This window comes from Pelobates fuscus, chromosome 6, assembly GCF_036172605.1.
Source record: "Pelobates fuscus isolate aPelFus1 chromosome 6, aPelFus1.pri, whole genome shotgun sequence".
NCBI classification, from domain to species: domain Eukaryota; kingdom Metazoa; phylum Chordata; class Amphibia; order Anura; family Pelobatidae; genus Pelobates; species Pelobates fuscus.
The window spans coordinates 186,338,838-186,627,195 of NC_086322.1; the positions used below are offsets into that span (position 1 = coordinate 186,338,838).

Sequence of the window (288,358 nt, forward strand, 5' to 3'; positions counted from 1 at the left end):
ATGTGTATTGAAGTGGTTAGAGAGTGTGTGTTTGTCAAACCCTCTTTTTATATTATACACATGTTCCCTGAGCCTAGTTTTTAATGTTCTTTTGGTTTGACCTATATACTGGAGGCCACATGGGCACTCCAACTTATATATGACTTGTTTTGTGTTGCACGTGATACAGTTCTTAATCTGGAATATTTGTTTGGTTGTTGAAGACTGAAAGGTAGTACAGTTTTTTCCTATTGTGCTTAATTTGCATATGTGGCAACTGCCACATTTATAGTATCCCTTTTGGCCATTTAAAAAATGGTGGGGTCTAGATGGTTTATTGTAACTGTGAACCAATCTATTACGTAACGTGGGAGCCCCCCTAAAAATGACTCTAGGTTTCGCTGGTAAAAGCGTAGCCAAAGCTGCGTCTTGGCGAAGTAGGTGCCAATGTTTCTGTATGCTGTTTTTGATCTTATACGCCTGGGCACTATAATTAAAGACCAGGGGGCATAGATCTTCTTTATTCTTGTTTGACTCTGCACTTATTGGTTTCTTATGCAGGATATTTCCACGTTCTATATTTGTCACTTTTTCCAGAGCTGTATCCAGTGTTTTCTCGTCATATCTTTTTTCTATGAACTGATGTTTCACTTTTTGGAGTTGTTGGGTACATACCTCAGGGTCCGAACAATTTTTCTTGACCCTTAAAAATTGTCCAAAAGGGACACCTGAGAGCCAAGTTGGATAATGGCAACTGGACGTTAGAATGTAACTGTTGACGTCTACACTCTTGAAGAAGGTTTTCGACTTGAGGGTACTATGTTGATCCATATATAGGACCAAGTCCAGGAAATCAATGCTGCTGGAACTGTACTTATACGTAAAGGATAAGTTGTATTCGTTCCTGTTGATATATGCCAAAAACTTCAATAGTTCTGTTTCTCCCCCTCTCCAGACGAAAAAACAGTCATCAATGTACCGTCTATAGAAAACCAGGTTCGCCCCCCACTGGTGTCCTTGCCAGATAGACAAGTTTTCCCAGTGTGCCATAAAGATGTTCGCATAGCTTGGGGCGAACCTGGTCCCCATAGCGGTACCATTGATCTGCAAATAGATGTCATCACCGTGCCAAAAGAAATTGTTGTTGAGTATAAAATCAATACATTCTATCAAGAATTCTACTTGTTCAACCAACATGGTGGGGTCCTCATATAGAGTTTTTCTCACTGCTTTTAATCCCTGATCGTGTCTGATAACAGTATATAGTGACGTAACGTCGCATGTAACCATTATGTAATTCTGCTCCCATCGCAAGCTTTCAATATTTGTAAGCAGATCCCCACTATCTTTTAGATATGATTTGGCCTTTTTCACAAAAGGTTGCAATATGACATCTATATACTGGGATAGGTTACATGTTAAAGACCCTATCCCAGAAATAATAGGTCTCCCTGGGGGCTTTTCGAGGCTCTTATGGATTTTTGGTAGTTGGTAAAACACTGTTTTTTTGGGATGAACCACCATAACAAATTCCAGTTCTTTTTTATCCAATATATTCAGATAGCTACCTCTCTCCAATATACTGAACAGATGTTTTTTGGTGTCTGTTATCTATGTTTTATTCCTAGTTTTATACGGTTCACAGTGTTACATATATTTTTCTTTCACTGTTTCTTATTTTAAGACCCTCTTTATGAATAGGGGGATTATCTACTAAGCGCTGAAATTTCAAATATGCTTGAATGGTAAAATGTGTGGCGGTACTTACTTCACTCAGGGGCCAGCCCAGAAGTCCTGCTACCACACGAGCCGCGCACGGCTCAATCTTCCCTTCTGAGCGGGCCGCGTGCACGGACCGCAATGAGCAGTCACGTGGCCCGCCTGGCACTAGGAGCGCGGCTCGCATCACGAGCGCGCTCCTAAAGGGCAGTGGGACCCAAAAGTAGATTTAGGCTCCCATTGACCCACATCATTCCGACGCCCCCACACATACAAGTTTTTGGGGTGGGGGCATGACGTGGGCCAATCAAATGTTAGTTAAGGATATTTAATTAGCCCTATCCACTTCGCCCTATCGTGGTTTCTGTTTTAGTACCCTTTAGTGTTTTCTTTGATCTATTGTTTATTCTGATATTGACCTTGGCTTTGTATCTGACTCTGAATTTATCTTTTACCCTTTCCTAACTTGTTTGTTTTCCCATCTGACTGATTACCGTGTATCTGACTCTGGCTAGTTCTCTTTTTCGCTATCTCTCTGTTACCTTGAATCGTCTCGTCTCTGATTACGCTTTTTCTCTATTCTAAGGCCTGGTAATACGTTATTTCCTAGTCTTGACATGGGCGAAAGCAGCTATAGTGGGGCAGTGGTTTCAACTTTGCAATCTATAATGAATGAGGAAGCAAGGCCCATCTTCTTGTCCGCCTGCACCTCCCATGCCTCCCCTTCTGTCAGTCCCTACATTGGTTTCAAATACGATTTTGGGCTCAATTTAAGATTCTGGTGCTTGCTTACAAGTCCCTACATAATGCAGCTCCAACCTACCTATCCTCCCTAATACACAAGTATGTCCCTGTCAGGGTACCTGAAGTCTCTACCTCGGAGTAGGTTAGACTTTCTAACGGCCGTCCTCTCAGGGGGACTGATTCACCCAATCCTCACAGCTCTCATAACCGTTTACACGCCGGCCGCGATAGCCCCGCTTCCTTTCATGACGCGGCGCTCAGGAACCGACGTCATGACGGCAATCACGTCCCGACCTGTCAATCTAGTTCCGAACAACGAATCAGGGCTCGGCAGGGGCAGAGCCATCAATCAAAGAGCTAGGTATAAAATAGGGATGTGTGTAATGGTTCATTGCCCTGTCGTGGTTCTAGCTTGTCTGGTCACTCAGTGCTCTTATTACTATTGTCTCTTTGGTTCTGACTCGGCTTGTACTTTCGTTCCTGCTTATCTCTCGTGTCCTTTGACCTCGGCTCGTCTCTCGCTCACCTGTTCTCTCGTTCCCTCGACCTCGGCTTGTCTCTGACCATTCTTTGCTTTCTCCTTACGTTAGTCCGGCCATTCTAAGGTCCGGTATACGTACCTAGCTCCTGTTTGTATTCTGCGTGTTGTATCGCTGTCCCGATCCTGACATTACGACAGGGCCATGGATCCTGCAGGTACAAACGCTCAGATTGGTTCTCCTGACTCGAGATTTGAAGCCATGGACCATAGAATGGACCAGATGGCTCTGGCGCTGCAAGCATTACTATCCCATCCTAGTAATCAATCAGAGGAGATGCGTACACCACCCATCTCTCTTGTTAATACAGGCCTAGAGGTAGCCACAGTGGGAGCCTCTCCCATGTTACTTCCCCTTTACGCTATGGCGGTTCTCCGGATACCTTTCGAGGTTTCCTAAACCAGATAGGGATTCATTTTGAATTACAACCCCACGCCTACCCTACAGACAGGGCGAAGGTTGGATTCATAATCTCGTTACTCATTGACAAAGCTCTTAGATGGGCTAACCCTCTGTGGGAAAATGATAATCCAGTAGTCTATAATTATAATGCATTTGTCACTACTTTTAGGAGGACTTTTGACCCTCCAGGAAGAAAGGCCAGTGCAGCTAGACTACTATTATGTCTTAGACAGCATAGCCTAACCCTTGTGGATTATGCGTTAGAGTTCAGATCCTTGGCGGCAGAGGTCAAGTGGAATGAACAAGCCTATATGGATGTATTTCTGAACGGATTATCAGATGAGATCTTAGACGAGGTTGCCACAAGAGATCTTCCCGAAAATTTGGAAGAATTAATTTCATTTATTTCTCGAATAGATGAACGCATGAGACAGAGGCAGAACACTCGAGATAGAACTCCTAGACCTTCTTTAAGACTAGCTCTCCCAGAACCTATGCAAATAGGTAACACTCGTCTCTCAGAAAGTGAAAGACAATACAGGAGAAGGGAAGGTCTGTGTATGTATTGTGGAGTAAGAGGTCACCTACGCCTAAATTGCCCTAACCGTCCGGGAAACGCTCGCACCTAAGTTTCTCAAGAGGACAGGCCTTGGGTGTTTCTATTTTGTCCTCTACATATGATTACAAGGATCATAGGCTTCTGTTACCTGTTTCTTTAACTTGGGAAAAGGGAGTACTTAATGCTATGGCATTAATAGATTCCGGAGCAGCTGAAAGCTTTATTGACCAAGCCTTTGTCACGAACCACTCTATCCCATCTCAGCTAAGGGATACACCCTTGGCCGTTGAGGCCATAGATGGTAGACCATTATCAGACCCTGTTATTTCTCGTGAGACTATACCAGTTAAGTTAACCATTGGTATTTTACACGAGGAGGGTATATCTCTCATGCTTATCTCATCTCCTTCAGTTCCAATAGTCTTGGGGTACCCCTGGCTTAAGAAGCATAACCCTATTATTGATTGGGAACAAGGTGATAGTCTCCTGGGGTCAGGGTTGCCAGAAAGGTTGTTTACAGAAAATCTCACCTGTTTGCGTAGTTGACACACCAAGTAACTCTAACCAGCCCACAGATTTACGGATACCATCTCAGTACCTGGATTTAAAGGCAGTCTTTGATAAAAAGAGGACTGATACTTTACCCCCACACAGGTCCTTTGACTGTAAGATTAGACTCCTGCCTGGTACTATGCCTCCGAGGGGTACTGTATATCCTCTATCCACTAAGGAGAACTCAGTCTTAGAGGAATACATACGGGAGAACCTAGACAAGGGATTTATTAGGAGATCCTCTTCTTCAGCCGGGGCCGGTTTCTTTTTTGTAGATAAGAAAGACGGCACTCTACGGCCTTGCATTGATTATTGGGGCTTGAATAAGATAACGATCAGAAATGCTTATCCTATTCCCTTGATTACTGAGCTATTTGATCGCCTGAAAGGCTCCAAGATTTTTACCAAGTTAGATCTGAGGGGAGCTTATAACTTAGTGAGAATCCAGCAGGGTGACGAATGGAAAACGGCTTTCAATACCCGCTATGGTCACTATGAGTATACGGTAATGCCCTTCGGCCTTTGCAATGCTCCTGCTGTATTCCAGGACCTAATTAATGAGGTTCTTAGGGAATTTCAACATGAATGTGTTATAGTCTATTTGGATGATATACTAATACACTCTAGAGAGCCTGAGACTCACCACAAACAAGCCAGAAGGGTATTGCATAAGCTTCTACAACATGGTTTGTACTGCAAATTGGAGAAGTGTAGCTTTGACCAATCTCAGATAAACTTTCTTGGTTACGTTATTTCTGGAGACGGGTTTAGGATGGACCCGGTTAAACTCCAATCAATTTTGGATTGGCCATTGCCCAAGGGACTCAAGGCCATTCAGAGGTTTATCGGATTCTCCAATTATTATAGGCGCTTCATTAAGGGGTACTCTTCTATTATTGCTCCTATTACCAATATGACTAGACAGGGTGCTGATACCAAGACCTGGTCTTCTGAGGCGCTTGTTGCTTTCAGTATACTCAAGGAACAGTTTGCCTCAGCACCAATATTAGTTCATCCTGACACCTCCTTGCCTTTTTTACTCGAGGTAGACGCCTCAGAGACAGGTATAGGCGCTATCTTATCCCAAAGGCTAGGTTTGAATAAACCGCTGCACCCATGTGGTTTTTTTTCCAAGAAATTGTCTGGGCCTGAAAGCAGATATGATATTGGTGACAGGGAACTATTAGCGGTCATTATGGCTTTAACCCCTTAAGGACCAAACTTCTGGAATAAAAGGGATTCATGACATGCCACACATGTCATGTGTCCTTAAGGGGTTAAAGGAATGGAGACATTTGTTGGAAGGGACTTTACACCCGGTTACTATTTTGACGGATCACAAGAATTTGTCCTATATAGGGGAAGCCAAGCGCTTGTCCGCCAGGCAGGCTCGTTGGTCTTTGTTCCTTACTCATTTCAACTACGTGCTCACTTATAGACCTGGTTCTAAGAACTCTAAGGCTGATGCATTGTCCCGCCAACATGAACCTTCTACTATGTCTGATATGTTTTTTTCTTCTGTAGTTCCCAAGTGTAATATTGTTGCCAACACAAGCATCAAGATTCACTCCCGTTGCTTGCTGAGATCAAGAAAGTACAGCATCTGGCTCCCAGACTTGTTCCTGGGGATCAGTACTTCGTTCCTCCTGAACTCCAAATGGAACAGTTGCAGTGTTTTCATAACAGTAAATTTGCCGGACACCCTGGCATACGCAAGTCGTGTTCTCTGATTTCTAAAGATTTCTGGTGGCCTTCGTTGCGTAAGGATGTTAAGGACTTCGTCGGGGCATGTGAGGTCTGTATGAGGACTAAACAACCTCATACGCTTCCATGTGGGCTTTTGCACCCCCTAGAAATTCCCGAGAAACCATGGTCTTGTTTGGCTATGGACTTCATTGTCGATTTGCCTGTTTCTAAAAAACATACTGTTATCCTCACGGTGATTGACAGGCTTACTAAAATGGCTCATTTTGTACCCCTGCCTAAATTGCCCTCTTCTCCCGAATTGGCTGAGATTTTTGCGAGGGAGATTTTTCGTTTACATGGTATTCCTTCTGAAATTGTTTCTGATAGAGGGTCCCAATTTGTTTCCCGGTTTTGGAGGTCCTTCTGTTCTCAATTGGGCATCAAATTGAATTTTTCTTCTGCCTATCATCCCCAGTCCAACGGAGCTGCCGAACGCACCAACCAAAAGGTTGAACAATTTTTGCGTTGTTTTGTTTCTGAACACCAGGACGATTGGGTCGGTCTGATTCCTTGGGCGGAGTTTGCGCACAACAATCTCGTTTGCGATTCTACTGGTTCTAGCCCCTTCTTCATGAATTATGGCTTTCATCCTTCCGTTCTTCCGTCGGTTTCCCCTTCCCAAGGGATACCGTCGGTTGATGTTCATGTTGCCAATCTTAGGAAGTTGTGGGATCAGACTCGACGTATTCTTCTTCATAATTCCACGGTGTCCAAACGACACGCTGACAAACGCAGACGGGTGGCTCCGGTTTTTTCCCCGGGTGATAGGGTATGGCTGAGTTCCAGAAACATCCGCTTGAAGGTTCCCTCCATGAAATTTGTTCCTCGTTATATAGGTCCTTACAGGGTTCTGTCTCGTATTAACCCGGTTGCGTATCGTCTGGCTCTTCCGCCTGCCCTGCCCTGCGCATCCCGAATTCCTTTCATGTTTCCTTATTGAAACCTTTGGTTTGTAACAGATTTTCCTCCGCTGCGTCCTCCCCTCGTTCTGTCCAGGTTGAGGGTCAGGAGGAGTATGAAGTCAAGTCCATTCTCGATTCTCGGGTTTCTCGGGGGAGGGTGCAATATCTTGTTGACTGGAAAGGTTATGGTACTGAGGAAAGGTCTTGGGTGGTCTGGGAAAATGTGCATGCCCCTCGTCTCCTCAGGGCATTTCATGCTCGTTTTCCGTCTCGCCCCGGTTCCTTCCGCCCGGTGGGCGTTTCTGAGAGGGGGGGTACTGTCAGGGTACCTGAAGTCTCTACCTCGGAGGAGGTTAGACTTTCTAACGGCCGTCCTCTCAGGGGGACTGATTCACCCAATCCTCACAGCTCTCATAACCGTTTACACGCCGGCCGCGATAGCCCCGCTTCCTTTTATGACGCGGCGCTCAGGAGCCGACGTCATGACGGCAATCACGTCCCGACCTGTCAATCTAGTTCCGAACAACGAATCAGGGCTCGGCAGGGGCAGAGCCATCAATCAAAGAGCTAGGTATAAAATAGGGATGTGTGTAATGGTTCATTGCCCTGTCGTGGTTCTAGCTTGTCTGGTCACTCAGTACTCTTATTACTATTGTCTCTTTGGTTCTGACTCGGCTTGTACTTTCGTTCCTGCTTATCTCTCGTGTCCTTTGACCTCGGCTCGTCTCTCGCTCACCTCGTTCCCTCGACCTCGGCTTGTCGCTGGCCATTCTTTGCTTTCTCCTTACGTTAGTCCGGCCATTCTAAGGTCCGGTATACGTACCTAGCTCCTGTTTGTATTCTGCGTGTTGGATCCCTGTCCCGATCCTGACAGTCCCATACAAACCCCTGTGCTCTGCCGTAGAGCTACGTCTATCCTCTGTCCACACTCCTACCTCTGATGCTCGCATTTAAGACTTCTCTGGGGCTGAACCTTTTCTGTGGAACTCCCTTCCCTTATCTGTTGATCTGCCTTCCCTTCTCTGTTAGATTTTCACCCAGTGTCCATTACTTCAAAAATATTCATTGAAAATTCACTTCTTCAGGAAAGCGTATCAATTAATCTGTTAACAGCTTTTCATCCCCACATCCTGACTCCTCTCCTGCAACTGTTAGAAATAACCTACTAAGCCCTCAGTGAATCCTTTTCTAGTAACCTCATTCGTTACCCCTACTTTTATCATTTGTGTCACTATACTTCACTCCCTCTAGCATGTAAGCTCATTGAGCAGAGCCCTCAACCCCTCTGTTCCTGTGCGTCCAACTTGTCTGGTTACAATTATGTGGATTAATGGAATTTGATGGCGCTATATAAATAATAAAAAAATAGGGGTTATAGTGGGAGGATAGGGACTATTGTTGGGTGGTCAGTGGGTATAATGGATTGACAGGGACAAAAGTGGGGTGACAGTGGTAAGAGACATTGGCTGCTATGGGAGGACAGTGACTGTAGTGGCGGACGGGGGCAAGAGTGGTAGGAAAGGGACTATTGTGTGTGGATAGGGATAATTGTGGGTATAGTGGGGTGACAGGGGCTGTAGTGTGGTCACAGGAGCTGTAGTGGGAGGATATAGGCTATTGTGGGGTGGATAGTGGGTATAGTTTAGTGATAGGGGCTGTAGTGGTGGTATTCAGGCTACTGTGTGGTAGAAGCAGTAGTGGGAGTAGAATGACCCCATTATGGCCCCACCTCCCACTACATTTCCAGTAACCACACTAGAGTCCCTGCCACCTCTCTATATCCATTGTAGGGTCTGTAGTGGTGATTAGGGGCTTATTTAGCACTGTATTTAAAAACAACAATAATAATAACCGCCCACTCCAAAAAACGTAATGTTTATTCCCCTCCCTGAGGCTTATCTTGAGACTATGGATGGGGAAATCCTGATCCATGGTGGTCCGGTGGGAGATGCAGCTTCTTCTGGCTGGCGCTGGGAAATGTATCAGAACATTTCCATGGTAACCCACCGCAAAGCTCTGATGTAGTGCAGAGGAGAATAAGAGAAAGTGCACCCCTCCATTCAATGATTTCCTTTATCTCCCTGCCAGCCGTGGTCTCGGTGGTCTTGTGGCAAATCTGGCCATGATTACTTATATACATTACTTATAAGGATTACTTATATACATTGTTTGTTTTATCATTAGCTCAACAAAGTATAATTTATAAGCAAATTCTTGCCAAAATTGATTAAAAGGAATACGCCAAGCACCATAACTTGTACAGTGTGCTGCACTGATTATGGCTCCATGAGTGCCCTGATGCTGTACTACAGTAAGTAGCCAAATCATTTCCTAAAGGTAGTTAAGAATTTGACTTCTTACCTAGTGCCTTTGGGCTTCTTATCTTTTTGTTTTCCATTTACATTGGAAGAATTTTGCAATCCACAAATCCAAATGTTTATTATGTTGCAGCTAACTGCATATAATAGTGTTAAATCTTTCAACAAAAGTGATACTTAAAATGTGCGTGTAAGCGGTCTATAAATAATTTTCTTTTAATGTTACTTTTTACGGAAATGTTGATTTTCTTTTCAACAGCAGCACATTGGAAAGAAATACCAGTCTGTTTTGTTTCCAAACAATTCCAGATTCTGTCATGCTTGGGAAGGAAGTTTGTTCTTCATATCTCTTCACTTCTGCGAATACACTCACCGCAAAGTCAATGGCACGTCAAAAGATGGCAAAACTGAAATATAATAAAGCTAATTTTCTAGACAAATACTTTGTAACGATGTATTAGTTCTACACAACAATGTACCACAACTGACTATGTAACTGCACTCACATAGTTAACACTTTTTTTTTTTTTTTTTGGTGCAAAACACATCTGAAAGCTAAATGAAAAGAACTTCCTGCTAAGTACTGAAACAATACATCCCCCATGTCCTGAACTCCCAAAGGGATCGTGTGTATTTCCTCCAGTTCTTTATCAGCCCTAAAATAAGCAGACAGGGGCAGTACCAGTACACACCTTTTCCAGATGATAATTAAGTAATGGTTCTCTGGAAAAAATAAACTAATAGACAATGTAAGAGAATGTCATAGAGAATCATGAAGTCCTTAGTAGCTGTTGTCCTGTTTCTCTCTGTGTTTAGCCTGGTCTCAGGTAATTATATATATTTTCTTGCTATTAATTAAGTTATTGTTTTCCTTTTCCACATTACAAATATTTCCGCTTATTGCACTTCAGTAAAATTAGCATGGCCTGACATTAAAGATATACCACTTAAATCTGCGTAGCTCTGTGACTGTAGAACACGTTACACCAAATGTGTATTAATTTTTCGAGCATTCTAAGAATTGTTTATCTGCAAATCCTACAGAGACTCAAACTGTTATTAAGCTAGGTATGTCATTTTATGGTTTAGCTGAAATCACGGTAGCTATAATTATGTCAAAATATTTATTTTGTTGTCATTTTGCATTACTTAAATATATATACCTGGCATCTTAGATAAACGATAAATAAAAATATAAACAACATATTGAGGATTGTTCACGAACTGCGGTTTGTATATGACTGAATAGAAAGTAGCAAATTTCATCCAAAACAGCCACATTAAAATAATTCTATAACTCAGTTATTTTTTTTATGATGTGGCCTTTAATTTTTAAATCTCCGTGATTCCCAGTGTTCTGAACACCATCAGTTCATCTTTAGTATTTTCTTGAATTAATTTTTTGTGCATCAAATGGCAATATGCACTTGGAATTATTGCAGAATGTGCTGCTTAGAATAACTGTTGCATGTCTATAGTGTATGTGTAACATGGATATTTTCAGAGGCCGTAGATTCATGAAAAAGTGCAATCAATTAAAATGGTAGGTTTTTTTTTGTTTAAATCAACCTCTGGTGGATATACTAGTCTGTTTTCTGCAAGACCCACCTGTACAGATAAGGAATCATTATCGGATAGCACATGGATATTCTAAAAAAAAAAATCACTGGCAGGTATAAATAATGAGAACTGCTTTTGCACACATACAAGTGATTTCTTATATTTCTCAATTAAAAATATATAATAATATGCATACAAAACACCTGTTTTATAATTGATGGCCTACGTGAGCTCATGTAGTTTCCATGTTATATTGTAGGTCATCGTACTTGGCCAGCTGAACTTATGATGCATTGCATTAAGCTATAGTGAGGATTAAGAAAAAATAATAATGTATACGGTAACCTGGCTCATTGTAGACTCAGGGTCATAAAATGACAGGATATAATGTTTCCGACACACGTTATTTTTTAAACTATGGCTTTTGTTCTCAGAATAGTCTATTGTTAGAATAGTTTGGCTGCTGCTATAAATTCCATGGCAGCTCCAGGCACCTGACACTTCTGCTGTTGGCTGGGAGTTGTAGTTCACAATCGCCTTTACAGAAAATATCCCAAAGCTCCAGACACTCCCTTTATACTGAGAATCCTAAGGACGTTGTATGATATAGTTACAGTAAATATAGTACAAACTAGTAAGGTTACACAATGTCTGTAATTTGAAATAGAATTGTATCAGCCACTGCTAGTTAGAAAAATGTGTACTTTTGTATCAAATGGAATGCCTCTGGATCAGTCGATGAGGGATAAATTCTGCTGGGAATTTTCCTCCTTTACACAACCGAGCAGATGTTAGAACTACAACTCTTACCAACAGTTAGGAACATTGTTCCTTTATTCCCTAATTTGAAAATATGTCTCCAATGAACACCTTTCTTAAGATGCAAAAAATTATGCCAAGATTAGTTGGTGTAATCTTGTGAATATGGTTCAATTTTGTTTTAGATTTCAATGTAAGATTTATATTTGCTGTGGTGTGTTTAAATGAAGAACTAAAGATATAATGTGCTTAAGGGATTGGTGAGAGGCATAGTCATATCATCCTATTCTGTATAACAGAGGATAAGTCCCAGCAGGATTCCTCCATCATTGACTGTTTCTGAGATATTGAATTAGGTACAAAGGTACAGATTTATATTACTGCAATTTAACTCCTAACCCCTTTTCATAATATTATTGCAGCCATTAATATATTATAGCCTCCATGCAGCCGGATGCACTAGAAAGTGGGGGAGTAAAAATATTGCAAGATTTTTTTTTTTTTTTCTATTGAAGCCCTTTAATATGAATTTTACTACAATATATTGTAGCCCCTTTGTAATTAGTAAATTGGGAAATTCATTGTTTAGCAATAGGGCTGTGCATACAAATCTCTTGTTAAACCCTTTGTTAAAGAAACACTATAGTGTCATGAATACATACATGTACTCCTGACACTACAGTATATTGCTGCTATTGGCAAGTATGACCGAACGGCGCCACTGTATTTTCCCTGAAATTTTTTTATTTACTAACCTTTTGTTAACACACCATGCCAGTCTCCTCATGGCTGGCACTACTTCCATGGCTGAGATGATCAGTCTTGATGATCTCTGCCAATCCAATGCTTTCCTATGGGAAAGCATTGGGACGCGAGTGCACATGGACAGCAAAAAGCCACGTTGGCCAATCAGCATCTCCTCAAAGAGATTAATTGAATCAATGCATCTCTATGGGGAACATTCACCACCTCCATGTAGTGCATAGATACGCTGAATGTAAGTGCTGTTCATTGTGCAGCACTGGAATAGGAAGCACCTCTAGTGGTCATTAAACAGTTTACTAGGCACCAATGTAAACACTGCATTTTCCCTGAAAAGGCATAGTTTACATTGAAAAGCCTGCACAGACAGGCTATAGACAACAGAATCACTACAAACTGTAGTAATTCATTTAAACCAAGTTGTTTTTGTATTTACAAAATTATCAGGTCTTAATAAGATATATGATAGCTTTATTGTTCTTTTTTTCTGTGACAAAACACATTTTACGTTATGCACTTTTGGATTTTTTCATGTGGTGTTTTGGTTCAGATTAATTTTGTCTATGTGATCTTTTTCTGGAGAAAAAATATTTGTACAAACAAAAGTGACTTGACAATCTATGTATACATTTGCATTAATCTGATCACAGATCTAATGAAAAGGAGTAACCAATGTAGGAAAAAGGCGTAGGAGAAGTAAAATAAAATACAAATCTATATTTATATATTATATTTTTATAAATATTTTATATCCTCTAGTCATCAGTAATATTTTATTCCACCAACCATCTTTTTTTGGCGCAATGGACTCAAATCTGAATCACAAAAGAAGCAACACTTTTTCAACAATTGTCTATTTTGTTTGTTTCATGATTTGCCCATATAGCATTTTGGAGTTCAGGGACTCGCCCCAAATTTGGATGGATCACAATTAGTTTGAAACCGAATGCAGAACTCTATTATGCACAAGTCATACTTACTAAATTCTGTTCAAGACGTGTTTATTCACGAAGGACCAGATTTGGTCCAGATGGAAAAATAGCAACCATATTTGCAATTCATAAATTACTAAAGGCAAATCTGGTTGAAACGGGGTTATTATAAAATCAGTGGATTTGCACAACACCAAATTTCATGCAAGGTCACTCAAAACAAATCTAGTTGATGGTAAATTCCCAATATAAATTCACCTGTGTTTTGCAGGTGAATCTATTTAAAGATACTTTACAAGCACCATAACCACTACAGGCTGCTGTACCCTGACGCTTTCCCAATGTAAGTTGTCAAACTATTTGAGAATAAGCTAAGTCCGGCACCACTGCACTGGACTTAACTCATTAGAGGAGATAACTGGTGCCTAGCGGAATCCAGGCAAACTTGTTGCAATTGGTTTGACTACTTATATTGGGGGGCACCAGAGCACTCCTTGTGCCATAACCAATACAGAGTGCTGTAGTTGGTATGGTGCTTGTGCTGTAGTTGGTATGGTGCTTGGAGTGTTCCTTTAAATCCCAATAATTTGCCTGCTGACAGGTCTAGTGGCTAGAATATAAATAGTTAAAGTGTTAACTAATGAAGTGGCTGTCCAGGTCCCAGGAAATTGTCACAAGTGGAAGTCCGAAGACCGGGACCCCTGTATGCCTGATAATGAAGATGGGAGTCTCAACATGGAAATGGACAATTAGGTTCTGGTGCAGGGTAACCACACACCCCCTGGTGTTGAGCACCAGGGTTTGTGCAGCCACATACCAGGGCCCTGATGCAGCTACTGTGTACCCAGGTGCTAGATGATAATATGCAGACCTCCCAGGATCTGGATAGGGAGGTTCTGCAGCAGATATGTATCCAGTACTAGAAACAAGGCAAGACTAGAATAGGCAAAAAACAAGATAAGACAAGACTAGAAGAACCCAGAACCCGGAGCAGGACAGAAAGCAGAAAGCAGAACCCAGAACATGTACACAATACATGAGGGAAACATGAACAGGACATGGACAGGGCGGGATGTTTTTGCTGTTGATCCAAAAGAAGGCAAAAAACCTAGTCTGACGTGCTTCCAATTTTGCAACAAACTAGGAAAAAAAATCCTTCTTGACCCCAAAATAGCAGTCAGATATCCCATTGAATCAAGCAGCTATTACCTCACTAATTAGAAATTAAATCCCTGTATGTTATATTTCTGCAAGTATTTATCCAATTGAAGTTTAAACATGTATATGGACTCTGATAAAAACCACCTCTTCAGGCAGAAAATTCCATATCCTAATTATCTTACTGTAAAAAAAACCCTTATCTTTGCCTTAGATTAAATCTCCCTTCTGCCAGCCTAAATGCATGCCCTTGTGTCCTAAATATAGCCCTGTTTATGAATAGATTTCCAGGTAATGGTTTGTACTGTGTGATCCTTGTTTGCAGGTAGCACGGTCCTCTAGGGTAAACAACAGGCACAGTCCTTTTAATTCAACTTCATTTCAGGCACTTTATTTGCAAATCCACACAGGAGACAGCTGTAAATGAAAACATAAATATAACACAAATCCCTATAAAACAAAAACTTAGCTCGTCTGAGCACTAACTAACATTAGGTTCCCTATCTCTCGGGAGTTAAACTAGAACAAAATTATTGGTTTCACCAACCTAGTGTCTTTGTCTGCTCTCAGCACTCCAGTGCTCCAAGACAGCCTTGACTGCTTCCCTTTCTGCACTCCCAGTGCTCCAAGCCAGCCTTGACTGCTTTCCTTTTGCACTCCCAGTGCTCAGTCTCCTTGACTCTTTCACTGGAGAGAACAGCCTCTCTCCAACCTGCTTCCTGTGAGGAAGCCAGCAATCCCCCCTTTACCTGCCTGGCAGGGAGGGGTTTATTCCCACTGCAACAACTGATTAACTGCAGCTGAGCAGTGGGTTGGAGACGGTTCCAAAAAACTCTGGCCTGGACCTTATTTCTCCCAGTTGTGTATAAACTGAGGAGTGGAGCATTGGCCCACCCTTCTCTCCAAATGCTCCACCCCAGGGCCCATAACTAAACATAGCTTTGTGTTGTCTATAACACAAACTACACGTACTTCCCCTGGGGTTAAAAGGCCTCTCTGCCTTCACTTTATCACAACTGGCTGTCACGAACGCACCCTACTCCAAGAGTGTGCGTAACATAGTTGTGGTGGTGAAAGGGTTAAAGTTCACTATTTGTCTGCACTAGACGGGAAATAATGACAAAATCCCCCCTTTTAACACCACCCACACTTAAACATAATAATCTAACTATTACTATTTTAATGCTGCCACCACCAAGACAATTTATAAATGGGGTGCCTTGGTCCCCCAGGTAAATCAACAATAAAACCCACCAAATATTACTTTGTACAATATTTAAGGAATTGCAAAAATACTAACTAGTCTCTTCAGGTAACGTGATTCTCAACCAGACAAAGGCAGAACTTAATAAATGAATGTTTATTATGAGCAAAAAATAGTCACAGTGCATATAACAATATATGATAAACAAATTATTTACACCAACAATAGATAAAAACAAAAAGGATAAAATACAGAAGTCCTAATTACTCATTTAGGTTTTCAAAGTACAACTTCTGTCCAGGGGGTCTCTGGCAAGGAAAGATGGTGACTCACTTAGAATTAGATTCTGACCCCCAAGCAAGTACACTAGCACCCTTCAGGATCATTAGTGATATACCCTGTGGATTACCACGCCTCATCCAGAGGTGGAGTTAAGGTGTACTTACAGAAATAGTAAATGACCACCCCATTGTGTCCAGACCCAGATCAATCCAAATGGAAACATTTGGTTCTATCTTCTCTTATGTACCCGCCACAGAAATAATAATTGCCTCTATGAATTTGTTATTATTTTCCCATTCTATACATATGTTGCATGCCGGCCTTGCAATCCGATAGGATGGACACCACAATTCCTTCCCTTATGGTCAAGTTAGGCCACTCATGTTTGGACTTGGTTAGAAGATGGCGCTTGTCACATTCCAAATATAACAAAAATGAGGCTTTATTATTATTCTGTGGGGTAAATATGAATTTTTTTGTCCTTCCTTTGGATATGATACTGGAACAAAGCCAATGGCATTTACACATCAAAGAGATTTACTCATCACTTACAAGGTACATGCCAAATGGATGAATAGACATTCAGACTTTTTCCAAGTGTAGAACCTCACACTTTGCAGAACCTTGATTACTTCACATCCTTATAGTAAAATCCTTTTCACATTTATATGCCATTCATACTACCCCTTCTGTCATCTGACCTCTGTGGGGGTCCCAGCTTCAAAAGATGTAACCCCTTTTGACCTCAGCAATACCATCTCTGTAATTTGTGCCATTTACTACACAAATTACACTAAAGGATAATATTCCATTGTGTAATAATAAATTATGGACCCTTGCCGTGACACTTGCCCCCGAATATATTTGTATAATGTTATCATATCCCCTTTGAGGCACCGTTTTTCCAAACTAATGAGATTTACATATTTTTAACCTTTCTTCATAACTAAAATGCTCCATTCCTTTTATCAATTTTGTAGCTCGTCTCTGCACTTTTTCTAGGGCCATGATATTCTTCTTTAGAACAGGTGCACAAAATTGCACAGCATATTCAAGGTGTGGTCTTACTAGCGATTTATAAAGATGCAAAATTATATTTTCATCATGAGAATTTATGCCCTTATTTATACATGACAAAACCTTACTGGCCTTAGCAACTGCAGATTGACATTGCATATTGCTGCCTAATTTGTTGTCTATAACAATTCCCAAATCCTTCTCGTGTGTGGTTATCCCTAATTCACTACCATTTATGGTGTAAGTTGCTTGTGCATTCTTGACTCCAAAGTGCATAACTTTGCATTTCTCTACATTAAATGTCTTTGCCGTTTTAGTGCCCAGTCCCCCAATCTATCCAAATATCTCTGCAGCAAAGCAATATCCTGCTCACATTTTATTACTTTACAAAGTTTTTTGTCATCTGCAAACACTGAAACATAGCTTTCAATGCCTATTGCAAGATCATTTATAAATATGTTAAATAGAAGTGCTCCCAAAACAGAACCCTGAGGGACACCCCTTACCAAGTTTGTCCAGCCTGAAAAGTTACCATTAATGACAACTCGTTGTACTCTATCCTTAAGTCAATTGTTCTACCCAAGAACAAGAAAATTAATCTAGACCAATTTCTTTTAGTTTGAAGACTAACCTATTCTGAGGAACTGTATCAAATGCCTTGGCAAAATCCTAGTAGATCACATCCACTGCAACACCCTGATCTATACTTCTACTTACTTCTTTGTAGAATGCAATTAGGTTAGTTTGACATGACCTGTGTTTCATAAAACTATGTTGATTATTGCTAATAACAAAATTCTTCCCAATGAATTCCTGAATATTATCCCTTAATAGCCCTTCAAATATTTCCCCAGTCACAAAAGTTAAGCTCACAGGTCTATAATTTCCAGGCAAGGATTTTGAACCCTTTTTAAATATAGGAACAACATCTGCCTCCTCCAATCCTCCAGTACAATACCTGAAACAAAAGAATCTTGAAAAAATTAAATACAGAGGTTCACTTATTCCCTCACTTAGCTCCTAAAGTACCCCTGGATGAATACCGGGGGGATCTGGCCTTGAAGCTGCAGCGTTCAATTGAAGAGACTTGTTTGCAGATGGTATGGGGATCTGGGCCTTAAAGTTTCAGCGTTAAATTGAAGAGGCTTGTTTGCAGATGGTCTGGGTATCTGGGCCTTAAAGTTGCAGCGTTCAATTAAAGAGACTTGTTTGCAGATGGTATAGGGATCTGGGCCTTAAAGTTGCAGCATTTAATTGAAGAGGCATGTTTCCAGATGTTATGGGTATCTGGGCCTTAACGTTGCAGCATTCAATTGAAGAGGCTTGTTTGCAGATCGTGTGGGGATCTGCGCCTTAAAGTTGCAGCGTTCAATTGAAGAGGCTTATTTGCAGATGTTATGGGTATCTGGGCCTTAAAGTTGCAGCGTTCAATTGAAGAGGCTTGTTTACAGATGGTATGGGGATCTGGGCTTTAAAGTTGCAGCATTTAATTGAAGAGGCATGTTTCCAGATGTTATGGGTATCTGGGCCTTAACGTTGCAGCATTCAATTGAAGAGGCTTGTTTACAGATGGTATGGGGATCTGCGCCTTAAAGTTGCAGCGTTCAATTGAAGAGGCTTATTTGCAGATGTTATGGGTATCTGGGCCTTAAAGTTGCAGCGTTCAATTGAAGAGGCTTGTTTACAGATGGTATGGGGATCTGGGCCTTAAAGTTGCAGCGTTCAGGCTTGTTAGTAAGAAGGTTAGGAGAGGAGTGTGCCAGCAAGTGCTTAGGTGACAGTCTTTAGAAACCGTAGAGCTAGCGCATCATTAGACACATTTATGCCAAGCTCAGGGTACTGTGTGCACAGTATGTTCTTAGTTCATCATCCTGAATGATTGGCAGGCAGCCTGCCATCTAATGTGCCATCTAATTCTTTTTGGGGATGTTTGTCCCTTTGGGCGGTTCTGGTTATACGATTTACATCAGTGGGCCAGTGGTCAACCCTTTTACCCCGCCCACCCAAATCCTGCTTCACTGGACACTGCTGTTAGGTGGTATGGATTTACTTGAATAATGAAAGTGAGAGATTAGCATAGGGTATATGCTTTCTGACAGTTGTATCCTGTGATTTTCCCTCCAGCATCACCTCTGCCATATATATATGATGCTTGAGAGGTATAACTGTTCTGTTAATAAGATTCTGTAGTTAGCCCCATCATAATGTTCAGCACCAGGCCCGATGGGCTTTTAATCCGGCCTTGCAGGTGGGGTCTCAATAATTTGAAAGAGGGTGGATATGAAAGTTTCCCCCCTACTTGCCTATATTCCCCCTATATAATTTCCCTACTACATAGTGCCAGGGGATCCCATTTCCACCTGTCACTACTTGGCAAAAAGGCCCAGCCTCCCTCTATCCTCCAGCAGCTTTGTGAGCACAGAGCAGTTTCATCCTTAACCAAGAGTATTAAAGGAACACTATAGGGTCAGGAACACAACCATGTATTCCTGACCCTATAGTGTTTAACCCACCATTTAGTTGGCTTGCCCCCCCTTAAAAGGAATTAAAACTCACCTTATTTCCAGCACCATGCGGGTCCATTTAACTATACAGTATAGCAAAAGCTGTAGTAGAATTGCAAATCCCATGCAAATCAGCCAGTCTTGAAGTTTAAGAAGTGTTTCTAGAGAGTGCTGACCAGGCTTGGATCCCCCAAATTTACAAATGGTGTGTCAATTACCTTGTTTCGTCAGGCACCTACCGTCCTTCCAGTGTCAGCTAGTCTGATAAAGCAGAAGCTGAAGACTCTCAACAAATGAATAATTTTTATGCCTGATAAAACCAGATATCATAATGCAGAAGTATGGAATTCCCCTTTTTCAGATTAGATCAGACAGCAAGGGTTGTGGATGCATATATTGCAAATTAAATATCACGCTCACTGTAGTAGTTATGGTGCCTACAAAGTCCCTTGAATACACTGTGTTTGGAGTTAATACAATACAATCTGGGATTATTATTGTAAAATTATGTTAGATTAGGATTTTCTTATTATGTTACAGGCATCTAATAGAAGAGATGATCTTTTTAGGTGGTGTGAGATTTGTTTTAACAACTAGTTTAGATTTTTTTAAACTGGGGTTGAGATTTTCACAATCCAGTAGTGAATTTTTAGCATCTGGTTGCAGACATCAACCATTCGATTGTATACAGAAAGACTGAGGTCAGGTGTATATTCGAAGTTGCTTTGCAAAATCTGATAAATCTTTAGGACAATATGTGGATTTGCAGTCTGAATGCACTCAGCCAGATCTGGATTATTTTTTAATTACCTTAACATTGTATGAATAGTTATTAAATATAAATTCCTATATTCCATGTAGACATGCAATATTTCAGTTGTAAAAGGGTCGATGCCATTCTACACATGGGAGTTAGATAGTTTTTTTTTATTTATAAATAATTTTATACAGGTGTCATTTTTTTTTTTCCACGTGAACATTATGGTCCATTTTCTGTCCATTAGTAAGGAAAATAATAATAGACCTAGACCTGTTTTCATTTCATCCTGTAATACAAGAAAATGTGTAGGTGAATGCTAATGCAAGGGACTCAGTATAATGTTAACAGTGATATGTAATTAGCAGTTTATTTTCCCATAATTGTTAATGCAGAGTCTTATTTCCATGGCCAAAGTTAACTGGCACACATACTTACTTGTTTTGTGTTATTTGCTTGTAGCCGGAAATGAAAATAAAATCAAAGAATAAATGCACAATGGAAAATGTAGTATTTTGAAGATATTTTGTGATTAGACATCATGTTAAAACATGATTCTGATAGACCCACTTGGGTTAATGGCAGTTTGGATTCCGTCAAAGAGTTCATCAAAGCATGTGCTGTTAGGGATCCCTGAAGACTCAGTTTTAGAATTGCTCTACAACTAGAATGTCAAACATGCGGCCCACATAGAATATTTTTGCGGCCCGTCTGCCCTGGGACCGCTTTCAGCTGTGGCTGCGACCAGCAAGAGAGGACAAATATTTCCTGATTCCTGCTCTCCAGGCCACAAGAGGGCAGAGTGGCTGTGTGTCTGCTGAGCAGACCAGAGCAGCCACTCCCCCTTCCCTCCTGCTCGAAGTGCCAGAGGAGCGTCTGGCCTGCTTGTGGAGGGCTGGAGCTGGAGGACGGACAGCCAACTAATGTAGGAGAAGAGGGGCTTGGTCTAGGGGGGCGGCAGTGTATTAATTTGAGGGAGGGGACACTCTATTAATTTAAGGGTGGGAGGGCACTCTATTAATTTGAGGGAGGGAGGGGACACTCTAGTCATTTGAGGGAGGGAGTGCAGTGTATTAATTTGAGGGAGGGAGAGGGCCAGTATATTAATTTGAGGGAGGGAGGGCAATGTATTAATCTGAAGGAGGGGGCACTGTATTCATTTGAGGGTAGGAGGGGCACTGTATTAATTTGGGGGAGGGGGCACTGTATTAATTTGGGGGAATTATAGGCCTTTGTGGTTTTTTTTTGAACAGTCAAACTGTTATAATACCCCAAATGGAAGCATAGGCTAATTAAATCCGTCTCTCAAAATTCTGCTGTGAATACTGAAAAGGACAGGTCTCCTATATGGCACTGTAGCTTCACAAAATAGTGCCAAAGACATACAATGGGGGTACCGTTGTACTCAGCAGAAGTAACTGAACACATAATAAAACTTTGTACAGGAATAGCACACACCAACTTTACAAAATACACATGATAAGTTCTTTGTTATAAGTTTGTGTGCCAAACCCCCCAAAAAACTAAATTTTACTCCAATATTTAGCAGAGATTGGCGGTGAAATGGCTACGTAGAAAGTGTCAAAACAACCTTAGGTAAATAGCCTGTGGTGTCTACTTTATATAAATATATACTTTTGTGTGGCAATTTTGTTTTCTTTTATGGCTATTAAGCTTACAAGACAAACATACCAAATTCTAAATTCGCTCCACATTAAAAGTTTATTTTACTCCTTGTGCTTTGTGACCTGTAACTACCAAAAAAAACTTAAAATTCCAGACACATTATATATTCTGTAAATCAGAACAACTAATTGAATTTATTTTTTTTTTTTTTTTTTTTTTTTTGCTTAGGTTTTTCACTTTAATTTTAGAGATATATAATAAGCAGCGTGATACCTTAAGAGGCGTAATGTGAATGAACACTTTATAAATGAACACTTTATAGATTCCTGGCACATAGAATTTAAATGTCTAGTATTTCCTATTATGTTACAGAAGACATTAGGTTATCGGCTGCACTACCATTGCTCAAAATGCTTGTAACACAATGTGACTTTCCATAATTTCCACCGCTCCTCTGTAACCTATATAGTGTACCTGCCAGCACTCCATAAAATCAAAATAAAATCAAAATAATAAGGTACATTTTAAATCTTCCTGTCACAGCTCACAATACTATCGAGTAGCTAGACAGTACATCAACTAAACTTAATATGCTGAATTACGAGCACAAATAATAAATGAAGAACATTATAACATAATATGATAGTTCAACCTTAGAGTCTCTGGAGAGTTCCCCATTCTCTGTCACGCTAGATGTAAAATTAAGCAATCTAGGTGAGTAGTTCTGACATGTGCCCCGGTTCGCGTCTTCTTTGCTTGTGTCAGAGGTTGCCTGTCCTATTGGTCAGGGTTGCCCGCCTTGGGTGGCTGCGGGTTGCGGGTATGCTGTGGTCTGAGCGAGAGTCAAATGATAAATCGTAGACGTGTAAACAATAAGAATATAAACTTTTAGTGGGGAGTCACGGATGGGATCCTTGAACTTGGCAGTGTTGTATGGTTAGGCTTGGTGTCCCCGAGTCACCGTCTGGGCCTCAGGTACCCAGCGTGTTGCGGACGGCCCTCTGTGCTTTAAAGGCGGTAGGGGACGAGGTGGAGGCCCTGGAGGGCTGGAACGCTTGGACCTTGGCCATGTCCCAGGTGTGAGGGGGTTGTTGTCTCGGAGTTTGGCCGGTGCTAACCTGGTTCGTCGTTAGTCCCAGCGCGATCAGCACTGAGTCCATTTCCGCCGCCTCCGTTAGGCGGGTTGTTGCTCCCCCATGGGAGATGATCAGGCTCCTAGGGTATGCCCAGCGATACGGAATGGAGTGTTGACGGAGCTTGACTGTGAGTGGCTTTAGCCGGCTTCTCCACAGCACTGTGGGCCTGGACAGGTCTTGATAGAAGGATAGGGTAGCGTTTTCAAATGGGTGGTTTGCTTTGTTTCTCACGGCAGACATAAAGGTTAGCTGGGCTGCCCGTGTTCGGAGCTGTAGAATGACATCCCTTGGGGTGTCTGCTGGTGCTGTAGCGGCTCTCGGGATGCGGTAGGTCCCTTCTATCTCAGTTAGTTTTGTTTGCTGTGGTGAGAGCAGGGAGGCAAGCAGTCTCCCGGCGTAGTGTGTCAAGTCGCCTGGGGCTACAGTCTCCGGGATACCCCGGATTTTTACATTTCTGCTTCTGTGCTGGTCTTCTATTGCGTCCAGGCGGCTGGTGAGTTGGGACTGAGCGCGCCGCATCTCCATATTCTGGGCTTCCAGTTGTGTGCACCGGGCGGAGAGGTCTTTCGTTTCCCCCTCTGTTGTTTTAACGCGCCCCTCCACTGTTTGTATTTCTTCCCGCAGTATAGCCACATCTGCGGCAAACATTTCGCGGAGGTGGCGTAGCAAGGCTTTGATGTCCCCCTTCGTGGAGGGCAGCTCATTATCCTCGTCGGAAGACGGGAGGTGCAAGCCCCCTGAGCTTGGGAATACATCCAGTTCATCCATCGCTAGATCCTCGGAGGAGGCCGAGGCCGTGTCGCCATGTTTGTTATTAGGTGCGGCGTGGTTTGGGGCCTGTGCGGGTCGGAGGAGAAGATCCCCGATGTCTCGCGCCCCCGTCGGTCTCGGAACTCCCTGGTGCTTTGACTTCTTCCCCATCTCGCTATGACCCGTTAGGGGCTTAGGTTGGAGATTTTCGGGTGAGTAAGTTGCTGATTTCAGGCTTTTTTCTGCGGAGCTCTGCTTGCACACGTCTGCTCGTTATGGCTGCTGGCTCCGCCCCTCCTGAATTTATTTTTAATTACTTCCTTAACCTGCACTAATTGTGCACACATTATTATTGCAAAAACTGTAAAAAACACAACATTTTTCATTTTTTTTTGCATTTTTCTGTATTTCTTTATAATAAATAAGCATCTATGTATATATATGTTACATCAAATTAAAGCCCTTTCTGTCCTTTAAAAACGGTATATAATATGCGTCGGTGCAATAAATTAGTCAAATGCAAATTGCAGTTGAACGCAAACAGCAAAAAATGCAAAAAATGCCGTTGTCATTAAGTGAAAGACAAGCTTCCGAAGCTCTGTCCTTAAGGGGTTAACCCCTTCACGACGGGTGACGGACGAGGTCCGTCATCCAGGGGATACCCTTAACGACGGGTGACGGACCTCGTCCGTCACGCGGTAAAATTAACCCCAGATCGCCGCAATCGCGGCGATCGTGGGGTTAATGGTGCTCCGGTCTGCCTCTGCATTAGAGGCAGACCGGGAGCACCGGATCGGGCTGTCCCAGTACATGTGCCCGCTCTGACAGCATGTCTGAGCGGGCACATGTGCTCTGCATACTCACCTCCGCCTCCCTGCACTTCCGGGTTCAGTGTGAAGTGCAGGGAGACGGATCAGTGCTGATCCTGCCCCCTGGTGTTCAAAAAATAAAGTTTATTTAAAATCCCAACCCCCTTTACCCCCCCTTTACCATTTTAATAAAAAATTAACCCCTTCCCTGCCAATTGATCACTGACTACAGTGATCAATTGGCAGGGATTACATTTTAATATGATCTGATTTTTTTTTTAACCCCTGAGGGTTAATTCTTTTTTTTTTTTAACCCTCAGGGGTTAAATTTATTTTATTAATTAATTTCAATATTTTAAAATTATAAATTTAGCTAGCTGGGGAGGGTGGAAGTTAGTGGGGAATTGGGGGATTTAGTGTTAGGCTAACTAGGGGTTAACGTTAAAAAAAGTTTTAAAATAAGCTTTAAAAAGTTAAAAAATTAAGTTAAAAAAAAGTTTTAATAACGTTTAAGTAAAAAATTAAAAAAAAAAAACCCTTTACCCAGTCCAAATAAAAATTAACCCCTTCCCTGCCAGTCTATCACTACCTACAGTGATCAAAATACAGATCACAGTATTATACTGTGATCTAATTTTTTTTTAACCCCGGACGATTAACTTTTATTTATTTTTTAACCCTCAGGGGTTAAATTAATTTAATTAACTAATTTAAATATTGTATAATTAAATATTTTGCTAGCTGGGGTGGGTGGGAGTTATGGGAAAATGGGGAATTTACTGTTAGTGCTGCTTACTGCTAGTTAGGGGTTAACGGTAAAAGAAAAAGCTTAGAAAAATGTTAAATCTGTAAAAAAAGTTTTACGAAAGTTTAGGAAACTTTAAAAAAATGAATAAGCAAAACAAAAGTTGAAAAAATAGTTTTAAAATGTAAAAAAGTTTGAAAAAGTTAAAAAATTAATTTAATAACGCTCATTACCACTACACCTGGTACAAGCTAGCGGAAAAATGATCCCACGCTAAGGTTCAAAATATGCCTTTTGAAATACCCTGGGATGTCTTCTTTAAGAAATGGTATGGCTTTATGGGGTATTTGGATTATATAGCCTGGTAAAATACTCTAAAATGGGACATGGGCACAGCGTAAAAATTTAAAGTTTGAAAAAAAATGGAATGGCTGTGTCCCAAATGTGCCCCTCCGATGTCCACATATACCTGGCAAAGGTACATACGGGGGTATTTTTGTACTCAGCCGACATAACTGAGCAACATATAAAGTATTATAGAGTGGTGGTACACATAAGGTTTGCAAAATATACTGTGCAAACTCACTTTGTGTGTCAAAAAGGCAGAAAAAACGCTTATTACCACTACACCTGGTACAAGCTAGCGGAAAAATGATCCCACACTAAGGTTCAAAATATGCCTTTTGAAATACCCTGGGATGTCTTCTTTAAGAAATGGTATGGCTTTATGGGGTATTTGGATTATATAGCCTGGTAAAATACTCTAAAATGGGACATGGGCACAGCGTAAAAATTTAAAGTTTGAAAAAAAATGGAATGGCTGTGTCCCAAATGTGCCCCTCCGATGTCCACATATACCTGGCAAAGGTACATACGGGGGTATTTTTATACTCAGCTGACATAGCTGAGCAACATATGAAGTATTATACAGTCGTAGCACACATAAGGTTTGCAAAATATACTGTGCAAACTCACTTTGTGTGTCAAAAAGGCAGAAAAAACGCTCATTACCACTACACCTGGTACAAGCTAGCGGAAAAATTATCCCACGCTAAGGTTCAAAATATGCCTTTTGAAATACCCTGGGGTGTCTACTTTAAGAAATGGTAGGCCTTTGTGGGGTAGTTTGAATTCAAAACTTACGAAGATGCTTGGAAATTGCACATAGGCCCAGCGTCAAAATTCAAAGTTCTGTAAAAACTGATATGGCTTGGTCTCCAATATGCCACTGTAGCTTCACAAAATAGTGCCAAAGACATTCATTGGGGATGCCTTTTTACTCAGAAGACTTAGCTGAGCATAATTTGGAGGTTTTGAACTTAGTGGCACATATGAAATATACAAAATGCCCAGAAAAAATGCAATCCGTATGTCAAAAAATGCACAAAATTATTTTTTACCACATACTTTGGCATATATTGGTGAAAAAATGGGGGCATGCTAAGGCACAATATGCACCTTATGATATACCCTGGAGTGTCTACTTTTACAAATGGTAGGCCTTTGTGGTTTTTTTTTGAACATTCAAACTGTTATAATACCCCAAATGGAAGCATAGGCTCATTAAATCCGTCTCTCAAAATTCTACTGTGAATACTGAAAAAGACAGGTCTCCTGTATGGCACTGTAGCTTCACGAAATAGTGCCATAGACATACAATGGGGGTGTCCTTTTACTCAGAAGACTTAGCTGAGCATAATTTGGGGGGTTTGAACTTAGTGGCACATATGAAATATACAAAATGCCCAGCAAAAATGCAATCCGTATGTAAAAAATGCACAAAATTATTTTTTACCACATACTTTGGCATGTAATGGTAAAAAAATGGGGGCATGTTAAGGCACAATATGCACCTTATGAGATACCGTGGAGTGTCTACTTTTACAAATGGTAGGCCTTTGTGGGGGTTTTTGAACAGTCAAACTGTTATAATACCCCAAATGGAAGCATAGGCTCATTAAATCCGTCTCTCAAAATTCTACTGTGAATACTGAAAAGGACAGGTCTCCTATATGGCACTGTAGCTTCACGAAATAGTGCCAAAGACATACAATGGGGGTACCGTTGTACTCAGCAGAAGTAACTGAACACATAATAAAACTTTGTACAGGAATAGCACACACCAACTTTACAAAATACACATGAGAAGTTCTTTGTTATACGTTTGTGTGCGAAAACCCCCAAAAAACACAATTTTACTCCAATATTTAGCAGAGGTTGGCGGTAAAATGGCTACGTAGAAAGTGTCAAAACAACCTTAGGTAAATAGCCTGTGATGTCTACTTTATATAAATATATACTTTTGTGTGGCAATTTTGTTTTATTTTATGGCTATTAGGCTTACAAGACAAACATACCAAATTCTAAAATCGCTCCACATTAAAATTTTATTTTACTCCTTGTGCTTTGTGACCTGTAACTACCAAAAAAAACTTAAAATCCCAGACACATTATATATTCTGTAAATCAGAACAAATAAATGAATTTATTTTTAATTACTTTCCTTAACCTGCACTAATTATGCACACATTATGATTGCAAAAACTGTAAAAAAAAAAAAAAATATTTTTCTTTTTTTTGCATTTTTCTGTATTTTTTTATAATAAGTAAGCATTTATATATATATATATGTTATATCAAATTAAAGCCCTTTCTGTCCTTTAAAAAACAGTATATAATGTGTGTCGGTGCAATAAATGAGAGAGATGCAAATTGCAGTTGAACGCAAACAGCAAGAAAATGCAAAAATTGCCTGTGTCATTAAGCGTAAGTCAAGCTTCTGAAGCTCTGTCCTTAAGGGGTTAAGGACTGAGCCAAATGTACAGGTTGTGATCAAAACAAAATGTAAACAAAATCTGGAATTTGACTATATGTCTATTGAACCGTATTTTGACTCTTTTATATTAAATGCACCCACACTTATTATATATTTTCTTCAGGGGAAACAGCTATAAACAGAATTTAATATGAAAAAAAATATTTTAAAAATGGGAGAAAATAAGATTAATTTTTTTTCTTAGTTATACGTGACATTGTAACTGTGAATATCATAATACTGTTTGCTTTTACTCCAATAAAATACACATATTTGTATTCATCTGTGTCTCTCGTAAAACAGTACCCCTTATGTACAGGTTTTATGGTGTTTTGGGAAGATACAAGGTCAAATATAGCATATTAAATTTTTCAGTTTTTTCACATTGAAATTCGCCAGATTGGATACGTTGCCTTTGAGACCGTATGGTAGCCCAGGAATGAGAATTACCCCCATGATGGCATACCATTTCCAATAGTAGACAACCCAGGGTATTGCAAATGGGGTATGTCCAGTCTTTTTTAGTAGCCACTTGGTAACAAACACTGACGATATCATCGTTGTGATACATTTTACTGTTTTGAAACACTAATATTTGTGTTCAGCGATGTCTTCCGAGTAAAACAGTACTCCCCATGTACAGGTTTTATAGTGTCTTGGAAAGTTACAGGGCTAAATATAGTGCTTGTGAATTAAATTCTCTGCACTTTCTGCCTGGGTTGTCAGGCATGTCAATCAAATTGTATTTAAATCACATAGTAATGCTGAAAGATTACTTAAATATACACAAATAATTTTTGTATATATACATATATATGTATTTAAATTCTATGTCTATACTTATGTAATCATTAATGTAATTATACATATTTATCTATCTATATCTATATATATATATATATATATATATATATATATATATATATTTGCAATTATTTGTATTTTATATATAGATATATATAGATTGTCATTCTAAGTGTATTTTGTACATATACACTACCCACCCACATGGGGACTGTCTGACAGCTCAGACAGTCTCCCTGCTGGCAGATCCACAGCCAGCTATAGGGGACCATGTGATCGCTATTTGAAAGCGATCACATGGCCCCACGGGGGCTTGATTTGCCGTGGGAAGGCTGCCAGGGCTGTCAGGCATGCCCCTGAAGAGGATCGCTGTGGAAGTAAGTACCGCGGACCTCCTGGGGGCTTAAGCCATTACGGCGTTCTATGCCACAGCAACGGCTTTAAAGCCCATTTAAATAGGGACTGCATAGAACGCCATAACAGCATTAAGGGGTTAAAATAAATTCGCTCTTTTGTTTACTTTGAAGCCCTAGAAGCGTGAGGACATCCAGTGTCAGTTAGGCAACTTTTTTATACTGTACTTTTCTAAATAAACATACGTTTCTATGAAAATTTACATATTAGTTTATTGCGGCCCACATAAACGTAATCCTTGATTATTTGGCCCGTCTCAGCCTTTGAGTTTGACATGCTTGCTCTACAACATATCTGGATACAGTAATCACAAACCAACAATCATGCAGGTTTTTGAGAAACACTTATATTAAAAAGGATTCATCAGCATAGATGGATTTGTCAGAATCAAAAACCATCAACTGGTTCTCCTGCCAGCATAGGCTGCCAATTCTATGTGCCAAATTATGACTCTGAACACTCAAATCGTCCCAATCTAAAAACAAAATGTTATCATCAGCCAAATACCTCACAACTCTGATCAGTAAAGTTAACTTCATTTTGCATGTATTTTACATCTTGGGGTCCTTTTCATCAGCTAAAATTACTTAAAGGACAACTATAGTGCCATGAAAACAAACTCGTTTTCCTGGCAATATGTAGCCCTTAGGTCCCCCCCACCCTAATGGCCCCCTCCCTCTGGGCTGAATGGGTTAAAACCCCTTCAGCCACTTACCTTTCTCCAACGCCGGGATCCCTCGGCGCTGGTGACCTCTCCTCCTCCTGCCGATGTTAGCGCCGAATGCGCCGACATCAGCGCCGAATGCGCATGCGCGGCAAGAGCCACGCGCGCAGTCAAACCGCCCATAGGAAAGCTTTACTCAATGCTTTCCTATGGACATCAGCATCTTTTGACTATGATTTTCACAGTGAGAATCGCGGAAGCTGCCTCTAGTGTCTGTCAGTGAGACAGCCACTAGAGGCTGGATTAACCCTCAGTGTGAACATAGCAGTTTCTCTGAAACTGCTATGTTTTCAGCTGCAGGGTTAAAACTAGAGGGACCTGGCACCCAGACCACTTAATTGAGCTGAAGTGGTCTGCGTGCCTATAGTGGTCCTTTAAATGGTTGTAGTTGGCCCTGTCTGATGTTGTAATAGTAGGTATTGGAAATATACTGTTTATTAAGTTCCTATGGGAGTCAAATTTACCAATCAGTGAATGTTCATTATTGTTTGCCATTTGGGCTATAACACACATAGGGAGACTGTGTGGCTGGCTTCCCACAATGCCTAGCTTAGAGCCAAATGCTAGATGTTGTAGTAAGCTGTTTACACTGGAAACAGAGTGAATGCACATGCTTTATACCATCCATTTGTGGCAACTGTCCTGGAAGTGGAGCTAATGTTCTTCAGGTAAGTATATCATACTTTTATTTTTGCTTTCAATTGTTCCAACACCTGCCATCCTCAGTTTGATAACTTACTTGGGTCCAACAGGGTGTCCACTGCCACTTCTCCTGCTTCCAGGAGGTCCTGCAAGGAGCTTTCACTTAGAATCGCTGAAATAAGACTTGCAGTGCCAGACTGACTCATTGCCTGAAAGCATCTCCTTAGCTTCAGGATTGCCCCTTACACACCCTAGTCTAAAAATCACCTAGATAACTATAATGTTGTTTGTTTAGTCATGTGAACACATTCCTGTAAAAGGGTAATACAGGGGCAGTGCTGTTTAACAGAAATAAATTCCCCGCATCTAAAATTAAGAAATACATTTCCAAAATGTATGCATAATGCTGTGTAAACTGCATTCTTGCACCGTGGAGGGTCAGAAATAACATTGGCCTATATTCACCAGAAGAATCTGATGTGTCTGATTCCTAGTTAGTTACCAGAGAGTGCTAAACTTATACCAAGTTAGTGAATGCAACCTATAGTTGCCATTATTTTTTAATTCTGATAGGAAGTGCTCAAAAATACTGGTCAGCAGTATGTTACATTTGTATCCACGTTGTGTGAAAGTGATGACTTGCTCACATCTGCAATGCCAAAGGAACTGTCATGATTAATCAACTGGGTTCCTTTGTGATGCAAAAATTGGGAAAGTCAAAACTTAACTTGGAAAAGAAAATTCTGAACTTGCCAAAAAAGGAGACATTCTGACAAACTTTGCAAAATTCTGTAAGCATTTAGTACACTGCTCAAAAAAATAAACAGAACACAAAAATAGCACATCCTAGATCTGAATGAATTAAATATTCTACTGAAATACTTTGTGCTTTACATAGTTGAATGTGCTGACAACAAGATCACACAAAAATTAAAAAATGGAAATCAAATTTTTCAACCCATGGAGGTCTGGATTTGGAGTCACACTCAAAATTTAAAGTGGAAAAACACACTACAGGCTGATCCAACTTTGATGTAATGTCCTTAAAACAAGTAAAAATGAGGCTCAGTAGTGTGTGTGGCCTCCACGTGCCAGTATGACCTCCCTACAACACTGTGCATGCTCCTGATAAGGTGGCGGATGGTCTCCTGAGGGATCTCCTCCCAGACCTGGACTAAAGCATCTGCCAACTTCTGGACAGTGTGTGGTGCAACTTGACATTGGTGGATGGAGCGAGACATGATGTCCCAGATGTGCTCAATTGGATTCAGGTCTGGGGAACGGGTGGGCCAGTCCATAGCATCAATGCCTTCGTCTTGCAGGAACTGCTAACACACTCCAGCCACATGAGGTCTAGCATTGTCTTGCATTAGGAGGAGCACAGGGCCAATCGCACCAGCATATGGTCTCACAAGGGGTCTGAGGATCTCATCTCAGTACCTAATGGCAGTCAGGCTACCTCTGGCGAGCACATGGAGGGCTGTGCGGACCCCCCCCAAAAATGCCACCCCACACCATTACTGACCCACTGCCAAACCGTTCATGCTGGAGGATGTTTCAGGCAGCAGAACGTTCTCCACAGCATCTCCAGACTCTGTCACGTCTGTCACATGTGCTCAGTGTAAACCTGCTTTCATCTGTGAAGAGCACAGGGCGCCAGTGGCGAATTTGCCAATCTTGGTGTTCTCTGGCAAATGCCAAACGTCCTGCACGGTGTTAGGCTGTAAGCACAACCCCCACCTGTGGACATCGGGCCCTCATGGAGTCTGTTTCTGAACGTTTGAGCAGATACAAGCACATTTGTGGCATGCTAGAGGTAATTTTGCAGGGCTCTGGAAGTGCTCCTCTTGTTCCTCCTTGCACAAAGGCAGAGGTAGCGGTCCTGCTGCTGGGTTGTTGCCCTCCTACGGCCTACTCCACATCTCCTGATGTACTGGCCTGTCTCCTGGTAGCGCCTCCATGCTCTGGACACTATGCTGACAGGCACAGCAAACCTTCTTGCCACAGCTCGCATTGATGTGCCCTCCTGGATGAGCTGCACTACCTAAATCACTTGTGTGGGTTGTAGACTCTGTCTCATGCTACCACTAGAGTGAAAGCACCGCCAGCATTCAAAAGTGACCAAAACATCAGCCAGGAAGCATAGGAACTGAGAAGTGGTCTGTGGTCACCACCTGCAGAACCACTCCTTTATTGAAGGTGCCTTGCTAATTGCCTATAATTTCCACCTGTTGTCTATCCCATTTGCACAACAGCATGTGAAATTGATTCTCACTCAGTGTTGCTTCCTAAGTGGACATATTGATTTCACAGAAGTGTAATTGACTTGGAGTTACATTGTGTTGTTTAAGTGTTCCCTTTATTTTTTTGAGTGTATATGATATTCCGGGTTCTGTTAAATTGTCGGCATTGCTGAAGCATTGCAATTTGTCTTGCTCAACTTCCTGGAAAACATTGCCGTCAATACCACCTAAACAGTGCCTTTATGCACACCACGCATAAAAAATAAATATGTATGTTGGTTTCATATCGGCATCAGAGAATAGAAGTAGACTTGTTAATATGTAAACATACAAACTCATCTTTGTTGTTGTTTATTTCCTTTTTATCTCTGCATTTATAAATATATGATCTAAATGTATTGCGTATTATTTCCTATTCTCTAAAGTGTTAAGCAACATAGAAGCATCTTTACAGTCGAACCATACTGCAGGCAATTTAGACCCTTGGGTAATGGCAGTCATAGATTAAAGAGGAGAAAAAAATCTATCTATAAAGGTTTGTAGGCTGCGTTTTATTTATATAACCAGTATTTATTTATGGACCATATTCTACAGTGATATATATATATATATATATATATATATATATATATTTATTCAAAACAAAGTAAGAAAATGAACCCAGACCAATAGAGATATGGTTTAAGGCCAGGGATTAATGAAAGTATTTAGAAAATTGGGCAGAGGAGATGTGCCAAACGGTTCTTATCTGCCGTCACATTCTATGTTTCTATGTTTAAGGTTTGGGAAAACAATGGGGAAAAAGTATGATTTAGATAAAACTTATCAATAATAACTTACATTATCCAAAAACGTATATATAATGTAAAAAAGATTACTCCATACTTTTATCCCATTGTTTTCCTAGACCATTTGTTCATTGGTCTTCATTCAACTTCTTCCTTTTCAGTTTATATGTGTAGAGCTACCCCCTCACTATGGGAGACTAGTTCTGGCAACTCCTTTCCAACAGCCCACTCACCATTGTTGGGAGTGGTAGCTGTTTCCACTTCTGGTTAGTGTGTGTGTGTATATACACATCCCTAGCCCTGTTACATTTCTTCAGTAATTCATACACATGCCTCTTCTCTGTCTCTCCATTATGCTGATGACCTTTTCAAGACCTCCCATGGGCGGTTCTTTACTTTTGGAACAGCCTGCCTACCCCAATCAGACTCTCCCTAGTCTTTAATCATTTAAGAAGTCCCTCTAAACCCTTCTCTTCAGAAAAGTTGATGGCCTCACAGACTAACCTGTATTTCACAAACCTGCCTCTTGCTCTCTCTTGAAGAGAAACACTTTACTGTCATCTTCCAGTTCTGCTACTGTCCCACATTTCTTTTAGTTAAGAGGGGTAAATGGGGTTATCAGAAGGAGTAGCCAAAAAAAAAACTGCCATGACACCAAAGCTGCACAAAAATACATTTATAAGCTGATATAGCTGAGCTGTGTCAAAATGGCCCCTGGCAGAGAAAATCAGATGTATTGGAAGTCATAGAAATTTCTATTACCAATGACCTATTTACTGAACATGACAGGGTCTCTTTTGCAGGTTTAAAATGGCAAAAAATAATTCAGTAAATTAAAACAAAAACACATGTATGCAGTCTGTAAAATTTCAATATTCAGAAATGTAAACTGAAAAATTAAATTAGTATCTTGTAATAAAAAGAGAGAGAGGCGAACCAAGAGACAGTAGCACTCCTTTGTTGTGGAGGTCTCATTTTACGATCGGTGTGAAGTACAGAGCCTGTCCTGAGTTATTTTTTTTGCTATTAGATATTAGTACCATATAAGTATCATTTAGAAACTTGCGTTGGTGGTGCAGGAAAACAATGTGGTCCCAAGTCCTAAAACAAGTTGTTAAATAGCAGTTAGCAGTATAAACTAAATATGGTCTTTTTACAGCCTCGCCAAGTATAGAACAAGTTGCATTAAGATGTTACAATATTGGAAAATTTGTGAAATAGCCACTAATAGCTTGTGTTCAGAATAGTCTCTTCTCATAACATTTGACCTTTCATACATTGAACTCTTCTAAATCTGTTATCTAGTTAGAAAAAGGCAGGGTATTATTGCTTGTGGGAACATTGTGGGAGACACAGGTGTCTAAAATACCAATGTGTGTAGAAGCTTATTTCCATTGCTATGAATTAAAAATATGAAAACAATGCAGAAAAAGGAAGCTGGGACAGACAGACCTTCCACAGGTCAGAGACAAAGAACATTTTTTTCAGAGTATTTTTTAATAATGGAAAGTAGAAATGACCAAATGTTTCACCTGAAAATGTGGAATTCTATAGATATCTGCCCACTTTCAATTAACTTGTGTAAATTGATAAACTAAACATAAATAAGCACAACAATACAATGAACCTAACAACATTATTATACATATTGTGTTTTCTGACTGCTGTAGAACAAAGGAAATTCCTCATGTTCTTTGTACGTGTTGTATGCTTGACTGAGAGCAAGAACATTAACTCGCTTTTAACTGCCAAAGATTAAAAACAGACTAACAAAATATAATATGAAAGACACTGAATGAGAATGAACATAAAGCTTAGTAGCTTGCTGTAGGAATTGCTCTTTATGTTTATTGCACACTGTTTTTTATTAGTTTTTATTAGTTTGATTATTAATAAAGTCTCCAAAATATAATCCGGATGGGGAACTCTTACTCACTAATGAAACCTATTCTATATCAGTTATCTGTGGCTACTCTTTCCAGTGATATTAGTTCTATACTAACACAGGAACTGATGTATCTGCATCTCCATAATCAAGAATACTGACTCAAAGCAAAACGACACCCCTTTGTTTCATGAGAATATGATTACCTCTTCCAGGTGTGATGCTAGGTGGCAAAGAAAAAAAACAGATGCTGTGGACCAGATCTCCCATTCTCTTACAGTCATAATGCTGGCAAAGCATCAGGGTAGATGTAGTCCACAATATCTGGAATGCCGAAGGTTGCCTAACTCAGCCCTACATCATGCCTTGTGTCCACTTCTACATCCTAACGTGTTATAAATCACATTGTGATACAAAATCTTTGAATGGAATATATAAACCTATATTTATAAACTCCACACCTATTGTGTAAACCTCAAGCCATGGTATATTATGCCTGCATATACAGCAATACCCCAACACTATGCTGCTTAATTAAATTAACCAACTACAAATATGGTGACTTAATATGGCACTGTCACTAATTATGTATTTGGAGGTGTTATTTTTCGTTTAGTATTACACTCTGAGCTAACAATGAAATGGTGCCCAAATTAGACTCTGAACTTTTCAGTATCCCATTTAGGGCTCCAGCACCTGTTAGCCCTCCTTGACAAGGATCCTGCCTCCCACAGTGCTTCCCTTGCTCAATGCACAGAGGGAAAGTAGTTGCTTAGGGAGAATGCAGAGGAACAAATCAAGTGTGGATGAGCCTGGACATCAAATGTTAACTTCCACTCTGCTTCTATCTCATGGACAGCTGATGGCAGTGTGACATGTCTCCTTTTTACTACACATACTAACAAGATCAACATTTTCGAGTACCTGTAGCGTATCAGCTACATGCCATCTACTGTCTACATCTACAGGTATAAAGATGAGTTATTAGACAAATGGATCCTGAGCAGAGATTATATCAAACATCATGATTTCTAATTGGGGGGGTTGAGAATGGTGGAGATGGGAACAGACTGAAATATGATAATATAGATAAATGTACAACTTGCATATATCCCACCCATCTTTTTATTGTTTGTATCTTGCACGGAGTGAATAAAGTAGAGTGGAACACTTGTTAAATCACTTGTGCTTAAATATATGTACAATATCACACACACTCATTCATGTTACAAAGTTTTTTTTTTTTTTTTGTGTTATTTTTACCGTTGTATGCAGTTGATTACACTCATTTCTTTAAATTAAATCAATAAAGTGACTTTTATTAATCTTCTATGCATAAGTGATAAGTAAAAATAGTAGTAACTTTTTTTGAGGTCTTGCCTCCTAGTGGGGTAATTCCTCATTTGCCTTCATTTGATAAAATTTCATAAAATTACCCATGCAACCCTTTATTAATTCAGACCAACATAATTGAGCCTGAGGTTGTTTGTTAAAATGTAGATGAACAATACAACTTAGCATTTTAAAAGTACACAAAGAGGACCCAAGAAGCAGCATATTTAAAAACAGAGGAAACCAAAATGTTAACAAGTGATATGCTTTGCCACTGTAAGAACTCGGTCACTCCAATTGTAACTTAAACACTTCCTGGCACAGGATAATATTATATAAACAGAAATAGGAAATACATCATTGCAAGTGAAGTACTCCGTGGATGAAAGGAACATATATTTCCCGGTTTTTTTTTGCGTTTTTTAAAAACTGTATTGTGATACTGACATTGCTTATTTTAATATATTGTTTCTTTTCATTCAAAGGGGCCACCTTAAAGGGTCACTCCAAGCACTAGTAGCACTACTTCTGGTGCGTAGATGCTATTTTTTTTACCAGCACAATTCTGCTTGATGACAACAAAGCTGCTAATCCTTCTTATAGAAAGGAACAGCACACACGCAAAAAAAAAAATACAGTTTTACATTTAACAAGGCTATTTAGAATCACCTATCGTAGCAAAAAAAATATGGGGATTCAGTTCTTCCATATAGCCATATTGTGTTAGGCTCATCACTACTTCACAGTATCCCTATATCGGTGGGTCCTCCTCCACCAATTTTAACATCCCCCATGTCAAAATTAATAGTGATAAAGAAATGTGGGTGCTAGAAAGTCAATATATTAAGGACAGATAGAAAGAAGCACTCCTCTGGCTTGCTAAATTTATAACTGCTACACACTTAGGTGCAATCCCAATTCACCAATATAGCACAAAATGATAATCTAGTAATAAGTGGAGCAGTATTAGATAATGGTAGATAAATATATACAACCGTATTTTGTATCCTCCAATAGGTGCTGTTTGTTTAAAGTGAATTGAACATGTAAAAAGAAAATAAGAAATGCAAATAGTATAGATTGTTTTAACAGACTCTAAGAATCATACCATATACCGTGATTGCTCTTATAGTGGGTTGATCTAGAGCATGTAAAAATTATTAAAGTTCCTTATACAAGTAGTACCATTCATGAGAATTATGAGTGGGGAATAATCCTTTTTGAAGGATAAATTATATAAATTATATAAAACTTGTAATTTATTAAAAACAGACATGCATGACAGAAATAAATCAATATAAACTCTGCCTCTTACAAGAGCAGGTGGTGAGTAAACACGGCTTATACTGTTACTTACTAATCAGGCTCAATATGGGTGGGCTGCAAGCGTCTTTCAAAGCAGGGTAAAGTCCTCTGGTACTGCTGGCGGCATAGAAAATATATAGATGCACAAATTCGTGCTTGAGTGGGTTAATGCAGGACCCACTGATAATGGGGTACTGTGACGTAGTGATGGGCTTAAGACAATATGGCTAAATGGTGGAACTGAATCCCCATATTTATTTGCTAAAATAGGTAATTTTAAGTAGCCTTGTTAAATATAGAGCTGTGTTTTTGTTTGTGTGTGCTCTGTTGTTCCTTTAACTGTATTTTGAATATGTTTTGGTCTTTACGGCAGCACCACTGCTTGGATATGCATGTTCTGGGTGTGCCCCCAATTCCCATCTTTTTCTTATAGAGAAGCATCAGATTTAGTGTTTATGAGAAATATTGGCTTGGCAGAGTGCAGTGATTGGCCAGTATGAAACCTATGTCCAAACGCTTTTATGAGAATTAGACAAAAATCATTACAAATGATACTTTGCAATGGGGAGTCTAATCCAGAACTGGAATACAAGTTTATATTTATATTGTAACAACAGGAAAAAAAATACTATAGCATTAAAAGAAATATATTTATTAAGATTAGCATATTCCATTAAAATTGAGTCGTAGTGAATTGTCACACGGGCAAAAAAAAATGGTTTCAAAGTACGAAAATAATTATTTTTTTCCATATCAGGCTAGTATGTGAAGAGGGGGAATAACTTTACAAGGTCAGGAGAAGACAGGGAATAACTAGGGAGAGAGAATGGAAAAATCATAATTCTGTGTATAAGTGTTGCAGTAAGCAGAGAGAGAAATGTGCTGTATACAAAATCAGAATATTGAGAACTCAAAGGAGGACTTAATCTCCTGACATTACATCTTATGAAGGACCTCACATATTGTGTATTGACATATAGCTCAGACACAAGCTCCAGGCTCTGAAAGTGGGCACAAATACCATCTGGCTTCCATGATGTATATATACCTAAAAATGGACAACTGCTGGATCTACTACCTCCAGAGAACTAGGATTACTTGACAGCATTATACAAATAATGAATACGTTTTCTACTTTGCAGTTAAGGTCTGAGTTACGTTAGATCGATATGGTAAGTGGGTCGAAAGCCTTGGCCAATAATGTCAATAATAGTGGAATGCACATAAATAGACAATTATATGACAGTTTCATTAAATATTATTATATATTATATTTATTTATTTTTAAATCAGGTTCCTTCCTAGTTCCAAGGCAGTGATGTTACCACTGCTCTAACCAGCCGATATATATGTAACATTGGCCAGACATTCCCTCCGCACTTAAAATTGGTGTAGATGCTGCAGGATTCTATGTCAGAGTAAAATAAGCTTATAGATTGTTGTTTTGTAACTCGGAACTGGACATATCCTGGTGAGCCAGGCTGAACATTTTGGACTAGTTTTCTAATTTGCAGCTCATGTTCCAAAACTGACTTGTAGCATGAGGTGGGTTTTCTGCTGCCAGAAGCAGTATCTGGTATAGTACTTATATTTAACTTTGGACAACAGATTTCATAATTTTCTTCTTGTCTTAGTCTTGAAAAAACATATGGGATAATGACATACTCATACTGACTGTATTGCAATTCACAAAAATTCCAACCCAGTCAAAAGATATGCCGAGACAAAATTCTCTAGGTGAAAAGTTCCCATGGGAAAGTTTTAGAATGATTAACTGATATGGGAGAAAAGTTCCAGCAAGATGGAAGTTTGCAGCCTGTTTGGCTTCTGAGAACAATTTTTGTGTAATATTTTTTTTCCTTTACACCCAGTCAAAATACAAGGGACAACACAAACACCTGTGGCAGAAAAGTGTTAAACTGCATGTTCAATGGAAGTATCTTTAAATTCGACAAATATAAAAGAGATTGTATTCTTTATAATATTATAAGTATTAAAAAGTTATAAAGGAAATGATAACACTGTGTTCCTTAAACAAAAGGAAGATAATATTATTATTTAATAATCTAGTATTCCCAAGGCTTTAAACTTAGATTAAGCTTTAGCCTTCATATTTGACAATAGAACTCTTTTAGAATCCTGAAGCTAATCAATATTACATTACATCTTACAGAACAGCTCTTGTTGTCTGCTCTAGTACATCCATATTTATATTATTTTTCAATACTGCATGAGCAGTTATTAATGACATATTTTATTATTTTATATACACCATAAAGGAAATAGATTTTTTTCTAGATTTTTTAATTTTCTAAATTCTCTCTCTAGTAAAAATGTTATGCCTACATAGTTACTTTACATTTAGTTACAAAAAGGAAACATAGTAGATTAATTTCCCGTTTCCCAATTGTATTACTATTTATTTTCATCTGTATAATCTAAACGCTATATGAAAATTGTATATCAGTGGTTTAAGCAATCCCTATAAACAATAAATAAGAGGGACACTTTAAACACCAAAATAACTTTAGTTTAATTAAGTAGTTTTAGTGGATAGTTCATGCCCCTGCAGTCTCACTGTTCAATTATCTGACATTTAGAAGTAAATTCACATTTGTTTGTGTTTTTGCTGCCCTCCCTACACCTCTCCTGGCTGTGACTGACACCCAGTCTGTATGAAAAATAAATATTTAAAAAAATAATCAGATTTTACAGCACACTGTGTTTACTTTAGAATTTGTTTTAAATCTCCTGCTCTATTAATTGAACATTAATCCCACAAATTAGGCTACTGTGGTTGTAGCGGAGAGCTGCTATTATACAGGTTATCTCCACTTTAGATCCCAGTAAGGCTCAGGAACAAGTATTATAAATCCACACTGCAATAATTCCAGCAGGCAAAACAATCCAACAATATCCCAACATCAATCCCAATGACTGGACGACACACAGCATCAGGAGCAGAACTGACTTTTAGTTCACACAACTTCCTTATAAAGCATTCTCCCATGCAAGGGAGGGGTTTGCAATAATTATTACAGTAGCCAATCATCCATGAGTTACCACCCACACATCCCCTCCCCTTAGTGTGACACATAATCCCATTATACAGGACACAAATTCCCTGAGTTTCTGGATGTACCCCTAAACATAGGGGTACCCCTTTAAATGTTACATCCCCTGGTAGCACTGATCTGGGTGAGACACATATCCAAAAATCACACAGATCGGACCAGGAGTTCGGGAAATTTATGGAAGTACTAAAATGACCGACCGCGCTGGGCTTAACAGCCGAAAAGGGTTCCATGTGTTTTGAATGGCTTATATTAGGAGAGCTGGGAAGGTTTCAGGTAATTTCCCTTGTTCGTGGGTTTCAATCTACCGAACGGGAAGCCGTTCAGTAGTTTGTATACGAATTGGCGGCAGTATGGAGGTCTCAGCGGTGTTTGCCTAACCAAGTGTCCGATTTGGGTTCCAGACACTCGACGGCAAAACACCTCTGTTCGGAAGTTTAAAATGGCCGCCGCCACGTGTTCGTCTCCCGAATGGCGGCCACCCGGAGAACAAAGAACCCACTACACGAACCGCCAATTAACCGTTTGCAACATTGTTGCGAACAGTAATTGGAGGCACACTTACTCCTGGGGTGGTCTGATTGTTCGGTAGTTTCACTCGCATAGTAACTGGAGTGATTTTACCGAACAATCAGGCGAATGCTACATACACTTCACAGATACAGGTTACAATTCAACTGAACACATAGACATAAATGCAATTTTTAGGACAGTCCAATGCCATCCGCTACACTGCTCCCCCTTGCCCACAAGCCGGCATACACAGTCTGATCCAACACGGATCGGCTTGGGGATGTCCGGGCGGCTCACGGATCATTTTTCAATGTCAGTTTGTCTGGACAACCCGTCAGCGTTGCCATTCTGTTTTCCCAGGCGGTACTGGATGTTAAAGTCAAACGGCTGCAGCGCCAAACTCCAGTGCAGCAGCCGGGCATTGTCCCCTGCCACCCAGTTTAACCATTCCAACGGGTTGTGATCCGTGAGCATTGAAAAGGACTGTCCATACAAATAGGGTTGCAATTTCTTTAAGGCCCACACCACAGCCAGGCACTCCTTCTCGATGGCGGCGTAGCTCACTTCTCTAGGTAATAGTTTCCGGCTGATGTAGGCCGACTTGGCTTAATACTGCCCCCAATCCAAACATAGATGCGCCTGTGTGAACAAGAAAACGTTTAGTTGGATTGGGAGCTGCCAAGACAGGGGCATTGATAAGTGCATTTTTCAAAAGTTGGAATGCCTGCTCACACTCTGGGGTCCAGGTTACTTGGCGGGGAAGGTTTTTGCGGGTAGGGTCAGTAAGAGGTTTGGCCCGGGCGCTATAGTTGGGCACACACTCCCTGTAATACCCAGCTGTCCCTAGAAAAGCTAGTACTTGGGTCTTTGTCCTGGGGGTTGGCCATTAGGCTACGGCCTCTGCCTTTGCGAGTTCAGACTTCTGCTTCCTGCAACCTACTCGGTGTCCGAGGTACTGTACCTCAGCCATACCTATACTGCATTTAGCAGGTTTCACGGTTAATCATGCTTCCCGGATTCTATCTAACACTGCTCCTATGTGGGCCAGATGTTCCTGCCAGGTATTGCTAAAGATAGCAATGTCATCTAAATAGGCACATGTGTAATCTTGAAACCCATCTAGGAGCCGGTCCACCACCCTCTGGAAGGTAGCCGGTGCGTTTTTCATCCCAAACGGCATTACCTTAAATTGGTACAAGCTGAATGGGGTAACAAAGGCGGACTTAGGGATGGTGTCCGGGGCCAGGGGAATCTGCCAATACCCCTTACAAAGATCAATGGTCATGTGGTATTGGCCCCTGGCCATCCAGTCTAAAAGTTCATCTATCCGGGGCATAGGGTATGCGTAAGATACTATCTTTTCGTTTAACCTCCGGTACTCCACGCAGAAGCGGGTCGTACCATCCCGCTTAGGTACGAGCACTACAGGGGAGGCCCAGGGGCTATCTGACCGCTTAATCACCCCTAGTTGGAGCATCTCCTCGATCTCCTTAAGCATGTTCTCGCTTACCGCTTCAGGAATGCGGTAAGGCGTCTGTCGCATGGGAAACTGCCCTGGGGTTTCTACCCGGTGGGTGGTCAGAGGAGTTTAGCCAGGTATATTGGAGAAGGTATCTTGTTTCTCCTTTAGTAACTGTTGTACCTCGGTACGCTCCTGTGGGCTCAACCGATCTCCCAGTGTAACCTCCCCTAGATCCCCAGACAGCCGACCATCCCCCTGCAGATCTGGGAAGGGAAGGCTGTCGAACTCCTCAGATGAGGAACGTTCCTGGTAGGGCTTCATCATGTTCACATGAATCATGCGTCGCCCTCCAGTTCCGGCGCAGGGGCCAATTATATAGATGGTGTCACATCTTTGTTCCACCACTTTATAAGGGCCCTGCCAGGCGGCCTGTAACTTATCATGTCGGACAGGCTTTAAAATTAAAACTTTCTGCCCAACCTGGAAGCTACGGTCCCTGGCGCCCCGATCATACCATGTGCGTTGGCGAGTCTGAGCTGCCTGGAGGTTCTCCCTTATCGACTTAGTCAATGCTTCCAGACGATCTCGGAATGCCAGCACATATGGTATGATGGGGGTACCATCTGCGCTTCAGTCTCCCTCCCAGTGCTCCCTAATCAGGTCAAGGGGTCCTCTCACCCTCCTCCCGAATAGTAATTCAAATGGGGAAAACCCGGTCGATTCTTGCGGCACCTCCCGGTAAGCGAATAGGAGATGGGGCATGAATCGCTTCCAGTCCCTATGGGTATCTGCGAAGGTTCGGAGCATTTGTTTCAATGTTCCATTGAACCGCTCACATAGCCCATTGGTCTGGGAATGGTATGGAGCACTGATTATAGGCTTGATGTCACAGAATTTCCAGAGGTGCTGGGTAACTTCCGCAGTGAACTGGGTGCCCTGATCCGAGATGATCTCCCTGGGTAACCCCATCCTGGAGAAAATCTGCATCAGGGCCTCAGCCACTGTTTCCGCATGAATGTTAGTCAAAGCCACCACCTCTGGATATCTGGTGGCATAGTCTACGATCGTTAAAATATACTTTTTACCAGAAGGGCTGGGTCGCTGAACGGGGCCTATTAAATCTACAGCTACTTTACTGAATGGCTCCTCAATTATGGGTAGCGGATGCAGTTTTGCCTTCCGCCGGTCCCCCATTTTCCCTACCCGTTGGCATGTGTCACAAGTACTTGGCTAACTCCCGGCCAAAAAAAACATTGGGTCAGTCGGTGCCGGGTTTGACTGACCCCCAAATGTCCGGATAACAGAATATCATGCACTATCCGGAGTAATTCAGATCGATACTGCTGTGGTACTATTAGCAGCCTCATTACTATTGGGTCTGACCCAGCTACCTGCTTGTCAGACTCCCTATACAGCAACTGTTTATCCCATACAAATCTTTCGCCCTCCCCCCTAGGTGGGTCTGAGGTGACCTTGTCTCTATAGACCTGTAATGTGGGGTCAGTGATCACCTCAGCCGCAAATTCGGTGGGGGGAGCCCAGGGGATACATTCTAAAGAAGGGGAAGGATCTCTTACCTGGACCTCCGGGAGTGTGTTGTAGTCCTGGGTGCGGGCCTGTTGTCGAGTGACCACTGGGTGTGCCTCTCCGGTTGCTAGTGCCTGGGGCTCAAAAGCAGAAGTGACTTTGCCCAGATCATTCCCCAGCAAAACCTCCGCCAGTAATTGTGGCATTAACCCCACTTCCACATTACCAAACCCCATGCAAATGTACCCAAGCTGTGGGTAGCCGGTATGCTGCTCCCCCGGTTACCCTGACTGCTACAGTTCAGCTGGTCTTGGCTTGCTCTGGTACCAAGTGACTTTTGACCAGAGTTATGGAGGCCCCAGAGTCGCGGACCCTTGGACTGCTTTCCCCTCCAGGTAGACAGTCGTCTACATTCACTTGTATGGGATCTGCTTCATGTAACACTTCCCATTGTTCCACAGGAGTGATGGGGATGGCCGAGCCATATGGAGTTGGTGTCTCAGGTTGGTAGCAGTGAGCTGCTGCTTGAGGTGGTGGAGGTGGTGGACCTGGCCTTATCCAGGTAGATCGGTCTCGCAGCTGAGGGCACTCTCCCTTGTAGTGTCCCCACCTCTGGCAGTGGTGACATTGCCCAGAGCTAGGCTGACGAAATCGCAGTTGTGCAGCAGGTGGTGGTGGTAGCAGTTGTCGTGGTGGTACTGTGGGGTAGTTTGTCCCCCTAAAGGATTTTACTGTGATTTTTGGGACTACCAGTGTTTGCTGCCTGCGAGCATCCAGGTAGTCGTCTGCTTTCCTAGCCGCCTCTGTGAGGGATGTAAGGTCACGGTCCCTTACCCATTCCTGGACATCTGTTGATACCCCATCATAAAATTGTTCCATCAGCAACATTTGTATTACGTCCTCCATGGACCGTGCTTTGCTAGCTTGTACCCATCCGAGGGCCCCCCCCTGTAGTCTACAAGCCCACTCAGCATGCAAGTCTTTCTCGGCTTTCTTTAATTCCCTGAACCGCCTTCGGTATGCCTCTGGTATGATGGCATACCGGGCCAGTATAATTTATTTTACTCTACTGTAGTCCCGGATTTCCTCGTCTGGTACAGTACGATAAGCTTCTGCTGCTCTCCCAGTTAAACGCCCAGCCAAAATGCAAACCCAATCTTCTGCACTGATCTTATGCAAGGCACACAGTATTTCAAAATCCTGGAGGAATGCATCTATGTCCTCCTCTGCCTCTACATAATTTTTAAAAGCTTGGTAAGGTATTTTTGTCTTACCCTCTGTTGGTAGTGGTTGCTGTGTTTCTCTCTGTGGTCTGTGGTGGTCTTTGGCGTAGTATAAATTCCTGTACTTCGGTCATAGTCCTGGAGATAATGTCAGCCGTTGGATTTTCTCCATAGAAGGCCAGCCTAAATTGTAGCTGCCTTTGAAATTCTTCTTGTTCAGATCCATCTGCTGAATTTTGCTGTTCAGGGATTGACCTGCCCTCAGTTTGGTATTCTGCCATAACCTCTGCAATGAGCAATGCTTTTCTTTTGTTGCTTTCTGCAATACCTCTTGCTTCTAGTAGGTCTTTTAGCGTGGATCTTTTTAGCTTAGCATAATCACTCTCCATCCGTATTCCATTAGTTCTTGTTCCTTTGTGAGTCTGGATCCCAGCGCTGCCAACCAATGTAGCGGAGAGCTGCTATTACACAGGTTATCTCCACTTTAGATCCCAGTAAGGCTCAGGAACAAGTATTATAAATCCATATGGCAATAATTCCAGCAGGCAAAACAATCCAACAATATCCCAACATCAATCCCAATGACTGGACGACACACAGCATCAGGAGTTGAACTGACTTTTAATTCACACAGCTTCCTTATAAAGCATTCTCCCATGCAAGGGAGGGGTTTGCAATAATTATTACAGTAGCCAATCATCCATGAGTTACCACCCACACATCCCCTCCCCTTAGTGTGACACATAATCCCATTATACAGGACACAAATTCCCTGAGTTTCTGGATGTACCCATAAACATAGGGGTACCCCTTTAAATGTTACATCCCCTGGTAGCCCTGATCTGGGTGAGACATATATCCAAAAATCACACAGATCGGACCAGGGCTTCGGGGAATTTATGGAAGTACTAAAATGACCAACCGCGCTGGGCTTAACAGCCGAAAAGGGTTCCATGTGTTTTGGCCGTGTGGTCGGTCACAGAAAAGGGAATATAACACATGAATGGCTTATATTAGGAGAGCTGGGAAGGTTTCGGGTAATTTCCCTTGTTCGTGGGTTTCAAACTACCGAACTGGAAGCCGTTCAGTAGTTTGTATACGAATTGGCGGCAGTATGGAGGTCTCAGCGGTGTTTGCCTAACCAAGTGTCCGATTTGGGTTCCAGACACTCGACGGCAAAACACCGCTGTTCAGGAGTTTAAAATGCCCGCCGCCACGTGTTTGTCTCCCGAATGGCGGCCACCCAGAGAACAAAGAACCCACTACACGAACTGACAATTAACTGTTTGCAACATTGTTGTGAACAGTAATTGGAGGCACACTTACTCCTGGGGTGGTCTGATTGTTCGGTAGTTTCACTCGCATAGAAACTGGAGTGATTTTACCGAACAATCAGTTGAATACTACATACACTTCGTATATACAGGTTACAATTCAACCGAACACATAGACATAAATGCAATTTTTAGGACAGTCCAATGCCATCCGCTACAGTGGTCTATTAGCAGAGCAGGAGATAAGAAATTCTAAAAGTAATATATTGCACAATTGGTGTGGACTTTTCACTTTTCAGGAAGTGTGTAGGGAGGTGCATAAATAAAAAGGATTTACCTTCTAAGTGTCAGATGATTGAGCAGTGACTGCAGGGGCATGATCTATACACTACAATAACTTATAAAACCATTACGCTAAATTTTTTTTTGTGCTTACTGTGTCCCTCTTGGCACTTTAACTTTTTCATCTCACTGAAGTGGTTATAGTGTCTGGAGTCCCTTGGTGCCATCCTGCAGCTAAGTGTTAAACTATGTTTAAATTAAAATGCTAAACCCAGCAGCCCTTCCACAACTGGTGGTGATTATCTAATAATGTTATCCTACTACATTCAGCCTATCACAGCCATCATTGCTGGTATCAGTTGGTATGGCTAAAAGGAAGTAAGTAATGTCTGCTTAGCCACATCTATGGTAGGGTCTGAGCTGTGTGTGAACAGGGACACTCATTCAGTGTTAAACTGTTCAAAAATGGTTTAATACTGAATTGAGAGTGTGATCTTGTAGCTGAAGTAAGAGGAACAAGAGGAAGCACTATGGTACTTAAAGGACTACAACTAATTCAACCAAGAGTGGACTATGGTGATACTGGTTATGCTGCCTGGAGTGTCCTGGTGCCTACCAAACATAATTAGACTGTTTGCTAACAGTCTCACTTACTTGGTCGGCTTCAATAAGGATTTTATTAAACGTGGAAGTAGTGAAGAGACAAGGTGCAAAATAAAACAATTAAAAAATATATAAAAAGATACAAAATGAATAAGGGGAATGGAAGATATTTTTAAAAAGGAAACAATAATAGGCACTAGAGAGCAGCTGCACCATGCTTAAGAGAGTACAATTAACACAAACCAAGACACAGAAATATTATTAAAAAAGGGTTGCATTTATATCATCTCCAGTAAAAACTATACATACTAAAATAAAAATTACTGTAACATAAACGTACATGACAAACTGGAAAAAGTGAAAAGGCAGACTGCATAATTAATAAGAGGAATGGAAGATATTAGTTAATATATGATATGATATGATATAGATCTCTATATTAAGAATTTATTGACAGAGCAGGAGAAGCCTCTTACATGTGGTAATTGTGGTACTTTTCCAATGCACACTGACAGGTTGTTACACATTGCCACATACACTACTAGACTTGCACACAACGCTACACACACACAAAAACACATACACAGTCACACTGCTAAATTGAAACAAAATGCAAGACACCCACCCTGTAACATACACTATTGCACCAACACATTGATAATGCTGTAATTTTTAGCCAGACTCCTTTTAGCTTACCATTTACCAGCATGATGTGCCTAATGTGTTCAGTGGGGACCAGTCAATAGTGTCATCAGTTTCTAAGGGTGACTTTACAACGGATGTCAACTGATTTTGGCATTGTTCATTGTTGAATATTTCACCGCGCATTGCGCATTATCAGTTGCAACTTGATCTTTTGTAAATAGATCCAGTAAAGTTCTATGCTGAACTAATCATCTTTCAACTCCATAATATACTTTAAGACTCTCAGATAGAGATGTCGCGAACATCAAATTTTCAGTTCGCGAATGGCGAACGCAAATTTCTGCAAATGTCCGCGAACGGGCGAACCGCCATAGACTTCAATAGGCAGGCGAATTTTAAAACCCACAGGGACTCTTTCTGGCCACAATAGTGATGGAAAAGTTGTTTCAAGGGGACTAACACCTGGACTGTGGCATGCCGGAGTGAGATCCATGGCAAAACTCCCATGGAAAATTACATAGTTGATGCAGAGTCTGGTTTTAATCCATAAAGGGCATAAATCACCTAACATTCCTAAATTGTTTGGAATAACGTGCCTTAAAACATCAGGTATGATGTTGTATCGATCAGGTAGTGTAAGGGTTACGCCCGCTTCACTGTGACAGACCAAACTCCCCGTTTAACGCATCGCAAACAACCGCAAACAGTCCATTTGCACAACCGCAAACTCCCCATTTGCACAAGGTTGGATACCAAGCTAGCCATGTCCCTATTAGGGGACGTGTATATGGCATCGATTTTAGGAACAGGGAGATGGAAAAGATGCTTGGTTGGTCCTCCTACTTCAAATTTGGGGCACTGTGCGTGTAATCTAATGTGCCACCAGATAGGAGTGGTGTGTTAAGTAATACTATTCTTATCAGTTTAATCCCTGTTACGTCCCCTATCAGGGGACGTGTATATGGCTTCGATTTTAGGAACCGGGAGATGGAAAAAGATGCTTGCTCGGTCCTCCTACTTCAAATTTGGGGCACTGCGCATGCAATCTAATGTGCCACCAGATAGGAGTGGTGTGTTAAGTAGTACTATTCTTATCAATTTAATCCCTGTTACATCCCCCTCATCAGGCCTTTTTTAGTCGAATGTATCGCCCACTGTCAGTCCCTTCGGGATCCATCCCTCATTCATCTTATTAAAGGTGAGGTAATCTAGACTTTTTTGACATAAAGGTGAGGTAATCTAGACTTTTTTGACTTCTCTTCTCAGTGACAATACCTCCTGCTGGACTGGAGGTCCTTTCTGACAGGACACTTGAAGCGGGGCAGGCCAGAAGATCTATCGCAAATTGGGATAGTTCAGGCCACAGGTCAAGCCTGCACACCCAGTAGTCAAGGGGTTCATCGATCCTCAGAGTGTCGATATCTGCAGATAAGGCAAGGTAGTCTGCTACCTGTCGGTCGAGTCGTTCTCTGAGGGTGGACCCCGAAGGGCTGTGGCGATGCGTAGGACTTAAAAAGCTCTGCATGTCCTCCATCGACAACACGTCTGTAAAGCTTCCTGTCCTTGCCGGCGTGGTCGTTGGAGGAGGAGGATTACTTTCACCTCTTCCCCTGTTAGATTCCCGTTGCGCTGTGACCTCACCCTTATACGCTGTGTAAAGCATACTTTTTAATTGACTTTGGAACTGCTGCATCCTTTCCGACTTGCTGTAATTCGGTAACATTTCGGGCACTTTCTGCTTATACCGGGGGTCTAGTAGCGTGGACACCCAGTACAGGTCGTTCTCCTTCAGCCTTTTTATACGAGGGTCCCTCAACAGGCACGACAGCATGAAAGACCCCATTTGCACAAGGTTGGATGCCAAGCTACTCATGTCCCGTTCCTCGTCCTCAGTGATCTCACTGAAGGTATGTTCTTCCCCCCAGCCACGTACAACACCACGGGTACCAGATAGGTGACAATGAGCACCCTGGGATGCCTGTTGTGGTTGGTCTTCCTCCTCCTCCTCAGAGCCACATTCCTCCTCTGACTCCTCTTCCTCAAAATCCTCTTCCAGCGTTGCCGCAGGTCCAGCAAGCGATGCTGATAAGGCTGTTTCTGGTGGTGATGGTGACCACAACTCTTCCTCTTCCTGACCACGCTCATCTATGGCCTGACCCAGCACTCTTCGCAGGGCACGCTCCAGGAAGTAAACAAATGGTATGATGTTGCTGATGGTGCCTTCGGTGCGAATGACTAGGTTTGTCACCTCCTCAAAAGGACGCATGAGCCTACAGGCATTGCGCATGAGCGTCCAGTAACGTGGCAAAAAAAATTCCCAGCTCCGCAGAGGCTGTCCTAGCACCCCGGTCATGCAAATAGTCATTAACGGCTTTTTCTTGTTGGAGCAGGCGGTCGAACATTAGGAGTGTTGAATTCCAACGTGTCGGGCTGTCGCAAATCAAGCTGGCATGTTGTTTCGCCGCTGGATATCTGAAAAGAGCGCCATGGCCGTGAAGGAACACCTGAAATGGCCACACACCTTCCTGGCCTGCTTCAGGATGTCCTGTAAGCCTGGGTACTTATGCACAAAGCGTTGTACGATCAGATTACACACATGTGCCATGCACGGCACATGTGTCAACTTGCCCAAATTCAATGCCACCAACAAATTTCTTCCGTTGTCACAAACCACTTTGCCAATCTCCAGTTGGTGCGGAATCAGCCACTGATCCACCTGTGCGTTCAGTGCGGACAGGAGTGCTGGTCCGGTGTGACTCTCTGCTTTCAGGCAAGTCAACCCCAAGACGGCGTGACACTGCCGTATCCGGTATGTGGAATAGTACCTGGGGAGCTGGGGGGGTGCCGTTGATGTGGAGCAAGACGCAGCAGCAGAAGAGGACTCAGCCGAGGAGGTTATGGAAGAGGATAGAGTAGGAGGAGTAGAGGAGGTGGCAGCAGGCCTGCCTGCAAGTCGTGGCGGTGTCACCAACTCCTCTGCAGAGCCACGCATTCCATACTTGGCAGCCACCAGCAGGTTTACCCAATGCGCAGTGTAGGTGATATACCTGCCCTGACCATGCTTTGCAGACCAGGTATCAGTGGTCAGATGGACCCTTGCCCCAACACTGTGTGCCAGATATGCCATTACTTCCTTTTGCACAATCGAGTACAGGTTGGGGATTGCCTTTTGTGCAAAGACATTTCGGCCGTGTACCTTCCACTGCGGTGTCCCAATAGCTACAATTTTTTGGAACGCCTCAGACTCCACCAGCTTGTATGGTAAAAGCTGGCAGGCTAAGAGTTCAGACAAGCCAGCTGTCAGATGCCGGGCAAGGGGGTGACTTTGTGACATTGGCTTCTTACGCTCAAACATGTCCTTGACAGACACCTGACTGTGGGCAGATGAGCAGGAACTGCTCAAGGTGAGAGACGGAGTGGCGGATGGTTGAGAGGGGGCAAGGAGGACAGCAGTGGTTGACGTGGCTGAAGATGCTGGACCAGGAGGAGAATGGCGGCTTTGAGTTTGTGTTCTGCTTGTATTCATGTGTTGATCCCATAGGTGTTTGTGATGTGCGATCATGTGCCTTTGCAAAGCATTTGTACCTAGGTGGGTGTTGGACATCCCACGACTCAGTTTCTTTTGGCACAGGTTGCAAATGGCATCGCTGTTGTCAGAGGCAGACACACAAAAAATGCCACAATGACGGCATTCTGGTGGTGGCAACAGCATGCGTTGATTGGCGTGCTGTCTGGCTGACCCCGGGTGCCGATGCATGCTGTCTGACTGTGCCACTAGCTCCTTGCGACGACCCCCCCTGCTTCCAACTCGTCTCCTCCTCCTCCTCTCTGTCTCCCCATCTGAACTTTCGCCCTGTTCTTCTTCTCTTCTAGCGGGCACCCACGTGACATCCACGGACGCATCGTCATCATCAACCGCTTCACTTGCATCTAACAACTCAGCAAAGGATGCAGCAGCGGGTACAACATCATCATCATCACACTGTACATCCATGTGTGTAATGCTGCCTGACTGAGACTTATCCCTGTTATCTACATCCTTTGGCAATAAAGGTTGCGCATCAATCATTTCTTCCAACTGATGTGTGAATAACTCCTCCACTCATCAAGTGAAGCGGCTGTGGTGCTAGTGTTGGTGGTGGCGGAAGGCGGGCGAGTGGTAACTTGAGAGGTGCCCGAAGCTAAGCTGGAGGAGGATGGTGCGTCGAGTTTCTGAGCGGAAGCTGTAGAAGATTGGGTGTCCTGTGTTAGCCAGTCAACTATGTCCTCAGAACTTTTCGAGTTCAGGGTACGTGGCCTCTGAACACTGGGCATTATTCTAGGGCCAAAGCGAATCACAGCACCACGACCACGACGGCCACTGCGGGGTGGCCTGCCTCTGCCTGTCATTTTTTTTTGATTAGTGGTACTGTGCGTGCAAGCTACTGTGACAACAGATATGAGTGGCACTGTGCACTGGCAGAAGTTGGCAGAGTAGACGCTGTAGGCCTGACACACGCTTGCAGACAACTAACTGCTATTCAATCTATTACAGTCAAAAAAAAGTTTTTTTTAAATGTACACTACTGTTACACCAGATATGAGTTGCACTGGTGTGACACTGTGCCCTGGCAGGCCCTGAAACGCACACGTGTGAAGGAAACTGACTGCTATTATTTCACAGTCAAAAAAGTTTTTGTTTTTTTTAAATGCAAGCTATTGTGACACCAGATATGAGTGGTGGCACTGGGCAAGTGGGCACAGTATACGCTGTGAGCCTGACACACACTGGCAGGCAGGCAACTGCAATTAGATTACACAGGAAAAAAAAAAAAGCAGACTGATGTTCTAGCCCTAAAACTGGCTTTTTGGGGTGCTGTCCTTACAGCAGAGATCAGATGAGTCTTTCAGGACTGTAGTGGACACTGAATACACTAGCCTAGCTATCGATTTCCCTATTAAATCAGCAGCAGCTACACTGTCCCTCCTCTCACTAAGAATGCAGCTTCCGGGGAGCGGGGCCTAGCTGTCATGGAGGAAAGACGCACTTCGTGTGAGCTCCCTCAATATCTCACTTTAAGCAGCTATCAACAAGCGAATTTCACCCCAGAAGGGGATGACCCAGCAATGTTGCTCCTACCTGACCGACCCGACATGCTTAATAGCGGTCAGCAACTCGAAAGTCTTACTTACCTCCGCGTGGCAAGTGTGGCCTGGTGCTCACCAGGCGGGAGAGGTGGCCGATCTCCCGATTCTGGGATGCCCAGGAGCAGCTACTTCTCGGCAGGAGCTCCGTTACCCCCCCTCGGACCGGTGGGGGTTATCCCGGTCCACCCCTGAGAGGGGTGCTAATGGAGCTAATGGACGCACAGAGCACAGCCGCCCAGGCTGACATACTCATCTGCGACTCTCCCAATATGGCGGCAGCCGCGTGTCCTCCTGGTACCAGCAAAGCATGGCAGGATATTGAGTCTAAGCTGGACAGACTCTTTAATCAATTTTGGAATCAAATAAGCAGGAAGCCCCAACAAGCTCCACCACAGCCCCAACAAGCTCCTCCACAGCTAAGTGAAGCAGTCCCCATTAAAATCCACCAACGCAAAAGGCGTCGAAGATGGGACCGGAGGCACAAACAGAAATTCAGAGCCTGCCCCACGTCAAGCACTCGCCTCCACCTTAAGCCACCACAATCCCACACCGGACGTGAAGCACCACCGGGACAGATCCGACCACCCGACAAAACAAGCTTCCACCACCTCAAGCCGTGAACCCGGCACTCAGCCAGAGACTTGCCTTTGTTGTTCCAGGTATCAGGGACTCCCAGGGTCTGCACCTGGCGCCCAGAAGGGATCGGATGAGCACAAGCAGTAAACAGCAGCCTGCCAAGCATGTCCCACTATAGCCGATCCTCCACACCATGCCTTTGATCACATGAACTGCTCTCTGCACATTAACTAATCGTAAAGTAGCAAGCGTTTAAACATGTCATTATTTCACCTCCTAAAGAGTATGTTGTCGTAGTTCCTTACATGCCTCTACCTTAAACGTTCATGTATTATGTTATTCACTAGTCTCATCTCATGGGGCGACTCACACTTGATTTATAACTAGTGGTGGAGCTACTGATATAAATACACAGTTGATAACGTGCAAGCTACACCCTAAACATGACAGCCATCTTTCACAACAATGTACTGCTATATACTCATACCCTCAGTGCAACTAGCCATGATATACGCACGTTCAGCCTAGCATGCTCAAATATAACACACTTCTGTCTAAAAAATAAAAAAATAAAAAAATGAATGCAGCTTCCGAATGAATCTAAAATGGATGCTGTCCAGGAGGTGGGAGGGTCTGGGAGGGAGGGTCTGCTGCTGATTGGCTGGAATGTGTCTGCTGACTGTGAGGTACAGGGTCAAAGTTTACTCAACAATGACAAATAGGGGTCGGACCGAACATCGCATATGTTCGCCATCCGTGGCGAACACGAACAAGCTATGTTCGCCAGGAACTATTCGCCAGCGAACTATTCGGGACATCTCTATCAGTCTATAATTTTAATTGTAGGTGTATTTTAACAGTGAGAGACAGAATAACAACAACAACAAAAAATTCCAGAAAAACGCATGTCAAGAAAGTTATAACTTGATTTGCATGTCAAGGAGTGAGGTATTTGATCCCCTATCAATCAGCAAGATTTCTAGCTCCCAGGTGTCTTTTATACAGGTAATGAGCTGGGATTAGGAGCACTCTCTTAAAGGGACACTCCAGGCACCAAGACAACTTCTGCTCATTGGAGTGGTCTGGGTGCCAACTCCCACTACTCCTAACCCTGCAAGTGTAACTATTGCAGTTTTTTATAAACTGCAAAAATTACCTTGCAGGGTTAACTCCACCTCTAGTGGCTGTCTACTGGACAGTCACTAGAGGTCACTTCCTGATTTATAGTAAGGATTTTCTTTGCTAGAGCGTCGCTGGACGTCCTCACGCTGAGTGAGGACCTCCAGCGTCGCTCATTTCCCCATAGGAAAGCATTGAAAATATTTTTCAATGCTTTCCTATGGGGAGCGCTAATTGCCGAGGAGACCTAATGCGTATTGCCGCGCATGCGCATTAGGTCTCCTCGGCCGGTGGGCGGGATCAGTCTCGCCCACCGGCCGACAGAATCACAGGGAGGAGCGGCGCGGAGGAGGAGGCAGCGGCGAGGGACCTCGCCGCTGCCTTAGGTAAGTGACTGAAGGAGTTACCTGTATAAAAGACACCTGTCCACAGAAGCAATCAATTAATCAGATTCCAAACTCTCCACCATTGCCAAGACCAAAGAGATGTCCAAGGATGTCAGGGACAAGATATAGCCCTAAAGATTTTTCGCATTAAGGATTGCGGAAGCGGCCTCTAGTGTCTGTTAGGGAGACAGCCACTAGAGGTTGGATTACTCCTCAATGTAAACATAGCAGTTTCTCTGAAACTGTTATGTTTACAGCTGCAGGGTTAAAACTAGGGGGACCTGGCACCCAGACCACTTCATTGAGTGGTCTGGGTGCCTATAGTGGTCCTTTAATGACTTGGAGAGGATCTGCAAAGAGAAGTGGGACAGAATCCCTCCTGAGATGTGTCCAAACCTGGTGGCCAACTACAAGAAACGTCTGACCTCTCTGATAGGCAACAAGGGTTTTTTCCACCAAGTATTAAGTCTAAGAAGTTAAATACTTATTTCACTCAATGACATGCAAAGCAATTCATAACTTTTTTGACATGAGTTTTTCTGGATATTTTTTTTTTGTTCTGTCTCTCACTGTTAAAATACCTACCATTAAAATTATAGACTGATCATTTCTTTGTCAGTGGGCAAACATTCAAAATCAGCAAGGGATAAAATATTTTTTCCCCTCACTGTACATATATTTAAATAGTATATATTCAATAAACATATAATTAATACAGTTAATGTATATAAATGTGTGCTGATCATATTAATGTGTACAAGATATTTCAGATAACTGCTATTCACTTACCATAGTTAAGATTATCATGTGTAATATAATCTAGCTAGCCCATAACTGGATGTTGCACAGTGCCACAGTATCATTGAATACCATTGTAAGTACCATTTACACTAAAGTATATGACTTAATTCTGTTTGTTGCGCTTTAATAATAATAAAGTATTTCATTTCATGATATTTCATGATTTAATAATAATAAATTAATTTACAAAATGTTTAAAAAAGGAATTACACTGTCCATAGGATATGTCTGCCTGAGTTCAAAGACTAAGAAAATTAACAGACTAATTTAGCTGGAGTGAGATCAGAAAATATGAAGGTTGATGGTGACACTGGGGAATTGCAAGATCTCTTTGTTTTAAAAGTGGACCTAGTGCATATGTCCTTACAACTGCCTATATAGCTTAATAAACTTTAGGCGGTGCCGTCAAAAATGCCTTGTTTCCTGTGTACGTTTGCATGTTTAGTGCATGTTGCTTCCTGATAATAGCTCCACTAACACATTTGGAAAATTGGATTGAATAATTTCTGGAACAATTTAAGTTTCGGAAGGAAAAACAAAAGATCATTAATGACCTTGTGACTTCCACAAAAATGGTGCAACAACTCACTGCACATTAACTTTAAGGTAGTAATTTCAAACACGTTGTTTATTCTAAGCAATGCAATACTTTTTCTCCTTTTCATACATGAACAATATATAAAATTAATATTAAAAAAAAACCTCAAACTAGATAGACAAACAATATTTTGTTTTGCATTTAAAACAATGCACATAGCAATTCAACATATTTGGGATATTTTGAAGTGCAAAATCCAGACATTGTTAAAGGGACACTTTTGTCACCAGAACAACTACAGCTTATTGTATTTGTTCTGGTAAGTATAATCAGTCCCTTCAGGCTTTTTGCAGTAAACACTGTCTTTTCATTGTCATTTTTTTTAACTATTCTGAACTATTTGCCCACTGGAAATTATTTAGGTTTCTGCGCTAGTATGTCTTTTGCCTTGAATGAAATAAGGTGTGTTTACAACTTCTAATTTTTATTTCACTATAATGTTAGTAAAAATAAATAAATACATTTAAAAATCAAATTCTTTAAATTGATTAAATACATTGTTTTGCTATTCCTGAATAGAAATCTATACATAATACATGCCCTCCAATGCAGAATCCTAAGTAACAGGCGCTGGTGGGAGGGAGGTAAATTGGGCAGACCAATGACAAGATCACGCTTCTAGCTCTGATCTCAAAAGGGGCTCTGAACATAATGCCAAAAGTGCGACAACAGGGAACTAAAGCAGGGCGTCCGGACAGTACCCACAAATCGGTACTGAGGAAGGCATGAATAACATAGATAATTTGTCTAAAGTCAGGGCAATGTTGAATGCATATCAAAATACACGAATATCTTCAAAAATGCAACAGGAAGCATGAGATAAAAACACTGTCTTAAGAAAAGGCATTTTGTAAAATATTTAATATTATAGTCATAAAGATGGAATTTTGAGATTTAGAGGCAGGAGGAAAAAAAAGGATAACTCTAATCATTTTAAGCCATACTCCAGTTGGGTCTATTTACTAAACAGAGAGTCTTAGTGACTTAGGAACTGACTTACAAAATGTAGCTGAACTCGAAAAATAGCATAATTGGAAAAATCCCTATTTCAGCACAGTTCTGGACTGCACGTAATTCCATCACTGCAGTTTCTCATTTCTTATTGTGCCAAATTGTGATAAATTAAACTTTATTGATACTTTATTGTACTGTACGTAATGAAAAAAATGTAAGTTATCAATTTACTTACATGTGTACATAGTGCTCACTACTAACCCTCCTGGCATGGATGTATATATGCATGTACATATGTCCTCTAGACTGTAAACTCATTTGAGCAGGGTCCTCATCAACCTGCTATTCCTGTAACGCTTTGCACTTGTCTCACTTATTATTAATTGCACCCTCTTATAATATTGTAAAATGCTGCGGAATATGTTGGTGCTACATAAATGTCAAAAATATTAATATATAGTGTTACACGGATCCCTGGGCCCAGTATATTTATTTAGTTTCTTTGTTTATTTTTGTAATTTTCTATGGATATGCATTATTTTCTGACAGATTATTAAAGTAGAGTTGCAGAGTATAAGAGGCAATGCACACAGTCAATATAGGAATTCTCCCATCGGGGTGCCTTACACCAGGATGGCCAACTCCCAAACAATCCAACTGAATCAAAAACATACATATGGGCACACCCAATGGTTTCTTAATAACAGGCAGTTTTTTTTAGTTTAGTTTTTTAGTTCAGAGGAAAAGACAACGTTTCGGCACTATCCTGTGCCTTTGTCAAGTCTCTAGGCAAAGGCACAGGATAGTAGTGAAACGTTGTATTATCCTCTGTAATCCAAATAAAACACTGCATGTTATTAAGAAACCATTGGGTGTGCCCAGGTGTATGTTTTTGTTCCAGTTAGATTATTAAAGTAGATCACAATAATACAAAAATAATAAATAGAGTGTGTAAAAAAAATGCTTTTCTTATTTGTATATAAACAGACAAAAACTAACACAGTGGATAGAAAATCATGGAAAAACAGATAATGAAAGTGCTTAAGGAATCACTTGCAAAAAAAAACCATTGTATTTAAATATTCCAGTTATGGAATTATAACAAATCTTTATATGATTAATACATTGCTATTAATGCTAAATTTAATTTTTTTTTGCAATTATTTGATAGTATCTATATTTACTGACATTTATTTGCCTGGTAGTGAAGCCTATAACTAACTGTGCTCTATACATGGAATACATAGCATCTAAGCGATCTGTCGAAAATAACATTTATTTACAGAAATCAGTTTATTATCTGCATCATACAATGTAAAATGTGGAAAGGTCAGTCCATAAAATGATTACTTATAAATTTCAAAGTCAGGATAAGGAATTTTGTTTTCAAATAGAACTGAAAAGATTAAAACATATTAGTTAATTATCACTGTTATCAATACCCTGCCAAATAATTAGTGGATTGTCAGTGATATGATGAAAGGAACTGTCACCTTCAAACACACAATCACACTCTCAGCCAACCATGGCATAGGAGGAGGCAAATAAGCTACTCATTAGAGGTAAAAAACAAAATAATAGTGAGATAGAAAAAAGACACTGCAATATAATTTTCTTTATAAAATGAAAATGTAAAAATTACATTTGTTTTTTCCAGGTAATTAATGCTTACTAGTGTTGTCGCCAACCCGAAATTTTCGGTTCGCAAACGGCGAACGCGAACTTCCGCAAATGTTCGCGAACCGGCGAACCGCGCGAACCGCCATTGACTTCAATGGGCAGGCGAATTTTAAAACCAACAGGGACTCTTTCTGGCCACAATAGTGATGGAAAAGTTGTTTCAAGAGGACACCTGGGACACCAAGTCAACACCTGGACTGTGGCATGCCAGAGGGGGATCCATGGCAAAACTCCCATGGAAAATTGCACAGTTGATGCAGAGTCTGCTTTTAATCCATAAAGGGCAGAAATCACCTAACATTGACACCTGTCCTCAAAGCCCAGCCCTGATACACACTGACACAGAGCAGAATAGAGACTGTTCCCCCTACATAGGGTCACTTGGCAGATATGGATTGACACCTGTCCTCAAAACCCCTGATACACACTGACACAGAGCAGAATAGGGACTGTTCCCCCTACATAGGGTCACTTGGCAGATATGGATTGACACCTGTCCTCAAAACCCCTGATACACACTGACACAGAGCAGAATAGAGACTGTTCCCTGTCCACAGAGACCATGATACACACTGACACAGAGCAGAATAGGGACTGTTCCCCCTATATAGGGTCACTTGGCAGATATGGATTGACACCTATCCTAATGATCCCTGATACACACTGACACAGAGCAGAATAGAGACTGTTCCCCCTACATAGGGTCACTTGGCAGATATGGATTGACATCTGTCCTCAAAACCCCTGATACACACTGACACAGAGCAGAATAGAGACTGTTCCCCCTACATAGGGTCACTTGGCAGATATTGATTGACACCTATCCTAATGATCCCTGATACACACTGACACAGAGCAGAATAGAGACTGTTCCCCCTACATAGGGTCACTTGGCAGATATGGATTGACACCTTTCCTCAAAACCCCTGATACACACTGACACAGAGCAGAATAGGGACTGTTCCCCCTACATAGGGTCACTTGGCAGATATGGATTGACACCTGTCCTCAAAACCCCTGATACACACTGACACAGAGCAGAATAGGGACTGTTCCCCCTATATAGGGTCACTTGGCAGATATGGATTGACACCTATCCTAATGATCCCTGATACACACTGACACAGAGCAGAATAGAGACTGTTCCCCCTACATAGGGTCACTTGGCAGATATGGATTGACATCTGTCCTCAAAACCCCTGATACACACTGACACAGAGCAGAATAGAGACTGTTCCCCCTACATAGGGTCACTTGGCAGATATTGATTGACACCTATCCTAATGATCCCTGATACACACTGACACAGAGCAGAATAGAGACTGTTCCCCCTACATAGGGTCACTTGGCAGATATGGATTGACACCTTTCCTCAAAACCCCTGATACACACTGACACAGAGCAGAATAGGGACTGTTCCCCCTACATAGGGTCACTTGGCAGATATGGATTGACACCTGTCCTCAAAACCCCTGATACACACTGACACAGAGCAGAATAGGGACTGTTCCCCCTACATAGGGTCACTTGGCAGATATGGATTGACACCTATCCTAATGATCCCTTATACACACTGACACAGAGCAGAATAGAGACTGTTCCCTGTCCACAGAGACCATGATACACACTGACACAGAGCAGAATAGAGACTGTTCACCGTCCACAGAGACCATGATACACTCTGACACAGAGCAGAATAGGGACTGTTCCCCCTACATAGGGTCACTTGGCAGATATGGATTGACATCTGTCCTCAAAACCCCTGATACACACTGACACAGAGCAGAATAGGGACTGTTCCCCCTACATAGGGTCACTTGGCAGATATGGATTGACACCTATCCTAATGATCCCTGATACACACTGACACAGAGCAGAATAGAGACTGTTCCCTGTCCACAGAGACCATGATACACACTGACACAGAGCAGAATAGAGACTGTTCACCGTCCACAGAGACCATGATACACACTGACACAGAGCAGAATAGGGACTGTTCCCCCTACATAGGGTCACTTGGCAGATATGGATTGACACCTGTCCTCAAAACCCCTGATACACACTGACACAGAGCAGAATAGGGACTGTTCCCCCTACATAGGGTCACTTGGCAGATATGGATTGACACCTATCCTAATGATCCCTGATACACACTGACACAGAGCAGAATAGGGACTGTTCCCCCTACATAGGGTCACTTGGCAGATATGGATTGACACCTATCCTCAAAACCCCTGATACACACTGACACAGAGCAGAATAGAGACTGTTCCCCCTACATAGGGTCACTTGGCAGATATGGATTGACACCTATCCTAATGATCCCTGATACACACTGACACAGAGCAGAATAGGGACTGTTCCTCCTACATTGGGTCACTTGGCAGATATGGATTGACACCTGTCCTCAAAACCCCTGATACACACTGACACAGAGCAGAATAGGGACTGTTCCCCCTACATAGGGTCACTTGGCAGATATGGATTGACACCTATCCTAATGATCCCTGATACACACTGACACAGAGCAGAATAGAGACTGTTACCTGTCCACAGAGACCATGATACACACTGACACAGAGCAGAATAGAGACTGTTCACCGTCCACACAGACCATGATACACACTGACACAGAGCAGAATAGGGACTGTTCCCCCTACATAGGGTCACTTGGCAGATATGGATTGACACCTGTCCTCAAAACCCCTGATACACACTGACACAGAGCAGTATAGAGACTGTTCCCTGTCCACAGAGACCATGATACACACTGACACAGAGCAGAATAGAGACTGTTCCCTGTCCACAGACACCATGATACACACTGACACAGAGTGTCCGCGTGAAATAGGGCCGTGAGTAATGACGTCACGGGTAGCCTGCCCATAGTATCGCATAGGGTGGAAGAGCTGATAGGACATCTGAAACGTATTGGGATGGAGATGCTTAATTGTTCTCCAAAATGCTTGACACCACCCCATAGTGAATCTCTGCAAACTTTAATACCATCAGAGGAGGAAGAATGTGGCAGCCCACTGGGATTATTCGAAAAATTTCAAATTGATGATTTTCCAGACCCTGGGGGTGACATTAGTCCAGATTTACATCTTGTGACCCATGAGGATGTTCCAGGCACTACTTGTGAAATAAAGACAGATAATAAAGTGAATGATCCTTCTCCTTGGGACTTGCACCCTGTCGTTGAAGGTGGAGTAGGCAATGGCAAGAGCATGCTGTGGGTAGTCAGTGCAAACACTCTCTTCCCGGTGAATAATGAGGAGACTAACTATGATGACGTTATTTGCGTTGAAAGTAATGATGCCAGAGATCTTTTGAAACCATATGGAAGGAACGAATTGGTTAAAAGAAAGGCAAGAGACCACCTGCATATAGACAAGAATACGCATAAGAGAAAGAAGAGAACAGGTGAAAGAGAAGCTGCAGACTGCCTATCTGCAAATAGTTGAGTTATGTCCTGAAGATGTCCGTGTTACCACAGTGCAGACTCTGTTTGATACACTACTGAGGAGAGTCAGAGAAACCCCAGATCTTCACGTATTGGATGAGTCGGTGCGTGGAGTTGCAGAGAACGTAGAACAAGAAATATTTAAACTTTTCCTGTGTACTGACAGCAGATATACATAGGGTCACTTGGCAGATATGGATTGACACCAGTCCTCAAAACCCCTGATACACACTGACACAGAGCAGAATAGAGACTGAGAATAGAGACTGTTCCCTGTCCACAGAGACCATGATACACACTGACACAGAGCAGAATAGAGACTGTTACCCCTACATAGGGTCACTTGGCAGATATGGATTGACAAATCCCTGACAAACAGCTACCACATGCAAGGAAGGCAGCAGGGGTGCAAATGACCCACTCCAGACGCGGGAAGGTAGTGACGACAAATAACAATACAGGACTCTTTAGAGGCCCTGTAATTGTAATCAGTCCACTTGAAATCCTTTAACTTTGATCAATTGGAGGGAAGTCTGGTGCAGAGCCACTGACCCATGCGCAGGGCCAGCCTTAGGCCTTTGGGCGCCCTGTGCAAGAAATCTTCACCCTGTCACACCCATGTGCAAGAAATCTTCACCCTGTCATAGGGTCACTTGGCAGATATGGATTGACAAATCCCTGACAAACAGCTACCACATGCAAGGAAGGCAGCAGGGGCGCAAATGACCCACTCCCGACGCGGGAAGGTAGTGACGACAAATAACAATACAGGACTCTTTAGAGGCCCTGTAATTGTAATCAGTCCACTTGAAATCCTTTAACTTTGATCAATTGGAGGGAAGTCTGGTGCAGAGCCACTGACCCATGCGCAGGGCCAGCCTTAGGCCTTTGGGCGCCCTGTGCAAGAAATCTTCACCCTGTCACACCCATGTGCAAGAAATCTTCACCCTGTCATAGGGTCACTTGGCAGATATGGATTGACAAATCCCTGACAAACAGCTACCACATGCAAGGAAGGCAGCAGGGGCGCAAATGACCCACTCCTGACGCGGGAAGGTAGTGACGACAAATAACAATACAGGACTCTTTAGAGGCCCTGTAATTGTAATCAGTCCACTTGAAATCGTTTAACTTTGATCAATTGGAGGGAAGTCTGGTGCAGAGCCACTGACCCATGCGCAGGGCCAGCCTTAGGCCTTTGGGCGCCCTGTGCAAGAAATCTTCACCCTGTCACACCCATGTGCAAGAAATCTTCACCGTGTCACACACACACACACAGGCAGACAGCCATACACACGCACACACACAACTGCGACTGACTAGGTTTGTCACCTCCTCAAAAGGACGCATGAACCTACAGGCATTGCGCATGAGCGTCCAGTAACGTGGCAAAAAAAATAAAATTCCAGCTCCCCAGAGGCTGTCCTAGCACCCCGGTCATACAAATATTCATTAACAGCTTTTTCTTGTTGGAGCAGGCGGTCGAACATTAGGAGTGTTGAATTCCAACGTGTAGGGCTGTCGCAAATCAAGCGCCTCACTGGCATGTTGTTTCGCCGCTGGATATCGGCAAAGTGAGCCATGGCCGTGTAGGAACGCCTGAAATGGCCACACACCTTCCTGGCCTGCTTCAGGACGTCCTGTAAGCCTGTGTACTTATGCACAAAGCGTTGTACGATCAGATTACACACATGTGCCATGCACGGCACATGTGTCAACTTGCCCAACTTCAATGCCGCTATCAAATTTTTTCCGTTGTCACACACCACTTTGCCGATATCCAGTTGCTGCGGAGTCAGCCACTTTTCCACCTGTGCGTTCAGGGCGGACAGGAGTGCTTGTCCGGTGTGACTCTCTGCTTTCAAGCAAGTCAAACCCAAGACGGCGTGACACTGCCGTATCCGGGATGTGGAATAGTACCTGGGGAGCTGGGGGGGTGCCGTTGATGTGGAGCAAGAAGCAGAAGAAGGTTATGGAAGAGGATGGAGTAGGAGGAGTAGAGGAGGTGGCAGCAGGACTGCCTGCAATTCGTGGCGGTGTCACCAACTCCTCTGCAATGCCACGCATTCCTTGCTTGTCAGCCGTCAGCAGGTTTACCCAATGCGCAGTGTAGGTGATATACCTGCCCTGACCATGCTTTGCAGACCAGGTATCAGTGGTCAGATGGACCCTTGCCCCAACACTGTGTGCCAGACATGCCATGACTTCCTTTTGCACAATCGAGTACAAGTTGGGGATTGCCTTTTGTGAAAAGAAATTCCGGCCGGGTACCTTCCACTGCGGTGTCCCAATAGCTACAAATTTTTTGAACGCCTCAGACTCAACCAGATTGTATGGTAAAAGCTGGCGGGCTAATAGTTCGGACAAGCCAGCTGTCAGACGCTGGGCAAGGGGGTGACTTGGTGACATTGGCTTCTTACGCTCAAACATGTCCTTGACAGAAACACATGACTGTGGGCAGATGAGCGGGAACTGCTCAAGGCGGGAGACGGAGTGGCGGATGGTTGAGAGGGGGCAAGAAGGACAGCAGTGGTTGACGTGGCTGAAGATGCTGGACCAGGAGGAGGATGGCGGCTTAGAGTAGGCGTGCTGCTTGTACTCATGATCCCATAGGCGTTTGTGATGTGAGATCATGTGCCTACGCAAAGCAGTTGTACCTAGGTGGGTGTTGGACCTCCCACGACTCAGTTTCCTTTGGCACAGGTTGCAAATGGCATCGCTGTTGTCCGAGGCAGACACACAAAAAAAATGCCACACTGCTGAGCTCTGCAATGACGGCATTCTGGTGGTGGACACAGCATGCGTTGATTGGCGTGCTGTCGGGCTGACCCCGGGTGCCAATGCATGCTGTCTGACTGTGCCACTAGCTCCTTGCGACGACCCCCCCTGCTTCCAACTCGTCTCCTCCTCCTCCTCTCTGTCTCCCCATCTGAACTTTCGCCCTGTTCTTCTTCTCTTCTAGCGGGCACCCACGTGACATCCATGGACGCATCGTCATCATCAACCGCTTCGCTTGTATCTGACAACTCAGAAAAGGAAGCAGCAGCGGGTACAACATCATCATCATCACACCGTACCTCCATGTGTTTAATGCTGCCTGCCTGAGACATATCCCTGTTATCTACATCCTCTAGCAATAATGGTTGCGCATCACTCACTTCTTCAAACGGGTGTGTGAATAACTCCTCTGACATACCAAGTAAAGCGGCTGTGGTGCTAGTTTTGGTGGTGGCGGCAGGCTGGTGAGTGCTATCTTGAGAGGTGCCTGAAGCTAAGCTGGAGGAGGATGGTGCGTCAAGGTTCCGAGCGGAGGCTGTACAAGATTGGGTGTCCTGTGTTAGCCAGTCAACTAAGTCCTCAGAACTTTTCAAGTTCAGGGTACGTGGCTTCTGAAAACTGGGCATTATTCTAGGGCAAAAGGGAATCACAGCACCACGACCAAGACGGCCCCTGCGGGGTGGCCTGCCTCTGCCTGTCATTTTTTTGGGGATAAGTGGTACTATGCGTGCAAGCTACTGTGAGACCAGATATGATTGGCAATGTGAACTGTAACAGTTCTGCAGAGCACACACTGTAGGCCTGAGACACCCGCTTGAAGACAAGTAACTGCTATTCAATCTATAACAGTGAAAAACAAATTTTGGTTTTAAAAGCACGCTACAGAGACACCAGATATGATTGGCAATGTGCACTGGAACAGTTCTGCAGAGCACACACTGTAGGCCTGAGACACCCGCTTGAAGACAAGTAACTGCTATTCAATCTATAACAGTGAAAAACAAATTTTGGTTTTAAAAGCACGCTATGGAGACACCAAATATGATTGGCAACTGTCAAAGCACGCTGGAACAGGTCTACAGAGCACACGCTGAAGTAGGCCTGATCTTCTATTACAGTGAAAAAAATATATTTATTTTAAATCTAAAGCTTAACCAATTGTTAAAACAGATATGAGTGGTGGCACTGGGCAAATAGGCACAGTATCCAATGTGAACCTCACACAGAAGCTGGCAGGCAGGCAACTGCTCTTCTATTACAGTGAAAAAAATATATTTATTTTAAATGTAAAGCTTAACCTATTGTTAAAACAGATATGAGTGGTGGCACTGGGCAAATAGGCACAGTATCCAATGTGAACCTCACACAGAAGCTGGCAGGCAGGCAACTGCTCTTCTATTACAGTGAAAAAAAAATATTTATTTTAAATGTAAAGCTTAACCTATTGTTAAAACAGATATGAGTGGTGGCACTGTGCAAATAGGCACAGTATCCAATGTGAACCTCACACAGAAGCTGGCAGGCAGGCAACTGCTCTTCTATTACAGTGAAAAAATAATATTTATTTTAAATGTAAAGCTTAACCTATTGTTAAAACAGATATGAGTGGTGGCACTGGGCAAATAGGCACAGTATCCAATGTGAACCTCACACAGAAGCTGGCAGGCAGGCAACTGCTCTTCTATTACAGTGAAAAAAAATATTTATTTTAAATGTAAAGCTTAACCTATTGTTAAAACAGATATGAGTGGTGGCACTGGGCAAATAGGCACAGTATCCAATGTGAACCTCACACAGAAGCTGGCAGGCAGGCAACTGCTCTTCTATTACAGTGGAAACAAAATTTTGGTTGTAAAAGCACGCTATAGAGACACAAGATATGAGTGGCAACTGTCAAAGCACGCTGGCACAGGTCTGCAGAGCACACGCTAAAGTAGGCCTGAAACACAGACGCTTGCAGACAACTAACTGCTCTTCTATTACAGTGAAAAAAAAATATTTATTTTAAATGTAAAGCTTAACCTATTGTTAAAACAGATATGAGTGGTGGCACTGGGCAAATAGGCACAGTATCCAATGTGAACCTCACATAGAAGCTGGCAGGCAGGCAACTGCTCTTCTATTACAGTGGAAACAAAATTTTGGTTGTAAAAGCACGCTATAGAGACACAAGATATGAGTGGCAACTGTCAAAGCACGCTGGCACAGGTCTGCAGAGCACACGCTGAAGTAGGCCTGAAACACAGACGCTTGCAGACAACTAACTGCTCTTCTATTACAGTGAAAAAAAAATATTTATTTTAAATGTAAAGCTTAACCTATTGTTAAAACAGATATGAGTGGTGGCACTGGGCAAATAGGCACAGTATCCAATGTGAATCTCACACAGAAGCTGGCAGGCAGGCAACTGCTCTTCTATTACAGTGGAAACAAAATTTTGGTTGTAAAAGCACGCTATAGAGACACAAGATATGAGTGGCAACTGTCAAAGCACGCTGGCACAGGTCTGCAGAGCACACGCTGAAGTAGGCCTGAAACACAGACGCTTGCAGACAACTAACTGCTCTTCTGTTACAGTGAAAAAAAATTTTTATTTTAAATCTAAAGCTTAACCAATTGTTAAAACAGATATGAGTGGTGGCACTGGGCTAGTGGGCACAGTATCCAATGTGAACCTCACACAGAAGCTGGCAGGCAGGCAACTGCTCTTCTATTACAGTGGAAACAAAATTTTGGTTGTAAAAGCACGCTATAGAGACACAAGATATGAGTGGCAACTGTCAAAGCACGCTGGCAGGGTTGTGCAGGGCACACGCTGAAGGAAGGCCTGACAGAGCCGCTTGAAGGACACTGACTGTCTGCTATTAGCTTACACTGGAAACCTTTTTTCTTTGTAAAAGCACGCTAAAGAGACACCAGATATGAGTGGCAACTGTCAAAGCACGCTGGCACAGGTCTGCAGAGCACACGCTGAAGTAGGCCTGACACCCAGACGCTTGCAGACAACTAACTGATCTTCTATTACAGTGAAAAAAAATGATTTCTTTAAAATCTAAAGCTTAAGCTATTGTTAAACAGATATGAGTGGTGGCACTGACTGTGCAAATGGGCAAGGCATCCAACCTGACACAGAAGCTGGCAGGCAGGCAACTGCTCTTCTATTACAGTGAAAATTTTTTATTTATTTTAAACCTAAAGCTTAACCAATTGTTAAAACAGATATGAGTGGTGGCACTGGGCTAGTGGGCACAGTATCCAATGTGAACCTCAACAGAAGCTGGCAGGCAGGCAACTGCTCTTCTATTACAGTGAAAAAAATTATTTATTTAAAATCTAAAGCTTAACCAATTGTTAAAACAGATATGAGTGGTGGCACTGACTGTGCAAATGGGCAAGGCATCCAACCTCACACAGAAGCTGGCAGGCAGGCAACTGCTCTTCTATTACAGTGAAAAAAAATTATTTATTTTAAATCTAAAGCTTAACCAATTGTTAAAACAGATATGAGTGGTGGCACTGACTGTGCAAATGGGCAAGGCATCCAACCTCACACAGAAGCTGGCAGGCAGGCAACTGCTCTTCTATTACAGTGAAAAAAATGATTTATTTAAAATCTAAAGCTTAACCAATTGTTAAAACAGATATGAGTGGTGGCACTGACTGTGCAAATGGGCAAGGCATCCAACCTCACAAAGAAGCTGGCAGGCAGGCAACTGCTCTTCTATTACAGTGAAAAAAAAATTATTTATTTTAAATCTAAAGCTTAACCAATTGTTAAAACAGATATGAGTGGTGGCACTGACTGTGCAAATGGGCAAGGCATCCAACCTCACACAGAAGCTGGCAGGCAGGCAACTGCTCTTCTATTACAGTGAAAAAAAATGATTTATTTAAAATCTAAAGCTTAACCATTTGTTAAAACAGATATGAGTGGTGGCACTGACTGTGCAAATGGGCAAGGCATCCAACCTCACACAGAAGCTGGCAGGCAGGCAACTGCTCTTCTATTACAGTGAAAAAAATTATTTATTTTAAATCTAAAGCTTAACCAATTTTTAAAACAGATATGAGTGGTGGCACTGACTGTGCAAATGGGCAAGGCATCCAACCTCACACAGAAGCTGGCAGGCAGGCAACTGCTCTTCTATTACAGTGAAATTTTTTTATTTATTTTAAATCTAAAGCTTAACCAATTGTTAAAACAGATATGAGTGGTGGCACTGACTGTGCAAATGGGCAAGGCATCCAACCTCACACAGAAGCTGGCAGGCAGGCAACTGCTCTTCTATTACAGTGAAAAAAATATATTTTTTTTAAATCTAAAGCTTAACCAATTGTTAAAACAGATATGAGTGGTGGCACTGACTGTGCAAATGGGCAAGGCATCCAACCTCACACAGAAGCTGGCAGGCAGGCAACTGCTCTTCTATTACAGTGAAAAAAATGATTTATTTAAAATCTAAAGCTTAACCAATTGTTAAAACAGATATGAGTGGTGGCACTGACTGTGCAAATGGGCAAGGCATCCAACCTCACACAGAAGCTGGCAGGCAGGCAACTGCTCTTCTATTACAGTGAAAAAAAAATATTTATTTTAAATCTAAAGCTTAACTAATTGTTAAAACAGATATGAGTGGTGGCACTGACTGTGCAAATGGGCAAGGCATTCAACCTCACACAGAAGCTGGCAGGCAGGCAACTGCTCTTCTATTACAGTGAAAAAAAAATATTTATTTTAAATGTAAAGCTTAACCTATTGTTAAAACAGATATGAGTGGTGGCACTGGGCAAATAGGCACAGTATCCAATGTGAACCTCACACAGAAGCTGGCAGGCAGGCACCTGCAATTACATTACACAGGAAAAAAAAAAAACAGCCTGATGTTATAGCCCTTAAAAGGGCTTTTTGGGGTGCTGTCCTTACAGCAGAGATCAGATGAGTCCTTCAGGATTGTAGTGGACACTGAATACCCTAGCCTAGCTATCAATTTCCCTATCTAATCAGCAGCAGCTAAACTTTCCCTCATCTCACTAAGCATGCATCTTCCGAATGAATCGAAAATGGATGCTGGGAGGGAGGTTGGAGGGTGTGGAAGGGAGGGAGTGCTGCTGATTGGCTGGAATGTGTCTGCTGACCGAGAGGCACAGGGTCAAAGTTTGCCCAATGATGACGAATAGGGGGCGGATCGAACTGCGCATGTGTCCGCCCGCCGCGGCGAACACGCCAAGTTCGCCGGGAACTGTTCGCCGGCGGACAGTTCGGTACATCACTAATGCTTACCATATGTAATTTCCTCATCTATAAATTCCTGTTTCAATCATGCAGTTTGTCACTTTCCTTTCCAAAAAAAACCAAAAAAAAACGTGAATACCTTCATAACTACACACCCAAATGCCTCTTTCACATTTTAAATACTTCTCCCCCTACGAACGTAACCACTCGAAATTTCACAACACTCTTCACTGAAAAGACTGTTGCAATCATGGAAAAAATCTCAAAAGTCTCTCCTATCCCTACCAACACTACTCCCAGCCCCACTCTCTACTTTATCATATGCTCATTAAAACCCACGTATTAACAAACCCTCATATTAGTACAAGGGAGATTTAATACCTTCCAGGGGGACCTAGTAACCACTGAGTGGAAAGTGGGGGCTCTAATATTGATAAATGAGGGAATCTAATGACCCCACCCAGTCCACACTCATGGGCAGTGTGTGGGGGTTCTAATATTGATACATATCTCTAATAATAATACATGTCTAAAACCAACCCCCACTTATGGGTGGTTGGTGGAAGGTCTGATATTAATAAGAGGGGGGACATGACATTGTCTACCCCACAACTGCCCTTAAGTGTTCCCCAGTTGGTCCTAAGCCCCTAGCTGCCCCCTCCCATCCGCCAAACAAATATACATATCCTCCTCACCCTAATAATAGTGAATGGGAGGCATTAAGTCTAAAGACCTGTAAAATAAATTCATACTTATCATGAAATGCCTTTCTTATTTTTTTCAGCCCTAAAAACCAAACAAAAATCCATAAAGTCACTGTAAAAAGAAAAAAGAAAAACAGTATTTTATATTGTACAATGCAATAAAAAATATTCCATCTGAACCCCACAGGATCTCAGCTCAGAAGTAGCTTGCCAAAAATGGAAACCCATTAGAAAGGCTTTCTCATGCAATGCAAGCTCAGTCAAAGAGCTCTGATTGGTTGGCTTACAAGTTTTAAGGTTCTTCCCATGCTATGCAAGCCCAGTCAGAGCACTTTGATTGGTTGTCTTGTAAGCCAGTTAAGTCCACTAATCAACGCACTCTGACTGGTATTATTAGTTAGCTTACAAGCCAACCAATCAGAGTGCTCTGACTGAGCTTGCATAATGTGTGAAAATAGTTTCTATGCTTTGCAAGCTCAATTTGATTATTCTTAATGCATCGTGTTTTTTATTTTCTTCTGTTGTATTTTTTGCAATCCATTTTTTTTATTTTAACATTAGCATCATAACTTTATGGATTCTTATTTGGCCTTTTTCCATACTGCAAAATACATGAATATGACAATGTTTATACTTGATTTTAGTATTTAAGTGGTTAATAAGTATAAGTAGGAAGTGAAATGTGGCCACAGGGTATAGAAAATGACTTTTTTTACGCAGACTAATTAAAGAAATAAAGAAATCAACACATAAATAAAGAGTTCGAGAGGCATTTGGGCCCAAAATAGTTGCTGTCCCTCCTAAACAGGAAATATTGAGAAGAATGTTGTATTTGTACCTGTACCTGTCAAAGGATTTTGAATTAGCATTTTTGATATTGATATGTTGTATTTGATCTCCAGTACAAAGAGAATATTATGTAAACCTGCATAATAAAGAAGTCTGTTTGAATCTCTAATTGGGTGGCTACAATTTTTCTGACACCAGACATGCAAATATTTTATACAGTGCATAGATATTACTGGATTTCTTAACTTCGGGGGAGATTTATAAAGGGAGAACCTGTGCTATTTTGGGTCCAAAGTGCTAAATGACGAGAGACATTCTGTTGCTTTCTATGGTGATTGGTGCTTTTTTTTATTCCTTTGCCCCAGAATATCACCTATTTTTGAGTTGATAAATATCTCCCCATATTGTAGGCAAAAAAAACAACAACAAAACGTTAGCTTAGTTAAAAGCAGTTTTGATGTCCAGGATAATTTCCATGCTATTTCACAGGTCCATTCACAGCCATTTAGGAGTCAAATCACGTTATCTATGCAGCCCTGGTAACACCTACATGCAGGGGCGGACTGACACCTCACAGGGCCCTCGGGCAGTGGGTGATCAAGGGCCCGCCCTCCTGGTCCTGGTCCTGGTCCAAGGTTTTCTGGTTCCCTGCTATTCTTCTACCCCTTCTTTCTGGTGCTTTTACACATATATTATGTGTAGGCTGCCCAGCACACAGAATGGATGTGTGAGCCACAAATCCCTGACTCCCACATCCCCGAGTGCCCCCCAAAATGGCCAGATTTACTTTTAAGGGGTTAATCCAACCAAAACCAGTGTTTTAATAAACACTGTTTTTAGATGGAGTAACCCTTGCTGGCGTGCCTCCCAAGCAATTAAAATAAAGCAAATTTAATTACACACTTCCACTAATTTTGCTTTGGACATCACAAGCAGCATCCCCCACATGTACAACTTAAAACTAGCCACATGTGTTTGGAGTCTACTTGTGGGGTTGCGTGTGTGGGGGATGTGGTTAGTGATGTGTTCCTGTATGTCAAAGTGTTGTGTTAGATTAATCCTTTCTCTTGTTTTACCTATTGTACAGCGCTGCAGAATATGTTGGCGCTTTATAAGAGATTGTAAAAGTTGTGTGTGTGAAGGCTGTGTGCAGTATTGCAATGGTGGGTATGCTGTTTGTGATGTGTATGTGAAGGGAGGCTGCATGTCATTTTGTATGTGTGGGGATGCTGCTTGTGGTGTGTCTATACAGTGAGGCTCCTTGTGGGTTTTTGCGTGTGTGAATGGGGCTATTTGCAGTGCATTATGTGAGTAGAGAGGGCTGGCTGTGTTGCAGTGTGTGTGGGATAGAATCTGTGGTAGGCATCTGGTGGTTACTGGGGCTGTAGTGTGTGCGTGTTTGGATAATAGAGGTTCTACTGTGTATAAGTTGGATAGTGGCTGTAGTGTGTGTGTGTAGGGGGATAAATGCTGAAATAGGTGCAGGGAGGCACAGAGGCTGTGGTGGGCACTGTGAGGCGCGGGGACGGAGGTGGGCGCAGGGAGGCACGGGGACTGAAGTGGGGGGTGGGGCTGGACAGAGTATGAGATGGGACATAGATGTTGTGGTGAGCTCAGGAAGGGACATAGGGGCTGTGGTGGGTACTGAAAGGGATAGGAGCTATGGTAGTTGGAGGTGGCATAAGGGATGTGGTGGGAGCATAGGGGTTTGGGTGGAAATATGGATAGGTAGATCCTGGGGTGAGTGTTGGGAGGAATGGTGGCTGAGGTGAGTGCAGGGGGGGGTGAGGTGGGTGCAGGAGCAGCTGTGGTGGATGCAGACGGGGCTGAGGTGGGTGCAGGGGAAGCTGTGGTGTGTGCAGAAGGAGCTGTGGTGGGTGCGGATAGACAAGGGGCTGTTGTGGGCACAGGATGGGACATAGAGGCTGTAGTGGGCACAGGGAGGGACATAGTGGCTGTAGTGGGTACTGGAAGGCATAGGAGCTATGGTAGGTGGAGGTGGCATAGGGGCTGTGGTGGGTACAGGGATAGGTAGATCCTGGGGTAAGTGCAAGGAGGAATGGTGGCTGAGGTAGGTGCATGGGAACTGAGGCAAGTGCAGGGGGAGCTGTGGTTAGTACAGGGGGGCTGAGGTGGGTGCAGGTGGAGCTGTGGTTAGTACAGGGGGGTCGAGGTGGGTACAGGGAGAAAGGGGGCTGAGGTGGGTGCAAGGGGAGATGTGGTGTGTGGAGGAGGAGCTTAGGTGGGTATTGGGGGCTGAGGTGGTTACTGGGGGCGGAGGTGGGTACAGGGGGCTGAGGTAGGAGCAGAGGTGGGTACTGGGGGCTGAGGTGGGTAAAGGAGGTTGAGGTGGGTAATGAGGGGTAGAGGTGGGAGCAGAGATGGGTACTGGGGCTGAGGTGGGAGCAGGGGGGCTGAGGTGGGTACTGGGGGCTGAGGTGGGTACAGGGGGGCTGAGGTGGGAGCAGAGGTTGGTACAGGGGGGCTGATGTGAGTACAGGGGGGCTGATGTGGGTACTAGGGGCTGAGGTGGGTACTGGGTAGCTGAGGTGGGGGCTGAGGTGGGTACTGGGGCTGAGGTGGGTACAGGGGGGCTGATGTGGGCACTGAGGTGGGTACAGGGGGGCTGATGTGGGTACAGGGGGGCTGAGGTTGGGCAGAGGTGGGTACAGGGGGCTGATGTGGGCCCTGAGGTGGGAGCAGAGGTGGGTACAGGGGGCTTAGGTGGTAGCCGAGGTGGGTACAGGGGGGCCGAGGTGGGTACTGGGGGGCTGAGGTGGGAGCAGAGGTGGATATTGGGGGCTGAGGTGGGTACAGGGGGGCTAAGGTGGGAGCAGAGGTGGATATTGGGGCATAGGTGGGTACAGGGGGGCTGAGGTGGGTACTGGGGGCTGAGGTGGGAGCAGAGGTGGGTACAGGGGGGCTGAGGTGGGAGCAGAGGTGGGTACTGGGGGCAGAGGTGGGTACTGGGGGGATGATGTGGGTACTGGGGGCTGAGGTGGGTACAGAGGTGGGTACTGGGGGCTAAGGTGGGTAGAGGGGTGCAGAGGTGGGTAGAGGGGGGCTGAGGTGGGTACAGGGGGGCTGAGGTGGGTACTGGGGGGCTGAGGTGGGTACTGGGGGCTGAGGTGGGTACTGGGGGGCTGATTTGGGTACGGGGGGGCTTAGGTGGGTACTGGCGGGGCTGATTTTGGGTACTGGGGGGGGCTGATTTTGGGTACTGGGGGGCTGATTTGGGTACTGGGGGGGCTGATTTTGGGTACTGGGGGGGCTGATTTGAGTACAGGGGCAGCTGATTTGAGTACAGGGGGGCTGATTTGAGTACAGGGGGGCTGATTTGGGTACAGGGGGGCTGAGGTGGGTACAGGGGGGCTGATTTGGGTACAGGGGGGCTGATTTGAGTACAGGGGGGCTGATTTGGGTACAGGGGGCTGAGGTGGGTACAGGGGGGCTGATTTGGGTACTGGGGGGGCTGATGTGGGTACTGGGGGGGGGGCTGATATGGGTACAGGGAGACAGGGGGGTGCTGACCTGAATTAAAATTATAAGAAGCTTACCTGTGCTGTTTGCCAGGCTGCTCCAGCTACTTATTGTCCAGTGCTCTTCAGGCAGGGCAGGAAGTGATGTCACTTCCTGGCCCCGCCTCTTCCTCCTCACACACAGCACCGCACGGCTGGAGACCTGGCAGCAAGAACTGAATACTCACTGCCAGGTCTCCCTGAGAGAGAGTAAACGGGTGAGGGAGGAAGGGGTTAACTACAGAGTGATATGCTGCAGGGGCCCTGAAGCATATCACTGGAATAACGGAGGAATCATGTTTTCTGGCTGAGGAGATCTCTGATCTCCTCAGCCAGAGCATGACTGTGCTGCCGGGCCCCTGACTGCCTCGGGCCCTCGGTCCATGACCGATCTGCACGACCTGTCAGTCCGCCCCTGCCTACATGTGACTTGCAAACCCATACATTTTGAATCACTTCCTGTGAAGAGATATCTAATATTTAAACTTATTTTTTTAGCACAGTCTGTTTAATTTAGAGTTTCTAATTTCCTACTCTGTTAATATCTATCTACACCCTGCAGGGGCCTCCTGGGTGTGTTTAAAGTTCAATTTACAGAGCAGGAGATAAAAATGTGTAAAGCAAACTAACCTCTGACTGAAAATTAAACCATGTTTTTCTGCAGAATATGTCAGAAAGGGTGTGGCTATGGCTGCATAACAGAAACAAAAGTGATTTAACTCATAAATGGCAGACAATTTAGCAGTGACACTACAGGGCATGGTATGTACACTAAAACTGATTCATTAAGCTAAAGTTATTTTGATGCCTATAGTATCCCTTTAATTTTGAAAAATATGCTTTGTATTCTTACTTTAGTAATGAATCCTGTATATGAAAAAAACACTCAAAGAGCTATTGGGAATGTGATGAAGTTGCAATCATAATCTTAAATGGAAAGTATATATGTGGTAACAAAACCACCCTTTGAAAGGTATCTTCTTTATTCCAAATGTCCAAGTATCAATGTTTCAGTTCCAGTGTGGAACGTTCATCAGGAGAAGTCTTGTCCTGATGAAAGTTCCACACTCAAACTGAAACGTTGATACTTGGACCTTTTGAATAAAGAAGATACCTTTTTGGAAACCATAGAGTGCCGGTATTTATATGATATATATATATATATATATATATATATATATATATATATATATATCATATAAATACCGGCACTCTATGGTTTCCAAAAAGGTATCTTCTTTATTCAAAAGTTTATTCAAAAATATATATACATGGAAGGACTTAACTAACTGTATATATAGTGAGTGAATAGCAGCCTGTTTCATTCTTACACACTATGAGGGAGTCATTACGACTCAAAATATGGGGCTGTTCACTGCAGTTGTGATGTAATTCCAGTAAAATACAAGTTTAGCAGGCTAAGATTGCCACAAGGCATATGTATGTATATGTGTTTGTAGTATCAGTTGGTTAATTACACGTAGCTAAGATACTGTTATCACTGTACTGACCAGGTGCAGGAATGTAAGAACTGGAATTACGCGTCCCTCTCCTTTGTATCAGATGAGCCACGTGGTTAGACCGGATGGATGAGTTTAGACTCTATTCATTAAATAGGTTAAGGGTATGTGTGGGTGTAGTTAATTGTGGGAGGAGCTACAGTGCTATATAAGGAATGTACTCCATGTATTCAGTACTCAGACTTTGCTGTATTTTGGTGACGCTAGTCCCTCTGAGTCCCGATCGGTGATCCAATAAAGAATCTCTTCCTTCCTGAAGAAACCTGTGTCCATCTCTCTGTGCTTGGCTTCCGTCAGTTTCTCCGGTATCATTTGGTGCATTGGCCGGGAAGCTCATCGTTCAACGGTAGCTGAGAGGCAGAGGCGTGAGACGGTCTATCTTTGCCCACGTTCTCTACGGCTGCACCCCTGAACTTCTGCGTGGACCTCCCTTCGTCTCGGCGCCACTGGTCTGTTGTCCAGGAGATCATCGGCCTCTACGTGAGAAGTGCTGGGGTGTCCCCGTCGATGAGTGTGAACTCAGGTTCAGGAACGAGGAGGTAAGATAACTGCTGTTTTAGACGGCAGGACCCGCTAGGGGTATACCGATTGTGCGGTAGGCCCAAAGGGGTTTTTGAATCTGTATCTGCCCCCTCTGTCGGAGGGAAGGAGCGAAGGCGCACCGCTCGATCGAACGCTCTTTAGTCAGACCGTTTGATTTGGTTAGTCAGGCGGGGTCCTGGTGTAAATAGCCCTAGCCGGACACCGGTGTCTTGTCTAGACTAGCGTTCTAGGGTGTATATTACGTTCGCTAGGTCGGAGGGACCGGGAGACTAAGCGGCGCCTGTGTAAATTCGGTTCGCTAGTTCTCATCCTATCTGGGCTAAGTGGGAAGGCGTGTAAATTTGGAACCCACTAGACTTTTGATAGTGCGACTAAGAGGCGCCTGTGTAAATTCGGTTCTCTAGCTCGCTATATATGTGGTGATTGGGCAGTGTGGCTAACCAAAACGGGTGTATATAGTTTTAGGTAGTCCATTCAAGGTACTGGCCAATAGTTTAGTTGGGAATTGTAAATGTGTTAATGATTGTTTAGTAAAGTGTATATCTTGTTAGATAGCGCGAGCTCAGCTGTCTAGCGAGAGTGTTAATAGTGTGTTGCTGTATTATAGTGCACGGTACCATAACCCTGTATATTTACTGACACTGTATAATAAGTACTAATCATTGTCGTCCATTGCATGTTTAACACCATAACCACTAATAATTGTATTGTGACCTTAACTTGTGCTTTGACCTATGCTAACCGTACTGTAACCGCTATTTGTAAAAGACGATGTTACTGGGGTGTGTTATAGACGGGTAATTCGTATATAGAGAATTATAGCGTGGGTGACTGTGTAGTTACGCCAAAGGGCATAATATTGATTATATAGTGACTGGTGTAACAGCTGTGTGTGTACGGGAATTCCCTGAGTGTTTATTGTTATTGTGTACGTTTCACTTGGTAACCGTACCACGTGGTGCTGTTGCCAGAGGAAACGGGTGTGACTGTTGAATAGTACGCGTGTATAGTATTCGTTGTCGACGACGTTCCATTGTTAAGTATGGGTGCGTCGCAGTCAACGATTCCGGATCCCTTAGGATGTATGGTTAAGAATTTTAAAAAGGGATTCAAAGTTTGTGATTTTGGGGTAAAGATGTCTCCTGTACGTTTGGTCACTTTGTGTACTAGGGAGTGGCCTACTTTGGTTGCGGCATGGCCGCCACGTGGCAGTTTGGATCCAACTCTGGTACAGCGCTTACACGTGGCTGTATCGGGTAGGCCTGAACTTTACGGCCAGTTTCCTTATATTGACTGTTGGAGACAGGCCGTAAATGACTCGCCAAAATGGCTCCAGACATGCCACGAGGAGCAGTGTCGCCTCATGGTAGCTAGGACTTGCTCGTCCACTAGGACTGGTGTTAGGCCCATTTTGGACACGCCCCCTGAGTCCGAGATCCCTTTGCCGCCCCCTTACTTTCCGTTAAGAAGAAGTGACGCAAACGCAGGAAGTCCTGCACCCCTCCCCTCATTACCCTCATCCACTTCCGCTTCCTCCTCCAGTACAGGATCCACCCCCCCTCGTACTAAATCTCCCCTTCCGGAACCAGAATCCACCCCCATTAGAAACGAATATCCTGATTTGGCGCCACTTCAGACTTCCGGTCAAGCTTCATCTAGCTCGGCTCGAAGTGTTTTATTTACGACCTTTTCCCAAAACCGACCTCCCACATCCCCATACCCTATCTCTCCCCGACCGGAACCCATGACTGACGCCTCTCTACGTAGCCCCATCCAAACCCGACAGTTGACTGGTGCCCAACAATTAAAGCACTATCAGATGCCTCTTCGTCTGAATCCCGGGTCAGCTTATATCGATGCCGCAGGTCAAATGGCACACGCTGACCCAGTCTTCGTATATGTCCCATTTACCACAACCGATCTTTTAAACTGGAAGACCCATAATTCCTCGTATACTGAGAAACCACAAGCTATGACTGATCTGTTCACCTCAATAGTACAGACGCATAATCCGACATGGGCTGATTGCCAGCAGTTACTAATGACTTTATTTAACAATGAGGAAAGGACAAGAATAAATCAAGCAGCCATTAAAGCATTAGAGGATAGAGCCCGTGCTTTGAACCAAGCTAATCCAGCAGCATGGGCCGCAACACATTATCCCAACACTGATCCCGATTGGAACGTAAATGGTGCTGATATGGTTCAACTCAGAGCCTATAGAGACGCTATAATTGCTGGCATGAAAGCCGGAGGAAAGAAAGCCATTAACATGTCGAAGACAGTTGAGGTGATCCAGAAAAGCGATGAAGCGCCCAGTGTCTTTTATGACCGATTATTGGAGGCGTACCGCTTGTACACCCCCTTTAATCCGGAAGACGCAGACAATTCCCGAATGGTTAACTCCGCCTTTGTCAGCCAAGCTTACGGAGATATTAAGCGCAAGCTACAAAAGTTAGAAGGGTTTGCAGGTATGTCAATCTCCCAACTAATGGAGGTAGCTAATAAGGTCTATATGAATAGGGAAACAGAAAGCAAGAAAGAGGAGGAGCGCAAGATGCGTAAAAAGGCTGATATGCTAGCGGTAGCGATCGCAGGCGTAGATAAACGGGGCCCAGATAGAGGCAATAATAGATGGAGTAGGGAGCCTTTGAGTAGGGATCAGTGTGCGTATTGCAAGGAAGAAGGGCATTGGAGGAACGAATGTCCGCAAAGAGAGCAGTACGAGAGAGACCAACCCAGGGCAGGCTACGGAAACTTTAGAGGCAGAGCGAGAGGTAGAGGAGGTCCCGGAGGGAGTAATGGTTATAGAGGGAGTAATGGGAACAGAGGAAGTGTTAGGGAAGACAGGTATATTCCAGCAGCGCAAAGGTCTCGCGATAGAGAAGGTAGGGACTTTGTAGGATTGGCTGACACGGTCATGGAGGACTATTGATACCGACCGGGCTCCATCCCCCTTGGTCGAGCGGAGCCTATGGTCGATGTATCAATAGGGGGGAAAAGGAGTGCGTTCATGATCGACACTGGTGCTGAACATTCAGTGGTGACTAATCTAGTTGCTCCTCCATCTGGAAGGACTATTACTGTGATAGGAGCAACTGGAAGAAGTGCTGAAAGACCGGTTCTTAAAAGTCGACTCTGTACATTGGGAGGCCACGTAGTAAAACACCAATTCCTTTATATGCCTGAATGTCCAGTCCAATTGCTGGGACGTGATATGCTATCCAAATTACAAGCGCAGATTACGTTCCTACCAGATGGAACAACATCTTTAAAGTTTAATGGACCTTCAGGTATTATGACTTTATCCGTACCAAAGGAAGAAGAGTGGCGACTTTATACAGTGTTGACTAGCCAAAACCCTAGGAGTGATGAGACATTGTTTAACATACCAGGAGTTTGGGCAGAGAACAACCCACCAGGACTGGCCCGCAATATTCCACCAATAAAAATTGAACTGAAACATGGGGTTTATCCAGTGAGCCTAAGACAATATCACATTCCGCAGAAGGCTAAGAAGAACATCCAATCCTATCTGGATAAGTTCATACGGTATGGTATCCTAAAATTCTGTACTTCCCCCTGGAACACCCCATTGCTGCCTGTTCAAAAGCCCGGTACAGATGAGTATCGACCTGTACAGGACTTAAGAGCAGTCAATGATGCGGTTGTTAGCATACATCCAGTTGTACCCAATCCATATAACCTGCTTGCTTTAATTCCGGGCGGGGCTACTTACTTCACAGTCTTAGATCTCAAAGATGCCTTCTTTTGCCTCCGAATTGCCGCAGAAAGCCAATGTATTTTCGCTTTCCAATGGGAGAACGCTGTAACGGGCTCAAAACGCCAAATGACTTGGACAAGACTGCCCCAAGGGTTTAAAAATTCACCTACCCTATTTGGTTCAGCTCTAAGTCAAGATCTACTGGATTTCGAGTCTATCCCAGGAGAATGTGTATTGTTACAATATGTAGATGACTTGTTGATAGCAGCAGTTACAAAAGAAAAATGTCAGCAAGCAACGCACGATCTACTACATATTCTCTGGAAGGCAGGATACAAGGTGTCCAGGAAGAAGGCTCAGTTGTGTTTGCCAACTGTCAAGTATCTGGGATTCCATATCTCTGAAGGTCAAAGAATTATGGGGCCAGAGAGAAAAGAGGCTGTCTGCCAAATACCAATACCCAAGAATAGAAGACAAGTGCGAGAATTCTTGGGGGCAGCAGGCTTCTGTAGGATATGGATTCCCAGCTATGCGATACTGGCAAAACCTCTGTACGCAGCTATCAAAGGTACAGAGCACGACCCCTTCCTATGGACCCAAGAACAGCAAACGGCATTTGAAGATGTGAAGAAGGCTTTGATGAGTGCCCCAGCATTAGGTCTACCTGATCACACACGACCATTCTACCTGTATGTACACGAGCAAAGAAGAATGGCTGTGGGAGTATTGACACAGTACTTGGGATCATGGCAAAGACCTGTTGCCTACATGTCTAAACAATTGGATGCAGTGGCCAGCGGACTTCCACCTTGTCTAAGAGCCGTAGCTGCAGCCGCCCTGCTAGTAGCTGAAGCCGATAAACTCACTCTGGGTCAAGAACTTTATGTACGAGTCCCACATGCAGTACAGACGTTGTTGGATTACAAAGGAAATCATTGGTTTAGTAATAGCCGTATGACCAAGTATCAAGCAATGTTGTGTGAAAACCCAAGAGTGCATTTAGAGACTGTAAACACCTTAAATCCAGCTACCCTTTTGCCGCAACCTACTGAAAGTCAACATGATTGTTTGGAAGTAATGGATGAAGTATTTTCAAGTAGACCAGATCTTCGTGATTTTCCCATCCAGAACCCCGATGTTCAATATTACACCGACGGCAGTAGTTATGTGAAAGAAGGGATCCGCTATGCAGGATATGCAGTGACAACAATAGACAAGGTGATAGAAGCTCGGCCACTGGCGAAAGGAACATCAGCACAAAAGGCAGAATTAATAGCACTAACACGAGCGTTACAATTGGCTGAAGGTTTAAGAGTAAATATCTATACGGACTCTAAGTATGCGTTTTTAACCACTCATGCCCACGGAGCTTTGTATAAAGAAAGAGGACTACTGAATTCAGAAGGCAAAGAAATCAAGTACGCAGCTGAAATCCTACAACTATTGGAAGCAGTGTGGGAGCCGAAAGAAGTCGGTATCATACATTGTCGAGCGCATCTGAGAGGAGATGGTGATGTAACCAAGGGAAATCGGATGGCAGATAGTGCAGCTAAGCGTGCTGCTGAATCAGGAAGACAGGAGTATGTGGGGCATATAGCTGCTCTTATACCAACTCCACTGTCCGAATGGACTCCAGTTTATACAGCTCAAGAAGAAGAGTGGTTAAAGACTGAACCGGGAAAGTATTTGGAGAACAAGTGGTATCAGCTAGAAGATGGAAGAATAGTTATACCAGCATCGCTAGCGGTAGAAATTGTCCAAAATTATCACAACGGGACACATTCTGGGAGAGACAGTACTGAAGAATCTCTTAGAAAACATTTCTACATACCAAGATTGTCCAACTTGACTCAGGCCATTGTACGCAGATGTGTAACGTGTGCTAAGAATAATGCAAGACAAGGACCAGTAAAGCCACCAGGAGTCCAGTTTATGGGGGGACTCCCCATGTCCGATCTACAAATAGACTTTACAGTGATGCTTAAATCGGGTGGACATCGTTACCTGCTGGTAATTGTGTGCACCTATTCAGGCTGGGTAGAAGCATGTCCTACTCGTACAGAGAAAGCAGGAGAAGTTGTGAGATTCCTGCTACGAGAAATAATACCCCGATATGGACTACCCTGTTCTATAGGATCGGACAATGGTCCAGCTTTTGTTCATCAGTGCCTACAACAACTGACTCATATGCTTGGTATAAAGTGGAGGCTTCATACTGCATATAGACCCCAGAGTTCTGGTAAGGTAGAGAGAATGAATAGAACTATAAAGAACCAGTTGGCTAAAATGTGTCAGGAAACCCAACTTAAGTGGAACGTTCTCTTACCCATGGCCTTATTGCGAATCCGCAGTACCCCTACCAGAAGGATGGGCCTCTCTCCTTTTGAAATCATGTATGGGCGACCACCTCCCGTACTTGGTAACTTAAGGGGGGACTTGAGTCAGTTGGGAGAAGGAATTACCCGGCAGCAGGTTGTAGAGTTGGGTAAGACTATGGAGGAGGTACAGAAATGGGTACAAGATAGATTACCTGTGAATATTTATCCCCCTGTTCATAGTTATCATCCAGGAGACCAAGTGTGGATTAAAGAGTGGAATAATGTACCGTTAGGGCCCAAGTGGAGAGGTCCTTATGTTGTTCTTTTGTCTACCCCTACAGCGATAAAAGTAGCCGAAGTAACTCCGTGGATACATCACTCCAGGGTTAAACCAGCAGCAGTCGATTCTTGGCAAATTACAGCAGATCCAGAGAATCCCTGCAAGATCCGGTTGAAACGCACTACTCAGTCGGAGTAACGAGGAATTATTGTGGATTACAAATTTTATTGTTACAGGTGTGAGTGAGAAGGCCATAATAAAGCCTGTCCGCTTACCAACACATAGTGTATAAGCCAGGAAAGTCTCGAAGGGACACCTGTGAAGATGAGCAGAACTCCATTCCCTGCAGCCCCTCACATCCTGGAAGCTGAGGCGCCATCGCACGGACGAAGACTGAGGATGACGGCGAAAGATGTGCTTTTGATTGTGTTTATTTATATGTGTTTTTATATTCAGGAAGGTAGAGGTACCGACACTCCTAGCTGTGAGGTATGCATTAAGACTACGAGAACAGGTAACCATATTTCCCAAACCCTAATTTGGCATTCACAATACGAGTGTAAAGGAGAGGTATCAAGATGTAGATACCTAAATATAGACTATAGTGTGTGCCATTTAGGAGTAGGAGAACCTAAGTGCTTCAGTCCAGAGTATCAACCTCGTACAATTTGGTTGACTCTCAGGAATGGAGATCCTCAGGGGACCCTAATTAATAAGACGGTGTTAGAATCCGTACATTCTTCGGGTGTTCTGCTATTTGATGCGTGTAAAGCGATATCGAGTGGTAGAAAGCCGTGGAATGTATGTGGGGATCTTAGATGGGAGAGGACGTATGGGTCTAACGATAAATATATTTGTCCCAGTAGCAAAAATAAATATGTAAGTCCTAGATGCCCAAATAGAGATTATAACTTTTGCCCATATTGGTCTTGTGTGGGGTGGGCGACTTGGGGACAGACAGTAGATAAAGACATGATAGTGACTAAGTTGCCGACTAGCCCTTATTGTAAGTCTATGGAATGCAACCCAGTCCATATACTTATTAATAAACCCGACAAGTTCTTAGATAAGTATGGAAATTTATTTGGGTTTCAAATATACGGGACGGGTTTAGATCCTGGGACATTATTGTTTATAGGAATAGAGACTGATACGGTATCCTCCCAGACTCATCAAGTATACCATTCCTTTTACGAAGAGATGAGTATAGATAATAAGATCCCCCATAATGCTAAAAACCTGTTCATTGATCTAGCTGAAAGTATTGCCGGTAGTCTTAATGTTACCAACTGCTATGTGTGTGGAGGTACTAACATGGGAGACCAATGGCCTTGGGAAGCAAAGGAGGTAATGTCCGGTTCTGAGGCAGTTGACCAACTAATATCTACACAAGCCGATTATCATTTGAGTGTTAGAGGTAGATCTGAGTGGAGATTAAAGACCTCCATCATAGGTTATGTTTGCATAGCAAGGAAAGGAATAATGTATAATACTTCTGTAGGAGAATTAACTTGTCTAGGGCAAAAAGCTTATGATGATGATACAAAGAATACAACTTGGTGGTCGGCTTCAAATGTCTCAGAACCATCTAACCCGTTTGCTAGATATGCCAATTTAAAGGATGTGTGGTTTGATCTATCCATCACATCTATTTGGAGAGCCCCAGCAAATTTGTACTGGATCTGTGGTAAGAAAGCCTATTCGGAGTTGCCACAGGACTGGGAAGGGGCATGTGTGTTGGGTATGCTCAAACCATCCTTCTTCTTGTTACCGATTGAAACAGGTGAGACTTTAGGTGTTAAAGTGTATGATGTGAATCATAGGAAGAAAAGGGGACCCATAGAGATAGGCGCCTGGGAAGATGATGAATGGCCTCCCCAGCGTGTCATGGATTATTATGGGCCAGCCACGTGGGCGGAAGATGGTACCTTTGGTTATAGAACCCCAATTTATATGCTCAACCGTATTATAAGATTACAGGCGGTGGTTGAGATTATTACTAATGAGACCTCACAAGCACTCAATCTTCTAGCGAGGCATAATACCAGGATGAGGACAGCAGTGTACCAAAATAGATTAGCCTTGGATTACCTTTTGGCAGTAGAGGGAGGTGTATGTGGGAAGTTTAACCTGAGCAATTGCTGTCTTCAAATAGATGACGAAGGGCAAGCAATAGCTGAGCTTACTAGCCATATGGTTAAACTAGTGCATGTGCCTACTCAGGTATGGAAAGGGTACAATCCAAGTAGTTGGTTTGGTAGCTGGTATGAGTGGTTTGGAGGGCTTAAGGCAGTGGTAGGTGGAGTCCTACTGATTTTACTGTTGTGTCTACTCCTACCGTGTCTTATACCCTTAGTAGTTAGGTCTGTGCAAAGCCTGATAGGAAGTATAGCAGAGAGGAAGGCTGCTGCACAGATAATGGCGATATATAAGTATAAGGCTCTAGATCAGGGAGAACCAATGCAAGAAGATGAATGTTGAAGATTCACATCATAAGATAAGTCTGGTCTGGTTCATGGTAACCTGAGGTATATGCAAACCAAGGTTAAGTGATGCCTCAAGTAATTGTGAAATATCAGAGGCATCAAAGGGGGGAATGTGATGTAATTCCAGTAAAATACAAGTTTAGCAGGCTAAGATTGCCACAAGGCATATGTATGTATATGTGTTTGTAGTATCAGTTGGTTAATTACACGTAGCTAAGATACTGTTATCACTGTACTGACCAGGTGCAGGAATGTAAGAACTGGAATTACGCGTCCCTCTCCTTTGTATCAGATGAGCCACGTGGTTAGACCGGATGGATGAGTTTAGACTCTATTCATTAAATAGGTTAAGGGTATGTGTGGGTGTAGTTAATTGTGGGAGGAGCTACAGTGCTATATAAGGAATGTACTCCATGTATTCAGTACTCAGACTTTGCTGTATTTTGGTGACGCTAGTCCCTCTGAGTCCCGATCGGTGATCCAATAAAGAATCTCTTCCTTCCTGAAGAAACCTGTGTCCATCTCTCTGTGCTTGGCTTCCGTCAGTTTCTCCGGTATCACAGTCATGGAGAGCAAATGAGGGAGGGCTATATGCATATTTCATATTTCATTTTACAAATGATTTTTGGAAAAATACAGATACCTGGTACTGTACTTAATAGGTGTGCTCATTACATGTGATTTGTGGCAGCCATATAGTGGTTTATTTACTAAACCATAGATTTTGGTCTCTAGACAAATTTAAAAAAAACAAGGCAAAATTAAAATGTAATTGCATTTCTATGTTTGATCACATTTATATGTTTATTTAAGAACACAACAGATTTATAAATCACTAGTTCTGATGCCACCTTTACATTTTCATGACCCCATTTTGGACATGTGTGTTTTGTTGTTCATGATCAAAAATGATATCAAGTAGCTCATCTGTACATGAAATACATTTTATTTCAATAACTTTATTAAACTGAAGCAGTAACACTTCTATAGTGAAAACATTCCTAGCTGAAAATCTAACAGATATAAATAATTCAAATATGAAACAGCAAAGTCAGTTTAACTTTTTTTTTTTTAAAGCAAAGTCAGTTGTCTCCTCACCAACGTTTTAGTGATAGTGAATAGCCTCCAGAAATATACATTTAGATACATCAAGAATGCAAACTGGGTTATTTACTAAAGTGAGAATTGGGGGAATTCAAAAAAAGTTACTTTTAAATTAGCTGTACTGGAAAAATTCTCCAAGTCAACTATGCTTCCAGTTCAGCAGCTTTGAAATTTGAAATTAACTTTGAATTAACTTTCATTTCCCACAATTCTCAATTTAGTAAACAGTATTTCATTAAAATACTCAAAACATTCTTCCAGTGGAGATCATTCGGTGTGAATGCTGCTATGCTCATACTAAGCTATCCCCCTACTTCAGTCCCTAACTCTCCCCACTAAAGCCCTTATCCCCCACTTGCAGCCTCTAAGCTCCACTTGCAGCCCCTTTCCCCTACTATAACCCCTATCTACCTTTTTACCTCCAACCCCCCCCCTTTATATCCTTTTTTCGGTTAGTACAATCCCTATCACCCACTTTCCTCCCCACTAGAGGCCTCTCCCACAGTTGCAGCCCCCACACGACAGTCCCTTTCCCCAGTTGCCAATACCTGCGACTTCAGCTTCTAACCTCCCACTACAGCCCCTACCCCCACTATATTTCCTAACACCTCCAACTATAGCCCCCACTACATTCCCTGTCCTTAACTACAGTTGCAGTCATTTCACTACAGCCCCTAGTGCCTTACTACAGCCCCTAACCCCCTACTACAAGCCCTACATCCTAAATTATAGTCCCTATCTCCCCACTACAGCCCAATACCAATGCCACTACTGATAAGCTATTTTAGCACAAACATTATACTAATAAGCCATTTGGGCGCAAAGATGACACTGGTAAGCTATTTGGGCACAAAGATGGCACTGATTAGCTATTTGTTGACAAAGCTATCACTGTAGGAAGCGTGTGACACGTTTCCTGGTGAAGCTGGGGGGCCCAAAGAGATTAAGTGGTTTCCATAGAAAGTGGGTGTGGTTAGAAATATTATGTTTATGAAGGTGAGGAGTTAGCAATATAACCACTCCCACGCAGGGGCACCAAAAATATTCTTGCACCCAGGCATCAGTGACCCTAGGATTGGCCCTGGTCATGCATGCCCAATGCACTTTTCAATCATTTCTAGGGGTAGGACAGCAATTGTAATGATTATTGTGCCCCCTGGAGTGGGTGTCAAAAGCATAAGAAAGAAAAAACTGGTCAATATAGAAACAAAAATCATATTAATCTGTGTTTTTTTCAGCCTGCAGAGTCAGGCAATCATGTAATTCAAAGCTAAAACGTTTAAATGAGATAGTTGTCTCAAAGTGATGCACGTTCCTTTAATTAATCTGTTCTTTTCTTTAGGTAACTCTATTACATCTACCAGACTTCCAACTCCAACAGGTAAAAAAACATGTAGAAATTTACTAATTGTATACAAAATAGGGAAAACTGTGTTATTGCATTTTATCACTGCAATATTTATGTACACACATGTTACTGTGCTTGTGCGACTGTGTGCACACACAAACAATTAAGCTTAAAGTTGATTATTTTAAGATAATATTATTCCTATATTAATGTTCCCTTTTGAGGAGTTACACAGTTCAATGGCTGTTTGTAAAGTAGTCAAAAATATTATAACCAAACAAAAAAGTTCTCATGCCAAAGTATAGTATACTAAAGCACGTCTGACACACAAATGGAGAGCCTCAGCTGTACTATGGAAAAAGGCTTTGTGGTCAAATAAAACAAATATATAATTATCTATTCAACTGTGGGACTTAAAGTATGAAGTGGTTTTCAGAGGGAAATGTAATATTGGTGGCTGTATATAATCTTACCGAACTAAAACAAAGCCCATGTCTGCACCATCCATACAGCATAGGTGATGAGTGAGCTGTGTGGATACATCTGATCACAAGGAAATGGATAACTTGTTATCGTCAGGATATTTTTCTTTATTTAAAAAAGGAGCATTTAACTGTTTTTTTTCCTTCTCAATTGACCATGTAGACACAATAACCTCCTAGTAGCCTTCCTGGTAGCTCCTTTTGAGCATATCTTCACAACAGATGGCCAAATGTGCCTCATGAATATGCAGCAGATACTACAAAATTAAATTGCCTGACAAAATGGCGCCACCATAGTAAGGTGAAAACCCATGACTAATGGGTTGAAACACCTGAATATCCAAGTTACACCCAGAATTTTTACAGCTATTTAACTGATGAAGTGAAACCACAACAGGTGACACCCTCCCAAATGCAAATACATACAATTAATGGGGTATATTTAAAAATGAGAAGATAATCTGCTATTCTGAGAAATAAAAAAAATATATTAAAAGCATAGAGCACTTTATTTTTAGGCACTTTCTCTGTTGTTATACAAATATTACAAGTAAAAATTGACGCTAATACATAAATAACAATAAATAATAATAAAAACAAATAAAGCTGGACCTTATATTGTTAAAGTTAAAAAAAATACTATAGCATAAAAACCAAAATAAAGGTGCTTTAAAACATAAATGTGCTACACTAATAAAGTGCTATATTATGAAGACAAGTGCTTATCAAAACATATGTAATTGGACAACGATATAGACAAAAGGTGCAAGTGCTGCTGCACAGATTGTATTTAAGGTGCTTAATACTGTGACAAAATCACATTTAACAGTACAATAATAGAAAGTGCAAAGTAAAACACACTACACTTGTATCTATTTGGGTAATTAAATGCCTTTATGATCTTTATAAAATCTCATATACAGGGAAAAGATTGAAAATATAATAGGGTAGTACTGTTTAAATAACGAGTCATTTTTAAATTGAGAGAAATAAACGCACGGAATTAGAGCAGTGGAGACTGCTCTAACTGAATGCTCTCCAATATGTGCAAAGCTGCAGACAATACTTTATTGAGTAATTAAAAGCACAATGCTGCAAGCCTTGAATCCCCATACAGCTCCTCCTTTGTTGTAAGCTGAATACAGGTCCTGCAGTCAACTGCGTGCTAAGGAAGATCACTCAGACCCAGTAACAATTTCCCACTTCCGGGAGGCAGGGCTACAAACTTGAGTGCGTGGCACGATGACATGTTTCGCGGATGACGTTGGCTTCCTTGGATCTACCCCTAATCCAGCTCCAGTCTCTTTTACAGTCCAAAAATAGGCGTGTATCAACTCCACAATGTACTGATAGGTATTCATAAAAAGTCCTCTTCTTCTTCAAACCCTCCCAACCTTTCTGTGACATTGCAATTTCCTGGTTTTAATCCTATCTTTCTGAACGCTCATTTCGAATCACCTTTTCTGGTGACACTTCCTCACCACTGCTTGTCTGAGTTGGTGTTCCTAGGGCTCTAATTTTGATCCTCTTCTATTCTCCATCTACTCTGGCTCTCTTGGTAACCTTATTAACTCCTTTGGATTTCAGTATCATCTATATGCTGCTGATCCTCAGATTTACCTCTCCTCCCCTGACCTTTCTCCTGCCCTCCTGAAACATGATACAAACTGCCTCCCTTTCATATCTAACTGGATGTATTTTCATTTTCAGACAAAATCTTTCTAAAACTGAACTTCTATTTATTCCCCACTTGAATAGCTCGCCATCTATCTTCCTGCATGTAAATGGTACACCTATTACCCCTTTCCTCAAGCTTACTGCTGTGGAGTTACTTTTGACTCATGTATTTTCTCCTCACATTCAGTCTGTCTCCAAATCCTGTAACTCCCAACTTAAAAATATTGACTCATTAGCCCTGTTGTAACTCAACTAAGGCACTTGTTTCTGCACTCATTGTGCCCTGACTTTACTACTGCAACTCACTACGCATCAACCTTCCAAATACCTGCATTGCCCCTCTTCAGTTCATAATGACTAATGCTGCCAGGCTCATCTTCCTGACTGTATACAAAAAACAGTGTAACAGTGTGGGCGCTAAACAGCATGCAGCTAAGAACACTGTGGAATGAATCACTCCATATTCCACCACAAACAAAGGTATACAATAAAAAGTAAAGTGCTCAGTGCAGAATATAGAAGCAGTATTTAATAATCTCGCTCCCAATGTGTAGAAAAAGAGTGAGTATAGATATACCAAAGGATGAATACAGTGTTATTGCTTCTTCCTCTAAATTGTATCTGTCATGTTTTAAATCAGGTCCACTAGAGGTCTATGAGAAGCATGACCTTTGGTTTGAGTAAATAAAAACCAGCGTGGCTGGTATAGTTCTTTGCGCCCAATAGAAATCCACTAGTCAGTTATGTTGGTGCAAACAGCAATTTATTTGCTAAAATATGTTTTTAAATACAAAGATGACGGAAGATTTCAATTACAGACGTCTTTTCCCTCCTGTGATGTGAGTCTCTTATATATGATGTCACCTGCATCCCGCCCATGTGTGCTTGGAATGCATTATGGGACACATTCCGTGGAGGGTGACTTTTAGATGTGACTTATTTTGGAACTCCTCCCCGCGCTAGCAGCATGAGAACTTTCCTTTTTGTACTTGAGGAATGGGACACGGCATGTCTCTTCTCTTATCTGGGGTTCTTGTGGACTATATCTTGCGAAATGTAACAAGAATATCATGCTAAATAAATCAATTTCCAAACATAAACAGACAAACAAAAACAAATATGGTCAAACCAAAGTCCACAATATATTCATATAAGTGTTTAACATAAACATAAGTGTTTAACATAAAAACACTAAAAATTTAAAGATTGGATAGATTACATTATCTCTATAAAAACATATATTGTCCAAGACAAGAGAATTCCACTCCATTTAAATATTTTAAAAAATCCCATTTAAGAGGAAAAACACAAAACAAAAAACATATTTAAAGATCATATTGTAATGCTTAAGATTAATAAAAGTGACATATTTCAAAATCGGAGTGGTCATATTGTAATGCTTAAGATTAATAAAAGTGACATATTTAAAATTCGGAGTTAAGTCCATAAGGGATAAGGGTATTACAATAAATCTTATTTCTTCCTTACCCAACTTTTTAATATAATCTCCTCCTCGCCAGTTTTTTTTACTCCTTTTATTGCACAGAAAAATAAACTTTCTAGATTCAGATTGTGTACATTTTAAGATGTAAATGACGCCCTTAGAATGGCTTGTGAGGGGGTCTTTAATTTGATGTTCCTTATTTATAACTTGATTTAGATCTATAAGATGTCTTTTTTCGCTTTTAGTTTCCCTACATGGGAGGCAACTCCCACATCCAAAGAGGCCTAGGAGGTTACTTAAAAAAAAATTGTGGGCTCTATGCAACTTTTCACTAAAATATATTTAAGATTTCTTGTCCCTCTGTAAATAACTTTTGGTTGTGGAGGTAGAATACATTTTTGTGACAATAGACAGGTTTTGGATACGAATATTAAGGACTAAAAAATGAATGTCTGTAAAACTTTTAGTGCTAGCTTGATTCCCCAATCATTGTTATTTAAATACTGGATAAATTTTTCTAGATCTCTAGTATTATTGGTCCATATAAAAAATACGTCATCTATAAAACGTTGATAGGATACCAAGTTTGCCGCCCAGCCATGGCCCTGTGAGACAAATGTCTCCTCCCAATAGGCCATAAAAAGGTTGGCATAGCTGGCTGCAAACTTAGTGCCCATCTCCGTACCACATGTTTGTAAATAAAAAGAGTCTTGAAACCAAAAAAAGTTGTTGGTTAAAATCAATAAAAAACTATAAAATTTAATTAATCTGACCACCTCACATGCCATTTTAAGGGCGTCATTTACGTCTTAAAATGTCCATGCAACCTCCTTTAAATAGGGCTAGCAATCAGACAATTTAATGTAAGGATTGCCGAATATGTAAAGGGAACATAAAGAAAGGTTTAGAAACTCATAGTGTTTCATTACACTTTAAGACAGTACACAATCTGAATCCAGAAGGTTTATTTTTCTGTGCAATAAAAGAAGTAAAAAAAGACTGGCGTAAATTATTTTTAAAAGGTTGGGAAAGGAAAAACTCTGATTTTGAAATATGACACTTTTATTAATCTTAAGCATTACTGTGACAAACGCCCTGTGGTCTGGTCGTTTGCCACGAGCTCCTGGAGGAGCCTGCTTGCCAGCCTCCTGCCTCAGGACTATGGGCCCTGCAATAGACCTTGCCCAATGCACTTTAAAAGGCTCCCTTCATGTGATTTATGTACTTTTGTACTCCAGAAAAAGAGACCGACCGTGAGCCATGATTCCCTGGAACTGTTTTGGGTATAGGACCATGTGCACGGTCAGTCAAAATTATGACTTCCATGTAAATCCCGACCCCTGAACCGATCTGGGTGATTTTTGGATATGTGGGTCACCCAGATCGGGGCTATCAGGGGGTGTAACTAATTTCTGGGGTTTTGTTAAATTGCCTGTTTCTGAGAGATAATTAAATTATATGTTTGTGTGCTCAGGTAATTATCTCTCAGGCCCAGGGGAGGAGTATGTTAGATGCTTGCTTGTAACTAGTCTCCTCTCAGGTCCAAGGGGAGGGATTATCCTGTTTTGTGTGGGAGTGTTACGGGTGTGTTTACTGTGTCCCTGTATTGTATAAAAGCAGGCCATTGAGCCTGGATTAAACACATTCGTTTTACCCCTTCATGAAGTCTAGGTTCAAGTTTGGGGGATTGAAGAGGTATAATCACTACTCTGCTGAAAACAGGAGAGCTATAATCACTGCAGCACTTGGGATTTGGGAGGCTACTAACAGATATACTCAGTCGGACTATAGGGGATCCGTTACCACTTCAATATGTTCTTAGCTATATACAGTATTTCTTACAGTTTATTAAATCTCAGGAAGAGAAAATAATTCCACATTGTTTTTATATATGTCATTCCTCTAGGCAACACTATTTGTGATCTTTTTAAAACCTTTTAACTTTTAAAAAAAATATAAATATATATTTTTTTAATTCCTTATTTATGTAGGTGAGTTAATATATCACAAAGACATCAGACATAAGTGCAGTGCAAAATGAGACTGAAACCTGACATTGTGCCCAGAATCTACACCCTTTTTAAAGTAATTATACTAAAGATATTTGTCGGTTGGAGTGTAACCTATTTACAGCAGGGTATGTGCTAACCAATGTGACCCTCCAAGGAGTCCCAGATCGCAATGTGAAGGTGGCAAAGCCAGGTGGATATGGAAACTACTTACTCTCTTGTAGGAGAAATATCATATAGTGAGTATTTCCAAAGAGCCTATTTAGGCTGCTGGTCTAATATTAATAGTTAAAGCGCTCTACAGCCCATAAGAGGTTTAGTGAGCTTCATAACCTCAGAGCCCAAGGGGGATGTGGGGGTTGACATGTCAGGACATTTATAGTTTGTTTTTTGTTTTTAGGAATAACAATGCTGTGGTACGGCAATGGCCTATTATGGTCATGTGATTGTAAAACTAATAATTTGTAGTGAATATGCAACAGGTAAATAAAAGTAACAAAACAGAGTCAACAGTTGAAGGACACATGCAATGTGGATCCAGTCGAAAAGAGAAACCGACATGCGGCTGTAGAACCGGCTGGTGTGAAGACTGCAACATTATCCACGTCCCACTGGTGGGTAGGTCTGTTAGCCTCAGAGGTCGTAGGGGTTGTCATTCCCAAAGATTGTATAAAACTGTTCCCCTGGGATACTGAGATTAGTTTGTAGTGTTGACCATTTCTTTCCACTAAAAGAGCCCTTGGGGAGCCCCACTTCTATGGGACACCTGTCGCCCGCAGTTGAGAGGTCACTTCCTTCAGAGTTGCGCGCCATTGTAGTGTTGATCTGCTGAGGTCATGAAAAAAAGTCAGGGTATGTTGCTTGAAAATAAATGGTGACTGGCCTTTAAATGGTGAGAAGAATGTGTCCTTATCAGGGCTTGATTTGAAGCATAAGATTACATCCCTGGGCGTCGAGGCCTTTGTGTTAGGACCTCCAGGAATCAGGTAAAGTCCATCAAGCAGCGTCCCCTTAGCCTGTGTGGGCGTCAAGGTAGCAGAGAATAGTCTTCTAATGAACTGTGGCAATTCAAAGCATTAGGGATACCCTCAGATTTTTAGGTTGCGTTGCCGCGCTATGTCCTCTAGCTGCCCCACCTTAGCACTCAGCGCTGCATATATGTTTGACACCGCCTGCATTTGGGTTGCAGCTAAATTCTGCTTGGTACTAAGGGCTGTGAATAACCTCTTCTGCAGCTTTTAGTATGCCTGCCAAAGTGCAGAGATCTCACTTTAAGACAGCCATTTCTGAGGTGAAGAAGGTCTTGATGTCTGTCGCAATCTTGGAGTTGTTGTTTTTTGTGGCCCACTGCGGGTCAGGCTGCCGCTGGGATGAGGCTCTGCCACTGTAAGTGACTGCAGCTCTGCTGGTTTCGGATCCTCATCATCTGAGGCCGTCGTGAAGCCATGTGATGAGTCAGGCAGCAAATCTATCATTTTAGGCCTGGAGGAGAGCAGAAGACCAATATCTCGGGTACGGCCTACGCTCGGTCTCAAGACTTTTGGGAGTGCTTCCCCATGTTCTACCATGGTGTGTGGTACTGTTTTGGGGGTTAGTTGCCATAGCGGGTTAAATGTGGATATAAAGCTGAAGGACAGCAGGGAGTGAGAAAGAGCCAAAGGGGAAGTACACTTTTTAGAGAACGGGGGGTAACCCCAAAGGTAACATAGCGACAAGGAAAGGCAAAAGTGTACCTATGTATATTGAGTGATTGCTCAAAAATACGTTAATGCGAAGAGAGCTAAGGTGAGCTATACACAGAGTATTCAACTGTGGGACAACGTCTACCTTAGGTACGATGCTCAGCAGAAAAAGAAAAAAGAAAAAGAAAAATAAATAAATGTTATTAATAAATATAAAACCACAACGTGCTAGTGTACAAAACTGTAAACCTAAGTTAGTGTTAACCAAAAACCCAACATAGGTGTAGTAAGTGAAAAAATATTAAAAAGAGAGAACAATCTCTTCCAGGACCTCTATCTTATTCATATATAGTGAGGAATATCAGGACTTATTTAGTTTATTCCAGGCCGCTGGGTAGGTGTGTAAAAGACCTCAAACCCTACTTGCGGTAACTCCCGGGCAACACTTATATTGTAGGTCCATATAATAAGGTTTCGTCCTGAATTGGGAATATAAAGGTAAAGATAGACCGAGGGAACAGGCACTTTTGCACCTTGCCCGCGGAAAAATAGTTGCGGTCACAATTTGTATACACACAGCTGTGTAGCTAAATTAGTAATTTATTAGCGATCTAGTTGTAAGATACTTAGTGGCCGTAGGAGTGTCCATATGGTATCTGCAGCCTAAAGACTTTGATAGTCAAATATTACATAGATTGTCGGCTGTTAGTATAATTAACGGACTCCTCACATGAACACTAGTAAGGTGCTGAACACGGTACAGTGATTATAAGGAAGAGGAAAGCTTCCTCCCCGTGCCTACACAAACACTTGGCGATACAGTCACTTGACAGACAGAATATCCAAAGGTATAATGACTTAGTGCGGAGACCAAGCACAATCAATAAGCGGTCTAATGAAAGGAACCGCCACTCCCCGTGCCTTCGAGGGCACCTAACACCCAGCCCGCTCGAACAAGCAAAGTAGACTGAGTATATAAATTAGCTTAGTATGGTTACTAGAGCAGAATTTGGTCAATCGTCTTATGAGGAGAGAAATTTGCTAGTCCCCGTGCCTTCATGGGCACCTAACAGTAATCCCACTAAGTCGTTTAAGATTGTCTTAGTTAATCAAAGTAGATAATTAATTTCAAAAGTCATTATTGCTAGGTGAGAAGGCTGGTCTGCCTGTGTAGCCAAGTTATTCTGCCATCGCCCTGGATAACTGTGCCTTCGAGGGCACCTAAATGCTAACACCCCTGGAAGAGATGTCTATCCTCAGTGTGGCGAGGATCTGATAAGAACTTCTAACTAGTAGTGCGCTGCCTGATGGCTCGAATGGGCACACAAGCCTTCGAATATAGGAGAAATTCAATATAGTTAGAGAGTAGCGTGGTCACTGGTTGCAGTGCTTAACACTAAATCATAGGAGAAGCACTGAAGGACACCCTGACGCGCGCGTTTTGCCCGACCTGGCTCGTCAGAGGGGAACCGGCCGGTACACTGCGTCTGGTTTAAATCTGGAGGTAAGGATTCCTATTGGGTGAAAAGGACCATCGTATGATAGGTGAATTCTCATTCCGTCATTAGTGACGGAGTGAGTGGGCGGGGCTTATTCGCGGAGTCGCTTAACCCCTTCAGCGCTGAATTTGATGCTAGGAACATGGGATTCTAATAGTGGTGAATATGCTGGAATTACCAGTACATGGGGCAGACATCCTGATGGGTGCCTGTATTTAGTTGTAGCTCGATGTTAATGGGGCTGCGGCATAATTATGTTATATTCTGCTACCCACTAGATTGTTCCTCTGGTAAGAAGATAGGCTAAAAAATCTGTTTGATTTTCGTATAAACATGGACCAATCACATTATGTATATATATATTGGCCCGGTTCTAGTGGAATAGGCCCCCAAGTGATGGTGCCCATGTGTGTCATGTTCTATACTTAAGGCAGAAGTTTCCTATAGGTTGTTCATTGGTGTATGAAAGGAGTGAAATTGAACTCTTCGTTCAGACCGTCAGGTGTTAGTGTTTTTAAGGCATAGATCCATCTGGACTCTTTCATCAGGAGAATTTTGTTAAAGTTCCCTTTTCTGGAAAAGGGAACTTTAACAAAATTCTCCTGATGAAAGAGTCCAGATGGATCTATGCCTTAAAAACACTAACACCTGACGGTCTGAACGAAGAGTTCAATTTCACTCCTTTCATACACCAATGAACAACCTATAGGAAACTTCTGCCTTAAGTATAGAACATGACACACATGGGCACCATCACTTGGGGGCCTATTCCACTAGAACCGGGCCAATATATATATACATAATGTGATTGGTCCATGTTTATACGAAAATCAAACAGATTTTTTAGCCTATCTTCTTACCAGAGGAACAATCTAGTGGGTAGCAGAATATAACATAATTATGCCGCAGCCCCATTAACATCGAGCTACAACTAAATACAGGCACCCATCAGGATGTCTGCCCCATGTACTGGTAATTCCAGCATATTCACCACTATTAGAATCCCATGTTCCTAGCATCAAATTCAGCGCTGAAGGGGTTAAGCGACTCCGCGAATAAGCCCGCCCACTCACTCCGTCACTAATGACGGAATGAGAATTCACCTATCATACGATGGTCCTTTTCACCCAATAGGAATCCTTACCTCCAGATTTAAACCAGACGCAGTGTACCGGCCGGTTCCCCTCTGACGAGCCAGGTCGGGCGAAACGCGCGCGTCAGGGTGTCCTTCAGTGCTTCTCCTATGATTTAGTGTTAAGCACTGCAACCAGTGACCACGCTACTCTCTAACTATATTGAATTTCTCCTATATTCGAAGGCTTGTGTGCACATTCGAGCCATCAGGCAGCGCACTACTAGTTAGAAGTTCTTATCAGATCCTCGCCACACTGAGGATAGACATCTCTTCCAGGGGTGTTAGCATTTAGGTGCCCTCGAAGGCACAGTTATCCAGGGCGATGGCAGAATAACTTGGCTACACAGGCAGACCAGCCTTCTCACCTAGCAATAATGACTTTTGAAATTAATTATCTACTTTGATTAACTAAGACAATCTTAAACGACTTAGTGGGATTACTGTTAGGTGCCCATGAAGGCACGGGGACTAGCAAATTTCTCTCCTCATAAGACGATTGACCAAATTCTGCTCTAGTAACCATACTAAGCTAATTTATATACTCAGTCTACTTTGCTTGTTCGAGCGGGCTGGGTGTTAGGTGCCCTCGAAGGCACGGGGAGTGGCGGTTCCTTTCATTAGACCGCTTATTGATTGTGCTTGGTCTCCGCACTAAGTCATTATACCTTTGGATATTCTGTCTGTCAAGTGACTGTATCGCCAAGTGTTTGTGTAGGCACGGGGAGGAAGCTTTCCTCTTCCTTATAATCACTGTACCGTGTTCAGCACCTTACTAGTGTTCATGTGAGGAGTCCGTTAATTATACTAACAGCCGACAATCTATGTAATATTTGACTATCAAAGTCTTTAGGCTGCAGATACCATATGGACACTCCTACGGCCACTAAGTATCTTACAACTAGATCGCTAATAAATTACTAATTTAGCTACACAGCTGTGTGTATACAAATTGTGACCGCAACTATTTTTCCGCGGGCAAGGTGCAAAAGTGCCTGTTCCCTCGGTCTATCTTTACCTTTATATTCCCAATTCAGGACGAAACCTTATTATATGGACCTACAATATAAGTGTTGCCCGGGAGTTACCGCAAGTAGGGTTTGAGGTCTTTTACACACCTACCCAGCGGCCTGGAATAAACTAAATAAGTCCTGATATTCCTCACTATATATGAATAAGATAGAGGTCCTGGAAGAGATTGTTCTCTCTTTTTAATATTTTTTCACTTACTACACCTATGTTGGGTTTTTGGTTAACACTAACTTAGGTTTACAGTTTTGTACACTAGCACGTTGTGGTTTTATATTTATTAATAAAATTTATTTATTTTTCTTTTTCTTTTTTCTTTTTCTGCTGAGCATCGTACCTAAGGTAGACGTTGTCCCACAGTTGAATACTCTGTGTATAGCTCACCTTAGCTCTCTTCGCATTAACGTATTTTTGAGCAATCACTCAATATACATAGGTACACTTTTGCCTTTCCTTGTCGCTGGATATAAAGCTGATGCTCAGCTGGAGCTCCTGGTACTTGCGACCGTTCAGGCTGTCAGCTGGCTCCCCCCAAATTTTAATATTTTTAAATACATTTTTTTGCTTTTGTTTTTGTTTTTTTCCCCTCTTAAATAGGATTTTTTTAAAACACTTAAATGGAGTGGAATTCTCTTGTTGTTCATATGTTGTTCATAACTAAAATATTTATGTTAAACACTTATATGAATATATTGTGGACTTTGGTTTGACTATATTTGTTTTTGTTTGTCTGTTTATGCTTGGAAATTGATTTTTTTGAGCATGATATTCTTGATACATTTCGCAAGATATAGTCCGCAAGAACCCCAGATAAGAGAAGAGACATGACATGTCCCATTCCGCAAGTACAGAGATGAAAGTTCGCATGCTGCTAGCCCGGGGAGGCACTCCGAGATAAGTCATGTCTGTAAGTTCTCCGCCCATGGAAATCGTTCCACAATGTATTCCAAGCACACGTGAGCGCAATGATTTCATATGTAAGAGACTCACAACACAGGAGAGAAAAGACAGCGGTAATTAAAAAGGGCCTAAAAAGACAGACCACCGAAAGGACACTACACATCAACTGAGGAAGCCTCCAAGAGAGGCGAAACGCGTGCAAATAAATTGCTGTTTGCACCAACATACCTGACCAGTGGATTTCTATTGGGCGCAAAGAGCTATACCAGCCAGGATACAGAAGAGGGAGTGGGATCCCTACAAGCATCCCACAAGCCCAGCCATTGTGCCTAGTATTACTGGCTCCAGCCTTGTGAGTTTACATCTATAAGCTTATAAATATATCATTTGTATTGGCAATATTGCACTAGGATTTGGTCTTTCTGTTTTATCTTTTGCAGACCACCTAACCAAATATATTTCATTCAACACTCCACCTATTGTATGTATTGTATATGTTGACTATTTTTGTCTATTGGTGTGGTGTATGGGGATACCACAGAGGTGTTTGAGTGTTAAATAGCTAACTGGTACAAACTGGGATTTAGTTAACTCCTGTTTTATTTATTGAGTAATTTCAAATTTTATTATCTATTTTAGTGGGATTGAGATTGTATTAAAAGTCTAAATATAAAGAATCGTATTTAAAAAATTAAATTGAATACTATAGAATGCATAGAGTTAGATATTAGGATTATTAATCTGGGGCCATGGAAGGAAAAGGCAATATGGTATTGACAATATTGCACTAGGATTTGGTCTTTCTGTTTTATCTTTTGCAGACCACCTAACCAAATATATTCCATTCAACACTCCACCTATTGTTTGTTTTGAAATTACTCAATGACTGCTCCATTGCTAACAATAAGGTTTTTTAGAAGCGGTATCAACCCATGCCACAAAATGACTCATCATACAAGTTAAAAGGAGTATATCTATATCTCGGAAAGAGACCCCTTCATCTGTTGACTTCTGAAGGTTACATTGGCCTATTTTTTTCCCCTTGCCAGATATATTTTACTATTGTTTTCTGAAAGTCTTTAAGAATATGTAGCTTAACCCGGAGGGGAACATTTTTAAGCATGGAGGTCAATTTAGGAATCAGATAGGCATTCACTACATTTATCTTACCTAGCCAGGATATTTCCAGTCCCTTCCATGTTGTAGTAAGTCTCTTAAACTCCCTTACTATTGTGACATATCTCTACCATATTCTTAAAATCCATAGTAAGTTTAGTCCCTAAATAATTAAATTTCAAGTTCCATTTAAATGAAACATTTTTTTTCAATTTCTGGAGTTCAGTTTCAGAAACTAAATTTAACAATATTTGAGTTTATCGATATTGGCTTTATAGCCTGAAAGTAGGTGATATTCATATATTAGATCCAATAATGCTGGGATCGAAATTATCGGATCCGAAACATTCAGGAATGCATCATCTGCATAAAGGAAAATCTTAGTTTTCATTCTACCGACAGTAATTCCTTTAATCTTATTGCATAATCTAATATGGGCAGCTAAAGGTTCGATAGACATTATATAAAGAAGGAGAACCAAAGGGCAACCCTGTCTAGTGCCATTCTTAATAGGTAAACTGTCTGACTTTATCATATAGCCTGAAACCTTCGCACTCGGATTCTTATAAAGTGCCATTATACTACTGAAAAAGAACCCCCTGATTCCAAAACTTCTCAGAACCGTCTCTAAGAATCTCCAATGCACCTGATCAAAAGCTTTTTTAGCATCTAGGGCTATCATTGCTGATTACATTTTTTTGGTCTTTAATCCTACAAGTAACATTTATTAGTTTTCTAATATTATCCAATGTACTCCTAGATTCTACAAATCCAAATTGATCTTGATGTATTATTTCAAGAATAACTAGTTTGAGCCTAACATTTTTGAATATTTTTTGATATCTAAATGTATTAGATATAGGATAGTAATTAATAACCAAAGTGGAGTCCTTGTCAGGTTTGAGAATCAGGGAGATTGTAGCTTGAGGCAGTTGTGGAGGAATTGATTTCAGATCTGATATTTGTGTGAAAGCCCTAATTACAAATACAAATGAATTTTTATGTTATTTACAACTTTGACTATAATGCAATTGATCTCTTCTTAGAAATGTTAACATTGGGTGAAAGACACAAATAATATTGTGCACTACATGATTCTCAACTCTGATAACTTCAATAATTTATTTATTTTCTAAAGGTACAATCACAACATTGAAGGTTATCACTACTTCATCAATATCTTCTGGGAGTTCTTCAGATGGTAAGGACAAATAAAACTTTATACAATCACTGTAGTCTTATGCTAAAATTTACTTTCTGTCATCCTCCCTTTTTTATTATTGTAATTGCAATTTCTATTTCCATCTAGCAGTGTTACCAGAGGTGTAGCTAGAAACTATGGGGACCCAATGTGAAAATTGCCCTGGGGCTCATCCTTTCCCATACTTCTCCCCTTCTGCCCCCAGCCCCTACATGTGCCACATTCTCGTCCCTCAGCCCCTCCATGTGTTTCATTCACGCCCCACAGGGTGAGTGTGGCATGGTTGGGGGGATGAGTATGACAGAATTGGAGGGGTTTATGTGATAGGGTGAAACGGGGCGTGTGTGACAGAGTAAAGGAGAATGATTATGAAAGTGCTAGAGAAGGTGAGTGTGGTAGGGTTAATATGGCAGAGTGATGGGAGGTGAGTATGGCATGGATGAGTGACATGATTGGGGGAGTTATTGTGAGTGTGGCAGGGTGAAGGGGGTGACAGTGTGTGTTGGGGTGACAGTTATACAGACACACATGCAGATAAACAGACAAACACACACTGACATACATGCATTTAACACATACAGATACATACACGGACACTTAATTGATGACAAACATTCAGATACAAACAGTGACACACATACAGAAACATAGGCAGACACTGACATACAGATATGCAGACACACAGGTACACATATAGACACATATGCAGACAGATACACATGCACACACACACACACACACATGACACATACATATAGACACACATACATACAGACACATAAAACACACATACATAAACACACACACACATACATACAGACACACACGCACACACAGTGACATATATATATACAGACACACATACAGACACATTCATACAAACACACACACAGAGACACACATACAGAGACATACATACAGACACACATACACAAACACACATGCAAAATGTTTAAGTCACCCTCCTGTTTACTACCTTGGGGTCCAGTGGTGGCTCAGGCTGATGGGAGTCAGAGTGGGAACTCTGACTCCCTCCTCTTCCTCCTGCACGTCTCTCTATGATAGCTGGGAGGAAGTGACCAGGGCACTATTAAAGTGCTGCAGAGCTGATCGAGTCCCGTGGAAATTCATTGCCATCGGGTGGCTGAAACAGCATGGGCCACCCGATGGGCTCCTTCAATGCAGCCCCGGCGGCTATACCACGCTGCCTGGAGCCGCATTACATGGCTGGTGGGCATCCTGGTCGCCGGGGTCCACAGGTGGCCGGCCCCCCTGGAGTGACAGGCCCGGTCGCAGCTGCGACCCCTGCGATCACGGTAGTTCCACCACTGAATGTTACTTATCTAACCATGTGTATGGATGAAACTATATTAGATAGCAACTGTACTGCAGCTGCTATCAGTTTACACGGAGCTAGGTTCACTGTTTAGTAAAGAGCTGTAATCTGCATATATGTGAACCATGGCTGGACTTTCTCTCCTGGAAGAATAGAAAGCTCAGACAAAGTTGTGCATATGGTGGTGGAAGCTTATTCAAGATATACACTTGGAACATTTTGCCAAACATTGGCACTTAAATCTCTCAAAAGGTTTACTCAAGAAAAGGGTAATCCCTCTGGAACTACACATGGCAGGGTAGTTGGCAGGGTCTCTTGTATATAATCTGCAATTTATCATGTTGGAACAATGATCAAACATAATGAAAAAAAAAAACATAGTGGTGTGATAATTCTCAAAATGAAGATGTGCAACACTACTCTTCCTGTTATGAATTGCAAGGGGGTACATCCTTTCCACACACCTTTTGTGAATTTAAGTTCTTTTTTGACACCTACAATAATGATCAGTGCCGTATTTCCTATTAGGCAAAGTATGCACCTGCCTACAGGCTCCCATCCTATAGGGGATGCATATTTACAGCACTTATAATGTGCTTTATGGAACTTAGGTGGGCTGGTGAGGGTATGTATGTGCCAGGAGCCTTGGCCAATATCCGCAGTATGATTCCTTTCCTTGATAACAAAACTGTAGTAATAATTATAAAGGGTGTAAAACTCAGTTATGTCCCAACTCCCCAGGTAACATTATATATATAATTATTATCAATTTTATTTTCCCTTTCTTGTACCCTTCCAATGCGCTGAACACTCACTATTCCCCCAACACAAACTACAGCACCTATATCCCCCAACTATAGCCCCTATCCCTTCTGCATACAATTACTACAACACATATCCCCCAGCACACATAGTGTACAGCCCCAATTTCAATCAAACACTATAGCCACAATCCCCCCAAACATATACTACAGCTATACACTATACACTATAGCCCTGTCCCCATATTCCTCAACACACCTATATCACAATCCCCCCTAAAACACCTTACAGCACCCGTCTCCCTAAGCACACACTATAGCTTCTTTCCACATAGAAACATAGAAACATAGAATGTGACGGCAGATAAGAACCATTCGGCCCATCTAGTCTGCCCAGTTTTCTAAATACTTTCATTAGTCCCTGGCCTTATCTTATAGTTAGGATAGCCTTATGCCTATCCCACGCATGCTTAAACTCCTTTACTGTGTTAACCTTTACCACTTCAGCTGGAAGGCTATTCCATGCATCCACTACCCTCTCAGTAAAGTAATACTTCCTGATATTATTTTTAAACCTTTGTCCCTCTAATTTAAGACTATGTCCTCTTGTTGTGGTAGTTTTTCTTCTTTTAAATATAGTCTCCTCCTTTACTGTGTTGATTCCCTTTATGTATTTAAATGTTTCTATCATATCCCCCCTGTCTCGTCTTTCCTCCAAGCTATACATGTTAAGATCCTTTAACCTTTCCTGGTAAGTTTTATCCTGCAATCCATGAACCAGTTTAGTAGCCCTTCTTTGAACTCTCTCTAAGGTATCAATATCCTTCTGAAGATAGGGTCTCCAGTACTGTGTACAGTACTCCAAGTGAGGTCTCACCAGTGTTCTGTACAATGGCATGAGCACTTCCCTCTTTCTACTGCTAATACCTCTCCCTATACAACCAAGCATTCTGCTAGCATTTCCTGCTGCTCTATTACATTGTCTGCCTACCTTTAAGTCATCAGAAATAATCACCCCTAAATCCCTTTCCTCAGATGTTGAGGTTAGGACTCTATCAAATATTCTGTACTCTGCCCTTGGGTTTTTACGTCCAAGATGCATTATCTTGCACTTATCCACATTAAATGTCAGTTGCCACAACTCTAACCATTTTTCTAGTTTACCTAAATCATTTGCCATTTGGCTTATCCCTCCTGGAACATCAACCCTGTTACATATCTTAGTATCATCCGCAAAAAGACACACCTTACCATCAAGACCTTACAGCATTTATTCACATGCACACACATACTACACTGCAAACAGTCCCATGCACCCACACACAACCCCACAACAGCCTCTTTAACACATGCAACTCTACAAACGGCCTCCCTGCCATATGTGCAAATCCAAAAAGTATACTAAATACGAATTAAAGAACAGAGCACACATAAAAATATATCTTAACATGTATTAGGCAAATAGTATCTCAGCAAACAAATATTGGGATTCAGTTGGATGTATCTGGAAACTCCAATGCACACCCTGATTGCATGATATATTTACATGAACATTTATATAATAAATCGCATTATTAAAAACCAAAACAAACAAAACAAAGGAAGCTGAGCAGGAGAGTTCATGGGAAAGTGTTGTGTCAGTGATTGTGAGTGAGTGTGTGTCAGTGAATGTGTGTGTGTGTCTGACAGAGAGTGTGTGTGCCTGTCAATGAGTGTCTGTGTGTATCAATGAATGTGTGTGTGTCATTGTGTGAGTGTCTGTCAGTGTATTTGTGTCTGTCAGTGAATGTGTGGGTATGTCTGCTGTCAGCGAGTGTTTGTGAATGTGTGTGTGTTGTGAATGGGTGTGTCTGAGTGATTGTGCGTGTCTGTCAGTAAGTGGGCACGTCTGTTAGTGCTTATGTGTGTCTGTCAGTGAGTGTATGCATCTGTCAGTGTGTGTGTAAATGATTGTATGTGTCTGTCAGATTGTGTCAAATCAGTGAGTGTATGTGTGTATGTCAATGTATCTGAGAGTGTATGCTGGTCCATAAATGTGTGTCTGTCAGTCAAAATGTGTGTTAGTTAACAGGAAGAGTTGTGGCCTTGTCAGCAAGGGGCAGGTCATTTTAAATTAGGGGGTGCCCAAGATCTCTCATGCCTAGGGCAGCACCATTTCAAATTATATCACTGATCCAAATAAAGAAGACATTAAAGTCTGTGGGACCTGCAACAGGTTGCAAATCCACACCAAGGGCATATGTAGAATAAAGTACTGCCCAATATGTCTCTAGCTCACTTCTTTCTATACTGAAAAGTTTCTTTTCAGTTTCTCTATTGGTCCGGGTAGTTTGCAGTAGTTTACATGTTTCACTCTACCATAAAAAAAAATAACCCACAAGTCTAGTTTTGAATATTAAAAGATCCCTAGAATGAGTACGCTTGAATAGTATTGTCACATCAATGTAGACTTTTAAGCATGTATTATTCTGGTCACTGTTGGCATTTGGGTACATGCTAAGCATACTCATGATTCGGCTTATTCTAACTCAATGAGACAAAAAGTAAAATTAAATGTACAATCTTCATACTCCAGGCACTTTAACAACCGGTTATTAAAGTGGAATCAAGTTAACAACTGAAAATCAAAATCTGCCTCATCAGAATAGGTTACCTTCTTAAATGCAACCCTATTGATATCCAGTAAATGTTCTAATAGACAGTTGATGAATTCAATATATTAGACAAAAAGAATAAAGTGACTTCTCAAAAATGTTTAGTTTCAGTTATTTACAACTTAGACTATAATGCAATCGATTTCTGCTTAGAAATGTGAACAGCAGATATTGGGTGAAAGACAAAAATAATATTGTGCACTACATGATCCTGAACTCTGACAGCTTACTTAATTTATACCCTACAGGTACAACCACAATACCGAAGATTATCACCACTTCATCAGTATCTTCAGGGAGTTCTCCAGATGGTAAGGACAAATACAACTATGTATTATCACTGCAGTCTGCTAATTTTACTTTCAGTCACCCTCCCTATTCTTCTTCTTCTCCTTCTTATTGTAAATATAATGTCTATAAGCAATTTTACTTATCTGACCATTTGTATGCATGAAACTATATTAGATAGCAACTATACTGCAGGTACTATTGGTTTACACAGAGCCAGGTGCACTGTTTAATGTACAGGGTTTGTGCACCTATTAGAAGAGATGTGGTCAACTAATATGTTCTCCATGGCTGGACTTTCTCTTCTGGAAGAATAGACAGCTCAGTCGAAGTTGTGCATATGGTAGTGGAAGTATCTTCTTACTACACATGTGCAACATGTTGGCAAACATTGGCACTTAAATCCCTCAAAGAGTAGGCAAAAAAAAAAAAGTAATCCCTAAATCAAGGAGCTATGACTCTCTGGAACTATCCACGGCAGAGCTTTTTGGCAGGGTCTTTTGTATATTAATTAATCTGCTATATATCCGTTAGAAAGAGTGACCAAACATAATGCAAAATAGAGTGGTGTTTTAGTAATGCTCAAAATGGAGAAGTGCAACATTGCCCTTGCGGTTATGAATTGCAATTGGGAAAATCCTTTAAACACACATTTTGTGAGTTCAAGTTATTCTTTGACACCTACAATAATGATCAGTGCTGGTTTTCCCATTGGGTAAATGATCCACCAGCCTACAAGTGCCCATCCTGTAGTGGATGCATATTTACAGCACTTATAATGTGCTTAATGGAGTTTAGGTGGACTGGTCATGGTATGTATGTGCCAACAGCCTTATAACATTTAAACATTTATTTTTATGTGTGCTCTGTTCCTTAATCTGTATTAAGTATAACTTTTTCAGCATGTTCCGGGGTGCCCACAATTTCTTTTTGTCTTTTTGGGTTATGTGCAAACCCAAACACAATTCAACTGCACACAAAGTGTGCCCTGGAACATATGACACCATTAGCAGCCACGCACATGCCCCGCACATACACATGCAAACCCACAAGTAGCTTCCCTACTAACCTGCAGCCACCACACACACATCACCCTCTCCCAATCCCAATCCCACGTATCCACTCACATTCACCATCTACTTAAACCCCAAACTAGTCGCATTCACTCATCCAGTCACATACACTAAATGCTCTCTCTCTCTCTCTCTCTCTCTATATATATATATATATATGTCTATATATATATATATATATATATATATATATATATATATATATATATATATAGACAAACTTACTTCCCTGTGTGTGTTTGTCCAGGATCTTTTGGCAACTGCACGGCCCTCTAGGGTAAGGAAGCCAGGTCAAGAGAAAGTCCAGCTTCAAAGGCCTCTGGCATGTTTATTTTCTGTTGTTAAGAAGTAACATGATACAACATGATACAACATGATACAACATGATACAACATGATACAACATGATACAACATGATACAACATGATACAACATGATACAACATGATACAACATGATACAACATGATACAACCCTTCTTTCTACAATAAAACACTTCCCTCACTCCACCCTGCTTTAACTGCAGTTATAAAGCAGCTCACAGCCCCTACAGGTGAGGCTAATGATCTCGTTAGGCAGTGAGCCAGAACGCCTTAGAAAACCTGGGCTGGACTCATGCACAGCCACTCTGACAGTGGGTGGAGAATCGACCCACCCTGCCCTTTCGAATACTCCACCCCAGAGACCCAAATAACAACAGAGAAAAAAAACTACATTTAACCCCTTGACGACCGATGATGGTTCAGGACCATCATCGGAAACATCCCCTTGAGGACCGATGATGGTCCTGAACCGTCATAACGGTCTGGGAGTACTTACCTGATCGCCGTCGTTCCCAGGCGGCAATCAGCGTTCCTCCTGGTCCAGGGGGACTGCCTGTCTGCCCAGGCAGTCTCCCCACAGCAGATCAGGACCCCGCGGCCGTGGGGTCACGTGGCTGCAATAGGTGCCTGTGTATCTGCCTGCAGGGGGATTGTCTGTGCTGACAGGCAGTCTCCCTGCATCTGTAAAATAAAATTAAAATTAAAATAAAATCAATCCGTGTAAAAAAAAAATATATATATATATATATATATATATGTGTATATATATAAGATATATATACATGTATTATATCTATATTTGTGTAAGGGGCAAATAGCCGTATATGGAGTAAGGATCCAGCATAAGCGTAGGATAGTATAAAGGGAGCAAGTTGGTTGTGGTGTGCCGAGAACGACGATACGCAGTGGCGTACATACCAGGGTCGCAGGGGTCGCGGCTGCAACCGGGCCCGGCCCACCAGGAGCCCAGCAGCACCACTGGACCCCAGGGAATCCCCTCAGCACTCCAAAAGGTAAGGAGGCTGGGGGGATTAAATAAAAAAAAATGTGTTAGTGTGTGTGTGTGTTAGTGTGTGTGTTAGTGTTACTGTGAGTGTTAGTGTGTGTGTTAGTGTTACTGTGAGTGTTAGTGTGTGTGTTAGTGTTACTGTGAGTGTTGGTGTGTGTGTTACCCCATGCCACAGCAGCTGCTACAATGGGGTAGATCTCCCAAAGGGGCTGAGGTGGTGGAAAAATTTCCAAACCTGGATGCCATGGCCAACAGCTCCAAAGCAATCGTTCCCGGTAGATCGCTGCCAAACCCGTGGTAGACGCCGCGTCTGACCATCTGGTTGGAGAAGTGTCAGACAATCCTGGAAGGAACATGCTTTTACCATGCCAAGTGGTTAAGAAATTCCCCCCCATGTGCAGGTGTGCTGTTGCTGAGGTGTCTAGGGACATCCTCTGAGCGTCATGTTAGAAGTGTGGAATAAAGGGGAAAGTACTCTGGATGTGAAAGCGTGGTCTTGTGGTTTGATTGGCATGGCAAAATTAAGGAACCTGGAAGGGATTGTAGTTCCTTGCAGTTGTAAGTACTAAGCAGGAGGTAGTGATTGATGTAGTTGAGAATGTTCCCTATTTGTCTTGTGGTAACTTATGTGTATGGATGCCGACTCAAGTCATATGCCCAGTAATGTGATGATAGTGTCTGGACCTTCTGTTTCTTATGGGGTACTGGGACGCCCAAGTGGTCAACCAGACTAAGCTGCTGTGAGGCTTCTATTGAAAAATATGTTATCTTTGATCAACAAGAAGTCTTCTAGATAGTGTATGACTGTAAGGACTCTGGATATGTTATCATAACCAGTACAGAGTATCTGCGAATATCGATAGTAGGCTAATCTGTAGCTTGAAAGTTGAGCGGGGAAAGGATTGCCCAATTTATGCCATGTAAGTGCCAGTGTGTAGGGTAGATGGTAGCCGTTTACTGCGTTGATGATATTGGTCTTACTTAACCAAGCTTCAACCCATGCTTGAGTGATAGCTGTAAAGGTAGATCAATGGTGTTGTATAGTAAGAAAACTCCTCGGAGGGTATGAGGGAGTTGAGACTTGGGGTAGCGGAGGTGTTTGGTGCCAATAAGTCTATGGTTAGTCTTTATTTAAGGGTAGTTTCCCTGTGACAATACCAATGTGTTTGTGTTTGGTGCCATGCTGTAAATGATGCAGATTGGAAGACCCCTCTGCAAATCTTGGCTATGAGTGTGTTTACACCCAATGGTTTTGTTGTGCTGACTGTTAGTGAGGGCATGCTATATTCCTTGAAGGTGTGTTTATGATACCTGTATGGGGGCCCTTTGAAGCTCCAGAGCTTTAGTAAATCTACTACAAGTCTGGAAGGGTTTTTTTGGTTTTTTGGTTTTTTTGGTTTTTTGGTTTTTTGGTGACTGGTAAGGCCCTGCTATTTGCCAAGTGGCTTGAGAGGCTCTATCTATGCTTGGCGCGAGGGGATTTTGTGTGGCCACCGAACGTTGTGGCAGGATGTTGGCCTCTCGGTGACAGTAACCAGAAAATAGGAAGGGGAGTGACAGGTGAGGCCCTCTCTATGATACAATGCGAGGCGGCTAGCTCACGAGTGGCCCGAGGGGTGTATGCCTCCGAGTGTGAGGCGGGGTGTTGGTCTTGCGTGACCACTAACCGAAGCATAATGCAGAGAAAAAAGGGGGTAATACCTATTGGGCCCTAGAACCCTAATTGCCAGTACACTATTACTATTCCAGGAAAGGTAAGAGATGAATAACTACGTGAGCAGGTGTATGTACCTGGTAGTATGGTATTGAACCTGACAATCCGTATAGGTTTTTTAGTAGTAACTGTAACCTGAATGGATAAAACCGTATGGCATAAGGAAATATGGCATAGACCAAGCTTATCTTAATACGTACAGTATATGTGTAAATATTAAACATCGTAGCCATACTGGTTAAATATGTATCAGTCTTAACCCATTAAGTGCTGTATGTACAAGTGAAAATGTGGTCTGTCCCCAACTTGTATGTTATATGTCCCCTTGCTAGGGGAAAGTCTGTTGCGTGAGCAGCGTGCTGTGAAAAATGTATGTAAACTATATTACCAGTTACGTATATACAGATGCGTCTGCTACTGTGTAATAATATATGTATTTATACCAGATGTTGATATAGTACTTGCTATGTGAATTGTTGTATGTCTTATTGAATGGTAGGGGTCAGTGAACATGAGGTTGCAAAATGCAAGTGCACTGGAGATCTGCCGAGTGCCCTATATTTGGCAGTGTAGTTGGATACTGATTGGTATGTGAAATGTTGTTTGTCTGTTGACCTATAGGTGTCAGTGTTTTGGTGTTTGTAAAACCCCATGAAAATTGTCAATGTACTTGACAGACCTGTAGATGGCAGTGTTGATAGAACCACTGTTGGTCTTGATGTGAAATGTAAATTATTGTGAATTAAACCTGAAGTTGAGCACGTGCTGGAGTTTAATTTATGGTTTATGGTTATGTGTAAAACAATCTTATGTGTAATTTATATTGGCTGGTAAATTGTATATGACATGTAAAGACAGTTTTGATGTTGACCAGTAGGGGTCAGAAATGCTGATTGTATGTTAAAATACCCTTTAACCCCTTAAGGACCAAACTTCTGGAATAAAAGGGGATCATTACATGTCACACATGTCATGTGTCCTTAAGGGGTTAATCCTACCGTTTGACAGATAGGAGTCAGAATAAAAGCGAAAATGCTGTAGTTAGTTTGTTTGCTTATGAAGTGAAATAAAGTCTGAGAAGCCTGTAGAATACTGATTGACCGGTAGGGGTCAGCATGTATGCGAAAATGCCGTGGTTAGTTGGTTTGTACATGAAATGCAATAATGTCTAAGAAGCCTGTAGTACACTGAATGACCGGTAGGGGTCAGTGTGTAGGTGAAAATGCAGTGGTTTATTGTTTTGTACATGAAAAGCAAATGCCGTGGTTAGTTGGTTTGTACATGAAATGCAATAATGTCTGAGAAGCCTGTAGTACACTGAATGACCGGTAGGGGTCAGTGTGTAGGTGAAAATGCAGTGCTTTATTGTTTTGTACATGAAAAGCAAAAACGTCTAAGAAGCCTGTAGTACACCAAAATACTGATAAGGATCAGTGTGTAGGTGAAAATGCAGTGGTTTGTTGGTTTGTACATGAAATGCAATAATGTCTGAGAAGCCTGTAGTACACCGAATGACCGGTAGGGGTCAGTGTGTAGGCACAAATGCAGTGGTTCATTGATTTGTGCATGAAATGCGATAATATCTAAGAAGCCTGTAGTACACCAAAAGACCAGTAGGGGTCAGTGTGTAGGCGAAAATGCAGTTGTTCGTTGTATTTGTACATGAAATGCAATAATGTCTGAGAAGCCTGTAGTACACCAAATGACCAGTAGGGGTCAGTGTGTAGGCACAAATGCAGTGGTTCGTTGATTTGTACATGAAATGCGATAATGTCTAAGAAGCCTGTAGTACACCAAAAACCGGTAGGGGTCAGTGTGTAGGTGAAAATGCAGTGGTTTATTGGTTTGTACATGAAAATGCAAAAAAACGTCCAAGACGCCTGTTGTACACCGAATGACCGATAGGGGTCAGTGTGTAGGTGAAAAATGCAGTGGTTTGTTGGTTTTTACATGAAATGCAATAATGTCTGAGAAGCCTGTAGTACACTGAATGACAGGTAGGGGTCAGTGTGTAGGCGAAAATGCAGTGGTTCGATGGTTTGTACATGAAATGCAATAATGTCTGAGAAGCCTGTAGTACACCGAATGACCGGTAGGGGTCAGTGTGTAGGTGAAAATGCAGTGGTTCATTGGTTTGTACATGCAATGCGATAATGTCTAAGAAGCCTGTAGTACACCCAAAGACCGGTAGAGGGTTTAAACGAATGATATGCATGAACATGCAATGGTTTTAGAACAGACTTAGACAAAATGCAGCCATAAAGTGAGGACCTGACCCGTGCATGGTGCCGTGGGACTGATGCCTGGTGTAATGGGTAGGTCGACTTATGGTTTGTGAGTCACTTGGACACCATCCACGGCGATGGATTGAAGAAAGAAGGTGGTAGGCCGGAAAAACCTGTGGCTGGATTCCTGACACAGCTCTGCTTAGAAAACCTCATGGAGTAATCAGGTAAAATGGCGTCTGGATGACCCGGAAGTGGAAATCATTCCGATGCTGACCTCAAGGGATATGAGTCAGGTAAGGAGTTAATTAATTTAAGCCCCTCCCACAAATATAGGCCAAACGGCCTTAATACATATGTATATATATCATATATATAATGTCATACTAAGTGTATTTTTATATTTATATATACATATAATAATATAAAAATACACTTATAATTAAATTACACACGTATACATATAATATACATAATAACTATATATATTGCATATATATATTATTATAAAATATAACTAAGTACATAAAAAATAAAAATTAAAAATAATAATTTTTAATAATTTGAAAAAATTATATATATATGTAATTTTATTCTATCGTTATTTTGATATAAATATATATATATATATATATATATTTATATCAAAATACACTTAGAATTATATATATATATATATATATATATATATATGTATAAATAAATAAAAATAATACTAAATATACATATGTCCATATACATAATTACAAATATAATACGTAGACTTCAAATATATAAATATATATATATATATTTAAATTCTACGTGCATATTTATGTAATATTTTGACGTAATTAAGTAATTTTATTGATTGCAATTTGAGGGACATGCCTGACAACCCAGGCCGAAAGTCCATAGAATTTAATTTGCTAGCACTGTGTTTAACCCTGTATCTTTCTATGACACCCTAAAACCTGTACATGGGGGTACTGTTTTACTCGGGAGACTTTGCTGAACACAAATATTAGTCTTTAAAACTAGAAGAAACATATCACAGCAATGATATTGTCAGTGAAAGTGAAGTTTTTTGCATTTTTCACATACAAACGGCACTTTCACTGATGATATTATTGCTGTGATACGTTTTACTGTTTTGAAACACTAATATTTGTGTTCAGCAAATTCTCCCGAGTATAACAATACCCCACATGTAGAGGTTTTATAGTGTTTTTGAAAGTTACAGGGTCAAATATAAGGCTTGATTTTACTTCTTCTTTTTTCATTGAAATTTGTCAGATTGGTTATGTTGCCGTTGAGAGCGTATGGTAGCCCAGGAGTGAGAATTACCCCCATGATGGCATACCATTTGCAAAAGAAAACAACCCAAAGTATTGCAAATGGGGTATGTTCAGCCTTTTTTAGTAGCCACTTAGTTACAAACACTGGCCAAAGTTAGTGTTTTTTGCATTTTTAACACGCAAACAAATATAAATGCTAACTTTGGCCAGTGTTTGTGACTAAGTGGCTTCTAAAAAATACTGTACATACCCCATATTGAATACACTGGGTTGTCTACTTTAAAAAAAAATATGAACATGAGGGGTGTGATTCAGAGATTTATGACAGATAATAGTGTTACAATGTCACTATTGATACATTTAAAAAAAATATATATTGAAACAGCAATTTCCTACTTGTACTTATAGCCATATAACTTGCAATAAAAAGCAAAAAAGCATGTAAACACTGGGTGTTTTTAAACTCTGGACAAAGTTTTGAATCTATTTAGCCATTTTTTTCATTAGCTTTTGTAGATAAGTAAAAGATTTTTCAAGTAAAAGTCCAAAAACGTGTTTTTTTTTTCAATTTTTCACCATTTTTTTTTTTTAAGTTAAATATATGACATGATACAAATAATGGTATGTAAAGAAAGCCCTTCTTGTCCTGAAAAATAAACCCAATATATAACTTGTATGGGAACAGTAAATGAGAGAGCGGAATATTACAGCTAAACACAAACACCACAAAAGTGTTGAAACCACTCTGGTCCTTAGCATACAACATCGTAAAAACAGGCCAGTCCTTAAGGGGTTAAACTTAACTTTCCCTGGGGCTGCATGTGCTTACCCATATGTCAGGATAGTGGCTGCGCAAAAGTATAGGTGCCAGATATACGGTGCATTTCTTGCAGTCCTGATGCATGGAGAAATGCTCAACTCCTGATGCATGGAGAAAAGGCCTTCACAACCCTCTGCTATTGTGTACATAGTTTATACTAAGTGACCCATAGGTTGAGGAGGCGGTGACCGTGGCAGTGTAGGTGGAAGCGTCGGTGGAGGAGGAGGTAGCCAACACTGTTTATATATATATATATTTTTTATTTTAATTGGGGTAACCACCAAAATATTGGGACATACAAAAAAAGAAAACTGTTCCGCAGAGCGACTAACCTTACCTAACCATTCCATACAGGGACCCTGACAAATGGCTACCACATGCAAGGATGGCAGCAGGCGCGCAAATGACCCACTCCCGACGCGGGAAAGTGGTGACGACAAATAACAATACAGTACTCTTTAGAGGCCCTGTAATTGTAATGAGTCCACTTGAAATCCTTTAACTCTGATCAATTGGAGGGAAGTCTGTTGCAGAGCAACTGACCCGTGCGTGCTGCAGATGAAACTCCACTATCGCCTGCTGCTGCTCAAACAGTCTGTCCAGCATGTGCAAGGTGGAGTTCCACCTTGTGGGCACGTCGCATATGAGGTAGTGAGCAGGAAGGCCAAACCTATGCTGCAGCGCAGACAGGCACGCAGCAGCAGGGTGAGTATGCCGAAAGCGCGCACAGACGCTACAGTGAATGTCACATCCTGTTCAAAGTTGCGGATGAGTCTAGTGATGGCTTCTGGTATCACGTAATCTTTTTACTGAAGCTGCATCAGGGTCCTAGTATGTGGCCACACAAACGCTGGTTCTCAATACCAGGGGGCTTGTGGTTACCCTGCACCAGACCCTGCTAATCCATTCCACACTGTGACTCCTAACTTCAACATCAGGCATACTGGGTCCCGGTCGTCCGACCGCCGCCCACACAGTGCCCGGGTCCCGGTCATCGGGCTGCCCACCTGACTGTGAAACTACGAATGGATCGTTAAATCTGGTACGAACTCAACTAAATCTGGTTCGCTCAACTCTATTATGGATCTTTTGATCGCTACATCTATTACTTGGATAACTGGTAATTCTCGAGCTAATACATGCCGATGAGCGCTAGGGGACTATTTAGCAGTTTAGCACCCAAAAAAATGTAAGTTTTAAAACTGCAATGTGAAAGAAGTATTTGACGATTCTATTTGTCTCTCAGATATGAAGTGCACCCCACTAATGTACTATTTAGCACCCAAAAAAAATTGAATTTTTAAAACTCCGATGTAACCGCGGTATTTGACGCTTCTATTTGACTCTCCGATATGAAGTGCACCCCACAAATGTACTAGTTTGCAGAATTCTTTCCTAAACTGTCCCTCACAGCAGCAGCATCCTCTTCCTACACTAATAAGAGCTCATGTGCGTGCGGCGCCACGCGACTCCAGCTTATATATAGAGGCTGGGTCACATGCTGCACTGGCCAATCACAGCCATGCCATTAGTAGGCATGGCTCTGACGGCTTCTAAGGGCACACAAGTCAAACGCTTCTTGATTGGCTTCCCAGCAGCCTTTGAAAACACGCCATTAAATCGCCGAACCCCGAACTCCAACCCGAACATACAGTGATATGTCCATGTTCGGGTCCGGGGTCCAAAAAACTTAATGTTCGATACGAGCCCGAACTTTACAGTCTGGGTTCGCTCAACTCTAGTAGTGGGAGACCCAAGAGAGGCAAAATAATTGGAAAATAATACAAAAGGGTATTGGGCAGAACTATACATTTTTGCCTTGGGCGGCAGAAAGCCTTGCACTGGCTCTGAAGGTAAATACTTAAAATTTTAACTATATGTCTAACCTTCTGACAGTGAGTATAGAATGACCTTCCCTAAAACACTTGATTTGCATCTATTGATAAAATAAAGTACTTACAGCTTTTAGTTACTTTACTAATAAATTATGCATATCTCCCAATGCCTGCTGAATTTTATGACTGTTCTTGGATAACCTTAAATTTTTATTTTCAATAAGACGTCTGATTTATAATGTCATTAGATACCCATAGGATTTGTTTGCTTTATTGCATGTACTATAACTTTTACAACATAGTATAAATATTGAAATCTGAGCACAATTGTAGTGTAGGTGTGTTTGTAGGGATCCCTATTACTGTGTCTATACATTCCTAAAATTACACTTCATGTTTTATCATAATTTGTTTGCAGTGTTATTGGAACTACTACCTGCACAGTTAATCATATTCTAGGGATTGAAGATTTTCAACTGCCTTTTCTTTTTTTTAAACAAAAGACATGCTCCCAAGTTAAAAATATTCAGAACTTTTTTTAATTGACACACAATTGCTCCTTTTTACTACTAGATATGTAGAAATCTACTCTTGAATTCATAAAAAGACATGCTTCCAATATATTTCTAATAGCTAATACTAAACTTATTGTTAGAGTTGGAGATTCATTTTGTGCTGAATCGCAATTTGACCAAATTCAGGCTGGTTTGGTGATTGGCTGAAATCCTGATTTCTGTGCAGTCATGTGCCAGAGTCTCGAGGAACTGACTTACACAAACCCGAATATGCTCATTTCTGGCAGTACTATTCCTGGCAACAAAAAAGACGGGGATAGAATGGAGAAGAGGCTTTTTGTGAGAGCAATGGAGCATCTTAGTTTAGCAGACAAAATGTCTGCCCAATCATGTAGACTGGATCTCCTGTCCAACCAAGAGGTAGCAAAAGATGTCTGATGGTTTGGAGATAGCCAGTAAATGTTGAATTTATTCACAGATTAACTGTCAACTGAATTATGAAGGCAAAAAAAAGGAGAAAGAGTAAAGTAATCTATACTTCCAAGTAGCTACTGATTGAGGCAGACCAGCAGTGATACAGTTTGTTTATCCTTACCGCGCCTGTAGATAGCTACAGCCAGGGACACTTAAAAGAACTCTGAGTGGGAGATACGAGATTGCCATTTTATCATTCCTCCTAGTGTGAGACTCACAGGGTTATTCAGTGAGAATTTAAAGTGAATTTTAACATTTAAGGTCAAAATAGTTAAACTGGAAAAATGATCAGCTATGCTTACCGTTCAGCTACTGTCACCTCAACGTTTTCTTTTAATATAATGATCCTTTCATACATTTTTGAAAGGAAATAGATTCCTTGTTAAATTAAGTATATATAAAAAATAAGAAATACTAATGCGTACCTTTAGTAAATGACAGGAAGGTTCAGCCATATACATACACCTTGAGTCAGACAATGTTTGAATTTGATAGTAAGTTGATCTGATGGAATTTGACAGAAAATTGGTTGATACTCAACAAAACCTATTTAACACAGAGTCATGCTATTGGTGTCCTGTTTTATCTTGTTTGAGTTCTGTGAGTGAGCTGCAGTGAATTATAGCGCTCCTGCTCTTTAATACTGAGCCTGTTGGATAGCTTAGGTGGTTCAGTGGCAGAACTACCGCCAGTGGAGCCGGTGCAACTGCACTGAGGTCCAGAGCACTAGATGGGTTCATCACAGGGCCGGGAGTCACCACTGATCTATGTTCTCGCTTAGAAACTAATACAAAAGCTCAGTGTGTAAGTGATATAAACCCCCCACCTAAACTTACTGAGTAGGAGTGCCATGCTACAGGATAAATGGACACTTGCCCTTTAGTACATGAAGAAATTATGTTGTTATAAAAGTCAAAAAGAAACACAGAAAATATATATGGTGTGCTGTTGTTAAACCATATACACCAATTAATAATTTATTGATGTCCCAACTTACATTTTTTAGAGCCTTTTTGATGTAGGCTCTAAACAAACAGGTTTTCATGCACTTTACCAGGTGGCAACTAGACCTTTTCTCCAAATCTTAAGTTGTACTCGAGTGATGATACATAGGACCAGAAAATAAGAAAAATAACAAGATCTAAGTTTAGTATGTAGATATTAATTAATATAGCAAACCCAGATTTCTGCAAATTCTTACTCACCTTTTTCAGAGCTTGTAAACCTGGCTCTGAGTATAAGTGCTTTGTGTCAAACTTTTGGGGTGACACTTCCCCTTTAGCACCAGGGAATAAAGGTGCTCCGTGCAACTTGATTAAGGTAAGTATAAACCTATAACTATTTATTGGACATAAATAAATGGGACTTCCAGATCCAGGCAGACAAGCAACAACTGGCCAAACAACCCAACATCGTGATGGTAGACAAAGAACAGAAGACTGCAGTGGTGGTGGATGTGGCAACACCCAATGACCAAAACATCAAGAAGAAGGAAATTATTAGGTGCACAAATGCCAAGCATTGAAAGAGAAGCTAGAAAGGATATGTAAAGTGAAAGAAGTAGTAATCCCAATTGAATTACTTTATCATTGTAATGCTAACACAGTGTCTTGTCTGTCTTTTGCCTACATCTGTTGTATAATATTATATATTATTATAATATCTATCTAAATTTTGCATTCTAAAATAAAGAAATGTAAAAAATTGATAAAATTGATGCATAAATGTTTTGTTTGCAGGAATCTTCACTACAGCTTCCCCATCTGTAAGCATCACTCTAACCCAAAACACAACGGAAGGTGAGGATTTGTCTCTTTTATTATGTAATGTGAATTATATATTCTGTGTGGATATTACAAACAGAAAGTACTGTTTAATGATGAAACAATAATGAACAGTGGCAGTACTGCTTTTATGGAACTTTTTAATAAAATAATAAGCTGTAAGTAATTGTTCTCTTGAATAAAACATTTAAAGCAGGCATTTATTAAATAAAAAAAAAACTGAAATGTTAAAATGTTAACTGCTGCATGCTTTTCAAGATACATTTCCACATTTACCAAATGTAGGTTATACCGTGTTTCCCCGAAAATAAGACCTACCCTGAAAATAAGCCCTAGCTGAATTTTCGGGGTGGGCTGCAATATAAGCCCTACCCCGAAAATAAGACCTAGGCATTTTACCTTTGCGGGACTTCCTTCTTCTATGAGGAGGAGGGGGAGGAGCGTTGCGGGCCGCGGCATCGCGCAGCGTGATGACGACGTGCGCAGTGTGATGACGACGTGCGCAGCGCCGTCAGTCTGCCTTCACGGATCTTCAGCGGAAGGATCCATTCCGGGCGGTGAGGCACCCAGTGGTCGGACTCTTTGAACTGTGAGTAGATACCGGTATTTTATGTCTGGGACTTAATTAATTAAAGGGGGGGTGAATTAATTAAAGGGGGGGGTGAATTAATTAAAGGGGGGGTGGGTTAATTAAAGGGGGGGTGGATTAATTAGAGGGGGTGGATTATTTAAAGGGGTGGTGGATTAATTAAAGGGGTGGTGGATTATTTGAGGGGGTGGATTAATTAGAGGGTGTGGATTTATTAAAGGGGGGTGGATTAATTAGAGGGGGTGGATTTATTAAAGGGGGTGGATTAATTAGAGGGGTGGATTAATTAGAGGGGGTGGATTAATTAGAGTGGGGTGGATTTAATAAAGGAGGGGTGGATTAATTAAAGCGGGGTGGATTAATTAAAGAGGGGGTGGTGGATTAATTAGAGGGGGTGGATTAATTAGAGGGGGTGGATTAATTAGAGGGGGGTGGATTAATTAGAGGGGGTGGATTTATTAAAGGGGGGGTGGATTTATTAAAGGGGGGGTTCAATGTACATACCGGTACCGTAAATAAATAAGCCCTACCCTGAAAATAAGCCCTAGTGTGTTTTTTTGTGACTAAAATTAATATAAGACCCAGTCTTATTTTCGGAGAAACACGGTAATGAGCATCAACTTTCTCAATTTTTTTTTTTTATCAAGCTAGTTGTGATAATGTTAGAACATGCATACATATGATGTGCATATTAAAGGGACACTATAGTCACCAGAAGAATTACCGCTTAATGTAGTTGTTCTTGGGTCTACTGCCTGTCCCTGCAGGCTTTTCAATGTAAACAGTGCCTTTTCAAAAAAAAAAAAAAGGTTTAGTTTATATTACTGCCTAGGAACACCCCTAGTGGCCACTCTTCAGATGGCCATTATTAGTACTTCCTGGGTCAGTGCTGCACACCATGGAGCACTGACGTTTAGCATCTCCGTGCTCTGCATGGAGATGCTGAACGCTCCCCATAGAGATTCATTGAATCAATGCACCTCTATGTGGAGATGCTAACTGGTGTAGCACAGCTTTTGTCGTGCATGTACAATAGCCTCCCAATGCTTTACTATGGGAAAGCGTAGGATTGGCTCAGATTGTCAAATTTCATCATCTCGGTCACAGAGATTGAGCGGGTGGAGCCAGCTGCAACGAGGTCAGTGCAGCACTAGAAAATGGGTGGGTTTTACAACTTTTTAACTGGGGGTCAGGGGATCCGGTCACCTAAACAGCACTCTTATCATGTCAGGAATGCATGGTTGTATTCCTGACACTATAGTGTTCCACTGAATTCGGGTATCAGAGATATCCGGTTTCTGTTACTTCCACCATAACATTTTCACCTAACTTTGGAGAATAAGTACAGTATTCCTACTTTAATCAAGTCAGGTTATGGTTTACAAAGAAACTTTTACTCTATAGATTTACAAGTTGGAAGTTACCCGCGCTCTCTCCTTAATCCATATATAACTTGTTTTTCTTTGGTTTTTACTATATATTGGGGCTGATGTGTACTGTAGTCATTGCTGCCACCCAGTGATGGGAGTGAGTGCAGGACTTATCTTTCTGCATTTGTATCCATTTTTTGTATCAATCAGCCTTGTTACAATGCAGCCGCCCATCCCATGTGTTCCCTATTAAGGGTTAATAATATATAGGGGTGTATATACAAAATACCCCTTTCTGTCTCATTAGAGATTTTTGCCAGAGGCTCAAGGAAGCAAGGTGAATGTTTAGAGTTAGGACCCACCTACGGGGGTCTGCCTTGACATTGGCAGGTGGGCTCATCCTCTCATGGCCATTGGAGGTAACTAAAAAACCTCCATTTGTTTAAAAATACATAGGGATTAAGGAGAGAGCACAGGTAACTTGTTTTTCTTTGGTTTTTAATATATATTGGGGCTGATGTATACTGTAGTAATTGCTGCAGCCCAGTGATGTGAGTGAGCGCAGGACTTATCTTTCTGCATCAGTAGCCAGTAGTGTAGGGTCCCTGAGCTCCCACTTTGCCAAATACCCTTTGTATTGAGAAGGCTGGTATGTCCTAAAGTGGTCCAGTGGCATTGTACAGGCTAACAGTAGCTTGTATAGTGAAGGGGAGCCTAGGAAACTTATGTTATACCTCCGGTAGGTGGCAAGTCCTCTCCCTCTCTCGTGAGCCCAACATCTTGCCGTTTCAGTTGGGGCTCACAAGAGGACCTGCCAGAGTTGGAACGGGAATCTCCCGAGCCCCTTCTTCACTATAAAACCGGCAGTGGCCTGATTGTATATATGTATATGTGTATATATATATATATATATATAGCGATTATCAGTTGTACTCCCTGATGGTGGCCATTTTAGCAGTTAATCTGTTGTTCCTTTCATAGGGTGCTCTGGATAGGTTTTACACATAAGATAATACATCTTTATTTTATACCAAATTAAAAAAGATTAACCACATAATACAATGTAATTGGAAATCCATATCCATAAGACACAAAATTCTCAATGGAATTCTCAATGAAAAGCATATCTGATTAGCAATATTCAAATAAACATAATCTTAAGCTGACCAATAAGTGTTATCTCTCTAACAATAATGGCAGGAATGCAGTAATCCAGCATTTCAATGAACAACCTTTTCTCAAGGGATAACCTCTAAATAAAATATATATATATATATTGCTCAACAGCTAATTGTCAAAACGGAGAGAGTGTCAGGATTATAGCTGAATAGTATCACACCTAGGACTAAGGATAACGTCTAACCGGACCTTAGAATGGCCGGACTTAACGTACCGGAGAATAGTCAAAATACTTGCCGAGGTCAGAACACAGAAAGAGACAATGATGAGGAAAGCCAGAAGTCAAGGATACCAGAAATTAGGGAAGTCAAAACGAAGCCAAAGTCAACTACCAGAAAAAAATGCAATCAGGAACACACTCTCTGATAACCAGCTAGTGGAAACCACGACAGGGCACTGACAAAAAGGTAATTTGGGTTTAAATAACCCTCCTTAGGCTGTAATTGGCTGTCTCTGACCCCTGACCCCAAAATGTGCGTGCGCGTCTATGACATGACGTCGCACGCAAGTTGGCGCCATCTTTGATGTGGTCAGAGGCAAGTCTCCTATTAAAACTGGAACCGCAGCGGCCGGCGCCTCTAGGAACGCAGTACTCGCTGGGGACCGGAATAGAAGGGGGTCGGTCAGCGGTTTGCCGCGACCAAGGTATGTATATGATTTTTCTGTCGGCATAGCCGCTATGTTTCAGTGCGCCCACGCCGGCAGAATCGTGGGGAGCCGTGACAGAGAGATTCTGAAACTGAAATGTAGTCCCAACTGTCTCTCTACAATTAGAGAGGCAGTTCTGCTACAAACAGATGTATGCCTGGACCAACCAGTGGGGAACCAATGAAATGGGATTTTTGCTTAACCACTATTATGAAGCATATTCACAATAGTAATAAGAAATAAAACCATAACCATCAAAATGTTGACTGTCAGCAAAGCAAATTTGCAGGAAATGGACAAATTCTATTTTAGCAAGTTTGGAACAAGAGCACTTACAGTCACCAAAAACCTATCTAACCCAATTCCATGCTTTGCACAAATAGATGGGAAATGTTCACTTTTCCAGGAAACTCTGTCCTGTTAAAGGTAATGATGAACTAGACATCCATAGGTTGCAGAGATGGGTACCATGACAGGTACCTTGAAGTCTAAAGTATTAAGTATACTTATCGGAAATTCACACAAGAATATTATACTACATGTCAAGCTCACTTTGATCATTTTTACCCTGCAGTAATATGCCATTGTGAACTGGCAAGAACATACTTTATTTCATTCAATCTTGAGTCCATCATACTGGCCAAGGTGGTAAGAGCAAATCTGAGGGAAATATAATTCTATGTGAAATGTTCCCTCGCCATTGATTACACATAGCCTGTCAGCTACATTACTTCATATGATGAGTTTAAATACCTATAAATATGTGAATGACTGATAATGTTAAGGCCTTAATGATCTCAGCAGAGCATTGACATTTAATTGTATAACAAACCATGTTGTCCTCCTTTTTCTTTACGCTTAACAATTATAACCATGTAGGTTCTGCTCTCAACATAATCCAGAGAATTCCTATTACTTTTATCTTTTTTTCAGGAAACAATCAAACAAAGTTTGAAGCTGAGACATCAACAAATCCGTACAGCAATACAACTGCTGGTGAGATATTTAGAATCTTTATATGTTGAAATGTCAATAAAATGTTGGTAGGGTTATGTTAAGAATTACTTTTTTCAATTGTTGGTATTTAATAAGGATGAACAAATGTAACAGAAAAGAGACATACAATGTGATTTTATCCAAAAACTCTGCTTTAAAAAAAAAAGTAAATACTAGTCACAATATTGAATCCAAAGTAAATGGAACAGAATCAAGTTACAAACATTTAACACAGGAAGAAACCAATGTTTTGAGGCTTAAAATGTGGTAGTTTGCATAAGCAAAGGCTTATAAATAGTGATGTCCCGAACGGTTTGCTGGCAAATATTTCCTGTCGAACATAGCGTGTTCGCGTTCGCCACGGACGGCGAACATATGCGATGTTCGGTCCGCCCCCTATTCGTCATCATTGAGTAAACTTTGACCCTGTAACTCACAGTCAGCAGACACATTCCAGCCAATCAGCAGCAGACCCACCCTCCCACCTCCTAGACAGCATACAATTTAGATTAATTGTGAAGCTGCATTCTCTTTTTTTTTGTGTGTTTGTGTTTATTATACATTATCCTCCATAGCCAGTAACCTGTGTTTATTATACATTATCCCCCATAGACAGTAACCTGTGTTTATTACACATTATCCCCCATAGCCAGTAACCTGTGTTTATTATACATTATCCCCCCATAGCCAGTAACCTGTGTTTATTATACATTATCCCTCCCATAGCCAGTAATCTGTGTTTATTATACATTATCCTCCCATAGCCAGTAACCTGTGTTTATTATACATTATCCTCCCATAGCCAGTAACCTGTGTGTATTATACATTATCCCTCCCATAGCCAGTAACCTGTGTTTATTATACATTATCTGGTGTAACAGTAGTGTACATTTAAAAAAAAAAAATACAGGGGCTTGTTGTCACCTTTCGGGGACCCTTGGTGTTGTACGTGGCTGGGTGGAGGAAGAGACCTTCAATGACATCAGTGAGGACAAGGAATGGGACATGGCTAGCTTGGTATCCAACCTTGTGCAAATGGGGAGTTTGCGGTTTGTCAAATGGACTGTTTGCGGTTGTTTGCGGTGCGTTAAACGGGGAGTTTGGTCTGTCACTGTGAAGCGGGTGTAACCCTTACACTACCTGATCGATACAACATCATACCTGATGTTTTAAAGCACGTTATTCCAAACAATTTAGGAATGTTAGGTGATTTATGCCCTTTATGGATTAAAACCAGACTCTGCATCAACTATGTAATTTTCAATGGGAGTTTTGCCATGGATCCCCCTCCGGCATGCCACAGTCCAGGTGTTAGTCCCCTTGAAACAACTTTTCCATCACTATTGTGGCCAGAAAGAGTCCCTGTGGGTTTTAAAATTTGCCTGCCTATTGAAGTCTATGGCGGTCCGCCCGTTCGCGAACATTTGCGGAAGTTCGTGTTCGCCGTTCGCGAACGGAAAATTTAATGTTCGCGACATCACTACTTATAAATATAAGTTTGGCATTTATTAGTTGTTGAAGTAGAGATTCTTTGTAACCTATTTACATACTTGTGTTTTCTTGACATTTGTTTAAATGTACATTTTTATGCATCTCTTTTATTACTCACATATTACCATACTGCTGCTGGATAGATTATTTTTGAAACTGCCTTAAAGGGACACTCCAGCACCATAAACAATACAGCTTGCTGTAATGGTTATCATATCAGGAGTGTCTTGTGCCCTCCCCAAGTTAAGTAGTCAGACCATTTGTAAGCAGTTTGACTTTTACCTGGGGTCTGCCTGCACTACTAAAACCAGAAAACTGAAAGGTTCTAAGGGTGGGTAGGCAAACTTCTATACTTGAAGTGTTGTGGACTACATTTCCCAGAGTAGGCAGTTGCCTACTAGCGATGGTCCACTCTGCAAGTGTGTGCATTGCAGATCCCACTTAGCAGACCTGAGAGATCTGCTTGGATCAGTCTGTGTCTTGTAGCAATGCTAGGACCTCAGATGTAGCATTACTCCTCAGCATCGGTACAAAGCTGCAGGGAGCTGTGCAATTGGTGTACAGACTGATGTCAGCAGCAAACCACTAGCCACCAGGTATAAAAGGCTAAATAAAAAAATGGATGTGTTAGTGTATGAATGTAAGTGTGTGTGTATTTGAATTTGAGTATGTGTGTATGAATGTGAGTGTGCGTTCATATGAATATTTGTGTGCGTATATGAATGTGTAGGTATGAATGTTTGCGTGTATACATGAATATGAGTGCATGTGTATGTTATCTCCATTACAAAAGGGTTTGAGAGGCCATTTCAGAGAGACAACAACAAACAAATTTACAGTTCATGATAAGGGGTTCCAATATACATTTCCACCCTGGGTGCCACATAACCTAGGTATGCCTCTGCATATGACATGTGACAAATCAAGTATAGTGTGTTTGTACAGTCCTTTGTGGAATACAGTAAGCAACAAGCATTGTTTTTAACAAACTGCACAAAATTCCACTGATGCCGCACATATATTGTACCCCACAGTTATTTTTAGTTATCCCCACCTTCAAAAGGTGAGATCTAAGTTCTTTAAATCTCTGAGTTACTCAAAATGGAGTCATACCTGAGTACTATTTCCATTCTGATGCAGATTACGTTATGTGCTGGCTGAATCACGTAGCTTGACCCAACTTTTATTTTTTAATGAGTAATCAAAAACTAAAACTAATCAAATTAAAACAGTCTATCAAGTTTTTTTTTTGAAAAAAAATTACATTTTCTTTTGTATAATTTTACAGACAACATAACGTCTCCAAGTACAAACAAAATTATTACAACACTCTCAAAGGCTTCCAATACATCTGATGAAACAGAAATATCTTACGCTAGCACTTCAAAGACACCTTCTGCAGGTAATTAGCCTGTGTTTTCTCTGTTCTGTTAAAGAAACATGCTGTTAGATTTAACACAAACAGTTAAACGTAATAGTATTTTGTGCTGGGATTATTTGTTTTAATCAAGTGGAAGGACTTTTTGATGAACAGTTTTCTCATATTGTCCATAACTCTTTTTAACCATAAAAATCAAAAAAACTTAAAGTTTCAAGTGCAAATAGAAAAATATCCCATATATCTGATCAAGTTACAGTGATGACTTCAAGCTCACTGTGATGTTTTGTCTCTTTCAAACAATTTCTTTATTAGCTGCTTAAATGTACATTTTGTTTTGTAGCGGATGATTATGTTGGTTATTATTTGCATTTATACAGAACCATCATATTGTTCAGGGCTTTGCAATATTAATGTGAGCATATTACAGCAAATAAGACACAAACTATTGAAGGAAACAAGAGCTTATTGGGGGGCACTTCTCTAATTAAGCTGCAATCTCAGGAGTTAAGATATAAGAATAGAAGACCAACATCATGGGTAGGTATTGTTAGGCATGTGGGATAGCAGTGTAGTTGGTAAGTGAAAGTGTATGGGGTAAATATATAAGGAAATACAACTCTGAATCTACAGAGTTAGAAAGTCTAGTGTGTATTAAAATGTAGAAGATAGAAATCATTCCTTTTAAACCGTTTTTGATCTTTAAAATGTAAGGGGGTCTACCACAATGTATTTTTTTTGGGTGGCGGGGGGATTTGTGGTTATTCTTGTTGTGGACTATCTTGCACATACTTTGTTTCTATCTTTTACATTTCAATTCACACTAGACTTTCTGAATCTGTATATACAGAGTTGCATTTCCTTATATATTTAAATCTATTAAGGGTTATGCGCTAGGCCAGTGCATGCGCTGGCTGGACATAAGTGAGCTAACTCTAAGTAGCTTCACCAACTTTAATTCAGAAAAAGAGTATGGTGAACTAGGGAGCCACAATTTTAATTGTGTCCATAATTTAATTAAGGGTAATGACGTTTATCCAAAGTCTACCAGCTCTTGGTAAGCCATTTAATGAATAAAATTCTAACTATTAGAGGCTTATTGGACGCTTATAAATGTGGGGTCAAGTGTCGATACCAAAGCCAATATTTCACATTTAAAATAATGGCTTCAGCAACATAATCCCTGATAAATAGCCATTTCAAATTCAAGAACCAAAATATGTTAATACAGACTTGTTTTGACTATTCACTCTCTGGCTGCAATAGCAGCCAGCAGGAAAATAATAAAATGGAAGTCAATAAAGCCAATAAATGGCAGGTGGTGGGAAAGGAAAGGAAAAGGGAAGACACCTTCTCGTTAGCTGTATTGTAGAACCTTTTGAAAATCCATTTGCCTATTGCCCTCATATTGTTTTTTTTTACCTTCCATATTGCAACTGGGGTGAAGTTCTGAAGGGTAAGAGAAGCAAGACAGGATTCGGGTTTAGAATGAGAAAAGTGAAGTGAATTCTTTCCTTTACTGATCAATCTTGTCAATCCAACAACTTGCAAAATTGTTAGCCATGAGCAGTTCACTTCTGAATGAGGAGATCAGTTATAGATATAGTGCATAATTACAGTTCCGAGGTCCCTAGGCCTTGCATTCACTAGGCTTTCCCCATAGGAAAACATTGAATCAGTGCTCTCCTATGAATATTTTCAAGAAGCTAGATGTCCTGTCATGTAAAGGACTTCATGAAACTGCAGGAAGTGCCTCTAGTAGTCTTAAATTTGATGGTCCTCAAGGACAATACATTTTTTACATTTAACAGAACCTCTGAAATGGCAGACTTTGCAAAACAACTAGGTTTACCACCCATGAATTATATTGTTTTCATATACAATGACAAGTTTCCCATCACTCCTCTGGATAAGGCACCCTCCAGAAGATCTGGCTCTGGACACAGAGGTCACGTCGCTCGGCTACCAACTCCATTATTTCCACTCCCTGATTCTCAGAAACAGCTTATGGTTCTTTGGCTTATGGTGGACTGCCACCTGATTTGAAAGCTTCCACTGTTTCGTCTCCATATTTCCCGCTTGCTTAGGGATTTTCATCCTACTGTACTGTTGCTACTAAAATTATATTCGAAATGCATAGTGTGGTAACTTAACATATTCGTGCTTATCAAGCTGTTATTTGTTCTTGCTAGTTTGGTTGTTGAAAATAAAATTAAGGACAAATAAAAGAGAAAATAATTGTAAACAAAAGAAATAAGTAGAAGAAAAGAAAAAAGAGATGAGGGAGTGAACTATTGGGACACATGGAAGCTGGGAACTAATGGGACACATGTGAACTGGGGGGGAAATAATAGAAGAAATGGGGTCTGGGGGGAAACTAATGGGACACCTTAGGGTGAAACTAATGGGACACATAGGGACTGGGGGGGGGGACTAATGGGACACCTGTAGAGGGATATAGAGACACATGAAGGGCTGGGAGGGGGTATAGGGACACATGAAGGGCTGAGAGGGTGTAGAGGGCCTGGAGGGGGATATAGGAATGCATGGAGGGCTGGGAGGGGCTATAGGGACCTATGGAGAGACTGAGGGCTAAAATAAGGCACATGGAGGTCTGGGGGGTAATGAGACACACGGAGGTGTGGAGGGGGTGGAATGAGACACATGGAGGGATGGGGGAGCTATTAAGACACATGGAGGGGGGGGGTTTATTAAGACATATGGAAGGGCTAATGAGACACATGGAGGGACTGAGGGAGCTAATGAGACACATGAAGGTTTGGGGGATGGATTGAGACACATGGATGTCTGAGGGGAGGGATTTAGAAGCATGGAGAGGTGGCGGAGGTAATTATACACATGTAAGGCTGGAGGGGTGAAATGAGACACATGGAGGGGCAGGGGAGTAAAAACACACATGGAGAGGCTAGGGAGAAAAAAAGAAGCATAGAGAGAGACAGAGGGGCTGAGAAAGGGGAACAGGAGACATGCAAAGTGGCTGGGGAAGGGGAGAACGAGACACACAGAGGAGCTGTGGGGAAAGAGACACACAGAGGTGCTGGGGCCTGGGAAATAGATTCACAGAAGGGCTGGGGAAGGGGTGAATGAGATACACAGAGTAGATGTGGGAAAAGAGACAGACAGAAGTGCTGCGCCCTGGGAAAGAGACTAACAGAAGGGCTGGGAAAGAGGAGAAAGAGACAAAGGGGCTGGGGCTTAGAGACACATGAAACAGGCTTGGGGAAGAAAGATACAAACAAAATGCATCTTTACTTGTGCCTCCTGCTCTCCCTGTAATTTAGAGTCAAACAGTGAGAGAAAGACTGCGTATTAAAGGGACACTATAGTCACCAGAACTTCTACAGTTCAATGTAGTGGTTCTGGTGTCTATAGCCTGTCCCTGTATGCTGAACACTGTAAATGCTATCTATTCAGAGAAAAGAAAGTGTTTACAATGCTGCCTAGGAACATCTCTAGTGACAGTCACTCAGACAGCCACAAGAGCTGCTTCCTAGTCCAGTGCTGCACAGTGTGCAACACCTATGTTGAGCATCTCCACGCTCTGCATGGAGGCACTGAACGCTCCCCATAGAGATGCATTGATGCAATGCATCTCTGTGAGGAGATGCTGATTGGTGCAGTGAAGCACAGTGTTTTGCCACACATGCACAATAACCTCCTAATGCTTTCCTATGGGAATTAAATTGGCGTTGACTGAGATCATCCAGTTGTCTGTCAAAGTGAAGAGCACACTCTTGTTACTTCAAAATAAGCAAGATAAAGTATTTTGTTTTTTTCTACTGCTGTGCAATAACATACATTCACAATTTCAGTCCACTTACGAAATTGTCCTTAATATTTCAAGGTAGTTGGATTGTATGCACGTCTGCTTACAACAAATCTGCTCTTTTGTTTATTTTGAAGCCATATGAGTGCTTTCTTTCACGTTTTAGTGATAGTTTCCAGTTTTAAAGGTTTTTTTTCCCCCACTTTCATGTCTGCACACTATGCTGTTGCGATGTATTATGGGGCTGGTATAGAATTTTTTTCCAGGGCTGGTTTTCATTGCCAGTCCGGCCCTGCGTACAATACTCTCACCAGTGTTCTGTACTATAGCATGAGCACTTCCCTCTTCCTACTATGAATAACTCTCCCTATGCAACCAAGCATTCTGCTAGCATTTCCTGCTGCTCTATTACATTGTCTGCCTACCTTTAAGTCATCTAAAATAATTACTCTTAAATCCCTTTCCTCAGATGTTAAGGTTAGTACTGTATCAAATATTCTATACTCTGCCCTTAGGTTTTTACGCCCAAGATGCATGATCTTGCAAATGTCCAAATTAAATGTCAGTTGCCAAAGCTCTGACCATTTTTCTAGTTTACCTAAATCATTTGCCATTTGGCAACATGGAACATCAACCCTGTTGCAAATCTTGGTATCCTCAGCAAAAATACATATATTACCACCAAGACCTTCTGCAATACCACTAATAAAACTAGTAAAGAGAATGGGTCCAAGTACAGATACCTGAGGTACCCGACTGGTAACTAGACATTGCATCGAATATACTCCATTGACTACAACCCTCTGTTGCCTGTCATTTAGCCATTACCTAACCCATTCAACAATATTGGAATCTAAACTTAAAGATAAGCCTTCTATGTGAAACAATGTCAATAGTCTCAATTAAATCTAGGTAAGAAATGTCTACTGCACCACCCTGATCTATTATTTTAGTTACCCAATCAAAAAAATCAATAAGATTAGTTTGGCATGATCTCCCTGGAGTAAACCCATGTTGTCTCTCATCTTGAAATCCATGTGATTTTAGACGTTCAACAATCCTATCCTCTAACATGGTTTCCACTTTCCCCACTCCTGGAGTAAGGCTTACTGGCCTATATTTGCTCGACTCCTCCCTACTACTTCTTGTGAATGGGCACAACGTTCACTAATTTCCAATCTTTTGAGACTACTCCTGTTAATGATTTGTTAAATAAATCCATCAATGGTTTTGTTAGTACACCACTAAGCTCTTTTAATAACTTTGGGTCTACCCCATCAGGCCCCATCGACTTATATGTCTTTACTTTTGACAGTTGAAATAGAACCTCTTCCTCTGTAACAAATGATTAATTTGTCCTTTTTCCTAATTGAGGTCCCTTTCCAACATTTTCATCTGTAAATACTATAGAAAAATATTCATTGAGACATTCAGCTAGACCTTTATCATCTTCTACATACCTTCCTTCTTTTGTTTTTAATCTAACTAATCAATTGCTACTTTCCTTTTCTCATTTATTTATTTAAAAACTATTTTACCCCACTTTTTCTTACTGACTGTGCTATTTTCTCATTTGTGTGTGCTTTGGATGCTTTTATAACTTGCTTTGCCTATTTTTGCCTATATTCTTATAGGTCTGTCGGTCTCACTCTGTATTTTTTTTTATTATTACTAAATGCTAATGTTTTGTGGGGTAGGTTTGTATACCATATGATTCACCTACTATACAGTCAGCCATTGTTGAGACTGACAGCCTTATATTATAAAGAATCTAGATCTATTATGACTAATTTTCTTTGTACTTTAAAATTATCTCCTTAATGATGGGTGCTTACCTCCTGACAATGTTAAATACCAACATTACTTTGATAACAATACCATGTAAAGACCACACAGACCCAGCCATTTGTATCCGATCACTAGGCTAGATTTGCCATAAGGCCACGGCATCAGGGGGGCAGGCAGGAATGGGGTGTCACGGCATGGGGAGATCAAAGACTTTCAGAGGTATCTCCAGCTCTCTGTCATAAAGAAAACAAATATGATGTTTTTTTTTATTCTGCTAATTGTATTGCATAAAAAAAAAACAACAACAAAAAACCCGAAACTAAAACTAAGTATGCCAAAAATAGCATGTATTTCAGAAAGAAAATGACATTACTCACTTTGAAATCCTGCCTGGTTAGAGATGTAGGGAAACATTACAGATCTCTTCCCTTGTAACATATCCAATATATAATGAGCCATTGTTGATATCACTGTTCAACCTTCAATGCCACCTTCAAGTTATTGACAGAAAAAGATTCTATTAAAAATACTGAGAAGGCAAAAGTCATGGATTCTGAAAAAAAAAAAAAGAAGAAGAAGAACACTACAGACATGCATATCTACTGCTTGCTATGACTTATGGAAGTAATGTAAGGGCGGAAATGAGCCAGATGGTATACATTATTCCCAGTTGTTATCATCTAAAATAATATGAATAATATTACTTAAATGCTAAGGCAGTACAACGCTACTAAAAAGCATAGCAAAAACATTTTTGTATTTTATTATTGTCATTGGAAGGAAGGCAAAGATATTTCAAGTGATTTTCCTTAGCCATTCACATCTAATATCCTATTGAGTTGGCAGGTCATTTGACAAGTCTGTGACTCTTTCATTTAGTAAGAGCACAAATGCCATAAAACTAGATGACAGCAAAGACTTTAGCTGAATGCCTCAAAGATCATAAGTGATTACACTTGATATGGAATTGTGATAATAAGTCTGACAGCGACACATCAAAACTATTGTATGAATTATTTTTTTTTTTACTGAAAAACTACAGTTGCAAAATCCAAAAAGTAGGCAACCTATTCTACGTGCATTTTTGTTGTATTCATATCATTTATTGGCTTTCATACAATGTAGAGAAATGTTCTCTATAATAATCTCATAATCATGAAATGCAATGCAATTTATCTATTTTGGGAACCAAATATATTTTTTTTCCATGAAATAAGTGATCCATGTTGGGATTTGATATTCAGCTTGGTATTTCAACTCTTCAAAATAAAGAAAGCCTCTCACTGAGGATCAAGTCTATTGAAAGTGGTAAAACCTTCATAAACCCACTGTGATTATATCCAAATCTTACTAATTGAGAAAAAAGCTCTAGTACAGGCTTCCCCAAACTCCGGCCCGCCAGATGTTGCTTAACTACAACTCCCATGATTCTCAGCCTACCTATTTCATTCATAGAATCATGGGAGTTGTAGTTTAGCAACATCTGGAGGGACGGAGTTTGGGGAAGCCTGCTCTACTACGTCCAGAAGTTGAATTGTCAGTGTAATTAAAAGATGTATGTAACATCACATGGAATTAACACACAAGGTAAACCTGATAAAGATTATGATCCGACAATTTAAACTCTACCAAGTTTAATAATAAAGTAAATTAGCAAATCCATAAATAAATCCTTAACTCGGCTTCTTTACTGCCTTTCACTAACCTTATCACATACTGTCTGATAGATATTTGGTTGATTTACAAACATCTCATTGCAAATGCTAAGATTGTTTTTGTAGAAAAAGCCCGTTTTATTGTGATACTCCAGAAACCCAACAACTGCTTTGCCAATTAAATAATGAGCAAACTTGAACAACAATCTCAATCGAGTATAACAAGAAGCTTTTGCATATTCTAATGATGTCTGCAAGCTACTTTTCATTTCCATAGCCTTCACATTCCAACTGAGTTCTATTTCTTTCTGCAATTTTTTTTTTGACTCACTTTGGCAAATAATGCATTATGCATTCATTCTAAATCGCATGGGTGGATATTAAAATCAGAATATTGTTTTTTGTGACATTGACATTCAGTATGTTTACCAAGCATTGGGTAACATCAGACAGGACTAGTGGTATGGCAGAAAGTTTTGCCATATGGAATCCTGTGTATCCATATGTATTTCAGATGCTCTATGGTGTTATCTGGCTAATGTTAAAGACGAAATAGCAAATGGACTATTTTCTCAAATAATTCTTCCAACATTAGTTTTTCCTGTCTGTAATATTGTAGAATGCTCTAAAAGTATTTATTTTCTGTAATAAAATGTACACAGAGAAAATACCGTTGAGCTATATAGTCACTTACTCCTACTCTACAAAATCCAAATGCTGTTATTTTTCACAAACAGAATCATACCCATGGTCACAAAGAGACGTGTGGGTATAGCTGTGCAGGCAGTGTGCAATATTTTAGTATGACACTGTCCTGAAAACATTGTTTTTCTTGTTGTGAGTCCCATAGTCAGCTATTTAAAAAGATGTTTAGATAGTTATAGAAAATGCTAGCACAGCATCATTATGATTATCTCTGTGACAAACTGTGACTTCAGACTTCTCTGAGCCTCCATCATTTTTAAATAAAGATGCATGCATGACATCATAGTCATGACATCACACACATTCACTATTCAGCTCTTGTGAAAGTGCATTAGAATCACTGTATGAAACATTTTCCTTTTAAATAAATATTGTCAAAAAAAGTGTATTAACTGCCCATGATGCATTTGTCAAATAAACAAAGTACTTAAATCATACTTTAATTCAACTTTCCAGATATACTTGTTATAGCTGCAAATAGTTATGTAGATATAACAGAATACAAATATCTGTTTTACCTTTTGCGTTTGCCTGATATGCCCTAGTTCTGCCTTGTCTAGTTATGGTTTAATTAATTCCTCTATAGCTTCTGTTATATTATTTACGTAGTTTGACAGATGAACTGAATGCTGTTGAATATATAAAATTTGGTCAGTTAGTCTGCTTATTTTTTCCTTTTTATATCATGATTTTATATAATTTTCTGTATCAAGTAACTTGGCAAAATGCAGTGCTCGTTCAGGATACTTGAATTTAGACATTTACAGAGGGTCAAGGAGACCAGTAATGTTTGCCTTGTATTACATTGCACACCATGCCAAATAATTATCCAGATTTTTTATGTGTCCGAGTTTGGACATTGATGCCAGCAGCAATTTAATGAGAATACCCCTAGCACAGGAAAGTAATTACTGCAGAGAAAACTGCACAGATTGACAATCAGTGGGGGGAAAATAACTCAAATATTGTCTGTCTGCTTGTCTGTCTATCTATTTATCAAGTTGTAAGATTCTTCATTGAAGGATGTTGCATTATATACACTTAGATGTAGCAAACTGTCTAAAAGTAACACTTTGTTGGAAAAAAAAAATCCTTTACATTTTCTTACTTCTTAATTGGTGTAATCTTGACATTGCCAGCAGAGATGTTAATGTGAAAGTGGAAAGCTAATTTTCAAGCATCCTATGAAGCTATATTTGCAGTTTTTTTGCACAGTATGCACATTCATGCATACCAACTCACCATGCCAGCTGAAGCAACACCTTGAGCCAAATCTCAGCATGTCGCTCTCCCTCTCTGGGCCAGGTACCAAGATGGTTGTTCTAGTCTGCCACCCACAACCTCAGAGTATTAAATTTTCTTACTTCTTAATTGCTGTAATCTTGACATTGAAAACAACGTCATTCATTTCTCCGGGGCATATGATTTTAGGGACAACCTAATCAACACACTCAGTTTCTAAATATATTTTTTTCAATATATTCATATTAATATAAATATATATATATATATATATATATATATATATACATACATATATATAATTAATATTTTCCAATATTACTATGTTCTTGTGTATAATGGGAAGGATTGCAGAAGAGAAGTGGAAGGGCAAAAGCAGGACATGCATATTGAGTCTGGGTATTGGGCGGATATAGAATTCTGTCTTGGTACCAACATATGTAGGAGTGAACATTTAAAAATACAACAGCAGGTCTAATATGATCAAACGACCATCAAGTGACACCAGCACATAATCAGTAAATAGTCCTCTTTCACTCTTTGTTTAATTGTCTCCACTATCACCATCATTCTTTTTCTTGTGTTCCACCTGTTATTTATTGCATAAATATCCAGTGGAGGGGAGTACAAAGGTTTCAAATAATTTTCTTAGGTAAATAAATTGATGTAACAATCTGTTTAAAAGTAACACTTTGTTTAATAGTTTTTCTTTTGGTTTTCTTACTTCTTAATTGGTGTAATTGTGACATTGCCACCAGAAATGTTAATGTGAAAGTGGAAAGTTAATTTTCAAGCATCCTGTGAAGCTATATGTGCAGCTTTTTTGGCAAGGTATGCACATTTGTGAATACCAACTCACCATGCCAGCTGAAGCAACACCTTAGGCAAAATCTCAGCATGCCGCTTTCCCTCTCCTTGGGCCAAGAACCAAGATAGTTGTTCCAGTCTGCTATCCACAACCTAACTCTGTTATATGGGAGTCCTACAAAACTTTAAACCAGCCATTGGTATGGAGGGTTCAGTTGTCTGTGTGCACTATGCCAATTTCTGAGAACCAATATGTCTTTCCTTGTGGGCTGTAATAGAATTCTGCTGAAAAACTGAAAACCGATCCTACACATAGACTAACCCTGAAGCAGCAAAAAAGCTAACTGGCCAGTTGTTTTGGGATTAGGGGTTAACTATTTGACTGCCAGTGGTACTAGCGAGAGATAATAATAGATGAATGGCCAAATGTGTTATATTAACTGAAGTAAGTGAATGGTTTTGAATATTATAAGTTACACTTTTACAAATATTAACCCAAACTGATACTATGTGTTGATTTCCTTAGCAATACAGCCTACAAATGTCCATCCAACGCTCCAACAGGCAACAAAAAAAACAGGAATTCAACTGGAAGAAAATGCTACTAAGAAGTCATCTATAAATCCAAAATGTAAGTTCCTAATTTGGATAGCAATGTAGAAAATTATAACAAACATAAAAACACAATACAGTCAGGAAATGTGGAAAGTAAAAGAAAGACATGGTAAAAAAAAAATATTATATTGATAATTCATTATAAACTCAAACATGGTTGATGTTTAACTCCTTAAGGATGGAGGTGATTTGTTCAAGTTCTGAAACAAAACAAAACCTAGACTTTGTGCTATGTGTTTGTTCCACCATAATTTAGAGATTTATCTTTAAGTGCCACTAAACATATTTTATTTTACCCTTTTAAAGCAGTGTTTCCCAACTCAGTCCTCAAGGCACACCTACCGTCCAGGATTTAAGGATTACCCAGTTTTGTCTAAGGTGATTTTAGAAAAAAAAGAAAAAACACCTTAGACAAAACTGGGTAATCCTTAAATCCTGGACTGGTAGGTGTGCCTTGAGGACTGGGTTGGGAAACACTGTTTTAAAGCACAGAAATTACTTTCTTGTATTATCCAATGTCTATACCTAACACAACAATAAGTGTGAATAAATTGTTAAAAATGGAAAATAAATTATTTTTTTTCAAATTTTTGCTTATAATAATTCTTACACATTCAGTGCAACTAATTAAAACAAACTCAAAATAGTCACGTATACGTCCTACTTGTTAAATGCCTAATATGTCTAGGACCTAAATTATTTTTTGGGACCCAACATTAACTCTATACGAACCACCTCTCCAGCTCTAAACCAAATATGCCCCTTATCCTATGCTTACACTACCACTAACCCTAAAACAGCAATAACCCAAACCTAGCATTAACCCATATCTTACTCTAACACTAATCCTACACTAACCCTAGCTAAGCCTACTCTCTATCCCTAACCCTATAACAAGTCCTTATCCTACAACTACCTCTACTGATGTCAGTAGATGAGTTTCCTAGTCAGTGGTATGTTGCCACTATCTACTGGCTTTTCTCAGTATTACAGGAACATGTTCCTGTATTACTGAATCAATCATGCTTTCCCAGCCGATTACACTGTGACCGATGGTTGACAGCTGACAAAGTCTATCTCCAATCACAATCCACTTGTGGACATGCAGAGAGACCCTGTTTAGACCATGGGACAGTTTGAGCACTGCATACAGTGCATCTGTCAGTCTGGGGACACTAAAATTATCCCCAGCTTACAAAGGGGAGCCCTAGGGATCTATTGATAATTGGGTTTCCTGATTTGTGTGGGGTGTTAAACCTGATAACACTGCATTACAACCTATGGGTATTTAAATGCCAATTAAAGAGCTTTATACAGAGGGGCGGAGCCTGGCTAGCGAGCGAGCAAGACGTGCTCAGCTCGAGCTCCCGCTGAACGGGAAATTTAACGCTGAAAATCAGGGCGCACATACCGGGAAAATCCACGAACGGGGGTTCAATAGATGGAGGAACCCAGTAGGCGCCCGCAGATACCGGTCTCATCTCCCGGAGTGCCCGGGACCCGAAACGGCGGAACGAGGCAAGTGAGAGAAGGGGAGTTGGGAAGGCGGCCGCTTCCCGCTCAACACTCCGAGCCACAAGCACGCACGGAACATCCCCCCCCCCCTTTGGACCGGTGGGGGACATCCCGGTCCCCGCCACACAGACCCAACCCGGTCACTGACCTGCTATTGCAAACGACGGTTCAAGCAGACGGACCAGAGGGGAAGGCCTTGAAAATGGCGGTCAAAAGCGACGACTGCACTCATGACATGCAGCAGCAGCATGCATCACATTACCCCACTCCTAAAGCGAGAGACTCTCTGGACATCATTTTTGAGAAGTTTTGGGCCCAGCTAATGGCCCATATACGACCAGCTACAGTCATACCACTCCCTGACCCACCTAAAAGGCAAACCAGCAGCCCTGGGAGGACTGGGAAACCTCTGATGGGCGCAAAAAAACGCCAATCCACAGTAACCCAAATGAAGCGCCTGCCTGGACAGAGGGCAACGGGGGGACCAACCCGCAGGTACCGGCCACACAAACGGAGGGCTACTGAACCCACACGATGGCCCGTGCCAGATACACGCGAGGCCCGCCACACCCGATCGTCGGGAAAGACCCTGGACCCAAGTGGACCCCAGGCTCGTGGCCTGAAGGTACCAGCCCTCACACTGATCCAGGGCCGAGGAAGCGCCAGGCCTACGAAGGGCTGCATGGCTGACCAGCTAAGCCTCTTCAACTGCTCCTACACCCAGCTGCGCATAGGGATCGGATGATCGACCTGCAGGAGAGATGCAGCTGAATTGGCCTTACACACAGTGGGGCTGTAATGCTTAAAACATACCTGGACTCTCCTAAACACACTTGCTCTTTATGTAACGTTTACCTTTTTGTTTATAACCGTTGCCAGGGGTTTTAAAATTTGCCGTATTATGCATTATTTTACAGTATAACACTTGCACTGTTCTCCTGTCACACTCTGGACACACATATAGTATACCATGCACTGCATAGCCTTGTTTATATTTGAAATGTACATCTCAGGGTGTCCTTCTTTGTCACTCTTCTGCATACTCTTACCTGATCTGTACGTCCTGTTAACTCATTTAAACCAAACGAGAACATAAGCTGTCGAAATATCGATCTTATTACTTTAAATATGCAGCTGACAACACTGTTAAGCTGGAATGTACCTACATATTTAGATTTAATTATTTTCATAACTAGTCTAGCAACGACAAGCGCAGATGGTTTTTCATTTGTTTTACATTTGTTTAATTCATTTAACTCTTGATGATACAATCGTTTAGTTAAAACTACCTTTATAACTGTTACTTTATGCGTGCTATTAACCTATTGAAAAGCTTGCTTAATATAAAATATAAAATGAGGCTGTCATTTGAAGGAGATGTACTACTGTGTTAAAGCGATCCCACTCTGTACACATACTGTGCACCCCCTCTTATTTATTCTGTACCCCATTTAACTCCTGCCTCAATAAAAGAAAGATTGACAAAAAAAAAAAAGAGCTTTATACAGAACTCACTTTGAGCAACTTAGATAATTTATGTTAAACCATGTAGTTTTCAATATGCAAAGTGGTACACTATCATTGAAAAGGCACATTTACACAAAACGATCTCTGTGTTTTATATATTGCAGCAAATTCAAACACTCAGGAACAGGAAGATGAAAAAAAACCGCAAACATTAAATCGCAAAGGTATGTCAAAGCAATATAGTTTTGCACAGTCAACCACAGCTTTAAAAACGATTTAGACCAAATTAAAAGATTTTGCATATCATACATGCATATAAACTATAATACTGTAAAAGAAAATCTAAGCTGCATCATATTCAGCCTTAAAAAAGCCTGCAAAATGACAAATTTTCAAAGTAGCATTGTGCAAAGCAGCTGGGCTGGGCTCTGTTGTTTTAGACTTTGTCTAGTAACTTTGCACATGTGTATCAGGCTTCACATGTTGCAGAAGAAGGCATTGTACACCCGCATTGAGCACATAGTTCTACACAAGGGGTCATCAGTAATTCGGTCTAATAATATGTAACTACCAACTTCATTTCGCTTGTTCTCTCATCCCCTTGTGTTTATCTTACGTACTCTTTTTTTGTCTACCTCTTGTGATGTTCTTCATTTACAAGCATTAAGATTGCTTTCCTGAGTGAATTTAATTTTGTATTTATGAAGAACATACTACTTTAATTGATTTCAACATAATTATAAAAATGCATATTTTTATAATTTATCAGTGGATAAAATGCAATTCCTCAACTGTAACATATTGAAATCGCCACCTATAACAAAAACAAAAAACTGATATATCACCCCCTCTTATATTTCTGCATATGATAAACAAAAGGTAAAATAAATGAAATTATTTTGTTAATTTACATTATTTTATATTTAACCCCTTAAGGACACATGCCATGTGTGACATGTCATGATTCCCTTTTATTCCAGAAGTTTGGTCCTTAAGGGGCTAAGGCACCTAAGAACCGACACTAATGCACAACCAATTCATTTCAAAGTGTTTTTGGTTCTTGGTTATTGTAATACTTGGCAAATATTTTCTTTCTTTCCTTCAATTTAAAATGTCTTGTTTTTTTATATAATGTTAAGATATTGTAATGCATACAGATTTACCCACCTAAATGCAGAATTGTAGTAAATTGTAGTGCTTTTGTGGTGAATGAATATTGAATGCTTATCTAAGACATCCACTTAGGCTATTATTTTATTCCAATCACAACTAATTGATGCTTCAAATAAAGATGAATGAATAGGTTTTAAATTACATTTTTGTGGAACATTTCTGTTTTGTCTTTAGGGCTTTTGATAGGAGTGGGATGTGTTGTGGCTGTTATTGTTTCTGTTGTCTTGGTATTCCTCTGCAAAATATGCCGCAAAAAGCTCCGAGGTAAGAACACTTTTTTTCCGAACTTTGAAAAATCATTGAAGAATGAGCATAATTTCCATACAGACTAAACCATCCTAAATATGACATGATATATATTACTGAGTAAAAATCTATCTAATCACATTGTTAAACACAGATGGGAACAGATGTGTATATATTATTGAGTAAAAATCTATCTATTTGTTAAACACAGATGGCCACACACCAAACAAGTCAAAAGACTTGCTTTTCCCACAGAAATCTTACATTTGCAGTGCTGTTACTAGCAAGAATCCCTTTCTTGTCTGCTTAGAGTAGTCATCGAAGAAGTGAGAGGAAACTTTACACTCAATAAAACAATAAGTGAAAGGCATCTAAAGTGACTGCAAATCAACATAACTGTACAAAATAATACAGCAAAAGTGAAATGTAAATTAATACATTTAGTTAAACAAGCTAAATAATGTAACAATAAAACTAAATTACCCCCAGCAAAATATATCTCTATATATATCTATATATATCTATATATATATATATATATATATATATATATATATATATATATATAAATAAGCAGGTAGATATTACAAAAAACAAGGAAAAACTCAGAAAGAAACAAGGGTGGGATGAAGAAGGAAGGAAAAATATTTGCCTGTAATCTCCTGTATTTACTAAAATTAAGATTATAGGTACACTACATTTGCTTAATCTCCAATTTTACCACATGACAGGAGGCTTCATATTTTGAAGAGGCATGAGACAATTGACGAAAATAGAAAATAAGGCCAGGGACTAATGAAAGTATTTAGAAAATTGGGCACACTAGATGGGCCGATTGGTTCTTATCTGCCATCACATTCTATGTTTCTATCCAGTTCTATATTATACTTTGTTGTCCTGTCACACTCCCTATTTATATTACATCCATAACAGTTTTCCTTCCCATAACCTTACTCCACCACGTTTGTCTTTCCTCACAACCATATTCCCCAAATGAGACATATATTATCCTGCCATCACATTATATGTTTCTAAAATATTGACAGTATCCTCCTGAGTCCAATTCACAGAATGCATAATATCGGTGAGAGATGACTTTGCAGAAAAAGCCTACGACACTGCCGCCCCATGAACCAAGTGGGCTCCAAAACAGAAACCCCTGCCCACCAGCGACTCATGTGGTTTGACATACAAGATGAAGAGTTGACCGGTCCTAGAGGAACGTAACATCATGTATCAAAGCAATGCTATAACCACACATAGTTGGGACAACACCTGGAGAAATTGCTAAAAAACAGAGGTAGAATCCATTTTCGTATGCTGCAAGATCAAAAATGAGACTTCGTTAGGCGAAAACGAGAAACCATTGCCATCAAATGCTTACACATCCACGACCCAACAGAACGAGATGAGACATAACAAAAGCATGAAAGTTGCTGAAGAGATAAGGCCATGTTGTCTAGAAATGGAGTACTAGGTCCACACTCCAAAGATTTCTGTGACGGGGGTCTAGGCAGCTTAATAACGCATGACAAATGACACACCAAAGGGTCCTGACCCACCGGGATTCTCTGAATGGAAACATGAGCTGCTGAAATGGCCAATTGCATAGTATTTATAGGGTAATACAACTGTCACAGAGAGAAGATATGGGGCAAAAAAATTCAGGATCATGAGAACAGGTGCTGTAAAGGGATCAGAATCCCTTTCCAGACACCTGCCAGCCCATGAGCTCTTGAAAGTGAAGAGGTTGAGATTCCTGTGGGGAACCAACAGAAGTAGAGGAAAAAGATACGAAAACCAACATGTGAGATTGGTCATCCTGGGAAGGCATTCCACCTCTGAAAGAGGCTTCGACTTGGCCCTGCCCAGATGGTTGATGTACTGGACAGCAGAGTTGATGTTGATGCAGAGCAGGATGCAACAATTGTACAAGTCTTTGGTCAGGATGCGTATGGCGAAGCACCCCACAATTAACTCCAGGCAATTGATCTGTAAACCAGTTTCTTTGTCCAACCAAGGACCCCCCTGGAGGACTATGCACAGTGTGCTCCCCAGCCACAACGGCTGACATTTGACTCCAGGCTTGTATATGGAGCAGCCACCAACATAGTTCCGTTCTCACTTTTGGAGTGAGAGACACCAGTAGTTGTATGACCAATCCAAATGGAAAAACCTAGAATTTAGGCTTTGCATCGACAAAAAAGTGAGAGAATGGAGTCCCATTGGAGAACTCTGTGAATCTCCTTCTAAATGGTTCTAATCCTTGACATGGGCAGTCACAGAACGCAACTGACCAAATCAATCTTGAAACATAGAAACATAGAAACATAGAAACATAGAATGTGACGGCAGATAAGAACTGTAACGAATTGTAATGGACTGTTTCAGCATATGAGGGGTTAAAATCCGTTTAGGCGATAATCCCCTTTTCTCAGAAAGGCACAGCTACTGCAGAACATCAGAACTCACGAACTGGATATAGGTGAATAAGGTAGCACTCCAGCTGGAACCTCACAAATAGCTGCTAGCAGATGAATAGGAAAATACAGACATCAGCTTACACTCCTAGCAGTCAAATCTCCAACAGCATACAGTGAATCCCCCCAAGAACGAGACAAGGCTCCGTGTTGAAGGTCAAGCAGTGGTCTGAGGTGCTGGGCACCCAGCCTGGTTTTTATTACATGAGTACACATACAGGCCACACCCACGGGGAGGCATAAAATAACCAATAACATAGATGTTACCTCCCACACATCCCCTCCCCTTAGTGTGACACTTAATCCCATTATGTGTACAGTTCAAAATATACTTTTACACAACTTTCATAACTTTAAAACCATACATCACATTCACATAAAAATACATATCCACAATCAATCCATTCAGGGGAACAACATATTAAAAAATGGCATGAATCAGACCAGGGGTTCAAAAGTTAATAAAAGTATCTTTTATTCCCCCTGGCTCAAACAGTAAAAGTAAAACATCCCCACAATGCATCCTGGCTTCCTCCCTTCTGCCCTGGAGATAATTGGAGAAGAAATCTAATTATCCAGGACTAGAGGCAGACTCCATTAACCACATGGTTGCAAAACAACATAAAACTCTTCAAAATACATAAAGTCATATTTTATACAGTGAACACCGACATTTAACATATCCCCAGATAGCTCAGGTCTGCGTGCACATTATTAGGTGAATGGCACACAGACCACACAAATACAGTTTAATTGCCATGGAGCCAAAGTCTTTCCCATAGTCTTTCATTATATGAATAGGCTCCATGGCATAGCTATCTGGGGGGTATCACTGCTCACACAGGGCAAGTACCGAATTGCCCCACTGTATTTAAAGGGCCAGAATGAGTGACATGCACTCTGTTAGGGCCGAATACTGTTTGTAAAGGGCCCAATCTCCCAGGGCCATAGTCCAAAGGCAGCAGGCGGGCAACCAGGCTCCTCCAATACAATGTGGCGAGATTGGTTTCGTCACAAGAACCATTCGGCCCATCTAGTCTGCCCAGAAACGAGCAAACAGGACAACCGTGACTCTCTGTTCACCATGAAGTGTAAAGACTTGAGAAAGAGGTAACTCGCGAAATGGTAAACATCATCTGAGATCGTAGTTGAGCAGTGAAAAAAATCAATAAATGGTCCAGGTAGATAAGACAATGCATGGACCTGGACCGCAGATGAGATACAGCGGGTTTCAGAAGCTTCGTGAAGCATCATGGAGCCGGACTGAGACCGAAAGGAAGGCAAATGAATTGGCAGGGACAACCCAGCCAGAGGAAATGGAGAAAGCACAGACTCGAGGGAGTGACGGAGACCTAGAGTTATTCATCCTTCAGATCGCGACAGGTGACCCAGACATTCTTGAGCAGAAGGTTCCGCAGTAAATGGATCCCCTCCATCTTGAAGTGTCGATAGACCACGAATGTGTTGAGTTTGTGTAAATTGATGATGGTTCGTTAGTCTCCGGTGTTCTTCTTTACAAAGAAGATGTTGCTGAAGAAGCTGCCTCCCTCTGGTGTGAACGGAATTGCACCTTTGGCAAAAAGCGTATTAATCTCCCTGTCGATGAGAATCCTATGGGCCCTGGACACATGTAAGAAAGGAGGGAGGAAGCACCTGACTGGGTGCGAATTAAATCATATGATGTAGCTTCGAATTGTCTGGGGGACCCAGGTGTCCATGGAAATCGTCAACCAACTCTGTAAAAAGAGGGACAACCCAGTCGAAGTGGGTGGCATTCAGGTCCAACGCTGTGCTCTACGCTAAAGCCAGAGCAACAAAATAAAACCTCTTCACTAGCATCCCCTGCTAACCCTGGAGCTTATCCTGGGCTGCCTTAAGACCTTTTTAATGCCTTAAGGGGATCGAATCCTGTTCTTGACATAAACAACACCACTGTGGTGTTGAATTCTGGCATGTTGTTCTGTCCCATATTTGTTTAGATGTCGTCAGGGCTTGTGTGGTTGGGGGGACCCAGGGTCTGTCTTGTTTTCGTACCCATAGATGCAATAAGGGGAAATTCCCTGCCAAAGAGGTCATGTTCCAAATCCACGCGTAACTTGAGACCCACTGGAGCGTTAAGGTTCAGTATTTGCGCTAGTTTGGCCGATTGGTGGTAAGACGAAACAATTTATGTGGAATGTACAGTGTGATTCTTTTTATCCTTGCTCACTTTCCTGCCCAGATAAACTTGACAATCTGCGTTTGGAGGGATTTGAAGTCGGATTTGGATATCGGGATGGGGAGGGACTGAAACAGTTATAGGAACTGGGGAAGTAAGTTCATTTTTATGGAGGTCAATCTACCTAGCCAGGATGTGGAAGTGCTCCCTCCTGCCAGGTCACCTCCTGGATCCCCGGAGCTGCTGCGCGACGGGCGGCTGAAGTTGATTAGGAGGCGGCGAGGGAGCTCTCTGATCTCTCTGACCGGCTCCCTCGCGCGCCTTTTGCTGATGCCGCGGGAGCCGGAATATGACGTCATATTCCGGCTCCCGCGGCATCAGAAAACAGCCTGCGATGGAGCCGGTCAGAGAGATCAGAGAGCTCCCTCGCCGCCTCCTAATCAACTTGTGCCGCACGCCTCCCAGCAGCCCCACTGGACCACCAATGAGAAACCCACGCCAGCTCTCCAGGTAGGGAGGCTGGGTGGGACATTTAAATGTAATGTATTGTTAATTACTTTATTAATTACTGTGTGAGTGTGTATGTCAGTGTGTATGTGTGTGAGTGTGTGTGTCTGTCAGTGTGTCTATGAGTTTGTGTGTGAGTGAGTGTGTCTGTCGGTGTGTGTGAGTGTGTATGTGTGTCTGTGAGTTTGTGTGTGTCTGTCTGTGTGTGTGTGTGAGTGAGAGTATGTGTGTCTGTCAGTGTGTGTGTAAGTGTGTCTATGAGTTTGTGTGTGAGTGTGTCTGTCGGTGTGTGTGAGTATGTCAGTGTGTGTGTGCGCATGTGAGTATGTGTGTCTGTCAGTGTGTGTGTGTGTGTTCAAGTATGTGTCTGTGAGTTTGTGTGTGTGTGTGTGTGAGTATGTATTTTTCTGCATGCATGTATCTGTATGACGGTATGCCTCTGTATGTATGTATGTGTCCGTATGCCTGTATGTCTTGTACGTATGTTTCTGTATGTCTGTATGCATGTATGTAACTGGATGTATGTTTGTCTCTGAATGTCTGTATATATGTCTCTGTATGCATGTATGTAACTGTATGCCTTTATGTCTCTGTATGTGTGTGTCTGTGTGTCTCTGTATGCCTGTATGTCTTTGTATGCATGTTTCTGTATGTATGTATGTATGTATGTGTCTGTATGACGGTATGCCTCTGTATGTATGTATGTGTCTGTATGCCTGTCTATATGTATGTGTCTGTATGGCGTTATGTCTCTGTATGCATGCATGTATCTGTATGTGTGTATGTCTTTGTATGCCTGTATGTATGTATGTATGTGTCTGCATGCCTGTATGTCTCTGTATGTATGTTTCTTTATGCCTGTATGTCTGTATGTATGTGCCTGAATGTCTTTGTATGTATGTTTCTGTATGCCTGTCTGTATGTATGTGTCTGTATGACGGTATGCCTATGTATGCATGTATGTCTTTATATGCCTGCATGTCTCTGTATGCATGTATGTCTCTGCTTGTATGTCTCTGACTGTATGTGTCTGTATGTCTCTGTATGATTATTGCTGTCTATGTATGACAGTGTACCTGTATGACTTTGACTGTGGGACTGAAAAATGATGCCTGTGTGCCTGTGGCTTGGGAGGAAAGACACACAGGTGAAGATGCATTTTTTTTTTTTTTAATGAGAGTTGGGGGCGCCAAAATGCATCTTCGCATGTGTAACTAAAAATCCTAGCACCGGCCCTGATAGCCAAGTATGTTTTGAAGTAGAGGCCAGAGTACCCGTCCAGACCCGGGCATTTGTTGGGTTTAAGGGATTTGATCACATCCACAATCTCCTCTGTGGTGATGGGAGCTGCAAGTTTTTCCCTAGCCTAATCTGTAAGGTATGGGGAAGGAATGATGTCTAAAAATTGGGTTATGGCTACTTCCGTGGCCTCTGTGCGTAGTCTGGACTGGGGATTGTGGTCATATAGGGAAGTATAGAATTGGTTAAAAACAGTTGCGATGGGGCAGGGCCTGACCGCCAAGCTGGATGGACGTGGGGCACCTCAGCTCCTGAGTGAAACTCCTACAACCAGCCTGAAATTAACTTTTCTCCCCTGAAAAATTTTCATCCAGCAGCCACAAGAAGGCAAGAGGGACTCAGGCTACCACACCCGTTATCCGGGTTGGCCCCCGTCCTACCGGCAGCGATGTATGCTGGGCAGCTGGGACTGTGGCCTGTCGCGAGGCTCTGGCGGGAGAGGCGGACGATCTCCCGTGCTTAGTCCGGCGGGTCCTCTCCCACGCCTACGGAGGGCCCCCTTCTCCCCCCTGTGGGCCGGGGGGTTATCCCGAACCTCACCGGAAGGGCAGAGACCACCCCTACCAACCGAGCGGTGAACGGCTCAAATAGAGACCGCACGGCAAAATCCAAGATGTCCGCCGGGCCCAGTACAAGCCGGAGAACAAGCTCCCATCTGCAGCATTGGAGACACCTCTCACTGCTACCGGCGGTCCTGAGGGCACCCTATTTGAATTCTCACTTCACCCAAACAAAGAGGAGTAACGAACACAGCATGCAGGCTTCATCTTAGACCCCAGGCTGATGCCAGCTGAAATACAAGACCGAGCACACTCCTGACCACCAAGTACCTCAGCCCTCAAGCAAACGGCAGGAAACACAGGGACTTGATCATGGCCAGGACGCCAGCCGACTCAGCACCGCTGCAAGAGCAACAAAGTGGCTGCTAACAGTGTATACTCATAATTCTAGCACTGTATATTATTTTGTTTAGCATCTCCTTGTTTTCTGATTTTACTATTATTGATTTTATTACTGCAGAACTGCATAGAAAAATGCCTAAGTACACATATGTGCTGTGTCCGACAAGCTCAGTGACTCTCTGCCCCCTGGTGGTTACTCTCAAGCAGTGTGGAGAAATCTACACTTGACATCATTTTATATAGCATGTACCTTAACAATCGTTGTTTGAATCGTACACCCATACACATAGAATGTGCATACAAATCTAATGTCTTAGTCATCTCACTAGCTATGTGTGAAGTGTCTTCTTGTACTTTAACTAACCTGCTGAACGTCATTCATCTACTCACCACTCTGACAACTCAAATGTTTAGTAACGCAAGTTATCTATATTTAAAAAAAATGTGCGAATTTCTATGCCACTGTATAATATCTGTAATCCTTGCAACACGCTGTTGTGGCGTCTGTTCATATCTTGTGATCATCTGCACAATCAAAAAAAAACGATGCGATTTGGTTGGGTAGGTCTAGTACTTGGCCATCAGGGGTTGTAATATTAGTTATGTGTTTGTGTTGTGTCTTTTGTCATGTTTGCTAGGAGGGACTCTGCTTTATTGGATTTCTCAAAAAATAATTGCCTCATCCATTGTAATGCTTTTCTGGCGTCCTGTGCCATGAACGTTTGGATGGCTTGTCTGTGTGTTTGGAGTTTTTTTGCTAGGTCCGGAGTCCGGTTGTGTTTGTGTAGAAGTTCCACCTTTTGGAGTTCTGTGAGATGGAATTCCAATTGTGGGAGTTTCTGTTTTTTTATGGGCCAAAGCTGCCGAGAAGAGGCTACCCCTGATCACTGCTTTGTGAGCGGACCATAGGGAGCTATCAGTGGATACAGTCTTTATTTGTAGTGAAATTATTTATTTCCTATGAAGTGTCTTTCTGACATGTGGGACATGGAGGAGGGTTGAGTTGAGTCGCCATGACCATAGTCTGGTGGCGTGTGGGATCGTAATGCTGAGTGATTCGTCTGCATGGTCAGAGTAGTCCAGAACTGTGCGTTCGGGATCATGGTAGCATACACGGATGTGAAATAATATTTTGGGGGGTCCATGTGTCCTGTGATGGTGAGCGGAGCAAGATTGGCACCCCATTTTGTTTGCCCTGGGGGGGGGGGAATTGGCCAGGTGGCACTCTTTGTAGTGTCGGCCCTGGAGGGGCTCTTGTTTGTTTCGTAGTGTGTCTCCTGGAGGTGGAGCTCGTCTGCCTTAGATCTGTTGGCCCACCGGAGGAGCCTGTGTCTCTTAGCTGGGTTATTTAAACCCTTGCACTTGATCGAGATGCAGGTTAGTTTGGAGGGCATCGCCGTATTGATTGCCATGGTGCGCTCGGGGCTCAGCAGTATAAGGCACCCACTGGAGTCAGACTGGCCTCAGAGGGTGGAGCGGGGGCGGGAGAGGGGGCAAGCATTATATATTTTTATATCTAAAAGAGACCACATTCTCCTGTACGCATGAATATAAAAACAGTGCATTGCAGTATGGTGTAAAACCTTTTCTTACTGAACTACTCAAAGTCCATTATTCCAAAAATATATTGTTGTGTTGTTACTTTATATCTGTTTTACTGAGCTAATTCACCTATTCCAATTATAGTCACTAAAGCTCATATATCAATGGAATTAAAGTAGTCTGGCTCAATGCCAAAGTCCAGTCCATCTTTGGTTATTTCCCTATCCAATCTGGTTTATCTACATATTCATGCAGTTCTCTTGTTAGTTTCTACAATTCCCACTTTAGTTTAGAACTCCAAATTGTGTATAGTCTCCTGACATGTTTTGTTCATTGCAGTGGATGTGGCATTCACTCAAAGTGCACCTTAAAGCCCCAGAACATGCAACAGGAACAAATAGGAATGGGCTTTCTATTTCTTGGTGTCATGGTCTAGGGCAACACAATTTGACCTGTGTTTATGTGATCTGCCAATGGACACGTGTAAGTCCCGGGAGATGAATAGTAAGAAATAATGGACACAAAAGGTCATGTATAATTCAAGGTAAAACAACTGTATTTTTGGTTCTAAATAAGGAATAATCACCAAAGACATCACTTTAAAATGTGAGCTTTAAAGGTCCAAGTTAAAAAAAACTTGAACAATATATTATATTGGTGTTGCAGTAATCCAAGCCCAGCAATACAATACTGTTAAGAATGGTGCAAGTTATTATAACATAATGCGACATCTAACGGCTGCCTTTAATTTTCATAGACAGTGGAAAAGATTTGCATTACAACTCTGCCTTTGCCATTTGATAGGTGTTAATCTTCAAAGCATCTTGAATGCCACATAAACTTACCCTGTGTCTACAGTTGTGCTCAAATGTTTTCATACCGTGGCAGAAATTGTGAACTTTTGGCATTAATTTTTAAAATATGACTGATCATGCAAAAATGTATTTTATTGAAGGATAGTGATCATATAAAGCTACTTGTTATCACATAGTTGTTTGGCTCCTTTTTTTTTTTGGTAATTCTTTATTTTTTGTGCTTAGGATAACAAACAGCTTTACTTCGCCACGACAGCTGAAGCAAGCAATGCAGCAACAATCATTTACATGGCATATCAAAACAGCACATTTTTACATTATAGGGAATAACAACAGTTTATATCTTAAGACTTGCCCATCAGAAAGTCACCGGTCAGCCGATTCCTAGGCTTGGGAAGAGGAGTGTGCCTCTGATGCCCTCCGTTGTTATCCTGTGCTTCTGTATCCCAGTAAGGCATTTCAGGTCTCTGCGCCAGATTGGCAGTGGAAGAGGCCGGTCTGTTCGTCGGGTCCAGAGCCGTTGAGGAGCTTTTGTCGGGTGATGCTTTGTGGCTGTCTGAGAGTGATTTGCAGCATCAAGCGTGGGAGGCTGGTTTGTGTGGAGAGTAGGGTGTCGCAGGCTGTGTTCCGATGATGTGTGACGCTTGGCTGTGTCTCCGTCCCCTCCGCCTGGCTCCAGTGTCTTATGGTGAGTGTCATAAGCAGGGCCGCCATCAGGGGGTGACAACCATAATGGTTGTCACAGGCCCGGCGGTCCTGGGGGGCCCGGACTTCTTTGGCAGTCCAGGGCCCCACAATTACTCTCTGCACCTATATATAGCGATGATCGCTATATATAGGTGCAGCCGCGGGCCCCCCGGCTCCCTGTATCTGCAGAGGGGGCCCAGTGAGCTGCAGCTATACTTTCCAGCATTTCCTCGCTCTAACTCCCGCGAGACGTGCGGCCGTTAGAGCGTTGCCATGGGTTACCATGGCAACGCTCCGCGCGCCGTGCACACCACGTCTCGCGGGAGTTAGAGCGAGGAAATGCTGGAAAGTATAGCTGCAGCTCGCTGGGCCCCCTCTGCGGGGGGCCCCACAATGGCACCGGACCACCAGGGATCAAATAATCTTCCCCCCTCCCTGAATCAGGTAAGAAACAGGGAGGGGGGAATAACTTTCATTACATTTACATGCATCCACAACACTAACACACACTGCATCCACAACACTAACACATACATTGCATCCACAACACTAACACATACACTGCATCCACAACACTAACACACACTGCATCCACAACACTAACACATACATTGCATCCACAACACTAACACATACACTGCATCCACAACACTAACACACACTGCATTCACAACACTAACACATACATTGCATCCACAACACTAACACATACACTGCATCCACAACACTAACACACACTGCATCCACAACACTAACACACACACTACATCCACAACACTAACACACACACTACATCCACAACACTAACACACACTGCTTCCACAACACTAACACACACACTACACCCACAACACTAACACACACTTAATCCACAACACTAACACACACACTGCATCCACTGCACTAACACACACACTGCATCCACTGCACTAACACACACACTGCATCCACAACACTAACACACACACTGCATCCACAACACTAACACACACACTGCATCCACTGCACTAACACACACACACACTGCATCCACTGCACTAACACACACACTGCATCCACAGCACTAACACACACTGCATCCACTGCACTAACACACACACTGCATCCACTGCACTAACACACACACTGCATCCACTGCACACACACACACACACACACTGCATCCACTGCACTAACACACACACTGCATCCACTGCACTAACACACACACTGCATTCATTACACTAACACACACTCTGCATTCACTACACTGACACACACACTGCATCCACTACACTGACAAAAACACACACTGCATTCACTACACTGACACACACTGCATTCATTACACTGACACACACACACTGCATTCACAACACTGACACACACTCTGCATTCACAACACTGACACACACTCTGCATTCACTACACTGACACACACATTGCATCCACTACACTGACAAAAACACACACTGCATTGACTACACTGACACACACACTGCATCCACTGCACTGACACACACACTGCATTCATTACACTAACACACACACTGCATTCATTACACTAACACACACTGCATTCATTGCGGGGGGAGGCTGGCCGGGCGCAGGGGGATGAGGGGGGGGGCGTGGGGGGGCCAGACCTTGTGCTTTGTCAGGGGCCCCAAAATTTCTGGTGGCGGCCCTGGTCATAAGGTGAGCATCATGCTTGGGCACTTGAGTTTGTGTGCCAGGCTGGCTGCTGCGGGTGTTAAGTCTGGCGATGTCTGTGTGCCGCGCAGGTTTCAAGTGGTGCAGGGAGATAGTTTGCAGTCCCTCTCCATAGGCACTGGCGCACATGGCCTCCGCCATCTTTAATGGAGGCTGCGGGTCATGGTGGTGATGTCGCTTTTGTCCTGAGGGCTTTATAGCGGTCGGGGCCCCGGGGTGTGGTCCGGGATCACCCCCCCGGCCCAGAGGGGGGGAAACGGGGCCAGTTCCTCGTGGGCCTTGGTCCCTGGGTGGGCACCGTTAGGTGCGATAGCGGAGCAGCGGCCGTCTGTCCCGCTCACCACCGGAGTAGGCCTCCACCGGGATAACGAAGGTCTCTCCTCCAAGGGACTGCAGCTCAAGGAGCCAGCCTCTCCCTGGATCCAGTGTCCCACGCTCATCGAGGGCTGCCGCTGCTGGTCAGTATTGCCTTCCAGAATCATGGTTTCATGGCTTAAATTTAGCTAAATTGTCAGAGCTGATCTGTCTTGCGGCCATCCAGCTCGGCGGTCTGGCCCTGCCCCACCTTTTTTGAATCATAATGATAACAGAAATCACCCAAATGGCCCTGAATAAAAGTTTACATACCCTTCAAATGTTTGGCCTTGTTACAGACACACAAGGTGACACACACAGGTTAAAACTTCAATAATAGGTTAATTTCCCACACTTGTGACTTTTTAAATTGCAATTAGTATCTGTGTATAAATAGTCAATGATTTTGTTAGCTCTCACATGGATGCACTGAGCAGGCTAGATACTGAGCCATGCGAAACAGAAAAGAACCGTCAAAAGACCAGCGTAACCAGGTAATGGAACTTTATAAAAATGGAAGAGGTTATATAAAGTTATCCAAATCCTTGAAAATGCAGTCAGTACTGTTCAATCACCTATTAAGAAGTGATTGAAAAAAAGAAGCAAAGTTGGGGGATCTCTTGATACCAAGCCAAGGTCAGGTAGACCAAGAAAGATTTCAGTCACAACTGCCAAAATATTTGTTTTGATACAAAGAAAAACCCACAGGTAACCTCAGGAGGAATGCTCTAGAAAAAGATTGTGTAGTTGTTTCCAGGAGCACAATACGACGATAATTGAACAAAAATGAGCTGCATGGTCAGAGTTGCCAGAAAGAAGCCTTTACAGTGCCGATGCAACAAAAAAGAAACAAGCCAGGTTACAATATGACTGACAACACCTTGACATGCCTCACAGCTTCTAACACAAATGGAGTGACAAGAGCAAAATAGAGCTTTATGGTCACAACCATAAGCGCTGTGTTTGGAGAAGGGTCAACAAGGGCTATAGTGAAAAGAATGCCATCCTCACTGTGAAGCATGGTGGTGGCTCACTGATGCTTTGGGTGGGGTGAGCCCTAAAGGCATGGGGAATCTTGTGAAAATTAATTGCAAGATGAATGCAGCATGTTATCAGAAAATATTGGCAGAGTGGCCATCACAATCTCCTGACCTTAATATCATCAGGACACTCTGGGGAGATCACAAACAGGCTGTTCATGTAAGATGACCAAAGACTTTGCATGACCTGGAAGTATTTTGCCAAGACAAATGGGCAGCTATACCACCCGCAAGAATTAGGGGCCTTATAGACAACTATTACAAAAGACTGCACGCTGTTATTAATGCTAAAGGGGGCAATACACAGTATTAAGAACTAAGGGTATGCAGACTTTTGAACAGGGGTTTTTTCGTTTTTCTTTGTTGCTATGTTTTGTTTTAGGATTGTGACATTCTGTCATAACCTACAGTTGAATATGAATAAGAAATAAAAGAAATGCATTTTGCCTGCTTACTCATATTTTCTTTAAAAAATGAATATATATTCTTTAAAAATTGTACATATTATGGTACCAATTCTCCAAAGGTATGCAAACGTTTGAGCACAACTGTAAATCTATCCTAACACTAACCTTAAACCAAAGTACCATCCAACCCTACATTACCATTTTGATTGGTTCTATAAGAACACCTCACTCTTATGAATTAACTTTACTACTGTATCAGCAAAATAATGTTAGATAGGCTTCAAAACGTTCCCCTGGCATTTCACTTGTACTTCCCGACCATAAATGTGGCCCATGGCATTTTCTTAAGCAGGCCAAATTTTAATTCTATTTATTTTTTAGCACAATCAGATAGAAATAAGTGGGATATTGTGAGATATTGGAATGATGCTATAGGTTTAGAGGGGATTTTAAAATAGGTGAACACAGGGTAGCAAAAAAAGACAGGAAGAAAATGTGAAATTCAGTTTTTGAAAATGTAGCATATTTTTATGGGTTACACATAGTTTAACATAATCTCTAGTTTGTTGCAAAACTATAATTAAATCACGTTATAATGTCTATTAGATGTTTATTTGTGTTGTAAAATGACTGTGATAACTGTTTGACAAATTGTTTTATTTCAGCTGCAGAGAATACTGGCTCTAAAGTGTAAGTATGCGTTTTTTGCCAATATATTACGAACACAATGCATTGAGGTACCCAATTGAAAATACATAATTAACCTGTAATAATACATTCATTTTATAAATGTTTTACAATTTTCACTAAAACATTTCTTTCTATAATTAAAATAAATATAGTGCTCACAAATATGAAAATATGGTCTTTTCATATGTCTGTATTTGTAAGAGAATTTAGCCATTTAGTGCTGTATGTAAATATGAGAATGTGATCACAAAACCTTCCATTGTGCTATAAAGGTGCAAATAATCACTTCCATACAGCATTCTATTAGCACATAAAGGGACACTATAGTCACCAAAACAACTTTAGCCTAGTGTAGCAGTTTTGGTGTATAGATCATGCCACTGCAATCTCACTGTTCAATTCTCTGCCATTTAGACGTTAAATCACTTTGTTTATGCAGCCCTAGTCACACCTCCCGCATGTGACTTGCATAGCCTTCCTAAACACTTCCTGTAAAGAGTCATCTAATGTTTACACTTCCTTTATTGCAAATTCTGTTTAATTTAAAATTTCAACAAATTTCATTGTTAATAACTTGATTGAAACTGAGTGAAAATCAAACCATTTAGTTTTCATGCAGGCTGTGTCAGCCACAGCCAGAATAGGTGAGGCTAGGGCTGCATAAACAGAAACAAAAGTGCTTTAACTCCTAAATGGCAGTGATTTGAACAGTGAGACTGCAGGGTATGATCTTTACACCCAAACTGCTCAATTTAGCTAAAGTTGTTTTGGTGACTATAGTGTTATTTTAGTTACTATACAGATATTTAATTAGTTCCTACCTTTTAAATTACCACCTATATAACCAGTGATACAATCAAGGACAAATCATCACAGACGGCATATGTATCACCTAAAACCTGGGGACCACTCTTCACTCAATAACGTTTCTTAGCAAGCAATGCAGGGGCAAATAGTAGATCCACTGTAGTTCAACAACATCTGGTGATCTGCCACCTGCCATTTGCAAGAGCTGGCTGTCACAGTTTTGATTTTCATTTACCGTAGTTAATACATTTGAAGTGTCTGTTAAGGTTAAATATGAAACAACAGTATATTTTAAAAAAAAAAGTGTCTTTCCAACTGAATTCTTCAAACACCTATTTTCTTCTGCAGGCAATTCCCTGCATATAAATTGGCAAACACATGGCTAATTGCATCAAATGGGTCTGCAGTCAGACATTTTGTTACTGGCATCCATTATCTTGTTTGTAGTTTGAAGATGTTGACTCTGATTACATTTTTGGAAATTAATCAATGAGTACTAAACAAAATGCACTAAAGTGTATTCCCTAAACTGGAACTGTGGAAATTGGGTAAGGGAATCTAATATTTTGGTCAAAAACCTGTATTAGAGAAAATCTCTAATTCCACCTATTATTCCAGCTTGGCTATTTGTCCTTAAATTTACAGTTCACAATACATTTGTTGTGAGTAAACCCCTGTGATCATGGGATTATTTAATAATAATAAAAAATAAAAAATAAAGGATTAGAAGCTAAGCTTATATTTATATACTTAATACACACATGTTGTTATATATAATTTTATCATTTTCTCTTACTGTAATAGGTCACCCCAAAACAAGGAGAGTGTTAAACTACTTTCTGTGAAAACATCACCTGCTGATTCTGGTAAGTATAAACTTTTCTTTGTGACAGACTTTAAACACTGTATAACACAGATGGAAAAATACAGTTTCAGTAATGGCACAAATAAATCAGGTGAATACAATGATGCACTTTTTCTTGGCCTGGAATGTAAAAAAAAAATTAAAAAAATTAAAAAAAGCCATAAAATGTACATTGCCAAACTATGAGTACGGACTTTCTTTAAAATACATCTTGAAATTATGGGGAAGATGTATAAACCTAGAGACAAACAGACAAATAGACAGACAGACACAACATTCTAAAAAAATATATTTATTTTATTTTCACATTTTTAGTATTTAGAACTATTGTTCTTTCTTTTATAGATGTGAAAAGAATGGCTTTACCTCATCAACTGGACTATATTGATGAATGCTGAAGTACCAACCAAACCTACAATTGTTAAACCTTGCAAGCTGATCTTTTTTTTGCCATGTAGATCACTGTATTATGTGACTTAAAGGAAGGAATGTGTGGGTATTGAGGTGCCATCTCTGTTTAAATGATTTCTGCATTTTGGTTTTAACTAAGTTATGTTTTTCAAATAGTCTGTGAAGAACCTTGTCAGCTCACGTGACTTGATTACTACATAAGAGAGTTGGATAGATGATTACTCATAATTAACATAACAATAATCCTAGCACACACCATAAGTATTAACCTCACTTGTCTCATTTGGCCACATAGAACATTTAAAACAAATTGGAATCAACTCAGCCATCAACCCCATAATTCAACAAGTATGCCCCAAAAAGCAGTAAGATTGATATCTTTGTGTTTGACAAGAATAAAGCACTTTTTGTCAAGACATTCCAGGACTCTATTTAGAGGGCATCTTTTGGACAATCACTCAATTCTGATACATATATAGTAGAAGTAGCCTATTGAAAGACACTACTTAAGACATCCAATAACATTTGCTGCACAAAAAACGAAAAAAATGCAGAAAGGAATATTCACTAAAATGAGAATAGATGGAAATTCAAAGTGAGTTTCAAATTTAAGGCAAACATATCCAAACTGATAACAGAATAGACGTTATAGACACATTTTTAAAATAAAATCCATTTTCACCAACATTCTCCCATCCCTTTTTTGTTTCGTATCTCTACTCAATGCAGTTTCCATCAAGCATATAATGGAAATAATAGGAATTGTGAGCTTTTGCTGGCCCTTTCTGTTTTGAATCTTGTACACTGTCTAAGCCTTTATGTTCATCTTGCTTATAAATGCCCCGTTTTGGATATACATTCCCACCCTCCCCACCACAGCTAAGGTTCCAACCACCTTTCATGGAAACATACTAGCCATGCTAATTTGCATAATAAATTATATATGTATGACTTCACAGGGAGTGACATAAGAGAAAAAATAAAATGCATTTAGAAAGGGAAAATCCCTAAATAATTATAATAATAAAAAAAAAAAACTACTCAAAATGTGTTCATCTTTTAATATGGAAGGTTGTACTACAGTTTGGGGACACTGGACTGAGGAGCCTGCCCTCCTGAGTGCTCACTCAATGGGCCAAGTGACAAGTTGTCTGCATCACAGAAGAAGTGCATTCTAAAATTGTTATCATTTGACTACTAGCTTATCCAAAAGTACGAAATTGAGGTCTCATATAGAACACCGAGTTGACAGAGTCCATCCAGTAAAAAAACACCAGTGTTTGTATTGCTGGTATTTGAAAATACCAGCAATGGCCAAACAGCCTACATTACCTTAAATACCAACCAGGTGGAAACCCTACCTCTACACCCCCCCCTAAATATGCTAAAAGAGCCTTTTCATACCATTTAAATTGTACGTTAACTTGTATATGTTTCATATGTATTATGTAATAATAAAGTACATTAATTGGAAAGAAGTGTTGATTCTATTAACAATGTATATCATTCTATGCAACCCTGTGTTGTATGTATTGTTCAGAGTGTAAGTATTTTGGACTGAAAACATCTTTAAACATGTTCCAGCTAATCCACTCATTTCTAGGGTGGGTTATGTGTTAACGAAGTTCTGGATGTGCTCTCTCAGGAGTAAAATCTGACTGATGTGTGTAATTAATGGGAATGACTAGTTGATGTTTATAATGCAGTTGGAGTTTCGTTTACTAAATGAGAGTAGGATACAGACGTTTATCTACTATTTTGATGCATTATAATGATAAGGACAGAGGCAATTGTTTCAAACCAAAACCTAAAATTTCAGCTATGTATTTGTTCAGATACATATTATAAATTGTTCTTTAAAGGACAGAAAGTGCTTTTTTATATCCTATATGTATAACTAACTCAATATTACATGTAAATAAAATGTTTAAAATGGGGGCGGGGGGGGGGGTTGGAAAAAAATAAATTCACATTTTTGCTTTTAATATTTTTTACACATCCAGTACAACTAAAGAAAAATAATTCAAAATAGATTCATGCATCAGTCCTGATTGTTAAATGCCTCATATGTGTCTAAGATCTAAATTAATTTGTGGTAGTTAACACTAACCCTATACCCAGCCTACACCTAACCTTATACTCACACTGACTCTAACCATTTACCTACCATAGTCTTACCACTAGCTGTAACCATGTATAACCCAAGAACATGATTAATCCTAACCCTTCCCAACCCTATGTAATTCCCTCTGCTAATATCAGTAGTGATTTTATCTGGTGGATTTCCTAGCTAAAATATAAGAAAGTGGTCTACTACAGATATATACTGTCTGTCATGCTGAACCTCCAGCATGCTTTCCCTACTGATCACACTGTGATCTGTGCTGGGCAGCAGACAAAACCAAGCACTGATGACAATCAGAAGGCGGCATGCAGGGTGACCCTGTCAGGATCTGTTCCGACCCTGGGGTTCTTCCTCAGACTGATGGCAGCTAGAAAAATACTGAATCTGAAAGTCAGAGTCTGCTCAGCCATAGTCATTTCAAAGGATTTAAAAGGCTGTATGCAGCATTCACTTTGAGTACTGCATTCACCTAAGTGATCAGTCTGAGGTAACACCAAAATTTAGGATGTGTCATTATGCCCTAAAATTGTTAAAGCCCAACTATATACAAAAGCAACACATTAAAAATAATAAAATGAATACTCATATTTGAAGATCCTGTATCTGCTACAAATCCCCAAGCGTTGTACCATGTGAAATTTTGTGAAATAAGCTCTTACCAAACGATAAGTAACTAATGCACACTTAATGGTATATATCACTGCCAAACCGATGGCATAAGCAATTATTTAAGGGCAAAGCAAATATTTATGTGAGGGTTCAGTTGTAAGCTTCCTACTGATTAGTAATGTTTTGTAAACTTTAGCACAAAGAAAGGGAAATACCACAAAATCAGAGGGAAGGGTAAATTTATTTTCCCAAAAAGATAGTCCTGAGCTAGCTGGTACACATACACTGATCAGCCACAACATTAAAACAATTTGCCTAATATCATGTAGGTTCCCCTCATGCTGCCTGATGCGTCAAGGCATGGACTCTACAAGACCTATGAATTTTTTCTGTGGTATCTGCATCCTTTAAATTCTGTGAGTTGCAACGTGGGGACTCAATGGGTTAAATTTGTTGTTCCAGCAAATCCCACAGACGCCCAGTCAGACTGATATCTTGGGAATTTAGAAGCAAAAGCAACACATTGAACTCTTTTTAATGTTCCTCAAGCCATTCTTGAACAATTTTTGCAGTGTGGCACGGTGCATTATCCTGCCGAAAGAGTCCACTGCCATCAAGGAATACTATTGCCATGAAAGTGTGTACATGGTCTGCAACAATCTCTAGGTAGGTGGTAAGTGTCAAAGAGACACCTACATGAATATGAGGACCAAAGATTTCCCAACAGAACAGTGCCTCTGCTGGCCTGCCTTCTTTCCATAGTGTATCCTGTTACCATCTCTTTCCCAGGTAAATGAAGTACATGAACTCGGTCATCCACCTAGTCTAAAAGAAAATGTGATTCATCAGACCAGGCAACCTCCTTTCATTGCTCCATGGTCCAGGTCTAATGCTCACCTTCCCGTTAAATGTGCTTTAGGCGGTGGGCAGAGGTCATCATTCGCACTCTGACTGCTCTGCAGCTACGCAGCCCCATACAAAGCAAACTGTGATGCACTGTGTGTTCTGACTGCTTTCTGTCATGTACAGCATTAAGTTTTTCAGCAATTTGAGCTACAGTAGCTCTTCTGTGAGATTAAAGCAGATGGGCTAGCCTTGGCTTCCCCATACAAGCAATGAGCCTGCTTCACAGGTTATCATGCCTTGCACCATTTTTGGTAAGTACCAACTACTGCATCCTGGAAACTACCTGCAAGACTTGTCGTTTTGGAAATGTTCTGACTCAGTTGTTTAGCCATCACTATTCGGCCTTTGTCAAAGTCACTCCGATCTTTTTACTTTCCTATTTTTCCAACACATGAAATTCAAGAACTTTTCACTTGCTGCCTTATATACCCCACCTCTTGACAAGTGCCATTGTAATGATATGATCATTGTTATTCACATCACCTGCCAGTAGTTTTACTGCTGTGGCTTATCAGTGTAAATAAGAAATGCAAATATATTATGTACTGCGCTCACACTTATATAAACCAGAAACATAAACTACTGTATACTGTACATGAACCAGACACACAAACATATTGTGCACATGAACCAGACACAAATATTTTCTCCAGAAAAAGTTCATGTATTTTATTCTTAGCAATCTTTATTTTAAAAATATAAAAAGCATATCAAGACATAACAAAAAATACATAGAGAATGTCATACGTTTATAAGTAAAAAAGAAAAACATACTCAGCCCATGAATAAATGGAAAAAAACATTCAATTTATTACAGTGTCTCTTACTGTAATAAAAGACTAGTGACTTGGCGCCAATTTAAAGAACAGGAGGGTAGACAGATTACTGTGCAACCACCATGCCCCAACAGTGGAGGTATTCATTTAATTAGTGTGGGGACATATTGTCCATCCTCTACCCCGCTGCAGGGCTCTAAATATATAATAATGTGACGAGGACATAGTGTGCCCCACATGTCACCAACTGTGGGGACAATAATAAAAATGAACAAGGTGCCCCTGTGTACTCCTGGCCCCATAATCTGCAGATGGGGACTTTAATTAATAAACCAGGGAGGACCTTGCATCCCCCTTAACCCTACCACCGAGTGGGTGGTGGGTGATAACAGATATTGCCTAGTGTGCTTCCATCACCCACCCATGTGCAGCAGTTGGGAGCTCCAATATTGATAACAGAGGAGGGAAACAAATAAAACAGATACCTGTAAAAAAAAAAAAAAAACTAATACATAACATAAAATATTATTTGGCTTGGATTTCCCACTTTCATTTTCTGTTGAATTGCCTTTTTAAATTTATTTCAAAACAACACATTATCTGCAAATGTTAAAAGGTTCACCCCACAAACATATATTATGGATAGAAGCAGCAAAACAAAAAGCAGACATTGTCTGCATACAAGAAACATTGTAATATACATAAAAAAATTACATAAGAAGTAGATTTAATATCATAACTGGTAGACTTGGGCACTTCAGAAATTTTCGCTTCGTACGAATGTATTTGTATGAGAAAAAAAATGTGTTAGCCTCAAGTTAACGAAGTAAAACCATTCGTTTCAAATTTCATACAATGATCTCACAACATGGCATTGAACAATGTTCTATTTCCATGAATTTACGCCTAAAACTCCTGAAATAACTCCCGGACCGTCAAATGCACGAACGCTGCCAATCGCACTATTAGTAAACTCCAGAACACTCAATATAGGCATTTGTATGTCGAATGGCATGGCAAATGCAATGCATTGCTTAACTGGTACTTTTAATTGATAAGAAATAGCTTTTGTGAACGTGTACCTGCCAACAGTGTCCCTTATTCAGTCTACCTATCATGAAGTCTATGGTGATTGTAATATGCTGTCTGATCCAGATCTCTAGCCCTATTCAGGTCAACATAGCACTGAGGTAACAAAGAAAGACTTTTAGGAAATAATTGCATGCGCATCAGTTATTTGATGTATGGTGAATCTTAGACCCAGAGGCTAGAGACACCTTCCTGTGCTATGAGCTAGTCAAACTTGATGATCTCAGCCAATCCAAGGTTTCCCATAGGAAAGCATTAGGAGGTTATTGTGCATGTGTAGCAAAACGCTGCGCAGCCAATTAGCATCTCCACGGGGAGCGTTCAGCGCCTCCATACAGACCCAATCTAATACACTGCCCCTCCCCCATTCTAATACACTGCCCACAAATCCAATACACTGCCCCTCCACCCAATCTAATACACAACTCCTCAATCAAATACACTGCCCTCCGTCCCTTCACTCTAATACACTACCCCTCCACCCAATTTAATACACAGCACCCCACCACTCGAATTGAATACACTGCCCTTCCTCCCCAAATGTAATACACTGCTCCCCTCCCTCCCCTAATTGAATACACTGCCCTCCACCCAATCTAACACACTGCCCCCTCACCTAATTTAACACACTGCCCATCCCACTACTCTAATACACTGCCTCCCTTTCACCACTCTAATAAGCTGCCCCCTCCTCCCCCCAATTTAACACACTGCTCCCCCTCACCTAATTTAACACGCTGCCCCATCCCACTACTCTAATACACTGCCTCCCTTTCACCACTCTAATAAGCTGCCCGCTTCCCCCCACTCTAATACACTGCCCCCCTCCCACCACTCTATCACACTACCCCCAAGTTAATACACTGCCCTCAACCCAAGTTAACATACTGACCCCATCCCACCACTCTAATACACTGCCCAGCCCCACTCTAATACATTGTCCCTCTCCCACCACTCTAATACACTGCCCATCCCACTACTCTAATATACTTCGCCCCTTCCTCCCCCAAATTAATACACTGCCCATCCTCCAATTTAACACACTGCCCCTTCCCTAACCCCAAATTACTACACTGCCCCCTCCCCAATTTAACACACTACACAGGAAGGTACCCCAAACCCATCTTCTCCTACCTTAAGATGAGCCATCCTCCAGTTCCAGCCCTGCTCCTCTCTGCTCAAGCAGGCCAGACGCTCCTCTGGCACTGCGAGCAGGAGGGAAGGGGGAGTCGCAGCCACAGCACAAAGCGGTGTCAGGGCAGGTGGGCCACAAATATAATCATTGTGGGCCACATGCAGCCTGCGGTCCACAAGTTTGGCATGCTTTCCATACATGAATATAAATACATGGTCTGACAAGTGTATACTATTCATTAGTAGTCTGTACCTGGACAACTCTTTGGTTTCCTTTGAATACTTATGCAATCACTTAATTTTGTCCACTCAAGATATATTTGGATTTCTCTAGATAAAAAATCCCCTCTCTGCTCCAATTATTTAGGAATTACAAAGTTAACTAAAAGCTAAAGCAGGGGGCGTGGCCTAGACACCAGCGCAGATGGTCGCATGAAAGTTGGGGTCCGCCAGTAACTGAATGTAAACAACAAAACCCAGCAGAAATAACAGAGATAATGGCATCAAAAAAGCAGCGCAATGCATCGGGAACACCTGCCACCAACCCTGCCTCTTCTAAATAATCTCTACGGAGATTTTTCTCCGAGCAAGCAGAGTCGGTGCAGAGCGGCAAAATGGCGCCTCAGGTACACGTGGCAGCTGACCAACAAGCCCGTCGACCTCGAAGTGCTCCATACTGACCTCCGGGCACTAATCACACAACTCCCATCCAAGGCAGACATCGCTGCTATGTTTCAGAGATTGGAGGACAGCTTTGGGGAAAAACTACAAGCCATCATGACACCTGGGTGACAGAGTACAGGCCCTGGAAGATGATGGCGAAGCAGCAGAACAGCAATGGTCTGAATGCCACACCAATCAGAAGCTACACGCGGAGGCTATTTTATACTTACAAAGGAGGCTGGAAGATGTAGACAACAGAGGAAGGCGAAACAATCTGCGGGTGAGGGGCATTCCGGAAAGCCCGGAGGGAACCGCAGAGGACCCCATTAGGTACTAACAACCCTCTTTAACCAGATCCTCTCTTGGCCTCTGGACACGGCCATTAAGTTTGACAAGGCCCACAGAGCAACCAGGCCTAGAAACCTTCCGCAAGATAAACCCCGTGACCTTAAATGTCATTTTCATAACTTCCCATTAAAGGAAGAGATCTACTGGAGGGCCCGGCAATCCAGTGAATTGCAATATGAGGGCCACAGAGTGGACATTTACCAGGACCTCTCCCCGGCAACGCTTCTAGCCAAGAGAGCGCTCCAGCCTATCACCCAAATCCTACTGGACAAACATAAAATTCCGCTGGACTTTCCCTTTCGCCCTGGTGAGGACGCAGCAAGGCAAGACCTACTCTATCAGCGACCCAACGGACGTACCGGACTTCCTGCAGGCCTTGGGCCTTCCACCTATTGATATAGAGGATTGGACCGGACTTTCTGGACAGTCTCTCAAATAACTACCTCAAAGATCAGGGTGGAAAAGAACACAGAAGAACGCAGAAGACAAGTCCCACATGGTACCGAACACCCCTCCACACCTAGAGACAAGGTCGCCTGAGGACTTTCTTGAGGGTGGAAGCATATGTCTTTTGCACTAATTTAACTCATGAAATGGGGTACCCTCAGGTCCCCACTGTTTAATATGTGATGCCATTGATTTCTTAATCTGTGTTAGTTTATTTGCTTATGCTGGGCCCCTATGGCCACAGCAGTTGTTGATAATATTTTAATCTGATAAATGTAAGGTTTTCAGGGGTCTAGGCTCCAGGTGCAGTTCACGCAATGCGGGTTGCGCTCATGTCTGTGCTGTGGGCGCGATCCGTGGTGCTACCAATGTGTCTGAAGCACTCATTCAGTTCCCCTTACGGTTAATAGGTCTCCTACCCCTCGAGAGGTGCTTGTGGATACAACTACATCTCCTACAGGTTTGGCACCATTCTCTCTGTCAGTATGAATAATTTAGATCATACTCATGTATATAGTTTTTGTTTTTCATCTGCCTGCAACTTTGTATTAGGCTCCCTTATTACCACTCTGCCACACACAACTTCTAATGGTGTTAGAAAGCCATCAATACAGAGATAACTATCACAAACCCGATATGGCCCAGGTTAACCTATTGTCATTAAAAGTAAGAGGCCTCAATACCCTTGAAAAGCGTTACATGTTGACACAAGAATTAGACCGAAAAAAATAAATATTATGTTTATCCAAGAGACCCATTATAAGGAAGACTTTCAACCTAGACTCAGATCTAAATATATTTACAAGACATATTATAGCAACAAGGGGAGGTCAAAGGGGGTAGCCATACTGATGTTGTCACGCATTGCCTTCACAGAGCTTGACACCAAGACAGATCCCGGGGGGAGGATGATGTTTGTTAAGGGGAAGGTAAATGACCAGCTAATTACCCCGGCGAATGTATATGCTTCGATTTCGGGTCAAGTGGCCTTTGCTCGCTCATGCCTGAGGAAACTGGAAGGGTTTGCAGAGGGGATTCTTATAGTGGGGGGTGATTGGAATATGGTGCTTGATCATGCAGTAGACAGCTCATCCAAGGCCAAAGACAAAGATCACTGCTTCACGACTCACTACACTCACAACAACTGAAGAACTGATGGAGACTGCTACACCCACAGGACAGGGATTACACATTCTACTCCCCTGCAGCGGGCAGTTACTTCAGAATAGATATGTTCCTCATAGGCCATAGACACCTTCATTTGGTAAAGCAAGCAACCATAGGTAATATAAACTGGACTGACCACGCCCCTATATTCCTGACTATAAACACACAAGGTGAAGCTAGACACAATACCAACTGGCGCCTGAACGAGACTCTCCTAGATGACCCTCAGGTAGTGGAAGATCTCCACACAACACTGAATATGTACTTCGAAGAGAATACTTAACCTGACACTACAGTCCCTTGGGTATGGGAGGTACATAAGGGAGTCCTTAGATGAATCCTGATTAAATGGGGATCAAGACTTAAAAGAAAACGCACATCCAAGATACAATCCCTCATTAAAACCATTAACAATTTGAAGACCTTGCATAAACAGACCCCCACACAAGATAACTTTCAATGCCTAACAGCGCACAGGGGAATTACGGTCCCTATTAGCCATAAAAGCACACAGAGCAGTCCAACTGACAAGAAGTTCCTTCTATGCACATGGTAATAAGAGTGGGAAGCTACTGGCAAAGGCCCTGAAGTCGAAACTCCAAAAGACTTTTATAGCCAAGATATTAAATAGCAAGGATTAGCAGTGCAACACCACAGAGGACATAGCTTCCACATTTAGGGACTTCTACCATGACCTTTACAATCTCCCACCCCCGGCCTGTAGCCCCTCAGAACTACAGGAGTACATTACCTCAAATCTTCCTCTCACAGTCCCTAGCGTAACCGCTGGCCAATAAGACGAGCCATTCTCTATGGAAGAACTCTTTGTAGCCATTAAAACCATGCCTAAGGGCAAGAGCCCAGGACCTGATGGCCTGACGATATGTTACTATCAAACCTTCCAGTCTACATTGGCACCACACCTCCTTAAGACTATTAATGGGCTGACCCCTGACTACCCAATTCCCCCATCAATGCTGAGAGCCTCGATCATTATCCTCCCCAAACCAGGGAAGGTCCCATGATGTGCGGTAGCTACAGACCAATATCTCATTAAACTAGATCTTAAGCTGATAGCTAAACTCATAGCCAATAGCCTCAAGCCCCTCCTGCCTGGACTGATCCACCCTGACCAAGCTGGGTTTGTGCCAGGCCGTGAAGACAGGGACAACACCACCAAAATCATGAGCATACTCCATGGGGCGACCACAACCAAAACCAAATACCAACGCTGTTACTGGCAATCTATGCATTTGACATGGTGGATTGGTACTACACTGGAGGCATTGGGGCTTGGGCCGCGGCTGCGAAACTGGATCCAGGCACTGTATAAAGGGCCTGCGGCCAGTGTTGGTGTTAATAGACAACAGTCCAGTCCCTTCACAATTAGCAATGGCACACGTCAGGGCTGCCCCCTTTTCCCTCTCCTGTTTGTCCTTGCCATGGAACCTTTTCTCACGGCACTTCAAAACAATAACAAGATCTGGGGATGCAGTTACCCGGGGGGAGGTTAAAGTCACTGCCTTTGCGGATGATGTCTTACTCACAATCACTGATCCATTGCGCACTTTCAAATGGAAACAGAGAAATTTGGATACTTGTCAAATATTAAAATCAACGCAGACAAATGCGAAATCTTAGGGGTTTTGGTACCGCCAAAATGGCGAGCACACATCCAAGAACCCCATAAATTTAAGGGGAAGGGTACTAAACTACACTCCTCTCATGGAGGAAATTAAAAGAGACCTAAAAAAAATGGGACTTACCCCATTTCTCTCTCATGGGAAGGATTAATATCCGGAAAATGATGACTCTCCCTTGGGTGCTGTATTTGTTCCAGGCCCTCCCAAACCCCCTACCTGCCACATTTTTCAGCACCATGCGAACAGCATTCATATCCTACATATGGGCCAACAAAACTCCATGTCTAGCCTATACCACGCTGACCTCTACTATAGGCAGAGGGGGTCTTGGTCTCACGCATCTGTACAGATATTATGTGGCAACCTGCTTACGAGAATAAAATAATGGACGGCCACAGACAAGAAAAAAAATCTTGGTACACCCTCGAACAGAGTTATGCAAAGGCACCTCTACACTCACTCCCATGGCAAACATGCAATATTCGTGTCCTCCCTATCATATCACACACATTACGAATATGGAGAAGGCACAAAACACATGGAATCTGGCTCCAGCAATATCTTCCCTCTATTCCCTAGAAAACAACCCTGACTTTCAAAACGGACAAGGTACAACAATACTATCCCAACTGACGGGGGAAACTAATCCAGACATAACCCAAGTACTGACAGAAGGAGACGCACCCAGACTAAAGGATATAGACCGAATAGGCGTATGACACTGCTAGATGTCATGGGGGTAGCCCAACTGAGAAACGTTTTACACAAATCGGTTCTGCCATTCTGGCAGACTAGAAATAAAGCCCTCTTTGACCTCAGATGTGGCCCAGGGCAGGATCACAGATGTACCCTGTCAAAACTCTACCGTATACTGCAAACAAGCTCTGTAGAACAGCAAGAGGTCTCATTGCAACAAAAATAGATGAGAGGTCTACATATCTATTTGTCCAATCAAGATTGGGCGCACCTACTTGAGGCAGGGATGAAAGCTCCGGTCAGTAATTCCAGGAAGGAGGCCTTCTATAAGAGGGTCACCAGATGGTATAGAACCCCTGTACAGCTTCATACTTACTGGCCTGCAGTGAGTGATAAATGTTGGAGATGCAATGGGGAACAGGGAGATATGGAACACATTTGGTAGCAGTGCTAGGATATCACCCCCTTTTGGCAGCAGGTATTAGCAGATATTACACTGATCATCCCTTTGAAAGCCCGCCTCACGCTATCCCAAGTCCTCCTAGGTTGGCCTAACTCCACTAATGAGAAGCCCAAACAGCTACTACTGAACATAATGCCTGGTGAGGCAAATGCCCTCATTCCAGTATATCGTTGAAAGACGAGTATTCCTAATAGAGAACAGTGGGTGCAGAGGGTGGAGAGAGTGAGGGAGCTGGAAGAAATTCACTGGTCAACATTAAGGAAAAGGGATAAATACCTAGGCACATGATGACCCTGGATACGACACACCTTAAGGACTCCAAGATAGTAACTCCAAGATAGTAACTAGAGGGCCTCAGGACCTTGAGAAGATGCATAACCACACCACTACTAACACAGATTAGTGATGGGATAACAGAGAATCTACCCAGTTGCAGAACTAGGAAGACCCCCCACCTTACCCTCCCCCCCTCCCCCCCCCCCCCCATGTTGTTCCCCCTATCCCAACCTGACTGAGTAACACAAGCATTGTAAGGCATACACCTTGAACAATGACCAGAGATCGAAGCAGACCCAACCTAGCCAGGGGAAGTATAGCCCTACTCAAGGGAACCCCACCGCCACCAGTTGCATATAGGAGGGAGAGTTTCCCCCGGAGAGGGGGGACAGATAGTTAAATGTACTTGTGAACCTACATTGAATGAAATAACTCCTAACTGTGAAATACTACAGGGTATGATAGATGGTTGGACCAGTATACATTTTCTTTTTCTTTGTTAAAAAAACAGAATGGAATGTAAAAGTCTTATGATGTTTTACTGTTAAAATGATAACATGCTACTTCCCCTACTTTCTTCGGTATCCCATTTACCTGTTGACACTGAAAACAATAAAAACTAATTTTAAATAAAAGCTAAAGCAATTTAGTTGCTTGTGGTCTTTACAATTCAGGAACATTTGTTTCTTGCTTAGCCTTCTATAAGAGACGATGGGGAACTGGAATTAGGCATGATTTTTACAGATAATTATTTGAAATGTATTCTGTCTTTTATTAGAGCTTTTAATAAATGTACAAACCATTTTGAGCAAGTATGAAAATGTTTGCTAATTGGCATTATGTGCACTTTTGGGTCACTACCCCACAGGCGTACGAGCATACCAAAGTAAACCGATATCCATTACATTCCTAAAACTATAAGTACTGCATGTGAGAAATTCAATTACAATTACCACAAATTAATTAGGTTTTACTTCTCTCATTTGACATTTGGCCTTTTGAATTGGGCATTGAAAGTCACGTGTCAGTGTTTGCAGATGACTCAAAACAAGGTAAGTTAATGCTGAACTTGATATGACTTCTCTACAGAGGAATTTGGATAAATCGGGGGACTGAGCAAGCGACAGATGTGATTCAAAACAGATAAATGCAAACTAATGCATTTTGAAATAAGTAACCCACAAGCTCCTTGTATATTAAATAGGGTTGAGTTAAGGATAACATCAAAAGCTAGTAAGGTGCTTTCATGTATAAAAAGGAGATTTGATTCACGTGACCCAAATGTAATTCTGTCTCTTCATAAATCAAATTAAGACTCACCTTGAATAATCAGTATGATTTTGAGCATCAATTTTAATGAAGGATATTGCAAAACTAGAAAAAGCGCAGAGCGAGCTACAGAAATAATAAGGAAGAAGCATTATCGTAAAATATGAGTTACAAAGAAAGGTCAAAAAAACTGCTTTTATTTTCTTTAGAAAAAAGTTGTCTCACAAGGGAAATGATAGCATGGTACAAATATATACAGGGTCAGTGCAAGGTGTTATGTACTAACCTGTTCATTAGCAAGAAAATACAGCAAACAAGAGGTCATCCATTGAAACTGGAATAAAGGCATTTTTGCTTACAGGATTCTTTAAGTTAGAAGAATAAAAATGTGGACTTCTCTACCCAAAGAGATTGCCTTATAAGATTCTATAGATATTTAAAAAAAAGACTTGGGTGTTTTTCTGCAAAAACAAAATATTCAAGATATAATAATATGTATGTGAACAGGTTATTGATCTAATGAGAAATCTGAATGCCACCATGGATTCAAAAGGATTTTTTGCCCTTGAAAATAATTTGAAATAGCTACAAATGTTGTTTTGTTTTCTTTTGGATTAACAGCATAAAGTATAAATTAATGAGTTTTAAAGGTTGAGCGTGATGGACTTGAGGCTGTTTTTCAAAGCTAGAATATTATGTAACTATGTAACTAATTCTCTCAAAACCTATACAACTATCTGGAGCTACCTGGATTCTCCTTCCACTATGCTATAAATGCACATGGTTGTCCTGGGTGTTTTTCTATGGTCATGTTTCAGAGTCTTATTATGTCAACTTTGCAACTATAATAATAGGAAGCTCTGGCTTCAGATAATTTACACTAAAGTATAATTTTATGTACCAGATATTACCAGATATGTAATCACGGAATCTTACAATGGGATATGAAAAATTACCCCAGATTAAAGTTCAAGATGCATCTTTGCAATTTAGAGGGGTTGATCTTAAAGTTAGACACGTTTCCATATCAATTAATAATAATATTTCTGTAATAAGTGAGTAGTGCTATTAAGGATAAACAATATATCATTCATAAATGCAGCATGCCCTGGATCTCCTCATCTCCACGGATTATAAAGAGGAAAGGCTCAAGCGTCAAGATAAATAGCAGAGCAGATAAAGGGTAGCCTTAGCCATTAAAGGGAATAAATTCCACAGATAGTACACCATTAACTTTGACCCTAGCTCTCGGTAAATCAAAAGGTGAGAAAAACCATTGAAACATCATTGAGCCCACACCCATAACCCTGTAACCTACCCTGTCAAAATACTTTTTTGAGAATCAGTCAAGCTTGCCCCCTAAAATTGCCAAAGCTCTCACTGTATTACCTCTCGCCACCCTGCCAGACAGAAACTCAACCTGGTTCAGGTGGATCAAAGTAGGAATGTTCAATGTTAATTTGGTTGATAATTTTGCTAGAAACATACAAATCAAGCAAAATAAGTGAGTTTACAACGTATAAAAAAAATCACCATCATTTTCAACAAAAAAGATTTGTTCAAGCAGTGCTTATGATCCACTAATTCTTTTTTTATATTAGAAAAATAACTAAGGGAGATCCCCTGCTTCCGGAGTCAATAATGCCCAAAACCCAGCTATATGAAAAATAAATAAAGCTGTCTACTCTGTAAAGAGGGATAGATAATAATAAAGTGATAGACTAGAAAGATAGAGGAAAAGAGTGTAAACCTACACCTCTGTCTCTAATATCACACTAATCTAGTACCAAAAATCCCACCAGTCAAATGAGCAGACTGCGAAAAGCGTGGCTTAGTTACTAGGTTTCTGTATGTGAAGTGTGTTCTTAAATTCTGTACTTTTTTTTTTTAAATTCTTTATTTTAGTTGTGCACAGATAACATTACAAGCTTGTCTTGCCACAACAACATCAACAAGCAGAATCATGACATAACATAAAACAGTAATGTGGCATTCCTGAAAACAGCACAATTTTTTATAATAATGATACAAGAAACTCTGACAGCTATTCCACCCTGCCTGTGTGGTATTCAACAGCCACACTTCTCAACTGTGGTGTGCAGGCTATAATCTATAAAAGCAGAAGTGGCTTAGGCATAAATCAAGCACAGCAAACCTGAACACCTGCCCACCAAGGCTCACAATAATTTGATAAAAAAACCTCTAGGTAAGCTGGACAATTAGTGTGTCAGGGAATTATAGAACATATTAAATATGCTAGGCCATAGTGAGGTGACAGGGGGATGTGACCCAGTTAGAGGCAGATGTAAGCTCTGTGATGTAGCGGTAGGTCGTCTGGAACATGTTAAAAGGGATTTTTTTTTTTTTTTTTTTTTTAAAGACCTTAACTTTGTAGGGATTATTGCTGAAAGGGGAACCACTCCACCACCAGGACTAGAGTGCACATAGGAGACTATACGATTAGAAATAAAACAATATTCTTCCCCCCTATGGCTTGAGGCTCGGCTGCAGGGTTCATCCTATCCCCTTACTTGCCAAAGAGGTCGCATATTGAAACCAAGTCCATTGTTGGCTTATCCCCGGGCCCCAGGACTTGAAGAGAGCCAGCATGTAACTCTCCGGCACCTCTGACAATGCCCCAATTGGCGATGAAACTGGTCCTCTGAGGGTGTGGGACATGACCCGGGGTTATCCCCCTTGAGGCCCTCGGTCTGTGAATGCGGACACGGGCACAGAGTATCCCAGCTTGACGCTGTCAGCTGTCTTCGCCTTGGTCCTCTGGCACGTGGTGCAGATGGTGTGCTGTCAGCCCTGTGAGGCAAGCAGTGCAGTGGGTTTTCATTCTTACTCTGCTCCGCCGCTGTGCACTGTCTGCACCGTAATTTTTGCCAGAATTCCTCGAAGATCACTTCTAGTCGCTGTAGTGTAGTCTCCATTAGGCCTCGTGGCATGGCATCCGCCATCTTGGCTCAAGTGATAGGGCAGAGCTCTTGCCACAGGAGCTGGGCCACAAATTCCCCAGTGGCAGGCACAAGGTGACTGGGTGCTGGTGCCGGGATAACCCCCGCCGGCGGGGGGGAGGGAACAGGGACCTCTGCTGTGTTCACATGTTCCAAGGGATGGCAAGTGGGGAGATCGGCTGCCTCTCCCACTCTCGCACCTCCAGGTAGGCCTCAGGAACGCTTCAGGGTTAGATCGTAGGACAGGCGTTGAGAAAACCCTGGGGTGAAACAGGCTTTGGGTCAGGGGATGCTCAGCTTGTAGTATGCGGAGGTTAACATGTGCAAAATCAGTATCTCGCTGAAATATTGGTTTCTCGTGTGGAGCTTGTGCTGCATGTGACCATTCAGCTTTGCAGCCGGGTCCCGCCCCCTAAATTCTGTAATTTTAATCTGTATCTAATAGAGGTAAAATTTTAGTAATTACCCACACACCTTTTTTAATATTCTTTTTGCTATTGTTATTCAGTATATATAGTATTTACTACAGAGAACAGTAAGATCCTAGAATACAATATGTGAAATAGTAGACTCGTGAATTGTTTTAAATTGGAGATATTATGTATTAGCCTCCAATTTATGTTTCTTTATATGTGTAGCTAAACTAATCAGCAACCCTCTAACGAGCCTACCAGATATTGGGTTTAGATATGTCTAGTGAGATATTACATAGTTATATAGTCTGAAAAAATATATGCATCCATAAAGCTCAATCTTTCGTGCATCTTTTTTTTGCTCGATTGAAAAGCAGGCATAGATACAGTTTAAAGTTTTTCCCAATTTTGCAGCAAACTAGGAAAAAAAATCCAAGAAATTGTTTCCCCACCTATTAAAAATCATATCCCTGAAATATTATGTTTTTGCAAGTATTCATCGAGTTGCTGATTAAACATCTGTTCAGACTCTGATAGAACAACCTTTTCAGGCAGAGAATTCCAAATCCTTATTGCTTCATCAAAATATTGAGGTATCGGTGTCTTAATTTTACCTAGCATTTCTATTCAAGAAAATAAGGATTCATGAAGAATCCAATTAAAGGATCAGTCTTGGGAGAAGAACAGGGAAAGTCTAATTTGCCCCATGCATGATCTGAGAAGGAAGTCACACCATTATGGCAGAGTCATAATGCGAGAAAAACAAGAGATTGATATTGGAATGCCTTCTATGGGGGTTAGAGGGAAATTTGTCATCTATAGCATTAGCATATTGAATGCCCCAAATGTCCATTGGATACAGCTCTTCAAGGGCTAGCACAAGGGCTATAAATTGTATTTAAATATTCCACATTGTACAAACAAATGTCTACATTCATAATCCAAGAGAGTTAATAAGCAATATGGTACCTGAACAAATTATAGTGTTTACCTCATAGGACTGACAAACAGAATAAATATTAAAAAGGGAGGGAGGGAGTGAAAGAAAAAGAAAAGGAAAAAAATATGAAATTAGACAGTAAATGCCATTAGTAAACCAAAATGGCCTCAATGGCACCAGCAGCTAATTAAGCCAGAATCATAGGGGAAACAATAATCACAGAGCTAGTAGTTGTTAAAAAAAAAAGTGGAAGAAACAGGAATATTATGCACAATGTCCAGAGTGACCAAGAGCAAAGTGTATTACATAGGCCAAAGCATATAGTTTCCACGTGAATAGTTTCCAAAACCAGTACAGTGATTCCAGTTGATTTGCCCTACAAAATGATGTCAATTTGTCAGGAAAATTAAGAGCATCAATCCTGCCTTCTTTATTCATCATGTCTAGAAAAATATGGTAAACCCCATCTATAGGAAATTCCAAGTCTGTCAAGAGCCTGTTGCTGATGGAGATTTTCCAGGGCTAGTTCTTGGAAGGCCTTCATGAAACAGAATATATGTGGAGTTGCACAGGCTTTCCTCATGATCTCATCTTTCACAGAATATTAAATGAGACAGCTTTTCTACGGCTGATCTAGAGGTATTTTAAGTAGGATGGTAAAGAGTCTAGTCAGTGCAGAGACAATACCTCTGAGGAATTATGTTCTCTGAAATTCCTCTCATATATTATTTCTCTTACTTCTATTATCAATGTCCTAACATTTTCTAGAGAATAAGGGTGGGAATTAAGAGAACAATCACCAATTAGAGAGTCTTTAGCCATGATCTTAGGAATTGCATTATGAGGGGTGAGATCTCTGCTCCAATTGAATTGTTGGTCTTGAAGCACTTATCCCCAAACAATCCCTAATTTTCCGCATACTCAGACCTTAGAAGTACATTCTACTGCACACCAATCTTCTTGGAAAAGGTACATTTATTTGCAAAAAATATAAAAACATGGAAATACAAGCAAAAAAATGCCTAGAACAGTCCTCATATGTGCCAGTTTAATATCATATAGTATGTGAAGGTTGATAAAAACATGCTCTGTAATCCTAGCCTGTCATAATATGCAGTAAATATGTAAAAAAAATATGTCAAAGGTATAACAGAAGCTAGCAAAAAATGATAAAAAAAACAGCACTTGTGAGAAGGGGGAAGAACTACATAGAAGTGACCCAAGCAAAGACCAAAATGCGTTTCACACCTGGCACTGAACTTTTTCATCACTGCCGTGCCAGGCGTGAAACACGTTCAAGGCATTTCGGTCTGGAGCTATTTCACATTCTCTAAGCAAGAAGCTGTCCAAGCTGAATTTAGAACTTGCCAGTGGCTAGCTGACAAGTTGAAACTTTGCACCCCATTCTATTTAGTTTACTCTATTGTTCATTCACTTTCCCTGTTTTTCATGCTTTCATATCCCCCAAACAGACTTTTCCCTTCCCATAACCATACTCCCCCCACAGTTATCATCTATACACCAAACCATAGTCACCAAAACAGACAATATTTGTTTTTTTTTTCCCTATAGGGGTATTCCCATAGATTTAGAAATTTAATTTGCTGACAGTTATATTTACAGCACACACAGATCCAAGTACCTACAAGATTATCAAATGTACTTTTCTCCCTATAAGTCAGAAGTCCTCCAAAAAATGATTTACTTCTCACAGTGACATTCAACCAAAATATATACTGTCCTGACAGTTATTATTTTGACTCTGTAGTACAAATGAACCTTACAGCTATATCCTTAATAATTGTCTAAAAAAATTAAAAAAATTATTATACTAATGTTTACTCTTTGAATATTAAATGTATTCCTTCTTATTTTCTAGATTTTTCTCTACAGTACATAGGGAAGAATAATGTTTCAGCCACTTGATTGGCCTTTGCCCCCCAAAATGGCCAAATTGCTGTAACGCATTAAAAATAATTGCTACTAATAAGATGGTGTGCTGGACCATTAATATTTAATTATGCTTCTTCTTGTACAGTAAAAGAATCAATATGATGACACCCGCTGACTGTCTGTGACATCACCATGTTGTCAACAACTGAAATATCTATGTGACAACAGTATCTGCATGGCTCAAAACTACACACTTTTTTCTTGAGCGATGTGTTACATAGGAATTAAAATTGAAGAAACAATATGGACTTAAATAGTTTATCTATCTGGATACATTTCTTTTTAACCATATTCCCCACAGGGTTTTTCTTTTATCACTACGATGCTCAGTGAACCAAACCTGTGTTTGTTTCTGTGATATTCCCCTGTATGCAGCCATATCCTTTCCTGAATCTATATTATCAGTACTCACAGATCAATGGTTCTTCTCCATAATTACATTTCCTTACACACAGCTATATTCCCTTCTCTCAATCATGTTTTCTCCAAACAACCCCATATTCCACACATTAATATTCACTCAAAGACATATTCAGTCCTTGCAGTTATTTTTGCTACTCTATAGTCAAATACACGCTTACAGTTATAGCCTCCATAATCCTTCCAAATACATATAATTTCATCTTTGTGTACTCACTTGTATTACGCACTTTTAATCCATTACCTTCTTTTTTTTTCTTTTTTTTTTTTTTTAATGAGTATTATTAAAGAACTGGGTTACTTTTCTTAGTTTGGTAGATCTAGACACAGATAGCTTTACTTTCCCAGGTCTGCTTCCTGTACAGTGAAATAATCATAATGACAAAATCCACAGTGTTTTCAGGGACACATATTTTTTCATATTTAATAAAATGCATGAAAAGTGTTGACTGCAGTATGTATAATGCATATTCTGCAAGATTCTTCTATGCCCAATTATTTAATCTTATACACCTTCTTCTGAATTCTACATGCTACAGGGTAACCATTTACATGTGCTGCCCATTAATATGTAGAGGTGGTATGTGTCTCTGAAAACATGGTGGATATAGTAATCCTAATTATGATGTCACTCACTAACTGTCTGTGACATGCTTATGACATGTAAACAACTGGAATGTTTATGTGACAACAGTATCTATGTAGTTCAAAACAACATGTGAGATGTCCAATTACAAACTTCACGATGCAGCTGGGAAATCTTTGCAATGTAGGTGTTTTGGGCAATTGCTGCCTCTTGAGTTTAGCTCCACTGAGCTAAACATCCAGGAAGTAACAGGACATGTTGTCTAATTAACCCCTTAACGCCGTTACGGCGTTCTATGCCGTCGCGGCTTTAAAGGGCTTTAAAGCCGTTGCGGCGGCATAGAACGCCGTAACGGCTGAAGCCCCCAGGAGGTAAACTATACTCTCCGGCAAATGAGGCCCCCGGGGGCCATGTGATCGCTCCCAAAGAGCGATCACATGGCCCCCTATAGCTGGCTATGGATCTGCCAGCAGGGGGACTGTCTAAAATATTAGACAGTCCCCCTGCTGGTAGGAAAGTATACAAAAAATTAAATACACATGTTAAAATAAAATAAAAGTATTTATATATATATATAATATATGTATATATAGTATATATATAATATATATACATATTCTATATATGTAACGTCATACGTAATGTATTTTAATATTAATATTAGTATATATATTAGTATTAAAATACACTTAGAATGACGTTACATATATAATATGTATATATATTATATATATATAATAGATCTACATATATATATTATATATATATACGTATAATTACAATAATAAATAAATAAAATAAATAAATAAATAAATAAAATATTGAAACAAAATTTAAAATAAATGATATATTCATCCTTAATTTCATTCTAACTGTATTTTGTTATTAATATATATATATATTGGAAACAGAATACACTTAGAATGACATTCTATATATATCTATCTATATATAAAATACAAATAACCGCAAATATATATATATATATATAGATAAATACATATAATTACATAAAAGATTACATTAGTATACACGTAGAATTTAAATACCTATAAATGCATATATATTAAAATTCTACGTGTATATTTAAGTATTTTTTTAACAGAATTATGTCATTTGATTAATTAAAATTTGATTGACATGCCTGACAAAACAGGGAGAAAGTGCAGAGAATTTAATTTGCAAGCACTATATTTGACCCTGTAACTCTCCAAGACACCATAAAACCTGTATATAGGGGGTACTGTTTTACTCGGGAGACTTCGCTGAACTCAAATATTAGTGTTTAAAACTGGTAAATTGTATTACAACGGGGGGCGGAGCCAAGCTACAGCTCTGAATGGCCGCACACAGCCCGAGCTCCGGAGGAAAAAAACACAATTTTCCCGATAATACCGGTCAAACCTGCCAGACCGGAGGCAAAACGGGTGCCAAAGCTGTAGAAGCAGACATGGGACGAAAAACGAAGAAACCCAAGCCCGACAAACCACGGCAGCAAGCCAGCATAGGCGATCTCTGGAGGCAGGCTCGAGACACGATGGGCCCTGTCATGGCCGCCTTCCCGGATGAGTATTCAGACTACTCAGACGACTTCACGGCAGAACCTGAGGTAGCTACCAAAACTGCCCCACAGCACCCTCGCCAATCCTCCCCACAAGCTGATTCTACCCCGATCACCACGGCGGTGTTGAAAGAACTGCTCGCTGGGGTACAGCTCGCCCTGCAAGCAGACATGGCCCGGATACGATCAGACCTGCAAGGCCTGACAGGCCGCATGGGCGCCCTAGAAAATGGCGCGACTCAGAACGCCAAACAAACACAGCTGCTACAACAACAGGTCTCTGAGCTGCAGAGACAGAATGTCCAGTTCGACAAACAATTTGCCACACTGGAGGACCAAAGAAGAAGCAAGAACATAAAGATCAGGGGCATTGCAGAGGAAACGCCGGAGGCTGAGCTGCCCCATCTTGTACGGCGACTCCTCATAGCCCTCCTTACGCCTAAACAAGCCAAACAGGTGATCCTAGAGGGGATGTTTCGCCTCCCACGGCCAACCAAAGCCTCAGGCACCCTACCCAGAGACCTCTTAGTTCGCTTCAACAGCAACAAAGACAAGATGGCAGTGATGAACGCAATCAAAACCCAGTCCCCCTACATATTTGAGGGCATGTCGCTCACTTTCTATACAGACCTGTCGCGGTCCACAATGGCCTGGCGTCGCTCTCTTCAACCCTTCACCTCCCTACTCCGCGCGCAAACCATCACCTATAAATGGAAGAGCCCACATGCGCTGCAAGTAAGCCACGGAAACAGCCAATACAACGTTCATGACATGCAGGGCGCACGCGACCTATTGCCCGCGCTGGGACTTGGAAAGGACTCCCTACCTTCCAGGGGACAAAGACCGACTAATGCGCCATCTGGGATGGGTGACCCCGCCACGTCTCCTCCGTTTGTCCCCCGAGAGCTCAATGCCGCAAACTACGCAGCGATCATGACCTGAGGAGACCAGGAGGGTGAATATGGGACTGTGTCCACATCTATATGACTTCCAGCACATAACACTGGACATACCGCACAAATGGACTTAAAGTTTGCTTGTTTGTTTTTGTTCAATTTTATTTTTATTCTTTTTCTTCTTTTACTTTTCTTTTCATTGATGTTGTTATAATGATGGTCGCTCTTTGCCGCCCGGCCACGCCTAAGGTTTAAGCGAGACCACACCAATAAGCACTCACTCCCTCATTATGAGGACGGAAGAATGTTTTCACCCACACGGCACCCTCAGCGCCCTGTGCCCCAGGGCCCCACACGCTAGTCCCTGATAGGGAACGGGCCTATGGTACACCTCCCCCCCCCCCCTGCCCAGGGTTATAGAACATCAACCAAGGTTTATCATGTCGCAAGACACGACTCACACTCCTCTTGAACCACACGCAACGCCTACAATGCTGCCACCCGCGCGACACACACTGAGCGATTTCACTGCTACGACACCACAGCGCAGGCAAGCATTAAAGGCAAGCCGAACACCCCTACGGGGATATAGCCTTTGCCACATCACTTTGTACCCCACTACACGTAGGGCTGCAGCACAACGTTACAAGTTTATATAACTAAAAAATGCGCATTACAAGCAGTAGCCATGTATTTGTTTTCTGTTGATTGATATACCATGCTTGTCACAGCTATTGTGGCGTTTCAAGCAGATTTGTTACACTGTGCAAATAAAATAAAGAATTGAAAAAAAAAAAAAAATTGTATTACAACGATGATATTTTAAGTAAAAGTGACGTTTTTTGCATTTTTTACTAACAAACGGCACTTTTATGGACTATATTATTGTTGTAATATGTTTTACTGTTTTAAAACACTAATATTTGTGTTTAGTGAAATCTCCCGAGAATAACAGTACCCCCCATGCACAGGTTTTATGGTGTTTTGGAAAGTTAGAGAGTCACATATAAGGCTTGCATTTCATTTTTTTGACATTGAAATTTGCCAGATTAGTTATGTTGCCTTTGAGACTGTATGGTAGCCCAGGAATAAGAATTACCCCCATGATGGCATACCATTTGCAAAAGTAGACAACCCAATGTATTGCAATGGGGTATGTCCAGTATTTTTTAGTAGCCACTTAGTCACAAACACTGGCCAAATATTAGTTTTTTTGCTTTTTTCACACAAAAACAAATATGAACGCTAACTTTGACCAGTGTTTGTGACTAAATGGCTACTAAAAAAGACTAAACATACCCCACGTTCAATACCTTGAGTTGTCTACTTTTTCAAATGGTATGCCATTATGGGGGAAATTCTCATTCCTGTGCTACCACACCGTCTCAAAGGTAACATTACTAATCTGGCAAATTTCAATTTGAAAATGGAACGTTCTATATTTGACCCTGTAACTTTCCAAAACACCATAAAACCTGTTAATAGGGGTTACTGTTGTACTCGTGAGACATCGCTGATTACAAATATGTGCATTTTGTTGCAGTAAAACCTAACAGTATTATGACATTTACAGCTAAAATGTGAGGCGGAACTACAAATAAAAAATAAAATAAAAAAATGTCTCAGTTTTTTTTTATTTTATTCATAATAAATTGTTTCATATATAAATATTTTATATGAAATGAAAGCCCTGTTTCTCCTGAACAAAATGATATATAATAAGTGTGGGTGCATTTAATATGAAAGAGGTTAATTACGGTTGAACAGACATATAGCGCAAATTCTATTTTTTGTTTACGTTTTGTTTTGATCAGAACGTGCACTATTGACTCCGTCCTGAAGGGGTTAACAGCAACAGGAGTATAACAAGGTTTATTTATAAAAGTGCCAATTTCTATTGAAATCTGCACCTTTGTGAAATTTTAAGAGAAGAGGATACTCATTAGCAGGCTAAAATGCTTTAGGTGTGTGGAGTTCCCCTTAATAAATTTCTCTATAAAAATCAAATATAACAGAAGCTGAAATAAATCATAGCTTTTCTGTATAGATTTCCTTAGTCTTCATGTCATTGATCTCAAATGCACAGTGAAATAAGCATGTTAAGAAATTAAAACCTGTGGATAGCAAACATATCTCTGGCACAATATCTGGACAATTACATAGTAACTTGATTTTTTTTTCCTATCATTAAAATATACTGTTGTTGAATCAAGATAACATTTGAAGCGTAGATTACATAATGCATTCTTTTTGCAGCTGAAATGTCATCGGATTATGATCATCATGTTGACAAAAAAAAAAAACATGCTGTTCCATGATTTGCCATAATTTCTATTATATACATAGGAAATTGGTACTTTATGCCCACTTTAGCATGAACAATAATGTAAGCGTTGGCTTAAGGTTTCTTCTTCTTTAGAATTCTAAAGAAGAACAAACCCTCCAGTTGGTTCAATGACTGTACACGTCACTCACTCTAATTTCAAATACAGTTTTTCCTGCAATATATCACAATAGCTTTGATCTTTTCATCACAAGAAGCACTCACCAACTGTACTCATGAGACAAAATAGTCTGAGCAATTGTATGTCCAAAACAAGCATGTCATCTCTAGCACATGTACCTTTATTTACCATGACTCATAACAAATGTAAGGAAAGATCCATTCATGTATATAATTAATATGTGCTGAATGTAATTATTTACAGTTTACCCATGTACCCTCATTTACAATACACAATGTTTCCATATAATACATTTGGGGCACCATTGATACAGGCAAAAAGGAATACATATCATGCTCAAAATACATTTATTGAGTAAAGAACAGAATACCACGCAAGTACATTAAGATGACATTTTCCACACATGCCCTTTGTGTTTCCTTTACTGGTTGGGGTATGTATGTTGTATATGCTGATGACTTCCAGTGACCTAGAGTTTAATGACATGGACTGGAACGTGCTAGCACGATGCCGTAGATGCGGCCCCTATCCTACATGAGAGTCATGAATAAAGGCTAGGGTTCATTCCGAGCCCTGTTAAATTATAACCGTACATATAACGTGCCTTAGAGGTAGTGAGGAGAGGCCCATGAAGTGGCAGTAGCAGAAGAGATGCGTTATACAGTATGGTGAGGAGGTAGGAATCGAAAACCTTCACCGGCACCATATATTATTCATGGGATAGCATGGAATGTGGACGGGTTGACCCAGTTAATTCGTTTTGGTTGCGGGTAGAGTCAGTATGTAATGATCTTGATGTTTAATTAGGTAGGAGCTTCGAAAGCAACATTGTGCATTGTGTTGGCTACTGATGGTGAATTCTCTTGGCTTCAGGTAGCTGTAAAAGACCAAGTAAATAGCAGTTTCATAGTTAGTGAGGGGTTCGCAAGGGGCTGAATCTAGCAACTTAGACAGGTTTTGGATACCCTTAAGTATAGTTTGATTGGATAGGATGAAAGGAAACTGGCGTTGTTGGAAAGTAGAGAAACATGTGATGTTGGATGACAGTCAGGCGTAACTTGACCGTATGGTGAGATAGCCCAAATTAAAGGTGGCAAAATAAGATAGCGAACACAACCAGAGACATAACCGACATTATATCCCAAAGGACCACTTACCTGTGATGTGAGTAGTAATGGAGAGACTCGTGACAGCAATTGTTGAGAGACCACTAAGAGCACAAGTTGAAATACCTTAGAATCTGGAGTAGTAATACTGTGTACATTGAAATAGCAGAATCTGCCAGACACGTGAGCCCTAGAAGGGCTAAGGAAATAGTTGTAAACATGTAAGTTACAACCAATATATACCTTGCCAACAATTGAGGGGTAACACGAGTGACTTAGACTAAAACAGGTGGCATGAATATGAAAATACCATCCTATGGCGTCACACTTAAACTGAATAGCATTAAGGCATATAGCAAAATTCTAATAATACCAAAACTCTGGAAAGTAAGTGAATTGTGAACCCGTCACATGGATAAGCCCCTGTTGTGTGAAATAATGGGATAGCCCAGAGACAGATGAACATAGTGATGAACGTAGATAAGTGATTAATATAGCTAGGGCCAGGTTGACAAACCAACTTATATAGGGGAAATACTATAGTAGAAAGGGTTGAGAACTGGAAAAGTATAAATAATGTAGAAGACCAAAAATGAGCATAGGTACCTAGTGTCAGTATAAACAAGAATATACAATTAAAATTATCTACAAGGACCATAACGGTGGACCATTCAATCTAACAAGTGTATGAGGAGCAACCCAACAACCAAAGTAAACCTTGTTAGCTGATGAGTCCCATGAGGGTTGTAGTTAATGCAAGTACAGTGAATGTATACACGGGTTAGTTTATATTTGTGAACCCTATGTGTAGGCCCAAGTTGGGCTTGACATGATTGGTACAGTCAATAGCGACACTTAAACATGTAGGGAGCCCAAGACATAAAATAGAAGTCGATATGATCCCGTAAGGGGCCTTATTCTAGAAGCTGAAGTAGGCATCACTCTGAAGCTACAACTTAATGAACTGCTAACTATAATAGTAGTGAAAGTCGCCCTGAAAGACCAATATACAGTTAGTAGAAACCGTTTAAATCAGCCGTGGCAGGCCCGCTAAAGCGACTTCTATAAGTATGAGGTAGGGCCGGCTCAACTTAAAGATAACATGGTTCGGATAATAATGATGTCACAATGTGTCTGATAGGTGGTGTCACAACTTATCTATATCCTAATTTGCCAATTAGTGTAAAACTTTCCGACCAAATGTCGGATAGCATGACAGGAAGACAATATCCCGTTGGATATCTGAACGTACAGGTGCACATGCTCAATATAGAATTGTGTTATGCTTGTATTCGTACGGAGGACCCTGTGAGGGTCAGCGTCCTGTTGACGGCATGGTTTGACAACATATGTCTAGTCTTCCAGTCTCCCAGTTATTTACACCTTAGAGGACACAAGGGCTGAGAACGCTGCATGGAGGTTGTTGTTGCTCGAGCAACTCGTGCCTACTCTAGCATCAACATTGTCCATATTGGTACGTATGAGCCTGAACAGTTCTGCTTTCCCAGCCGTTGCTGGGAAAGGAACATTGCATCTGCATAGCTCCGTCTGAATACATAAAATGGTCCATGACCTGATGGAACCTGACAGGTGTCACCTTTTCGTTTAGCTGTAGTGGACCAGACTGGAGAACTGGGGGTTTATATGTCATACGCTTCTTACAGGGATCTGAAACATACTGCAATATATTAATAAATTAGCTTGAATCAGGATTGTTTTACTGGCTGGCTAGCTAGTGCCAAGTGGCGAAGCAATTCAATAGGTGAGGCCCTGCTAGTTGCCCAGTGGCTTGACATCTATGCTTTGGCGTGAGGGGATTTGTGGCCACCGAACGTTGTGGCGGGGTGTTGGCATCTCGGTGACATTAATTAATGAGAAAGATTGGGTGTGACAAGTGAGGCCTTCTATATGCCACTGTGCATGGCAGCTAACTATGTTTTGGCCCAGGGGGCATAATACCTCATGTGTGGAGGATGGGTGTTGGCCTCACTAACTCCAAGGCAGAGATGCCAGAAACTTAACATCTATTGGTCACCTAGATCCCTATTAGCCAGCAAAACCTACTCACTAAAAAGGTATATATTGCGAGGGAGCCATCGTGGCTAAAAACATATCTGATTTCATATAAGAGTACGTGTAGTTCTGTATGGTATGGTTGCAACCTTTAACTGAAAACTTCAGTATCCCCAAAAGGAGGCAGAGAGGGGAAGGAGAGGTCTATAACCTATGAAAAGAACCGTAACTGACAAATAGGTGCAAGGTCTGAAAAGCAACTGAATTGGTAACCTGTAAAATAATAAGATTTGATGAGACATAAGGAAATGCATATTAGCAAAACATTGTGAGTTCCACCGTACCCCCTATGTACAGGCCCCATGGCATCCCAGAAAGCCACAGGACCAAATATCTGCAGGCAGGACCTGTAGTGTTAAACCATGCCATCATATGTAGGGAAATCTCAAACATGATTAGACAGAACACATAAATATAGTGGAAAAGGAAGGGATATCAGGTGTAGCGCTCTAATAGTAGTGGATATATAGAAATGATTAAAGGAATCCTTGCTGTACCTTAATAGGTCATATACACTTATGGGTAGTTTCACTATATTCAGGTCAACCTTAAACAAAAAACACAAATATACAGAACATAGTGTAACTTGTATACAGAGTGTAAATAAAAAAGAAGTGCGTTGATCACTAACTCACACTTTCAAGAGCTATCACACTAGCTCAGGTATATGCGCCTTAGGGTCCGTAGAGGCGACCCTCACCCTCCTTTAGGTCCAAGTTTTCTCCAGGTGCAGTGTCCTAGGTAATGGGTATAGGAGGGAACATATAGCGTAGTACAGTCTATGTATGTAGGAGGTATAGTACGAGGTAATGTAAATATACTCACAAACCCTGAGCCAATATATCGGCTCGCTTCATAAGGTGTATGTGGTTAAGGACCACATTCCTTCTTTGTAAAAGCAGGTAGAAATAAAAGCCGTAAGTGTGAAAAATATATATTTATAATTTATTATGTATAAAAAATAGTATAACATGTAACTTTAAAAATAGTATGCAGATAAAATAACACTAGTGGCTATAGTCCAAAAAGCAATTATGTCTGCTCACTGTTCATCCAGGACGCGTTTCACCAAATTGGCTTCCTCAGCTGGAAAAATGTTCAGAAGACATTGTGGACTCCTTCCTGCTTATATACCTTTGTTAATTGTGGGCTTCAGGCTTGTATTTTTCGCGGGCAATCTCCATGGGAACGGAGATGCCCTGCGTTTCAAGCCTCCTCTTCGTTTGGCTGCTTCCGGGTATGGTCACTTCCGGTTTCGGCTCCATTAGCACCATGCGTTCCACGGTGCGTTCCACAGTGCGTTCCACCGTGCGTTCCACTTGTATGGCCGTATTACAACTGTCCTGTGCCATATTAGTGGATATAGTCCTCGGAAAATTCATAAAGATGCATCAGAGAGAGCAGTAATTCATCTAGTATTGATACATTAGCCTATGTATCCCTAGTGGTAGAGCAATCTATGTATATATATGTGTTTGTAACAAGTTTGGCTCATAATTTCATCTATACTGCAGAGGCAGGGGCAAAAAAAGTGACAGGCTATAATCTAAGAATATAAAAATATATAAAATGAGCTGTATACAGACCCTAGTTGTTTCATACTAGGTAAAGACATACAGGATATATGTAGAACCAAATAAATAAAAGTTCATAAAGAGTGGGTAGGAGCAACCCTATATATGGAAAAAAACTCCAAGTGCAATAAATGAACCCCAGAACAAATAAGTCTAAAAAAGGGAGGTGTAGTGGAGGCTTATCAATATATATATATATATATATATATATATATATATATATATATATATATATATATATATATATTCATATATAAGACTCATACAATCAAATAAAGAGGCTTAATAAAACAAATTGGTACCATAAAAAATGCACTTACTATATAAAAGAGGGATAATAAGAGGAATAAATAAAATCAATCAATTAAAAAATGGCACATTTCGGGGCGGAGCTAAGCTGCCAAGCCGAGCGGTCGCACTGGAGAGGAGCTCCGGGCAAAAACGCTACGAAACAGCTGAAATCAGGGCAAAAACTTACCAAACCGGCGGCCAGGCGACCTGGAGGTGGGAGCCCAAACATTGCAGAGCCAAGCGCCAAGCATCCCGACCGAAACCGGAGGCTCCTAACCGGGGATAGACCTGAGGCCTACCAGACAAAGCAGGGCACTGCAACCACCCACCTGGAGGTCTCCCCGGCACCTGGAGGTCTCCCCGGCACCCCCCCTGCCGGAGAGGGATATCTCGGCAACTACAGCATGAAACACAGCAACTAAAACACTGAAGTGACTGTCCTACACAGCAGCACTAACGAGCATTGGGTCACTGAGAAGCAGCTAAGATGGCCGCCCAACGAAGGACCCAGAAACGAAGCGCCCGCGCTCAACCATCCATGAACCCCCTGGAGGACTTCGACAAACTCTGCGAGAGCCTCTGGACCATGCTGAATGAACGTGGAATGGCTTACCGCCGGGCAGCGAAACTAGTAGCCACGTGGATCCGTCCAGCAACCAGGCGGCGTCACTACAGGCATCCACCACAAGCACCTAGAAAGGCATCCAGACCCCGCAAACAATGCGGAGCCCAAAAGCGGGAAATGACGCCATATTGCATGGGCGAAAGCAGAGACCCCCGCAATCAAGAGGACAAGACTGCCAAACCAGCCGTCCACATAAGCCACTCACCAGCTCCAAGAACCGGCGCCCAGCAAAGCCCATCTCTGTCCCTCCAAGTCAGAGCTGCAAACCGGGGAGCTACGCGTCTGAACACTCTGCTGAACACTGACGGAGCGGAGCCCCAACGCAGGTACACCTCTGAGGACAAGAGACAAGTCCATGCAGTGGGCATCGGCTGAGGGACTTACCTTTGAATCGCTCAAGTGAACATGCCACACTTGCATTTGGGGGGCACGTTGACATGCGAACTACCTACATCACGTAAATATAACAGACTGAATTAAGCAATTACCACTAGGCACTCTAATGGCGACCGGAGCGGCCGGAAGGCCCCAGGATGTTTTCTTTTCTTTCTTAGTTTAAAGCTATGTACTTTTTACGTAAAGAATTGTAAATATGTTTGATTGTTAGCATTGTCCCACACTTCGGTATGACCGCACATGCAACACGCTTTGTCTCAACCTGTGCACATATATGTGACACACTATTAACTTGCCTAACATGCCCCAAATCGTTGACCTACCAGAACTGCTCATATATATGAACGCTAACCCCACGACTTGCCAAGCATACACTATAGCATGAAGCACTAGGCCTGAATATTTCTGACACACCATAAAATAGGGCACTGCTCTACCTCACTACGTAGCTAGCACTGGGTAATACTGCTCCTACACGACCATTTGCACGAGAAAGGCAACACTCACTCCGTAGCACCGTGACCCAGCCAGTTTAAATAACCAAAAACAAAGCACAATGCAATACTATTAAGCGATCCACAATACTACATCGACTAACCTGGTCTACGGGTATAACTACCGCTACACATGACACTGCATCTTCACTAACTTTTATTTTATTTCATAATCGGATAGATAAACGATGTTATTTTAGTTTAGCTTCTTTTATGATATGAATATGTCTCAGTCAGAACAACCGAACCGTGCAATGATTAGCCTAAATATATCAAAATGTGCAAGGTTATCTTTACCCCTCCCTGTTAAAATGTTTCATAATGCGCTGGAGGACTGCCTTTGGGGTACCTCACAAGCGATTGTATTTTGCTCATGCACTTCAAAAATAAAGAATAAAAAAAAAAAAAAAAATGGCACATTTCAAAATCTGAATTTAGACCGTTAGGGATAAGGCTATTTAATTTGAAAATCCATTCCATTTCTACTTTGCTGAGTAGTAAATTGAAATTACCTCCTCTCCAATCTTTAGATATCTTATTGATTCCCAAAAACATTGTACCTTTTATCTCACAATTATGATGGGTCTTGTAGTGTAATGACACGCTGTGTTTTTCAAAGCCTTTACTGATATTTCGACCGTGTTCTTCTATTCTTAGGTGTAGAGCTCTTGTGGTCTTACCTATATATTTTAGCCCACATGGGCATTGTATGAGGTAGATAAGGTTTTTTGAATGGCATGTTATAAATTCTTTAATCGGATATTCTAGCCCTTCATTACATATGAATTTTTTTATGTGTCTTTTTTTATTTTCTGTTCTTTTACAGGCTAAACACATCCCACAACCAAAAAAACCTTTTTCTGTGTTTAAGAAAGTCATACCAGTATTGGGTTTGTCTTTTATAAAGCTGGAAGTTAGGGACTTCTTTAAATTATTGACTCCTCTGTGAATAAAGCGAGGTTTCTCCGCAAGAAAGGTCTTTAAAGCTGGATCTTGGAGGAGGATGATACAAGTATTTTGACACAGTCCTCCTTATTCTATAATTATTAGAGCTATAACTACATATAAACGGAATTCCATTATTGGCAAGTTCCTCTTTCTTTTTATATTGTAAGATGCTAGTTCTCTCTATTTCTTTAATTTCCTGTCTTGATATTTCTAATTTCGTTTCTTCATACCCCTTTTCTATGAAATCTGATTTGATTTTATTGGACTGAATTTAAAACATTTCTACATCTGTGCAATTCCTTCTTATTCTAAGGAATTGCCCCTTGGGGGCATTTTCTAACCATGGTAGGAAGTGACAACTGTCTCTTCCTATAAAGCTATTGGCTTCAACAGTTTTGAAATGATTTTTTGTTTTAATAGAACTGTTCTCTATATATATATGTAAATCTAGGAAGATTACTTATTTTTTACTCCAATTACTAGTTAGTTGAATCCCCCATGTGTTGGAATTTAAAATATTTAAAAAAGCAGATAAATCTTCTTCTGGTCCCTCCCATATAAAAAAGATATCATCTATATAACGGCCATAGGTAACCAAGTTCTCCACCCAGTCATGCTGCCCATAAATAAAATGGTCTTCCCAGAATGCCATAAACAAATTAGCATAACTGGGGGCGAACTTGGTTCCCATGGCCGTACCCTTAATTTGGAGAAAGAATTCTTCATTATACCAGAAATAATTTTTGTTTAAGATAAGCTCTATAGCTTCTAAAATAAATTGTATTTTTGTAGGGGTAAGATCTGAACGGTTTTCCATAAAGTGTTTCGTTGCTTCATATCCGTACTCATGCGGGATATTGCTATATAAAGCTGTTACATCACAGGTGACTAGAAAGCAACTATTGTTCCATCTACATTCATTTAAAAGTTTCAACATCATCATAGTGTCCTTAATATAGGATTTGTTTTTTTTGACTATAGGTTGCAGATGTATATCGACATATTGAGACAACCTACTTGATATCGAATCTATTCCTGCCACAATAGGTCTCCCTGGGGGATTTTTTAGGTCTTTGTGGACTTTCGGTAGAAAATAAAAGACAGGTATTTTAGGATATAAATTATTCAAAAAATGGAATTCCTTTTGATTTAAAATTTCTAGGTCCAGCCCTTTGTTAAAAAGTTTACAAACATTTTATTAATTTCGTTACTCGGATTATTGCTTAGTTTTTTGTACGTTTTTACATCGTTTAAAATTCTTTCAGCCTCCCTATGATAAAATTCTTTAGACATTAAAACTATGCTACCCCCTTTATCTGCAGGTTTTATGATGAGGTCTATGTCTTCTTTTAGGTCTTTAAGAGCCTTCTTTTCTTGTAAACTTAAATTTTGGTTGAACGTTTTTATTTTATCTAATTTTTTTTATATCTGTCATAACCATGGTCTCAAAAGTGGTCATTTTTTCCGAAATCATGTGTTTTGGGTAAAATTGTGATTTTAATTTTAAATCTGTATGTGACCTATTTTCGGATTCTATTTGAAGTTCTATTGGATTTTTCAGAAATAATTTTTTTAGGCACAGATTCCTCTTGAATCTATTAAGATCTACAAAAAAATCAAATTTATTCAGAGATTGATTAGGGGCAAATTTTAATCCTTTACTTAATACCTTTTTATGGTCTTCTGTGAGGATTTTATTGCTTAAATTGTGTATCCCTTTCATTGATGTTGAGTTCTGTATGATTTCTCTCGTCTCTCTTTTTTTGGTGTATTTTCCTCCTCTTGTGCCTCTATACTTAATACTTGAATAATTTATATCCTAAAATACCTGTCTTTTATTTTCTACCGAAAGTCCACAAAGACCTAAAAAATCCCCCAGGGAGACCTATTGTGGCAGGAATAGATTCGATATCAAGTAGGTTGTCTCAATATGTCGATATACATCTGCAACCTATAGTCAAAAAAACCAAATCCTATATTAAGGACACTATGATGATGTTGAAACTTTTAAATGAATGTAGATGGAACAATAATTGCTTTCTAGTCACCTGTGATGTAACAGCTTTATATAGCAATATCCCGCATGAGTAAGGATATGAAGCAACGAAACACTTTATGGAAAACCGTTCAGATCTTACCCCTACAAAAATACAATTTATTTTAGAAGCTATAGAGCTTATCTTAAACAAAAATTATTTCTGGTATAATGAAGAATTCTTTCTCCAAATTAAGGGTACGACCATGGGAACAAAGTTCGCCCCCAGTTATGCTAATTTGTTTATGGCATTCTGGGAAGACCATTTTATTTATGGGCAGCATGACTGGGTGGAGAACTTGGTTACCTATGGCCGTTATATAGATGATATCTTTTTTATATGGGAGGGACCAGAAGAAGATTTATCTGCTTTTTTAAATATTTTAAATTCCAACACATGGGGGATTCAACTAACTAGTAATTGGAGTAAAAAATAAGTAATCTTCCTAGATTTACATATATATATATAGAGAACAGTTCTATTAAAACAAAAAATCATTTCAAAACTGTTGAAGCCAATAGCTTTATAGGAAGAGACAGTTGTCACTTCCTACCATGGTTAGAAAATGCCCCCATGGGGCAATTCCTTAGAATAAGAAGGAATTGCACAGATGTAGAAATGTTTTAAATTCAGTCCAATAAAATCAAATCAGATTTCATAGAAAAGGGGTATGAAGAAACGAAATTAGAAATATCAAGACAGGAAATTAAAGAAATAGAGAGAACTAGCATCTTACAATATAAAAAGAAAAAGGAACTTGCCAATAATGGAATTCCGTTTATATGTAGTTATAGCTCTAATAATTATAGAATAAGGAGGACTGTGTCAAAATACTGGCACATCCTCCTCCAAGATCCAGCTTTAAAGACCTTTCTTCCGGAGAAACCTCGCTTTATTCACAGAGGAGTCAATAATTTAAAGAAGTCCCTAACTTCCAGCTTTATAAAAGACAAACCCAATACTGGTATGACTTTCTTAAACACAGAAAAAGTTTTTTTTGATTGTGGGATGTGTTTAGCCTGTAAAAGAATTGAAAATAATAAAAGACACATAAAAAAATTCATATGTAATGAAGGGCTAGAATATCCGATTAAAGAATTTATAACATGCCATTCAAAAAACCTTATCTACCTCATACAATGCCCATGTGGGCTAAAATATATAGGTAAGACCACAAGAGCTCTACACCTAAGAATAGAAGAACACGGTCGAAATATCAGTAAAGGCTTTGAAAAACACAGCGTGTCATTACACTACAAGACCCATCATAATTGTGAGATAAAAGGTAAAATGTTTTTGGGAATCAATAAGATATCTAAAGATTGGAGAGGAGGTAATTTCAATTTAAAACTCAGCAAAGTAGAAATGGAATGGATTTTCAAATTAAATAGCCTTATCCCTAACGGTCTAAATTCAGATTTTGAAATGTGCCATTTTTTAATTGATTGATTTTATTTATTCCTCTTATTATCCCTCTTTTATATAGTAAGTGCATTTTTTATGGTACTAATTTGTTTTATTAAGCCTCTTTATTTGATTGTATGAGTCTTATATATGAATATATATATATATATATATATATATATATATATATATATATATATTGATAAGCCTCCACTACACCTCCCTTTTTTAGACTTATTTGTTCTGGGGTTCATTTATTGCACTTGGAGTTTTTTTCCATATATAGGGTTGCTCCTACCCACTCTTTATGAACTTTTATTTATTTGGTTCTACATATATCCTGTATGTCTTTACCTAGTATGAAACAACTAGGGTCTGTATACAGCTCATTTTATATATTTTTATATTCTTAGATTATAGCCTGTCACTTTTTTTGCCCCTGCCTCTGCAGTATAGATGAAATTATGAGCCAAACTTGTTACAAACACATATATATACATAGATTGCTCTACCACTAGGGATACATAGGCTAATGCAGAGGTAGGCAACCTACGGCACTAGTGCCATGCACGGCACTCGAGGTGTCTTTGCACGGCACTCAAGGCTGCTAGAGACAAATAGGCTCTGGCCTATCAGGAGTCCCAGTAAAACTTCAGATATCTGCTAATCCGAAAAGGTGGTGAAGGACAATCCTCAATTTATGCATTGCAGCACGTAGAGGGAGTGATCTCAGATCACTTCCTCACAGCACTTGTGAATAGGAATCCACACTGTAGTAGCTCGCAGTTGCTGTTGCAGCTCCTGTCCTTGACATGTACCTGGGCGGTCTGGTCCCCACTGGAACCCAGGGAAGCCACCCACACTGCTAGGTATACACAGGAATGCAGAATCCTGCATTCCTGTGTAATCCCTCGTACAAATAGTACGGACAGCCCACACACAAACATACACATAATCTGCACAAACGCAACACCACTAACAATCCACATACATGCACACAACCCCACATGCAATACCTCAAACAGCCCCCACACACACTACCAAACACACAATGTGACATATCCATTCACACAATTCCACAAGCAGCCCCCATACACAACTCACATTCATATGTATCATACACAATACCATGAACTACTCATGAACATATACAATATAATAGATAATATACGCAGGGCCGTCTTTAACGTGGGGCAAACTGGGCAGCTGCACCGTGAGCCCCACTGGCCTCAACTATTTCTAACCCCCGGCCGGTAATCCGCACACTAAGGAGGCCCACCGGGTGGCCAGTGCACAAAGGGCCACCCGGTGGGCTTCTGTCAGCAGGGTCCCGGTGGCGCACTGAGGCGCTTTAACAGCGCGAGCAGGCCCCTTGCTTTTTGGCAACAGGCTGGGAGGAAGTGACGGCCGTGCATCACTTCCTCCCACAAAGAGAGGAGCGCGCGGGAAAGAAGAGTAGGCAGAGTGGAGGGGGGCTGGCCGAGAGAGCCAGATCCCAACTCCCAACACCTTCAGCCACCATCAGGAAAGGTAGGAAACTGGAGGGTGGGTTTAAAAGTGTAATTTTTGTGTGTGTCAGTATATCTGTGTGTGTGTTAGTATGTCTGTGTCGGTATATCTGTTTGTGTCAGTATGTCAGTGTGTGTGTGTGTGTGTGTGTGTCAGCATGTCTGTGTGTGTGTGTGTGTGTGTTAGTATGTCTGTCTGTCTGTGTGTGTGTGTCAGTAAATCTGTGTCAGTATATCTGTGTGTGTTTCAGTGTGTATATATCTCTGTGTGCGTGTATATGTGCATACATCTCAGCATTCACACACTAACACTACACACAAATACACCCCTACATTCAAATTTCAACACTACGTACAAACACATGTCTGTGTTACACACCAATATTATATGTAAATACACCCCTGAATTCAAAAACCAACACTACACAAATAAATGATTGCAGTCACGCCAACACCACATACAAACATATTCCATACAAAAACCTGTTTACATTCGAACACACAAAAGCCGCTTAGTGCTAAGACCTGGAAACATGGGTAAATGGTAGAGCCCCAGCTGTCAATGCATTACTGGAGTTGCACGACAGATGGGGATCTACCTTTTAATCACTCCTGCAACAGGGAGGCCCAAAAAAATTCTTGCACCTCTCTACTTTAGGTCCGCCACTGCGTTGAGGTGGAGGACGTGATTGCACGCCTGGGGAGGGGGGACAGGATCCAGGGGGCCCCAAAAAAATGCTTTGCCCAGGGTCCAGTCAATATTAAAGACGGCCCTGCATATATGCACAAATACAACGATACAAAACAATTACAGTAAAAATAACACAAGCAGGATACGGCAGCATACACCTCTCATTTTTTTTTAAAAAAATAATAGGACCGGCACGCTACGGGACATCACAATCCTATATCGGCACAGTGCTGCTAAAAGGTTGCCTACCCCTGGGCTAATGTATCAATACTAGATGAATTACTGCTCTCTCTGATGCATCTTTATGAATTTTCCGAGGACTAGATCCACTAATATGGCACAGGACAGTTGTAATACGGCCATACAAGTGGAACGCACGGTGGAACGCACTGTGGAACCCACCGTGGAACGCATGGTGCTAATGGAGCCGAAACCGGAAGTGACCATACCCGGAAGCAGCCAAACGAAGAGGAGGCTTGAAACGCAGGGCATCTCCGTTCCCATGGAGATTGCCCGCGAAAAATACAAGCCTGAAGCCCATAATTAACAAAGGTATATAAGCAGGAAGGAGTCCACAATGTCTTCTGAACATTTTTCCAGCTGAGGAAGCCAATTTGGTGAAACGCGTCCTGGATGAACAGTGAGCAGACATAATTGCTTTTTGGACTATAGCCACTAGTGTTATTTTATCTGCATACTATTTTTAAAGTTACATGTTATACTATTTTTTATACATAATAAATTATAAATATATATTTTTCACACTTACGGCTTTTATTTCTACCTGCTTTTACAAAGAAGGAATGTGGTCCTTAACCACATACACCTTATGAAGCGAGCCGATATATTGGCTCAGGGTTTGTGAGTATATTTACATTACCTCGTACTATACCTCCTACATACATAGACTGTACTACGCTATATGTTCCCTCCTATACCCATTACCTAGGACACTGCACCTGGAGAAAACTTGGACCTAAAGGAGGGTGAGGGTCGCCTCTACGGACCCTAAGGCGCATATACCTGAGCTAGTGTGATAGCTCTTGAAAGTGTGAGTTAGTGATCAACGCACTTCTTTTTTATTTACACTCTGTATACAAGTTACACTATGTTCTGTATATTTGTGTTTTTTGTTTAAGGTTGACCTGAATATAGTGAAACTACCCATAAGTGTATATGACCTATTAAGGTACAGCAAGGATTCCTTTAATCATTTCTATATATCCACTACTATTAGAGCGCTACACCTGATATCCCTTCCTTTTCCACTATCTTTGATAGAAAGATAAGCACGGTGGTATAGCAGCTCACGAAAATATATATCTTTGGAACTATCCAGATTGTAAACCTATACACATAAGCGCTTGTACTTCCTATTCTACTAGAACACATAAATATGTTTGTAAGCAAACGTAGACTGTGTAGAAATGCATATGCAAATATAGACAAGGTGTATCGTCTATCATAACTTATCTAATAATCCGCATCGAAGGTCATACCTGTCTGTGGCATTGTGATAATCAGATTGAGGAAATATCACCAGATTGACGAAATAGTGATATCCGTATACTAGGTGCCTATAAATGTACTACCATGAACCTAAAACAAGACATATTCTTGATCCAAAATCTATGCATGTCTCAATAACATGCCCAAACAAGGAGTCAGATTAGCCTTTCTAACGGGTTGCCAAATACATGGCATATGAACACACATGGTAAAGACATAGTGGTGCCAGGAGTAGGAAATATGCGTATCCTGAGTTTCAGGGTGGCTGTGCGTGCTGTGTTGGGATTAATTCAGGTGAAGGTAGGATGTGAATCGGAGAATGGTTGTGGAGTTTGTGTATGTAGCTAAGCCATGTTAGTGATGAGACAGTAGAGAACCTGATAGTTACAAATAATCATCCAGTTTATTAGATATACCTATGTATTGAGTCCAATAAAACAAGGTGTTGGAAGACAGAATCAAAAATGAGAACGGGGGGGCGGGGCCTAACTGCAGAGCCAAGCAGACGTTTTTGTCTGGGGCTCCAGCACAGCTAAGCTCAATCGTTCATAATCCGCATGGACTTAATTTGTAGCCCAAACGACAGAGGACCGGGAGAGCTATACGGATATACCAAATATGTGGCGTTACTCACCGGACCCACGAACTTGGAAGCCGCGGCCTACCAGCATGGAAGCTGCAAGGAAGACGGCGGGGGTCATCCCGGTCCCCACCGACCCAAAGGACACGGCTATACCGCATCCTGTCATCCACCCGTGTGCCGATGGGAATGGCACCTGGACAAACAAAATGGCGGCTGCCACCTGGTCGGCTGGGCCAAGGCCTCATCCACTAAACGACACCTACGCGGAAGACGCGCTCAAATGCCTGGACATGATATTCAACGACTTCTGGGTCAAATTATACCAGCGCCTGGCACAACCACCACCCCCAGCAACCCATGAGGTAAAGGAGCGGGGAACGGGAGGGCGACACAACATGAGCACACCTGACCCCCAAGCTCCTGCTGTCCAAACAAATAGCCCACCCAGACGTAAGAAAGGCAGAGGACTCACACCGAAGCACCGCACACGCTGCAAGCGCACCCCTCGTCACCTGCGGAGACAAGCTCCCAAGTCCATGATAAGAAGGCCTCCAGGGCACACGCGGAGAGACGAGATGGACCCACGAGATGGACGGGCAAGGCCCGGCAGTCGTCTACTGCTCGCTACTACCCTCCGGGGACGAGAGAACGACATATGGGGGAACCAGGAGGTTTGCGCCCAAAGGTAACGGCTAATGCCATCAAGCGACCATGACTCAAGCGAAGGCTCTCTCACGACATTTGCAGTAAAACCGCAAGAGCCTCTGGGCGCCTCATCACTCGGAGAAATCAGCTGAGACACCCTGCAGGCCCAAGCGGACTATCCACAGGCCTCAACCACCCACCGACTGGTCGACTCTCACCCTGGCAGGAAGATATACACAACACCACTTCTGGAGACAACATTTCACCGGCTATGGGAGTGGGTTGAGAGACGCTAGAGCAGTGATGGCGAACCTGTGGCACGCCGGGCCCTTTCTGTTGGCACGTGGCCATAGGTCCGCCATTAATGCAGAGTAGGCACCTGCCTGCCCGAAACGGCAGGCGCCTACTCTGCTTCCGGGTCGGGAGGCAGGGGGAGGGATCTGTGATGCAGCTTCCCTGTCCTCCCGCGCGATGCTGTGTGGAGCGTTGCCGAGCGTTACCATGGCAACAGCATCGCGCAGGACGACAGGGGAGCTGATTCACAGATCCCTCCCCCTGCAGTGCTTACCACCACCGGACCACCAGGGATGGCTGTGCCACCCCCCCCCTACTTCATTAAAGGTAAGAAGGAGGGAGGGGGGGATACTGACACACAGCACCCCTACCCCCCCAGCTGTACCCCTACCCCCCAAGCACCCCTATCCCCCAGCAGTACCCCTACCACCCCCAGCAGTACCCCTTCCCCCCCACAGCAGTACCCCAACCCCCCACAACAGTACCCCTACCCCCAGCACCCCTATCCCCCAGCAGTACCCCTACCACCCCAGCAGTACCCCTACCCCCCCAGCAGTACCCCTATCCCCCCAGCAGTACCCCTACCACCCCCAGCAGTACCCCTAACCCCCCACAGCAGTACCCCTACCCCCCACAGCAGTACCCCTACCCCCCACAACAGTACCCCTACCACCTCCAGCAGTACCCCTACCCCCCAGCAGTACCCCTACCCCCCACACACAGCACCCCTACCCCCCACACAGTACCCTTACCCCCTCACACAGAACCCCTACCCCCCAGCAGTACCCCTACCCCCCAGCAGTACCCCTACCACCCAGCAGTACCCCACAGCACCCCTACCTCCCCACAGCACCCTTACCCCCGCCCAGCACCCCTACCCCTCACACAGCACCCCTACCCCCCACACAGCACCCCTCTCACACACACATTACCCCTCATACACACACATACAGCACCCCTCATACACACACACATACAGCACCCCTCTCACACACACACACACAGCACCCCCCACAGCACCCCCCTCACACACACAGTACCCCCCCACACACACACACAGCACCCCCCCACACACATACACACAGCACCCCCCCCCACACACACAGCACCACACACACACAGCACCCCTCTACACAGCACCCCACACACACTTACACAGCACCCCTCATACACACACACACAGCACCCCTCATACACACACACACACAACACAACACCCCCACACACACAGCACCCCCCCACACACACACACGCACCCCCCACACACACGCAGTTGCCGTGTTGGCACTTTAAGGAAAAAAAGTTGGCATGTATTGCGGTTTGGGCACTCGGGCTCAAAAAGGTTTGCCATCACTGCGCTAGAGGGACTGAACCTGACTGTCTTGTACCTGCCAATCTACCTACGATTAGACAGCCCGGCACAGTTCATTTTGACAGGATTTTATCGTGTATTGTGTTGTTATTTTATTTAATTTTACCCTGCATTTCATCTTATTATATAAAGTTTTTCAAGTTCATCATCTTAAGTTAATTTCATCAGTACCCAGCAGCATATAGTGATACACAACCTAACTACGCTGCTTAAACTATGACTAACAGCTACACACACATGAATAGCCGTGTTCATCATTACCATTTAATAGTACTAGACTTGAGCATGTTACCTGGCTTGTTTATTAATATATGCACCTAGACTTACTGTTATAGGCACACGGCCTGTCTTCACAATGCCAAACCGTTAGACGCAACCTGTGCTATGCCCATAGTTTATTATTGTGTTAAACTAAACAAAAAAACTTATGTTTATTAGGGCTACGTTTTATTATAGGATAACACTACAGATCACTACTATCTCCTAGCCGATTATATAACTCTCTGTAAATCTATCGGCCATTAAGCACAAAACACACTTAATACGCACAGGCCATCGATCAATTATAAATACGGTGTAGTACCGCCTTAAGATATGCCCCTGCACACAGTTAACTTGTAATAGCAAGTACACATATAGAAGAGGCACCAATTTTCGCCCCAGCACACTCCACGAGCATAGTATAACCCAAGCCTATTTACATGAATAAATGTTGAACTTTTAAGTATATAGCATGTACCAAGAAGTATTAACCTTTAATTTACTCTTGCATTGTCAGAACATGTTTAAACTTTACCAAGTGGTCTAATCAGAATGTTGCACCTTTGCATAATCACTTATATAAAAATGTGCAAGTGTAAATGCATACCCTACTGTTACAACTGTTACTTGAAAAGCATGAGGAATGCCGTCGGGGCACCACATGCTCATATGTCATATCTCCATGCACACACAAAAATAAAGGAAAAAAATGGGAACAGAGGCTTCTGGAATGCCATAAGGGCTGAACAGACTAGAGGCTGTGATGGCCGTACATAATACATAGGAAAAGACAGGAGATATAAGACATACATTAAAAAGACCTACACCTGGAATGCTTGGCAGGATGATAAATACTTATGCATACACAGCTGGCATGGTAGATTAGGGTTGAAAGCGACAGAAAATGCTAGAATAATGCTAGAATATCTCAGTGATATTAGCATCAGATCAGATATAACCTTAATTGCATAACTGAACATGACTGAATGATGTTCCTAAAGCATGTAGATCGTACAACGAAAGTCTGGGTGGTGTTAGAAAGTGAGGGTATGCAAAAGCAGCAGACAAGAGAACCAGAGGTCAAGCTGTTTAAGAGTATACGCCCATGAAAATTACACCATTAGATGCGTGCAAGCTGTGCCTTGGGGCATATCTACTAAACAGTGGATTACCAAACAATGTTGGCCCAATGAGTACCTGAATACGGGCAGACAAACATTAAAGTGTAGGTGACTTACTGAAATGCACATGATACTGTTTTATATTTGAGGTCATTTAGTAAGAAGATTTGAGACAGATATTTAGAAGATATAGATATTTAGAAGATATTCCTTCTTTACAGAAACTAAGGAATTTTTACATTTAAGGCAATCTACTCGGAGGCCGTTAGAGGGCAGCAATGCTATGTATGATTAAAATAGGCTAAATTGCTTTACTAGAAAGTTTGCCATATCCAAATGGCTGAACAAACCCACTTACGGTTTGGTATGAAACCAACAGTTATAGATTCAAAACGTTTCTCAAAATGAACCATCTCAATTAATGACCTATCTTTACCTAGAAACCGGGACAATAAATAGGATTTAGTGCCGATTGTAATACTATGAACTGGCCACCAGAGGGCCTATGTAAACTAAATAATACTAACAGACCCATGCCGGGTACAATACCTCTAGGTCTAGGACCTGAGTTCCTCGAAATTGATTGGTTATGCATAACGACAATATTACAGCAGAAACTGTTAGTAACAGGAATAGGACATTCCCCGTACAGATCAAATGGAAATACCTAGTACTGCTCCTAGAGGGCCGCAAGCCTAACCTGCTCATCTAGTCCTGCGAGACTGTGGGAATTGTATGGTGTAGCGTATCAATGAGCCGTGACCATGTAAAACCCAGGAGAATATTAGCTTGCAGCCCTCCATTGACCATTAGGAAATCAGCGAGCCGGGGCGATGGAGCCACTCAGGAGCCGAAGTAGTTTGACAACCCCTGGTAACCCGGACATTGGAGAGTTGGATACCAGCGTTCTGCAGTGGAAATGGCGATCTGTAACGAAGCTCGGCAGACCAATCACTGAAGGGCAAGGAAGAGGGGAGTCCCTTTTAAAGGTCCATACGCCCCTCCCACAACTTCAGGTCAAGCCTTCCAATATATATGGTGGGAAATGAACAGGAGGGCAGCGAAACTATTAGACGAATAAAATGCGTATGTAGAAGAGGTGATCTATTAACTCCTTAAGGACACAACTTCTGGAATAAAAGGGAATAATAGCGGAATATTTCCATCATGTGTCCTTAAGGGGTTAATAATGGTCTGACAAATGTTTATTTTTTGTTGTAATGGACATAGAAGGTAAGTTGTGTGGCTTTGGCTAGTGGACATAAAAGGGACAGGTATGCTCTTGGATCAAGGTAGCACAGTGTCTTGGCAACCCATGTCTATAGTAACCTTTTATTTATAAATGAAGCATATCCAATATAAGCATTGTTAATTATAATAGTTAATGTTAAATTGTATCACACGGGAACAACACTTAATTTCCCCTGTTTCTGTTTCAACAGAAAGCTGTTAGCAACTGTTATTAACATTTGTGATGGGTTTTAAGAATAATGAGGGGAAAAAAATCATTAAAAAAATGTTGTTTGATGTTTTAATGTTGAAGCAAAAAAACAAAAAAACAAAAAAACAAGTCCCCATATGGAAATTGCACAGATATGTACCTGGCATTGTACAAAGCTTAATACACATTGTTTAAACTGCCACTATCTCCTGCTAAGGACAACCACAGGTAAGGTGCACATGTACAGGGAGAGCCTTGTGATTGCTATAGTGAAATAAAAACATAAACAATATGCAGTTTAGTGCATTATGCACAATATGATTTGTAACAACAGAGTACAAGAAAATGTACAAGAAAGTTGTAAATCGGTTCATATTATGTAGCTGCAAATCTACCAGATGTTGGAGACTGCGGATTGCAGACTGCGGCGAGCTCTTAGCACAAAGAAATGGGTATCTGTCTTCCGGCCCTCACCCAGCAGCTGGCATGTCATAATAGTGGTTTTTGTTTTGCTGTGAAACACTGAAATGCGCGAGAGGGAGACACATAGTCTGTACCTTGCAGAGGTACATCCCACATAACTTGGCCACTGGACCACCAGGGATCAGCATGCTCCCTTTTCCCCTGCAATGTAATTATAGGGAGGGGAGTAAATTGGTTTGTGTGGTTTATTTATCTATTTAAACCACTACACCCGCTACACTTACAAAATACAAACACTCTATACCCCCTATATACACACTACATCCCCTACACTTAAACACAAATAGACTATGCACACTCTATACCCCCTATATACACACTCCACCTTTTGCACTTACACGCACTCTATACCCTTATATACACACACACTACACCCCCTGCACTTAAACACAAACAGACTACACACACTCGATACTCCCTTTATACACACACTACACCCCCTGCACCTACACACAAATACACTACACACACTCTACCATTTATATACACACTACAATATGCACTTACAAAATTACTGGGGCATCGTACGACTGGAAAATTGGATTGATGGAGTACTTCATAATTTGGGTGAATTTACTCACTGTAACATATAAAATGTATCTAGACAGGTATAAGGATTATGGAACAGGGTAAAATCTTTTGCATGACACACAGTAAATCCATTTAAATTTATTAGGGAATGCAGTAATTTGCCAAATCCCTGCACAGCTATCAATCTCTTTTTAGTGAAGAGAGCTAATGAATCTAGAGATGAGTCATTAAACCAGGGTCCCCCGACAAACATGCTCAATCTGGGTGCATAGCATATCCAGAAAGGATCTTTGGTATACATTCAGAAAATAAACATTGACAATTGTTAACAAAACAGAATTTACAATACAAACTTAAATCAAAAATGGGCCTTGAGTATTAGAATTTTTACAGACAAGTTGAGAAAATACATTTTTGTGTAATAAAATGTAAACTCCCTTAGACTTCGTGTGTGCAACAGAGTGACATTGCAAATTATATAATAAGCAGTAAAATAAAGTAGGAGGTCAGGATTTAAAATCATAAAACCCACTTCTTCAAGTCTGTGTATAAAAGTCTACATTTTGGGGGTATAATGCCCCTTGACATTATGAGTAATTTCCTAAAAGAAAAGTGGTACTGATTAGTGAACCAGGGAGGCTTAAGGAGACGTGGCTTGAAGGGTAAAAATATCAATAGTGGGAGCGACATTAATAAATACAATTTAACAACTGGGGGCTATACATCACATTGCAAAGTGGCTTGTGTGAGTAAGGTTAGATCATTTATCCATGTGTGTTTGACCTGATAAATAAAGTAGAAAAGAAAAATGCAAAAAAAAGTAAGAAACAAAGTACTGTATACTCAGTAATCTATGTCAAAATTGAAGAAATCCACAAATACTTTCAGATCTCTGTCTGATTCAATGCATGAGACAAGGTTACCAGCCTTTAAGATTTTTTTTTACAAGTAAAAAAAAAGTGGTCTCTCAATAAAACAACACACGTGTTTTTAGGAAGGTATTTAGACCTCCCCACTCTGTGTACTCTGTCTTCTCTCAATTGCTCAGGCTGCATCTCAGGAACATTGGTTTTTAAAAAGTTCAATACGTAGAATGCACAAGCAACTTACACACTAAATGGTAGTGAATTAGGGATAACCACACATGGGAAGGATTTGGGAATTGTTATAGACAACAAATGAGTCAGCAATATGCAATGTCAATCTGCAGTTGCTAAAGCCAGTAAGGTTTTGTCATGTATAAATAGGGGCATAAATTATCGGGATGAAAATATAATTTTGCCTCTTTATAAATCGCTGGTAAGACCACACCTTGAATATGCTGTGCAATTTTGGGCGCCTGTTCTAAAGAAAGATATCATGGCACTAGAAAAAGTTCAGAGACGAGCTACAAAATTGATAAAAGGAATGCAGCATTTTAGTTATGAAGAAAGGTTAAAAAAATTAAATCTGTTTAGTTTGGAAAAACGGCGCCTGAGAGGAGATATGATAACTTTATACAAATATATTCGGGGTCAGTACAAACCTTTATCTGGAAATCTATTCATAAACAGGGCTATACATAGGATACGAGGTCACACATTTAGGCAGGAAGAAAGGAGATTTAATCTAAAGCAAAGAAAAGGTTTTTTTTACAGTAAGAGCAATAAGGATATGGAATTCTCTGCCTGAAGAGGTGGTTTTGTCAGAGTTACTACAGATGTTTAAACTGCAATTGGATAAATACTTACAAAAACAAAACATACAGGGATATAATCAGGGGCGGACTGACCGGTCGGGCACTTCGGACATGGTCCGAGGGCCCGGCCGGGAGGGGGGCCCGCCATCAGGGGGCCTGCTGCCCCTTTAAATGCTGCAGCCGCCTGAGCGCTCTCTTCTCACCCCCCCACCCTCTTTCTTCTCACCCCCCCACCCTCTTTCTTCTCACCCCCCTCCCTCTTTCTTCTTAACCCCCCTCCCTCTTTCTTCTCACCCCCCCTCCCTCTCTCTTTCTTCTCATCCCCCTCCCTCTTGCTTCTCACCCCCCTCCCTCCCTCTTTCTTCTCACCCCCTCCCTCTTTCTTCTCACCCCCTTCCCTCTTTCTTCTCACCCCCCCTCTTTCTTCTCACCCCCCTCCCTCTTTCTTCTCACCCCCCTCCTCCCTCCCTCTTTCTTCTCACCCCGCTCCTCCCTCCCTCTTTCTTCTCACCCCCCCTCGTCCCTCCCTCTTTCTTCTCACCTCCTCTCCCCTGTAGCGTGGCCGAGCTGCTGTGCGGTCCGCGGTGCCCGGCCGGAGTGATAGGAAGGTGCTCAGTGTGCACCTTCCTGTCAGTCCGGCCGGGTACAGGAAACAGAAACTCCTGTTCCGCGCGGAACAGGAGCTTCTGTTTCCTGTACCCTGCCGGACTGACAGGAAGTGCACACTCAGTGTGCACCTTCCTATCACTCCGGCCGGGCACCGCGGACCACACAGCAGCTCGGCCACGCTACAGGGGAGGGGAGGTGAAAAGAAAGAGGGAGGGAGGAGGGGGGGTGAGAAGAAAGAGGGAGGGAGGAGGGGGGGTGAGAAGAAAGACGGAGGGAGGAGGGGGGGTGAGAAAAAAGAGGGAGGGGTGAGAAGAAAGAGGGAGGGGGGGTGAGAAGAAAGAGGGAGGGGGGTGAAAAGAAAGAGGGAGGGAGGGGGGTTGAGAAGAAAGAGGGAGGGGGGTGAGAAGAAAGAGGGAGGGGGGTGAGAAGAAAGAGGGAGGGGGTGAGAAGAAAGAGGGTGGGGGGTGAGAAGACAGAGGGTGGGGAGGTGAGAAGAAAGAGGGGGGGTGAGAAGAAAGAGGGTGGGGGTGAGAAGAAAGAGGGAAGGGGGTAAGAAGAGAAAGGGAGGGGGTAAGAAGAAAGAGGGAGGGGGGTAAGAAGAGAAAGGGAGGGGGGGTAAGATGAGAGAGGGAGGGGGGTAATAAGAGAGAGGGGGGTAAGAAGAGAAAGGGAGGGGGGTAAGAAGAGAGAGGGAGGGGGGTAAGAAGAGAGAGGGAGGGGAGTAAGAAGAGAGAGGGAGGGGAGGTAAGAAGAGAGAGGGAGGGGGTAAGAAGAGAGAGGAAGGGGGGTAAGAAGAGAGGGAGGTGGAGTAAGGAGAGAGAGGGGGTAAGAAGAGAGGAGGGGGGGAGTAAGAAGAGAGGGGGGAGTAAGAAGGGGGTAAGAAGAGGGGGAGGAGTAAGGAGGGGGAGGGGGGAATAAAAGAGGAAGGGGGGAGTAAGAAGAGAGGGAGGGAGGAGTAAGAAGAGGGGGGAGGGAAGAGTAAGAAGAGGGGGAGGGGGGTAAGAAGTGGGGGCAGGGGGTAAGAAGAGGGGGTGGAAGGGTAAGAAGAGAGGGAGGGGGGAGTAAAAAGAGGAAGGGGGGAGTAAGAAGAGGGGGGAGGGAAGAGTAAGAAGAGGGGGGAGTAAGAAGAGGGGGAGGGGGGTAAGAAGAGGGGGTAAGAAGAGGGGGAGGGGGGAGTAAAAAGAGGAAGGGGGAGTAAGAAGAGGGGGAGGGTGGAGTAAGAAGAGAGGGGGTAGGTGGGAGTAAGAAGAGAGGGGAGGGGGGTAAGAAGAGGGGGGAGGGGGTAAGAAGAGGGGGGAGGGGAGTAAGAAGAGGGGGGTAAGAAGAGGGAGGAGTAAGACGAGGTGGGAGTAAGAAGAAGGGGAGGGGGGAGTAAGAAGAGGGGGAGAGTAAGAAGGGGGGTAAGAAGAGAGTGAGGGGGAGTAAGAAGAGGGGGGGAGTAAGAAGGGGCTAAGAAGAGGGGGAGGGGGGAGTAAGAGGAGGGCAATTGCCCCCTCCCCTGTCCGCAAGCACCATGCCGGCAGCCTGCAGGGGAGGGAGGAAGAGAGGACCTGGGAGCTCAGTCTTCAGCTCCTCTGGGTCCTTCTTGCGCGAGCACAGATCGTTGCCGCGGTTACCATGGCAACGTTATGGCTCTTGCGAGAGTAAACTCTAGCCCTGGAGCTACGGGCTAGAGTTCACTCTCAACACTGTGACCACCAGGGATTCCAGGGATTCCTGGTGGTCGCAGTGGTGAGAGTGAACTCTTGCCCCATAAACACACTGCCCCCACACACCATACACATTCACACACTTCCCCCCATACACCCACACACACCATACACATTTACACACATTGCCTCACACACACACACACATACACTGCCCACCCATACACACACAGCCCCCATACTAACATTGCCACACACATACACAGCCCCCTCATACACACATTGCCCCACACACCCTACACATTCACACACTACACCCCCTCACACACACTGAACCTTTCACACACACTGCACCCCTTACACATTGCACCACTGCTCCTATACCCTAGTACAGCCTCATATCCCAGCAGACCCCAGGTAAGCTGTCAAACTGTTCTTAAACGGTTTGACTACTTACTCTGAAAGGGGGGCCCGGCCCTCCTGGCACCATAACGACTACACAGAGCAGTAGTGGTTATTGTGCATGGATTATTTCTTTAAATCATCTACAAGTGCCCCAGTAGCCAGCAAGCCAGCCAGCCCACAGGCCGGCCAGCCAGCTAGCCAGCCCATAGGCTGGCCAGCCAGCCCACAGGCTGGCCAGTAGCCAGCCAGCCAGCCTACAGGCCACCAGTTAGGCTTACAGCCAGCAAGCCCACAGCCTGCCAACCGCAGCCAGCAAGCCACAGCCTGCCAGCCAGCAAGCCACAGCCTGCCAGCCGCAGCCAGCAAGCCAACAGCCTGCCAGCCGCAGCCAGCAAGCCCACAGCCTGCCGGCAGTAGCCAACAGCCTGCCAGCCGCAGCCAGCAAGCCCACAGCCTGCTGGCAGTAGCCAGCAAGCCCACAGCCTGTCAGCAAGCCCACAGCCTGCCAGCCATAGCCAGTAAGCCCACAGCCTTCCAGCAAGCCCACAGACTGCCAGCCAGCAACAGTAATTAAGGTAAGAGGAGCCAACTTGGCCTAGGTATCAGCAAGCTATGTTGTGTTGCTATATTGTGAATAGGAACCAGAGTGTTGGAGAGACACCCCTCCAGGCCCCATTAGACTCCATTGTAGTCTCTAATGGGACCTGGAGGAAATTCTTTCTAACACACTCTCTAAAGGACACTGAGATAGCCTCTGCTAGAATGCTCCCCCCCTCCATGGCCCATTAGCCCTCAATTGTAATCTCTACTGGGGCCTGGAGGCGACTGTTTCCAGCAGGGACACTGAGATGGCCTCTGTTAGAAAGACCCCCTTCCAAGCCTATTAGACTCCATTGTAGTCTCTAATAGGGCCTGGAGGGAATTCTTTCTAACACACTCTCTAAAGGACACTGAGATAGCCTCTGCTAGAAAGACCCCCTTCCATGGCCCATTAGCCCTCAATTGTAGTCTCTACTGGGGCCTCGAAGGGATTATTGCACTTTTGTTCCTTGTGTCTAAAGATTGTGTAGGGTGTGGCTGAAGGCGGTGCATTGAGGCGGGACATGGGTGGCGCTTGCTGCGGAGTATGGGTGGGGCCTGTAAGGGGGCCCTTGATTTATTTTGCCCGGGGGCCCTGAGGGTTCTCACTCCGCCCCTGGATATAATTTCTATTTAGTGGGGTAATAGCTGCTTGATCCAAGGAGACATCTGACTGCTATTTTGATAACGTGTAGCTTGCACGTTATCAACTGTGTATTTATATCATCAGCTCCACCACTAGTTATAAATCAAGTGTGAGTCGCCCCCTGAGATGAGACTAGTGAATAACATAATACATGAACGGTTAAGGTAAAGGCATGTAAGGAACTACGACAATAAACTCTTTAGGAGGTGAAATAATGACATGTTTAAACGCTTGCTACTTTACGATTAGTTAATGTGCAGAGAGCAGTTCATGTGATCAAAGGCATGGTGTGGAGGATCGGCTATAGTGGGACATGCTTGGTAGGCTGCTGTTTACTGCTTGTGCTCATCCGATCCCTTCTGGGCACCAGGTGCAGACCCTGGGAGTCCCTGATACCTGGAACAACAAAGGCAAGTCTCTGGCTGAGTGCCGGGTTCGCGGCTTGAGGTGGTGGAAGCATGTTTTGTCGGGTGGTCGGATCTCTCCCGGTCGTGCTTCACGTCCAGTGCGGGATTGTGGTGGCTTAAGGTGGAGGCGAGTACTTGACGTGGGGCAGGCTCTGCATTTCTGTTTGTGACTCCGGTCCCGTCTTCGACGCCTTTTGCGTTGGTGGATTTTAATGGGGACTGCTTCGCTTAGCTGTGGTGGAGCTTGTTGGGGCTGTGGTGGAGCTTGTTGGGGCCTCCTGCTTGTTATTTGCTTCCAAAATTGATTAAAGAGTCTGTCCAGCTTAGACTCAATATCCTGCCATGCTTTGCTGGTACCAGGAGGACACGTGGCTGCCGCCATATTGGGAAAGTTGCAGATGAGTATGTCAGCCTGGGCGGCTGTGCTCTGTGCATCCATTAGCTCCAGACAGCCTCTCAGGGGTGGACCGGGATAACCTCCACCGGTCCGAAGGGGGGGGGTAATGGAGCTCCTGCCAGGAAGTAGCTGCTCCTGGGCATCCCAGGATCGGGAGATCGGCCGCCTCTCCCGCCCGGTGAGCACCAGGCCACACTTGCCACGCGGAGGTAAGACTCTGTTGAGTTGCTGACCCCTATTAAGCATGTCAGGTCGGTCAGGTAGGATCAACATTGCTGGGTCATCCCCTTCTGGGGTGAAATTCGCTTGTTGATAGCTGCTTAAAGTGAGATATTGAGGGAGCTCACACAAAGTGCGTCTTTCCTCCATGACAGCTAGGCCCCGCCCCCCGGAAGCTGTGTTCTTAGTGAGAGGAGGGACAGTGTAGCTGCTGCTAATTTAATAGGGAAATCGATAGCTATGCTAGTGTATTCAGTGTCTACTACAGTCCTGAAGGACTCATCTGATCTCTGCTGTAAGGACAGCACCCCAAAAAATCCTTTTTAGGGCTAGAACATCAGTCTGCTTTTTTTTTTCTGTGTAATCTAATTGCAGTTGCCTGCTTGCCAGCGTGTGTGTCAGGCTCAAAGCGTATACTGTGCCCACTTGTCCAGTGCCACCACTCATATCTGGTGTCACAATAGCTTGCATTTAAAAAAAAACAAAACTTTTTTGACTGTAATATAATAGCAGTCAGTTTCCTTCACACGTGTGCATTTCAGGGCCTGCCAGGGCACAGTGTCACACCAGTGCAACTCATATCTGGTGTAACAGTAGTGTACATTAAAAAAAAAAAACTAGAAATTTGACTGTGAAATAATAGCAGTCAGTTTCCTTCACACGTGTGCGTTTCAGGGCCTGTCAGGGCACAGTGTCACACCAGTGCAACTCATATCTGGTGTAACAGTAGTGTACATTTAAAAAAAATTTTTTTGACTGTAATAGATTGAATAGCAGTTAGTTGTCTGCAAGCGTGTGTGTCAGGCCTACAACGTCTACTCTGCCAACTTCTGCCAGTGCACAGTGCCACTCATATCACAGTAGCTTGCATGCATAGTACCACTAATCGAAAAAAAAATGACAGGCAGAGGCAGGCCCCCCCGCAGGGGCCGTCATGGTTGTGGTGCTGTGATTCCCTTTGGCCCTAGAATAATGCCCAGTGTTCAGAGGCCACGTACCCTGAACTCGAAAAGTTCTGAGGACATAGTTGACTGGCTAACACAGGACACCCAATCTTCTACAGCTTCCGCTCGGAACCTTGACGCACCATCCTCCTCCAGCTTAGCTTCGGGCACCTCTCAAGTTACCACTCGCCCGCCTGCCGCCACCACCAACACTAGCACCACAGCTGCTTCACTTGATCTGTCAGAGGAGTTATTTACACATCAGTTGGAAGAAATGAGTGATGCGCAACCATTATTGCCAGAGGATGTAGATAACAGGGATATGTCTCAGTCAGGCAGCATTACACACATGGACGTACGGTGTGATGATGATGATGTTGTACCCGCTGCTGCTTCCTTTGCTGAGTTGTCAGATACAAGTGAAGCGGTTGATGATGACTATGCATCCGTGGATGTCACATGGGTGCCCGCTAGAAGAGAAGAAGAACAGGGGGAAAGTTCAGATGGGGAGACAGAGAGGAGGAGGAGACGAGTTGGAAGCAGTGGGAGGTCATCGCAAGGAACTAGTGGCACAGTCAGACAGCATGCATCGGCACCCGGGGTCAGCCAGAGAGCACGCCAATCAACGCATGCTGTTGCCACCACCAGAATGCCGTCATTGCAGAGCTCAGCAGTGTGGCATTTTTTTGGTGTGTCTGCCTCTGACAACAGCGATGCCATTTGCAACCTGTGCCAAAAGAAACTGAGTCATTGGAAGTCCAACACCCACCTAGGTACAACTGCTTTGCGAAGGAACATGATCGCACATCACAAACACCTATGGGATCAACACATGAGTACAAGCAGCACACAAACTCAAAGCCGCCATCCTCCTCCTGGTCCAGCATCTTCAGCCACGTCAACCACTGCTGTCCTCCTTGCCCCCTCTCAACCATCTGCCACTCCGTCTCTCACCTTGAGCAGTTCCTGCTCATCTGCCCACAGTCAGGTGTCTGTCAAGGACATGTTTGAGCGTAAGAAGCCAATGTCACAAAGTCACCCCCTTGCCCGGCATCTGACAGCTGGCTTGTCTGAACTCTTAGCCTGCCAGCTTTTACCATACAAGCTGGTGGAGTCTGAGGCGTTCCAAAAAATTGTAGCTATTGGGACACTGCAGTGGAAGGTACCCGGCCGAAATTTCTTTGCACAAAAGGCAATCCCCAACCTGTACTCGATTGTGCAAAAGGAAGTAATGGCATGTCTGACACACAGTGTTGGGGCAAGGGTCCATCTGACCACTGATACCTGGTCTGCAAAGCATGGTCAGGGCAGGTATATCAACTACACTGCGCATTGGGTAAACCTGCTGATGGCTGCCAAGCATGGAATGCGTGGCTCTGCAGAGGAGTTGGTGACAAATCCACGACTTGCAGGCAGGCCTGCTGCCACCTCCTCTACTCCTCCTACTCCATCCTCTTCCATAACCTCCTCGGCTGAGTCCTCTTCTGCTGCTGCTTCTTGCTCCACATCAACGGCACCCCCCCAGCTCCCCAGGTACTATTCCACATCCCGGATACGGCAGTGTCACGCCGTCTTGGGGTTGACTTGCCTGAAAGCAGAGAGTCAAACCGGACCAGCACTCCTGTCCGCCCTGAACGCACAGGTGGATCAGTGGCTGACTCCGCACCAACTGGAGATCGGCAAAGTGGTTTGTGACAACGGAAGAAATTTGTTGGCGGCATCAGGGCCGGTGCTAGGATTTTTAGTTACACAGGCGAAGATGCATTTTGGCGCCCCCAACTCTCATTAAAAAAAAAAAAAAAAATGCATCTTCACCTGTGTGTCTTTCCTCCCAAGCCACAGGCACACAGGCATCATTTTTCAGTCACACAGTCAAAGTCATACAGGTACACTGTCATACAAAGACAGCAATAATCATACAGAGACATACAGACACATACAGTCAGAGACATACAAGCAGAGACATACATGCATACAGAGACATGCAGGCATATAAAGACATACATGCATACAGAGGCATACCGTCATACAGACACATACATACAGACAGGCATACAGAAACATACATACAAAGACATTCAGGCACATACATACAGACATACAGGCATAAAGAAACATACATACAGAGACATACAGGCATGCAGACACATACATACATACATACAGACATACAAAGACATACACACATACAGATACATGCATGCATACAGAGACATAACGTCATACAGACACATACATATAGACAGGCATACAGACACATACATACATACAGAGGCATACCGTCATACAGACACATACATACATACATACATACATACAGAAACATGCATACAAAGACATACAGGCATACAGAGACACACAGACACACACATACAGAGACATAAAGGCATACAGTTACATACATGCATACAGAGACATATATACAGACATTCAGAGACAAACATACATCCAGTTACATACATGCATACAGACATACAGAAACATACGTACAAGACATACAGGCATACGGACACATACATACATACAGAGGCATACCGTCATACAGATACATGCATGCAGAAAAATACATACTCACACACACACACAAACTCACAGACACATACTCGAACACACACACACACACTGACAGACACACATACTCACATGCGCACACACACACTGACATACTCACACACACCGACAGACACACTCACACACAAACTCATAGACACACTTACACACACACTGACAGACACACATACTGACAGACACACACACTCTCACTCACACACACACACACTGACAGACACACACAAACTCACAGACACACATACACACTCACACACACCGACAGACACACTCACTCACACACAAACTCATAGACACACTGACAGACACACACACTCACTCACACACATACACACTGACATACACACTCACACAGTAATTAATAAAGTAATTAACAATACATTACATTTAAATGTCCCACCCAGCCTCCCTACCTGGAGAGCTGGCGTGGGTTTCTCATTGGTGGTCCAGTGGGGCTGCTGGGAGGCGTGCGGCACAAGTTGATTAGGAGGCGGCGAGGGAGCTCTCTGATCTCTCTGACCGGCTCCCTCGCAGGCTGTTTTCTGATGCCGCGGGAGCCGGAATATGACGTCATATTCCGGCTCCCGCGGCATCAGCAAAAGGCGCGCGAGGGAGCCGGTCAGAGAGATCAGAGAGCTCCCTCGCCGCCTCCTAATCAACTTCAGCCGCCCGCCGCGCAGCAGCTCCGGGGATCCAGGAGGTGACCTGGCAGGAGGGAGCACTTCCCTCCTGCCGGTCACTGGAATTTTGCGCCCCCAGAGCCGGTGCGCCCTAAGGCGGCCGCCTGTGCCGCCTTATGGACGCGCCGGCCCTGGGCGGCATTGAATTTGGGGAAGTTGACACATGTGCCGTGCATGGCACATGTGTGTAATCTGATCGTACAACGCTTTGTGCATAAGTACCCAGGCTTACAGGACGTCCTGAAGCAGGCCAGGAAGGTGTGTGGCCATTTCCTACACGGCCATGGCGCACTTTTCAGATATCCAGCGGCGAAACAACATGCCAGTGAGGCGCTTGATTTGCGACAGCCCGACACGTTGGAATTCAACACTCCTAATGTTCGACCGCCTGCTCCAACAAGAAAAAGCCGTTAACGACTATTTGTATGACCGGTGTGCTAGGACAGCCTCTGCGGAGCTGGGAATTTTTCTGCCACGTTACTGGACGCTCATGCACAATGCCTGTAGGCTCATGCGTACTTTTGAGGAGGTGACAAACCTAGTCAGTCGCACCGAAGGCACCATCAGCGACATCATACAATTTGTTTTCTTCCTGGAGCGTGCCCTGCGAAGAGTGCTGGATCAGGCCGTAGATGAGCGTGAAGAGGAAGAGTTGTGGTCACCATCACCACCAGAAACAGCCTTATCAGCATCGCTTGCTGGACCTGCGGCAACGCTGGAACATGATTGTGAGGAAGAGGAGTCAGAGGAGGAATGTGGCTTTGAGGAGGAGGAGGAGGAAGACCAACCACAACAGGCATCCCAGGGTGCTCGTTGTCACCTATCTGGTACCCGTGGTGTTGTACGTGGCTGGGGGGAAGAACATACCTTCAGTGAGATCACTGAGGACGAGGAATGGGACATGAGTAGCTCGGCATCAAACCTTGTGCAAATGGGGTCTTTCATACTGTCATGCCTGTTGAGGGACCCTCGTATAAAAAGGCTGAAGGAGAACGACCTGTAGTGGGTGTCCACGCTACTAGACCCCTGGTATAATAAGAAAGTGCCTGAAATGTTACCGAATTACCGCAAGTCGGAAAGGATGCAGCATTTGCAAAATAAATGAAAAAGTATGCTTTACACAGCGTATAAGGGTGATGTCACAGCACAACGGGAATATAACAGGGGAAGAGGTGAAAGTAATCCTCCTCCTCCCACGACCACGCCGGCAAGGACAGGACGCTTTACAGTCGTGTTGTTGATGGAGAACATGCAGAGCTTTTTAGGTCCTACGCATCGCCACAGCCCTTCGGGGTCCACCCTCAGAGAACGTCTCGACCGACAGGTAGCAGACTACCTCGCCTTAACTGCAGATATCGACACTCTGAGGAGCGATGAACCCCTTGACTACTGGGTGTCAGGCTTGACCTGTGGCCTGAGCTATCCCAATTTGCGATAGAACTTCTGGCCTGCCCCACTCCTGTCAGAAAGGACCTTCAGTGCAGCAGGAGGTATTGTCACTGAGAAGAGAAGTCGCCTAGGTCAAAAAAGTCTAGATTACCTCACCTTTATTAAGATGAATGAGGGATGGATCCCGAAGGGACTGACAGTGGGCGATACATTCGACTAAAATAGGCCTGATGAGGGGGACGTAACAGGGATTAAACTGATAAGAATAGTACTACTTAACACACCACTCCTATATGGTGGCACACTAGATTGCACGCGCAGTGCCCCAAATTTGAAGTAGGAGGACCGACCAAGCATCTTTTTCCATCTCCCGGTTCCTAAAATCGATCCCATATACACGTCCCCTGATAGGGGACGTAACAGGGATTAAACTGATAGGAATAGTACTACTTAACACACCTTATAATAACACAGAGAGAGGCAACACAGAGAGGAGTCTGAAGAAGAGGGGTCAGAGGAGGAAGGTGGCTTTGAGGAGGTGGAAGACCAAACACAGCAGGTGTCCCAGGGGGCTTGTTGTCACCTTTCGGGGACCCTTGGTGTTGTACGTGGCTGGGTGGAGGAAGAGACCTCCAATGACATCAGTGAGAACAAGGAACGGGACATGGCTAGCTTGGTATCCAACCTTGTGCAAATGGGGAGTTTGCGGTTGTTCAAATGGACTGTTTGCGGTTGTTTGCGGTGCGTTAAACGGGGAGTTTGGTCTGTCACTGTGAAGCAGGCGTAACCCTTACACTACCTGATCGATACAACATCATACCTGATGTTTTAAAGCACGTTATTCCAAACAATTTAGGAATGTTAGGTGATTTATGCACTTTATGGATTAAAACCAGACTCTGCATCAACTATGTAATTTTCCATGGATCCCCCTCCGGCATGCCACAGTCCAGGTGTTAGTCTGTCAGGATCGGGACAGGGATCCAACACGCAGAATACAAACAGGATATAGGTACGTATACCGGACCTTAGAATGGCCGGACTAACGTAAGGAGAAAGCAAAGAATGGTCAGAGACAAGCCGAGGTCGAGGGAACGAGAGAACAGGTAAGCGAGAGACGAGCCGAGGTCAAAGGACACGAGAGATAAACAGGAACGAAAGTACAAGCCGAGTCAAAACCAAATAGACAATAGTAATAAGAGCACTGAGGGACCAGACAAGCTAGAACCACGACAGGGCAATGAACCATTACACACATCCCTCTTTTATACCTTGGTTCTTTAATTGATGACTCCGCCCTTGCCGAGACCTGATTCGTTGTTCAGAACTAGATTGACAGGTCGGGATGTGATTGCCGTCATGACGTCGGCTCCTGAGCGCTGCGTCATAAAAGGAAGCGGAGCTATCGCGGCCGGCGTGTGAACGGCTATGAGAGCTGTGAGGATTGGGTGAATCAGCCCCCCTGAGAGGACGGCCGCTGGGAAGTCTAACCTCCTCCGAGGTAGAGACTTCAGGTACCCTGACATAGTCCCCTTGAAACAACGTTTCCATCACTATTGTGGCCAGAAAGAGTCCCTGTGGGTTTTAAAATTGGCCTGCCTATTGAAGTCTATGGCGGTTCGCCCGGTTCGCTCATTCGCGAACATTTGTAGAAATTCGCGTTCGCCGTTCGCGAACGGAAAATTTTATGTTCCCGACATCTCTAGTAGTTAGTGTTAGGTATTCAGAATGTTGTATTTACTATTATATAATACAAAACTACTAAAACTCTCTATTAAATGTACCTTATTTTGAACTTAAAGGAACACTATAGGAACCTTAAGATAATCTTACCCATAATTTTCTATACTCTACCAGGCTTCCCCAAACTCTGTCCCTCCAGATGATGTTGAACTACAACTCCCATGATTCTATGAATTAAATAGATAGGCTGAGAATCATGGGAGTTGTAGTTCAGCAACATCTGGAGGGCCGGAGTTTGGGGAAGCCTGTGTCTATACTCACTGATGTGGCGGAACCAACCTCGCCACTGAGAACTGGAGAAGCCTGGTTGCTAGCCTCCTGCCCAGTGATTATGGTCCCTGGGAGGTATTGCCCTTTAAGGGACTGAATTGGGGCTTATGGACTGCTACCATAATGTACTGACCCTTTAAGAACTACTTTTGGGCATGTGGATTGTATAATACTGTCCCTAGCCCTTTAAATACTTTGGGGACAGATTGGTACTTTTGTATATGGCACTTCGGACACAGTCGAAGCTGTCGAAGCTGTCGAAGTTGTCGAAGCTGTCGAAGTTGTCGAAGCTGTCGAAGTGGCCGGTATCGGACAAAGGACCACGGGGCGGCGGCCATTTTAACTTCGAACACCGCCGACCCTTAACATCAACTCCACTTCGACACTTCGACCAAAGTCGAAGTACAGGCACACTTCGAATGGGACTTAGCCGTTTTTATGCCAGGAATTGACCGACCGCACAGCCCAAATCTATGGAACTGTTTTGGGCAAGAAAATGTGCTTGCGGTCGGTCATAAAAGGACTTCCGTGTAACTTTTGATCCACTGGAGGGATTTGCCTGAATTTTGGAAGTGTTTATATTTAAAGTATGCTGAGTCTGAATATGTGATTTGTATGTGAACGTGATGTATGGTTTTGAAGTTACAGATATTGTGTAAAAGTTATGTTTTAAACTGTATAATAAGGGGATTATCTCTCAGGCTAAGGGGAGGGGATGTGTGGGTTGTACCATATCTCGGATTGGTTATTTTATGCCTCCCCCTGGGTGTGGCCTGTATGTGTGAGATGGAAATAAAAGCCAGACTGGATAAGCAAGTCCAGAGTTCCTGTTTTACCCTCAAAGTGAAGTGTCGTCTCATTATTGGGGGAGGATTTATTGTATGCTGTTCCAGTTTGACTGCTAGGATTGAAAACCTATTCGTATGGTTCCTATTCAACTGTCTACAGCATTCAGAGGCTTGAGAGGATTCATATGCTTCTCTGATTCGGTGATTGTGGTGTCGGCTAGAGTGCTTGGAGTCCTCAGGAAGCGCTAGGAGCATCCATTAACGGAGGTACCAAGTCGGGGTGCCAGGTGATCCGTTACAACTGATTTATGGGTAAGTCCGATATAGTAGAAAGCACAAAAATCACTCAGATTTACTAAATCCAAATTCAGACGGAATTCGGTTGGACCGACCAGATTACAGCAAGTGCCTGGATGCATTTAATGTCCAGATTAAAATCAGTACTTTTGCATCGGTACCCTATACAATGTATAGTATTTGGAAGATCCACAAAACATCTGTTTTAACAGAATTCGAAACCAAACGCACTCGTCAGGATGCACATTCGCAAATTATCGTCCACTTGCTTTTTGCCAATGAATGATAATTTTCAGTACCATTTGCCCTCTGGCAGTGATAGCAGCTAGTAGGAAAATAGTTTAAAAAAAAAACTTCAGCGGCACGAGTGTTAACTATGTGGCGACTGGCCAACACTTTCTAGCCAGCTGTCACATTAAAAAAGTTTAAAGGGAAACTCCAGTGCCAGAAAAACGATCCGTTTTTCTGGCACTGGAGGGTCCCTCTCCCTCCCACCCCCCAATCCCCGGTTACTGAAGGGGTGAAAACCCCTTCAGTCACTTACCTGGGACAGCGGCGATGTCCCTCGCCGCTGTCTCCGCCTCCGCGACGCTCCTCCTAATGATTATGTCGGCCGGTGGGCGAGACTAATCTCGCTCACCGGCCGAGGAGACCTAATGCGCATGCGCGGAAATGCCGCGCATGCACATTACGTCTCCCCATAGGAAAGCATTGAAAAATCATTTCAATGCTTTCCTATGGGGTTTTGAGCGACGCTGGAGGTCCTCACACAGCGTGAGGACGTCCAGCGACGCTCTAGCACAGGAAACCTGTGCTAGAACCCAGGAAGTGCCCTCTAGTGGCTGTCTAATAGACAGCCACTAGAGGTGGAGTTAACCCTGCAATGTAAATATTGCAGTTTATAAAAAACTGCAATAATTACACTTGCAGGGTTAAGGGTAGTGGGAGTTGGCACCCAGACCACTCCAATGAGCAGAAGTGGTCTGGGTGCCTGGAGTGTCCCTTTAAATAAATAAATAAACCTTTTGGGGTTTATAAGAGCCCATATTACTATAAGGGAGGATTTGGGTATTGTGGGTGACTATCCACCCTTTAACCTAGCCCTCTCTACCCCTTCACTGCCAACCATCCCTATGCTTCCATCCCTACCATCCCTCCTTATGCTCCTATCACTCCAATCTACCCCTCACTAACCTTCCATCACTCCAATCCCTCCCTTAACTCACTCAAATCCTTCGCTCCTTGTTTTCCCATCACTCCGATCCACACCTCCCCTTCCTTCCATTATTTCAATTCATCCCTCCTTGTCCTCCATTTACTTTTAGCAACCTTTTCTCTCATCACTCTAATCCATCCCTCACTATACTTCCCTATTTTTTTCCATTCCTCCCAGCCATGCCTAGTCTCACTTCACTCTATTCCCTCTCCTTACCCCAGACATTTGAGCACCACACACAAATACACACACACAGAGACTTAGCCAGAACACTATTTTCCTGTTAGCTGCAAGCACACTCAGCCTCTATGCACTGTCACACACATAACACTCAACCACCCCCATATCCCCTCATTATGAGAACATTCTGCCTAGGATTCTGGGCAATCTTGATTAGTCTATGAATAAAACCATTATTAGAATTGTTAATGAATCTGTTGATCATATTTTTAACAAACAGCATCATGCCTGCAGATAGAGTATACATTTTCAGTCTGTACGCAAAAATACACTACTTCACCCACGACAAGCATTAACAACTGTGCAAGGAGACTACAGGCTGCAAGCTCACATGATTGAGTGGAAAATCTAATGGTGCAAAATCATCAGGCATCTGTGAGAACATTATACATGCATTTTTATGACTATTGCATAATACAGAACATTGTGTTCCAGACTAATCACATAAAATCTGATTTTAGTAGGAGATCCAGTATAAGTTAATATATGTGTGTTATTTTAATATATGTGTTTAAGTTAGAGACAGTCTCTACTTAAAATTGCATTACCAGTCTTCAGCTGTTGGTTAACTCCTCACTAAATTTCCGGCTGCATGATGGATTACTAGACAGTCTTAATGATGAGGTTCCAGTTTATTTTATTTCTGCTGAATAGCTTATAGACCTATGCTAATTTGTAACATTCTGGCAAGGAAAATCAGAAGAAACAAAAAACAAAAAAAAAAGATTTATCTCCAGACATTATCAATTTCTTCTATGTCATTAGTACAAAATAGTCTAATGAATGTAGAGAAATTATAGGTCAGTTTTGTTGCAATATACATTACTCATGACAGGTAGATTAGTTCATCTATTCTTTGATGTATTTTTTGCAGTCACAAAATTTGAAGATAGAAGGATAATAACCAATTACTGTCCTTTTGTAGAAATAAAGTGATAAAAGCAATATTTTTGGATGTGTGATACCAATTTCACTTTGCCTAATCCTACGATTTTCTGTTTTAACTCCTTGAAGACTAGTGACGGTTTATGTCATCAAAGCAATATGTTTTTTAAATAACACTTCCAAAAACAGAATACTCCACGCATTACTCACAAGACTGCAGAGCTACATCAGGTAACCAAAACGAATTAAGCAGGCTATTTATTCCATGCACAAGACCCGAGGTCCAGATGGTGGTGATGGAAACAATGTTTGTTGTTTAAATGAAGTAATACAGTATGTAGGTGTTACATTGCATAGTACTGAATACAGTTTTGACTACATTTTTAAATTAAAAGGACATTAACAATCATAACCACTGCAGCTCAGTGTATAGTCTCTGAAATGCATCTGTCCAATCTGGACGGTTATTGGTAGGACAGCCAAGCACTCTTAGCCTATCAATGTCATACAGGCTGTGCTGAATTGACATTGATAATTTGGAAGTGTTAAATTCCTCAGTATCAATGTGGATGAGGAGGTAGCGTTCCCTGGAGACCTGTTTTTGTTAAACTACCTCTAAATGGATTGACACTCAACCAAGGACAGCTCCAAAGGTCTCTACTTAACATAACCACTACACTCTTTTCAGATGAGTTTGAGATCGAAGAGTAGTAACTATAGAACTAACAAGCACAATGTCACATGACAGGGGTTTGGGAGAAAAATCTCAAGTTGACTATTCACTAAATAAATACCAACTAGTAAAGTCACCTATTGTGCTTATTGGCTTATTGGCTTGGCTAATGTTTTTTAAGTCTAGAAAAGCATTGCAAGCTAGATATTTACTAAGCACCACATACGTTTCTTAACATAACATGTGACGCTACTGATAAAGAGTTGACTCCAGGGGTCATAAACAAATAGAGCTGTAGTGATAGCGCTAGACAAACATTCCCTTAAATGTTGATAAACAGACACACAGATACAAACACTACCACACATGCAGATGCACAGATACTAATACTGCCACATAAGCAGATGCACAGACACACATATACAAACACTGCCACACATGTAAATACACAAACAGATACAAACACTGACTTACATACAGATGCCTTGACACACCGATACAAACAATGAAACACATACAGATATACACACAACATACATATAGATACAGACACACAAAGAAATACATACAGACACACCTTTTGGTGATTTCTGCTAGTGGGGCTGTTGAGCGTTAGAGGCTTGCTCCTCTCCCGCTCTGCCCCATCTAGGGCTGCTGGGTCTGTATCAGCTGGAGAAAGTGACCTGCTCTCACTTCCTCCTAGCACTCTCTGCAGATGAGAAAGGGTCCAGTCATGCTGTTAAAGTAACCAGTTCCCTTCTTATCTGCAGGAAGTGCTGGGAGGACATGAGGGCACGACCTGGCCCTTTATGGAACATGTCTATCTGGTGGTTCTAAGTGCATGGACCAGGACCACCCAATGGACCCCTCACGCTACAGTGGCTTCAGCAGCTTTCGAACCACCATTACTGATTTTATTTTTGCGTACCCCTGGGGAAACTGGATTGTACCCTTGTAAGTACATGTACCTTAGTTCGGGAACCGCTGCCCTATAGTAAAGTAGCCAATGACGTTTATATCTGATTTCTCAGTGATTTTCTCAATGTTATGTTAACTTATAAGGTGGCTGATACCGCTACAGTTAGCTAGAAGTTTAAGGTAAAACCTCATATTAAAGAGTTGCTATCTTTGTTTAGCAGTTATGTATGTGGTTATTATTTAAATTTAATGTAAAACATTTTGTTGAATTTTGTTAATATGTTTTAATTTGTGGTTCTCAAGGCATACAGAGTCGGATGTTCATCAATAAACCATCAATAAGCTGCCACTAGCAGAGAAAGATTGTGCTTGTAAACGTGTATTGATGAGGAATGGGGATCTAATTTCAAAAACAGACCAGGCGGTACGGCCAAGACCCTGGAGGGAAAAAAGCTCATATGTCAAGTGTCCAGATTCTCTCTCCCATCTTCAGTGCCAGGTTGTTTCTGATCACCTATAGTTTATATTACCCACTAAATGCCCAAGGCAATGGTAAATAATGCCCTAGCAGGAACTACCACTTCAGTAAGAAAAAAGTGCTCTACCTTTCACTATGCCCACCACGCTTTCAGTCTGAATGTCGTTTGTTATACAAATACTGTTTGAAAAACAAATACTAACAATTCACTGCAGTGTAACGTTTTATGAGAGCCCATTGGTTGGTTTGTTTAGACATACCTAATGACATGGTTAATGTGTGATGATGCTTGTTTTCACAGCATTTTAATAAAGCAAATAGCTGTGTAATAGGAGATCTGGGGAAACTGCATGTTTTACTAGCAATTCATTCATATATTGGCCTGTTACAGCAGTGGTACCGTTACCACCTTAGAACCGGGAAACCCAGATTCAAAATTCCAGTCAGACTACCTAGCCAGTAAATGTCTTTGGGAAAGGCACTAATGATATACATCCTACATCAAATCGTCATAGAAGAAGCTCACTTCAACAGAGGTTGTTCTATTATATGAATAATATATTATACATATGTGATATATGTATAATATATTTGTTTATTTATTTATTTTTTACTTTTTAGCAGCGTGGGGGACTGCCTGACAGCTCAGACAGTCCTCCTGCTGGCAGCTCCTAGACTCCTATTGCGGCGATGTGATCATGGTGATCACATGGCCCTGGAGTGCCGGGGTGGTCGTAGCTGTTGCAGGCGGACTGCTGGGGTCTCCGTGGATTGCCAGTCCAGGTAAGTCCAGGGCTCCTATTTACTAGGTAAGTCCGCGGTCCTTAACGACCGTTAAGTGGATATACATAGATATATATATATATAATTTAATTCTAAGTGTCTTTTGATTTAAATCGATATATATTAATATCAAAATACAGTTAAAATATAATTACATACATAATTACATAATTACATTGACCTGTATTTGTTGGAGGGGCTTAAATTAATTCACTCCTCTATATAAGGGACACCCCTTACCTGACTCATATCGCTTGAGGTCAGCATCAGAATGATTTCCACTTCCGGGTCATCCAGACGCCATTTTACCTGATTACTGCATGAGGTTTTCTAAGCTGAGCTGTGTCATGAATCCAGCTACAGGCTTTTCCGGCCTACCACCTTCTTTCTTCAATCCATCGCCGTGGATGGTGTCCAAGTGACTCACAAACCATAAGTCGACGTACCCGTTACGCCAGGCATCAGTCCCACGGCACCATGGACGGGTCAGGTCCTCACTTTAAGGCTGCATTTTGTCTAAGTCTGTTCAAAAACCATTGCATGTTCATGCATATCATTCGTTTAAACTCCCTACCGGTCTTTGGGTGTACTACAGGCAGTGGTGTATCTTGGTTTTGTGCTGCCCTAGGCAGGACAAAACTCAGACCCCCCCCCTGAGTGTGCCACCCCCACCCAACCCTTCCCCTCTGCCCCGCCTTCTAAATACACACACATTCACTGACAGATACGCATACACTAGCTAACAGACACACACACACTAACAGACACACACAGTGGGACACACAGTCAGACACACACACTAACAGACACACACACACACACTAACAGACACACACAGCCAGACACACACACAGTCAGACACACACAGTCAGACACACACACACACAGTCTGACACACACAGTCAGACACACACAGTCAGACACACACACTAACAGACACACACACTAACAGACACAGTCAGACACACACTAACAGACACCCACACTAACAGACACACACAGTCAGACACACACAGTCAGACACACACACTAACAGACACACACTAACAGACACACACTAACAGACACACACTAACAGACACACACACTAACAGACACACAGTCACACACACACTCACTCACATTAATACTCACTTCTCTTTTTTTTAATTTAACCCACCGCCAGCCTCCTTACCTTTGGGAATGCTGGATGGGGGTTCTCCCCTTGCCTGGTGGTCCAGTGGCTGCTGGCGGTGGGTTGCATTTTACAACACCATGTTCACTGAGCCCTACCATTCAATAAGACATACAAAAATTCACATAGCAAGTACTATATCAAACATCTGGTATAAATACATATATTATTACACAGTAGCAGACGCATCTGTAGATACGTAACTGGTAATATAGTTCACATACATTGTTCACAGCACGCTGCTCACACAACAGACTTTCCCCTAGCAAGGGGACATACAACATACAAGTGGGGACAGACCACTTTTTCACTTGTTCATACGGCACTTAATGGGTTAAGATTGATACATATTTAACCAGTATGGCTACGATGTTTAATATTTACACATCACGGCTCTTTACTTTTCACATATACTGTACGTATTAAGATAAGCTTGGCCTATGCCATATTTCCTTATGCCATACGGTTTTATCCATTCAGGTTACAGTTACTACTAAAAAACCTATACGGATTGTCAGTTTCAATACCATACTACCAGGTACATACACCTGCTCATGTAGTTATAAATCTCTTACCTTCCCTGGAATAGTAATAGTGTATTGGCAATTAGGGTTCTAGGGCCCAATAGGTATTACCCCCTTTTTTCTCTGCATTATGCTTTGGTTAGTGGTCCCACGAGGCCAACACCCCGCCTCACACTCGGAGGCATACACCCCTCGGGCCACTCGTGAGCTAGCCGTCTCGCATTGTATCATAGAGAGGGCCTCACCTGTCACTCCGCTTCCTATTTTCTGGTTACTGTCACCGAGAGGCCAACATTCTACCACAACGTTCGGTGGCCACACAAAATCCCCTTGCGCCAAGCATAGATAGAGCCTCTCAAGCCAATTGGCAACTAGCAGGGCCTCACCAGTCACCAAAAAACACCAAGCCTAATCGTTTCGCCTTACGGCTTAGTTAGCAAGCCAGTACAAGACCCCTGGGTACAAATAATAATTGCAATCTTTATTGTTATTTAAGTATTTCTCAAAAAGATGGTGAAGAATCACCTCTTCCTAGCACCCCGGCTTATGACAGACTGGCAATCTCGAGTTGGTCACCACAGCCCTCACAAGGCTGGGCCTCACGCTACTGTACAACCAGCACCAACCGAAACTCGGTTACCTGGTACAATCAGTTCTTATGACACACAAGACGTTAACCCTGCACGTATGATCCCAGCACATTGGGGAAGCAAGGCATATATATGTATGATGATGTATCTGTGATGGTCAGATCCAGGGATTCCAGGTAAATCAGGAATTGACCATCCCTTTGTTGGATTGGCATTTGGAATATGTAGAGATATTTATATGTGCAGGTACCCATACAGAAGGGATTTTGTCCCAAACAAATGGACGAGCACTCTCAGGCTCCAGGTACCAGCACCTCTGAACTACCAGAGACAATTAATATGAGTAGTTGTATTGCATATAGACTGTTGCATATATGTTCAAATGGTTCAGGGCACATGACAAACCATGTGTCCCAATACAACTTACAAATAACGTACTCACCATCTATACACACCAATGCATTTTCAACACTCCTGACTCATCAACCTTCCAGACTTGTAGTAGATTTACTAAAGCTCTGGAGATTCCCTTACAGGTATCATAAATACACCTTCAAGGAATATAGCATGCTCTCACTTACAGTCAGCACAACAGAACCATTGGCTGTAAACACACTCATAGCCAAGATTTGCAGAGCTGTCTTCCAATCTCCACCATTTACAGCATGGCACCAAACACAAACACATTGGTATTGTCACAAGGAAATCTTCCCTTAAACAAAGACTAACCATAGACTTATTGGCACCACACACCTCCACTACCCCAAGTCTCAACTCCATCATACCCTCCGAGGAGTTTCCTTACTATACAACACCATTGACCTACCTTTACAGCTATCACTCAAGCATGGGTTGAAGCTTGGTTAAGTAAGACCAATATCATCAACGTAGTAAACGGCTACCATCTACCCTACACACTGGCACTTATATGGCATAAAATGGGCAATCCTTTCCGTGCTTAACTTTCGGGCTACAGATTAGCCTACTATCGATATTCGCAGATACTCTGTGCTGGTTATGATAACATATCCAGAGGCCTTACAGTCATACACTATCTAGAAGACTTCTTGTTGATCAAAGATAACATATTTTTCACTAGAAGCCTCACGGCAGCTTAGTCTGGTTGACCACTTTGGCGTGCCAGTACCCCATAAGAAACAGAAGGCCCAGACCCTATCATCACTGGGCATACGACTTGAGTCGGCATCCATATACGCAAGTTACCACAAGACAAATAGGGAACATTCTCAACTACATCAATCACTACCTCCTGCTTAGTACTTACAACTGCAAGGAACTACAATCCCTTCCAGGTTCCTTAATTTTGCCATGCCAATCATACCACAAGACCACACTTTCACATCCAGAGTACTTTCCCCTTTTTTCCACACTTCCAACATGACGATTAGAGGATGTCACTAGACACCCCAGCAACAGCAGACCTGCACTGGGGGGGAATTTCTTAACCCCTTGGCATGGTAAAAGCATGTTCCTTTCAGGATTGTCTGACACTTCTCCAACCAGATGGTCAGACGCGGCGTCTACCACAGGTTTGGCAGCGATCTACTGGGAACCATTACTTCGGAGCTGTTGGCCATGGCATCCAGGTTTGGAAATTTTTCCACCACCTCAGCCCCTTTGGGAGATCTACCCCATTGTAGCAGCTGATGTGGCATGGGGTAAATCATGGTCAGGGTCATCAAGCACATGTCATATCATCAACAAACGCCACTACTCATCCACAAGGTCATGATATTTCTGGGGAACTCACTTGGTTGGCAACTTATCACATTTCTTTTACTTTCTTGTACCAGGCGGGGGTATACATCCCTGCCGACAATTGTCTCATTTATATTCCAGGCATGTTCATCATATGCTTCCTACAGCCGCCCATACAGTCACGGCCACTCTTTCGTTCCAGAGACAAAATCATGGATTAGACATACTCATGCAGCATAGCATGCACTATCCCACCTAGCACTTTCGTCCCATACTTGTAGAACGCATAACACAGCTTTTCACATGGCTTAAATAATCTCATTGGAACACAACATAGCTCAACCTGTGTCATAACATTTCTCCTAGGTTTTGCTTCTTTTTGCCACCTTAAACTTAAACTATCTCACACACCATTAATTATATATTTTACCGGCATTCAACAACACAGGATAACCTATGGCCAAAACTACCATAACTTCATGCTATCATGCCAGACAAAAATATACTCAGAGGTTTTCAGGAATCCGTTCCCCCACATTCCTCTCAGAGATTACCAATAGCCATCCAACTTTTCATCCTTATCGGACCTATTAGATCTACAACCATTCAATTATACTACCAAGTCGGCCATTACCAGCCATGCACATTGCCTTTTATGCCTTTCTCAGGCTAGAGAATCCACTACCATCACCACCACTCAGACAGATCATTGTCTTTAACGATCCCACGTACGTAAACACATATATCATTACCTATTGTCTCTACCACATTCCAAAACGAGTCAACACGGACCAACAGTAGAGATAACATACTATCCTACCCACAACAAATGGTGTCCACTTTCGGTCCCAGATTCCTACCATCAAAATCCTTCCAGGAATTAAATACTGTATTGCATTTAAGGAAATGTCTGGTAAATTTGTATATATTTGTTGACTGTATTAAATCTTTGATTATTCATTTTTCCCCTCTTTATTTACAGGCCGTATCATCGGTCTCGGCACACCACAACCGACTTGCTCCCTTTATACTATCCTACGCTTATGCTGGATCCTTACTCCATATACGGCTATTTGCCCTTTACACAAGTATTAAGGCCGTTTGGCCTGTATTTGTGGGAGGGGCTTAAATTAATTCACTCCCCTATATACCCCTTACCTGACTCATATCGCTTGAGATCAGCATCAGAATGACCCTCCCACCCACTCCTTATTTCAACACTTTCTCTTTTCTTTCCCTTTACTTTACTTTCTTACTCCTTGGTGGGCCCTCTTTATTTACAGGCCTACCGTATCGTCGGTCTCGGCACACCACAAACGACTTGCTCCCTTTATACTATCCTACGCTTATGCTGGATCCTTACTCCATATACGGCTATTTGCCCCTTACACAAATATATATATATATATATACATATATTTTTTAACAATAATTTTTACAGTTTTTATTTGTAATTATTATTTATTTTTTATAATAATATATATATATATATATATATATATATATATATATATATATACACACAATATATATAGTTATTATATATAGTATATATTTACGTGTGTAATTTTACTGTATATACTGTATATATATGTATATATTAATACTCTTTTAGAGTGGTCACATGGCCCCTGGGCGTCCTAAATTGCAAAGGGGGTACTGTCTGGGCTGAGCCCAGACAGTCCCCCCTAAGAAGAAGACCGATCGCCGGCGGGGGAATGGTGGTGATCGGTAAGTACATGGGGAAGGATAGGGAGGGTAGGGGTTAAAAAATTTTTTTTTTAATTCTTACATTTTTTTACAATTTTTTTTTAAACTTTAACTGAGTGCTTCAACCCCTCGAGGCACTCAGCATAGGCAAAGCATTGGAAACCTGCCTGAAGGCTTCCGATGCTCCGCTATACACTGCCGGGCTCCACGTGGAGCAACCCAGAAGTGCTTGGCAGTGAGAGGGGGGTATTCCACGAGGGGGTATTCCTCGAGGCATCGTGCAATACCCTTAGAGTGTCTTCCAACGCTCAAATTTGCCGTGGACGTATAGGTTACATCAGCGGCCGTTAACAACTGTTTTTTGTCTGACGTACCCTGTACGTGCGGCCATTAAGGGGTTAAATCAATGGGCCTATTTCATACGCATGGGGCTGGAGCTGAAGCTCCATCAGCCTCTATCTTAATCCGGCCCTGAGCTGAGTCCATTGAACTCCGCACTAAAACTAAATCTGTACACACAAAAAAAAAACTAAATAAATCTGTGTCACGACTAGTAATGTGGTCCAGCACGCAGAAACTATGTAAACATATACATAAGTCAGAAAAGGAAAAATAACAGGACAGAGCGTAATCCGGACCTTAGAATGGCCGGACTAATACGCTAGAGACAGAGAATGGTCAAAGGGAAAGCCGAGGTCAAGGAAGCCAGAAAATACTCAATACCGATAAAACAAGCCAAGTCAGGGAAACCAGAGATCAGAATAACCAGGGAAACGCCAAGGATCAGGATACCAGGAAATCAGAAACACGAAAATAGCACTTTCAGGAAACCAGGGAACTGAAACCACGACATGGCAAAGTACTAGGGTGAATTAGGGGTTTAAATACCCCTCTCTAAGCTATGATTGGTCAGAGGGCGACCTCTGACCCCAGAACGTGCGTGTGCGTTGACGTCGTGACGTCACGCACACGTTAGTATAATTCTCGGGGGCGGGGCTATCCATAGACGCGACCACGTGGTCGGCGCCATATTGGATTCGGGCGTGATGCCCGGAAAAGAACTACACGCGCGGTTCCCGGCTCGCCGACGAGCAGGTAAGCTCGTGTAGTCGGAGCGGTCGTGCCGGTCGGGCACGACCGTGAGGCTCGGCGGGCCGGTGACCGCAACAGTACCCCCCATTCGAAGACCGCGCACCGAGCGGGAAGGACCCGGCTTAAGAGGAAAGCGGTTGTGAAATGACCGGATAAGACGGGGCGCATGGACCCGGTCAGCAGGAACCCAACAACGTTCCTCGGGACCATAACCCTTCCAGTCAACGAGATAGGACAAGACACCTCTGGATAATTTGGAGTCCATGATAGAACGGACTTCGTATTCCTCTTGATCACCCACTACCAAGGGCGGAGGAGGAGTGGATACCCTTGTGTAGCGATTGCAAGTAAGGGGCTTGAGCAGAGACACATGGAAAGTATTCGATATTCTCATATGAGCCGGTAGTGCCAAAGTATAGGTCACTGGATTAATACGTTGGGTAACTCGAAAGGGACCAATGTACCGAGGGGCAAATTTCATGGACGGGACCTTAAGCTTGATATGTCTTGTGGAGAGCCACACCCTGTCACCTGGAATATAGACAGGATTAGCGCCCCGTTTCTTGTCAGCTTGGACCTTCGCTCGTAATGAGGCTTTTTGCAGAGCTGAATGGACGGAATCCCAAGTATCATGAATCGAATCTAAACGGGTGTTCAAAGCGGGGATTTCTGTGTCTGAGAATGCAGAAGGAAAAACAGTGGGGTGATAACCCTGATTAACAAAGAATGGACTGTGATTAGAAGATTCATGAGTGGCGTTGTTTATGGCGAACTCAGCCATGGGTAAGAGCTCGTACCAGTTAGATTGATTGGCATTTATAAAGCAACGTAAATAGGCTTCTAAAGACTGATTCGCCCTCTCTGCTGCTCCATTAGTTTGAGGGTGATATGCTGACGAAAAGGAGAGTTCGACGCCCAATCGTTTGCAAAAGGAACGCCAAAACCTAGAAACAAACTGGGTACCTCTGTCAGATACTATGCTTTTGGGTACACCGTGCAACCGAAAGATCTCTCTCAAGAATATTTGAACTAGATCTTGAGCAGATGGTAATTTTTTAAGTGGGACGAAATGTGCCATCTTTGTGAATCTATCAATGACCATAAGGACTGTATTAAACCCGTTTGAGCTGGGTAGATCCACAATGAAATCCATGGCCAAGTGGGTCCATGGAGCACTAGGTATGGGCAGTGGTTGTAATAGTCCAGGAGGTGACCTGGGAGGAACTTTAGAAACAGCACATATTTGACATGCCCCAACATAATCTTTGACATCGTTTCTAAGAGCAGGCCACCAAAATCTCCTGGAGATGGCAGAGAGAGTTTTATGGACTCCAGGATGGCCCGCTGTGAGGCTGTCATGGAACAAATCTAGTACCTTCTTTTGAAACTGAGGTGACACATACAGTTTGTCCGGAGGTTTTCCCACAGGTGCCTGAGTTTGATCTGCTATTATGGCACAGAAGAGTGGAGAAGACACTTCGGAAACTGTAGTGGCAATGAGGCATTCAGGAGGTACAATAGGATAAATCACCTGTTCCGGAACTTCATCTGTCTCAAACTGCCGAGAAAGTGCATCTGCCTTGGTGTTTTTAGTACCAGGTCTGTATGTAATTACGAAATTGAATCGGGAGAGGAACAATGACCACCTAGCCTGACGAGAGGACAGTCTCTTAGCGTCCCCAATATAAGCCAAATTCTTATGATCAGTAAAGATCAAAAGTGGCTCTTTGGAACCTTCCAAGAGATGCCTCCATTCCTTAAGGGCAAGTACAATGGCCAAAAGTTCCCTATTCCCTATGTCGTAATTCCTCTCTGCAGGTGTGAGTTTGCGAGAGTAAAATCCACAGGGATGTAAAGGCGTATCAGGACTCTCTCTTTGAGACAGAATGGCTCCAACTCCTGTCTCTGATGCATCCACCTCTAGGATAAATGGTTTGGATGGATCAGGATGGGTCAGGACAGGTGCTGAGGAAAATAAAGATTTTAATCGTTCAAATGCCTCTCTTGCTTCTTTGGGCCAAGATATACAATTTGCTCCTTTTTTTGTTAAATTGGTTATAGGGGAAATCACGGAGGAAAATCCCCTTATGAATTTGCGGTAGTAATTCGCAAAACCTATAAAGCGTTGAGTAGCTTTAAGGCCCTTGGGTAATGGCCACTGTAAGACTGCCTCCAGTTTACGAGGATCCATCTGGAAACCAGACGGAGATATAACGTATCCAAGGAATTGTATCTCCGTTTGGTCAAACTGGCATTTCTCCAGTTTACAGTAAAGGCCGTTCTGTAACAGGGTTTTCAGTACAATTCTCACATGTTCGTGATGTGTCTCTAGGTCTGGGGAATAGATGAGAATGTCGTCCAAATACACTAGAACGAACATGTGAAGGTACTCTCTTAGGACATCGTTGATAAAATCCTGGAATACCGCTGGAGCGTTACATAATCCAAACGGCATAACCAGGTATTCGTAATGTCCCATTCTGGTGTTAAATGCGGTCTTCCATTCGTGACCGTCCTTAATTCTGACTAGATTGTAGGCACTTCGGAGATCGAGCTTGGTAAAGACTCGAGCTCCCTTTAATCTGTCGAATAGCTCTGATATAAGGGGAATAGGGTAGGCATTTTTTATGGTAATCCTATTCAAACCCCTATAATCAATACAAGGGCGTAGGTCTCCTTCTTTTTTAGAGACAAAGAAGAATCCAGCCCCGGCTGGTGAGGAGGACCTACGGATATGACCCTTTCTGAGAGCATCCTTAATATATTCCTCCAAACAAAGATTTTCCTGGGGGGACAAGGCATAGACTCCTCCCTTGGGAGGCATAGTCCCTGGTAATAAGTTTATAGTACAGTCATAAGGTCTATGAGGAGGTAACCCTTCTGACTGGACCTTGTTAAATACCTCTTTCAAATCCATATACTGCTGTGGAATTTGTGTGGTCAAGGGAGGTGTAACAGGAACATTAATGGTGCCAATAGGTTGTGGGATTTGCTTAAAGCAAACACCTTTGCATCTCTCACCCCAACTCACAATCTCTCCTTCAATCCAATCCAAACGTGGATTGTGTTTCAGGAGCCAAGGGAAACCGAGTATTATCGGAACTGTAGGTGAAGATATGATTTGAAAGGTAATTTCTTCAGAGTGGAGAATACCCACTGAAACAGTGATTGGCAGAGTTTCGTGTGTGATGAAAGGCTGGGTAAGAGGCCTTCCATCAATGGCCTCAACTGCTATAGGTTTCTCTTTATGTCTTAAGGGCAGGAGATGTTTAGCAGAGAACTCTTTGTCTAGGAAATTCTCTGCTGCCCCAGAGTCAATCATAGCCTCACACTGAACAGTAGTGTTCTCGAAAGATAAGGTTACTTTGACCAGGAAACGGTTCTTAGTCAATTTAGGGGACATATACATCACACCTAAGGTCGGTCCCCGTACGTGCCTTAGGTGTGCAAGTTTTCCGGCCGAACCGGGCATGACGATCTAAGATGTCCCTTCTTGCCACAATACATACATAACCCCTCGTTACGTCTGTGTTGTCTCTCTGCCTCAATGAGTTTAGCACTACCCAATTGCATGGGTTCAGGTTCTGGAAGAGGCGTTTGGCTACTCACCACTGGGTTAGAGAAACGAGGAGCTATGGACAAATTAGAACGTCTGTTACGTTGTTTGTTTTTCTCTCTCTCTCTGAGCCGGTTATCAATGTTTATCATGTAGGCAATAAACTCATTAAGACTAACCGGAAGGTCTCTAGCTGCAGTTTCATCTTGTATATTCTCAGCTAAACCTTCAGAGAAAGCAGCCACCAGACCGCTATTGGTCCAATCAACCTCAGACGCTAATGTCCTGAACTCTATTGCATAATCGGCTACAGAACGACTGCCTTGCCTGATTCTCATAAGGGCTTTGGCAGCGTTCTTCTCCCTGCCTTTAGGTTCAAATGTAGCCTTAAAGGCCGTAAGAAAGGTACTGTAATCACGGGCTATTGCGTCACCACTTTCCCATAAGGGGTTAGCCCAAGTCAAGGCTTTTCCAGTTAATTGGTTCATCAGCCTATTTTAGATCTATCTGTTGGGAAGGAACCTGGGGAGGCCTCAAAGTGGTATTCTATTTGGTTTAAAAAACCTCTAAATTCCTTAGAATCACCTCCATAACGAGGGGGCGGTGACAAAGTTATGGACGGTGGTTTATGTGGTACGGGAACCACTACAGGTGGCGGAACCACAGGTGGTACAGGAGGGACCTCTAAATAGGCAGTCCTCTGGAGCAAGGTCTGAAATGCCTGAGCAAATTGGTCTAACCTGTGGTCCATATCCTCCACCCTATTTTCACAGGCGATCATATGTTTGCATAGTTCTGCAGGATCCATGGCCATGTCGTAATGTCACGACTAGTAATGTGGTCCAGCACGCAGAAACTATGTAAACATATACATAAGTCAGAAAAGGAAAAATAACAGGACAGAGCGTAAACCGGACCTTAGAATGGCCGGACTAATACGCTAGAGACAGAGAATGGTCAAAGGGAAAGCCGAGGTCAAGGAAGCCAGAAAATACTCAATACCGATAAAACAAGCCAAGTCAGGGAAACCAGAGATCAGAATAACCAGGGAAACGCCAAGGATCAGGATACCAGGAAATCAGAAACACGAAAATAGCACTTTCAGGAAACCAGGGAACAGAAACCACGACATGGCAAAGTACTAGGGTGAATTAGGGGTTTAAATACCCCTCTCTAAGCTATGATTGGTCAGAGGGCGACCTCTGACCCCAGAACGTGCGTGTGCGTTGACGTCGTGACGTCACGCACACGTTAGTATAATTCTCGGGGGCGGGGCTATCCATAGACGCGACCACGTGGTCGGCGCCATATTGGATTCGGGCGTGATGCCCGGAAGAACTACACGCGCGGTTCCCGGCTCGCTGACGAGCAGGTAAGCTCGTGTAGTCGGAGCGGTCGGGCACGACCGTGAGGCTCGGCGGGCCGGTGACCGCAACAATCTGCTCCATCATTTATATGTTTTTTACAAGTTGTATTTGATTCAAAAAATTAATTTCTAGACTGTGAGAACATGTCTTTAATTACACTATTCTCATTTTACTACTAAAGGCATATGTAGTAATATATCTAATGGGGAATATGAATAATTAAACCTTTACAGTTTCATTAAAATAAGGTAATGTCAAACCAGCAAATGAAGAATTTTAAGTTTGTTCCAAACTTTAATACGATGAGATATAGAAACTTAGTGTGAAGAAAGATTTTCATTGACCTTGTCAAGTTGATAATAATATTTCCAAGCTTTCTGCAGACAAATCAAGGGGCCATACACATGCAGAGTGAGAGGAATACTTAGTAACACAGTCATGTAATTTGATTTTGACGTACTTTATCTTCATCAGTTGTCTGCCTTGCTCTCTTGTGGACAGACGTTACAACCTTATGTTCCACCACACTGTGTTCTGAGCACGTAAAAAGGTTCTTAAACCATTTAATTATATAAAGACCTGTGCAGTTTGACAGCAGAAACTTGAATATTACATGTTTGCTAAAAAATACTCAGTTCTATCATTATTTTATAATAAATGGTAATATTTTGTTTGTTTTTGATACATACCTTATAACTTTACTTATAGTGATAGAAAAGAATTATTTGCCTCTGGCGGTTGTATTCTCATATTCAGCTGCAGTCATTAACCCCTGAAGGACATAACGTCTGAAATAAAAGAGAATCATGACGGAATATTTCCGTCGTGTATCTATGGGTCTGTTAATACTCCTTTTCACTGACCGTGGTGAGTTTTTACCCACGTTTGGGAAAATATTCATAATAAAGAGTTTATAAAACTATTTTAACAGAGTATTAGCAGTATGCCCTATAGATGAACTCAAGATACCCCAGTGGACATGACTTATAGTTTCCATATTCCTAATTTTGCAAACAAGCTCTCTAGTGTGTACAGAGTATGTTACTGACAATATTGAAAAGAGATGGGACATCTCCCCCCTGGCCCCCACCCCTGAGCGGTGGGTGGGGGCCCTAAATACTAATGGGGGGGACCTAATGTCCTCCCCCCTGTCCCTCACCCCTGAGCGGTGGGTGGGGGCCCTACAGTAAAAAAATAGTGCCCCCTCCAGCCTGTAGGATTATTATTTTTGGCGCTCTTTTTTTTTTTATATATAATTGCATCGGTTATTATGGTTTTTTTATTTGGCCTTTTTTGGGGCTGAAAAAATAAGATTTTAGAAGAAAGAAAACATTGAATGGTAAGTTTTATTTTATTTTTTTACAGGTACTTAGTTAAAGATCCCCCTCATTAGTTTTTAGGGTGAGGCGGGTAGGTAGGGGGATACTTTTTATTCGGGGGGAGGGGGTGACAAGGGGTTTGGGGACCCCTAGTCACCTGGGGGGAGGACAAATTTTTTTTAGGGCCCCCACCCGCCGCTGAGGGGTGGGAGCCAGGGGGGAGGACACTAGGTCCCCCCCCTTTATTAGTATTTAGGGCCCCCACCCGCTGCTCAGGGGTGGGGACCAGGGGGGGAGGACATTAGGGCCCCCACCTGCCACTCACTAGGTCCCCCCCCCCTTATTCTTGTTTAGGGCCCCACCCACCGCTCAGGGGTGGGAGCCAGGGGGGAGAACATTAGGTCCCCCCCTTATTCTAGTTTAGGGCCCCCACCCACTGCTCAGGGGTGGGGGCCAGGGGGGAGGACAATAGGTCCCCCCATCATTTTACTGTAGGGCCCCCACCCGCCGCTCAGGGGTGGGGGATGGGGGGGGGGCACTATTTTTTTTTTATTTTTTTTAAACAGTGAGCAGTCACAGGCTGCTCGCTGTTTACTAGACATGCCCCTACTCGCGGTATAGCGAGTAGGGGCAAAATTACTAAGTAATTTTTACTTAGTATTAGTAAATTTCGCTGAAAGACCAATTTAGGTCTTTCAGCCTTTTGGTAGATAACTCCCTAATACCGTGGGAATTAGGGAGTTATCTACCAAGCAGCTGCAAGAGAAGTCCCGAGGTGCCAAAGTCCTGAAATTCCAAAGTGTCGAAGTTGCCGAATTTCTGATGTGTTGAAGTGTTGAAGTGCCGAATTGCAAAAATCCGAAATTTGGAATGCCGAACTGAACCAAAAATTTTCCCCATGCACATGCCTAGTCAGATCTGGGATTATTCCACAAACCTACTGAGGTACAGATTGTGCTACTTATATTAAATTCTGTCCTGTTTATATTCCTAATTTACACTGTATGCATAGCGGCCCTGGCAGAGTTAGAGCATGCCATAAATGTAATTCAACACACACGTGCATGTATGCAAGAGGTATTTGATCTCGTGGCACAATTCATGGAATACCCAAGTATACATGAGCTTTGTACGGCCTTTCACTGCAGATGTCAAAACAGGCATGACTGTCAGTGGAGTGTGATGAGGAGATGACATTGCTCTGAACATAGAAGTGCTGTGGAAATTAAAAAAAACGAATTTATTTATAGGGTGAGGGGATGAAGCGGCAGATCCATTTAACTCCTAAAATACAGATTTTTGCAAACTGGTGTTTTTCCTGCACTCTGGGGATTAAAGCACACCATAATATTTGTAAGATCCCAAAAATTTCTGTAAAATGATCATATTAATTAAGTACAAAGGCAATTGTTCAAGCTCTAAACAAAAGTAAACCTTCACTTTGCACTATGTGTTTGTTCCACTGTAATTTAAGTGTTTCATTTTTTAGTGCCCCGTGTAAATATATTCGTATTTTTTAGTTTTTATTTTTTTCATTTTTGGTCAATGCATAGGTACAGAGTCATTGTAAGAACATGCATAATGGAGAAGCTCATATCACAATGCAGAAACATCTCAAATGGATGAGAAAAAAAAGGGGGGAGGAAGAGTCTGCGCTAATTCAAATAAGCAGCAACCCTAAAAGGGAAATCCCTCGGGAAACCCTTTGTTTGGAAACAAGAAAATACAAGAAAGGGGGTCAAGGGCTGCGCTTGAACAAAATAACTAAAAAGTGTATAAAAATATATACAGATAAATTTAGCAATAATAGTAAAATCAAGTAAAGTTCATCCGGATATATAAAAAAAATATATAAAATGAAACAGTCTCACTGGTGTGTAATTATACGGTAATAATCCTCAATTGTTGCTCCTCCGTCTTTTTTTTACCATTTTGAGAAAACTCCAAGGGTGAAACGCGTAAATGGTTTTAATAAGTGTATTTTAATCAATAAAAGTTATTTTTGGTTACCTTTTATACTAGGACCAATTGTATACTTATTTTTATTGTATTTTATACACTTTCTCTACTCCTGGCATTTTTATATTATTAATTTTATATTACTATTTTATAGTTTTATTACTATTTTTTTATCCTTCTATTTTTTATTTTTTATTACTTACTCGAAGTGTATCCCGTCAAAAGATATCCTTAGGTGGGGATAATTCCACCAGCGCTGTGACAATAGAGCAGTATCTGTCTGCTCTATTCTTGTAAGTATAATTCTTTTAAATATATTACTTTTTTTGTTCACACTGAGAGCACTATTTGCTGTTTTATATATATTCCGTGGACATCTACCATCCAATACCGGAAAGGCGGACCTATCTCCCCAGCATTAAAGAACAACGCATATCTGAGTAGGTCCTAGCCTACACTACAGGAATTCCAAGCCGGATAGACGGACCAACCACCTAAGTACATCCGATAGTGGGGATTAAACCACTAATTGTCTCTTCTCCTAGAGCTGGCTAAAGCTCCAACAAATGTGAGTGAATTACATTTCTTTTGATTATATACCACATCTGGACATACAATATTTCACCATTGGCAGCTTTTTATTTTCTCTTTTATCTTCACATATATGGACTACCTACCATACGGACGAAGCAACAATTGAGGATTATTACCGTATAATTACACACCAGTGAGACTGTTTCATTTTATATATATTTTTTATATATCCGGATGAACTTTACTTGATTTTACTATTATTGCTAAATTTATCTGTATATATTTTTATACACTTTTTAGTTCTTTTGTTCAAGCGCAGCCCTTGACCCCCTTTCTTGTATTTTCAAATGGATGAGAGCCTACCCCTACTTAACACGCTATGCATTGAGTTTTGTTTTGTAGAGAAATCATATGCTACAAATTGGGCTAAACTAAATACATCTGGGTTATATCTGATAATGTTGAGTCACTGATGAACAGCGTTGCTTAGTAATGAATGTATACATCTTCTGTCCAAGATGTGTGATGGTCTTTTTGTTTTATGCCACTTTAAGTGGTTGCTTTATAAAACTATAAAACATGTTCCCTGCACTAACTAGAGGGAGATTATAGTAGGTCTTAGAACCTAGTGAGCAGATGGGGGAAATCTATCCAAACAGAGCCTTAAGAAATACGCTATACTATGTAAAAATACTGAAATAATATACTGAGATAAAATAAAGCAAAGCATTGTGGTGCTAAGCTATATGAAAGGGATACTGGCAGTCCTGTGAAAAGGTCCACCGTGGTTGATGAGTTCTGCAGGCAACCGTCCCTGGTCTGGCTTTTTAAAGGACAGTAAGGGTTCTCTTTTAATGTCCTATAAGTATACTGAAAACAACATTGAGTATGAATAAAATGTTAAAAAAAAAAAAGTGGGGGCGGGCGGGGGCCTGTCCGCCAACATGGCCAGAGGCATTCTGGAGTAGCTCCTATCACTCTGAGCTACTAATCAGCTACAACTAAAAGCAGACCAGCTAATATCGGTAAAGAGCACCCAGTGATCCTAATAATTGTTGGTGCAGCTCTGACTAACGCCCCTTATTGCGCGTATCCCGTCAGCCGGACCTGCGGCTTATTGAACCTGCTCACTCATTGCTTGGGAGATGCGGATGATCTCCCGAATGCAGGTGAGTTGCTCCCAGCAACTCCAACTTAGCCCTGTTATCCCCCAATGTGGGCCGGTGAGGGCTATCCCAGCCCCCCATTGGGGAATCTTACCATCCTACAACATCTGATCTCTGCCCTCTCTGCAACCACGTGGTGAGCCCAAGATGGCACCTGCGCAGGAACAACAACTAAGTAGAATGGGCCCCGCAGTCGAGAAATGGAAAGAAAGCTTTGAGGCTCATTTTGAGACACTGTGCCAGGAGTTTTGGCATCGTGTAACCTGCAAGCTTCGCCCACACTGCCGTCCACATAGCCGAGGGGCATGTCAAAGCTCAAAGCCTCTGCAGGCTCACGATCCACCTGCTGAGTCAGGGAGGATTCCTGGACATTGGGCACCGGCTCCTATTAAGGCCTGGACTGGAGGAGGAAAGTGGACCTAGCACCAGGGACTGTCCCTATTTACACTACCTCAGGTTAGCCTGATCTTGCAGCAAGAGATGAAAAGCAGCTGATCCCAGCACTGAATTACCCTACCTACCATGACCTACCAATGGCATAGGCTGACTGTCCTTGGCAATCTCTCCAACTTCTTGATTTTAATTTACTGTTATGCAGAGATCTGATTAGTTTAAAACTGATGTCTATCCCAGTGGATTAAGGGTTATATCTGTTAGATGTAGCTTGTAATACTCGCGCTTCACTATTTAAATATGATGGTTTAGCCTGTTCAGTTAATTTTATAACATGACAGGAGGCGTCATATTTGCTTAAGTCTCTCTTTACTAGAACTCCACAGCAGCACATTAACACAGAGAAAAACAACTGAAAAAAGTTAGGTACTAAGTTAGGTACTATCAGAAAAAAGTTAGGTACTATAAAACTCCCTCCCCCACACATAACTTCCTCTTTCTTTGCTGCTCCACATCAGTACAGGTCCGAATACCACTGCCTCCTGCTCTTAGTGGGTGGCTGGAAATGTTAAATTATGTCGACTTTAATTGTGAATTGATCTTGGGGGTTTGTTTGTTTTACTTTCATCTCCCCCTTTTTTACGCCATTATACCTAATTAGTAATTTTCCTTTCATATCGGTTTTTCTTTAGGCCTGGCTTGCCTTTCTCTGGCTGCCTTGATCTACCCTTTTTTTATTCTTTACTACGGTCGTGGCTTTATTTCATCCAGGGATTACAACTGTCTTATTCTGTTAAGAAACCTGGGAATGGTACATGTTTCATATTAGTATTTTATTTACCACTAGTATGGTTGTACAGGGAGTGCAGAATTATTAGGCAAATGAGTATTTTGACCACATCATCCTCTTTATGCATGTTGTCTTACTCCAAGCTGTATAGGTCCGAAAGCCTACTACCAATTAAGCATATTAGGTGATGTGCATCTCTGTAATGAGAAGGGGTGTGGTCTAATGACATCAACACCCTATATCAGGTGTGCATAATTATTAGGCAACTTCCTTTCCTTTGGCAAAATGGGTCAAAAGAAGGACTTGACAGGCTCAGAAAAGTCAAAAATAGTGAGATATCTTGCAGAGGGATGCCGCACTCTTAAAATTGCAAAGCTTCTGAAGCGTGATCATCGAACAATCAAGCGTTTCATTCAAAATAGTCAACAGGGTCGCAAGAAGCGTGTGGAGAAACCAAGGCGCAAAATAACTGCCCATGAACTGAGAAAAGTCAAGCGTGCAGCTGCCAAGATGCCACTTGCCACCAGTTTGGCCATATTTCAGAGCTGCAACATCACTGGAGTGCCCAAAAGCACAAGGTGTGCAATACTCAGAGACATGGCCAAGGTAAGAAAAGCTGAAAGACGACCACCACTGAACAAGACACACAAGCTGAAACGTCAAGACTGGGCCAAGAAATATCTCAAGACTGATTTTTCTAAGGTTTTATGGACTGATGAAATGAGAGTGAGTCTTGATGGGCCAGATGGATGGGCCCGTGGCTGGATTGGTAAAGGGCAGAGAGCTCCAGTCCGACTCAGACGCCAGCAAGGTGGAGGTGGAGTACTGGTTTGGGCTGGTATCATCAAAGATGAGCTTGTGGGGCCTTTTCGGGTTGAGGATGGAGTCAAGCTTAACTCCCAATCCTACTGCCAGTTTCTGGAAGACACCTTCTTCAAGCAGTGGTACAGGAAGAAGTCTGCATCCTTCAAGGAAAACATGATTTTCATGCAGGACAATGCTCCATCACACGCGTCCAAGTACTCCACAGCGTGGCTGGCAAGAAAGGGTATAAAAGAAGAAAATCTAATGACATGGCCTCCTTGTTCACCTGATCTGAACCCCATTGAGAACCTGTGGTCCATCATCAAATGTGAGATTTACAAGGAGGGAAAACAGTACACCTCACTGAACAGTGTCTGGGAGGCTGTGATTGCTGCTGCACGCAATGTTGATGGTGAACAGATCAAAACACTGACAGAATCCATGGATGGCAGGCTTTTGAGTGTCCTTGCAAAGAAAGGTGGCTATATTGGTCACTGAATTTGTTTTTGTTATGTTTTTGAATGTCAGAAATGTATATTTGTGAATGTTGAGATGTTATATTGGTTTCACTGGTAAAAATAAATAATTGAAATGGGTATATATTTGTTTTTTGTTAAGTTGCCTAATAATTATGCACAGTAATAGTCACCTGCACACACAGATATCCCCCTAAAATAGCTATAACTAAAAACAAACTAAAAACTACTTCCAAAAATATTCAGCTTTGATATTAATGAGTTTTTTGGGTTCATTGAGAACATGGTTGTTGTTCAATAATAAAATTAATCCTCAAAAATACAACTTGCCTAATAATTCTGCACTCCCTGTATTTACCTGGTGGCTTTTGCTAGGTTTTATTTGTACTACCGGGTGTTAGATCATTTCGGGGGCTTCTATTTTCCTCCCATGCTGGTGTCTTGAACACCGGGACAATGCAGTTTATCTCTGGCGGTCCCAGGTGTTTTCCTTGCGGCCTCCTTGGAGCTTGCACGCTATTGCACAAGATACCGGTGACCGGAGCCCCCTCCGGTGAGCGATCTTCATTCCTACTATGCACCGGCTACCTTATGTCTCCTCCCATTGCTTACCCTCGCGGCATCCGTTGACGGCATCGTCAGGGGGTGAGGCCCTCACATATACTCAACCTGAGGCTGTTATGGACTCCAATTGGAATTATAAGACGGTACGGAAGTCCCAGATCCTCACCCCGATGCGGATATTGATGCAAATTACATTATTAGAGGGTGACCCCCTCTCATATACTGAGCCAGAAACGGATAGGGTCTATGATTGTATTGTAAGAGAGTGTGGCCCCTCATAACTCAGCCAGATATCGATATTATTGCTAATTGCATGACTAGAAGGTGACCCTCTCATATACGGAGACAGACACTGATATAGTTACTAATTTTATTTTTAGAGGGTGCAGCCCTCTCATACTGCCAGTCTGATACTGGCATGGATTCTTGTTACATTAGTAGAGAGTGCGGCCATCGCATACGCTCGGCCCGCTACTGAGTCCCTCTCATATGTACAGCCAAGTAGGAATACTGTTCCCATCAGTTACTGTTTACGTTGCAGTTTATTTCAGTATTGGATTTCTGATTTCCTTACTGGAGGGCGAGCTCGTCACTTGACACTGCCCGAGGTCGTTATTCATCCTGCTACCATAAACTTTTGTTTGTCACATGCTTCCACCGATACAGGGTGCTAATGTCTTATTAGAGGGGCGCCCCTCAGAAAATCAAACCACATGGATGTTTGTGCTACATACGTTAGTTTGCCGCTGATGTTCCGATCTTACAGTAAGTGTCCGGTCTACCTCATGGAGCCTCTTGGAGACGCTACATCGTAACAGCAGGGAAATTGGTGGGGATCCCCTCCATTAGATCTAACAGCTGATCTACTATTTATTTTCTTTATATAGGTGCTGCCTATTCAGACAAAGTAGTGCCTGTTTGTGCTGGCTGTCTCTGATTCAGCTCCTAGGATTGACCTGCTTGGTCTGTACCACTGTACCCCCGTTCAGGATATACCTGTAGGTATATCCCGAACGGGGAGAGACCCTCTCACCATGTTGCTTTTGTCCTGATACCTTATTGGACATGGTATGGGCTGTTTGACCTGGCTGTCTCTGTTACAGCTCCTGTGATAGGCCCACTTTGTTGGTGCCCCTAGACCTCACTACTGGATATATCCCTAGCAGTTGTACTTTACTGGGTGAGCCCCAGTTATTGCAGGTGTGTATGTTGGGGTATTATTTGCTTTGTATCGAACAAGCTACCGCACACTGCATTTATGAACACAGTTGTGAACAGAATCATCAGGCAGTTTCTACAATCAGTGGGAGCAAGAGATTTTGATGCATCTAAACGGACATGTTCTCCCTCACTCACATCACGGGAATGAGGAGAGACCACGACCTCGGTCTGCAAGTACTCTGTACACACTGGGCACATGAAAGACCTGTGTTATGGGTCAACTTTGAGTTCCCTAGCCGTTGGCAATCTTGGGATATTCAGAGGTGGAGGACCCTCCCTCTGTACACATTTCCCCTGACGGAGGTGGCTCTAGATTTATCTTTCACTCATCCACCTGTTTGGGTAGTGAAATGGATAGCTGCTTGGACTCAATGGGGGAACCCCTCTTCGACATCGAGTCCTACACAGATGTCGCAAAGTCGGGACGCAACTTTCCGTTGGAGTATTGCTCACGACATGTGTCTAGCTTGGGTCAGACTATCCGAAGTTCTCAAAACCCGGGTACAGTTCCTACACCTGGTGGTTGAACTCCCCCCCCCCCCTCCTTTTTTTGCTATACCTGTTCCCTGGATCCAACGGGCATTGATAAAGGGGTTTCATGTTATATATACGTATTAGACAACGCTATATGGTCACGGGGCTCTGGACGAAGATTAATGGTTTTTCCTTTGTATGGATTCATAGATTTCAGGCCTCGAGTTAAGAGGGTCCCTTGGTGTATGGCCTACTTTTGGAAGTAACATTCTTTTGGCTGGGCAGAACCACAGCGGGATTGTACATAGTCATTCGGACTACTCTGTTCTCTCCCCATACAGTCGACAGTCCCACGGGAAGACATCCTGACCAAGACCCGAGTAACAAAACCTTGTTTCCACCTGTCTACTATTCGGACCACATTAGACAAAACACCTACACCTAAGTTTCACAAAGCGCCTACGGCCAGTGACGACTCTTCTTCATTTATACAGGTATTTAGTTACCCCATGGATCTGGACCTCCTCTCGCTCTTCAACGAAGATGCCTTCGGATGAAAATTTTAGCCTCTATTTACGTTCCCCCTTTTGGTAAGTCTAGTCTTCGCAGTCTCCCAGGGTAGTTGATCCTCGCTTCGCCCCATGGTTACAGTTCTTGGGATTCTGTTAGACGCTACCTTAGGAGTACTTCGACTTGCACAATTGCAGGTTCTGATTGGAGTACTGGAGCCATCTAGTATCCGACTAGTTCTTTCCCCATACTTCTACCTACGTAGTAGATATATTCTCAGATGGAACCACTCCATCGGTCAGCCAGGAAGGAACGGCTAGGTTCTATTCAGTCCTGTTACAGACTTGGTTCTGGACTCAGACAAGTAGCTTGTGGTTGGAGGACTGCTGGCATGACCACATCACCTGGTGATACTGGCACACATGGAGGAGCCTCCTCCAACGTCAAGGGTCAAGCCCTGGTAGCAGTTTTCATTGCAGGTCCAAACCCGCCAATGATCTCTGGATTTTGCATCTGCAGGAAAATGGACATAATGTCATCATTGCTGATTCATGGACCGTCTTCTAGGAATCAGGTCACTACTCCCCAGGTACTGCGGATCTAACAGTGGATTGGATTTTTTCTCCGCAATTTGAGGAACACCGAGTACTGGCATCTTCATTGATCGATCGGCCGTCATTTCTCACAAGTGGAAAGGTCCAGTCAGGTTTGCTCTTGTTTTGTCCCGGATTAGGTACCAGCGAAACAAGCATCGTTGGTTTTATTTGCTGAGCGTTAAAACAGCAAATATGAAGCCTCCTTTCATGTTATAAAATTGTAGATTATGCTAGCTTTAGTGTACCTATAATATTAATTTTATTAATGACAGGAGGCGAATATTTCCCTCCCATTCGTATCCCTCCCTTGTTGGCTAACTTTCTAAAGTTTGGGGTAATCAGGTGAGTATGCAACTCTGCTTGTTGCCTTTGCTCCCTGTCACTTGTTCAGGTATCCGCTTCCTACGTAAGGGTTGGGATTTCTGTATATTACAGTATTTCTGATGGTTGCACTGGATACCTGCATGTTTGTTCAGAGTACATTTCATCATCTAACCAATTTTTTAGATTCTATTTCTCTCGTTTCAGTTACAATTCAATCTGTGGTGCCAAGTTTGACATTTTCTCTTGGATTGAGGACGTTGTTGTATTTGTTGTATCTAGGACTTTGTTTTTCTCTACATTGTTTTTTCTGCCTTTTGTTTTTGTCGCTGTTTTTGTCGCAGCTTGAAAGAGGAAGTTATGTGTGGGGAGGGGAGTTTTATAGTACCTAACTTTTTTTCTGATTGGTTGTTTTCCTCTGTGTTAATGTGCTGCTGAGGAGTTCTAGTAAAGAGAGACTTAAGCAAATATTCGCCTCCTGTCATTAATACAATTAAGATTATAGGTACACTAAAGCTAGCATAGTCTACAATTTCCTTTAAAAAAAAAATGCAGTACTATCAACATGTCATGTCACTTATATGCCATTCTTTCCTTATATAACCTTGCTAACATTTTTTCAATCAGCTTCTCTGCATACCACTGCATGACATAAATAAAGAATATAAAAAAAATGTAAATGTAAAAAAATAAAATAGCAAATGCATTTTTTCATGTTTGCTTATAATATTATTTACACATTCAACTAAAGAAAAATAACTCAAAATACATTTATGTATGAGTCCTGATTGTTAAATACATGATATGCCAAGAAAGTAAATACGTGTTTACCGTATACTTGTACATACCACTAACCTTAATCCTACACTAACCCTAAAACTGCATTAACCCTAACACAGCATTAACCTTTACCTTACCCTAAAGCTAACCCTACACTTAACCTAACCTTACAACTAACCCTGATCCTAACACCATTGAAGCTATCTGCTAATATCAGTACTGATAATAGCAGTTAGGTTTCCTAGCGAAATCAGTAGAGAGTGGTCTAAGCCTGCCATCTACAGGCTGTTTTCATTATTTTATTCTATGTAATTATGAATAGAACCTGCTTTAACAACCACTGATCACAATCAGCTTGGAGGAATGCAGGGAGACCCTGCTAGGGTTTGTTGTTGCACCATGAGAATTACCATGGCTGGACACAATCACTCAGCTGCAAGTGTTCTCAATATGTTTAAATGGCTGTATGCAGTGCTAACTTTGAGAACTATATACATCTCCTCAACCACTCTTCAAATGGCAGAGGGGAGCCCCAGGTATTGATTTAGACTTGGGATTTCCTGGTTGAGCAAAAGTGTATAAAAACCACAATCTAGTTATAGACATTTAAATGCCTATATAATAGGCTGTATGCATCACTTAGTTTAAATGGATACTCCAACACACATTAGCTTGCTGAAGTACTTTATGAGTGAAGAATGTGTCCTCTTTTTTAATTTTACAAAAAATGCAGATTTCAATAGAAATTTACACTTTTACAAATGAACCTGGTTCCAACCCTTGGCTTTTTTTTTTAAGCAGACATGTCCTGTTACTTCCTGGATGTTTAGCTCAGTGAAGCTAAACTCAATAAGCAGGCAACTGCCCAGAGCACCTGCCTTGCAAACACTACTTATTGAGCTGCTTTGGGAAGTCTGTGATTGGACAACCACAGAAAGTCTCAGCTGGGAAAGAAGAGGAGGTGTGCAAAGGCTTCAGGCAAGAGACCTGCAGCTTCTGCAAGCAGTTTTTAGATACAGCTTCAATGCATAAAATAAATAAATGCATGCATGCTTTCCTTGAGGTTATATCTACTAAACAGCTGTATATGTATTATATATATATATATATATATATATATATACTAATCCAATTTACACTAATATATAGATTCTACACTAATTATATATTAGTGTAGATTGGATTAGTATATATATATATATATATACATATACAGCTGTTTAGTAGATATAACCTCAAGGAAAGCATGCATGCATTTATTTATTTTAAGCATTGAAGCTGTATATATATAATTTATTAGGGCAGTGGATTGTCCCTTTAACCCCTTAAGGACACATGACATGTCTGACACGTCATGATTCCATTTTATTCCAGAAGTTTGGTCCTTAAGGGGTTAAGCACTGCATACAGATCATTTGTCAGTCTGGGGCCATTAAAAGTGTTCCAGTTGACAGAGGGTAGTACCACGTATTTACTGATACCTGGGTCTCCTGGTGTCAGCAGATATTTAATCCTGCTCAAACCCCATCGCATTCAGTGGGAAGTTAAATGTACATTTAACAAGCAGTATGCACACTCAGTTTGAGCATTGTATAGATCTCATCTGTCAGTCTGGGGCAACTCAAAATAGGCTCAGCTGACAGAGGGGCCCCCATGTATCAATTTCTCTCTGGTGAAATAAGAGATTTAACCCTGCTCTCACCAAACTGTTAGAAAGCTCCATGCCACCCTAACAACATTAAAGTCTATTATCCTGTGAACGACATTTAACATCCTAACAACAGGAAGGGGTTGGGCAGTATATATTGGAGAATTGCATTTTCTAACTGTTTTCTGTTGAATTAACATAGTACTGCAAAGGTACAGCATGTTGGTCTTCTAACATTGCCGCTTAACTACAGGTCCATTTCAAACCCATCTTTTAAAACTGTCTCAGCGTACAATATAACGAAATGTAATTGGTGATAGACCTTTGTGTTAAAAGGCAAAGTCATCAGATGTACAGTGACCTTACCTACTCTTCTTTATTTTTAAAATATTTAAGCAATTTAATTGATGTGCTCACAGTATGTAAGACCCTGACTGATGAATAAATAAAACATGTCTTGTTTTTTTTGTGTGTTTTTTTGGTTTATCCAAATAAATCAAGACATCACAGGGAGTATGAAATTCAGTTAGGTCAAAATGGTGTTGTCATAGAAACCATTTCATTCCAACTCATTTGTATCTGGGTGGGTGAATAGAATATAACAATAATGGCAATCAATTTAAGTGTTGGGAAGTGGAATGTGAATATTCTGTGCGCTAAGTCTTTAGTTTATTTTCACATGTGTTTTCAGTCATCTACTCTACTCTATAAATGGAAACAGGAAAAACCTTGTAGATTAAAAATGCTGTTTTCAATTTTATAACATGACAGGAGCTTCATATTTGCTTAAGTCTCTCTTTACTAGAACTCCACAGCAGCATGTTAACATAGAGACAGAAAAAAAACAATCACAAAAAAGTAAGGAAACCATATAAGGCCCCTCCCAACCAACTACTTCCTCTTTCTTTGCTGCTCCACATCAAGCACAGGTCAGAGTACCACTGCCTCTTATTGCTACAAGGGTTTGTGGGTTGTATTTATACTTATATTTATGCTTATATTTGCATTTATATTCCTACTTATATTTGTACCTTTATTTATACTTGTGTTTTTATATAGATATTCATGCTTAGCTTTATCCATTTTTTGGTTGATTAATTTTGTGCTATTTCTTCTGCTTGTTTTCCAACTTTTGCCTGTTTTCCTCTCCTCCCTTGCTGCCCCTGCAGCTCCGTTTTTGCTTTTCTACCGCAGTCGGCGGGGAGCGGTTAAGTGAACCGCCTCGGGTTCTGCCTCGACCGCCGGGACCGCGGAGTACGACTCCGACGGTCCCACGTGTTGGCCCCCGTCCGCCAAGCGCCAAGTGGGAGCCGTCTTCCGCCTCTCTCCCTCACGTGGGAGCGGCTGTTCCCGGCCTCCTAGCACTCACCCTACCACGGCATCTTGGCACGCGCTGGGGGTGCCGGCTCTATGCCGGGCTATCCTAAGCGAAAGTGCTTGTTTCGTTTAGAAATTTAAAGGTGCATACAGGATTTAAATTGGGAATGTCTGTTGTTGTAAGACCATGTAGGATTGTTCTATCTCTGCCCTTCCCATTCTGTAATGTCCTGCTTCATATGTTTTGAACCATTTATGCTAGTGGTGGTGGGGGGGTCACATTGGATATGCTCATCCCTCTGCCATGCGGCCTTCCCTGCTTACTGCAATTGCTGTGACAACTTACTGCCATTTCTGCATGCCTACAACCTGCTAGCAAGCACGTTACCTGCACATCCTGTTTGGCCTGCCTGGACTGTGCCACATTAGTTGATCCATTTTGTCCTGTACTGTACTGCTGGATAAGGTCGCCACAACCCCGGAATTTGACTCCCTGGTCTCTACATACATGACCCATACTGGGTGTGATCCCAATAAAGGGGTTGGCACAGGACAAACTACTGGACATGGTAGGTCCCCTGTGCAGGATGCTAATGTTGGCTGACATGGCCCCTACTTGGAAGGGGCCATTCAGGACTGGTCCTTCCACTCCATTTGCCTGCTGGGCAATATAAAACGTGGCACACTCCATGGAACGCAGGTAGGCGGTCCTTTTAAGGATGGACAACAAATTGTCAGACTTGGGGTCAAAGGAATTGGGCCCTTGGCTAAAGGTCTGCAGTTCGAGGAACGGTTCATTAAAAAACTGCACAAGCACGTTAACCTGTTAACTTCCTTGGGCAAGGCACAGACCTCCATGAAAAGGGTCTTTCGCTCACTGATATTGCTGACGCTCTACTGAACTACCTAGTTAAGCCTATTTCACTGTATGTAGACAAGCTTTACTTGGATCAGCAACAGACCAGACTATACATTACTTAAGCCTCACTGTGGTTAAGCCTAGTTACACTCAAACCTATCCTTAAATACACTGTTTATTTATGCCTGACTAAAATATAAAAATGTGCTTGTAAATCGTTTGCCCTGCATGTTTAGCGTGGATGATGCTTGAGAATTGCTTTCGGGGCACCTCATGCCTGCATGTACTTACTATACGCACTGCAAAAAAAAAGAATAAAAAAAAAAGGGTCTTTTGCTTGCAGTCTTCATGGGTTCTTGGCAGGGTTGGACAACAGCAGGGTCATGTCTCCAGCCGCTTCTGACCTTCTGGCCGTCGAGGATCCCATGGACCATCGTTCTTCCCTTCCTACCAGACCCGGCCCTTCTACTCCCAGAGGTCGGACAGAGGTAGAGGCAAACATACCAGAGGATGGGCAAGATTCTCATAAGGTGAGAGCAACTCCTACCATTTCTCCCTTCCCCCTGTTGCATGCGGAAGAATGTTTCACTGCAGGGACAGGTGGCGGGAGATGTCCTTCGGACGGTTCGGGGATTTGTCACAGATTTTCATTCCCCTCTGACTCAGGTGTGTCCTCCATGGGTTCCCTTTGCCTCAAGACAGCAACAGACCCTGATAGACGCGGAGATTCGGGCCCTGTTCGACAAGGGTGCAGTACTGTGGGCTCCGGACATGCAAGGTTTTTTCAGCTCGATTTTTCTGGTGAGGAAAATGTTCAGAGAATTCTCTCTTTACCTGAACGCCTTTGTGGTCTATCATTTCAAAATGGAGGGTATCCATCTCCTGCGGGATCTTCTCAGGCCGGGAGATTGGTTTACGAGATTGGATCTGAAGGACGCCTACCTCTCAGACCCTGTGGACGCCGAGTGTCACAGATTCCTCCGCTTTCTCTGGAAGGGCAGACCTTGCCAATTCATCTGTCTTCCCTTTGGTCTCAGTTCAGCTCCGTGGTGCTTCATCAAACTCTTGAAACCGGTGATTGCTCGCCTCCAATCAGAAGGCGTCCATTGTATCGTATATGTGGACGATCTGCTGATCTTCTGCGAGGAGCCATCCAGACTGAAGTGTCAGACGCACTCTGCGGTCTCCTTATTCGAACACCTCGGGTTCGTGGTCAACTGGGAGAAGTCAGCTCTCTCTCCTGCCCAGGTGGTCGAGTTCTTGGGTTTCGAAGTAGACGCGAAAGAATGTGCCCTACGTCTGCCTCTATCCAAGATAGCGACCATTCGGAAGGAGTTAAGGAGGATCCTACGTCAAGACCGGTCCCGCTGCAGATGTTGGCTCGAGTAGTCGGTCTCCTTTCGGGTTCGATCCAGGTGATCTACGCGGGCTCGCTTCATTACAGGGCCATGCAGTGGCTGAAGGCTCGCTTTCTACGCAGGAGACCTTCTTACGACCAGATGATTCCCCTCTCTCTGGACGTGAAGACTGAACTGTGCTGGTGGCTTCTTCACATGTCGGCCTGGAACAGCAAGGCGATCTTCAGTCCGACTCCGGATTTCATGCTAGAGTCAGATGCGAGTGTTTGGGGTTTGGGCAGCCACCTGCGCGACAAGCTCCACTGGGGCACCATGGTCAGGGAGGGAGTCGATGTTCCACATCAACTGTCTGGAACTGATTGCGGGATCATTTGCAATTCGGAGTCTGGCGAACCATCTTTCGGATTGCTGCGTCCTTCTCCAGATGGGCAATGTCTCAGCAGTGCAAGACATCAACCGCTTGGGGGGAGCCCAGTCTCGGATGCTCTTGGAGGCAACAAAGGAGATCTACAGCTTCTGCGTCCAGCGCAACATCACCCTCCAAGCAAAGGATTTGCCAGGGGAGTCAAACCTAATGGCGTATTGGTTCTCAGGACATTGGAGGGACGCCAGCGACTGGAAACTTCTTCGTCCCGTCTTCCTCAAACTCGCGGACCAGAGGGGCCCGTTCACGGTGGACCTTTTCGCTTCCCAGACTAACTATCAGGTCCAGACCTTCGTCAGCTGGCTTCCGGATCCGGCATGCTCAGCGGTGGACGCTTTTCTTCAGGCATGGCTTTCACGGGGAGCTTATGCGTTTCCTCTGTTTGTTATGATTCCCAGGGCATTGCTGCAAGTTCGACGTCAGCATGTGTCTTTGGTGTTGCTAACTCCAGTGTGGCAGAGTCAGGCCTGGTTTCCGGAGCTCCTGGATCTGTCCCATCGGGATCCACTACTCCTGCCGTCCCCTCTGATGCTCCTCTCAGACTCCCGGGGCAATCCTCATCCCCTCATAAGGGACGGACACCTACTCTTAGTGCAACCAAAAAAAAAAAAAAGTTAAAGCGCACACACACACCAAACAGGAGTGATTACCTGAAATATAGCAAATAGGTATCTCCTCCTTAGTACACAATGATTAGATTGACTAATGGAAAATCCCTATACAAAAAATATAAACACAAAGAGGGACATAGTGTAACCTGTATAATGTATATACTACAAAGGGAAATTTTGAGATGGAATCACTCACACTTTTATGAGCCGTTTAGAAGTAGGCTCAGGACTTATACAGCTTCCATGTCACTTAAATGGGACATGCACATTTCCTTTAATCCTCAGGCCGGTTCCCCTTAGGTCTCAATGAACATCAAGTTTGGAGTCAGGAGTCAGGAGCCAGGAGCCAGGAGTCTCAGGATAAGTAATTTATTTTAACAGATAGTTAAAAGATAAGTAATAAAAAGCAATATTGCACACACAACGCGTTTCAACCAACTGTTTGTGGTCTTCCTCAGGTGCTCTTCTAAATTACAATGGATATATCACCACTTATATAGGGGGAAGTATCACATACTTAATTGTTGAATTAACAACACTTGTATAGCTAATTACCCTTATATGGTCCGGACCGGATGTAGTCTGCCACCTCCAATATGGCTCCACATCCGGTTCGGAAGGGCACATTAATAAATCCAATAATACAAACATAACAACAAAAACGAAGTATAGACAAAAAGTATAGCCTCCCCCCATCATAGTCAGCATCACCTTCGTCTTTGGGGGACATCATTTTGGCGCAAACTTGGTCCTTTATAAGAGATATATTGACGATATTTTTATTATTTGGAAGGGGCCTGAAAATACTCTTTTAGAGTTTTTCTCTTATCTTAATGATAACGAGTGGGGAATATCCCTCACCCAGAATGTGAGTAATAACAATGTCGACTTTTTGGATTTGAATGTTTTTATTCAGGACCAAATTTTAATGACCAAAATTTTTTTTAAAAAGGTAGACGTTAACAGTTTTATCGAATTGGATAGTTGCCACCATCGTCCTTGGTTGAGCAATATACCCAAAGGACAGTTCCTTCGGATACGCAGGAACTGTACCAAAAAAGAGGACTACACTAGTCAGGCTATGTCCCTTAAAAACCAATTAATACAAAAAGGGTATGAAAGCGACGATCTACAAGAAAAAATAGATCAAGTCGGAGATATGGATAGGTCTCCCCTTTTGCAATATAAAAAAAGAAAAAATGATGTAAATGAACAAAAACAGATCCCCTTTATCTTTAATTTTTCTAGCAATATAGGTGCCATTAAGAAAATTATTAATAAAAATTGGCACATTTTACAACATGAGGAGGATATTAAACAATATATAGGTAACAAGCCCAAATTTATATTTAGGGGTGCAAGAAACCTTAAACAAATGGTAACTTCTAGTTTTATAAAAACTGAAGTACCGAGGAACTTTTTGAGTGACTGGACACAAGAACAAAAAGGTTTTTTCTACTGTGGGTCGTGCAGAGCCTGCTGCAACACCCTAAGATTGAATAATAAGAAAGTAGAAAAATTCCATTCTACAGTCACTAAAAAAGAATATCACATTAAAACTTTAATTACTTGCCATTCTACCTATGTAATCTATCTCTTACAATGTAGTTGTGGATATCAATATGTGGGGAAAACGTCCCGCCAACTTAAAATAAGACTTAGCGAACATCTGAGAAATATCCAGAAAGGGTTTCCGAACCATAGTGTATCTAGACACTTTTTACAACATCATGGCTCAGATCCCAAGTCTCTTAGTTTTTTTGCTATTGAAAAAGTAGTAGGACACTGGAGAGGTGGGGACATATCTAAAGCCCTTAGTTTAAAAGAATCTAAGTGGATTTTTGAGTTGCGCTCCCTGGCCCCAAAGGGTCTCAATATTGATTTTGAGATCAATAAGCTGCTTTAATTGACGTTACCTAAGATAGTTCATACATGTGATGACTATTCTTTTTATATACATTTTTCTATTTTTTATATATTTATTTTGGTCCTTTTTAGTACTTCTTATCGATTTTATCTATTTTTGGAAGTTTTATTATCACCAATTATTTTATTCTATATTTCTTCTGGTCTTGTCGGTTGGGATCGAGAAATTACTGGACAGCTGTTTCTTTAGTGACTTTTGTATAGGAATCCTGTATTGGGTTTATTAAGCATTTTTAGGTTCATGTACCTTATAATAATGTAGCTTACTTACTATCTATATTAGCGAGCTACATATTGAGTTACATTTATAGTTTTATTGATCTTTATATTGGATGATGTAATTAATATATATATCTCTTCGTTTTGTGTTTTTTTCATATTTGTATGCAATATGTGCCCTACGAATGAGTATATTCATAAGATGACTGTTTGCCCACTTCTAAGATGGCCATCTTGCCCTCAATTCGAAAATGGACATACTTATACTCCTGGAGGAGTGAAGAAAGCTTTTCCGCCAGCTGATCACGGAACCGGAAGTGATACGGACGGTTGCTATGGTTAGATACGTCACCGGAAGTGACGCGACGGACGTACTCCATTTTCGGATACGTCACCGGAAGTGACGCAACGGAACATTGAGAAGACTTTATATGCCCCTCGCCTTGTAGTCACACATGATTTTACTATATCATGGATGCTGACTATGATGGGGGGAGGCTATACTTTTTATCTATACTTCGTTTTTGTTGTTATGTTTGTATTATTGGATTTATTAATGTGCCCTTCCGAACCGGATGTGGAGCCATATTGGAGGTGGCAGACTACATCCGGTCCGGACCATATAAGGGTAATTAGCTATACAAGTGTTGTTAATTCAACAATTAAGTATGTGATACTTCCCCCTATATAAGTGGTGATATATCCATTGTAATTTAGAAGAGCACCTGAGGAAGACCACAAACAGTTGGTTGAAACGCGTTGTGTGTGCAATATTGCTTTTTATTACTTATCTTTTAACTATCTGTTAAAATAAATTACTTATCCTGAGACTCCTGGCTCCTGGCTCCTGACTCCTGACTCCAAACTTGATGTTCATTGAGACCTAAGGGGAACCGGCCTGAGGATTAAAGGAAATGTGCATGTCCCATTTAAGTGACATGGAAGCTGTATAAGTCCTGAGCCTACTTCTAAACGGCTCATAAAAGTGTGAGTGATTCCATCTCAAAATTTCCCTTTGTAGTATATACATTATACAGGTTACACTATGTCCCTCTTTGTGTTTATATTTTTTGTATAGGGATTTTCCATTAGTCAATCTAATCATTGTGTACTAAGGAGGAGATACCTATTTGCTATATTTCAGGTAATCACTCCTGTTTGGTGTGTGTGTGTGCGCTTTAACTTTTTTTTTGGTTGTACATGTCTCTTTAAGTATATATAGTGGTGATATACTTGGTTTTGGCTGCACCATCCACCGCTTTGACCCTTTAGCGCCACCTCTATACTATTTCTTGTTACCTACTCTTAGTGGCCTGGACTCTTTCAGGGGAGCCTGGAATGTCGAGGCGTTATCGCAGTCAGCTAAGGACCTCCTCTGGGATTCCTGGGCCCCTGGGACTAGGCGATGCTATTTATTAGCATGGGGATCCTGGTGTCGTTGGTGTCTGGAACAGGATACCAATCTCTTTACGGGTCCTGTAACCAGCGTGCTGAACTTTCTGTCTCACCGGTTTGATCTGGGACGATTGTATCGTTCGGTTAATGTAGCGAGATTGGCCCACGTACCGCTTAGAGGTTTGCCCATTGGTCAGGATCCGATTTGACGGTGATTTTGTATCCATATTTCCGTGAAGTGCCTCAGCTCTGTGTAGCGAGGACTCTGTCTCATTATGTAGCGATTACCGCTCCACTTCGCTGTTCTCATTCCGGGCAGTTGTTGATTTCTTATGTCAGAACTCACAAACCGGTCTCATCTCCTACTATGGAGCGATGGATTAAATGGTTATTGACATTGGCGGGGGGTGAATTCGACCTTCGGAGCGCATTCGGTTAGAGGCGTGGCGGCTTCTGGTGCCTTCATGGCGGGCACTGCCCTGCAAGACATCATGCGTTCAGCTGACTGGTCACGAGAAGATACTTTTCGCCAATTTTATTTTTTAGACCATCAGATCATGCTTCTTTTGCTTTGCTGTCGGAGTGTTAAAACAGCAAATATGAAGCCTCCTGTCATGTTATAAAATTGTAGATTATACTAGCTTTAGTGTAACTATAATCTTAATTTTATTAATAAAAGGAGGCGAATATATTCCTCCCAGTTTCTCCCTTCCCTTATTGTTGTTTGTTTTTAATTGACCTATTTTTAGTGTTAGTCTGTTCTCCAGGACTGTGGTATACAGGTCAGGTAATTGTCTATTTAGGGGAAGTCAGAGTATATTTTCTGCGATGTTGTACTGTCTTTTTCCTGGCATATGGTGGCAGTACAATAGGGATGTACTCTTCCCTTAGGGCAAGCATCTGAAAGAACTAATTAATTAACATAAAAAGTTCCTCCCTTTACCAGGTATAAGAGACCCTGCAGCCTTAGGACCTCAGTTCTCTTTCTTGTTCCAACAGGAACGGACGGCATCTGGAAGTTGGAGAGATTGGTGAGGCACATGGGTTGCTGCCAGGGGGATTCGGCCTGATAGCCTCCCGGGTGGAGTACTGAGCGGCCATGGGACATACTGCAGTTACGGAGGCAGGTATGAAAGCCTGCTTTTATGCCGCGTGAGGCCACCGGCTACGCAAGGAGGTGGTCCATTAGGGCAGCGAATCCCTGTCCGTTGGAGGAGCATGCGCACAGTGGTGGAACGCACGCCCGGGTGGTTTTGCGTTCCACCGGAGTTCTGACCACGCTATCGCGCATGCGCGGGCTGACCTCCCCGGAAATGGCGCCAGATTTGAAACGATCTGCCTATATATGCTGTGCAGATCTTTCTGTCAGCATGGATGCTAGGCAGTGAAGATCTCCCGTGTCACCAGCCCCCCCACACGGGTCAGAGGTTTTAGAGGTAGGATCCTGCTGGTTTCTATTCTTTAAAACTCTCTAGGTATTTAAATTATTTTTCGAATACAAATATTGTTTAAATTTTGTGTATTACAGATATGTCTAGCCCTGTTTCTACTGACAATATGGATAAAGACAAGGTTCCTATTCCTGCTTCAAAAAAAGCTAGTTCCAAGTCTAAGCATCTCTGTTGTAGTGAATGCTCCTCTCCTTTGCCAGATGGGTTTAAGAGGAAAATCTGTAATATTTGCTCCTCATTATCGCTAGAAAAATCCAAGCAACAAGAAATTAAGTCTTTTTTTGTCTTGATTTCAGGATAATAGCCCAGACCTTTGAGTCTTTTAAAGAAACAGCTCACACTTCTCCAGTTAAAGCTACTAAGCAGAGAGCTAAAAGGAAGAGGACACCATCGGGCTCAGAACTCTCTTCAGGGGAATGTTCCTTTTCGGATTCAGAATCCTCTAGCGACTCTTCTAATAACGAGCTGAGGAAATTTATTAAAGAGGTGTCTATGGTCCTTTCTGATGAGACGGTAGATAAAACCAGGAGTAAAGCTCTTCCAATCCAACAAAATATGCTGGATTTAATTTCCAGGGAATGGAAGAACCCAGAAAAAGGGCCTTTATCTCCAGTCATTTTAAAAGTATTGTTAAAATACAGGAGGAAGATAAATTGGAAGAATTACCGGTAGTTGATGTACAAGTTGCTCAATTGTCTAAAAAAACTACCTTGCCTATTGGGGAAATTTCAGGTCTGAAAGACCCTATGGATAAAAAAGCTGAAACTTCCAGCAGAAGGGCCTATCAGGCAGCAGGTTTTCAGGCTAAAGCTGCATTAGCCGGGGCTTCAGTGGCCTGTCCCTCCTATTCCAAAATTTGAGGTTGTCCAATAAGTACCTTATGGATATTGTTATGGAGGTGATTAAACTTTCAACTCGTGTCATGGGTTTGTCGTCAGTAACCCGAAGGGCACTGTGGCTTAAGGCCTGGGCAGCAGACACTGCTTCAAAATCTGCATGTGAACTTCCCTTGGAGAAGAAAAAGTTGTTTGGTTCTCCCCTAGAAGAGTTAGTCCGACAGATGTCGGACACTAAAAAGGCCTTGCCTCAAGACAGAAAGTATTCCTGGAAGCCCAGGTACAGAAATTTCCAATTTAGGCATCGGAGGGGTTTTCAAGACAAACCCAGGGGTTTTCGTCAATAAAGGAGAAATCCGAAGTTTGACACACAAAAAGATAAAACTGACAGAAACAAACGTTTCCGACGCCATCAGAGTGGGCGGAAGGTTGCAGAATTTTGTTCACAAATGGAGAGAGACGACTACAAATCCATGGGTTTTGAATCTAGTCCAAAAAGGTTACCGAATAGATTTCTTGGATGCTCCAAGGTCAACTTTCCTTGTCTCCTCCTACCGGTCAAAATTAAAAAACCAAACCCTTTTTTCCGCCACTATTTCCCTTTTAAGAAAGGGTCTTATAGAAAAGGTTCCAAATTCCCAAGTTTATCAAGGGTTATACTCCCGTTTGTTCCTTGTTCCAAAACCAGACTTGTCTTTTCACCCAATCTTTTTAAATCCCTAAACAAACTCCCTAAACCAATTTAAAATCCCTAAACAAACTCATTCCTTATCAACATTTCAGAATGGAGACAATAGAGTCTGTCACACATATCCTTCAAAAAGGAGATTTTATGGCCACCTTGGATCTGAAGGATGCCTATCTGCATGTTCCTATGGATGTGAACTCAAGAAGATACCTCAGGTTTGCTATAAAGAAAGGGAAAAGCATCCATCATTTCCAGTTCAAAGCTCTCCTGTTCGGGCTAGCCTCGTCACCCAGGATTTTTACAAAGATCCTCACGCCTTTCACAGCACTCTTAAGGCTACAAGGTATCACAATCGTGCCCTATTTGGACGACTGGTGGATAAAACTACTTTGAGTATCGGAATGTTCCGTAAGAAAAGCCATGCAGGTTTTGGGTCATCTGACCTCTACGATTCCAGTAGTAAAATGGGCAAGAGCGGAATCAAGGCCCTTACAATGGGAAATCCTTGCGCAGTGGTCAAAAAAGGAAGAAGACTTAGATGCAATCATGTGTATATCAGATCATACAAAAGAGAGAATCTCTTGGTGGCTGGAGGAAAAATTCCTTACAAAAGGCCGATCCTTTCGTCTAAAATCTTGGGTAGTAATTTCGACAGACGCCTCAAACACAGGTTGGGGAGCTCACCTAGGATATCACTTAAGACAGGGTGTTTGGTCAAAAGACGAAACAAAGGAATCTTCAAATTTCAGAGAACTGCTAGCAGTCTTCTACGCCCTTCAACAGTTCAAAGTTTTCATTTTGGGGAAAGCTGTAAAGATCCAGTCGGACAATCAGACTACTGTGTCCTACCTGAACAAACAAGGCGGTACAAAAGTAAAAAAATTGTATCTCCTTTGATCACGGATCATGTCTTGGGCTCAGTACCATCTGGACGACATTTCAGCAGTTCACATTCGTGGTGTAGACAATGTGGTTGCAGACGATTTGAAGATGTTCAAATTGACAGCTTGGCTGCTGCAAGGCTGATTCTGCATCATAAGGGTATTAAGAAAGAGAAGTTTCAATTGCTTTTAAATTCCACCAGGAGCTCTACCTCTTCTATATACTTGAAGATTTGGACAAGATTTCTTCACTGGTGCATTGCTAAAGATTGCATTAGATCCCATTCGTCTGCTGACACAATCCTTCATTTTTTGCAAGATGGTCTTGAACAGGGTTTTAGTCAGTGGCGTCTCCAGGATTCATACTAAAGGGGGGCACATAAGGGGCCAGAGACAAAATAAGGGGGGCACAGACATACACACACAGAGGGCTCGTCAAATTCCAGGCGCCAGGTCGCCATGACGACTAGACATTTCACCCTGGCACCTTGCATTTGTCAGCCCTTTGCTAAGCCGCGCAGGAAACATTAGAGCCGGCCGCCGCAGGGAGCATGGAGATGGTGCGTGAGGGAGCAGTAACCTTCCTGAAGTTCCTCTCTGCTCCCTTGTGCGCTGTTTAGTAACATGACGTCACTCCGCCCCCAGCATCACTTCAGAGAGCGCGCAGAGGAGCAGAGAGAAACTGCAGGAAGACTGGGAGTAGACACACTGGACGCCAGGGAAAGATCCACTCAGCTCTCCCAAAGGCTGGGTGGATTTAAATTGAAACAAAAATATTAAATTGTGATTGTGTCCGAAAATATGTGTGTGCTGGAAGGGCCTGTAAAGTGTGTGCGTGTGTGCATTATATGTGTATTGGGGTTGCACTGTGTACTTATTAAGGAGTTGTTGTAGTTGTTGTTATATATATTTATATATATATATATATATATATATATATATATATTTAAAGGACCACTATAGTGCCAGGAAAACAAACTCGTTTTCCTGGCACTATAGGGTCTTTAGGTCCCCCCCACCCTCAGGGTTCCACTCCCGCTGGGCTGAAGGGGTTAGAAACACTTACCTTTCTCCGACTTTTTTTTTTTTCAGAAAAGCAAAATAGCATTGAATGTTAAAATCCAAGCCACTGTATTTAAGTCTATCCTGAAATTTGGCACATCCTTCTTGGCTCCCTGTATATCATTGCTATAAATTAAAAAAAAAAAGTTTAACACAAGTTATAAGTGATTTCTAATGGTGCAATTTCCAGAGCAGTTATCATTTAAGAAAATGATTTGTGGTTAAAATGTTATGCAAGAGCTCTCTTAGTGGGCATCATATTAAATACACAGTGTATGTATTTAGTATATACTATTTTGACATGAAATCAGCTGAAAAAGTCTTGTGAATTAGATGGGCTGTCAGAGAAAATTGTAAAAGGACTGATTCATAATAAATGTGTAATTTTACACTATGGAAGTCCCACAGCAGGCAGACATTATGAACTATGAATGATCATGTTTGGTTTATATTTGGATAGTTACAGCTATTTGTCTTTGAATACTTGACAGTGTTCCTATTCCGGAAAAAAACATTTAAAACAATTAGGGTATAACTAACTGATCATTCTGAAATAAAAAATAAAATGAAAATATAAAAAACAAATAGAATAATTTTCGGTGTAAGATTTTACATGTTTACGTACAAACTGTATTGATATATATCCATTAAAGGATAAAATCCCAGGCCATTTACTGTGCCCATTTACCTTATAAGGTTACAGTGATGTCATCATGCATCTTACATCATAAACAGCTGAGGGCAGGTAACAAAGGCTTGCACCTTCTGAAGCCAGTCAGTGTTTAGCTAGGACTACATCGTAAACAGGTACTCATCAGATCTTATATCTATTATCAGAACAAACTGAACATTTCAGGATAATATGGACAATGCTAATATTTCAATGTCTTTGATTTCCTAGCATGAAGTCTGTCAAGCAATATTACTGCCGCATGGACCTAAACCGGATCTGGACGAGGATGGTAATGTATAAAAGGATGGAGTGATGATAAAGTAGTTAAATAATAGATCAATTTAATACAGATCCAGGGACAGATTTGCAGCCGATCGCCTTATTATGGGGTCAGGAAGGAATTTTTTGCTTGGACATATTTAAGATTTCTAATGGTATGTCCAAGTTTTTTTGCCTTCCTCTGGATCACTTATTCACTAAACTTTGAATTGTAGCAAATTAAAAATCTGACAGGGTTGTTCACTAAACATCACATTTTATCTGGAAGTCTTTTGTATTCTTGAAACTCCTCACGGTATAATGTTTATAATGTAAAAATGTTTAAAATGTATGTAAGCTAAATACAAATGTATTAAAGATAAATTCACTAAACAAAATTAGAAAACTTTATTAGTTACTTTTATATTACTATGGTTTACAATAATAAAAAGACAAAGGACCTCTTACAAATATAAATCCTTAAAAATACATTTAAAGCAATAATAATAATAATTTGCGATTTTTGTAGCATTTTTCTCCCTGAGACTCAAAGCACTTTACAAATATATAAAGCAGACATAAAAGTTAAGCGTTTCTGACAGTCAGAAGAGCTGACTGAATGCCTATTAAAAGGCCAATGTTAAAATATGTTTGCCATTTAATTGGAAGCCAATGCAGGGAGTGGAGAACACGTGTTATGTGACATGATCGAGTTTGGTTGGTTAGTAGTCTGGCTGCTGCATTTTGTACTGTCTGTAGGCAAGGCATTAAAAACTCCTTCTGTCACTTACCTAATTACAGCGCTGATGCCCCTCCGCTTCTCCCCCGCCAAAATAAGCCGACATTAGGACCTACTGCACATGAGCGGAAATCTTGGTGCTTGCATTGGGACTTCCCCCATACAAAAGTGTTGCATAATATGTTCCTATGAGGTCTTGGGTGGCACTGGATGTCCTCATGCATAGTTTTAGGATATCCAGTGCCAGTTAGGCAACCAAAAGTCGCCTAACGACCGGAAGTTCCTCTAGTGGTTGTCTGGTAGACCGCTACTGGAGGTGGGTTTAACCCTGGCAGGTACGTATTTCAGTTTTTGCAGGGTTAAGGGATCTCGGACACTGTACCCAGACCACTTAAATGAACTGAAGTGGTATGGATACCTATAGTGTCCCTTTAAGGTAGTTGTTCCGGTGAGTATAGTCAGTGCCTACTGGCTTTTTGTGTAAACACTGTCTTTTTAGAGAAAATGCAGTGTTTACATTACATCTCTAGTGGCCACTCCTCAGAGGTTCAGCTTCTCCATGCTCTGCACTGCACTCGAAAGTTCACATAGAAAGTTCAATCCTTAACTTCATATGCGCCTAATGTTTCTCCACTGCTGTGGCAGATAGTGTGCAGAACTATGTTGGAGTGGCGGGTGGACTGCAATTCTCCGCTGTTGCGGTTCATGAAGTGCAGATCTCCATCGTCTTGGCTGATGGAACATACTGATGCAGCAGTGGAGTGCCGCTCTCTGCCATCGTGGCAGATGGAGAAGGGTCAAGCTCCTGTTGTTCTGCATCTTGGGTAAGTGTGTGAGTAGAGGAGCAGGATCCTGTTGGTGCATGTCACCATGAAGTAGTCTGACACATATTTGATATAGTCCTCGTTGGATTTGCTTTTGAGGCAGCATCAAGGCAGTCACCAAGTGCCTCTCCAATGGGGCCCAAAAGTCCTGAAATATTGCCAGTGAGGCTGTGTGCATCAACAAAGGTCTGTGTCAGGACCTGTGCCGTTGGTGAAGACTTTTCCGCCATCTTGGGAAGCTTAGGCGTTCACAAGTTAGTGGCAACAGCTGTCTGCTATGGAATGGGTAGCAGTGTAGGTCAGTCCAGCAGGACCCAGAATAACTCCCACCAGTCCAAAGAGGGGGATAGAAGTCAGGGTGGCCCGCACAGCAAGCTTGAGAGCGTGGAACTCTTCTGCCTTTCCCCAGCACAGCAGCCTGTAGGCCACGGCAAGTCTCAACAGGATCCCGAGTTAGGTATCGGTGGGTTAATCACAGCTACCCCACTTCAGTTTGCGTGGAATCGCCCATATTTTATTGCAGTGGCTAAAAATATTCCCCAAAATTCAGTAAGCAAAGAGGGAGCTCGCCCAGTACACGTCTGATCAGCACGTATCTCAGGCTCCGCTCACCCTAGTTATTTTAACACTGTAGGATCAGGAATACACGTTTGTGTTTCTGACCCTATATTGTTCCTTTATTAAAAGGCCACATATAATTGACACTTAAATATATACTCCTCATTCCCCTGTAAGTATGTATTCATAAATATAATGCCAAGACCCAATTGCAGGGCAATTTAAAAAAAATAATAATAATAATAATATGGAAAAGATATCTGAATGAAAAAAAAAAGAAAAAAAAAGGAATAGAAAAGAATGAAAGAAAAACAAAAATTAACAAAAAAAATTAAAATATGAGACTAACAAAAAAAAATGAAAAAAGTTAATGAAAAAAATCAAAAAATTCAACAACAACAAATATATATATATATATATATATATATATATATATATATATATATACACAGATATGGAAAAGATAGCTGAAAGAAAAAAAGAAAAAAGAAAGAAAAGAATAATAGAAATAAAACTTTAAAAACATCAAGAATAAAGATATGAGAAAAAAAAATAAAAAAAAATCATTGAATAAAACTCAAAATATAAATAAAAAAGAAAATAATATATAAAAAAATATGAGAATAAAAAAATTTGAAATTGAAAATGATTTATTTAATATCTAAAAGAGCAATAATTTATTGAAAAAAATATATTAATGAATACATCTCAGAGGAATAATTGTTGATTAAAATAAAAAAAGCCTGAAGTCAATGTCTATATTTAATTCCGTGGCTGAAGGTTTTTTTTGTTTGTTTGTTTGTTTTTGTTTTTTAAAGGAACACTAAAACATTTGGATACAAACCTGTATTCCTAAATTGTTAGTGTTCCTGACCATAGTTATATAGGTCAGGTCGGGTTTTTGCTCTTCTGGCACCGATTACCTCTCTTCCTCCGCAATTTTATAGCCTCCTCTGGCGTAGTCCAATCCAATGCTCCTCGTAGGGGAACACTTGCACAGCGAACATCATACGCGTATCCAAGCTTCCCCATTTCCTATGGGGGCTTCCATATCACGTGACCGATCAGCGCAGTGGCTGTTTAACCCTTTCAGGTAAACATTGCTATTTCTGCAAAATGGCAATGTTTTACCTTGTAGGGTTAAATTGACAGAATCACTGCAACCAGGCCACTTCATTGAGATTAAGGTTAAATTCCAAATAATGTGATATATATACACATATATATTTTATTTATTTACTTTATTTGCAAAAGGTTACAATGTAAATTAACTACATGTTTCTAATTTATTTAATTTATGCTCAAATTACCTTGTTTTTTTAATCTCCAAGTTGTAGGTTCCAATGCATTGATTGCCCAAGGGCTAACAAGGTCACATCCTGTAAATTATTGGGAGAGTCTTTCACCCTGAGGAAGTGGATATTGTCCAACTCCCAAAGAGGGTGCCATCCCCCAATAACCCAAGATATCTAGGGGTACCAAGCCTATTAAATAGATATTAAATATATATAACCATCAGTGAGGGCTAGTAAATAAATTAGGGGTGGTTAACCGGTCATGGGCTTTGGGTGGGGTGTGTTAACTAAATAAAGAGCTGTAAACACGACATTGTTCACCCCCACAAATGAGAGTACAATGCCCTGCATTAACCCCAGGGTAGGCACAGTATATCTAGTACCTGTAAATACTTACCTAATTTAGGAGAATGGACAATGGTGTGTCCACTCCATACTTCATGTATAAATACCCTGGTCATAGCCATGTGTAGGGGGTGATAAATGTCATGTCCATTTATTTATTTATTTATTTATTTATTTAACCCCTTAACACCGCAGCCAAATGTACAAGTTGTGAACGAAACAAAACGTAAACAAAACCTGGCATTTGCGCTATATGTCTGTCCAACCGTAATTCACCTCTTTCATATTAAATGCACCCCCCCTTATTATATATCATTTTATTCAGGGGAAACAGGGCTTTCATTTAATATCAAATATTTAGCTATGAAACATAATTTAATATGAAAAAAATGGGAGAAAATAAGATTTTTTTTTATTTTTTTCGTTCTTCATGACATTTTAACTGTCAATGTCATAATACTGTTTGCTTTTACTGCAATAAAATACACATATTTGTATTCAGCAAAGTCTCACGTGTAAAACAGTACCCCCTATGTACAGGTTTTATGGTGTTTTGGGAAGTTACAGGGTCAAATATAGCATGTTACATTTGAAATTGAAATTCGCCAGATTGGTTACGTTGCCTTTGAGACTGTATAGTAGCCCAGGAAATAAATTTACACCCATAATGGCATACCATTTGCAATAGTAGACGACCCAAGGTATTGCAAATAAGCGATGTCCAGTCTTTTTTAGTAGCCATTTGGTCACAAACACTGGCCAAAGTTAGCGTTTGTATTTGTTTGTGTGTGAAAAATGCAAAAAACGCCAAATTTGGCCAGTGTTTGTGACTAAGTGGCTACTAAAAAAGACTGGACATACCCCATTTGCAATACCTTTGGTTGTCTACTATTGCAAATGGTATGCCATCATAGGGGTAATTTTCATTCTTGGGCTACCATAGGGTCATAAAGGCAACGTAAGCAATCTGGCGAATTTTAATGTGAAAAAAATTAAACACAAGCCTTATATTTGACGCTGTAATTTTTGAAAACACCATAAAACCTGTACATGAGGGGTACTGTTGTACTCAAGAGACTTCGCTGAACACAAATATTTGTGTTTCAAAACAGTAAAAAGTATTGCAGCAATAATATCGTCCCTGTAAGTGCTGTTTGTGCGTGAAAAATGCAAAAAACGTCACTTTTACTGGCGATATCATGGTTGTAATACATTTTACTGTTTTGAAACACTAATATTTGTGTTCAGCGAAGTCTCCCGAGTAAAACAGTACCCCCCATGTACAGGTTTTATGGTGTCTTGGAAAGTTATAGGGTTAAATATAGTGCTAGCAAATTAAATTCCCTATACTTTCGGCATGGGTGGTCAGGCAGGTCCCGCTAATTGTAATTAATTAGGATACCTAATTATGTAAAATTATTACATAAATATATGTGTAGAATTAATATATGTATATATATACATATGTGTATATATACGTATATATATATATATATTTTTTTTAATATTTTTATTTATATATAGGTATATATATAGTGTTATATACGTATACGTATATATTTATGTATATAGATATATATATTATTTCGTTATAAGTGTATTTTGATATAAATATATATATATTAATATCAGAATACAGTTAGAACGAAATAAAACACATCTATATATTTTTTAATATTTTATTTTTAATTATTTTTTTTATTTAATTTTTTTACGTATTTACATATTAATTTTTTTTATATTATTTATAAATATATATATAACAATAATTATATATATATATTTAATCAGTATCAGTCTACGTGTAATTTGATATTAATATATATATATAATTATATATATATTAATATTAAAATACACCTAGACGGTGTATGTGTATGTGTGTATATATATACTTAGATCATATATATATAATATATATATATGATCTAAGTATATAATTTATTTATTTTTACACTGTTTTAAAACATTTTTATTTGATTTTCAGCCAGCAGGGGGACCAACTGTCATTACAGTTGGTCCCCCTGCTGGCAATGCAGCAGGCAGCTATACCGGCCATGTGATTGTGAGGTCCTCGCAAGGACCTCACTCTCACATGGCCGGGAGGGCTCCTGGAGGGCGGACGTGCCGCGGGGGGCTCCCTGGGAGTCCCCCGAACCGCGATCGCCGGCGTGGGACCGCCAGCGACCGGGTAAGTTACTAAAAACCGGAGGGCGTACTATTACGTCCGGCGGCGTTTAGAGCCGCTTTTAAAAGGACGTAATAGTACGCCCTCCGGTCTTAAGGGGTTAAACACTATGCCCAAAGGCATCTAGTGCTGCCAGCGGGGAAATAGTTGTATAGTGAATATAACCAGTCCCTGTTGGCTTTTTGCTGTAAACGCGGTCTTTTCAGAGAAATTACATTACAGCCTAGGAACACTTCTAGTGGCCACTCCTCAGACTGCCACTAGAGGTGCTTCCTGTGTCAGTGCTCTACATTGAGACACTGAAATCTCCGCACAGAGATGCATTGATTCAATGAATTTCTATGAGGAGATGCTAAATGGCCAGGGCGGTGTTTGGCTCCGCTCCCACCCCTTCTCCTTGGATGAGATCACTAAAATTGACAATCTTAGCCAATCCAATGCTTTACTATGTCTGAGATAATCAATTCTGATGATGTCAGCCAAGTCGATTCAGGGTTGGAACGAGTGCCGTCGGATCTACCCGGCACTGGCATAAAGTGGCATTTTTCAATGTTTAAGGGAGTCAAGGGGGGGGGGGGGCAGGGGACCTAAATAGTTGTTTTAACACTATAGTATCAGGTATACACGTTTGTGTTCCTGACCCTCTAGTGTTCCTTTAATAAACTGCAGTATATAAAATTGACACTAAAATATATACTCCTCATTCCCCTGTAAGTATGTATTCATAAATATAAGGCCAAGACCCAATTGCAGAGCAATTTCTAAATAAAAAATTAAAACAAAACAAAAAATAATATGGAAAAGATATCTGAATGGAAAAAAAAGGAAAAACAAAAGAATGAAATAAAAACAAAAATGTACAAAAAATAAAAATATGAGGAAAAATGAAAAAAAATATGAAAATACAAGAAAATAAAAAAATATATATACTTATATGGAAAAGATAGCTGAATGAAAAAAAAGAAAAAAGAAAGAAAACATAAAAAAGAGCAAAAATAAAAAAGTGAGAACAAAATATTTGAAAAAATTATTGAGAAATATATTAATGGATACATCTCAGAGGAATGATTGTTGATTTAAAAAATAAAAAAAAGCCTGAAGTCAATGTCTATATTTAATTCCATGACTGAAGGGTTTTTTGTTGTTGTTGTTTTTTTAAAGGAACACTAAAACAATTGGATTCAAACCTGTATCCATAAATTGTTAGTGTTTCTGACCTTAATTATGTTGGTCAGTTCGGGTTTTTGCTCTTCTGGCAACGATTACTTTGAGATCAAGTGGCCTGGGTGACACTATTGATCCTTTCATTTATTAATCCAAAAGGTTTCCATTTGATCTAGTTTATTATTATTAGTAGTAGTAGTAGTAGTAGTAGTATAATTATTATTATTATTATTTCCTCCTCTTTATTGTGCTTGAACTTGTTAAATACCCAATAATGTGAGATATATATACACATATATATCTTATTTATTTACTTTATTTGCAAAAGGTTACAATGTAAATTAACTACATGTTTCTAATTTATTTAATTTATGCTCAAATTACCTTGTTTTTTAATCTCCAAGTTGTAGGTTCCAATGCATTGATTGCCCAAGGGCTAACAAGGTCACATCCTGTAAATTATTGGGAGAGTCTTTCACCCTGAGGAAGTGGATATTGTCCAACTCCCAAAGAGGGTGCCATCCCCCAATAACCCCAGATATCTAGGGGTACCAAGCCTATTAAATAGATATTAAATATATATAACCATCAGTGAGGGCTAGTAAATAAATTAGGGGTGGTTAACCGGTCATGGGCTTTGGGTGGGGTGTGTTAACTAAATAAAGAGCTGTAAACACGACATTGTTCACCCCCACAAATGAGAGTACAGTGCCCTGCATTAACCCCACGGTAGGCACAGTATATCTAGTACCTGTAAATACTTACCTCATTTAGGAGAATGGACAATGGTGTGTCCACTCCATACTTCATGTATAAATACCCTGGTCATAGCCATGTGTAGGGGGTGATAAATGTCATGTCCATTTATGTATTTATTTATTTATTTAAACACTATGCCCAAAGGCATCTAGTGCTGCCAGCGGGGAAATAGTTGTATAGTGAATATAACCAGTCCCTGTTGGCTTTTTGCTGTAAACGTGGTCTTTTCAGAGAAATTACATTACAGCCTAGGAACACTTCTAGTGGCCACTCCTCAGACTGCCACTAGAGGTGCTTCCTGTGTCAGTGCTCTACATTGAGACACTGAAATCTCCGCACAGAGATGCATTGATTCAATGAATTTCTGTGAGGAGATGCTAAATGGCCAGGGCGGTGTTTGGCTCCGCTCCCACCCCTTCTCCTTGGATGAGATCACTAAAATTGACAATCTTAGCCAATCCAATGCTTTACTATGTCTGAGATAATCAATTCTGATTATGTCAGCCAAGGAGATTCAGGGTTGGAACGAGTGCCGTCGGATCTACCCGGCACTGGCATAAAGTGGCATTTTTCAATGTTTAAGGGAGTCAAGGGGGGGGGGGGGGGGGCAGGGGACCTAAATAGTTGTTTTAACACTATAGTATCAGGTATACACGTTTGTGTTCCTGACCCTCTAGTGTTCCTTTAATAAACTGCAGTATATAAAATTGACACTAAAATATATACTCCTCATTCCTCTGTAAGTATGTATTCATAAATATAATGCCAAGACCCAATTTCAGAGCAATTTCTAAATAAAAAAATAAAACAAAACAAAAAATAATATGGAAAAGATATCTGAATGGAAAAAAAAAGGAAAAACAAAAGAATGAAATAAAAACAAAAATGAACAAAAAATAAAAATATGAGGAAAAATGAAAAAAAATATGAAAATACAAGAAAATAAAAAAAAATATATACTGATATGGAAAAGATAGCTGAATGAAAAAAAAGAAAAAAGAAAGAAAACATAAAAAAGAGCAAAAATAAAAAAGTGAGAACAAAATATTTGAAAAAAATACAAGAAAAAAAATAAAAAAAAATCATTGAATAAAACTGAAAATCTAAATAAAAAAATAAATAAAAAATATAAAACAAATATGAGAATAACAAAAATAGAAATTGAAAATGATTTATTGAATATCTAAAAGAGCAATAAATTATTGAGAAATATATTAATGGATACATCTCAGAGGAATGATTGTTGATTTAAAAAATAAAAAAAAGCCTGAAGTCAATGTCTATATTTAATTCCATGACTGAAGGGTTTTTTTTGTTGTTGTTTTTTTAAAGGAACACTAAAACAATTGGATTCAAACCTGTATCCATAAATTGTTAGTGTTTCTGACCTTAATTATGTTGGTCAGTTCGGGTTTTTGCTCTTCTGGCAACGATTACTTTGAGATCAAGTGGCCTGGGTGACACTATTGATCCTTTCATTTATTAATCCAAAAGGTTTCCATTTGATCTAGTTTATTATTAGTAGTAGTAGTAGTAGTAGTAGTAGTAGTATAATTATTATTATTATTATTTCCTCCTCTTTATTGTGCTTGAACTTGTTAAATACCCAAGAATGTGAGATATATATACACATATATATCTTATTTATTTACTTTATTTGCAAAAGGTTACAATGTAAATTAACTACATGTTTCTAATTTATTTAATTTATGCTCAAATTACCTTGTTTTTTTAATCTCCAAGTTGTAGGTTCCAATGCATTGATTGCCCAAGGGCTAACAAGGTCACATCCTGTAAATTATTGGGAGAGTCTTTCACCCTGAGGAAGTGGATATTGTCCAACTCCCAAAGAGGGTGCCATCCCCCAATAACCCAAGATATCTAGGGGTACCAAGCCTATTAAATAGATATTAAATATATATAACCATCAGTGAGGGCTAGTAAATAAATTAGGGGTGGTTAACCGGTCATGGGCTTTGGGTGGGGTGTGTTAACTAAATAAAGAGCTGTAAACACGACATTGTTCACCCCCACAAATGAGAGTACAATGCCCTGCATTAACCCCAGGGTAGGCACAGTATATCTAGTACCTGTAAATACTTACCTCATTTAGGAGAATGGACAATGGTGTGTCCACTCCATACTTAATGTATAAATACCCTGGTCATAGCCATGTGTAGGGGGTGATAAATGTCATGTCCATTTATTTATTTATTTATTTAAACACTATGCCCAAAGGCATCTAGTGCTGCCAGCGGTGAAATAGTTGTATAGTGAATATAACCAGTCCCTGTTGGCTTTTTGCTGTAAACGCGGTCTTTTCAGAGAAATTACATTACAGCCTAGGAACACTTCTAGTGGCCACTCCTCAGACTGCCACTAGAGGTGCTTCCTGTGTCAGTGCTCTACATTGAGACACTGAAATCTCCGCACAGAGATGCATTGATTCAATGAATTTCTATGAGGAGATGCTAAATGGCCAGTGCGGTGTTTGGCTCCGCTCCCACCCCTTCTCCTTGGATGAGATCACTAAAATTGACAATCTTAGCCAATCCAATGCTTTACTACGTCTGAGATAATCAATTCTGATGATGTCAGCCAAGGAGATTCAGGGTTGGAACGAGTGCCGTCGGATCTACCCGGCACTGGCATAAAGTGGCATTTTTCAATGTTTAAGGGAGTCAAGGGGGGGGGGGGGGCAGGGGACCTAAATAGTTGTTTTAACACTATAGTATCAGGTATGCACGTTTGTGTTCCTGACCCTCTAGTGTTCCTTTAATAAACTGCAGTCAGGGCCGGCGCGTCCATAAGGCGGCACAGGCGGCCGCCTTAGGGCGCACCGGCCCGGGGGGCGCAAATGTCGGGGTGACCGGCAGGAGGGAAGCGCACAGCTCCCCTCTCCTGCCGGTCACTTCTTGTAGCGTGGCTGAGCGGCAGCAGCATCCCCACAGACCAGTTTTTCTTCCTGCCGCGGACTGTGTGGAGGGGGCGGGGATATGAACACGTCATATCCCTGCTCCCTCTGTAGCACACAGCGCGCCCAGCAGGGGCGGTGCTACCGCTGGCCACCTTCATGTGAGCATTGGAGGACTTCCTCCCAAGAAGACTGCAGATAGGAGGGGGGCTGGGCAGGACTAGCTCCAACTCCCAACTACCTGAGCCAGCAGTCCCCAGGTAAGCCACCCTCCTGTCTTTGGCTAGAAAAGTGTATTTTTTGATCAGCATGTGTGTGTGTGTGTATGTCTGTCTGTTAGTGTGTCTTTGTGTGTGTGTGTGTGTATGTCTGGCAGTGTGCCTGTATGTCTGGCAGTGTGTCTGTGTGTTTCTGTCTGTCAGTGTCTTGTGTGTTTCTGTCTGTCAGTGTCCATGTGTGTATGTCTGTCAGTGTGTCTGTGTGTGTCTATATGTCTGTCAGTGTGTATGTCTGTCTGTTAGTGTGTCTTTGTGTGTGTGTGTATGTCTTTCAGTGTGCCTGTATGTCTGTCAGTGTGTCTGTGTGTGTATATATCTGTCTGTTAGTGTGTCTTTGTGTGTGTGTGTGTGTGTGTGTGTATGTCTGGCAGTGTGCCTGTATGTCTGTCAGTGTGTCTGTGTGTGTTTCTGTCTGTCAGTGTGTCTGTGTGTGTATATATCTGTCTGTCTGTCAGTGTCTTGTGTGTTTCTGTCTGTCAGTGTCCGTGTGTGTATGTCTGTCAGTGTGTATCTATATGTCTGTCAGTGTGTCTGTGTATGTCTGTCTGTTAGTGTGTCTTTGTGTGTGTGTGTGTGTGTGTGTGTATGTCTGTCAGTGTGCCTGTATGTCTGTCAGTGTGCCTGTATGTCTGTCAGTGTGTCTGTGTGTGTTTCTGTCTGTCAGTGTGTCTGTGTGTGTATATATCTGTCTGTCAGTGTGTCTGTGTGTGTTTCTGTCTGTCAGTGTCTTGTGTGTGTATGTCTGTCAGTGTCAGTGTGTGTATGTCTGTCAGTGTGTCTGTATGTCTGTCAGGGTGTCTGTATGTCTGTCAGGGTGTCTGTCAGGGTGTCTGTATGTCTGTCAGGGTGTCTGTATGTATCTGTATATGTGTGTCTGTCACTCTGTCTATCTGAATGTGTATCAGTTTGTGTATCTGCATATGTGTCAGTGTGTGTATCTTCGTGTATGTGTATCAGTGTGTGTGCGTGTGTGGCAGTGTATGTGTATATGTGCATACATCTCAACATTCAAACACCAACACTACACACAAATAACCACCTGCATGCAAACTTCAACACTACATACAAACACACCCCTGCATTCAAATGTCAACACTACATACAAACTCTTGTCTGTATCAGACACCAAAATTCTATATAAACACCTGCATTCAAAAACCCAACACTACACGTAAATGCATGCTTGCATTCAAACGAAAACACTACATACAAACTCACCCCTACATTCACACAAACATACTCTATACAAACGCATGCTTACAGTCAAACACACAAATACTGCACCGTGCTAAATACAATCCTGCAAGCATGGGGAATCCGTAGAGCCCCAGCTTTCAAAGCATTGTTGAAGTTGCACGACAGATGGGGATCTATCTTTTAGCCATCCTGTGTACATACACAGACCGTCATACAGTCTGTATGTCTCTGTATGACGATCTGTATATGTATTCAAAAGGAATAAACGCAGGCAACACTATAATAGTAATAATGGTATATTTATTGATAGGTGAACCACCCCAAAGAAAGTGCAACGTTTTGGCTCAGCAGAGCATTATTGCATGATTAAGGCTCTGCTGAGCTGAAACGTCACACTTTCTATAGGGTGGTTCACCTATCAATAAATATACCATCCTTACTATTGGAGTATTGCCTGCGTTGATTCCTTTTGAAGACTTTACCGGTGGATCCAGCGATGACTGCCTGACACGGAGCATCTATCACTGTGGATGGCCGGAGCATTTACACGGTATCAGTGTGCAGGGTTCTTTGTTTGTCTGTGTATGTATGTCTCTGTATGCCTTGTCCGTATGTCTCTTTATGACTGCCTGCGTATGTATGTCTCTGTATCACTGTGTATGTATTTCTCTATATGCCAATCTCTGTTTCTTTGTCTGTGTCTGTATTTTTGTGTGTGCCTGTGTCTGTATGAATGTATGTTTGTGTTTGTACGACAATGTACCTGTATGTGTAAATTTATGACTGTGTTTGTTTGATTGTGTGCCTTTTATGACTGTGTGTCTGTATATCTTTGTGACTGTGTGCCTGAATAATTATGTCTGTGTGCTTGTATGGCTATGTGTCTGTATGTTTGTGTATTTGTGCATGTATGTATTTTTGCCTGTATCTATGTCTATGTCTATATGGGAGAAAAAGAGAGATAGAAAAGGACTGGGGGGAAGAAAGGGGCTGACGGGGAAGAAATACATAAGATGGGTTGTATGAGACACACTAAAGGGGGGTGCAGGCACAAAGGGACCAGAGGGGTAAGAGAGTGGATATGCAACACTAATGGGGGTAAAATTCAAAAGGGGGGCTACGAGACACAGAGGTGAAGATGCATTGGATTTTTTTGGGTGCGGGGGAGGGGGGCATCAAAATGCATCTTCGCCTGTGTAGTCAAAAATCCTAGCACCGGCCCTGACTGCAGTATATAAAATTGACACTAAAATATATACTCCTCATTCCCCTGTAAGTATGTATTCATAAATATAATGCCAAGACCCAATTGCAGAGCAATTTCTAAATAAAAAAATAAAACAAAACAAAAAATAATATGGAAAAGATATCTGAATGGAAAAAAAAGGAAAAACAAAAGAATGAAATAAAAACAAAAATGAACAAAAAATAAAAATATGAGGAAAAATGAAAAAAATATGAAAATACAAGAAAATAAAAATATATATATACTGATATGGAAAAGATAGCTGAATGAAAAAAAAAGAAAAAAGAAAGAAAACATAAAAAAGCAAAAATAAAAAAGTGAGAACAAAATATTTGAAAAAATACAAGAAAATAAATAAAAAAATCATTGAATAAAACTGAAAATCTAAATAAAAAAATAAATAAAAAATATAAAACAAATATGAGAATAACAAAAATAGAAATTGAAAATGATTTATTGAATATCTAAAAGAGCAATAAATTATTGAGAAATATATTAATGGATACATCTCAGAGCAATGATTGTTGATTTAAAAAATAAAAAAAGCCTGAAGTCAATGTCTATATTTAATTCCATGACTGAAGGATTTTTTTTGTTGTTGTTTTTTTAAAGGAACACTAAAACAATTGGATTCAAACCTGTATCCATAAATTGTTAGTGTTTCTGACCTTAATTATGTTGGTCAGTTCGGGTTTTTGCTCTTCTGGCAACGATTACTTTGAGATCAAGTGGCCTGGGTGACACTATTGATCCTTTCATTTATTAATCCAAAAGGTTTCCATTTGATTTAGTTTTTTATTATTATTATTATTATTAGTAGTAGTAGTAGTATAATTATTATTATTATTATTTCCTCCTCTTTATTGTGCTTGAACTTGTTAAATACCCAATAATGTGAGATATATATACACATATATATCTTCTTATTTATTTACTTTATTTGCAAAAGGTTACAATGTAAATTAACTACATGTTTCTAATTTATTTAATTTATGCTCAAATTACCTTGTTTTTTTAATCTCCAACATGTAGGTTCCAATGCATTGTTTGCCCAAGGGCTAACAAGGTCACATCCTGTAAATTATTGGGAGAGTCTTTCACCCTCAGGAAGTGGATATTGTCCAACTCACAAAGAGGGTGCCATCCCCCAATAACCCAAAATATCTAGGGGTTCCAAGCCTATTAAATAGATATTATATATATATATATATATATATATATATATATATATATATATATATATATATATAACCGTCAGTGAGGGCTAGTAAATAAATCAGGGGTAGTTGACAGGTCATGGGATTTGGATGGGGTGTTTTAACTAAATAAAGAGATGTAAACATGACATTATTCATCCCCACAAATGAGAGTGCAATGCCCTGCATTAACCCCAGGTGTTTTACTGTCCACCCTCCCCTAGCCATCCCCTTAGTTATGAAATCCCTACCTGCCTCCTAATAACAGTAAGGGTAGGCACAATAAATCTAATACCTGTAAATACTTACCTCATTTAGGAGAATGGACAATGGTGTGTCCACTCCATACTTTATGTATAAATACCCTGGTAAAAGCCATGTGTAGGGGTGGAAAATGCAATGTAAATTTTTTTTTTTTTTTAAATGTATTTATTTATGTTTTATGTCTGCCTAGCGGGGAAATAGTTCACAGATTTAAAATATGAGCCTGGATTTTAAAGGAGCGCTATAGGGTTAGGAATGCAAATGTGTATTCCTGACCCTATAGTGTTAAAATCATCATTTAGGTCACCAGCCCTCACTTGCCCCCTTAAATAAGGGGATTTCTTTTTTTTTTTAAATTTAAAAATAAATAAATAAATAAATTTACCTTTACTCCAGTACTACAAAGGGTCTGCTGGCATTGGCTCCGTCCCCAATATGCCTCCCTAGCTGAGATCATCAGAACTGACAATCTCAGCCAATCCAATGCTTTCCTACAGGTGGGGTGAAGCCAAACGCCGTGCTGGCAAGTCAGCATCTCCTCATAGAGATGCATTGAATCAAGATATCTATATGAGGAAAGTTCAGTGACTTCCTGCAGAGCATTGTGCAGCACTAATCCAGGAAACACCTCTAGTGACTGCCACTTGAGGTGTTCCCAGGCAACTGGAGGTGTTCTGAAAAGGCAGGTTTTACAGCAAAAAGCCTGAAGGTACGGACTATACTTACCAGAACAGCTACATTAAGCTGTAGTTCTTCTCGTGAATATAGTGTCCTTTTACGTGTCCGATGCCCACATTTTATGCATTTTAGCTTTCTGGCTGAAATCCAGGCAAACTTCTGACTTCTTATGAAGAAAGTCTTTATTTTGCAGTCAGAATATACACAGAATATACACAGTCATATGGTTTTGTAAGGGGATAATGAGACTTTAATGAATAACCCTGTCAATAGTCAAATTCAGCCAAAAACAGCCAAGTTATGACTATGACATTGAATGACTATAATTACTTTTGCCTACATTTTGCCATCAGATTTTAATTTGCTACGATTTAGAGTTTAGCGAATAAACTGTTCATGAAGATTTTTTCCTTTTTGTATAAAAGGTTTTTTTTCTTCATTATAAATAAATAAATAAAAACATTTTAAAATATTTTCTTCTGTCATGCTCTTTTATTGCAACACAACTCCAGGGCTGATTTACTAAATATTTAAAGGAAGACCTCAAAACATCAGCATTCTGTAGAAGCTTTGGTGCCAGGAGTGCCGTGGCTTCAACCTAACCTAAGAACGGTTTTAGAACGGGTTGACTACCCATCTGGGGTTCGCTGGTCACTGTCCCTCGCCAATAGTACAGCTGACAGAGAGGCTGGAAGTTCTCTGTCTGTTCTAATCCTGGCAGTGCAGAGCTCAGCTGATTGGCTGACAGTGATCAGCTTACTCTCTCAGCCAATGAGCTAGCCATGCAGCAGAAGTTCTGGCTCTCTGTTGAATGTAGTGATTGAATGCAGCATGCAGTAGTGGTTATGGTTGAACATATGAGTTTTAAACATAGCTATTAAATAGGGGGCAATTATACAAACCATGTCAGTTACATAGGACCCTTGCTAATCACAGATTTTTTTATTATTATAGCTTGGCTATATGAGAACAGTATACAACTGGGAATATTGATGGAATTGTCTAATGTAAAGATGTTGAGAGGTGACAATTAAATAGTTAATTAAAGGGTTACTGATAACATCATAACCACTTTATCCCAATGTAGTGGTTATGATGTATGGAGTTCCCTGGTCCACATACAGACTCCAGGCTCCATGGTGCTTTAAGTCCGTTGCTGGTAGTCATAAATGGACGGTCCTTCATTTAAAGGTACAATGTGGAGGCCACAAAGTGTGCTTTATGTTTTTTAAAGTAATGTGCAGAATATGAGGCACAGGATAGGACCAGCACAGGAAGCAAATAGCAACACAGACTTGTTGGTAGAGATACAAAGAGGCAAATAAAAAGTAAAAAATGCCAAAGTCTAATTTCCTCCCTCAATTCCCATTTCCTTTTTCCAGTAGTAACACTTCCCTTCTCACTAATAACTTCAGTGATTAATATCCCACCTGATGACCAGCTATACCTTACTGGATATTCCATTGACTAACAGGAATAGAACGCACTCACACACAAACACAAACACAAGTCTTATATTTGTGTATTATCCTATACATAGCTCGGGTGCCCAGTCCATTATCTGCAACCCATTTATGTAAATTACTTGGACAGTGCATCCTGCAAGCTTTGTACATCAATAAAGGGAAATACTAAATATATAAGGGTGACTAAATATATAAGGGCAACTTATGCAGCAACCCACAAAACTGAGTGTCTTGTATATGAAAATCAAAATATCACTGTGTGTGCACTCCAAATATTCTCAAACTCAGCTAGAGTTAAATAATAAAAAGCTTTATACAAATAAACACAGTAAAGGTAACTGTACACAGTCTTCAGTATAAAACTAATAAAGCAGTGAATTGATTGAAAACATGTAGAAAAACATAATAATGTATCAATGCATGGAAAATCTACTTACAAAATAAAAAAACAGTATCAAATCCAATAAATCAGCAAATAGTAACTCAAACTGAAGTGTTATCAGAAGAATGAATGCGCAGTAGGAATCTAATTTGAATGTAGGTGGCATTCAAGTGGTGAATGTAAATATCTCTTCCAGTTTGAGACCCCCATTCACATACTATCCGCAGGCAGATAAAGGTAATTTTATACAGATCTTTTGTGATCTGGTGTTGAAAGATTTGAAAATAAGAATAAGGAATTTGTATGTAACAGCTTGGACAAAAAGGGAATTAAATGCCATAAAAGGTTTTAAGAATAATATGCATATCATCATTAATGGGGGCTAATATGGGAGGTGGTATCATACTTGAGAGGCTTGAATATCTGAAAGTAGCCAATAAAATCTTGGGAAATAGGGAATATTACCAGGTGCTGAGGTTTGACCCTACTACTAAGTTTGTGAAAGAGCTATGTGAATTGGTAGACTATGTTTATTTTAGAAATACATTAAGAAAATGGTTGGGTTTTTTTTGTCAGCTCCTGGTGATATCCCTATATTCTATTATCTAGCCAAAATCCACAAGTCACTTCAAACACTGAGTTTTCTCAGTTGGGTCCCTTATGGCTCCAATGTTAAGAGGGTGTATTCCCATTTACAGTGATATGTCATTCATTTACCTTCCTTTATTAGGGATACCGGACATGTGTTATATTTGATTAATGAGATTGCATGGTTAGAGAATTATAGTTTGGTGTCAATTGATGTGGCTGTCCTATATTCTAAAACTGACTATCGGTTGGGATTACAGGCTCTTGAACACTACCTCTCCTCTGATCCTATATTGCCAGAAAAACAAGCTTATTCCATGTCCCCTGCATGGAGCCGCTGAACTTTCCTCATATAGATGCGCTGATTCAATACATCTCTATGAGGAGATGCTGATTGGCCAGCATGGCATTTGGATCCACCCCATGTCCCCTCTCATGTTGTTTATTCTAGATATCTTGAGGATACTTTACAGCTTTTGGTCTCGTCATGAGAAGTGAATAAGAGAAAGACTTCCAAATACTATATTAGCGCTCTCTTCTCTACAGTATTCAGTCCAGCTTTTCACAAGATTATTAGTGTATTTTATAAGCATTGGCCGATCTTTAAGTTGGACCCATGTCTGTAATTTTGTATTTCAGATAACCCTAGGGTTACATTTAGGAAGAATTAAAATCTGAATGCATTAGTTCCTTCCAAACTCAAGTCATTAAATCGTCCTTCTAATATTGAAGAACTGACAGTAGGACATTTTTGCTGTGGTCATGTTAGGTGCACTACCTGTGGATACATGTGCCATAGATCAGCCTATTTTGGATCGAACATAGGTGGGGAGAACATCGTCTGACCATCTTGCACAAAGTAAGGAGGTCTTTGGTGGTACGGCATATTGAATCTGCGCATAGTGACCCTTCTTTTATTTCAGTAATTGGGATCAAATTAATACCCGCTAGGGGTGATACAGAAAACGAAATGAACTCTCATTGTGACCCAATCCAAATGTATATTTAAACTTAACATTCTAAGACCTAACAGTGTTAATAAAGAGTTAAATCAGACCCAAGTTTGAGTTCGGGTAGGATTATGTATGTAGGTGTATTCTTTCTTTCCCTTCACTCAAAAGGTTTACATTGGAGGAGGGTTATAGATTATGCCCACATATCGATCTATATATATTGCTAATTATTCAGGTTAGTAATCGAATGTTGGATTAGGTCAGGTCTTAACCATTAAGTACATATTTGTTTCATCCTTATTAGTTTTTTTTCCTTTTTATTTTAAGTGGTTATTGATTTATGTATTAACTTTTTTTTAAAGCACTTCTGCGTGTTAAAGCAAATAGATATATTTGATCACCTTATATTAACTTCATTTAATTTTAATTTATGAATTAAATGTCGGTTCAGGTCAGGTTTTATTTGTTTACTTTTTATTGTTTCTTTTCCTCATGGGGTTTGGTTTTGGATACACCAGGTGTAATATCTTTTTAAATTAATAAAGTTTATGATTTGTGTGTTTCATGTGAATCCATGTCGGGAATTACTAGAGCCCAAGTGTGTCCGAGGAACTGGGTATGAATAACCTTTGGGAGGGCTCTTTAAACATATAGATGTTTGGATTTTCCAATATCAGGATTTGGTCAGTGTGTACTGTCCTCTTAATGGAAAACAAATACAAATATAAATGTAGGTTAGATGGTAGGATAGCGGGGGATTAGACCAGTGGCGTCTCCAGGATTCATACTTGGGGGGG

At 41.8% G+C, this 288,358-nt stretch overlaps 1 protein-coding gene across 2 annotated transcripts; it reads left to right on the forward strand.

The window, feature by feature from the left end:
- The first annotated feature begins 10,158 nt into the window (after positions 1-10,158).
- Positions 10,159-163,000, forward strand: LOC134614600 (endomucin-like). Of its 2 annotated transcripts, XM_063458575.1 has the most exons (13): positions 10,161-10,287; positions 90,063-90,101; positions 104,177-104,239; positions 109,239-109,301; positions 122,282-122,341; positions 127,046-127,108; positions 129,888-130,001; positions 140,488-140,592; positions 143,723-143,782; positions 144,906-144,995; positions 159,523-159,547; positions 161,159-161,220; positions 161,565-163,000. In XM_063458575.1, exons 1-13 carry the CDS (start codon positions 10,233-10,235, stop codon positions 161,615-161,617), a joined length of 852 nt encoding a protein of 283 aa, XP_063314645.1. In that variant the 5' UTR covers positions 10,161-10,232; the 3' UTR covers positions 161,618-163,000. The 2 variants fall into 2 exon arrangements, with proteins under 2 accessions (XP_063314647.1, XP_063314645.1); XM_063458577.1 differs by lacking the exon at positions 90,063-90,101 and having other exon boundaries at positions 10,159-10,287.
- The last annotated feature ends 125,358 nt before the right edge of the window (positions 163,001-288,358 follow it).

Bases quoted from the DNA above. Each gene is read 5' to 3' on its own strand.
- LOC134614600 (XM_063458575.1), top strand. From the start codon at position 10,233: ATGAAGTCCTTAGTAGCTGTTGTCCTGTTTCTCTCTGTGTTTAGCCTG. The intron at 10,288-90,062 runs GTAATTATATAT...TCTTTTCTTTAG, and splicing joins TGTGTTTAGCCTGGTCTCAG to GTAACTCTATTACATCTACC. The intron at 143,783-144,905 runs GTATGTCAAAGC...TTTTGTCTTTAG, and splicing joins GCAAACATTAAATCGCAAAG to GGCTTTTGATAGGAGTGGGA.